The following is a 288,358-nucleotide window of genomic DNA, read 5'->3' on the forward strand; positions in this document are numbered from 1 at the left end:
GCTAAAATACTCATGAAGGGAGGAGAGGAAAAAAAAATTACTTTCCAAACCAAAAACCGAGAAGACAGAAATGGTATAGAAGAAAAAGAGACACCAGAAACTTGAAATCTAAACCCATGCCATCAGTCTCTAGTAGAACACAACTTCTAATACAGATAGATGCACATGATTGTGTCAAAGATAAAATCACGGGTAGATATCCTTCAGACAAAAAGTAAGAAATATCAAAAACATCAAGAAAAACGAGAAAGGAAACTCAAGCAAAACCTAAATACCAGGACAAGGATTCAACCATGACACGTGTTGAACGAAAAAAGAAGTATCAAGAGTTGAAGAAAGCTCTAAAGGAGATGTATACCACTGTAATGGAAACAACAGAGGAAGAGGGTACATATGTAATTTTCCATCCCATTACAAGAAATATACTCTCCAAGATTATAGTCAAACAACCTGTCAAGGAACTAAGAAAATAGGGTGAGTCCTATGAAGGACCAGAAAATGCTAAAAAAAATAGATCTGGTCTACGAACCAGGAGAAGAGCCTAGACCTGCCTACATTGCAAACGACATGACTGAAGAAGAAGAAGAAGAGCTTTTGTTAAGCTTACTGGAAGAATACCGGGATATTTTTCCTTCGTCTTATAAGGATCTCAAGGGTGTTGATCCAAAAATCTGTCAACATACCATACCTATGAGAGATGATGTGAAACCCAGAAGACAAACCCATATACTTATAATGAAACATTTACCCGAAAGATCAAAGAAGAGATAGAAAAGCTAAAGGAAGCCAAATTCATTTATGAAATTGAACACACTGATTGGTTGTCTCCAATTATGGTAGTACCCAAGAAAAATGGAAAATTAAGAGTGTGTCAATCTCAAGAAAGTGATTGCAGCTACCATTAGAGACAACTTTCCTCTTCCAATCACTGAGCATGTTTTAGAACGAGTTGCAAGAAAAGAAGATTACAGCTTTTTAGATGGCTTTTTGGGATACAACCAACTTTTGCTTGACCCCAAATATCAGCATAAAACTATCTTTGCAATTGAATGGGGTATTTTTGCCTATCGGGTTATGCCTTTTGGGTTAACTAATGCTCCTATCACCTTTCAAAGATTGATGATCCATGCTTTTAAAGAATATCTTTGGAATTTCTTGTAAGTATATATGGATGATCTATGTGTACATTCATCAATCCAAGCTGATCGTTTTGAACACCTCAAAAAGGTATTCGAAAAATGTAGACTTTATAGGATATGCTTAAATCCTGAAAAGTGCACATTTATGGGCAGACAAGGAAAAGTCCTTGGACATATAGTGTCTAAAAATGGCATAGCTATTGATATGGATAAAATTCATGTTATTGCTATATTGCCTAGACCAACAACAGTTAAAGGGGTTCAAACTTTCATGGGACATTGTGGATATTTTCGACGATTCATTTACATGTACACTATAATTGCAAAGCCCATGTACAGCTTGATTACACTCTTTGAATGGACTGATGAGTGTGAAGAATCATTCATGAAGCTTAAGCAAGCTCTCACTTCAACCCGAACATTGAAAGCACCAGGGAATAAGATGTTCCACATACATGTAGATGCTTTCAATTTTGCCATTGGGTGTATACTAGCTCAACCAGGGGACGGGAAAATTGATTTTCCCATTTCTTATGCTAGTATACAATTGAATGTGGCAGAGAAAAACTATACATCTATAGAAAGGGAACGGTTAGGAATGATCTATGCCATAAAAAAGTATAGACATTACCTATTAGCTAACAAGTTTGTGTTCTTTGTGGACTACCAAGCCTTATTGTACTTGGTCAACAAGCCATGCAGCACGGGAAGAACAGTGAGATGGTTCATCATTCTTTTGGAATTTGATTTCAATGTGATTGTAAAAAAGGGCACCACTCACCAAAGAACAGATCATTTGTCAAGGATTATTTTAGGAGAACCACCGAAAGGGGTAGACGATGATCTACCAGATGCATATCTGTTCTCTGTGGAAATGATACCCCGATGGTCAAAAAATATGGTTTCATTGATGACCATAGCTCAAGTGGATTCGCAAATACCACTTTCTGTTACACCCAAATTAATTGAGCAATTGGCTATATATCAATTACTAGAGCTAAAAGGCTATACAAAAGAAATCAAGATGGAATATTGCTTTTGTGTATTAATCTTGAGGAGAAAACCCAATACCTAAGTCAAGCACATATTACCATAGTAAGACTTCACTTTGCGGAAGATCAAACTATGCAGTGGATCTTGAGACTTGGAGTATTTTGGCCGGATTGATGTTCACTCATTTGTTAAAAAAATGTCCTCAGTGTCAAAAACAAGCACCCATACCTCATGTGACATTGTTTCAAATATCACTCGTTTTTCTAAGTGGAGTAAGTATCTAGTTACTTACTTATCAAGCCGAACATTTCCTGAGGATATGAGTAAAAACCTCCAAAGAGCAATTGAAATCAAAGAAAGAGACTATGCTCTTATTGGAAACCAATTGTATCGAAGTGGAAAGGATCAACATTTGTGTCTTTGTGCAAATGAAGACGAATATATTCCCATTATAGAACAAGCACATGTTGGATTAGCTGGAGGTCACTTTTCTAGTGAAACCACCGCTAGAGCAATCTTAATGGTAGGCATATGGTGGTGGCCAACATTTTTTGCAGATGCCAAAGAATATGTTCAAAGGTATGATGCATGTCAACCAGCAAAAATGCTGACCCGTATCGATAGCATGCCTTTAAGACCAATGATGGGGGGCTAGAGCTTTTGCAAAATGGGACATAGATTTTGTCGGGCCAATACAACCACTGGCTTATAGAACTCAAGCTCAATAAAACATTGTAGCTACATACTATTTGACAAAGTGGGAAGAGGCTAAGGCAACCCGCATTCTTATATGAAAATGTGTTCGCAAGATATGAACTGCCAATAGAAATTTTTAGTGATAGGAGAACTCATTTCCTCAATAAGGTAATTGAGTATCTTTTGAATGAATTTATGGTCATCCATAACAAATCGGCTCCCTATCACCCACAAGGCAAATGGACAAACTGAGCATACGAATAAAATTATTAGCTCAATATTGACTGAAGTGGTTAGTTCAGGACGGATTGATTGGGAAATGAATCTCCATGCCGCTCTATGGGCTTATAGAGTTTCATTCAAGTCAACTTTAAATGCTACACCCTTTAACCTTGTTTATGGTCTTGATGCCATACTGCCGATAAAATTTCTATTGCCGACACTAAGGATCTTGAGTGAACTGGACATGAACTATCAGAGAGGCTCAAAGATTTAGAAAATCTTGATGAGCAAAGGCTAACAACTGTAGCTCACATCTATGCACGAAAGCGGAAACAAAAATAATTTTTTGATTCCCATCTAGTCACAAAAATCTTCAAAAAAGGGGACTTAATTTTAGTCTACTCCCTTAAGCAGCACATTCCCAAGTTTAAGAAAAAGGGAAACGGACCATTTAACATTGAAGATGTATCCCCAAGTGGAGCAGTTAAGTTGTCCACTCTAGATGGTGAACCAATGGCCAATTGGATTAGTGGATGCTATTTAAAGAAGTACAATCTGCCACTAACCAATGAATTTCTAGAGAAGATGCATGCAGCAAAGCAGAGAAAGATGAAATGACAGCAGGTCATTGATGAAGCCCAAGAGGAAGCTCGACTTCAAGTACTTAAAAGGAAAGCTGCTCTCAAAAATCAACAAATACCTATTCCCATCAACACTCTAGAACTAGATGAATGACTATGGGAATTACAGAAGGATGCAGTGTCAACTAATGAGATGAATGGTTAGATGGAATGGACCTTCGCATCAAAGTACAGCTGGACGATCATAGCACAAATGCATTGGTCGATATGGGAGCTCGAGTAAACGCAGTCACTTATTCCACGTACAAGAAAGCAAGGAATTAGTCTTTGACATTGGGAATTTTGGTTATCAAAGGATGCAACAAGAACCCAACACCAGCATTGGGAGTAGTCAACTTAAATGTGATAGTACATAGATGTTCATTCCCTCATCAGTTTGTATGCTTACCAGATGAACACATGAATGAAACAATGATTCTTGGAATCTCATGGATGCAGACATACAAGGTAGTACCAGATTGGGATACCAATCAACTCAAGCTATCACCTAAAGGCGGACAACTCATTGTTCCAATTGCGCCAAGCAAAGAAGAATGAAAAAGAGATTACCAGCAAAGCAAACCACGAAGCAATCAATCTTCTTCATCCTCTAGACAAGCAAATGCTACAAGTAGCATTTGAAGGAGTCGGGCATATCTAGGAACCAAAAGCACAACTCAAGGACAAGCCGTCTCAAATTTGGGTGCCCAAGACATCATCTACCGTACCGAAGAAGGTTCCAAATTTACAGACACAAAGAAGAGCATCTTCAAGCAGGGAACCTAAAACAAGATGGATTTGGAGGAAAAAAGATCACTTATCTTCTCCACAAACTGTAAAGCTAATGAAACAATGGAGAGTTGTTTAAAACACTCAACCACAACAGTTCATCAATGAAAAACCAAGATACCAGTGGCGAGTTAAAGCTCAACAACCGTCATCATTGATACCAACAGCTCAAGAATTCAACATGTCAAAGCATCTGATGGTACAATAAAGCAAAGAGCACACAAGCTACAAGATTTGCTCTTTGGGAAACAGCAACAGGAAATCTCGACCACAGAAACCCTTGAGTTAATTACTCAAGACCCAACTCTTGCATATCATAAGGGTTTGAATTGCATTGATCTTCGAAGCATGGTAACTATGCATAGACATGATTGTTCAACCCATGCACACAGTCGTCCCGGAGTACGCTATCTAGGAGAGGTGGAAGAGAACTAAGTAATCAAGGCAATGTTTGAAGAGGGAGGAAAAAGTTGGATGTTAACGTGTGATTTTTTGAAAAATTACCTAATAATGCCCTTTAAAAATTCATCATCGAGAGAATTTAACTAATAACATCTCCCCGATGAGTATAAATAATGTATATACTATTAGAAAATCATCAAAATAGCCTTTCTTAATTATTTTTCTCTTTTTTTTCTTGATATTGGGACTTAAAAGCGGAGAAATCCACCAAAAAATAGTAAAACAGTGTTTCTCAATGGATTTTCTTAATTATTGATTTTTCACTTTGCTTTTTTAGCGCATTTTAGTATTTTCTTTGATTTTTCAATAAACAAGTCAAAAATTAATAATAAATAGCAAATGAGCTCAGATAGAGAAACTGAAGATACGCTGATGATCAAAAGAACAAGGCGGACATGCACAAAAATTTTCAATCAAAACGATAGATGAAAGCGAGAAGCCTAAATTAGGCCGCCAAGACTTTCGCAAATTCTTGCAGAATGAGCTAACGGAATCCGATTGAGGAATTTTTGAGTCTAACATAGAATTCACGGCCTATCACCTCATTTCCACTAGTCACTTTTGGAGAAGAGAGCTTTCTGCCTTCTTCGTGCGCAATTTCAGGAGTCTACAATAGTTCATTTACAGTGTCGTCTCGCAGGAGACATGAGGGATAAGTTTTAAACTTATCAATGAACATTTCTATATGGCCGGGTAGCAAGTCTAGACTCAAGAAAAAACCCTAGAAACACAGCTGTGCACGAAGTCCTACGACACAAAATTGACCATAGCGGCTTGACATCTCAACCGAATTGGACGAGACTTGACATGTAGCATGCCCCTATATAAAAGAACACTTTCATGTCACCAGATGACCATTTGGCAGGGGTCGAGGGGATCCCAAGTAAATAATCTAGGTTTTTGCCATATGCCAGAATTGGATTTTGACTCTACGGACAGCTTATAGACGAGGTCTATACACAATGTACCTAAATGGTTTCATGGAAGCAGTCAAGGCAAGCTCTCAAATAGTAGAAAAAAAATCGAAGGCTACAAAGCGTCAAATTTGACATATGAAGTCAAACTGACTCCGAATGGGCCAAAACTGGATGAGTAGCATCAGGACTATGTAGAAGACAAGTCCATAGCTTCAAAACTGACTAACCAACTCTACATGCCACCTAGTCACAAAAATCGGTGATTTCAGAGTCGACAAGAGCACGAAGTGATGCCAACACGATCGAACTTTACCAAATTCATTCTAGGACTCGTTTTAGATGTATTAAAGATGTTTAGGTCATCAAATTGTCAATTCTTGCAAAAAAAGTGACTGTTGTAAATAATCATGATTATTTATTTTTATGCTTGTTTGGCTTGAAATTAATCTCTTCACTTCACCTCTCACTTGTACACATCTATTACATGCAACAAGTCATGTATGAAGCCAAAATGATCAAGAAAAACTGTGAATTTGTTTAAAAAAAACGCACCAAAGTCTTATTAATCCAATTTTTGAGTTAACTGTCATATTTTTTGATCCAAATCACCCCATGCCTCGCACACAGACTCTACATCATACCTAGAACCAAGTTGCAGCAAAAAAAAAGTACAAATTGATGAAAAATTAATAATCGCAATTTTTTTACTTTTCTGCCAAAATGGATGCAATTTGCAACTTGACCTTATGCGACCAAAGAACATGATTTCCCAAGCCCACTAATCAAAGTTTAAGCAAGTTTGGATCTCAAAAACTCAAAATCTCTTTCTATCTATTGTTTTAGAGTCTAAGAGCCTAAATCTGGCACCATTTCCACCCAGTGCACTCAAATGAGCCCACACTTCCCTCAGAGTACCTAAATGCCATATGTTTCAAGCCTATGATGTCAAAAATGTAAAAAGTTGAAAAAATCCCCAACTGTAAATAATCACGATTATTTACTTTTGTTGTAAATTTTGTCTCAACTGCATGATTTTGATCTCTACATGTTTTTATGCATCTATGCATGCTCCAAAATTGATTTGAAGCAAAATGGACATCATTTGCCAGCAATTCAGACTCAAGGCATTTTATAGCAAAATTCGCAGAATTTTCTAAATTGACATTGTATTCACTGAACAGGAGCAATGCAAGCGGCTGAGAAGGCAAAGAAAAGTGTGTCCCAAAAAGATAAGTTGCAGGAGTTACCACAGTACCAGTTAGATCCAAGCTCAATGAAGACAATAAAGGCAACATACTTGTCTAAAGAACAACTCGAAGAAAACAACACAACGGTTTTCACTGACAGATTCAAAAGTGAAGAAGTACACCAGGTAGAATTACAAATGCTACCTAAGGAGGTTTATGATGTAGCAGCAAAGCCAGACACCAAGGAAGCCAACAGAAGGCTAGGGCTTCGAGATTTCTACAACCAGGAACCATGCAGAGTGGACCTCCAAAAGGTATCATCCTCAATCAAGCAGATGGGTCGGCCCAAATCACGGATCAACAGGGGCAAAAGGTTGAAGTGGTGATCACTAAAGAAATAATGGCCAAGGCTCTGAAGCTGCCAATAGAAGGTATGACTATGCGAGCAAGAGATAGAAAGACAGCAGGTACTTTTACCAAAGATACTACTGCTGCCACATTTTCTAATCTCATCTAAAGGCAAGTGGAGGATCCAACTCGCCTCTACCATCAACATTTCCACTTTCTCTCAAAGAGACCACCACGGTACACAACTCCAAATCATGTAGTTGCGACTACTTTCACTCAAGTACTGAAGTCGACAACCAGGTAAGCAATAGATCACGTGTAGTACTTGCTTACAACACTAAAGGGCACGAAGAAAGAGGGAAAGATCACATATTTGAGTGCTCCAGAAGTGCTAACAAGAATAGCTTATCATGCTATTGGAATGGCCGACAATTTGCTGCCAGCCCCAGATCAGAACACGTGGATCATTTCAGCTCAACCTTCTCCACGGACCACTAGATCAACAAAGAGAGTATACAAATCAGATGAGGAATCTGCAGAAAGTTCCCATGAATCCCATAGCAGTGAAAGCTTTGACAACGAAGAAACCAAGGCAAGGATTGAAGCAATGAAAAAGAAAGCAGTGGTAGCTCATCAAGAGGAACCGCAGCAAAAGAGGGCTAGATTTGAAAGAGAAAAGAAAAGAAAGCAGTGGTAGCTCATCAAGAGGAACCGCAGCAAAAGAGGGCTAGATTTGAAAGAGAAAAGAAAACATACAAAAGGAGCCACCAAGCTGCAGGTGAAGACCCCAAAAGATGGAGTCCAAGAGAGGTAAAGAGACCAAGAACCAAGAACCCTGCAAAGAAGGTTCTAGAGGATCCCAAATATTTGCTCGAGCAGATGTATGCGGAAGTTGAAGCTTTAAAGCTGAAGGAAGCTCTAGAAGCTCAAAGAAAAGCAACAGAAGAAGCAATTTAGGGGTAATAGAGACATGCGAAATCTTCCAAACAAAATGAGTCACATCCTGACCAAGAGGAGATGTCTCCAAGACCCTCTTCACCAACTACGGAACAAGAAGATCAGCCCATGCCGAGTCCAAGGCCTTCACCAACAGATAAATCTAAGGAAGACGATGTAGCAAAGGAAAAAGAGCATGAACAACATGAAGAAGCAAATTTTGAACAACCCAAGAAGCCGAAACAATTGCATTAGGACCTTCCTCTAGAACATCTCAAGCAAAAGCAGTTGAGGCATCCACGAAGCCTCAAGAAGCCAAAGCAGTTGAGGCATCCACAAAGCCTCAAGGAGAAGAAGTAGAACCATCTCCATGGCCAGAAGCAGAAGTCACTGGAACAACAAAAGAGCCACAAACCAAAACATCCCAAACTTCCAAACAACCCCAGATAGAGCCTGAAGATTGTGAAACCAATGATGAAGTCATCATGCAGGTAAATGAGTATGTAAAGCAAATGCAGTTGATGACAGACAAGATGAGAACAGCCACAGTGCCAAGGCTAATGAGCTGGAGCAAGTGTTTGATGCTCTACAAGGAGAGCTAGAAGACAGAATGAACGTCATTGAAGATCTTCAAGGGCAGATTAAAGAGCTAAAACGTGAAGCAAAAATACACTACATTGCAAAGGAGAAAAAGCAGAAAGAGATGGAAGATCTGGGAGAGCTCCTAACAAAGTTATCTAATGCATGCAAAAGCAAAGATCAACAACTAACACAAGTAACCAGTGAACTTTTAACCACTACTCTATCAGTACAAAAAATCCAAGTGCAGCTAGATGTAGCTAATGCCTCTTTGCAGTACTCTGAGCAACAAATCAATGATCAAGCGACATTTCTAAGACAGATAAGAGAAAACCCCGCTGTAGTCTCAATCAATGGAACACATGAAATCTACAAGAATTTAGAATAGAGGAACAAAGACCTTGAACTTGAGCTGAAGCTGCAAACACAAAGACGAGACCTTGCATTGATGTGGGCTCAAAGAGAAGAGCAATTGCTCAAGGAAATAGAAGAATTGAAGAGAGTCAATCAGCTGCTAAGAGAGGGAAAAATAGAAACTCTGGAGGAGGCAGGAACCTCTGAACAGCCAACCATTGACATACCATCAATTTCTTTTGCTGATATGGAAACACAACTGTCAAAAGGGCTAGCAAGAGAGTCAAATTTTCAAGTACCAATCATTGAAGCCGAGCAAGTGCCAATGGTCCAACTTTCTAAAGCTGAGGAAGATGCATTGAAGGAGCAGATTATCCGAGAAGTAGATGGTGAATAGAAAGCAGCGATGGATTGGGATTTGAGAGTTATCCACTCAGTAAATGTAACTCAGCTCACTCCCAACCAAATCAATGCTCAATGGCATCAGCAATCACTATCCTACCCATTGATAAAGGTGGAGCTACTGCAGGTTAAGAAAAGACTTTATAAGGATATGTAGGCAGAAGGCTCAGATGATATCCACCGCAAATGGAGAAAGAACTGGTTGAACAAGGACTCTAGATACCTAATTTTGTTCACAAGAGCACCTGCAGCCATATAGAAGGACCCTACATTCTTTCATATACCAAGGGTAAGAACATGGCAGGCACACAATGCATTGAAGAAGAAGAGGCCAACATGGCTAAATTACCGAAGACTACCAGCTCCAGAGCAGGGACCAACAACGGAAGAATACATGGTGAAAACCCTAACGAGTGCCATGAACTTCTTCAAGAGCCTCCCTAACCTCTCATGTGCAAGGCTTTGTAAAATTTGCAGAATGCTCCTTACATGCATTCAAACATTTCATGAGCCTGAGCAAGAAGTAGCTCCCTGGACAAAGGTCTATGCTATGATTTGAGTGGACATCCCTCAGAAGAAGTCCTCTATGGCTTCTACGCCAGATGCATGTTTTTGCCATCAAGCAATATGTTGGCATTTGAAGAGGCATTCTATACAGGTTTTTGCACATGGAGGACGAAGATTTTTGGACCAATGATCAGGAACCTCGCATCAAGGTTTGTTGGCTATTCAGCCATGAACTTAAAAACAGAGTCACCATGCAGTTTTTGCAAGTCCCTGACAAAGAAAGACAAATCAAATATGAAAAATCCCTACATGCGCTTAAAGACCGCGTCACTAGCTGTCAACCCAAAAACTACTTAAGTCCATGAAGCTGTGTCAAGGGACGACACAGTCGAGGAGGGGGGGAATGTTAGCAGTAAGCTAACTCGGATAAAATTTTTTGAAGCTTTTATTGTAAAAACACTTATTGTTTTGATAAATTGAGAATGTTGTAACTCCTACTTTCCAGATAAACAATGTAATTGATGAGCCAGGGCGACAAGTTTCCAGATTGTATCAACGTATCTTTAGTTAGAGCTCCCAGATTATTAGTGTTGACCAAAAAAAACTTAGCTAAGGTATGAAAGCCAATTTTTGTAAGTATTTTGTAATTTTTTGGATAATAGAAAACGGCGTGAGCTAACGTTAGCGCTCACTTCTCGTGCTTCCTACTCCTTCCTCGGTTGTCACATTGCAGTGTTGTCTGTTGCATTGCAACCGTAGGTAAGAACTCTACACGTTGACGTAAATATTTCATGGTAATCCGTAGCCTTTGGCATTGCTGACCCGCGGCCTAATTTCATCATAAGTAGGAATTTAAACTAGAAAATCATAAAATCAGTATAGGCGGGGCGGGGTATTGGGGCATCATTGCTAAGCATTTAGACGCATTCTGGGTGGAAACGACTAGGTCAAAAACTCACTACTATTAATAATCGTGATTTTTACACTTGCCAAAAGTGAGATTTGAAACCATAAGCATGTGTGCTTAGGTCTTATAAACATGTCCTAGAAGCTTCATAACGTTTGGATGTCGTTTGATGATGTAATGGTTATGATTTGTTTGCCGATTAGCGATTAGCTTTTGGTGATTTCTGTCATTTGAGTGTAGCTTGAGTTAAATGCGAGTTGTCTGTTGTTTTTCAAGAGATTGAAAACCTCTTGTAGCCTCCATACACTAGTCAAGTCAGCTTCGTCCCATGGATTGACAATTATGTTTGTGGTTCTCGCTATGTCTGCAATAAGATAGGAGTGAGGTTAGAAACTCGTCCCACAGCAACGAAGTTGTCCAAAACCGAGCACACAAACAAGTACAATGAATTAAAACGAGCTTTGAAAGAAGTTTGGACAACAAAGTTGGAAACTGATGAGGAATCAAACGATGACAAATTTGATGCACCTTCCCACTACAAGAAGTACACTATTGAAAATAGAAAAATTATGGTGCAAAAACCCAAACGAGACCCAAAAGAGACTTGGAAGTTCATATGATGGGCCTAAAAAAGCCAAATGCATAAACTTAGCAGAACCAGTCGAGGAACCTAAACCGGCATACATTGCCACGGACCTCACCGAAGAAGAAGAGTGGCTTTTGAAAGATACACTCAGACGGTATAACGATGTGTTTGCTTGGTCATACAAAGACCTAAAGGGGATAGATCCAGAGATCCATTAGCACACGATACCCCTTAAAAGTAATACCAAGCCACACACACAACGTCCTTATACATACAATGAGACATTTGCCAAGAAAATTAAGGAAGAGAAAGACAAACTCAAGGATGTGGAGTTTATCTACGAGATTGAACACACCGATTGGGTGTTCCCAATTGCGGTAGTACCCAAAAAGAATAGAAAATTGCATGTCTGTGTAAACCTCAAACAGGTGAATGCTACCACCATCCGGGAAAACTATCCACTACCACTAACAGATCATGTTATTGAGAGAGTTGCGAGAAGGAGACCTATTGTTTTTTAGATGGTTTCTCTGGCTACAACCAGTTAACCATCAAAGTAAAAGATCAACATAAGATAGCTTTTGCAACAGAGTGGGGCATATTTGCATACAGGGTAATTCCTTTCAGCCTCACCAATGCACCGGCCACTTTTCAAAGTCTACTAAGTCATGCATTCAAGGAATATCTTAGACAATTTTTAGAGATAGGATGATCTTTGTGTTCATTCTCACTTGAGAAGTGATCACATTACACATCTAGGGAAAGTCTTTGAAAAGTGTAGAACTTATCGTATTTGCTTAAACCTTGAAAAATGTGACTTCATGGTTAGACAAGGTAAAATTTTGGGCCACATTGTGTCCAAAAACGGGATTTCCACTGATCAAGAAAAGATACAAATAATTGTCGCACTACTAAGACCAACAAAAATGAAAGAAGTGCAGGCATTTATGGGACATGAAGGGTACTACAGATGCTTCATATACATGTATGTTGTAATAGTTAAGGCGTTGTATGCCCTCATTGCTGATTTGAATGGACAAAAGAATGCGAGCAGGCTTTTCACAAATTGAAGCAACAATTAATTTTTGCTCCAATTTTGCAAGCCCCTGACTGGAGCAAGATCTTTCATGTTCATGTTGATGCATCAACCTATGCCATAGGATGCATATTAGCCCAGCAAAGAGAGAAGAAAATGGATTTCTCAATTTGCTACTCTAGTAGGTAGCTGAGCAGCGCGGAGAAAAATTATACCACTACGGAAAGAGAAGGTCTAGGAATGATATATGCTGTCAAAAAATTTAGACACTACCTTCTTGCAAACAAGTTTGTTTTCTTTGTAGACCACCAAGCACTATTATATCTGGTAAACAAACCTTGCAACACTGATGGATTGTCCGTTGGGTTATACTATTGCTTGAGTTTGATTTCACCGTAGTCGTAAAAAACGGGGACTACACACACACATGAGCAGATCATCTTTCTAGATTGTTCCATGGCAAAGCACAAGAAGGTATTAATGATAATCTTCCAGATTTGTACCTGTTTAACATTGAAATGGTTCCGAGGTGGAGTGAAGAGGTCATTCCTCTACTCACAATCGGATCATTACAGGTGGAAAGACAACCATCAATAATACATCAGACAAGAAATCTCTAGCTTTTAGCAGGACGATTGTACAAGCACGATAAGGATGGGATTTTGAGACTATATGTACAACCAGGAGAGTATGAATACTATCTCAAAGAGGCTCATATACAACATACGGGGTTCCATAGTGGAGAAACGCAAACCTACCAAAGACTAAAGAGACTAGGAGTCTACTTGCAAAAAATGGAAAACGGCATCCATACTTATGTAAAATCATGTGATATATGTACAAAGCAATCTCTAGTGGAACACACCACCCTGTTTCGATTATTACAAGCACCCAAATGGAGTACTCACATAACCGAGTACTTAAAAAACAAGACCTTGCGAGAGGGGTGGGGTAATGCACGAATGAGAACTATAGCAGAAGAAGCAAAACATTATCTGTTAATTGCAAACCACTGTATAGGCGGGGATAGGATGAACATCTACAATTGTGTGCTACGGAAAGCGAATATTTCTCTATCCTAGAACAAGCACACTTAGGTCAACCAGGGGGACATTTCTTTGTTGCTGATAAAATGACAAAGCTAGTACTTCACTCAGGCATATGGTGACCAACCTTGTTTAGGGATGCAGAGGTCTATGTCAAACAAGGTGATGACTGTCAACGCACACAACCACCCCTATTGAGAGATGAAATGCCATTACGGCCAATGATAAGAGTACGCGCTTTTGCCAAATGGGGCATCGACTTTATTCGCCCCATCATACCATCTGCATATAGGTCACACGCACAATACATCATAGTAGCAACAGATTACATGACCAAATGGGCAGAAGCAAAGGCAACACAGAAAAATGATGCAATGGACTATGGCTTAGTTCCTTTTCAAAGATATCTTTACCATATATGGTCTACCCATTAAAAGAGTGAGCGATAGGGGAACACACTTTCTGAACAACGTCATTGAAAGCTTGCTTGATGAATTCATGGTGATCCATCGCAAATCAGCACCCACAAGCTAACAAACAAGCCAAGAGCACCAACAAAATCTTATACACGGTGCTCACCAAAATAGTCAATGATTCAAGAAATGATTGGGATCAAAAGCTAAACACTGCATTATGGGCTTACAGTAGCTTTTAAAACTTCCATCAAGATGACTCCTTTTAACCTTGTGTTTGGGGTTAATGCAATTCTACCCATGGAATTCTTAATTAAAATACTACGAATCGCAACACAATTAGGATGGATGAGACACAAACTGTTGGAGAGACTAGACACACTGGAGCAATTGGATGAAACCAAAGTAAGAGCGGTAGCCGGGATATATGCTCAAAAGAGACAAATAAAAGCTTTCCATGATCAACATGTGATTAGCAAGGAGTTCTAGAAAGGGGATTAAGTTTTAGTGTATACCCTTAAACAACACTTTAAAAAACTCAAAAAGAGAGGGATGGGGCCTTTTGTAATACATGATATATCACAAAGTGGCGCCATCAAGCTTGCAACAATGGCAGGTGAGGAGGTGCCCAATTGGATGAGTGGCTGCAGATTAAAGAAAAATCTTATTTTGTTGACACCAAAGGAACTCCAAACAATACATGTCGCACATCAACGCAGAAGTCGAGCCCATGACATTCGGGAACAGGCACAGCAAGAAGCCAAAATCAGAATATTAAAGCAGAAGGAACAGGCAAACCTTCAGAGAAAGGCCCAACAGAACAATTGTATCAACTCCTCTCCAATAGCATACAAACGGAGGCTACGTGGTTAGGTGGCATGGATTTACGCATTATGCTGCAGCTTGCCGATGGCACCACCGAGCGTGCATTAGTGGACACCGGGGCAAGAGAAAAATGTTGTCAACTACTGCACTTTTAGGAAGGAACCTCTAATGCCAAATAGTGGCAAACAAAGGCACGATGGAAAGCCTGGGACATGTAAATTTACCAATAACTATTGATGGAGCAGTTTATCCTCATCAGTTTCATGTGGTCGAGGTTAAGGATCTTAATGAAGCAGTTATTGTGGGAGTACCGTGGATGCGCACTTATCAAGCCACACCAAACTGGCATGATAATACTTTGCAGCTCAAGCAAGATGACCAATCTTTCGCCACACCCTTTGTACAATCAGACCACGTATGGGAACCTCTCCAATTACCACCTGATCCAATCAAGCGATGTTTTCCAATGGTGGTCAAGAAAATATGGGTAAAAATTTCCATTATGCAAACCAATCCAAAGATATTATGGATACCCAAACGACATGGCAATGCAAGCCCACACATGATGCATCAACAGAAACCAAACCTCGACAAACCGCCCAAGGCTTTTGTCAAGCAACCTAGGCCAATCCAATCTCAACATCGACAACCAAAAGAAGTCAAGTGGGTATGGAAACCAAAACAGACTCGCTCACGGGATGCCTCAACAATGGAGACCATATCCAAGCAATTTCAGTGGTGACCAAAATAGAGCCCTCAATCACAAGACAAAGCAGGGTCACAACTTCTAGAGGCCATTGTCAAACAAAAGGCGCGTCTTCTACAATTACTTCTATTCGGACCATGCAGCTTCAACAGAACCTCACCATCGAAAACCACTGAACTTATTGTTTAGAACCCATATCTTGCACAACATTTTGTTACCACATGCATATCCTCAATTCACATCATAGAGCCACAATATATGGCTATGCATAGACACATACTTCGTTCCCATGCACTCTGACACATGTTCATCTGGGGCAACTCACTCTAGGAAGGGGGGAAAATGCAGCAAGACCATCATTTTGTATATATTAGCATCATTTCTTTTTCTTTTCTTTTCTTTTCCTTTAACAGTTTTTCAGAACCTTATAACTCTTAGCAGGCATAATCAAGAGCATATTGACACCATCTAAATGCCGGGTTAAGAATATGTATGTACGAGAGATTACACTAATTTTGGCAAAATTTTGGCCAACTAATAAAAATTGTAACTAATTTTCCTTTACTAAAAAAGCTAAAAACGACAAATAATCAACAAAAATTAATAATTTGAGCCAAGAAAGTTGGAATTGACTTTTGAAAGCAAACGCCAAAATTTCAAAGCAAGGGCTTTGAACATGGCAAATATGGAAGGATCCAGCACACGACGAATTTTGAGCCAACTTCTAAAGGATCAAAAGTGCAGATTGAAGGCCATTTGTCAACTGAATATCAGAATGAAGAACGGTTTGAACTGCAAGTGACATGAACAACAAGATATGATCAATGGAGATAACTATGAATGGGGCAGTTCGGATAGATTGGGAACGTATAGCCAAATGGGGCAAGATAAGCTCATTTGCATTCACAGAGAGAGAGAGAGAGAGAGAGAGAGAGAGAGAGAGAGAGAGAGAGAGAGAGAAAAGCATAAGGTTTTTCGCTTTTTCTATGCCCGCTGCGACCACCTCAGTAGCTCTTACTACACCAGATTTGACAGGTATGATCATTAACCCTTGTGTATGTCCCATACTACACAAACAATATCAAAACAACATATCAGAGCATATCAAAGTCGCAAAATCTGCAAATTGTCGAGGCCAATGGGGGACTTCAAAACTCACCCAAAACCAAAAACTTTTCATCATCAGACCCCTGGTAACTGGCAGAATCAATGGGTGCAAAAACAGTTGCAAAAGGTGGTGGAGCATGGATCACGATCCATGCTCCCTAAACCCTAAAATTAGAAAAAATTGTACAGTAGCATCCCCATGTGGCCAGGAACAACCTCCACTAGTTGGAATTTCAAAATGCTTCCCAACATGGATCGCAACCCATTTGTACCTTGATTATAAAATTAGGGCAGGAGTTGTTCACTAGCTGGGGGATAGTATGTTTGACCATGCAAAACTAGTCACAAAAAGGGCTTTTAATCATCATCAAACCCTCATGGTTTGTTACCTTCAGTCTCCAAATGGTCATTTGGCAATAATCAAAGGAGAAATGGTATGTTTCCAGCAAAAAACTTATGGAGTAGGGTCAGGAGAAGAATATGAAGCTACCCCACTGGCCAGAGCATCAATTGGAACTTCTTAGGGCTCTATTCCAAAGCCAATTGAAACAAAAGGGAGTCCGGAAGAAAGTGAAAGATAAGCATCAAGGAGATGTAACATTAAAGGTGTAATTGTGGTCAAAACAAAGCAAAAGAGTACCTGCAAAGTTGTGCAAATTGCCTGGACCAATTTCCCCTTTCAGATAGATTCAAAAACTGATGAAAATTGGTGGGGAGCTAGGCAAAGCTGTGATTTTCAGACACAAATCATCCAGAATCAAGGCAACAACAGATGTCAGTCAAAGGAAGCGCCCAAAAGTGGTTTCAAAAAACTAATATGATCAAGACGGGAAAAACATGGTCATAAACTGAAAAAGTGAGTAAACATAAGAGAAACATGTCCAAATTTGAAAATATATTTCACCAGTGTGCTAGGAAGACCTATAGGAACATGTGTGCAAGGGGCTGTATCAAAATCCCTCGCAACATGGATCGTGATCCATGTACCTTTTTGCCCAACCAAAGAAAAATTCATACCATCTGGCCCAGTATATTCAACAAAGCCTAGCCATGAAGTTTCAAGTCAATTGGATTCCAAAATCCACATCAAAATGCCAAATTTCTCTAAGTCTCAGGATGATTTTCAAAAATCGGCCTAAGTACCAAACCAATGATCCAAATCCCAAAAAAATTGGACAAAGGCACCATCTTGATGAGCCCAACCAACAGGTATCATTAGATCTTCAGTATGTTACCAAACATGGATCGCGATCCATGTTCCTCAAATCCTAAAACTAGAGAAATCTTCACAGTAGCATCCCCATGTGGCTAGGAACAACCTCCACTAGTTGAAATTGCAAGATGCTTTCCAGCATGGATCGCGATCCATGTACCTTTTTGCCAGAATTCATATGTTACCTTATGCCCTTGTGCCTATAGTAATCCTAGATGCACAGGTGAAATTTGGGTAGTTTTGACAAAGTTATGCTCATTTGTCATTTTATGGTCAAAGTTTGCATTTTCTTTAACTTTTTGACAATTTTGATCAATTGCTAAATCCTGTTTCCAATTTGAAACTGACCTTAGGATGCCTCGAAGGAAAGCACAAAGGGAGTGGGGAGCACCACCATATGAGATCATAGATATCCTTGAATGAGAAGGGAGTGGGGAGCACCACCATATGAAATCACAGATATATCCTTGAATGAGAAGGCCCATATCACCGAATAGGTGCTCGAAGCGATACTGGCCAATATATTCATTGGAAGATTTCAAGCAACGGACGGAGAGATAGTAAAGACCACCATCTTTCCAAGGGAATTGTGGATACTACATCAGAAGTCCGAAGTGAAAGTAGGGGCCAGGTGCCTATAGTTGGACAACTTTCTATGACTACCACCATGGGGAACGGATTTCAGAAGGGCTCATGAACTCATAAGCTCAATTTAGTACAATGGGGAAGCCACCCTGACTGACAAAGATGGAGCGACACTCAAAGTTAAAATCACTGCAGAAATAATCAATGAAGCTCTCCATTTGCAGCAGGGAACACACAACCTATTGCAAAAAACGAAAGCAATAGATAATGACAAAGCCTTTCTGAAGCAAAGAGGACACAAACTGACATATCAAGATTTGATCTACTCGGAAACAAAATTGTAGTTGCGTTTCATATCACAACACTTCAAAGTACAGAAGCCACCAAGATACACTGAACCGCTATTGCACATAGCAGTGGTAATGGCAATGGGGTTAGCAGAACAAAGAGTGGTCAGTTGGTGAATTTGGCAACTACCTCCTCGATAACATAGTAGAAGTAAACCTTAAGGGTAGCCACAAGAGCAAGACCTATGAACGTTGGACCAGTGCTGACTCGAATTGCCTACCAAGCATTGGGAATGATTGTTGATCTACCACCTGCAGAAGCACATATAGATCTGATCCACAAATCCAAAAGAGCAGTAAAACCGATAGGAGGACCATCCACAAGGACAAAACCAGAGATCAAACAAACAAGGCAGAGCGCAACAAGAACTGACACTGACAGTGAGAAGACGGAGTCGAATGCACCGAAAAGCGAGGAAGCTGGGTCCAAAGAAAGAGATACCCCTTCTGAATACCAGTCTTCAGATGAGGAGCATGGGAATGAGTATTCCATGAGATATACAAGATTGAAGAAGAGAACAGCCCGGGTGGCAGAGGCCATCCTAGTCACCCAAGCCAGCAGAACAATGGAAGAAGCGCAGGTGCAAAGAGAAAGAATCTGCCAACAAAAGCACGAGGAGAAAAGAAGTAAGGGAACAGAAGCAGATGATGAAAAGGAAGAAGAAGAAGACGTTCCTTTACTATGCAGGCAAACAGCAGCTCTTGAATGGATCAAACAACACAAAAGACAGGAGGCGCATGAGAATCTAAATATTGCCCCAGCGACATGCAGCAACAGATTCAGAATGAACTCAAATGAAAGATGGAGCAAAGAGAAAGAGTGGATGCAAAGCGACCACGCATCGATGATCTCAAATCATTCAATGAATCTACTAAGGCCAAGGAAAAAGATGAAAACCAAGAAGAGAAGAGTAAGCAGAACACGCTTGATCAGCGAGAATGTGATTGTAAATTACCAAAAGACAAAGAGGTACCTTCAGAGGCTGGAACAAAAAAAAAAAAAAGAAGTTGTAGACCTTCGTGCTACCACAAGAGAAGGCAGATCAAGAAAAAGAGATAGCACTACCAGCTCCAGCTGCTATTGAAGTACTTAAAACAAAGGAAAGAACGATTGATGAGACTGGACCCTCGAATCAGGGCCACACAAGTCAAAGGAAACCACGATCGCCTCGTTCGCAAGTTGTAGTAGAGGAGGGAGCAGAGACTATCAAGTCATTTGACATTGATGCCTATTTAAACCAGATCAAGCTCCAATTCCAATGCCAAAGAGCTCTCTACAACTTGCACGCGATAGAGCTGGAAGACACCAAGAAAGAGGCTTTGAAAACACATTGCAACTACAAAACAAAATAGAGGAGCTGCAAAAGGTCCAACTGCAACTCCAATCAAAGTTGCAAAGGGAACAAGAGAACGCGGCCTATTACTACAAGGAGGTTCAGCAGTTTAAACCAATCTGTGTCAGAAACTTACAAGTCCTTTCAAAGTGAGAGTTAAAAAAAATTTGATCACTATCAAAGTGGGAGTAAATATTGAGCACTAAAGCATCAGAGTACTAGTACACTGCAGATATTGTTGGAATTAGTTGCACACAAACGCACACAGCTTGGAGAAGACGAAGGAAGCTCAAGGCACACAATAGAGAGTGTGTTACTTAGTGTGCAATGGAAAGATAGATAGCCCTAGGTTGATGGGCGTATATACAATGCTCGAGGGAAAAAACCTCCTAAAGAGGGAAAAAATGCCCCGGCGGTCCTAGTGTGTTCACACACATCACTACCACATGTATATGATAACAAATCCCCCTGGAGTGATGCGGTGATTGAGAGCTGGCACATGAGTAAAGGGAAGTGTCATGCCCTGAGGACATGATCAATCCACAAAGGAAGTAATCCCAAAGCTTTGCGGGAAGCTTCAAGTTTCTCACGAGACAATGCCTTTGTGAAAAGATCTGCAAGGTTGTCATGTGTTGGCACATAAGCCAAGCAGATCTCTCCTGTTGAGAGCCTCTCCCTGACATAGTGGTAATGCACCTCAATGTGCTTTGTGCGAGCATGAAAAACTGGGTTCCTCGCAATTGCTAATGCGCTCTGACTGTCAGTGTAGATAGTGTTGGCAGTGTCCTGTCCAACACCCAAATCAGCCATAAGGCATCTGAGCCATACACACTCAACCGTAGCTGTGAAGACTGCCCTGTACTCAGCCTCACAACTCAAAGTGGTCACAGTAGGTTGCTTCTTGCTCAACCATGATATACATGAACTGACAAGCATGAAACAAAAACCACTTGTGGACACTCGCATGTCAAAACAACCAGCCCAATCTTAGTCCAAAAAAGCATGTAAGTCTGGCGGCAATGATCCCCCCTTGGGATAAAACAAGCTAAGACGTAAAGAGCCACTAAGGTAGCGAAAAATCCTCTTGACAGCCTACCAATGCTTAGACCCTGGGCTATGCATAAATCTGCTGACCTGTGAGACTGCAAACTGAATATCCGGCCTCGTGTTGCATACATACATGAGGCAGCCAACAGCAGTTTGGTAAAGAGTGACATCAGCAGGATCGCCAACATCATGTAGACTCAACTTCAAACCTATTTCCATGGGAGTGGTAATAGGTTTGCAATCGTCAAGTCCAAACTTAGATAGCAATGTCTCTATGTAATTTTTCTGAGACAAGCCAATACCACCATCAAACTGCTTAAATTGTATGCCCAAATAATGATGCAACAACCCCAAATCTTTCATCTTGAAAGTAGCATTTAAATCAGTCTCAAATTCAGCAATATGTCTCTCATTTGGTCCAGTGATTAGCAAATCATCGACATAAAGAACCACAATGAGAAGTACATCACCCTCACGCTTTACATACAATGTGCTTTCTGTTGGACTGTTATGAAAGCCTCATTTGACCAAATGAGTGTCAGCTTTCTCATACCAAGCACGAGGAGATTGCTTCAACCCATACAAAGCCTTCTTACATCTGCACACTTTGTCCTCTTGTCCTTTTATGACAAAATCGCAAGGCTGCGTTACATAAACTTCCTCAAATATGTCACCATTCAAAAAAGCAGTAACAATGTCTGATTGATGTACATCCCAACCAAAATGAGCTGCCAATGCACATAGAAAAGGCACAGTAGTCATACAACAAGTGGGAGCAAAAGTCTCTTCATAATCTATGCCTTTTTGTTGTGCATAACCCTTTGCAACAAGTCGAGCCATATGGCGATCGATCTCACCATCCGTCTTGCGTTTCAACCTGTAAACCCACTTCATACCAACGGATTTTTTGCCAGGAGGCAGGTCACATAAAGTCCATGTGTCATTTTCTCTAAGTTCATCATATTCTAATTGCATGGCAGCCATCCAATTTTCTGAATTCTGTGCTTCATCAAAAGGCAGAGGCTCCTCAACATCATGTAAGCTAGACACAGCCAAAGCATAACAATTTGATGCATAAGATGCATGGCGAGGGCCTAAACGAGTACGACTAGACAAATGTTCATCCAATTTACTGTCACGCAAAGTGTGCACCAGCCATTTTGGCATACCTCAAGCCTACTCATTTTCGGCCCTTTCCTCATCAAGTACATCATGTACATCTGCATCAGTAATAGGCTGATCTATAACATTTTCAAAAAACCCCATAGGGTGTACATTTGCCTCATTGGAACTTACATTCGTATTTCCACCACTGAAAAGAGGCAACAAAGTGTCATAAATGTCATGTGAGCTTACATTACTGTCTCTAGTACATGACAGCAAGGGCTGAACAGAATCTTCCACAAACGCTACATCCCGTGAAACCAGAATACGTTTTGTTTCCGGATGATACAACCTGTAACCTTTGCTTTAGCACTATAACCAACAAAAATACATTTGACAGCCTTATCATCCAATTTTTTGCGTTGTGTTTGTGGCACCAAAGCATATGCCAAACAGCCAAAAACACGCATGTGCTCAATAGAAGGCTTTCTATCATGCCATGCTTCATATGGAGTAATAGACTACAAAGCTTTCGTAGGACACCTGTTTAGTACATAAGTGGCACACATGATGGCCTCAAGCCAAAAAGAATGCGATAAAGCTTGACTTTTGACCATACATTGTGTCGTTTCCATAAGTGACCTATTTTTCCTCTCAGCAACACCATTTTTCTGAGGTGTATAAGGCACTGTACATTGGTGTTCTATCCCACGACTAGCCAAAAATGCATTGAATTCATGAGACATATACTCCCCCCTCGATCAGAACGGAGGGTGCCCATAGTACATTTCAAGACATTTTCAGCCATAGCCAGAAATTGTTTGAAGCACATAAAAACTTCGGACTTCGCTTTAAGGAGAAATACCCATGCATGCCTGGAGTAATCATCAATGAAAGTCACGAAGTAAAGGTAACTGCCCAAGGACGGAGTTTGCATGGGCCCACAAACATCACTATGCACAAGCTGCAACCTGCATGTAGCCCGAACTGAACCATCCGTTGGAAACTTAGAATGCTGCATCTTACCCAAAATAAAGCCTTCACAAACATGTTTGACATGTGCTTCAAGAGGAGGCAAAGAAGCAACCATATCAGATTTTTGCAAGCACAGCAAACTGGGAAAATTCAGATGATCAAAACGTGCATGCCAAAGTTTTGCATCTGAAATAGTTCTTGAATCTGCAACTGCATTTGCAAAATTTTGTCCACACTTGTCATACAAAGTGAGCTTATACAGCCCACGGCACAAAAGCCCAGATGCAACGATTTCATCACCAAAACTGAGATCATGAATTGTACATCTGTCATCCACAAATGTGACTACAAGTCCAAGTCTAGCAAGTGCAGATACAGACAAAAGATTCTTCTTGATCTCAGGTACATAAAGTGCATCGACAAATGTGAAAGAACTGCCATTAGCAGCAGTAAGCACAATCTTTCCAACTCCCTGAACCGGATAAGAGGAATTGTTGGCACAAGTGACTGAATTCCCATGAGGAACATACTCGAGAGAGGTGAACAATTCACGATGTGAGGTAATGTTCTTTGTAGCACCACTGTCGAAATACCACACATGTGAATCTGCAGCAACTGACAAGCATGCATCATGGACAACTGGATTGTAAGTGCACTCTGCACTAAAAGCCCATTTTGCATCAACATCAGCAACACAGTCTCCTTTCAAAGAAGACTCAACAATGGTTGCATTTGTAGTGGAACCAGCATTTGCAGTGGAACCACCCTCTTTCTTCTCAGCCTCTTTGACCTTCAACTTAGGACACTGGTTGATCAAGTGATCATTAGCTTTACAATAATGGCAACGCATCTTCTTTTTGCCCTTATCACCAGAATTTCCAGACGAATTGTTGCCAGCAGAAGCATTAGGAACATAAGTTTTGTACTCACAGCAGGACCATAAGAAGTGGTATCATTATTGCTACCACCCTTTCTTCGAGAAGCAATAAAAGCCTATTCAATTGCACGTTGTCTAGTCCTGTTTTTTTTGGAAAGTGACTCTTTCAACAGCAATGTGCATAATGCATCAAACTCAACAACTTCTGGATTTCCTTGGGTCATAAGTCTCCAAGTACTAGCAAAAGTCCGGTAAGAATCTGGTAAGGCATCAAGAACAGTCTACACAAAGGAACTATCTGAAATGACTTCACTGCAGAAATAAGTTGCTCATTGATATCCTTGACACCAACAAGAAAAGTGTCCATATCATCTTCCTCTGAATAATCTTCGACTCCAGCTCTTTACGCAGCAAAGCAATTGTAGCCTCATTACGGCTTGCATAAAGACCTGCTAGAGCAGATTTTGCTAAATCGATGTGAGGAACAATGGTGCGCTTCACAGACAACGCAATCAATGCATCAGCCTGCGCATCCTTTACATCCCAATGAGCTTGTTCTGCCATAGGCAAAACAACTCTAATAGCAGCAAGACCTACAACATCATCAACATCACCTACATCCTCAGAACCAGGACGTACATCAATGCCCTACACAATATTCCATACGCCCTTTCAAACAAGAACGTGTTGCATCATATAAGCCCACATAGGGTAATTGTCCCCATCCAACCTGTCCTCAGCAGCAAACATCTTGAAGACATCTGTGTTGTTGTCAGCCATGGTAAATGATGCACCTGATGTGAAAATTGCCCAAAAATAGGAGAAATGGAGCAGGAACAACACGTGCTATATAGCACAAACCATATGAGACTGTAAGGCACGTGTTATGCAGAAAACGGCACTGACAAAAATTCTACACAAAATGATGAAATTGCTTTTGCAGACCTCCCGTAGTGGAAACAGAGGCCGAAATGAGCCCAAATCAGAAATTTGAGCAGTCTAAACTCTACAAGCTCTCTCGAAATATTTGGCGACCTGCGAATGCTCGCCAAACCTCAATGTAATCGAAGAAAGTGAGTAGGCGTGTGCTGGAGCAGCTGGCGACTAAGCCAGGGAGGACGTAACCTGCTCTGATACCAATTGTTGGAATTAGGGTTGCAGAGAAACGCACACAACTTGGAGAAGACGAAGGAAGCTCAAGGCACACAATAGAGAGTGTGTTACTTAGTGTGCAATGGAAAGATAGATAGCCCTAGAGTGATGGGCGTATATACAATGCTCGGGGGGAAAAACCTCCTAAAGAGGGGAAAAATGCCCCGGCGGTCCTAGTGTGTTCACACACATCACTATCACATGTATATGGTAACATATACATAGAAATCATAGCAAGTATCTAGGAAAAGCAGACAAAGTTCCCCCTAAAATTTATGCAAAATCTCAAAAAATCTCACCCAAACACTCGGTGTCTTTGTAGAAAATCCACATATGGTATACGTAAACTGCCAAAATCTTGGAAATTTAGGATTGGATCATTGGCTCGGGTGCTAATTTCCATGTTACTCCCCATAGGGAATGGTTCTCAAGATATGCTTCTATGCATGGCTTGGTCAAGCTAGGTGCCTCGTATCAACTTGACATTTGTAGCATTGGAGATGTGAAGTTACATTGTGACACTTGTCACCCGTTACTAACTCAACATTACTAACTCACTTATTCTTTTACTTGAATATATAATAAAAAACGAGAGAGGACAACTGCTTCACCCAATCCGTGATCTCCATCCTCAGATAGCACTGCACTCACGCATCCGTGCATGCGCACTCTACATTCCCTCTTTCCCTCTCTCATCGAGAATATGAACTTGGCACTATGATACGTACTAACATCCATGATAGTGGACTCCTTGAAAAGAACACATACTTAGGAGTGTAATGTGTGATAAACTTGCTAGAGAACAAGAAGCCAATTTCAAAGTCTCCTATCCAATACCTTTTGACTTTCATTATATAAGTTATATGTGTAAGGCAAAGAAGCTCTAAATGTTTTGAGCAGACGTGCAAATGAATTTTGATAAAGTCATTGAGATGAGCATGTATTGTCTACATGTCTTAATGCTTGAGACATCACATTCTTAATCATCTTTTACGTTAGTTTTTTTTTGTTGCAATTTTTATGTAAATAATCCAAGACTTTTCTATCCTCATTGAATATTTTATCAACACCCCATAGCGCTTATATCATGTTTGTCTAGTTTGGGCAACCTTAATCATTTGTATATTTTATTATCACCCCATAGTGCTTAAATCATGCATGTCGAGTTTGGGAGACCTTAATCATTCTTCAACAAAATGGGGGTACCTACTTGTACTAGTCTTTTAAAAATACATTAGTTTTCCTAAAGCTTCACATTGGCTAAGGTTAGGGAAAGACGATAATGATAGGTTTTCAATGATTCAATCTGACCTTCTTTCCTCTCTTCCACCTTCAACCCATCGCTCCACCTTCAATATCCTCTACTTCTCTTCCCAACCACTCACATCCTCCTTATGGATAAATGGTCACTAGTTCTATAAGGGGATAGAGAGGAGGTGGGTGAGGTTGCACTCTTGGAAGTAGATGCACCATTGGTGGAAGGGAACGAAGAGCCAAGTATGTGGGCGTGGAAGGCTTCTGAGGAGTTCTTCTGGTGTTCGAGATGGTTCTACATTAGGCAGAGTGGATGTTGGCTTGCTGGTAGAAGGAGTAGGGGTCATGAGGGGATTTTTCATGAGGTTGTTGACTTGGGCGAGCCTAGCAATGTGAGTAGGGTGGCAAACATAAAGGGGGCTACTACTGTTTTGCTGGACCAAAAGAGGCACAGCTTGTAGATGGCAGCTCGTGTGTACCAGTCAAAGGATGTTTAGCAGTAGGCAGGTGCAACAGAAGGCGGAAGCTACTCATGTCGGATGCCATCACATGAGTACTACTACTATCTATAGCAGCACATCCCTTTGGCTCATCATGCAAGCCTGTCATGATAAGCAGCTTACTTAAGTGCCACGTTCATTGTACCATCCACACTAGACAATGCCAAAACTAGGCACTAAAAATTTTGAACTTAGTTATAGACGATAAGGTAAGCAACCCACACTTGCCCTCCTCTTTCATGAGAATGATTACGAAGGCCAAACGCTTATTCACTAGTCAAATTGTTCACTTTTTTACTCTCATATTTATCGAATTTAAAATGGGATAGGGGTACCTATTAGCTCTTTGTGTGTGTGTGTGTGTGTGTGTGTGTGTGTGTGTGTGTGTGTGTGTGTGTCTGTGTGTGTGTGTGTGTGTGTGTGTGTGTGAGAGAGAGAGAGAGAGAGAGAGAGAGAGAGATTGTATTTTTGCACTCTTCAATCAATCTTCACCCCTCCCTTTTGAAGAATCCTCCTTTGTTAATTTCTCTATGATATATATAAAATGCATGTATCAAAGTAGTGGTCATTTGTTTTACATTCTCTATTTGTACTACTTAAAACAAAATACATTAGTTGGGCAAATTCCTTGGCTAAGTTTTAGAGACCACCCCGTGATAGTTGCTCTGCAACCGTGACAACCATACATGCATGTTAGCAACAAGCTAGCAAATATAGCCTAACAAAAGATCCGGATGCATTTTAAAATGATCCATGTATGAAAACAACCACCTAACAGCAACCACTTGATATGTAATTTTAATTATTCCAAGTGTAATTACGCAACAGTGATGATTAAGCTAGGGCTACAAGATTTCAGAATGTATTTCTCATTTTCTCATGTCAATCTTGTACCAAGTGTGAGTCACTTACGGCCATGGACCAAATTCTTAAACTTTGACCCAAGTATAACGATCACTTTTGTAACCTTTTTGGATAAGCTTTTAATGAGAAAATTGTGATGAGTGTGCGACATTGTGTTTGTGTATCTACAAACTCTATCTACTCTTTACTCCCTCAATTGCTTCGACATGTTACCAAGTGAAGTCTCTTCAAGTTGGCTTAAGTCTCTTGAACTATTTCTTAAGTCTGTTGAGAAGAGCACCTACAAGCCATTTGATGTCATATCTTGAGATTTAGGTACCAGATTGGCTAATCATCGGTTGCATAGTATAGATCTCTTAATTTCTAAGATGTCGGCTATTTAAATCATGATTTTGACCTTTCAAAATTAGGGTTATATTCCAATATTGTAGTTGGATGGATGAGACTATACCTCAACTTCGTGGCAACTTCAGAGGCTCTATTATGCATGTTCCTACTATAGACTTATGGTATGGCTACTCTTCTCTTGAATGGTTGAGAATATTGTTTCTTAATTAATATGCACCATGTATGCAATGTATACAAGTAGATGGTCAAAAAAATTCCTAGTTTTGGCCGTGTAGTCCAGAATCATGATACTAGTCTACAACATGATGTTGATGATTTCAGACGGTTTTCTGTTGTCTATGTAATAGTTTTATAGCTATGGTCTATCCCAAAAATTTTAGCGATTATACACAACACCCTTCAAAGAAAAATTTTACCTATTTCTCTGAAGTGCACTCTGGCTTCCCTTGATGATTTTGGAAGGATTTAGGGGTGGTTCATGCCGCTAAAGATGCCTTCTTACCCTACTCCTAACATGAAAAATTGAAAGTAGGGGGAGGTGTCAAAACCATAAGCTAGAATCCTTTAATGCACTCTTTGACTAAGTGACTATCCCTTCCTCAACCAAGAGACTATCTCACTAGTCCAAATCCTACTATATAGGTCTTTGGTCGATACCCCAATGTGAAAGAAGGATTACTCTAGAGCTATGTAGAGGATTTTTTTAAAAGAGAAATGTCTTTGTCTCACTATTTTATATAATTCAAGCGTATGTGTCCCCAACAATAGTGCCAACTGTTAAAAAATTTCCGAATCCACCCTAATCTTATTGTAGGATTAGCAAGAACTTCACGTTTATTGTCAATATGAGGGATGTAGTTGACCTCGGCTAGGGCATGGAGGCAACAAGGATGCGTCAAATCCTTGGAAACCAATATTAATGCTAGCTATAATCCATACTCTCACTCAAGTGATGCCAAATCACGAAAGGCTAGTCTCTACCATTTCAACGGCCAAATGACATCCAAATGCAACCAGACTTGTAAGAATGACGAAGAGGACTATGATGGCCAATCAATGGCACAAATTCAAAAACCTATAATGGGCATGGAAAGACCTCAACTTGTGTTAGGTCAACAACCCCCATTACTAGGAATCAATGGTATTCTTGTCAAGACTATTCAGTCGAAAGAGCCCATGATGAGAAAGCCCTAGTGCCAATCTAGTCTATGAAGAGAATAGTTCATTAATGTCTATGAAAGAGGGATGGTACGTGCAATAACCATGCCCAATGATAGAACCAATCTATTATGCACAACCAAAAACTACCTCAGTGTACTTCATTGCAAATCATGAGGCAATATTGCCAATTATAGGCAATATTCATAGCTAAAACAAAGACCTAGGATTGGCAAATGTCACAATTGTGGGGCTGATGAACATTGGAAGAATGAATGTCCTCATCCACATAAAAACTTTGTGCCCCCAACAACCTATTTCGATGATTGTTGAAAAAGGTGGACACTTTCTAAATGAATGTCCTAAAAGGCCTAATAATAAGGATAAACCTACTATTAACATGATAGCAGTAATTCCACCATGGTGGTAAACCTACTATTAACATGGGGGGACTAATTTCATCAGGATCATCACACAATAAACAACAATACCCTTGAAAGCCATGACAAGATCTCTAACCAAACTCCAGGGGAAATAAGATGATAAAACTCTGATAAAGGGAAACAATCATCCAACATAGAAGGAACAAAACAAAAAACATCATGAAGGAAAAAGAAACAACATGCAATAGCCAACAAAGTAGAGAAACTACCTGAGACGAGGGCCAAATCCACTATTTGAAACAAGAACAAGGGATCCATTGACCATGCTAGGGGTTCAATCTTGGTTGAAAAACTATTTGAGCCAATAAATACTGCACGAGAAGCATCTCAAGCAGGGTTGCAAGTTGGATAGAACATGGAAAAAGAATGAAAACTACCCAAACCCTATGATGCTGGAAAAAGCTAAATTAAAAGGTTATCAAAGGCTGGTCCAAATTGTGAGGGTGATGAGGAAATCTTACCTATGGAAGTCAATGGTGTAGAAAACCATGGCTATTATAGTAGGGCTGAAAATACCATTGTTACAAAACAATTATGGGAATCTTGGGAAAAATGTGCAATTAGAAAACCACAAATGAAGCTACAACTTGCAGACGGACATGTGAAAAGACCAAGTTTGGGATTTCTATACGGCGTTATGGTCAATTCATGTGGTATTGATTACCAACACACCTTTGCAATTGTGGATTTTGGGAAAAACTCCAATTATGATGTTATATTAAGAAAACACTTTATGAGGTTGTTGCAAAGAACTCAGACAAGTGGATTGGATCACACGGATTAACTTGAAGAATAACTCCTACAAAGACATGTCAAAAACTCATGTTCAAGAATTTGACTCTACGACAACAACTAACATGAAGCTATTTTCTTGGTTGAAGTTAAGATCGTAAATTTGGATGTGTGGAGATTCAAACCATAGATGTTTAATGAGGGAAGATTGTATTTTGGAACGGGAAGTAGACGATGACTACTACATCCCAAAGTCATTTCTTGAACATATAATAAAGTCATTTGAGTGGACTCATGTTTTGGCAACAGTAGACACGTGTGAACAAAATCACTCCTACCAAATTTATGACGAGGACGATTATGATATAATCCCAATTTAAATGGTATTCATAATAGTCAAGGGTGAGGAATTCCCAAGTGGAGAACCCCAAACATATAAGAGTGGACAAGAAAAGGAGATACATATATATAAGATACAAGAACAAATATACATCAATGGCTTATCTAAACATGAACAAGAGGATGCAACTACCTTTTATGATGTTGCAGATGAAGTAGAAGAAGATCGAATCATTTCTAGTGGCTCAGATTCTAAAAGAGAGAGAACCCAAAAATATACTAGTGGACAAGAAAAGGAGATACATATATATAAGATACAAGAACAAATGTCTATCAATGACTTATTTAAACATGAACAAGAGGATGAAACTACTTTTTATGATGTTGCAAATGAAGTAGAAGAAGATCGAGTCATTTCTAGTGGCTCAGATTCTAAAAAAGAGAGAACAAAGGTATGATTGTTGATAAGGAATGGGAAAGGAAAGGTTTTTTTAGTTTCCAAACCAACAATGCAATCAACAAAGCACTAAAAAAACAAAATGTGAGGATAAACAAATGCAAGCACACTCCATGCTCACAATGAAGGATAAAACCCACTATTGGATGTCGGTTAAGGTAGAAGATTATGTTAAGATGAAAGAAAATAAACCTTGCAAGAAGTGAAAAAAGAAAACATAGCCTTGAAAGAAACCAAAAAGGATGATTGAAGTTGAAAGCGACACTAAATTGTCAAAAACAGAAGAAGGGTCAAATGTAGAGAATTAAAAAGTCTTTGAAATAGGTTTGGACAATTAAAACAGAATGAGAGGGGGATACACCAAGTGATGAAATGAGTGTATGATCCCATTTAAGAAGTATACACTTCAAGATAGAAGAATTATGTCCAAAGGAGCTAGCTTGGTTGTTTGAGCATTCATCCTTGGTGACTAGGGTCATCGGCTTGAATGCAGCCAAGTGACCCGTTGGCGCTCACGGATGTTGTTTGTCAACTTGCATGGAGTTGTGCGATTTGCCAAAAAAAATAAATAGAAGAATTGTGATACAAAAACACATAAGGGAATTAAAGGAACTTAGAAAATCTTATGTTGGCTCAGAAGATGCTAAGCAGACAAATATTGCCCTTCCAAGTGAAGATCCTAGGCAAGCATACATTATTATGGACTTATCTCCTAAAGAGGAAGAGATCCTTATCAAAACCCTAAATAATATAGAGATGTATTTGCTTGGTCTCACAAAGATTTGAGAGGGGTGGATCAGAGATATGCCATACCTATGAGAGATGATACTAAACCCTCGAGATAGAGACCATACACTTATAATGAGACTTTTTCCAAGAAAATCAAAGAGAAAATTGAAAAGTTAGAGAAGCAAAATTCATTTATGAAATTGAATATACAAATTGGATTTTACCAATTGTGATAGTACCCAAGGAAAATGGCAAACTTAGAGTTTTTGTGAATCTCGAGAAAATGAATGCCGCTACTATAAGGGATAATTATCCTCTACCAATCATGGACATAATCTAGAAAGGGTAGCAAGCAAATAAGCATATAGGTTTCTAGTTTTTTGGATGGTTTCTAAAGATATAACCACTAGCTATACACCCAAGGGATCAACACAAAATAGCTTTTTCCACTAAATGGGACATTTTTGCTTATAGAATCATGCCATTTGGATTGATTAATGCTCCCATCCACTTTCTAAAGACCAGTGAGTCATGCCTTTGATAAATACCTAGGAATATTTTTAGAGGTACCTAGAAATACCTTTTGAGAAATACCTAGGAATATTTTTATAGGTTTATATGGATGACCTTTGTGTTCATTTTTGTCTAAGAGAATATTATTTCAACCCTTTTGAAAAAGGTCTTTGAAAAATCCCTCTTATATTGGATGTTTTTGAATCCTGAGAAATGTGTTATAGTACGATATGGTAAAATTTTATGGCATTTAGTGTCCACAAATGGAATATCAATGGATCTTGAAAAGATCAATGCCATCATTGAATTGGTGATACCTACCACATTTAGAAAAGTATAGGCATTCATGGGACATTTTGGATATTACAGAAGATTTATCTACATGCATGCCATAATGGCAAAGCCTCTATATGCCTTGATCACTAACTTCAATTGGACGAATGAATGTGAAGAGTCTTTTTAGAAATTGAAAGATGCTTTGGTGACCACACCAATCCTAAAGGTACATGTTTGAAATAAGATGTTTCATGTGCACGTTGATGCATCAAATTTTGCTATAGGTTGTGTTTTAGCTTAGCTTGATGAGGGCACAATGAATTTTCAAATCTACCATGTTAATAGGTAGTTGAGCACCACAAAGAATAAGTACACCACCAAAAGGGAAGGATTGGGTATGATAATGTAGTAACAAAATTTAGGCATTATTAATTGACCAACAAGTTTACATTCTTTGTAGCCAACCATGTAACACAAAAAGACTTGTGAGATAGTTCATAGTATTGTTGAAATTTGACTTTTCGAGTGTGGCAAAGAAAGATAACACACATGTTAGGGTTGATCACCTCACTAGGGTTACATCATGAGAGCCACAAAATAAGTGGATGATGATCTACCATATGCTTATCTATTATCTATAAAAATGGTAACCAAATGGTCCGAAGATTGATTAGTCTAATGGCCATAGCACAGTTTGACCTGTACATTCGTATTTCATTGAACCTTAAGATAATTGATCAATTGGCAATGTATCATTTACTAACAAGAAGATTGTATCAAAGAAAACATGATAGAATAATTAATTTCTCTATTGAAACACAAGAATGACAATTCTATTTGAGGCAAGCTCATGAAACCATAGCAAGTTGGCACTTTACAAGGGACCAAACTATTAAAAGGCTCAAATTCTTGGAGGTTTTTTGGCCATCAATGAAAATGGATATCCATAAGTATATTGAAAGATGTGAACCATGCCATGAGGTGATATCAATAGCATATGTAGCATTATTCAAGAACTTTATTATACCTAAATGGGGCAATACTTAGTGGAATACCTCAAAGCATAGATCTTTCTTGAAACTTGGAGTAAACAATGACAAAGAGAAATTTCAATGAAGGCTTGAGATAATAATCTAATGAAGACCGACTATATAAACAAGGTAGCATGTTAGATTTGTGGGCTTTATCTATTGGCTCCTTGAAATCTTCCCAACACTTTCAACACAGCTTTAATTCATTAAATTAAAAAAATTTATCAAAACAATTGATTGAATAATCACAATACACAAAGAGAGCAACATAAATAAGAAGCAAAACACAACAAACCATATTGAGTACCAACCATCCCCCTCAATCAATATAGTTGAGTATTTGCCTTCCACCTCTTTATTCATCTCTTGGAGCATGAAGTACAATAAGATAAATATTTGAAAGATAAGAGAGCAGGAGCTACGCAATCAAGAGAGTGTATGCCATGATTAAGAGAGAAAATTAGCATATAAGAGTGCAAAAATGTACCTTTTGCATCTTTGCTCTGAGGAAATGTTGATGGCTTCGTTGGCTTCGAAAGGGAGATAAAACACCATGTCACCTTGTCAGGATGCTCTCGGAGCACTCATCTTTCTCATGAAGAGTCAAGAAGCTGATTCTTGCTTTTTAAAAAAGTGTGGTACGTGCGAAGATGCAATTTTGGGATTCAATTCGTGTGGAGACAACGCTGATCTACATACATTATATGTTGAATCAAGTAAAGTACTTAGAGAAAACTTCCCACTGCTCATCATAATATCCTAAAAGAGGAAACCAAAAAGGTAAGTGCAATTCATTTTTTTTAATATCTATGAAACTAAAAGAGATCTTTGTTAGCAAGCCCTCTAACAAAGATAATAAAAGCATGGCAATAGTAAAAGTAAATCACCTTTTACATTGTTCAAAGGGCAAAACTTCAGTCAAGCATTGCTCTTAATGATGCATTAAATAACTATCAAAGGGCAAACCTCAGTATCAAATTACCACTGAATGGATTGTCAAAGGGCAAACCTTAGGTATGAAATACCACAATCATCAGGCAAATGGCAAACCTCGGGTAAAGAATAAAAACTTCCAACTTCTAGAAGTTTGATATGCTTCCACGATACTAGCTCGATACTAGGATGAGATCGAAAAAACCTCTTTGGCATCCAATTAGCTCTTTCAATGCCATTATTCTTATACTTAAGCAAATACTTTCCATGCAACATACCATTGTGTTTCAAAGTGTCTTGATGGTCTATGATGGTCTTAGGTACAAAGATTTTAGAATATACCTTTAAAAAAGGTGGATCATCAATGATACATTGTGACGGTAGAGAACCTTTGAAAGAACAAAAAAGACTTATATGAAATGTGTTGTGAATTTTCCAAGAGTCGAGGAGAGCTAATTAAAAGGAATTAACATTAATACAATTTGCGATTTTAAAGGAACCATAACACTGTGGTGCTAGCTTGACAAAAGACTGTTCTCTACACTCTTAAGACGTCTCTTTTCAATGTGAAGCGTCACAAAATCTCCCTCTTTGAATTCCATGGGTTGTCTCTTTTTATTTGTTTACTTGATGTATGCATGTTGTGCTTTGTAATTTTTTGTTTTTCTTGCTCCAAGATTTGTGTGTATTATCAAGAAATTTCATCAGCGTGTGGTACTTTATGAGAAATCCAAGACAAAGGAGCAGACAATGATTATCCATATACAATCATCTCCTAACCATCATTAAGCTCCTCCCCATTGCATACCTTATGCTTAATTGGTGTTAAATTGGTTAGCATGAGCATGTTCTCGAGTTTAAGACCCTTATGCCACTACTCACTAGCTAATTAGAAGCTTAATTAGAATTAGGTCTTGTTAATTAGTACTTTAGAGCTCCATGCATTGCATAAATCAATCCTTATGCTAGAGAAAATAATCCCTCTTGTTTTTCTTAGCTGGTTCTTAATCGTAACTCTTTGCACTTGCATCATTAGAAGCATTTGCTCCCTTAATCTTCACCCTTGCATCGAGAAGATTGAAGCACATTGAAGAAGGAAGAATGAAGCCCGTTTCCCCTAAGCTTGCTCAAAGTCTACATTGGTGGGGATTTGAAGCATAACACTTCATTAGAAGCCCTCTACAAGAGCTCTCAGATGGACTCTCAAGCTTGCATTGTAATCTAATTAATCCTCATTAAAGAATTGTGTGTGTGTGTGTGTGTGTGTGTGTGTGTGTGTGTGTGTGTGTGTGTGTGTGTGTGTGTGTGTGGAATACCTTGCAAAATCGAGAATAACCATTGTATTTTTGGATAATCAATCACGTGAAGGCCTTGAGACTTAATGATCTAGAACATCCTATTGAGAGTGTTGACCACCAAGAGGTTATGGGCTCAAGGGCTCCATTTTGGGAGCATGGTGGTTCTCACCAAAAGTGCCACCGCAAGTTTGATCCATTGTCCAAGTTTGTTGGGCATGTTTCACATGGGTGCCCAGCTTTTGAGCAACAGCCAACGTGAAAGGATTCTTCAAAAATGTTTTTTGCCCCATTTAGATCCACAGTTCATAGTTCCCATGCCAAGCCCAAGAGCGCGTGCCCTCCAAGGGCCTAGTTTTCCAAGCCCCAAACCCTTTGGCTTAAAGGCCATTTCCCACGAGCAAGCCAAAAAGGCCCAAGCCCTTGGATTTTCACAAGTAGCATTTAATACTTCTTAGAAATGCAAAGCTTCAAGGCAAAGCAAAGAGCAAAGAAGGTATCTCATTGCCTTATAGTGTGAAGAGTGACCACTAAAGAGGTACTTCCATAGAAGCAACAAAAGGAGATTCGAGGCAAAATTTATCTCTCTCTAGAGACATTTGATTATTTTGTTAAAATCTTTTGCATCCAAGAACAATATCAACGCAATGTATGTCATACTATTCATTTATAGGGATGATTTTGTATTGTGCTTTTGTAAGAGGATAGCTACTAGCTTTGCGAGAATCTCTTGAGCTAAGACCCCTCTTCTTTTGCACAAATGGAAGCGAAGGGGATTGGGAAATTTAACAGAGCCAGTTTTCACACATGGTAGATGAAGTTAAAGAGCTATCTAATGAAGAAGAGGTAATGGGGAATTGTTAAGCCAACACTTAGCGATTCCTCTTTGAGGGATTGTCCACATGTGCAACACGGGCTATGAGTGCACATAAACAAGCAAAGGAAGAGCAAGCACTAGGAATCATGATCACATTATTGCACGACAGCTATGTACATTTCAGAAGTTATTGTGAAACCTCATTAACTGCATGGAGAACCCTAGAGAAGAATTTTAGGGCTACGGGAAAGAAGAGTAGAGTAAGCTTGAATAAGGATCTCTACCAGCTAAAAATGGAGCCCAATAAGGATATAGTGAGCCTTGTCAACCACCTTAAAAGCATGATCACACAGCTCACCTACTTAAATTGGCATGTACCAGAGAAGGACAAGATTTTTGTCCTACTAGGAGCCTTGCCATCTAGCTTTGACCACATAGTAACCATCATTGAAGAGAAGGACCCAACCCTCAACTTGCAAGATGTGATCATTTTTTTACAGTCCAAGGAGAAGAAGCTAAGGAGGAACTTAACTTCAAGGAAAGAGCATTTACGATTAGTTCTAGCAACAAAACTTGTTTCAAGTGTGGCAAAGAGGGACATACAGCCAAAGATTGCCTAGCATCAAAGGTTTGTAGCATTTGTGGAAGAAGGGCCATCCTCATGCCAAGTGCTTCAAGAATAGCAAAGGTACTACTAGTGGTGGTCAAAAACCCAGAAGACCAATCTGTTTGGCAAAAGAGGACAAGGAAGAAGATGAAGAAGAAGCTTGCAAGCCTTTGCAACTATGACTGTGACGACAATGTCTAGCATTATTTTTGCCTCTACCTCTTAGTATATTTTGTTACAAATAGCTTGGATTAGCTTGGTCTTGGTCTTTATACATTTGTGCAAGGTGAGGTGTGCAGTGTCTCTTGGATTAGAGATGTTAGGTTTCCTAGATTGGGGATGTGTAGCAGTTTGTCTCTTAGATTGGGATGGTCTCCTATATTGGAGATGTTCTTTTGATCCTAGATTGGAGTGTTTCAAAGTTGCCAGATATCATTGTCTAAACCCCAAGGGGAGGATTGTTAGGTTTATAGGCTTTATCTTATGCTTGTGTGTAACACCTCTTGTCTATTGGATGCCTAGGTGGCAAGAATCATGAGGTAGCATGTGGAAAAGACACCTAAAGGGTGTAGGTACCCATGGGGGCATCTCTAGAGGGTGTGGAATCACCTAAACTTAGTAAAAGGATTTATAAAATGGCAAAGTGAAGATGACCAAGAGTAGAGTGAGGCAAAGAGAAAGGACAACAAAGTAGAGAGAGAGGAAGTAAAACAAGCAAAGGTAGTTGATGAACTTTAAAAGCAAGAAAAAGTTGAAGCTGAGAGGAGAAGGATGGGATAAATTGGAAGAGACAAAGAGGAGCTACTAAAGACCACAACTAAAGAATGAGCAATAAGAGAAGCTACCAAAAAACTTGAGGAATAAGAACGGCTCGAGGAGGAAGAAGAGGAAACAAAAAGAGCCCAAGAAAATGCATATAGAAACCTTGCTCCTCCACGACACCTCCACCCTCTAAGGAGAATCCATTTTCTACTCCTCCTCTTACAAACACTGACCTAGAAAAATAGAGAAATCAACAAGGAAGGTGCCAAAATCTATTGTTGAAGACCCTCTTCAAAGAGAGGCAAATCTAGAAAGAGAACGGGCCTCATATAAAAGGGATTGTGCATTGCACATAGACCTAGAAGAACAATGGGTGCCAAGGAACCCTTGCATCAAAAACCCTTCCCTTGTGCAAGCAATAAAACTCCAAGAAGAGGTCTCTAGAGGTTATACAAAGAAGAGGAGGCCCAAAGGCTCATATTAGAAGCATAAGCGAGAGATAATTAAAAGGCTAAGGAAAGAGAAAAGCAAGAGGTTGAGGAAAGAGCTAAAGCAAAAGCTTTAAGGATTTCTGTGCCCACTACTCTAGAAGAACCAAAGGCAACAAACCAATGATAGAACCAATCAACAATTTGAAGGACACACCACTGTAAGGACCACAAGTACTAAAAGTGCACAATGCAAAATCAAGTCGATAAAGTGGTACCATCTATCAACACCACCATTCCTACATTTGTAGAGGCCACTACAAGCACAACATGTACTTTGCAAGATAGAAGAGTCTTCTCAGTAAATGTTAGTGATTGTAGACAAATTCAAGGGAGTTGCATACAACAAGAAGGAGTTAGTCAACAAGCAATTGATAGCACAAATGCAGCTATTAGAAAAGAAGGTGCAATAATGTGATATATATGCAAAAACATACAAGACTACTATTAAGAGAAAAAATTTGAAGATATTCTACCTTTAGGAAGAGCTAAACCTACAAAATTCTAACAATCACAGCCTACAGTAGTATCTCTTAGATGAGCAAGAAGCAAAAATAGTAGTTGTATTGAACTAGCTCAAAGTGGTCCAAGATACATGCTACGAGCAATAAGATGAGCTTTCCAAGGTAAAGACAAAGTTGGAAAAGCAAATCATTGACAACTCTAGTCTAAAGATGCAGTTGAATCTAGCAAACACACAACTATAGGTGGCAAACAAAATATTGGAGGCCCAAGGTTCCCTTTTAAAGCAAATACAAGAAAACCCCATAAAGTTATATTTTCTACAAAGGATGAAGTATATGCAGCACTAGAGAAGAGAAACAAGGAGCTAGAGACTTAGTTGAAGCTTGAACAAAGAACCCGAAGGGACCTAAGTCTTTAACAGATTGAGGATTGCAAAAAGAGATTGAGGATTGCAAGGTCCATTCACAACATGCAAAGGAAGATATTAAGGGCAAAGGGCAGCCACAAAAGATGAGCCAACCAAAACTATCACGACACATAGAATTGGCTTGGACTTCCTAGAACTTAATATTCTAACACTAGACGATGCAACAAAGACATTAGAAGTGCCACTAACATAAGTTGAGGCTAGTGCCACGACTATGGTCACTACCCTAAGCATGGATTAGAGAGTGTTGGGCTCTATCATTGTCAATATGATCACTCCCAAACAGATAGAGCAATCCTAGGATTGAGTTACTTCCTTTTCCACTTATGAAATGTGAGTGATTGGGAATAAAAGAGAAGCTGCTCAAGGAATTGCAAGAGGATCGGATGAAGTTAGAGGATCCCACAAAAGAGATATAGCCTACATGAAGGATCAGGTGGATCTAGAAGCATCCTAGGTATTACATTTTGCTCACCAATGCACCAAAAGAGATCCCATTATTTTGCCCTACACCTAGAGTTTGGAATTGGAATTCCCATCACGAGCACCAATGACTTACAAGAAGATCCCTGATCTGGTCTGCACAATGCTAGTGAAGATAACCAAAATGCTCCTCACATGCCTAGAGACATTCCACTAGCCGAAACAGACAAAAATGTGTCATGGATGTCTTTCCTTGAAGGCCACAAGGGTTTATTTATGACCTCTTAGGGTAACCAACAGATGGAATCTTTTATGGATTTTATGTCAGAGTCATGTTCCTACCATCCTCTTTCTTCCAAACCTTTAAAGAGGCCTTCTACATGGGATTTTTAAAATTGAGGATATGATTACTAGGGCAAATATAGAAGAAGCTTAATGCCATATTTGTAGCTTACTCAGCCATTAAGTTAGAAAATCCTATCACTAGAGAAAGATAAGAATTTCCACATCAAGTATTAGGAGGCTTTGGAGCAAATTTAGAGAAGAAACAAAGTTCGCAGCTCAGACCACTAGCTCACCATTTGAGTCCATGCCACGAGACGTATGGCCTAGGAGGGGAGTAATGTTAGTAGAAATCTAACAAATACAACGTTACAAAAGATCATGAGGCATTTTTGTAATACTCCAAATAATTTTCCCATTCTTTCATAATGATAGCAATTGATTGTCTAACCACCCTACTTATGTAATTTTGAGTTAGTGTATGGAGTGAGCTTGGTGAAGTGAGCTTTGGAGCGAGCTTTTTTTTTTTTTTTTTTTGGGGGGGGGGGGGCATGCACCACTAATGCCACTAATCTTGGCCACAAGAGTCACCACCAATGCCACCCACAATTCTTCTCCACCGTCTCCTCCTCCATTGTCCTCTCCTCCACCACCACCACCACCTCCACCTATCCCTTACCCTCCTACCTATTCAGTGACTACTATTTGCCTCTTCTGCACTCTCCCTCCCCATGTCTATGCACCTCTTCTTCACTCACTTCTTTCCTCTCTCTCACCCCCCTTTGCCTTGCTCTCTCTCTCTCTCTCTCTCTCTCTCTCTCTCTCTCTCTCTCTCTCTCTCTCTCTCTCTCTCTCTCTACCCCCCTTCATTTTATTCACTCCTTTGTTGCAGACCTTGATCTCACTTCCCTATCCTTTGCCCACTACATCCACCAATATCGTTTGAGCGATCATGAGCTCAACATTTTGTTGCAAAGCAAAAGGCTGAAGTAATATTTTTTCAAAGTTATTATAGTATCTCTACCAAGATTGAGAAAAGAACTCAATATTTTGGTTACTATGATTAATGTGTTTGTAAAATTTGTGTTTTATTAAAATATTTTATGCATTTGAGTCAAACTTTTTCATGTAACATTTTCTCACATAGAGACACATATTGAAAGAACTATTGAGAACAATTGTGTAAAGGCACTAAACCAACACAAAGTCCTTCCTATTGGTGACCATTGTGATGCTTTTGAATAAGATAATGCACAAAGATGAGAGAGATACAACACATAATGTGTGTGTGTGTGTGTGTGTGTGTGTGTGTGTGTGTGTGTGTGTGTGTGTGTGTAGGTAGCTTTCAATGAAGGGAGCCAAAGACATCAACTTAATAGAAGTATAGTACAAGGATTCTTCAAAACATAGATACTTCCATTAAGGTTGGTAGTTACAACGAAGTGCTTTTAGAGGGATTTGTGTATAGAATATAGAAAGCTCCACAAATGATATCTGCATCCATTATGAGAAAAAGAACAAGTTAGTACTTAACTCATAGACTGCAGGTGTCTTGTTAGTGGGGCACTTGTTATCGATGTCCACTATGTGCTAAACACATAGTGTCTTGTTAGTGGGGCACTTGTTATCGATGTCCACTATGTGCTAAACAAAAATTAAAGATAAATTACTCATGTTTTGCCTTAAACTTGAGTAGGGAGATCCGTGTAAAATTGGTTGGCACTGTAAGTTCTAATGAGGAAGTCCTGCAAGCTGAGGACCTCAGGATCAAAGACCACCACCTTCATATACAATTGAAGGTGCTCCATGCAAGAGAATATAGGCGGGATTTGATGGCATTTAGAATGTAGAATGTGGCGATGAGGGAGTGGGAGTAGTGGGAGGGCTGGTGGACCTGTAGGTGGTTTTTCTCCTTGCACCCGCCATGAAGGGTTAAGTTTAGATAGTGGGATAATGGACTCGTGTAGGATGGTACTTTGATTCTATCCCTCTTGCATGGGCATATCACTTATACCCTTATAGATTTGTCAAAAATCCTTAATGCTGGGAATTTCACAACTATGGGAAGGTTCCAATAGAAATCTCAAGTGGATCAAATTTTTGGTGTGTGTAACCCTCCATCCAAACCCACACTGTCAGGAATATTATATATAGGGAGTCCATTAATGGGGGCACTAGGCCCCCATTAGGGACCTATTGTCCACCCTTTGAAGCATGCATTGACTTTGTTAAACTCTTTACAAACTTGCAGTTCCTCTAAAGAATATATGTACTTGTATATGATTCACTAGAGTCTGATTCGCTCAAAATCGTTGTTGTGCAGAAAGCCTTTACAAGGTCTTTGATATCTTTGCGTGCTTGCTCTGTAGACTGAATGATTGCTAAATATGACGGGTTTGATTTGGGAGAGGATGACTTTGTGTGCCCATCATGTCGGTTTGTTGTTGATCTATGGATAAAATTAAGCACTATGTTGGAACCATCAGCTCCTTACTAATTTTAGTTCTTTGAAGCTGGTTATTATGAACTATCAACTTCATGCTTCAGAAGGATGTGCTTACTTTAAGTGTACCTTCAGAAATGGTGGCACTGTCGTGTATGGATAGGCAAGAGGGATAGATTATATGGGTAGCAGTGAAATGTTTTGGGGCTCCATTGGTGATCCATCAAAGGATGTCATCGAAGTACCAAAATGGGAACATGAGTTGATGGAGCTGAAGTCGGAGTTGGGGGTCTTCTAGGCAAGAGCTGATGTAGTTATATTGTAGTGCATGAAGATAAAGATTACACCAAATTGGGGAACATGCAAGTCCCAAAGGGATGCCGTTGACTTGCCAACAAGATCTTCCATTGCATTGAATGTATTATGATCCATCAACCAGGAATTAGGCTCCATTGCTTGAGATTTGGTAAAAGATAAGTGGTTCTATGAAAGGTCCTTGTTGATCAAAGACATAGCTAAGTAAATTGTTGATAATTATGACCAAACCAATGTCTCCATGATGTGGGACATTTTCATACCACTTCTTAATATCAACTAAGCTGACTTGTTCACGTAGGTTAAGGACAACATCATATAGGGAATCGACCACCCACCAGGATTGTAGCTGAATATTGAAACATACGAGAGATTTTTTATTTAGTAGGTAATCTTGATGCTTTAGGCATGAATTACAAGTTTTTAGTATGTAGGCTAAAAGTATTGAAGCTTAAGTAAAGCAGTAATTAGACCCACAGGTGATCCATCTAAAGGCTTTCATATGAGCTTCGTATGTAGCCATGAGATATAGAGTGGTGGAGGAGTGAATCTTCTGTAGAGTGGCGGAGGGGGAATTGTTACTAGGTAGGAAATCATGACCTTCCAATCTCTTTCAGGCTTCTAGTATTATAAAGGATGGGCAGATGAATACGGGGTTGTTAGATGCTTTGTTTAAGCAAGTAATAAAGAATTTGCTCTTTAGAATATCAACGTAGGGATCCAATGGAATTATCATTCTAGAGGACATTTTTGTTGGGAGGGAAGTTTCAAAGTACTTCCATAAAATACTTTTAACATAATCCTCATGTAAGTGAGGAGGTAGGATCACAATGCCCTCTCTTATGATTTTCAAAAGACAAAGCCATAGTTCATTGGTGGCAATATGTCTACATAAGGGTTGAGTGGGGAAGTGATTCACTCTTTTCATGAGTGTGTTTCTTAAAATATTATTCTCAAGAAGCATGAGATCAAAAAACAACATGTGTTTAAAGTCTTGGTGATAACCAAGCATTGTCTTAGTACAATGACATAGAGGTACCATAGGGCAAGTAAACCCATCCTTAGCATTGCATACCATAAGCTTGATGGAATCAGGAAAAGACCATGCAAAACATATGTCATCCCATATTTCATTAGTTTGTGATATTGAGTCCATACAAAAATAGCCCAAAAAAAGCATGAATGGACCTTAAGTCCATGAAAGCATTCCGATAGGTTAAGTGAAAGATAATGCGTATTGAATGTGTTTTCTAGGTTGAGTTTGGGAGAGTAGTCTTCAGCCAACTTCACCCTTGATAGTGACCTGTAGTCATTCAAAAATACAATAGATTTCTAGCACTAGGGGTACAACCAGGTGTAATTGCAGAGCGGGTTCTAGATGTGGGTGTAGGGTTTTGATTGAAGCCAGGGCGGATGGTGATTGCCTTGCAGCTTGGCCAGGAGACCGGTTGATAGTCAAGTGACTATTTGAGTGACTAGCAGATGACTCAGAAGGGGGGAAACAGGGTTCCATGCTGGTGGAATAGGCGGTTGAGTCAAATATCGTGGGTTTTGACTTTTTTAGTGTTTTCCTTGACCCTGGTCCACGCGACCTCTCTTTCCATGCTTAGAATCAAAGCTAGATTCTCTGGTGGGTAAAATAAATTTTTGGAGAAATGAATCCATTTCATTGTTTCCAACATCCAAGGGTAATTGTTGGAATAGAGCAGCTTGCTTGAGGAAGATTTTTTGCCTCTCTTGATACATAAAGTGAATGAGGAGTGCTTTGATGGCCTCTTGACCTTCAATTGAGACCCACTTTAGAAACTTGAGGATGCTTTTCCTTAATGAGTCGGCTGGAAAAAAGGAGGTGACTTTAAATATCATTAGCCATAAAGCATGGTCAAACCAAAGTACATTTCCATCATGACAATGGTCCCCTTTGCCATTAAACTTATAGCCACATTTGATAAAGGGTCCATGAATATTCCACAAATGTGTAGTGTAGCTAGGGTCTTGGCCCGGGAGGGAAATGACTCCTTTTACCCCAAGGACACATCACAAGTTGATAGAGCATCTCTGTGTCTAAAAAGGCGATGTTGGAGGAATTGGTTACCAAAATGTGTTGTAGACCAATTGGTGTTGCTTCCTTGTCCTTGTCATTTAGCAAGGTAAGAAGAAATTTCTCATTAATGGAAGCTAGTAGGGCATCGTTCCCAAAGCTCCAAACCTTTTGATGGGCGTCTTGCAACATGGGCTCCAACCGTCGGTGCAGGATGAAAGGGTCAGTGTAGGCTTCCATAGGTTTAGAGACCTTCTCCATGAGAGCTCCAACAACTGAAAATTTCTCCTTGACAACTTCTTGCTCATCATCCTTGAGTTCTTATGGTATGAGGTTACTCTTAGTGTTTGAAGGTGGGGAAAATGAAAACATAGGGCCCCCTTGCAACATCTTTTCTTCCTCTGCCTAATTAGAGGGTCATTTTGGAGTTTCTTGCCATGCATCTCCATAAATATCCTCATGATGGAAGGAGAATTATCCCACCATTCTTTGTTTTCTCGAGAGCTTCATTGAGAATATTAGGGATGCTGGTGATGATTTCTTGAACTTTCTCAGTGGCTAGTGATGAGTTTTCTTGGCTAGGGGTAAATGCACAACCATGCTGGGATATCCAGGATAGCGAAAAGTAGAGTGTCAAACCCTACTCCAATGTTGACACATGCCAAATCATGTTTAATGATGGTGTTGTGGAAGAGGGGTCCCTTATACAAAGTTGCGGGCCTTGTATGAAGGAGGCTACAACATGTAATAGATTAGAGTACCCTAGCCACATGAGTTCTTCATGCCAAGTAGCCATGGTGTCCTGCATGAAGGAGAATATAAGCTCATCTATTAAGACAAGGATCTTGGTCAGTTTGTGAGCTACCAAGAACATTAGTGTATGTAGGTAGCTTTCAATGAAGGGAGCCAAAGACATTAACTTAATACAAGTACAATACAAGGATTCTTTAAAAAATGGATACTTCCATTAAGGTTGGCAGTTACAACAATGTGCTTTTAGAGGGATTTGTGTGTAGAATATAGAAAACTCCACAAATGATACTTGCATCCATTATGAGGAAAAGATAAAGTTAGTACTTAACTCATAGACTGTAGGTGCCTTGTAAGTGGGGCACTTGTTATTGATGTCCACTATATGCTAAACACAAATTAGAGAGAAATTACTCATGTTTTTTCTTAAACTTGAGTATGGATATCCATGTCAAATTGGTTGCATTGTAAGTTCCAATGAGGAAGTCCTACAAGCTGAGGGCATCAGAATCAAAGGCCACCCACCAACTTCATTTTGAAGGTGCTCCATGCAAGAGAATATGGGCGGGATTTGATGGCAGTTAGAATGTAGAATGTGGCGGTGAGGGAATGGGAGTAGTGGGAAGGGTGGTGGACCTGTAGGAGGTTTTTCTACTCACATCTGCCATGCAAGGTTAAGTCTAGATAATGGGATAGTGGACTTGTGTAGGTCGATAATTTGGTTTTTACCCCTCTTGCATAATAGGTGCCCATGTCACTTGGTACCCTTATAGATTTTCCAAAATTTCTTAATGATAGGAATTTTAAAAACTATGGAAAGGTTCCTACAGAAATCTCAAGTGGAGCAAATTTTTGGGGGGTGTGGTACAAAATTATAGTGATAGGGTACACAAGAGCACAAGAGAGAGATGAAAATGGATAGGTAGAGACAATGCTACTATGTTAGGTACACACACACACACACACACATAGGGGGGGGGGAGAGAGAGAGAGAGAGAGTCACGGGTGGAGAGGGAGAGGGGGAGAAAGAGAGGGTGGTTGGAGGATGAGAGAGGAGGGACCGTTGGAAGTTGGCCGTGCAACATGGAGGAGCAAGAGGGGTTGTAGTGGCTCAAAGGAAGGGCCACTTGCCCTCGATGGTAGAGGGGGCAATGGGTGGTATCTGGTGGTAGTGAGCGGTAGGGGTGGAGGGGGGGAAAAAGCTTGCTCTAAAGCTCGCTTCACCAAACTTGCTGCAAAGCTCGCTTCAAATCCATCCCCTATAATTTTAAATTATTTTGAATGGATCAAATTCTTAAACTTTGACCCAAGTATGAAGGTCACGTTTGTAACCTTTCTGGTTAAGCTTGTATTAATGTGAAAACTGTGTTGAGCGTACGATGCCATTCCTGTGTATATGCAAACTATATATGCTCTTTACTCCCTTGTCGCCTGTTGCATATAAATTTCAATTGCTTTTACACGTTGCTAGGTGAAGGCTCTTCAAGCTGATGTAAGTCACTTACACTATTTCATAAGTTTGTTTGATGAGCACCTACAAGCTGTTTGTTGCCATATTTTGAGATTTAGGTATCAAACTGACTAATCCTCCTTAGTTGTTTAGGATAGCTCCCTTCATTGCTAAGATGTAGGGTGTTTTAAATGATGATTTTTACTTGTCAAAATTAGGGTTAGAGTTCAAAATCGTTTTGATTGTATGCTGTTTGGATTACATGAGACTAGCTATTGAAATAGTACAGATTGACTAGCAGTCCAAGACTAGCCTTTTGTGATTTGGGATCACTTGAGAAGTATGGATTATAGCTCGCATTGATATTGTTTTCAAGTGATTTGACACATCCTTGTTGCCTCCATGCCTTGAAAGGTCTACTACGTCCCTTGTATTGACAATTAATATGAGGTTCTTGTTACAGCAAATTGGGAAACCATTCAACAATGTGCCATTACCCACGACAACGACCCATACCTTCAACTGCAATCATCATCATCATGCTGCCAAGGTTGATTGCCCTCTTCTCCCTTATGTAACTCAATTGCTCGAGGCTCCTCTCTTATAACCCCTCCTCTCTGATGGCCTAGTGAGGCTAAAGCTACATGCATCATTAGAAACATGAAGATTAAGTTGTACCTCTCATAGCTGAACTAAGCAATGACTTAGTGGAAGAGAAAAAGGTTGTAGCAAGGCCGAGAAAACCCTCATAGAGGCACGTGCACGCGTGCACACAAAGAGAGAGAGAGAGAGAGACAGAGGTATGATCCTACGAGAGGATCCTCTCTTCAAGTCTCTTGTAACTTGTGTCTTCCTATGATGTTGCTACTAGGGCACGCAGTTGCCCCCTATTCGAAAAGCTTGTGAACATATCATCAACCCTTCCCTTTATTTGTACCAAAAAGAGAAATCTCCTCATCTAATGGTTGCATTTACAAATTTCAAATTTGTAGAGACCTATGGGCCTTTTACCCTCTAATGAGCGAGAGATGTAAGAGCTCATCTTGAAAGGGTTCGCACATGCAGTGGAAAGTGAGCCGCAGTGCCTAGAAAAGCTGCCATGGCTCCAAGGTTCTAGGCACCATGGATTTTACGTGATAGTAGGACTAAGGGGCAACTCACAAAGAACTAGAAAATCTGACGTGGCTCCAAGGTTCCAAAAGCCATGAATTTTGCGTGATAGTAGGACTAAGGAGACAGTTCACCGAGAAGGAAAACATTGCAAAAACTAGCTCGCGTGACCCCCCTACCGGCGGGTCTCGCTTGCTCTTACCACCTCACTCTGTATGTGTGTGTGTGTGTGTGTGTGTGTGTGTGTCTTTATACATCTCTCCATGACACACACACGATTGACACTATCACCAATAACCTACGGATACTTATTTACCCATTGTTCAAATGCAAGTTTTTGTCTCACTCTGTCTTCGGCCCCTTTAGACTACTCCTGCTACATTTAACCTTTTTGCATCTTTCTCTTCTCCTTCCCCCTTTTGCACACACAGAGTGTTGGGGTATAAAGCCCAATGTGGTCGCCCAGGTAAGTGGGCAGGCCGCCAGGTATGTACACATATTGTTTTGTAAAAACCTAATAAGAACTCACTATGCTCTACACATTACAGTAGAGCGAGTTCACCATATCGTCGTGCTCTTCTTCTCGCACTCTCTCTCGCGTCGCACTTTCGCTCGTACTCCTTCAACTGGTATCAGAGCTCAGATCGAGGCTCGGGGCAGCACTGGAGGAGGCTAGAGTCACCAGCTCAGATTGGAGTGAAATTTGACAGGCGAAGACACGGCCTATGACTGCAGGTGCTGAGGATATCGACACTCCCAGAGTGTTGATTTGTGGCTGTCTACACATCGAAGGACGGCTCACAGTTCTTGGAGGCGTGTCACATACGACACGGGCGCATCTACACACAGACTGTAGGCGACATCCACTAGTTCATCAGGTAGCTTGTGTTTGCTGCTTGATATTCCAGATTTCATCCTGACATTGCAGGTACTTCCACATGGGATGTATTGTCAGAGATGATGTATGTCTGTTGAGGGTTTGCTGGCTATGAGTCACGCAGCAAACAACCGCCGCAGCGGTTACAGCATACAGTGGGAAATTTGTGGATGTATGACTTTGTGGGAAGTCTATGTACTGTCAGATTTACTGCAGCCTTTGTTGAGGGTCGAGTGAGATTTTATTGAGCTGGGGGATTCTCGAATGTTGAGATCCTTTCGGTGATACAGGTCTTGGAGCGATCCCTCGAGCACCCTTAGATAGGCAGCTAGGATGTATTGACTGTGAGTTAGACAGTTGGGATTGCATCTTTGCTTTACTGCCGTTGAGGCATTGTCGCAGTCTATGCTTACAGGACAGTGACAGGACAGTCAGAGACAGTACAGGTGCAGGACAGGTTTACCCACAGCTTACAGTGTTAAAGAGACAGTGGTTTTTTGAGCTGTTTTTTGGTCTGTTTTTAGTACACCAGAGCCATTTTACAAAGGAGACTCTGCCGAAATTTATGCAGAATCTGAAGCTTTCTTGGTTCATTTGACAGGTTGATATTGGTTCAGAGGTCAGTTTACAGGGGAAACTCTGCCGAATTTTTCCCAGGAAAGTAAACCACTGTGAAGCGTAGCTATGGCTGGATCACAAGACACTGCTCTTTACAATATCAAGAAGCTGGATGGAACCAATTTCCCCTTGTGGAAGAAGCAGATTTGGCACGTGTTGGTACAAAAGAACCAGATAAAACCTATAAAGCTCAAGGGGATAAAACCAGAAGATATGGACGAAGATGAATGGAGCGAAATGGATGAATTGGCACTTTCTACCATTATGCTGACTTTGGCAGAAAGCGTTTACTTCAATGTAGCAGACGAGATGTCGGCTTATCAAGCATGGTTAAAGCTGAGTGATCTTTATGAGAAGCAGAGTGCAGCTTCACAGGTATACTGGCTTAAGAAGCTTGTTGACTTGAAGATGAAAGAAGGGACACCTATGTCCAATCATCTGAATGAATTCAACACAATCTATAGTCAGTTGTCAGCTCAAGGTGTCAAGTTTGATGAACCTGTTAGAGCTATGTTCTTGTTGATCACATTGCCGGAAAGTTGGGACACTTTTCGCACAGCTTTGAGTAATTCTGCACCTCCAGATGGTTTGAACATAGCAGGTGTAGAAGGAAGTCTGCTTGCGGAAGAAACCAATAGAAAGACAATGGACAAAGGCAAAGGAACAGCCTTAGTTGTCAGGGGAAGGACCAAAGAAAAGTACAAAGGTGGAAAGAGGAATCAGTCTCGTAGCAAGTCCCGCAGTGCTAAAGGCAAGAGTGACATAGAATGCTACCATTGTGGCAAGAAGGGTCACATGAAAAGAGTCTGCAGAGAATGGAAAGCAAAAGAAGGCAAAGAGAAAGCTGAAGACCATGGTGAGAAGAACAAGTCCTCAGTGAAGATTCAAGAAATAAATGTGACAAACACTGTTGCAGAGGATGACAGTCTAGTGTCAGGAGACATCTACTTCTTGAAGAATACAATGGACTCAGCTCTTCTTACAGCATCTGATGGAAATGCACTGAGTGACTGGATTATAGACTCAGGGGCATCACTTCATGTGTCTCCAAACAAGGAGTGGTTTACCTCTTATGTGACCACTAAAGATCATGTTCGGCTAGGCAATGGGCAGACATGTGAGATCTTAGGTGTTGGAGATGTTCAATTGAAGTTTCAGAATGGCTCTTCTTTCACGCTGAAGAATGTGAGACATGTTCCCGCAATTACAAAGAGCTTGATCAGCACAGGTTTACTTGATGATGCTGGCTACGTCACCACTTTTGGACAGAACATGTGGAAGATATCCAAGGGTTCTATGACAGTAGCACATGGAGTAAAGTCTGGAGGACTTTACATGATTTATGTATCAAATGTCTCTAAAAATGTAATCAATGTAACCGAGCAGCCGAACGTTTCTTTGTGGCATAGCCGGTTAGGACATATGTCCAAGAAGGGAATGGAAATCTTGTCTCGTTCTGGTTATTTGCCTGGCTTTTCATTTAATGATTTTGAATTCTGTGAACATTGTCTGTATGGTAAGCAAACACAACAGCCACATAAGCATAGAAGCAGTAGAAGAGATACACAGTTGGCACTTGTTCATAGTGATTTGTGTGGACCTATGCCTAACCTATCTCTAGGGGGAGCTTCTTACTTTATGACATTTATAGATGATTACTCGAGGAAAGTATGGGTTTACTTTCTCAAGCACAAGGATGAAGCGTTTAGTGTTTTCAAAACGTTTGTGACACTTGTGGAGAATCAGAGTGGCAAGAAGCTTAAATGCTTACGCACTGACAATGGTGGAGAGTATGTTTCAAAGGCCTTTCAGGACTTTTGTGAGTCAAAAGGTATAAAACGTGAACTTACTGCTCCTTACAATCCTCCTCAAAATGGTGTTGCTGAGAGGATGAATAGGACCATACAAGAGAAGTTCAGAAGTATGTTGTCTAATGCACAGCTGCCAAATGGGTTTTGGGCTGAAGCTGTATCAACAGCTGTTCATCTTGTAAATAGATCTCCTAGCAAGGTTTTACAGAAGGATTCAGTGCCAGAGATGGTATGGTCAGGCAAAATGCCCTCATACAAGCATCTCAGAGTCTTTGGCTGTGAGGCATATACTCACGTTCCAAAGGAATTTAGGAACAAACTTGAGCCAAAGAGTAGAAAGTGCATCTTTCTAGGCTATGGTAATTCTGGTGAGATGGGGTACAGACTTTGGGATCCCGAATCCAGAAAGGTTGTCCGCAGCAATGATGTTCACTTTAATGAATCCAAATATCATTCTAAACACCAGAGAGGGTTGAGGAGATTAGAAGAGTTGTCTTCCAAGAAGATGGACCTGCACATGCAAGACAGAATGTCAGGGCTCAAGAGGAGCAAGGACACGATAGAGTGGAACCACAGGTTGTGGCTGAGCCTGAGCCACCTATTGTGCGTAGATCTGGACGTGTCACGCGACCTCCTGATAGGTTTGTTCCATCTATGAACTATGTCATGTTGACTAATTGCAATGAGCCTTCATGTTACAAGGAAGCAGTGCAAATGAAGGACTCCGGGAATTGGCAATTGGCCATGCAGTCAGAGATGACAGCTCTGCATAAAAACAAGACATGGAAGCTAGTTAAATTACCACAGGGCAAAAAGGCTCTACCTTGTAAATGGGTTTACAGGTATAAGATCACCGCTCATGATAGTCAGCCAAAGTACAAAGCAAGGCTTGTTGCCAAGGGCTTTAAGCAAGAACAAGGCATTGACTTTGATGAAGTCTTCTCTCCGGTGGTCAAGATGACTACATTGAGATGCTTTCTTGCATTGGTTGCCATATTAGATTTGGTGTTGCACCAAATGGATGTCAAGACAGCGTTCTTGCATGGTGATTTAGATGTGGAAATTTACATGCAACAGCCAGAAGGGTTTGTTGAGAAAGGCAAGGAAGATTGGGTATGCCAGTTGTTAAAGAGTCTTTATGGCTTAAAACAATCACCGAGGGCATGGTACCATAAATTCCACAAGTTTATGCTTTCTCAAGGCTACAAACGTAGTGAGTTCGATCATTGTCTATATACAAAAAAGGCTAAGGATGGTAGTTGGCTGATCCTTATTTTGTATGTGGATGACATGTTGATTGCTGGCAAGCACTTGGAAGAAATTTCAGCTTTGAAGTCAAAGATGGCAAAATCGTTTGACATGAAAGACATGGGTGAGGCAAGTCATATACTTGGTATGCGCATTGAGAGAGACAGATCAAAGAAGTTGATTTGGTTATCTCAAACAGAGTATATTGACAAGGTTTTGCAACATTTCAATATGGAGAAGGGAAAGGCACTAAGTGTTCCATTGCCACCATATGTGAAACTTAGCAAACAAGATTGTCATGTGTCTGAAGAAGAACAGGCTGAAATGGATAAGATTCCATATGCGTCTGCAGTGGGTAGTTTGATGTATGCAATGATTGCTACTCGCCCAGACATTGCATTTGCAGTGGGAGTAGTAAGTCGATACATGTCAAACCCAGGCAAGAAACATTGGGAGGCAGTGAAAGGAATATTGAGATACCTGAAAGCTACAAAGAGTATGCGTATATGCTATGGGAGTCAGGAGCTAAGTGTAAAGGGTTTTACAGACTCAAATTATGCAGGTGACTTAGACAACCAAAGGTCTACGTCAGGGTATGTCTTTACATTGGCTGGTGGAGCAGTATCATGGCGTTCTAGATTACAAGATTGTGTTACTCAGTCTACTATAGAGGCTGAATATGTTGCAGCATCAGAGGCATGCAAAGAATCAATTTGGCTTAATCGACTAGTAACAGATTTGGGAATCAAAGAAGAGATGCATGTGTTATATTGTGATAGTCAAAGTGCTATACAATTGGCTCGCAATCCAGTTTATCACTCAAAGACAAAGCATGTGGATGTGAAGTATCATTTCATCAAGGAAATGCTCGAGGATAAGCAACTTCAGCTTGTCAAAGTTCACACCACAGAAAATCCTGCTGATCTACTTACAAAAGGACTTCCCTCAGAGAGCTTTGCGCATTTTCGCAAGCAGTTAAGTGTAGCGTAGTACATCACTTCTCTACATCTCTTGTATATTAGCTTATATAGTAGCTTCTCTCACACTTAAAGTACCACATTGGACTTTAAGTGGGAGGTTGTTGGGGTATAAAGCCCAATGTGGTCGCCCAGGTAAGTGGGCGGGCCGCCAGGTATGTACACATATTCTTTTGTAAAAACCTAATAAGAACTCACTATGCTCTACACATTACAGTAGAGCGAGTTCGCCATATCGTCGTGCTCTTCTTCTCGCACTCTCTCTCGCGTCGCACTTCCACTCGTACTCCTTCACAGAGAGAGAGAGAGAGAGAGAGAGAGAGAGAGAGAGAGAGAGAGAGAGAGAGAGAGAGAGAGAGAGAGAGAGATTACATAAAAGCACATCATTAAAGAGACATATTTCAAGAAAAAAAGTTTACATTATTGCCAAAAAGGCTCATGAATATATCTACATAGCACTCTTAGTCGTGCTATTTCAACAGGATCAAGATATTGAGTTGGAGCTCTAGACACTTCTCTTAAATCTATTTTTTGAAACCAACTCAAGTAAATCTTGTAATGCTGAATCAACCCAAGCTCTTGCTTTAAGAGCATGAGCCTAAGATTGGGAAAGAAATAGGGATCAAGCAGCCTGATATAAACGTGTCCAACTCTTCATTTAAATATGACCCCCTAATAGTGTAGTTATTCTCGATCACATCCCATGCCATTGCCATCCCCATTCAATAGGTAACAATATTTCTTGAAAGGCATCAACATTAAGATATTTTACACTTGGAAAAATATTCACAATTTCGTGGGCCATATATTTGGCTGCAAGAAAAGAGGGCAACATTAGTACTCAAAGTTAAAAATTATGGAGAGAGAGAGAGAGAGAGAGAGAGAGAGAGAGAGAGAGAGAGAGAGAGAGAGAGCGAGATGATCATCATGGCCACTTTTTAAACGTGCACTGAAACACTTTAAAAAAGTATAAGTGCAATACAAACTCTTCAATTACTCAAAGTCATGCCGAAATAGAGTTGCATTGCCAAAAAGTGTCAAGAGATCCATTAGGTCAAAGTCTTGACAACAACCTCAATGTTTTTGTTTACAAAAACTCATATTCTACTCTATAGTTGGACGACTGAGGACCACTTCAATATATCCCATTGATAAACTTCACAATTAATTTCAAAACTTCAAACTCTTCATTTGAAATATAAGATTTATGATTATGATATATCTTTCGCAAACTGAATATCACAACCACAAACATTGACATATCAACCATATGTAGTTCTTGTAGGACTCTCATCAATTTTATCTCGCTCAATATTTGTGACACTTTGCATAGTGAAATGCTTAAGCGTCCACAATTTCCATACCACCCATCTGCATATGAATACACCCAATGATGCTATAGCACCATGTACCATTTCTTTGACAAATGTACTCATCCTTAACTTTCAAATAAATAAGCATCTTTATATGTATTGGAAGAATAACCAATACATCATGACCCATGTTAATCTACATTAGCAATTAGCAAAGTTCTCTCTCTCTCTCTCTCTCTCATTAACCTATGTAGTAGATAAAAACCCATTTCAATAAGCCAAGAGTAAGTAAAAAAATATGGTTCTTAGAATGCATAGACAATGGATTAGAGTGTTCGATCATCTAGAGAAGTTGAGCCTATGACACACTCTACTTGGAACTCTCAAGATCCAATAGTCGAACACTACGATCGAGGCGTCGAGGTGAGTCACCCAAATAATAGATTCTAAACATCCATTCATTCACTCCATAGAGACCATATGAAAAGTTACAATTGAGAGGCCGTTGCATACCTAACTCTCGTACAGTGACTCGCATATCATCTATATCAAACTCTATGTGATAATAACCTACAACACTTCTTAAATATCGGGTTTCATATAATGCCAAGATAGAATGTTTGCAATAATATTGAAGCCTGCAATGAAGATAACAACAAGGCATAAAAAGTAATAACTTATTTAACATCATATGGATTCAAGTCTAACCTATACGCACTAAAGGATCTCAAAATTCTTGATAATACAAACAATATCCTCAGCATGTGCAGGACCCCTCCACAATGGAGGATCTAGAAAAATATGTCACACGTGTAAATACACAAAATAAAGACCATAAATTTCTTAGTTATGGTAAAAGTAAGTATCAAAGATAAGATTTTACATACCTCTAATATAAGAAGGTACATCATTGAGGGTGTACGAAACCATGATGTATCGTGCCATTCTTTATCTGCTTTAACAATAGAAATTTAGAAGTCTAAGAGGAAGAGAGATGAAATAGAATAAAGAAGACTTACACGATCATACCGTAGAGAATCGTGTCCATCTTTCTTTTGTTTAAAAGAAGGATTTAAAATATTGAGAGAGAGAGAGAGAGAGAGAGAGAGAGAGAGGAAGCAATTCAAAAGATTTTGAAATTTCACAACTTCACAAAGATACTTTGATTTTGAATGTAGTAGAGACAATACAAAAGAGTTATTCAAAGTGTAGCCTCTGAAGACCACATTAGGGATTCGATAAGTCCAAGGACCTATGTTGTATACATTTTGCAAGATACGGGGGGGTGTTTCAACTTCAGTAAATATCCTCAATCGATAGGTGTAGTGAGGTCTTTAGCAACCCCCACCTGTTGTGCATTGACTGGCCTTTCATCACTCACAAACCAAATATTAACTTGAATTTGACAATGCTCGTGGTCCAAAGAAAAGGCAACATGGTAGTATCCAAGAACTTCCATAGACATATCTATATCTAAGTATAGCATTTCATAAACACCTACTATGTTTAATCCTCAATGGCAGTGATCTCTGCAAAGGCATCCATGAAGTATGTAGAGCAAGAAAAGCTTAAAACTACCAATATACCACATAAAAACTCTTACAATATAATAAGAGTTGTATCAAATAAGATCACCAAAAACATAACACAAACTCTTCCCCTCCATTGAGGTGGATCTTCAACAAAGTAAGTCAATGTATAAGCCAATCTTCTCAAGAAAATAATAGGTCAAGTTAATACACTAATTAAAAAAAGAAGATAAATACCTCAAATGAATTCAGTGATGTGACCCACTGCATAGGATGCATTGCGTCAAGAATCCATTTGTGGCCAATACTTTGATCTACGAGATATTAATAAAATTTAATATCAAGTGTGTCTAACTTTAAGTGAGAGCCACAATGTCAATTTGAACTTATTGTTATAAGTTCTCTAGTTGTAATACTTCCTTGAATTCAATGTTTGGAGTGTAGTAACACTCCTCTTGAGTGTTTCAGTATTGACAACAATCCTCATAGCAGATGCACTTCGCACGACATTGAACAGACAATTATCTGTGAGAGAAGATTAATGATATAAGATATAGACCAAGAATTCCCAGTGTTTGCCCTTGTGCTTTGTTGATAGTCATCACAAAAGCAAGCCTGATTGGAAAGTGACGACGCTTCATCTGAAATGGAAGCCCCTGATGGTTTCAACAATAAGTTAATCCTTGGAATAAAAACTCTCTCTCCAATATTTGATCATGTAACTATCTCTGCCTCAATTGCCTTATGATGAAATTGCTTGCATAGCAATCTGGTTCCGTTACATAATCCACGTCTTGGATCCAAATTTTGTATCAATATGATAGGAGCATTTTCTTTCAAGACTAAAGCATGAGGTGGAAAACCACCATCAAGAGTAAGGCTATTAAGGTATTCAATTGTGTACAAATGTGTGTTTTCCTCTGACATACAAATTGAATCTGCACTCCGATACTCTTTGCAAACTCCATGCATTTGGAATGCATAGTCATTGATTAAATCCACATGTTTGTTCCGCGGAGTAAGTATTGCTCGAAAAAACTTGCATGATCTTACACATGACACAAATCTCCCTATAAAAAGCTTAGAAGATCTGCCAAACTATTTCTTGGAAGTATCATGTGTGAAGGTATTTTGACTCTATCTAAGTCTCCTCCATCATCCATATCCCCATTGCCAATATCAAGCACCAACGTGAAAAAATTTGTTGAAGAGAATTTGAACCACAATCAAGTATACACATATTTTTGGTAAGCCTTAATATCTTCGTACATTTCGATACGTGAGAATGATACAATGAAGCATTTACAATGTTTGTACGACTACCTTTTGGTACAACAGGTAGTATTTGTCGAAAGTCGCCTCCACACAAAATGACTTTTCCACCAAACAAAGTATCTCGCTGCATAATCTCTCTTAAAGTTCTGTCCACTGCTTCAAATGCATAGCGATGTGTCATGGGAGCTTCATCCCATATAAGTAAAGCTGCATTCCTTAAAAGTTCGGCAAGTTGATTATTTACCTTTATATTGCAAGTTGCTTCAGAGGGAAGCTCCAAAGGTACCTTAAACCTAGAATGAGCAGTTCTTTCATTACTCAAAAGCAAAGTTGTACTACCTGATGATGCACATGCAAGAGCAACTCTACAACTACCTCGCACTCGTGAAAGGAGTGCATTATATAGGTAATTTTTTCATGAGCCACCGAGGCCATCTAAGAAAAATACCTTCCTTGAATGCACGTCAATAGCTTGCAGCACTTGGTGGTAAGCATCTCGTTGATCCTCATTAAGGAAGTCTCCATGTGATCTGCTATATTACGCTGCTAATCAACATTAAATATTGTTTCTTCAGCAATAGCACCGGTTTCACTTAAGGATACGATTGTTGAGTCTATTGCAGGCAACATATAATCACAAAGCCTCTTGCCATGTTGTTGCAAAAAGCAATCTATATGAAGCAAAGCTGGATTTTTTGCCACATCAAATCATACAATTGCATCTGAAATACGCATTCTTAGGGCATAAACATAGTCCTCACAAAATTCGATACAAAATCTGTCCCAAAGAGCAGTCGGATGAAGTGGCTCACAAAAGACGTTTATGATTGCAAAGAGTTGTCTCAATTGCATTCCATTTTGAAAAAAAGATGCCTGTTGGAGGCAAAGTGACCATTCTTCATCATCTTGCAATAATTCTCTACCTATACATGCCTCCCTGTATGTAAAAAAAAATGTGACCATCACACATCCACAAGTCTTCAAAAGATTTACATCCCTTGCAAATATTTGAGTAGCATTTGTAGGTAATAAATCTCAACAGCAGTAGGGACAATATTATGCATTCTTTCAATAGAAACACCATGTTGTCGTGGAGACCATGCCTTTCGACTTTTATTCCATACACAACCACTTGGAAAGTCAGTATATGTGAGGCTATTTGCTTTTGGATAGTTTTGATTTGCAACAAATCATTCTGTCAAGGTTGTTTTTTTATTTTGCTCATTATCTAGCAAACCTGATACATCATCATCATCTTGAAATGTAACTATATTCTGCAATGGAAGGTGTACTTGCAATCATTGAATAGTTGGACTTTCACTATGCATATCAAAGCCAAATATTATCCACATAGCTTAGATGCAGAAACATAACGTGCATTGAGATAACTCTTTATCTCATTAGTAGCTCCTTCAAAATCTTGAAGAACAACAATGGCTCGATCATGTCCCTTGTAGACATACTTATAAAGATATTTAACGGCAGTGACAGTTGAGTGGATCTCCACATTAATATGGGCTTTGTATCTTAGTGATAAGAGAGGGCTATAAGTAACAACCCAACAACTATCTAAATTGTAATTTTTAGATGGAACAAACCTTCCATCATTTCGTCTCATATACACTGGATATCCACTTTCATTTACATTTATAGATGTAGAAAGTAGAAATGTTTCTGGAAACTTGAATCTACACTTTCCATCACCCATACATGGAGAACTTGGGTTCAAAGACCACATGGCCCATGAACATTACAATGGCTCACTACATCAAATAATTTTGGAAACGCATTCTTGTCAGGGAGTTTTGCACAAACCAACTTGTCATAGTGGAATGTATCTATGGGCTTATATTCGGATGCAAGTATCAACAATATATGAGCATGAGAAAGACCTCTCTTTTGAAACTCAATCACTGATACATGTACAATCACCTCCCCAAATACGGCTTGCTTGATAAGTAAATGCATCATATCTTGGAACTTTTGATAAAACACACGTGTAGTCACATCAGGACGATCGATAACACTTTGTCCACGTAGTAATGCATCATCTATCTCCTTCCATCGTGGATTACACGTGAATGTGATGAAGAGATCCAGTTTACCCCTACTACGAACAATTGCCATTGCATCTTGGAATAGTTGGCACATATATCTTGGACCTCCAACAAAAGACGAAGGCAAAACAATTCTACGGCCAACATTTTGACCTTCAACCCTCTCTAAGCCATCTCTAGCCTCAACCATGTCAACCAATCCTTGGTACACTTCAGCACAAAGTGTTCTTTGGTTATTGCGCATCCACAATAGCCGTGACTCCTCTATAGTACTATAAGCATCCACGGAATATTGTTGTAGTAGCCTACCCCCTCGAAGAAGTCACTCCACAGTATCATCTTATTTGTAAGCGAAAGACATAATATTGCTTTTGACTCGACTTTTTTCAAAGATGCCATCCATCCTCTCTACTTGGAAATAATAAAACATACAATAAGGACATGTAAGCTTGATGCATGCTGGAGATTCTTTTCAAGCCCCCATCTCGAAAATTCAGTACAATGTTGCGATAGCCAATATTTCTATAATTCCCTTGTCCTTACATAATTGCAGTAACTTCATAACCCCTTGGAGCAACCATCACAACGATGCTCTGCAAAATAACCATCCTCATATTCGGTACAATAGCGTCTCCAGATGAAGAAGCAACAGATCATAGAGCATTTGCATAGGGATTTACTTTATGCATCATCAATTGTAGACACTCTAGAATACTACGATCTAAATTAGAAACATGATGCAATCTATTGCTCAACTCATGTTTGGTATCGAAAAGTATAATTGTGCAAAGCGTGGAACTTCATTCTGTCCTTCACCTGGCACTAAAGAACCAATGCTATGATAAACAGAGCCATGTACCTTAAAAGTGTATACACCTCTCCCACCATAAATAATAGTCTCATCGATATGGCACCAAGAGACACAAATGGCAATGCATTATCATATCCTCAAATGTTTTGTAAGAACTGTCTACTTCTTGTTGTGGTTGAGCTCATCAAATCTTTCAATTCATTTGGTGGCTCATTCAAAAGAAGTAATCAAACTCTTCCATCAAAGAAACAATATTTACCATGAATGGTTGGATAGTCTTTCCTTCATCCTTCCATGCCTTTGCTCCACATTTGGAGCAAACAAAATCTAAGCTTCCTAAGTTGTGCAACATACACTTTTTGGATAGAACAGGTGCCGTAGACTTGTGATGTAAAAGAAGAGAAGTTGGGTATTCAAAGCGGATGGACAAACAATGCTTTTCTACTTTAGAATAGTTTCTCTCTTCAAGGATAACAATAGGCTCTACAATCTCTTGATTACATCGCAATGCTATGTTCATTGTCAACCCAACATCCATGGCTTCAGAGTTTCCTTCATGTACATCATGCAGGCACTATCTTTCACTGCACTCCAATAAAGTTCCAATAGTATTTTGTAGTGAATGCCTTGTTCTCTCTCATGCTATTTGGCATCTCGCCTTTTGGGATTCATCACATAGTTGGCTATGTCGTGCATGACCAGGTGATAATATATGTGGTCCATATACCATCCATGAAATCACGTGCAAATAGATCTCATATAAGGTACTTGCTATAGTTTTGATCAGTTAGTAAAAGGATGTTTTTATGCATAATAAAAAATCAATATAAACTAGAACATCAAATTATCTCCTCTAAACTGAATACAATTGACACATTGATAATGACTCAAAAAAAAAAATTTACAGTTTGATGAAGATACAACATAGAATTACATATTTCTTCCATTAGTAGGATTAGGTCGTTGAGAAACTTGACGTTGCTTTGGTCGAACTAATCCAGCCAAAGCACTTAATTTATTTGAGGTAGCTCGGATATCTAAAAGTCTTGAACCTTGAACCTTTGTCAAAGCACCCAACTTGTTGACAGTACTTCTCAATCCTGGCACAATGTGTCGTAGAGTATTGTCTTGAAGTCGTCCTTTTGATTCGCGTTGACTCCTTGAAACCTCTTTTCGAAGATTCTCAATAGATGCCAATATCATCTTTTGAGAATCCTCAACTTGAGAAAGTTTCTCTCTCAAGCATGCCTCACTCTCTAGTCTCTACAAGTTTGTTGCTTTTGCCTCTTCCCGCAATTTCCACAGTATCCCACTTTCAATCTCCAATGTAGAGCTTAAAGTTTCAACCACATCAGAGACATTGGTTTGCATTGTTTCCATCCTATTATAGGAGCTTTGATCTCTAGCAAGGTTTCAATAATTTGCTTTTTAGAATTCCTCCCGGTATTTCGACCTGCTCTCTTTTCCGCACGCACATTGCGAATAGGAAGAGATGACAATATCTCCTTTCATTAGCTGATGCACTATTCTTCCCGACATTTCAAGCTTCTCTCTTTACCGCACACACATTGCGAATAGGAAGAGATGACAATATCTCGCTGATGCACTTGAAGCTATTCGAGAAGATATCAATCCATTGGTTGCAATAGCGAAAGGAATGGCATGACTAATCTCCATTTTACTGTACACAAAAAACTACAGTGGTTGCAAAGAGAAATGTGACAACCAAAGAGAAAGGTTTGAATGGGTTGTAAATTAAAAAATAACCCTCCTAAAATATTCACTTCTTAAGTGCTTGCTTTTTTAGAAACAAAAAAATACATTATCTCTATCTAGATGTGAGAAATAACAAAGGATTGCATGAGAAGTGGAAAAAAAACCAAAATGCTCATCAATCATTTTTGTTAGTAGATAAAGTTCTGCTCAATACATGATCAACCTCTTCTACATTTGAAAATGGGAAAAGAGGGTTTAGCACTGACGCTTGAAAGCAGGCTCCTTATGATTCTCTATCTTATCAGGTCCTACAATGCTCTTTAAAGCATTAATTTTGCTATAAGCTTTAGAGATAGAACAACAACCTTACTCAGAATCAAGGTAGAGGGCATATAAATATCCCAACTTTACTCGAATTTGTAAAAGGTGTCAGTTGCAAAACCATTGATTGGGATCTTTCTAGATTTTGACAAACACCTGTGAGAAAGGGTACCCCATCTCAAGTTATGGAAGTGTGATCGTAGGTTCTCCAAGCTTGTTCTATAGTAACACCCGGAAAGAAACCTCAGCTTTCTTTTGCAGAGAGTAGTGAATCATTATATGATCCAATACTATCTCCATTGCTTCTAATCCATGATGAAAACATTTAGCAGATACCCTAGGTGCCATAAAGTTCCTAATGGAAAAAAAATAAGAGACAATGTAAGTGTAGTTGCTATAGGACTTTGTCCACAAAACTTGACTTTACAATATGTCTCTTTAAATAAGTGCTCAAAGCATTATAGATTCCTAGCTCTCTCTCTCTCTCTCTCTCTCTCTCTCTCTCTCTCTCTCTCTCTCTCTCTCTCACTCAGTATCTAAAATTTGTACGGTTCGAAAGCAACATTGGATCTTTCAATCACACATGTTATTCTCTCTATCTAACCCTTTTTGAAATCTGTCTTGGTTGTATGTGATTCTCTATCTGGTGATCAAATTGTGCTTTATTTTGAAATGTAGTGCATATGTAATTGCATTTGGAGAGATGCTCTCACTTCGCATCATATGAAAAATAGCCCAGGCCTTGTCCCTTTCGGACGTGTTCCGCAATCAAAACACTTTAGAACAACAGGTCGAGTTCAACACTCATAAATAGATATGCTCTTATATCTATGATGCTAACATCATCTCCTCGTGAGCTTGAAACTCTCTTCATGAGGTAAAAATTATCAAACCCAATACAACTTTTACATTTGTTGGATTGTTTTAGGCTTTTAAGTTCAACCCCAAGTGGCATGATGTATAGAACACCCAGGGGTGGTATCTTATTGTTAAGAATAAGGTGTTGATAATTCAAATGCCCTCTTGAGTATCATGCCTTCATTTCAAAACTTGTTTGAGTTCTTCGTGACTAATAGAATTAATGATAGCGTCATGGCGCTTACATCCTTGGGATCTTTTGAAACTATTAGTATGAGAGTGACAACCATATCTGCTCATGTCCAAGTGAGTGTGTATGTGTGGTAGATTGGTTATGTTAATTGTCACTCGAATAGCATAGCTGGATTTGGAGCCCTATCATTAGATAGATCTTTCAATACTTCCATAGATAGGACGCTCTTCGTTATTAGGGAGAAGACAAAAATCCCATCTTGGGTTTCTTGAATTACTCTTGTCACTTAAGTTCAAGGCACCGAATTGTAGTAGACTGTACTGTTACCTTGGATATTCGAGTATCCTCTTGATAAAAATATTGAGTTCAAGGCCCATACAATAGATGTGCAGGGCCTCTTGGTTCAGTATCATGCTCTCTTGGGATTGATTTTGAGTATCATGCCTTGATTTTCAAGACTACTCGATAATTTTTAAGGTCTAATGGGATTGCTCTAGTCATTTACATCAAGACCGACATCTTTGGAAACCCTCTCTATGACATTAAAATCTACGCCTATGTATATGTAGGGGTTTTATATGAAATTGTGCACTTATAAAGTCTGCTCTCATAGGTAGTTTAGCCATAATTTTTGGAAAGTTCATATAACATTTTATTTTAATTTATTTCTCTCTCTCTCTCTCTCTCTCTCTCTGTGCGTGGTTTTTTCAGTGGCCATACATGGTTATAACCTTGTGGACTCCTAGGACTCTCTCTTGCCCCTATTTTTATTTTATCTCACTCACATTTAACTCTCTCTCTCTCTCTCGCTCTCTCTCTCTCATCTTTTATCATGTCTATGGTCACATGGATGTACTCTTTTGAGCACATCACCATAACATTTCATTTCATTGTCATCTCTCTCTCTCTCTCTCTCTCTCTCTCTCCCCCAATTTTGTTTATTCTCTTTGGTATTTTTCTTCTCTCTCTCTCTCTATGTTTGTGTGTGTAGTATGCGTGCATGTATGTGTGTAAGTACCCTTCAAATTCAATTTATTTTCATCTCTTTGTCTCTCTATGTGTGTGTGTGTGTTTTATTTTTATGTGTGTGAAGCCTTATAGTCAATTCTCTCTCTCTCTCTCTCTCTCTCTCTCTCTCTCTCTCTCTCTCTCTCTCTCTCTCCCCCCCTATGTGTGTGTGAACATGGTCACATGGATGTACTCTTTTGAGCACATTACCATAACATTACATTTCACTGTCATCTCTCTCTTTCTCTCTCCCCCCAAAATTTTTAATTCTCTTTGGTCTTTTTCTTCTTCTTCTCTCTCTCTCTCTCTCTCTTTGTTTGTGTGTGTGTGTGTGTAGTATGCGTGCGTGTATGTGTGTAAGTACCCTTCAAATTCATTTCATTTTCATCTCTTTGTCTCTCTATGTGTGTTTGTGTGTGTATCTTTCTGTGTGTGTGTGTGTGTGTGTGTGTGTGGATCCCTGTGTGTGTGTGAACATGTATGGATGCAATCTTCTGGTCTCATAAGCCATTTCACTGTTTTGAGAAAGTTAATACCATTTCAATTCACTTTCATCTCTCTCTCTCTCTCTCTCTCTCTCTCTCTCTCTCTCTCTCTCTCTCTCTCTCTCTCTTCTAGACCCTTTTGAGGGAGTTAACATATTATTTGAATATACCCCCTCTCTCTCACCTCTATTTTTTAATCTTATCTCACTCACATTTAACTCTCTCTCTCTCTCTCTCTCTCTCATCTTTTATCATGTCTATGGTCACATGGATGTACTCTTTTGAGCACATTACCATAACATTTCATTTCATTGTCATTCTCTCTTTCTCTCCCCCCCCAAAATTTTTAATTCTCTTTGGTCTTTTTCTCTCTCTCTCTCTCTCTCTCTCTCTCTCTCTCTCTCTCTCTCTCTCTCTCTCTCTCTCTCTTTGTTTGTGTGTATGTGTGTGTGTGGTATGCATGCATGTATGTGTGTAAGTACCCTTCAAATTCAGTTCATTTTCATCTCTCTATCTCTGTGTGTGTGTGTGTATATGTCTCTCTCTCTCTCTCTCTGTGGACGCCTCTGTGTGTGTGTGAACATGTATGGACGCAACCTTCTGGTCTCATAAGCCATTTCACTATTTTGAGAAAGTTAATACCATTCAATTCACTTTCATCTCTCTCTCTCTCTCTCTCTCTCTCTCTCTAAACCCTTTCGAGGGAATTAACATACCATTTGAATATAACCTGTCTCTCTCACCTCTATTTTTTATCTTATCTCACTCAGGTTGAACTCTCTCTCTCATCTTTTATCCTGTCTATGGTCACATGGATGTACTCTTTTGAGCACATTACCATAACATTTCATGTCATTGTCATCTCTCTCTTTCTCTCTCCCCCCAATTTTTTAAATTCTCTTGGGTCCTTTTCTTCTTCTTCTTCTTCTCTCTCTCTCTCTCTCTCTCTCTCTCTCTCTCTCTCTCTCTCTCTCTCTTCTAGACCCTTTTGAGGGAGTTAACATACCATTTGAATATACCCCTCTCTCTCACCTCTATTGTTTATCTTACCTCACTCACATTTAACTCTCTCTCTCTCTCTCATCTTTTATCCTGTCTATGGTCACATGGATGTACTCTTTTGAGCACATTACCATAACAGTTCATTTCATGGTCATCTCTCTCTTTCTCTCTCCCCCCAAATTTTTTATATTCTCTTTGGTCCGTTTCTTCTTCTTCTCTCTCTCTCTCTCTCTCTCTCTCTCTCTCTCTCTTTGTGTGAATAAACAAATCAAATAATTAAACTCAATTAAAAAGTTAACCATAACATGAGCTCCCCGTTGCATGCATGAGCAGCAAGAGCAGCAAAACTCTCTCTCACACCCTCTCTCTCTCTCTCTCTCTAATGAAGGGTACTTACAAGCTCATATAGATGAGAGACATGAGCATGCCACACATCTAGGTCATTATCTTGGAAACCATACCTTTGTAAGCTGAGGTTTTCAGTAATCTTTCAATAACTCGTTTGTCAATGCGGCTGTCATCCACAACAAGTACATGCACTTCTGCAGGCTTTGCATCTAAAGTTGGGGTGGCACTCTTGAGCACTTCAGAAGTCGACGCCTCCTTGATCACCATCGTAGAGGGAAGCACTTGAAGCCTCACCTAGATGTACTTCTGCTTAATGCTTGTAACACGTTTTACAAAGGAAGGCAGAAATGGGCTATGGAGAGAGGCTCCCCACGTAACTCCAAGTTCTTGGGAGGAAGGTAATGGGTTCTCCTAATGCTGCCCAACAACAAAACCCTAACCTGTCCCTTTACAAAGGCAAAAATTGATAGTGCCTGACAGCAGACAAAAGGGTGGCGAGGGGAGGGGAGGGATATTTCTTGTGCACCCACAACGGTAGAATCTTGCCTCTCAATGGAGGCTCGAAATGATCATATACATAAAACTTGCAGTTGGTGCTCGAGAGCAAAAAAGTAACAAAAACAATGAAAGGGCAGCAAAACGCTCTCGGGCACCCTCTCACCCTCTCTCTCTCTCTCTCTCTCTCCGTTGCATGCATGAGATCCAGAATGCATGAGCACATGAAAGATGAAATGTAACTTCACATTACATTCTATATTCTTATTGTAGGCAGCAAATGTGCAAGCCAAGGCGAGTGGACTGGAGGTGTGTGTGAAGCAGCTCAACTAAGTAGCTCAACCATGTAACTTTTTGACTCATTTTAATTATTGAGAGGGAGAGAGAGAAAGAAATGACAATGACATGAAATGATATGGTAAATTAATGTGCAATGGAGCAGAGAAGACGGTGACTGATTCAACTACTGAGGTGAGCAAAAGCTGCTGGAGCTCAAACTCAACAAAAATAGCGTGAGCTAGCCCGCCATACAGGTTGTAGGGGCATTCTTAAACCCGCAGAATCGCGCTTGCTCCACGCGCGCACACACACACACACACGTGTCAAGGGCCTCCGTTTTCCATCCCTTGAGCAGCCCGCCTGTAATCATTTACCCCTTCATCATTAGCTTAATCACGTGCTTAATGCTGCTGCCTTAATCATCACTTGTTTCATAGTCTCCATTGCTGTTGGTATCTTGCCCCCCCCCCCCCCCCCCCCCCCCCCCCCCCCCCCCCCCAAAACACACACACACACACACACACACACACACACACACACACACACACAGAGCATGCTTTTCAATACCTCTGTGTAGTGCAGCTTTGCCCTAACTATGGGCTAGAACTCTGCAAAGAAGGGCTGCTTGTCTACTCACCCCCCCCCTCTACCATGAAGAGAGATCTCCCCAAGGACAGACCCCCCCCCCCCCTCTCAAGATCTCAAGACCCTCTGATTCTCATCATCATCAACAACAACCCCTGCACCCGCACCATCCGCCGTTGCCACAACAGCAACACCTGCACCGCGCCTTCAGACCTGCCCACCCTGCCCACCATCGCTAGCCTGTAATCATCCACACAAACTCCCCTGAGATCATCCAAATCGACTCCGACAACTTCCGCCAACTCGTTCAGTGCCTCACAGGTCCTGGCAATCATATACCCCCCCCCCCCCCCCCCCCACCACCACCACCACACACACACACACAAAATACCAACCTGTTTCGCGCCTACTGTTTCTACACAATAGTCAATGTTTCTTGAAGGTGCTTGGAGCCTGCCAATTTGGAGCAACAACCCATAGCCAGTGCAATGGCAGGTTTCTTCTATTTAGGTGCTCTCTCTCTATGTGTGCGTGTGTGTGTGTGTGTGTGTGTGTGTGTGTGTGTGTGTGTGTGCAGTTGCAATGGCCCAAGTGTACCTATTTAAGAGAATGCAGTGACATTATGTATTGAACATTGCTTTTGAAGAGAGCTACATGAGGCAATCAGCCTTTGAAATACCTTGCTGTTGTCACACCCTGCCTGTATTTTCGACGTGCTCTCTGCGTCTCTCTCTCTCTCTCTCTGTTGTACTTCCCGGAGGATTGGGACTCGAGAGCAGGGAATATGAGCTTGCTCTCTCTCTCTCTCTCTCTCTCTCTTTGTTGTACTTCACGGAGCAGGTTTGAGGGCAGGCTGCTGCTGCTGCTGCTGCAAGGAATTTAAATTTCGGTCGTCACCAAGCAACTAAATGTACTTGAAATCCTGGCAGAGCCGCAACCAAGCGTCAACATACTCATTCGAAGGCGCCACTACAGAGAACGTGTGCTCTTTCTTTTTTTGTCTCAAGCCTTCAGCTCGTAGCTACCGACATGTGGCAAAGGTCTCACAAGCGCCATATTATGTTAGTAGATTTGTCTCAAACCTTCAGCTCGTAGCTACCCACAAGTGGCAAGGGTCTCACAGGCGCCATATTATGTTAGTAGATTATCGTTTTATGTACGTTCGACACGAAACTTAGAGGGGTGCGTGAAAAAGTTCGTGCAAGACCTTCACAAGCAACAAATGGAAGACGGCTGAACGATGCGAGTTGAAATTTCCATCTATTGCTGATCCGTCTCATGCAATCCACGTCAGCCGAGGCCAACTAGATCTACACACAAGCTAGCGGCTCTCTCTCTCTCTGTCGCTGTCGCTCTCGCTCTCGCTCTCTCGTCCATGGCTTTCTCCTGCCTCGCTCCGGTTGAGCTTAGCATGGCTTCAGGTAAGCATGTACTGTGTTTCCTCTTCCTCACAGACAGACAGACAGAGAGAGAGAGAGAGAGAGAGAGAGAGAGAGAGAGAGAGAGAGAGAGAGAGAGAGAGAGAGAGAGAGAGAGCTCTCCGTCCTCGTGGAATGCAGATTCATTGCCCTGAAATTTGTTTGTGGACCCGAATGTCTTTTGTTTGGATTCTTGCAAACGATAACAGAATTGATTTCCACTCACAAATTTTAGGGTTTCAGGAAACGGACTGTTCAGAGTGGCCACTTAAGTTTACAGCTTAGAGATGCACGAGGGTGGGTTCTTAATTTAGAGACGATGCTTCAAACGCCTCCTGCCAACATGTGCATAATCTAGTGTTCTAACAGCACGCGCTTCTTAGTTTGCAAAATAAAACTATTTTCTCTGTTTTGGGGCTTCGTAAACGTAAGTTGTTTTATCCAAAAGATCGAATGTTTTAAGGCACTATTTAAATTATATGCTCGTGATTTTTCCTTATCTGAGTAATGATGTCTGTTCATTGAAAGGAACTTGACTTGCTTTTGCAAAACTCCTCAATCAAGGCTGCTCTTTGTTGTTGCTTTGAGTTTCTGATTGATTTTCCTTTTATATCTTTATTTTTGCAAAATAATGCTATACAGCAATTTGGCGATTTCTCGGTATCTTTGAGGGAATCTAGGCCAGTGAGAATGCAATTTTACTCATCTTCCCTCTCTCTGCCATTATATGATATGTTTATTTATCTACATTAGTTGTCATTTTCATGTTTTGATATGTTTAAACATACCATTTTATACTATTTGTTGATAAAAGTCAAGTTTCATTCATAGTTATACATGTCTCTCTTGATTGTGAGGTTTGTGCAATCTTGTTAGCTCTTCTTATAGTTTGGAAACCTCTGACTTCATCAAGGTAACTTGTATACAACTTCTATCTGTTTATGCACTATTTATCTATTTATATATTATTTTGTTTTTGGTTCTCAATTTTTAATCAATAATGAAGTATTTAACATAGTTTTGTACAACTAGGATGTCTATTATAAGGCATGAGAACTTACTTGAAAATCTGACATCTATGTATATTTAATATTAAAATAGCAAAACATGCAAATTTTACATTCGTGAAGTTTTTGTCCATGATACGATTAGTTAATATTATGTCAATTCTTTCAATCACCATTGTTGCATATGCCATATTAAGTACATTTTCATTGTATAAATTCTTCCTATTTCTTGTGTCTCTTAGTGCTAAGCTTCATTATCACTAAGTCTACCTTGCTGGTAGAATCTTAGTATGTATTGAAGTGTGTATTGTTGTATGCCAGTCTGTGTGAGCATAAAGTCTGTGTGAGCTTATGCTGATACGTAGGCCATGTGAGAGTTTGGCCATCTCTTTGGAATCATCGAGTCTGTCCCCATATCTCCCAGGGATGGGTGATAGGTAGTGAGGGTTGTTTTGTGGTTGTGTCCGATTGAAGTAAGGTAGACTTTTTCTCATGATGGATTATGTTTAGCCGGGTTTAGCGCAGGTTTTGTCCCTTTGTAGCTGTTTAGCCTCTTGTAGGTGCTGGGTATTTTTTTCCAGCCTTGGCATATTTTTCCTCGGTGTTCAACGGCCCCAATTTACCCTATTTCCCATATTTCCGTATCTTGACCCTATTATTCCATGTCGTGGGGGCTGCTCTCGGTTGGGCAGCTTGGAAGAGGGACTACACAAGTGCAGGGGGGTCGCCATAGATATATCAATTTCAGATTAGTTGGCCCGGTCCCTTAGGGCGCCTATCTGGAAGCCCTATGGAGGGGGAAGGCAGCACCTCTGGGGCAGCCCTAGCGTTTTTGGACAACCCCTCTCTTAACGTTTTTGTTAGCCTCTATAGGTTCCGTGGGCAATACTCCTTCGTCATCAGCAATACCACTAGGCACGTGGTGAGTGCATTATATTCCCCTCGCCTTTTTCCTCATGGAATTCTATGGTCGCGTCTCCATGGATAGCCAGAGTACCTCATGGATGGTGCGAGCCTAGAGAGCAGAGGATCCCATATCCTCTAGAGGGGATTCACTGACACAAAGGGAGCCTTGAGACATGTATCCTCTCTCTTCAGATTCACCTTGTTGCAAGAAGAGCTTGTTCTTATAGGGTGCCAAGGGGTGGTTGCCTATGCTGAGGCCAACTCAGAGACCTCGTGTGCAGGAGCATACGGTGCTGGTGGTGGTAGTAGTAGTAGTAGTTTTTGTGCCAAGGGTCTATGCATCCAGGGCCGGAGGGTATGCCACATTCATTTTGAATCTCCCTTGGACACTTGTATATGCCGTGCTCTTCTGAATCTTTTGAAGGTGGACGATGTCCATTGGAGTCTTCATTATTTCCTCCCGAACTAGAATGGTCAAGTACCACAGTTTTCTCATGGTGGGATTCGTCGACTGAATCCATGTGTGTTGCTAGTAAAGGGATTGGATCCTTCAGGGAAGAAGAATCGACTGAGCTCTGATAGCACTATAATAGACTTGGACACTCCAAGCCGAGAATCAGAAATCTACCACAACACGTGAGAAAACCAAAAGAACTCGACAAAACTAAGCGAGAGAGAGACGACACGGCACGGGAAGTTCCGCGCCCAGAGAGATTGGCCCCAAAGACTGGTGCCCCTTTCGGTATTTCTTTATTATTAATGCTTCACAAAGTACAATGTCGGAGGGTCCTCTTGAGAGAGAGAGAGAGAGAGAGAGAGAGAGAGAGAGAGAGAGAGAGAGAGAGAGAGAGAGCGCTTCTTGCCGGACTATGCATTCTGGGGTATTCATCCTCTTCAACGTTTGGTGCGCAACAATTTGTGGGGAGGTTTGGATGGCATGCACGATACCCGTCCCAGAGTTAGTTGGCGTACTGTTATATTGCCTCGCGAAGAGGGAGGGTTGGGCATCATTGATCCAGAGCTGCCAATTGGTCCTCTGTTGTCCAAACTTATAGTTAGAGGCTTATTTCCTGGGCAGAGTCTTGGAAACAATTTTTGTATCATGCTTTGTCCTGTGCAGTGTCACGTTTTGGATCATTAGATGCAGAGGAGCCTTGTTGCACCGACTATCCGTTTCATCTTCATTGATGCTCCTTTGGATTATACTCAGTTATCTCCTTTCATGAGAGCACTTTTACGGATTTGGCTGACGGTACGTCAGAGTATGATTCGCCGAAAACCGCGATGCATTGAGGAGATTGAGAGACATCCCTTGATTTGAAATGCATATGTTCGTGATCACGAGGGACGTCAATTAGGGGAGTGGACTCATATTGACTGGGTAGATGGGATGATGGTTTAACAGCTTCTGTACGAATCTGGTTAGAGACAGGTTTGCTTGATGCGAATTTCATTAGAGTTCGGTATACGCAGGGGAGTTGCCACCCGAATGCTAGAGTTTTCTCTCTCCTCTCTCCCCCTTCCGCACACGCGCACTCTCACATATCTCTCCTCCTTCTGTTGAGACGATGTGTCCCAAGAAATGTATCTCCGGTAAGAAAAACTCGCTCTTTTTGGCATTGATAACCAATCTATGCTTGCACAACGACTGAAAGACCTATAGCAAATGGTGTCGGTGCTCTGCTTCATTCTTGGAGAAAACTATAATGTTGTCAAAGAAAGTGTCGACATAAGACCGATACTCTCGGAAAATCCTATCCATCATTCGATCAAATGTTGTTGGAGCATTTTTGAGTCCAAAAGACATCGCCAAAAAATCATATAAACCAAAACTTATTCGAAAGGATGTCTTGTAGACATCTCCTGGAGCGATTCTGATTTGATGATATCCGCTTTTCAAATCAATCGTGTTGAAACAAAAGGATCCTTGAAGTCTGTCGAGAATATCATCTATCCTTGGGATAGGAAATTTGTTCTTGATGGTGATTTTATTGAGAGCTCTATAATCAATGCACATTCTCCAGGATCCGTCTTTCTTTAGTATTGACAAAAACTGACCCGTCGGGTCTCCTTAACTGGCTGACACTGGTGTGTGCATGACGAGGTCCCACTGTCTCAAAGAACGCCCCAGCCACTTTGTCACCCACTTGGGTCCATTGAGACGCCTGCCGATGGAAAGCAAACTCATGGCGTTGCTCCTCTATGCTGGCCAGCTCTTGAGGAGCCTGCTGCAACTGCTCCTCCAATCAAAGACTGTCTGGGAGTTGCTCATGCATCCTTTGCAAGGAGGCAAACGCCCTGTCAGAGACGCTTCTACTCCTCCCTCGCTGCAACCAGGCGAGCCGTAGACTCTCGGAGGAAGAAGCGACTAAGCTCAGTAAGTCCAAAGGCCACTCTGTTAGCAGGGGAGTCCTGCGTATCCAAGCTCTCTGTCCAAAGAGCCACCACTCACTCTCTGAGCTTGGAGTCCAACAAGATCCTCTCAGGGATGCGTAGCATCGTGCTTCCCCTCCTCTGTGTGTCTGTCTCAATGAGGATCACTGGTGCATGGTCCAAAAAAGATGTCCCAGACAAAATGCAAATAGATCCACCCATATCACAGATGTGTTCACTGGTGTAGAAGCGATCTATCCCAGATAGATTCACTCCTCCTACTTTGCGGTTTTAGCGAGAGAAGGCCAAGCATTTTGGGGGCCTCACAAAGCCAGAATGTTGCTTAACATCCGAAACCCTCAAGGTCATACATAACCTCTCCCAAGCTGCTAACTCAGCCCCGTGCATAGTAGCATGGCTACCTCCAATCCTGTCAGAGGGGTCCTCTAGCATGTTGAAGTCACCCCCAATGCACCATTGCTCTGCGTGCGGCAGAGACTCTACAATGTGAGACCAAAACACTGCACGTGCACTTGCCACATTGGGCGCATAGATGTTCAGGAAGCCCATGAGGCAACCCTGAACTTGCAAAGTAATCCACTGAGCCCTGCCAGACACAATAATAGCTCTGCCCACAATGGCCTGTTTGCCATGAGGCCGCGATAGTCATACATACCCCTTCCTGGATACCACCAGGTCCAAATGCAGGTGACCAAAATGTCTCATATCGGCCACGCAAAAGCTGACCACATCGTCTAATGCGGCTCTCACAAAGATGATGCTCCTGCAACATAAGAACATTCTCTCCGCCCACAAGGCATCGCTGAAGCTCCTGATGCAATCGACCCCGTTGGCATTGAAACTGGGGCCCACCTAATCCCTGCACGTTCCATGAGACAATTCTCATGGAGTACGAGAAAGAACCGATGTTGCAACAGCAGCTAACCGCACTATCTTGGAGGCTGGCTTGGGTGGGGAGTAATCCACATCCGAGTGTCCTCGAGATAGGCGTGATTGCAAAGACTGTCTAGCCCAGGCCCAAGAGGAGCGTGCTGTATGCAGGGCAACCTCCTCTGTCTAGGAGTCCTCATGTATGTATACATAGCATGGTGGGCTTTGCTTGTTGGCAAAGAAGTGTACCACAATGTGTGTATCTCTTGCTGTGTGTAGAGGTGTCACTGAGAACTTGGCCAACGGCCACAAAGTCTGTACCAGACCTGTAACCCCGAAGTTTCCCGTGTGGTGAGAGAACTTGAGGTCCTGGCCTGCAGCCAATCCATCATTGAGACCATAGTCCACTCAGACTGGTCCCTCCCATATAAGGGAAAAGAGAAGCCAACCGCTGTGTCCAGGGCCTTTGTCTCTCTAGCTGCAAGGAACATTACATGAACTCTGAAACGAGCCGCCTCAAAGTCTGGTGAAGAGTCAGCGGGAAATCGTTCGAAGTCGTAGGCAAAGAAGTCCCACCTACGTCGGATGTCGAAGCTTGTCAGTCCACGAGGAACTGCAGGAAAGGGAGACGTCTGCACCAGAAGGGGGGTTTGCAAGAAAGGCTATCCCACTCTCGCCAAGCGACTTGAGGCAAATGTGTTGCCAAGAGATCTCCTAGCAGTTGAGGAGGGTCTTGCCCCATGGGCCGGCTGTGTGGTAGGTGTCACAAAGTGATGACGTGGCGGCCAGCAGAAACCCTAATTTCTTCCAGAAACCCTAAAATTCTTGCAAACCCTAATTTCTGCAGAAACCCTAATTTTCGGAAATCGCAGAGACTGTTTTTTTTTTTTTGGAAAAATGATGAGTGACGCGAATTTTACTTTTTTTTAATAAAAAAAAGATAAAAGACTCTCTAAGAGAGAGAGAGAGAACTGATGCTTTTTATTTTAAAAGCTTTTGGGGCTTTGCTTTTGGGCATCCCTTGTAATCTTTAAATTAGTGGTGAGGGCCTCACTTCTCAGAGCATCTGGACGCAGAGTCTGAGAGTGAAACTATAACCGCTCTCTTGTACTTTGATGATTGATTAATACAAAAAGAAATACCGAAAGGGGCGCCAGTCTTTGGGCCAATATCTCTAGGCACGGAACTCCGCCGGGCCAGTGCAAATCTATTGTGATATGTGGATTGTTTTGAAGTGGTTATTTGGTGCTGTCGCGATTGAATTTTGACTTGGAGTGTCCAAGTCTGTTACAGATTCTTACAGTGGTATCAGAGCACGGCCGATTTCTCTTCTATGGGAAATCCGATCCCCGAATTTTTTTTCCGCGGCGCCTATGGCTTCACGCAAGGATCAGTCGACTCCCTCTGCATCTGGAGATGCGGGCAGGGATCACAACGAAGATTTCGGCAGAGAGTATGGCCCGCCTTGGCCTACTCACGCGGAGCGGTGAGAGATGGAGCGTCGCCAGTTGATCGGCGATGCAACAAAGATGATGCTCAATTTTGCCAAGGAGCCGAAGATGGCAAAATATATGAACCAGACCACTTTGGTAGAGGTATAGACGGAGTGGCAGAGAACCACAACACCACTCCCGAAACCTGCTCTCAAGAAACCTTCTGCCTCCAAGAAATATACGGAGAAGGAACTAGAGAACGTGGTTGATGCACGGATTGCTCAGCTTTTTGACGCCCAAAAGAAAGCCAAAAAGCACGGCAAAAAGCAGAAGAAAAGCATTGACTTTCCATGTTATTTGGGTCGTCAGTCGACATTCGACAAGGCAAAGAAACAGAAGAAGCGTGTCAAGTTTGAAGGCTTACCTAGTTCTTCTTCTTCTTCTTCTGATAGTTCTTCTAGCTCCTCGGATTCGAGCGAAGAAGACAGAAAAGGTAAAAAGCGAAGCAAGAAACAAAGCTTCGGAAAGGGCAAGAAAAAGACAAAGAAGGCTAAATCTCGCCCAGAGACTAACAGTTCTACTGAGGACTCGTCTACAGACAGCTCAGATTCCGATGACGGAAACTTTTATGCGAACAAGAAGAATTTTTACAAAGCCAACCGGTATGACTTTCTCGAAGATAAAAGCAAGAAAGTCCGAGAGTTTAAGGAAGGTGGCCACTCGATCAAGTTTGATACTTTTTCAGGATACTCAGATGCTTCGAAGGCTTTGTCTTTTATACAGCAGTTTGACATCGCTTTTGCGGGAGGACGCTATTCAGAGCACTCCAAGATTCGGAGAGCTACCTCTTACCTTAAGGGGAATGCTCGTACTTCGTGGTCCACGCTTCTTTTAAACAAGACTGCGCCAGTTAAATGGCTGAAATTTAAGAATCTTTTTATTTCTTCTTGGTTGACGCAAGAATATGAACGAGATGTACGAGCTGCTTGGAACCATCTTCGGATGACCAAGAAAGATACAATCAATGCTTATTGTGAAAGATTCTGGAGCTCTTTTCTACCCGCCTCTTCATTCAAGAAGATCTCGTTCAGAGAACAGATTGAGCGGTTTACCTCGGGTCTACCTACAGAGATCCGAGATCACTGCTTGGAACAGAAGTCAGCTTCTATTCAGGAGTTGATGAGTCATGCGAAGCGGGGCTTTGCCATTCACTCTGGCAGTCTGACCTACCCCACAGATGAGGCCATGACACAACACAACGAGCCGAACAGACTTATGGGAAAGAAAGTAGAAAGAAAAAGAGCAACCGAGAGAAAAAGGATGCACGACCCAAGCTTACTCCTGAGGAGAGAGCTCGCTTCATCAGAGAGGGGAAGTGCTTTGGATGCGGGTAACATGGACATATCTCCGTGAAGTGCCTAAAAAGGCACAGAAAGAACAGAATGATAAAGACGACGACAGGTCTGAGAGTTCAAGAGCAGTTGAGGAATGTGGCAGAGAAGGCAGATAGAAAAAAGTAGAACTGGTACCACATGGCGTTGGACTTGCACCGAATCTAATGAATGAAAGTACAAACTTTGCCGCTTTTGGGGCAAAGTGAAGGATCAGGAAGCTCTTTTGAAGGAGCCAAGGCCAACTTCTTTTTACTTGGAAGTGGCGGCTTGATTTGGAATTACGCTCGACAGACTGACGCCACAGGCGGAGGTAGTTCGACTGGCACCCGGATGGGATGTTGTCATTACACCGAGCATTGGCAAACTTTGTTTGCAATGACAGGGGTGTTCAGGGCACGCGAGTGACGTTCTACTCAGGATCCCTTGGTACCACAAGAACTATGCCGTGGTTGACTACCGGGCCGAGAAAGCGACTTTGATAAATGAAGGGCTTAGAGTTGATGAACTTCAGTTTCTTACTCATTCTTTTGGAAGAGAACTGAACGATGGATAAAGGTTGAATATGTTTTGACCTGATCAAAAGAACACCAAGATTCTTCTCCACACTCATGCCGATTGCTTTTCAGAGGGCCTGAAGATCAAACCATTGATCTGATACCTGGAAGCACGCCACCGAATTGGCCACCTTATCGTGTGAGCCGAGTGCAGAATGAAAAGATTATGAACCCAGTGAAAGACCTCTTGGAAAAGGGTCTTGTCTAGCCTAGTACTTCATTGTATTGCTCTCCGGTGTTGTTGGTTTTGAAGAAAGACGGATCTTGGAGAATGTGCATCGATTATAGCACTCTCAACGAAATCACCATCAAGAACAGATTTCCGATTCCTAGGATCGATGATATACTCGACAAATTACAGGGATCCTCGTGCTTTAGCAGGATTGACTTGAAGAGTGGATATCATTAGATCAGGATAGCGCCAGGAGATGCCTACAAGACAACTATTCGGACGACTTTTGGGTTATTTGAGTTTTTGGTGATGCCTTTTGGCTTAACCAATGCTCCTGCGACATTTAACCGGATGATGGACAGGATTTTTCGAGAGTACAGAGTATTGGTTGGCACTTTCTTTGATGACATCATTGTTTTCTCCAAGAATGAGGCAGAACACAGAGATCATCTGCTTCAAGTCTTTCAGGCATTACGAGATCACACGTTAGTGATTAATGCAAAGAAAAGTGAATTTTTCCTACCAGAGATACACTTTTTGGGACACATTGTGTCAGCAGGACTGCAAATGGACCCGACCAAGATAGAGACTATCCGTGATTGGCCCGATTTGAGGAATGTCCATGAAGTTAGAAGCTTCTTGGGACTGTGTTCGTACTACAGGCGGTTCATACGAAAGTTTGCAGAGGTTGCTTCCCCTTTGCATACCTTGACTCAGAAAGGAGTACCTTTCTCGTGGGGACCCACAAAGGTGACAGTCACCTCTCGGACATTGAAAGAGAAATTGGCTACGGGACCTATTTTGACTTTGCCGGACTTGCAAAAGTCATTTGAAGTATATTGTGATGCTTGTGGTCGTAGTCTGGGTGCGGTCTTGATGCAAGAAGGCCATGTCATAGCTTACGAGAGCCGTTTGTTCTCTAGGCCGGAGATGACAACACAGATCTATGAGAAAGAGCTTTTGGCGGTTATCCACGCTCTTACTCAGTGGCGGCATTACCTACTCGGAGCGGATTTTACTGTCTTTACAGACCATCAGAGTTTGCGCTATTTCTTGTCACAGAAGCAGCTTTCGGAAAAGCAGATGCGGTGGGCGAACATCCTGTCACAGTTCCACTTCCAGATTGTCCATGTGAGGGACAAGAGAATTTGGTGGCAGATGCTTTGTCTCGGAAGTTGTTGGTTATGGCTATTTTCGCGATACATCATAAGAGCTTCGAGGATACGGTCAACCAGTATGCCACAGATACGGATTTTGTAGACGTTTTCACATGGATACGGGATGGGGAGACAGTAGTTGGATACTCCCTTCGGGAAGGCTACTTGATGAAAAAGACTATGTTGTGCGTTACACAGCCGTTGAGGGAAAAGGTTATGACTGAATGCCACTGTCCACTTTTTACGGGTCACCGCGGCATTGCTACCACCATGAAGGAGGTAGAGAGATACTTCTTTGGGCCGAGACTCAAAAAGGATGTGGAAAAGTTTGTGCGCAGTTGCTTGGTATGCCAGAAGGTCAAGTTTGACATGCATAAGGCACATGGATTGTTACAGCCTTTACCCATACCACCCACCCCTGGGAAAGTATTGCAATGGATTTCATGTTTGATCTCCCAAGAACACAGAATGATCACGATGATTTTCCGATTACATGGCACGTCTGAGACGATTGTCTCCGACAGAGACCCCAGATTTATGAGTTTGTTTTGGAAGGCAATTTGGGAGAACATTGGCACGCAGTTGCAGTTCTCGTCATCGTTTCACTTGCAGACTGACGGGCAATTTGAGATTGCCAATTCAGTGATTTTAGATTTATTGAAGTCTTGTATCTTGGATCAGAAGACTCAATGGGAAAAGAACTTACCTTTGGTGGAATTTGCCTACAATAACACGATACACTCTTCGACGGGGAAGACGCCATGTGAGATTGTTGAAAGTGCTGCGAAGGTTCCATCCTTCCTGAGCACGAAAGATTAGATATTTGAAGCGGATGAATATTCGCGAGATTTGGATATGGCTATTGCCAAGGTTCGCGAGACTTTGCAGGAGTCTCAAGAACGACAGAAAAAGGCAGCGGATCGCCATCGTTGCGACTTGAAATTGAAGGAGGATGATTGGGTGCTCTTACGTTTTGAGAAGGCACGCCTACGAAAGAAAAAGGGAAAGGAGAGGCTTTTTCCAAAGCTTAGTATGCAATACTACGGACCTTTCCAGATCACTGACAAGATAAATGATGTCTTCTTCCGATTGAAACTGCCAGATACTTGGAGGATTCACAATGCATTGCATGTGAGTCTCTTGAAACCTGTTAAGGGTGATGTGCCTGATGATGGGGAGCCTGATGAGCAACCCGAAGTGGAAGAAAACGAGGAGATCCTTGTTCCTGAACAGATTTTGGCACATAATGATACGAAGAAAGATAAAGTCTGAAGGCGGTTCTTGGTTTAGTTCAAGAACTTTCCTGCATTTGATGGGAAGTGGATGGAGGAGGAGGACCTAGCAGATACTCCTCGGATTGTGAAACTTTATCTCGATGTTTTGGTTTAGCATAGTCTACTCCAAACGGAACCCAGAAACTCAGCTTGGCCGAAGATTTGGTGCAGTGGGATGCACAAGAGGGGAGTTACTCCGCTCCTTTGTCAACAGATGCCTCGATTTTGATACTAAAGTCACTGATGTCTCTTTGAGCTTCAGTGACTTAAGAATGTGTTCCGTTAGAAGTTGTTGTGTGAAGTTTGATTTTTAGGATTAAGTTTTTAAGATGTCTCATCCTTTTTTGCTTAAAGTCGAGTACCTGTTTTAAGCCAAGTAAGTTGCGTCAACTTATTTTACACATACCTTTTCTAAAAACATTTTTAAGTTAATAATGTTTTGTTTTATCTAGTTTTGTTTCGTAGCAAAAAAAGTGATTTAGTTTGTACTGTTTGTTTGTTTTTGTTTTTCTTTTCTTTTCTTGGTTCCTTGCTTTTATAGTTTTATGAGTACTTTATTCCCTCTTATAATTTGTGAGTTCAGACTATTCTGAACTTATGAAGGTATATATCTCTTTGAGCTTCAGGGATACTGAGAGCTGACAGTATTCTGCTGGATGACTTTATAAACTGGAATTCCTGATAATGATACTGATTTGTTCTTGACTTCTTGTGAGTGCAGGAACTGATAGACGAAATGACTGCAGCATTTTGGTTTGATTGATCTCGAATAGACATGGTTGCAATAGGGGTTAGTCAATCGGACATCGATGAGGTCCCGATTGGACCTAGATGTGATTGCTAACTACATTGTCGATAAATCATGGTCTAAGATTCGAATGAATGTTGAATGTCATGTGATGTCTGGTGATGTCCTGTGATGTCGTGTGATGTGACTGTCGATTTTGTACATGTGCTAGATGTGTGTTCCTAGTACGTAGGTACTAATAGTCAGTGTCTGCTAAGACGGTTTATGGCTTTTGTCGGTTTTGCAGGCGTAATCGCGGTCCATTACAATGCTTTCAAGAGGGGGGTATGTCACAAAGTGATGACGTGGTGGCTTGCAGAAACCCTAATTTCTGCCAGAAACCCTAAAATTCCTGCAAACCCTAATTTTTGCAGAAACCCTAATTTCTGGAAATCGCAAAGGCTGAATTTTTTTTTCTTTTTTTTTTGGAAAATGATGAGCGACGCGAATTTTGCTTTTTTTTAATAAAAAAAAGATAAAAGACTCTCTAAGAGAGATCTCTAAGAGAGAGAGAGAGAACTGATGCTTTTTATTTTAAAAGCTTTTGGGACTCTGCTTTTGGGCATCCCTTGTAATCTTTAAATTAGTGGTGAGGGCCTCAGTTCTCAGAGCATCTGGACGCAGAGTCTGAGAGTGAAACCCTAACCGCTCTCTTGTACTTTGATGATTGATTAGAAATACCGAAAGGTGCGCCAGTCTTTGGGGCCAATATCTCTAGGCACGGAACTCCGCCGGGCCAGTGCAAATCTATTGTGATCTGTGAATTGTTTTGAAGTGGTTATTTGGTGCTGTCGCGATTGATTTTTGACTTGGAGTGTCCAAGTCTGTTATAGTAGGAGCGGGAGGAGAAGTAGAAGTAGTGGGGCTAGTGGGTGGGGATGGAGGACAGGGGGGCCGGGAGTGACGGGGGGGATGGGGCGAGGTGGGGAAGAGGATGAAGGCGGGGGGGGGGGAGGGGCGGAGGAGGACTCTGGGGGAGGAGGGTGAAACCGGCCTGTTTAATCCAAAAAGGGCGGTAGACCTTAGACTTCAACCTTATTTGCTTTCACCCATTTAATTTGTCACCCACTTTACTTGTACTTTCAAGACACAACAAAAGGGGAAAGGGATACGGGCTGTTAGATTGCACCTGTATGAGAAGACCGACATCAGATTGGCCCCTAAATAGGTGTCCCTTTCGGTATTTCTTTATTCTTTAAAAGAGGGAATAAACACTGTGCTTCCCTACAAGCTGCCCCGCACAACCTTGACTGAATTTCAACTGTTCTGGCCCGATTTTGGCAGCATAACTGTACTAGGACCCTTCACAGTCAGTATTCCCACGCATTGGATGACTTTCCCGACGCATACAGACACTTTGCAAAACTTGGCGAGAATCTGCAGCACGCTGAATTCTCTGTTTTTTGCCCCGAAAATGCACCAGATCACCTGTACAGCGGTCCCCTCGCGTCCCCGAACGTCCTGGGGGTATTAGGGTCCGTTTAGGGCCAAAACCCTAAACCTGCAAAAATACACAGCAGGCTGTAAGTCACAGTTTCGGGCTCCGTTTTGCGTGCCAGTCGCATCCATAGCAAGTCCTCGAGCTCCCGCACCTGTAGGGCTACTTGCCCTTTGAATGGACGAGATTTCGCACGTGAAACCTCTCCGAATCACCTGTACTTGCGGGGGATTAGCCGCTAGCTAATCCAGTACCTGTGTAAGAGGCTCTTGCCTCGGCAATCGCGCATGAACCCACACAACTGTACATTGGTCAATTGAAAAGCCCACTAGAGGGGCATAACATACTGCCATAGGGGAGAGAGAGAGCAGTGCGTAGCGTGCAGGGCATCACTCTTGGCACCGCACTGTACATAAGAGGGAAAGGAAGCACTCCATAGCTCTCAACCTGTGACAAAAGCTTGAAAACGAGCCTCCCTTCTCTAAAATCAGCGCCACTTCTTCCTGCATGAGGAAAGTGCACAGAAATGTGCCACTTGGCACATTTACCGGCCATTTTCCGTTTCGGGGTTGCCGCCTAAAAATCTCCCGACGGGTTGCCCAGTTGCCTTCACGGCAGAGTAATAAAATGTTCCCCTTGTCATTCTGGAGGTAGTGACGCGAACACATTTTCAGGTCCCAAAATAGCAGTTCCCTAAATTTGAGGAGATGCTGCCATTGTATCTTTTTATGTCATCCGACCCTCTTTGTACACTGCAGCCACACCAAGAACTGAAATGTAGCCTCTGTAGCAAAGGATTCCACTTTGGCTAGTCAATGACTCCACTTTGGCTAACCATAGTCCTTGTCCAACCTTAGTGCTCTCTTGTCCTTAGGCCTGGACTCCCTCTGAACAGTTCCACACTAGCTATGCAATGCAGGGCAGTTAGATTTCCCGAGGGGTGTTTTCAAAAAGTGAAAATAAATAAATAATAAGAAAGAAATCAACAAAGAGGATAGATAGTAGTCACACGCTGGTGACATACCCCCCTCTTGAAATCTCAAATGTCCTCGTTTGCATCTATGTCGTACATGCTCACAGTCAACACTGATGTATTCAACACCTATCGACACATGTACGACACATATATGCTCATTGTCAACCCTGGTATATTCAACACCTTGTCGACACATGTATTACCTGCGTGTGAACCCTGTCCCAATGACATAGTGGTAGCTTCGCACTGTGCCATTGCTTTGAGTCATTAACTTTCCAATGGCAAAATGGTAGCTACGCATTTTGCCACTGTCTTTTAGTACACGTTGGATCCAGTAACACTTTCGAGCATACCCAAACCGACAGTTTAAGAATGCAGTTACACATGTACCCTTTAATAGAAGCAATTACTGTATCCTTGACAAACTGACAAGAAATACTCACTTCTATAGCACTAACCAAATTTATGGACATTCCATAAGAGCAATTGCCAAACTGACAATCTGTACAGCTCTAGCATTCATGTAACATGTACTTCATTTGAGCTCACTTTAAATACCATGTACATCATTTCTTTCAGAAGCCATTGTCACAGTGACAATCCATGTAGCTCTGAAACTCAAGGGGTCAAGGTAGGTTGCAAATCGAAGGCTTCAAGGTAAAGTGATAACACAATTGGTGACTCTGCAAGTTCACCTTCTTCCATCCACTTAGCATCCATTGGTGGATAGTTTCTGAATTTCACCAAGCAACGCCTAGCAACCTTGCCTTTCACTTTTCTTTCTTTATGTGCCAAAATCTGTTCCGGGACCAAGATCTCGTCAAGTTCCTCGACTTCCGGCTGATCTTCAGTTGGCATATCCTCTAGCATATCACCCACATAGGGTCTGAGAAGACTCACATGAAACGCATTGTGAATCTTCCAACTCTCAGGCAATTTCAGCCTATATGCAACATCATTGATTATGTCGCATACTTGAAAAGGCCCATAGTAACGCATGCTGAGCTTTGGAAACAGTCTTTCCTTGCCCTTCATCTTCTTTAACCTTGCCTTTTCAAAGCGTAGAAGCACCCGCACCCAATCACCAAGTGAAAACACCACTTCACGATGGTGACGATCAACTGCTTTCTTTTGCTTTGCCTGAGTCTTTTCTAAGGCCACTTTGACCTTCTTGTACATTTCATCCATGTCCTGAACATACTTGTCTGCTTCAAATATCTTGTGTCCTTTGTATGCAGTATGGGAGGAACTTTCTTGTCACCTTCAACTATCTCAAAAGGTGCCTTGCCAGTTGATGAATGCACTGTATAATTGTATGCATACTCCACCAATGGCAAATACTGCTCCCACTTTCCTTTATGCTCTGACACGTAGCATTTCAGCAGATCTAGGACAATAGAATTTGCCTCTTCCGACTGCCCATCTGTTTGAAGATGAAATGACGAAGAGAATTTGAGCCTTGTGCCCATATTCTCAAACAAGCCTCTCCAGAACAAACTTGTCATGCGTGGATCACTGTCGCTAACAATCGACTGTGGCATGCCAGAAAATATTGCTCATAAACAAGTGTGCCATCTGATTTGGCTTTATCTTCTTCCTGACAGGAATAAAATGAGCCTGCTTGCTGAATCTGCAAATGATGGTCCAAATACCATCGTTTCCTGTCTGCGTTTTCGGAAGATCAAAGATAAAATCCATAGCAATACTTTCCCATGCTTTATCTGGAATAGGTAGTGGTTGCAATAACCCTGGTGCCTTTTGCCCGTCAAACTTGACCTTCTGGCATATTAGGCATTCTCGCACAAAGGCATCCACATCTCTTCTCAATGTAGGCCAGTAGAAGAATGTCTCAACCGCTTTAACTGTAGCATCGATACCACGATGCCCTGCATACGGTGGGACATGACTCTCTTCCATAACTTTGCGTCGCAATGGCTTTGTGACACACAATTTTCCATGCATCATCATGAACCCATCTTTGAGAAGATAGTGTTCATGACGTTGTCCATCCATTAGCTGCTCAAAGACCCTTGAAAAATCTTCATCATGTGCATACTGTTCCCTCATATCATCAAGTTTATGATGATAAGGAATTGACACAGCTGAAATTTGTGGCTTCCTTGACAAGGCATCAGCCACAACGTTCTTCTAGCCTTCCACATGCACAATCTGAAAATGGAACATGGACAAGATATTTGCCCATCGCATATGCTTCTCAGATAACTTGATCCGTTTGGACAACGAAATCTGCACCTAGCAGGTAGTGTTTCCAACTCAAGAGCGCATGAATCACGGCCTGCAGTTCTTTTTCATAGACTTGCATAGTCTTTTCTGGCCCTTGCAAGATTCTACTCTCATAGGCTACTACCCTGCCATCTTGCATTAGCACTGCACCAATGCTACTACCGCAGGCGTCGCACTGGACCACAAATGACTTCCTAAGATCTGGCAACACAATGACTGGATTTGAAGTCATCTTTTCCTTTAAGAGATTAAAAGCTGAAATCTCTTTTTGTGTCCATCTAAAGGTGATGCCTTCTTTTGAAGAGCATGTAAAGGTGAAGCAATCTCAGCGAAATTTTGGATAAACCTTCTGTAATAGGAGCATAGTCCCAAGAAGCTTCGGACATCGTGCACCGTCTTCAAATCTGGCCATGACTTGATCGCTTCAACTTTTGCAGGATCCATTCTGACACCATCCTTTGAGACAATGTGTCCCAGCTCTTTGAACACAATGGCCAAGTGATGCCTATGCTCCTCTTCATTCTTTGAGTAGACTATCATGTCATCAAAGAATGTACCAACAAACTGCTGGTGTGGACGGAAAATTCTGTCCATCATCCTATTGAACGTGGTAGGAGCATTTGTGAGACCAAAGGGCATCACTAAAAATTCGTAAAGGCCAAACGTTGTTCTAAAAGCAGTCTTGTGCACATCCTCTGATCTAATGCGGATCTGATGTTACCCACTCTTTAGATCTATCCTGCTAAACAAAGCTGCTGCTTCTAATTTGTCCAGAATATCATCAATTCTAGGTAGGGAACCTATTCTTGATGGTATTCTTGTTCAGTGCACGGTAGTCGATGCACATACGCCATGAGCCATCCCTTTTCTGCACCAACAACACTGGAGAACAGAATGGAGATGAACTAGGTTGAATCAGCCCCTTTTCTAACAGCTCCTGTACTTGGCTCATTATCTCTTTCTGTTGAGCCGCACTAACTCTGTTTGGAGGCTTATTTGGTGGGCTACTGCCTGGCACCAAATCTATCGCATGGTCCTCGGGTCTCTCTAGCGGTAATTGAGACGGTAATGAATCGGAAAAACAGTCACTATACTGTTATAAAAACATTGACCTTTCTTTATCTAACACAGATAAATTTGATTCATCACAATCTGACACTTCACGTGCAAAAACCAAGTACGCAGAAATATGCTTTTTCATTACAGAAGTAATAGCAGAAGCTGATACAGTGGGAATAGACTCCCCTTTAAGCTTTACATCCAGAATGTGAGTCTTTCCCCTGCTCTGTACAGTGATCTTTTTGTTGTAGGCATCCATGATTCCCTGTACACGAAGCAACCAAGGAATACCTAACAACACATCACATCCGTCCAGTGGCATGATGTAAAATTCTTCAGCATCTACATAGGACTGGATATGTAGGCACAACTTTCCGATGATGGGTGTCACAGCCTCTGTATGGCCAGGACATGCCAAACCTGCCTCTGGTGTATACCTTATCTCTTCAGGTTTGATTCCCAACTTTGAAGCCAATTCTGGAGAAATGAAGTTGGCTTTGGCAAAGAACATAAGCACTGTTTGATCCCTGACCTTTCCCCATGCTCTGCAAAGCTCACTTGCATCTGAATTTGGCTTGTCGTCCACCATATCTGGCACTAGACCAGCCATGGGCCTCTTTCCTTTCCTATCCTCCTTGTCTTCAGAATCAGCTGGCCTTTTCTTTTGAGGACAATTGTAAGCAATGTGGCCAGGCTGCTCACAGATAAAGCATTTGTTCTTTGACCTCAGGACCTTCTTTTGCTCTTCCGACTTGCGAGGAAAACGTCTTTTCCATTTCTTTGCTGGTCCCTTTTCTGATTCAGCCATAGCTTTGCCTTTCCTTGCGTTGAATGACTCCTGAGTCCCTTTAGGAACCACATTGGGAACGTACTTCGCTGAATTTTTCTTGGCCGGTCCTTCCTTGACGCCAGTATTAAATTCACAATCTTCTCCTTTGAGCAAACCATTGCCAGTGTTTGCTACCTCAATGAGCTGCATCAAAGTAGTGACTTTGGTCTTCGTGCAGTACTTTCTCAATCCTTTGGGTAGGCCACAACAGTATTTTTTAATCTGTTCTGTCAATGGCACAAACTTATAGGAAGTTACTGGAAGTAGAGCTTTCCAAAACTTCCGATTGTAGTCATCCAGATTCTTGCAAGTAGCAGCATTAAGCTGGTGCCATTCTGTCATGACATCTGCTTCAAATCATCAGATAACCATGCTGCTGCAAAAATCTGCTTGAAGTAAATCCATGTGGACGGAGCTTGCCCTTGAAGCAATAAAGTTGTCCACCATTGTCCCGCATTCCCTGTCAGAAAATTGCTGCCTTGCGGACCTTTGAAGCCTCTGTAAAGTTTCCCCCTTCATAGGCCTTGTCAAACTGCTGGAGGAATGAGAGAGCCTTCTTCCTGTCATCAAAACCTGTAAAGGTCGTGAATGCCACACCTTTGCCACCTTCTTTGTACGGAGTTGGCTTCTCCAACGGCGCTAAGTTGTCATATGGAAGTGACTGAAACATGGGAACACTGTTAGGGTTCATCTGTGTTCCTTGGCCGCTATTAAGTTGACCTGGAAATGCCATATTTGGCTGTTGATTTGTAATTCCAGCCATACCAAAATTTGCCTGTGGCATCCCAAATTGGCCCTGAGCGCTTTGAAACCCTGGTAGCATGCTCGTGACACCATACATGGGGTTAGGCATCATTGTTTGCGCACCCCCGAACACTGTTCCTGGTGTGTAAAACTGATTTCCAGGTGCATGACCAGCCATGCTCTGGAATACCGATCCACCTCCAAAATAGCCAGGGTGTACTGAAGGCGGTGGGAAGACTTGTTGCATAGCCTGTAGGTTGCTTCCCTGTCCATTAGAACCAGCTATAGGCTGTTGAAAGGTGGCTGGCTGAACTGGTACAGCTTGAAAGACTTGCATTTCAGCCACCTGTTCTTGCACCTTAGGCACAGGTTGTGGAGACTGCATGTTCTCCGTCAAGTGTACATGTATTTCCATTGACTCTGCAGTATGAATCACCTGTGCTTGAGCCTTAATAGGCTTTTCAATATGATCCAGTGACCCAACTTGCTAAGACAGAAGGGGAGGTCGCAGAAAGGCTAAAAACCTCGGGTTCTGCATTACTTGTGTGAACATAGCCACAGCAGTAGTCATCTGGGTCCTGAATATATCATCATCCGTCTGTGGTGGTCTTGAAGACTCAACCCACTTCATGTGTCTCTTGACCTTGTGAAGAGGAAACCTCTTCAATCACATCATCTGGTCTGTCAGCCATAATTGCAATTCCCTGTGTTTGGTCTATGATCCCCTATGTCTTCAAGCCCAAACTGACCAAGGCTCACTTCTATGGGAAAAAGTGATTTAATCCCGGCGATGGAATCATGAAACCAGCCTGTTTAATCCAAAAAGGGCGGTAGACCTTAGACTTAAACCTTATTTGCTTTCACCCATTTAATTTGTCGCCCACTTTACTTGTACTTTCAAGACACAACAAAAGGGGAAAGGGATACAGGCTGCTAGATTGCACCTGTATGAGAAGACCGACACCAGATTGGCCCCTAAATAGGCGCCCCTTTCGGTATTTCTTTATTCTTTAAAAGAGGGAATAAATGCTGTGGTTCCCTACAAGCTGCCCCGCACAACCTTGGCTGAATTTCAACTGTTCTGGCCCGATTTTGGCAGCATAACTGTACTAGGACCCTTCACAGTCAGTATTCCCACGCATTGGATGACTTTCCCGACGCATACGGACACTTTGCAAAACCTGGCGAGAATCTGCAGTATGCTGAATTCTCTGTTTTCTGCCCCGAAAATGCGCCAGATCACCTGTACAGCGGTCCCCTCGCGTCCTCGAACCTCCTGGGGGTATTAGGGCCCTTTTAGGGCCAAGACACTAAACCTGCAAAAATACACAGCAGGCTGTAATTCACAGTTTCGGGCTCCGTTTTGCGTGCCGGTCGCATCCGTAGCAAGTCCTCGAGCTCCCGCACCTTTAGGGCTACTTGCCCTTTGAATCGGATGAGATTTCGCACGTGAAACCTCTCCGAATCACCTGTACCTGCGGGGGATTAGCCGCTAGCTAATCCAGTACCTGTGCAAGAGGCTCTGGCCTTGGCAATCGCGCATGAACCCACACAATTGTACATTGGTCAATTGAAAAGCCCACTAGAGGGGCATAACATACTGCCATAGGGGAGAGAGAGAGCAGTGCGTAGCGTGCAGGGCATCACTCCTGGCACCGCACTGTACATAAGAGGGAAAGGAAGCACTCCATAGCTCTCAACCTGTGACAAAAGCTTGAAAATGAGCCTCCCTTCTCTAAAATCAGCGCCACTTCTTCCTACAGGAGGAAAGTGCACAGAAATGTGTCACGTGGCACATTTACAGGCCATTTCCCGTTTCGGGGTTGCCGCCTAAAAATCTCCCGACGGGTTGCCCAGTTGCCTTCACGGCAGAGTAATAAAATGTTCCCCTTGTCATTCCGGAGGTAATGACGCGAACACATTTTCAGGTCCCAAAATAGCAGTTCCCTAAATTTGAGGAGATGCTGCCATTGTATCTTTCTAGGTCATCCGACCCTCTTTGTACACTGCAGCCACACCAAGAACTGAAATGTAGCCTCTGTAGCAAAGGATTCCACTTTGGCTAGTTAATGACCCCACTTTGGCTAACCATAGTCCTTGTCCAACCTTAGTGCTCTCTTGTCCTCAGGCCTGGACTCCCTCTGAACAGTTCCACACTAGCTATGCAATGCAGGGCAGTTAGATTTCCTAAGGGGTGTTTCCAAAAAGTGAAAATAAATAAGTTATAAGAAAGAAATCAACAAAAAGGATAGATAGTAGTCAAACGCTGATGACAGAGGGGTTGTCGGTGGTGAGGCTGAGGTGGAGGGTGAAAGTGGGGCCTCGTCGCTGAAGAGGATCGAAACGGTTCCTTGTGGGAACCCACTGCTCTTGGCGTGGAGCCTGGCGACCACCTGGAGGGCTAGGCTGACGTGCGGCCTTTGTCGACGCCGACCACGGACCTGCTGCCAGCCCTCCTCTACCTGGCCCCAGGCTCGAAGGGTGCATCTGCCTGAGTACTCTGTGTCTCTGTTTGCTGATGCTGGCCAGCTTTAGGAGGCTAGGGCTGAGTCTGAGGTGAAGGTCGGGGCCTCCTCTGTGGACAAGTCTTCGTAAGATGGCTCATCTGTCGACAAATGAAGCATTGATTTGGGAGGCCCGAATACTCTACACTCTGGCGGAGGCCACCACCACTCACTCGAGGTAGTAGAATGATCTTTGAGAGGGTGTGGGTGTCGCGAACCAGAACGCGTACTGTGGGTATGCCAGTTGCCTTGGAGCTACAGAGGCTACCGTACGAGGTGTCTCCTGGACAGTCCCAATCTCTGGGCCAATCATGGATAGGACCGGAAGGTACTCTCTCCTCAGGCCGGGGAAGCAAATTGAGATGGGAAGGTCTGCCTCCTCGACAAGAACATCGGTAGCTGGGTTGAAACCATGGCGCCACTGTCGAAAATAAGCTCAAGCTCCTCGGATGGCCAGAGGACTCATCGCAATGACCTTGGACGCCATCTCGGGGGTCTCAAACTCTATCTGGCAGTAGCCACGTCCGAGAAGCTGAACGTCGAGGATATTGCCCACCTTTGCTAAAAGGCTGGACTGGAGGAGATCACGCACCTCTCCTCTGCTAGGTCGTGTGCCGATGATCTTGCAGATGAGGGAGTTGCCTGGTGACGTTCCACCTCTGCTGCAAGGCTCGCTTGCTTCGTCGACGAAAGAGCAAGTCGGATGGTGGGCTCTGCAGGGTCGAGCGAGGGGGCTTCTTAAGAGTCCCTCTGGGGTGGAGCATGAGCCTCCATTTGTGTGTGCTGTTGTGACGGAAGGGGGTCGAGTGAAGACAACCCTCTAAGAATCTCTGACGAGTAGAGTCCAAGAAACACCATTGTCGAGGCTAAACAGAGCGAGGCCTAAAAGGGGATTTGGGCGGGAGAGGGGGGCAATGGATGGTGCGCAAAGGTGGCGGGCGGATAGGGGGACTAAGGGATGCTTTGCTGAGGGCTAGCAGGTTAAGGGATGGCGGGCTGAAGGCCGCACGGGAGGGGTGGGGGGAACAATGCGGGGGTTGGAAGAGGGGGGGCAAGGCAGCGCGAGGCGGGTGAGGGGTGGGCGAGCACAGCAGGCAGCAAGCGCGTTCCTTCTTGGATGAAGAAGTTATTGTGTTTGAGAACTTGTTTGGTGATCCTATTTGTAATTTGATTGAAATGGATGGCATCTGTCTTGAACCTGTATTGGTGCTGATTTGAATTGTTTGACTCTGGTTTCAATACAGGTTTCAATGCTTGGTGATTTTCTCCCAGGTGGAGTAGTGAGAAATGTTGTTTTGGTATTGTCTGAACCTCGGAGCGACGCAGATGGGATGTTTGGATAGCCTTTTGTTGTATGCTTGAAAACCTCGGAACGATGCAGACGAGATGTCTGGGGAGCGTTTCATTGTATGCCGGAAAACCTCCGGACGACGCAGACCGAAGCATTTCGTTGTATGCTGGAAAACCTTCGAATGACGTAGACGGGATGTCTCGGGAGCGTTCGGTTGTATGCGTGAACCTCCAAGCAACGCAAGCTGCGGTGTGGGGAGCGTTTGGTTGTATCAGTCCTCTGAGCTCATGGCCCGTACCTTTTTAGGTTATTTGCGGGGGAAGTGACGAGGTAGTCGTTGAGTAGCTTCATACCGCAGACTGTCTGTCTCGGGGGAATGCTCAACGACGCTGCTCGTTGCGTCTTATAACATGCATATGTGAGCATTTGTTTTGCTTGTGATGTGCCAGCCACTGAACATTTGTTACAAACTGGTGACATGGCGGGCCAGTACACATCCACACCCCCCCTGCAAGAAACCCTAAAAGGTGACGTGGCTGGATGGCTGCAGAGATGACACGTGGCAGGCTGTACGGATGTTGGCGCAAATTGCGGAATTTCGTACTGCTGATGTGGCAGTGCTGTACGTCAGCTTTTTGGCAGTTTTGGGCCTTGCTTTTACGCAATGGGAGAGAGAGAAAGAGCTCTCTTGCTTTATTTTTAGAAAAGCATAAACAGAGAGAGAGAGAGCTAAAAGCTCTGCTTTAATTTAGAAAGAGGGCTTGTGAGAGAGAAAAAGAGACTTGCTTTATTATTGAAAGCTTTTGATTTCAGCTTTTGGGGCTCTGCTTTTGGCATCCCTTGTACTTTTAAATATGTGAGCAGGCCTCTCACAACTAAGAGCATCTGGCTGCAGAGTCTGAGTGTGAGTGCCTGCCCGCACTTTTGTACTTTGAACACAGATTAATACAAAAAGAAATACCGAAAGGGGCGCCAGTCTTTGGGGCGAATATCTCTAGGCACGGAACTCTGCCGGGCCAGTGTTGAATCAATTGTGAACTGTGAACTATTTGAAGTGATTATTTGTGGTGTCGTGGTAGATTCTCAATTTGGAGTGTCCAAGTTTGTTACAGTGGTATCAGAGCATGACCGATTTCTCTTGTGTGGGAAATCCGATCCCAAATTTTTTCCGCGGCACCTATGGCTTCAGGCAAAGATCAATCGACTCCCTCTACATATGGAGATGCAAGAAGGGATCGCAAGGAAGATTCCGGCAAGGAGTGTGGCCTGCCTCGGCCTACTCAGGCGGAGCGTCGAGAGATGGAGCGTCATCAATTGATCGGCGATGCAACAAAGATGATGCTCAATTTTGCGAAGGACCCAAAATTTGCAAAATATATGAGCGAGACTTCTTGGTGCAAGCGCAGTGGCAGAAAACCACACCACCACCTCCAAAACCCGCTCTCAAGAAACCATCTGCTCACAAGAAATATACAGAGAAGGAATTAGAAGAGGTGGTTGATGCACGAATTGCTCAGCTTTTTGACGCGCAAAACAAAGCTAAAAAGCACGGCAAAGAGCAAAAGAAAGGCACTGACTTCCTGGGTTATTTGGGTCGTCAGTCGACATTTGAAAAGAGAAGCGTGTTCGATTTGAAGGAGTACCCAGTTCTTCTTCTTCTTCTTTTTCTTCTTGTGACAGTTCTTCTAGCTCATCTAACTCGAGCGAAGAAGACCGAAAAGGCAAAAAGCGAAGCAAAAAGCAACGCTTCAGAAAGGGCAAGAAAAAGGCAAAGAAGTCTAAATTTCGCCCCGTGAGTGATAGTTCTACAGAGGACTCGTCTACAGACAGTTCAGACTCTGACGACAGCAACTTTTATGCAAAGAAGAAGAATTTTTATAAAGCCAACCAGTATGACTTTCTGGAAGTCAAAAGCAAGAAAGTCAGAGAGTTTAAGGAAGGTGGACAATCAATTAAATTTGACACTTTTTTTGGTTATAGAGATGCTTCGAAGGCTTTGTCTTTTGTACAGCAGTTTGACATCGCTTTCGCGGGAGGGCGTTACTCACAACACTCTAAGATTCGGAGAGTTGCCTTTAAGGGGAATGCTCGAACTTGGTGGTCCACGCTTCTATTAAGCAAGACTGCGCCAGTTAAATGGCTGAAATTCAAGAGGCTTTTTATTTCTTCTTGGCTGACTCGAGAGTATAAACGTGATATACGAACTGCTTGGAACGATCTTCGGATGACCAGGAAGGATACAATGGACGCTTATTGCGAGAGATTCTGGAGCTCTTTTCTACCCAGCTCTTCATTTAAGAAGATCTCGTTCAAGGAACAGATTGAGCGGTTCACCTTGGGTCTACCACCTACAGAGATCTGAGATCACTGCTTGGAACAGAAGTCAGCTTCTATTCAAGAGTTGATGAGTCATGCGAAACGGGGTTTTGCCATCCACTCTGGCAGTCTGACCTACCCCACCGATGAGATCATGACACAAAGAGCTGAACAAACTTCGACAAATGAAAGTAGAAAGAGAAAGAGCAACCCAGAAAAGAAAGATGCGCGACCCAAGCTTACTCCTCAGGAGAGAGCTCGCTTCGTCAGGGAAGGGAAGTGCTTTGGATGCGGGGAAACAGGACATATCTCCGCGAAGTGCCCTAAAAAGGCACAGAAAGAATAGAATGACAAGGACGACGAAAGGCCTAAGGGTTTGAGAGCAGCTGAGGAACGTGGAAGAAAAGACAAGATGAAAACAAGACTGGTTTCAGATTGCGTGGGTACCGATCCCAGCACGGTGGACGAGAGTAAAGAACTTTGTCGAGCTTGGGGCAAAGTGAAAGACCAAGAGGCCCTGATCTTCTTTGATGGAGGAACTGAGGTCAACTTCATTTCATCGAAATTGGCGGTGCGGCTCGAGATCACTCCCAATCGGATGGGACCACTTGCAGAGGCAGTTCTAGCAGCACCCGGCAGGGACGTAGCCATTACACCTGTCATTGGCAAACTTCGGTTGCATTGTCAGGGGTATTTGGGGCATGAGGACTTTTACATAATGCCTTTGGAAGGTTGTGATGTTCTCTTGGGAATTCCCTGGTACCACAAGAACAACGCCGTGGTCGACTATCAGGCGAGGAAAGCGACATTGACTACAGAGAAGGGCAGAACCATTGTACTCGATATAAAACTTAAGGGCGAGTCTGTGCCTATTGTATCGGCTTTGGCCATTTCTAAATTAATGAAATCCAGTCTGTTTGTTTACTCGATCTTTATGAAAGAGTTGAGTAATGAGGATAGGACAAATATGTATGAACTTGATAAAGAACGCCAAGATTTTCTCCACTCTCATGCCAATTGCTACTCAGAGGGCCTGCCAGACAAGTTACGACCTGCTCGTCCTGAAGATCATACCATTGATCTGATACCTGGAAGCACACCACCGAACCGGCCACCTTATCGTGTGAGCCGAGCACATAACGAAGAGATTATGAACGAAGTGAAAGACCTCTTGGCAAAGGGTCTTGTCCAGCCTAGTACTTCATCGTATTGCTCTCTAGTGTTGTTGGTTTTGAAGAAAGACGGATCTTGGAGAATGTGCATCGATTATAGAGCTCTCAACAAAACCACCATCAAGAATAGATTTCCGATTCCTAGGATCGATGATATACTCGACAAATTACAGGGATCCTCGTGCTTTAGCAGGATTGATTTGAAGAGTGGATATCATCAGTTTCGAATCGCGTCGGGAGACGTCTACAAGACGGCCTTTCAGATGATTTTTGGGTTATTTGAGTTTTTGGTGATGCCTTTTGGCTTAACCAATGCTCCTGCGACATTTACCCGGATGATGGACATAATTTTTCGAGAGTGTAGGCTATTTGTTGGCACTTTCTTTGACGATATCATTGTTTTCTCCATGAATGAGGCAGAACATAGAGATCATCTGCTTCAGGTCTTTCAGGCATTACGAGATCACAAGTTAGTGATTAATGCAAAGAAAAGTGAATTTTTCCTAACAGAGATACACTTTTTGGGACACACTGTGTCAGCAGCAGGAGTGCAAATGGATCTGGCCAAGATAGAGATTATCCGTTGGGATGGCTACTTGATGAGGAAAACCATGTTGTGCGTTACACAGCCGTTGAGGGAAAAGGTTATGACCGAATGCCACTGTCCACCTTTTATGGGTCACCGCGACATTGCTACCACCATGAAAGGGGTAGACAGATACTTCTTTTGGCCGAGACTCAAGAAGGATGTGGAAGAGTTTGTGCGCAGTTGCTTGGTATGCCAGAAGGTCAAGTTTGACAGGCATAAAGCGTAGGGATTGTTACAGCCTTTGCCCATACCCACCCGCCCATGGGAAAGTATTGCAATGGATTTTATTTTTGATCTCCCGAGAACACAGAGTGGTCACGATGGTATCTGGACTGTTATTGACAGATTTAGCAAGCACGCTCATTTCATTCCAGTGAAGAAAACAATCAAGCCGGATCACTTAGCGAGACTGTTTGTGGCTCAGATTCTTAGATTACATGGCATGCCTAAGACGATTGTCTCCGACAGGGCCCCCTGATTTACAAGTTTGTTTTGGAAGGCAATTTGGGAGAACATTGGCACGCGGTTGCAGTTCTCGTCATCTTTCCACCCGCAGACTGACGGGCAATCTGAGATTACCAATTCAGTGGTTTTAGATTTATTGAAGTCTGATATCTCAGATCATAAGACTCAATGGGAAAAATATCTAGCTTTGGTGGAATTTGCCTACAATAACATGATACACTCTTCGACGGGGAAGGCGCCATTTGAGATTGTTGAAGGTGCTGCGAAGGTTTTACCCTTCCTAAGCACAAAAGATAAGATTTTTGAAGCTGATGAGTATACGCGCGACATAGATACGGCTTTTGCCAAAGTCTTCGAGGCTTTGCAGAAATCTCAAGAACGACAGAAAAAGGTAGCGGATCGCTATCGTCGCGATTTGAAATTGAAGGAGGATGATTGGGTGCTCTTACGTTTTGAGAAGGTACGCCTGAGAAAGAAAAAGGGAAAGGAGAGGCTTTTTCCAGAGCTTAGTATGCGATACTACGGACCTTTTCAGATCTGTGAAAAGATTAATGATGTCTCCTTCCGACTGAAAATACCTGACACTTGGAGGATTCACAATGCATTTCATGTGAGTCTCTTGAAACCTTCTAAAGGTGATGTGCCTGATGATGGGGAGCAGATGAGCAACCCGAAGTGGAAGAAAACGAGGAGATCCTTGTCCTTGAACAGATTTTGGCACATAAGGACACAAAGAGTAAGGGTAAAGTAAGAAGGCGGTTCTTGGTTAAATTCAAGAACTATCTTGCATTGGATGCGAAGTGGATGGAGGAGGAGGACCTAGCAGATACTTCTCAGATTGTGAACCTTTACCTTGAAGCTTTTGGTTTAGCATAGTCTATTCCAAATGGAACCCAGAATTCAGCTTTGCCGCAGATCTGGTGCAGTGGGATGCACAAGAGGGGAGTTACTCCGCTCCTTTGTCAAACAGATGCCTCGAATTTTGAGAATACTAGAGTCACTGATGCCTCTTTGAGCTTCAGGGATACTGAGAGCTGACAGTATTTTACTGTATGACTTTATGAAATGGAATTCCTGAATATGAAACCGATTTGTTCTTGACTTGTTTTTAAGTGTAGGAACTGATAGACGAAATGACTGCAGCATTTTGGTCTAATTGATCTTGAATAGACATGGTTGCAATAGGGGTTAGTCAATCAGGCATCTATGAGATTCCTGAGTGGATCTAGATGCGATTGCTAGCTACATTGCGGATAAATCATGGTCGAAGATCCGAATGAATGTTAAATTTCATGTGATGTCCTGCGATGTTGAGTGATGTCCTGTGATGTGACTGTCGATTGGTACATGTGCTAGATGTGTGTTCCTAGTACGTAGGTACTAACAGTCAGTGTCTGCTAAGACGGTTTATGGCCTCTGTCTGTTTTGCAAGCGTTATCAAGGGCGATTACAATGCTTTCAAGAGGGGGGTATGTCACTGGTGACGTGGCGTGCGAGTACACATCCACACACCCCCTGAACCCTAAAAGGTGACGTGGCTGGCTGGTTGCAGAGATGAAACGTGGCAGGCTGTACGGATGTCAACGCAAAACGCGGTGCAAATTGCGGAATTCCATACTGCTGACGTGGCAGTGCTGTATGGCAGCTTTTTGGTAGTTTTGGGCCTTGCTTTTTCCTACGCAATTGGAGAGAGAGAAAGAGCTCTCTTGCTTTATTTTTAGAAAAGCATAAAGAGAGAGAGAGAGCTAAAAGCTCTGCTTTAATTTAGAAAGAGGGCTTGTGAGAGAGAAAAAGAGACTTGCTTTATTATTGAAAGCTGTTGATTTCAGCTTTTGGGGCTCTGCTTTTGGCATCCCTTGTACTTTTAAATATGTGAGTAGGCCTCTCACAACTCAGAGCATCTGGACGCAGAGTCTGAGTGTGAGCGCCTGCCGGCACTCTTGTACTTTGAACACAGATTAATACAAAAAGAAATACCGAAAGGGGCACCAGTCTTTGGGGCCAATATCTTTAGGCACGGAACTCCGCAGGGGGCCAGTGTCGAATCAATTGTGAACTGTGAACTGTTTGAAGTGATTATTTGTGGTGTCATGGTAGATTCTCGACTTGGAGTGTCTCAAGTCTGTTACAGCATTCCTTATTTGATGAGATTCTTTTGGGAAGCCAACGACCCAAGATATCAAGAGCTCCAAGCTGGAATTAGACTCTTTATTGGATGATATTTTTTTGGGAAGCGAACGACCTAGGATATCAAGAGCTCCAATTTGGAATAAGAAAACTGATTGTCCCTTGGAATGTCCATTAATGACCCTCGGAGATTTTTGAGCTAACTTGAGTTTTGCAAATTTACGGTAATCACGGATGATTACTTTCTTTCAAGAAGGGGAGATGTCACAAATTGTTGACGTGTCAAGCCAGTGAAGAATGGAGCCAACCTGCACATCTCGGCCGAGGGGCCTAAACCCTAAGAAGCAACAATAGCAGAAGAAGTTCCCACCAACTTATGGGACCCGTTTGATTAGGCCCAAGTGACCTATAAACATTTAAATAAAACAGGACCAACACACATCCAGAAGAATAGCGTGGAGAACTGATGACATGGCAACAGTTGTATGAACAACTTGCAAAACACACTAACATGCTGATGTGGCACTTGTACGGATTTTCGCTTTTTACGTTGATGACATGGCAATTGTACGGATTTCCGCAAAACGCATTGGCAGCTTTTGGACCATTTGCTTTTGAGTTTGATGCTTTTCATGTAATTGCTTTAAATTTGTGCCATGGGCTCATTCTCTGGCACGCTCCCACATAGAGGATGGAGTATCGACGTACCGAGCTCCGATAGAGGCGCCAAGGTTTGGGGCCAATGCTCTCTCGGGGTGGAACTTGGCCACCCCTCATCTCGTGTATCTCTCTTTTAGCTCAGTTGTTATTTGAAGTGCTTAAAGTTGTTTAGTCTATTCTTTTCAGTTGGCACGTGGTGCCCGTCTCGATGACAGTCTACATCACAAGTACGAGGCATTTGGCCTCTTCAAGAATTGGCGTTTTCTTGTGGAGAAAGAAATCTATCAAGTGTCGAAGACTATTCGATCAGACAAAGGTGGGGAGTTTACCTCCAATGCTTTTATTCAGTTTTGTGCAGACCATGGCATCAAGCGAGAGCTTGCGAATGATCACCTTCAGAGAATGGTGTTGTGGAGCAGAAGAATAGGACAATGGTAGAAATGGCACGGACCATGCTTGAGCATCGAGACTTGCCAAAGTCTTTATGAGTAGAGGCAGTTGCGACGGCAGTTCATACCATAAACCGGTCTTCAACCTCTTCAGTTCCTAAGAAGACCCCATTTGAAGCCTACTTTGGTAAGAAGCCCGATATCTCCCACTTTGGGATTTTTGGGAGCGATGCCTATGTCCATGTCCCGAAGGAGCAAAGGGGAAAGTTTAACCCCAACTTTCGGATAATTTTTTTTGTCTGCTACAGCTCTTTTTCGGAGGGATATTGACTTTATGATCGAGAGAAGAAGGATGTTGTACTCAGGCGTGATGTTATCTTTGACAAGACTTCACCTTCAGAGGGGGCTTTCGCTCCCAAGTCCACGCCGACCCCTAATTTGCCTATACTTGGAGACCCTGATGGAGACCCTCTTCTTCCACTCCTGTTTCTCAGGGTCCGGAGGAGAACGCACCTATTCCCGATGATGCAAATGAGTGTGGTTCTTATCATAGTGTAGAGTTAGAGCCGGATAACTAGTAGCTCCTCCCTCGGGGAGCAAGACAGACGAGTTTCCGAGTGGCTATTAGAGACTTTGCGAGATTCAACAACTTCAGATTTTCCACCCGATTGGCATGGAGCCGGTACTACATGACAATCTCAGCGACTCTGTGTTGCTAAGGTAGAGGGGACTTTATTACATGTGAATTATGCTTTGATGTCTACAGTGATCAAGGTTAGAGACCTCTCACAATTGAGGAGGCACTTTCACAACCAAAGTGAAAGTTGGCCATACAGAAAGAAGTTGATTCCATCAAGAAGTACAACACTTGGGAGTTGGTTCCTCGGCTCGCCAAGCGGAAAGTGAGTGGTGTCAAATGGGTTTACAGGACCAAGTACAAATCTGATGGTTCTTTGGAAAAGCACAAAGCAAGACTAGTTGCCAAAGGCTTTTTTCAGAAACCTGGTGTGGACTATGACGAGACCTTTGCACCGAGTGCAAGGATGGTGACCATTCGGATAGTTTGCCCTTGCTACCTTTCTCGGGTGGCCGGTTTTTCAGATGGATGTTGTTGTAGCTTTTCTCAATGGTGATTCAGAGGAGGAGGTGTATGTGGAGCAACCTCTAGGGTTCGAGGATCTAGACTTCGCAGACATGGTCTGTAGGTTGCTAAAGGCTCTCTACGGCCTAAAGCAATCCCCTCGAGCCTGGTACTAGAAGATAGACTCTTTCTTCCTACGGCACTCCTTTCGACGATCTTCTGCAGACCCAGATTTATACATTTAGTGTGAGGGAGGATTAGTGAAACTTGTTATCCTCTATTTGTATGATCTTGTGATTACATGTAGCCATGTTGAGCACATCCACAGTACCATGGAGACCTTGTTTGCTTTATCATTTTCTTGGATTGGAGATATGGTAGACAAAGGGGGGGAATCTCTCTCTCCCATGAGCGCTATATCCAAGAATTGTCGGCAGCATTTGGTATGACCGAGTGCAAACCTATCTCAACAGAAGTTGTCACAGTTTGATCTCCCCATTGTAGGAGATGCTATATAATATCATAAATTGGTCGATTCTCTCATTTGCGTACTAACACCCTGTTTGATGTCAGTTTCCCATCAGTTCTTTTATGCAGAAACCCGTCAAGTCACATTTGCAGCAAGCTCTTCCAACTCTGCGGTATTTAAAGGCGACCAAGTGATTAGGCATTCACTATGCGGCTCGAGGTACAGACTTCCATTTCATTCTACGAAGATGGAGTGATTTGGATTAGGGTGGAGATCTAGATGGACAATGATCGACTCCTTTTCTTTTGGCTCAGGAGCAGTTTCATGAAGGAGCAAGAAACAACCAACATTTGCCTTATCCTCCATAAAGGTAGAGTACTGAGCTGTTTGCACTGCTACATGTGAGTCACTGTGGATTCGGAGGTTACTATTGCAGATGGGCTTTCCCTAATAGACGACCATCATGTACTATGACAACTCGAACTGTGTGTGAGAAGACCTAGGATGGCCCTATTCGACTAGAGTACATCTTGACATCGGATAACCCTGCTGACATCTTCACCAAACCTCTTCCACAGGGGACATTATTCTCTCATGCCAGCTCCCAAGGACTTGTTTCCTGTCTAGGAGTTGAGAGGGGTGGTTAGAGTTCAGATTTCTGTGCGGTGGTGGCTCCAATATCTCCTAGGTTCAGATTAGGGAGTGAGGGTTGTTGTGGCTGTGCCCGGCCGTACTTGAGGTAGACCTACTTGTTCACGGGGGTGCACTTCATTGTGTTGCTCACTTGGTAGGCTGGCATGAGACGGGACCTCCGTTCCTAGGGTTTCCCGTGGTTAGAGTCTGGAGTCTTATGCACTTCTGCTACTAAATATGTGTCTGTTCACTTTTAGTGAGTTTACATATTTATTAGCATTTATGAGGCCATTTATGGGACCATGTTTTGCTGCAGTTAGGGCAAATAAGAGATTTGCCTATATGGCCCCCCCTTCCCTTGTACTTTTGGCATGTGTTATCAGTGCAGAGGTCCAACGTTTGGGCACACTCCCTCTCTCTAGCGTTTTCCAGCTTGCTATCGTTTTTCTGTGTGCGGTCACTTTCTCTCTCTAGCGTTCTCTCTCTCCACGTCGATCTCTCTCCCTTGCATTTTTCATCAGTGATCTCTCTCTCTCTCTCTCTCTCTCTCTCTCTCTCTCTAGCTAGCGCTCCCTCTCCTCTGTCGTGTGTACACCCTCTCTGTGTGACATCGCCTACGGAGAGTTCTCGTGCCCGTTCGGTGGGTGGTACGTGCTAGGAGCTTGACGACGACGAGATCTATCACGATAGATCCAAGATCTATTGGCTGCTCGGTACGGAGAGGAGTTTACTCGCAGTTGCAGGCAAGTTCATGAGATTCACCCTTTTCCGTTGCACCTTTGACAGAGAGAGCATCGCTGGTTCTCTATTACTTTGACCACCTATAGGCGCCCAAAAGGTGCCTACGTACAGGGAAGTAAATATGATACAACCTCCGAAAGGCAAAGTACAATGCTGCCCGACTGAAAATAAGTAGTGATGTGCTGAAGATGGTGATGGTGATATATCCAGGGGATATCTGAGGAGGGATGGAGCATGTCTATGTGCTCAGGGTAGTACAATCATGAGAGTGCATCAATGAAACTGGCCCGTGGTGGGGCGGTAGGCTTTGGCTTTCACCCGAAATTCTTTACTTTAGACACACACACAGAGCACTTTGCAAAGGGACCTGTAACAGGAATTAACACTTAATCACACACACGGCTCGGAAGCTAGAATGCTCCGAGCAGATGCCGACAACTTGTAGGCCCCAAAATTGGCGCCCCTTTCGGTATTTCTTTATTCTTTAGAAGGGTAAAGTACAAAGAAGAGTCCTGGGAATCCTTTGACTGTATCCCACTAGATACCGCCTGTTTTGGCCAAATTTCGGCAGCATAACAGCCCCTAAACTTGCGCGAAACCAATTCCCCTGTTGGAACTCGCTTCTACTGGTGTATACCCTCTGATTCCTGCCCAAAACCAGTAAATTCAGCACGCTGTATTTACTGGTTTTTTCCCTGTTTTCAGCCCCAAACAGTCCCCTAACTGTCCTTTGCCAGTGGGGCACGATTCCCAAAGGTTCTGGTGTCCGTGTGGCTGAAAAACAGTAAAATTACAGTGCATACACAGCGCTGATTTTGCACCTGTACGGTGAGGTTATGACCCTCACCAGTGCCTGCTTTGGAGTAGCAACTAGCTACCCCTGTTCCTGCTCAAGGAGGCTCTTGCCTTAGCACAAAAGCATGAACCCACACAACTGTACATCAATCAAATGAGGAGCCCTCTTGTGGGGCATCACATAACTGCACGTAGAGGGGAGAGAGAGCAGTGTGTAGTGTGCAGGGCATCACTCCTAGCACCACGCTGTACATGAGAGGGAAAGGAAGCACTCCATAGCTCTTAACCTGTGACAAATTGCAAATGAAGGCCTCTCCCAGCTTAAAAATCAACGCCCATTTTTCTGTAGGAGGAAAGTTCATGAAAATGTGACACTTGGCGCATTTACAAGCATTTTCCCGTTTCGGGTTCGTCGCTTAAAAATATCATGACCGGTTGCCTAGTTGACTTCGCGACAGAGTTGTAAAATGTTTCCCTAGTCATACCGGAGGTAATGACGCGAACACATTTCACGGCCCAAAATAGCAGTCCCCTAAATTTTAGGAGATGCTTCCGTTGGGCTCCCACTGGTCTTCTGACCATCTATCCTCATTGGGACCGCATCCAAAAGTGCAATGTGGCCCAACTGTCGGATACTTTTTGTTGGTAGTCTCACCTTGACTTTACGCCTTAATTGAGTTCACTTCCTAGTATCCATCAACTTACTAAGTGCGACGGGGGGACCTATATGATCTTGCTCTGAGCCTAGACATCCTCTTACCATACGAATTCCAGTGCCGACCACTACCCATCTGCGGATGAAACTACCGTTCATATTGGCCATGCAATGTCCGACCGTTTGCTACTTCAAGAAGAGGGTCTCAAAAATAAAACAAAACCCCTTGGAAAGAAACCAACAACTAAAGTTAGCAATTGCCACGTCCTCGTGACATAGTTAACAGTTGCCACGTCCCCGTGACATACCCCCCTCTTGAAATCGCAAACGTCCTCGATTGCATACCATAAATGCACGCCACTGATGATCTTGTGCTATCAACACTCTTTTATCATCGCATGTATCCGCAAGAAAGGTCATAACATATAGATACAAATGACTTAATGAGGCCTTCATACTTTTGTCATTTCCATCTATTACACTGAATTCATATGTACATTTGATGTACTAGCTCTATCATTAGCCCTCCTTTGCACACGTTGGGTTGGGGCATAAGTAGGCTGTAACCCAAAGGCTTCAAGGTAAAGCTGCAATACATTTGGTGACTCTGACAGCTCATGCTCTTCCATCCACTTTGCATCCATAGGCGGATAGTTCTTGAACTTCACCAAATAGCGTCTTGCAACTTGTCCTTTAACTTTTCTGTCCTTATGTGCCAAAACTTGCTCAGGTACCAGGATCTCATCAAGTTCCTCAACTTCTGGCTGATCCTCATCTGGCGTATCTTCTGGCACATCACCCACGAAGGGTCGAATCTTCCATGCATCAGGCAATTTCAGCCTGTAAGCCACATCGCTGATCTTGTCAAGCACTTGAAAAGGCCCATAGTAATGCATGCTGAGCTTAGGAAACAGCCGTTCCTTGCCCTTCATCTTCTTTAACCTTGCCTTTTCGAACCTTAACAGAACCCAATCACCAGGTGATAGTAGCAATTCACGACGGTGACGATCAGCAGCCTTTTTGTGCTTTGCCTGAGTCTTCTCCAAGGCAACTTTAATCTTCTTATACATCTCATCCATATTCTCAACATATCGATCTGCCTCAAAAATCTTGTCCTTTGTATGCAAAATGGGAGGAACCTTTTTACCGCCTTCAACAATCTCAAAAGGTGCTTTGCCCGTAGACGAATGCACCATATTATTGTACGCATACTCAAGCATAGGCAAATACTGTTCCCACTTGCCCTTATTATCTGACACATAGCATTTCAGCAGATCTAAGACAGTAGAATTAGCCTCTTCTGACTGTCCATCAGTTTGTGGATGAAACGAAGACGAGAATTTGAGCGTAGTGCCCATGTTCTCAAACAATGCTCTCCAGAACAAGCTGGTCATGCGAGGATCACGATCACTGATAATCGATTGTGGCATACCATGGTACTTAAACACATTGTACATCAACAAGCGTGCCATATGGTCAGATTTTATCTTCTTCCTGACAGGGATAAAATGGGCCTGCGTGCTGAACCTGCAGATAATGGTCCATATACCATCATTCCTTGTTGGCGTCCTTGGAAGATCAAAGATAAAGTCCATAGCAATGCTTTCCCATGGATAATCCGGAATCGACAGTGGTTGTAACAACCTTGGTGCCTTTTGCCTTTCAAACTTGACCTTTTGGCAAACTATGCATACTCGCACAAAGGCATCCACATCTCTCCTCAAGGTAGGCCAATAGAAGAATGTCTCTACCGCTTTAACTGTTGCATCAATACCACGATGCCCTGCATACGGTGGGACATGACTCTCTTCCATGACCTTATGTCGCAGTGGCCTAGTGACACAAAGTCTGCCATGCATCATCATAAAACCATCTCTGAGAAGGTAGTGCTCGTGATGTTGCCCCTCTTGTAACTGTTCAAAGATCCTTGCAAAATCTTCATCAGCAGTATACTGTTCCTTCATGTCATCTAACTCATGATGATAAGGAATTGACACAACTGAAATTTGTGGCTTTCTTGATAACGTATCAGCCACAACATTCTTCTTGCCTTCCGCATGCATAATCTGGAAGTGGAACATGGAAAGAATGTTTGCCCATCGCATATGCTTTTCGGATAACTTTGACTGTGTCAAGAAGTATTGCAAGGTCTGATGATCTGTTTGGACAACAAAATCAGCACCTAAGAGGTAGTGCTTCCAGCTAGAAAGCGCATGAATCACGGCCAAGAGCTCTTTCTCATAGACTTGCATAGTCCTCTCTTGCCCTTGCAAAATTCGGCTTTCATAAGCTACTACCCGTCCATCTTGCATTAGCACTGCTCCGATGCTACTGCCACACACGTCCAGTTGGACCACAAATGACTTCCTGAGATTTGGCAAAACAATAACTGGATCTGAAGTCAACTTTTCCTTTAAGAGACTAAAAGCTGAAATCTCTTTTTGGGTCCATCTGAAAGTGACCTCTTTCTTTTGCAATGCGTGAAGAGGCGATGCTATCTCTGCAAAATTTCTGATAAACCTTCTATAGTAGGAACACAATCCCAAGAAGCTTCTGACATCATGCACAGTCTTCAAGTCTGGCCATGTCTTGATAGCTTCGACCTTTGCGGGATCCATTCTAACACCATCCTTTGAGAGTATGTGGCCCAGAAAGTGGATCTCTTCGAGGAAGAATTCACTTTTCTTAGGATTGACAAGTAACCTGTGACTGTGCAACTCTTCAAACACAATGGTCAAGTGACGCCTATGCTCCTCTTCATTCTTCGAATACACTATCATGTCATCGAAGATCGTCCAACAAACTGTTGATGCGAGCGGAAAATCCGGTCCATCATTCTGTTGAACGTGGCAGGAGCATTTGTTAGCCCAAACGGCATCACTAGAAACTCATAAAGACCAAATGTCGTTCTAAACGCAGTCTTGTGCACATCCTTTGGCCTTATACGAATCTGATGGTACCCACTCTTAAGGTCTATCGTGCTGAAAATTGCTGCACCCTCTAGAATATCATCAATTCTAGGAAAAGGGAACCTATTCTTGATGGTATTCTTATTCAACGCACGGTAATCAATACACATGCGCCATGAGCCATCCTTCTTTTGCACTAGGAGCATTGGGGAGCAAAAGGGTGAAGAACTAGGCTGAATCAGCCCCTTCTCTAATAACTCCTCAACCTGGCCCATAATCTCTTTCTGCTGCGCCGCACTAACCCTATAGGGAGGTCTATTTGGTGGACTACACCCTGGCACCAAATCTATCCGATGGTCCTCAGGTCTCTCTGGCGGCAATTGCGACGGTAATGAATCAGAAAAACAGTCACTAAACTTTTTCAAAAATGCTGACCTTTCTTTATCTAACACATATAAATTTGACTGATCACTATCTGAGACATCATGTGCAAAAATCAAGTACACAGAAAGATGATTCTTTATTACAGAAGTGATAGTAGAAGCAGATACAATAGGGACTGACTCTCCTTTAAGCTTTACATCCAAGATGTGAGTTTTGCCCTTATGCTGTACAGTGATCTTTTTGTTGTAGGCATCCAAGACTCCATGCATTCGAAACATCCACGGGATCCCCAACAAGGCGTCACAACCTTCCAGCGGCATGATGTAAAACTCTTCAGTGTCCACATACGACTGAATATGCAAACGCAGTTTTCCAATGATGGGAGTAACACACTCTGAGTGGCCAGGACATGCCAACCCTGCCTCTCCTGTGTACCCCATCTCTTCAGCTCTGATGCCCAGCTTCATAGCTAACTCTGGTGAGATAAAGTTGGCTTTGGCACCTGGATCAAAGAAGATGAGTGCCGTCTGATCCCTAACTTTACCCCATACCCTGCATAACTCACTGGCATCTGTGTTGGGTCTGTCACCCACCATGTCTGGCACTAAACCTGCCGTGGGTTTTGGCTTCTTGCCTTTCTGGTCTTCTTTATCCTCTGAGTCAGCTGGCCTTTTTCCTTTGTGGACAATTGATAGAAAAGTGACCAGGCTGCTTGCATATAAAGCATTTGTTCTCAGCCATTAGGACCTTCTTTTCCTCGAGCGACTTGCGCACAAAAGGCTTCCTTTTCTGTTTCTTTGCCTGCGCTCCAGAAGTCCCGGCTGAATCCTTGTCTTTGGTGGCCTTTTCTGACCCCTGTGACGCATCAGGAGCCCTTTTCACAAAGGGCTTCTTCGCTGAATTTTTCTTTTGCTGCCCTCCTTTGTCACTGCTCGGAAATCCATTGTCCTCTCCTTTCAACAAGGCAAGACCAATGTTCGCAACTTCCATAAGCTGAGTAAGGGTAGCCACTCTGTTCTTTGTACAGTAATCGCGAAGCCCCTTAGGCAGCCCACAACAGTACTTCTCTATCTGCTCTGCCAATGGCACAAATCTGTAGGAGGTCTTTGAGAGTAACGCTTTACAAAACCTCCTATTGTACTCCAGCAAGCTCTTACACGAAGCTGAAGTAAGTTGGTGCCAATCTGTCATGACGTCGGCTTCAAATTCATTTGACCGCCAAGCAGATGCAAACATTTGCTTGAAGTAAACCCAAGTGGCGGGTGCCTGTCCTTGCATTAACAATGTCGTCCACCATGTAAGCGCATTGTCCTTTAAGAAAGTGGCAGCTTTTCTGACCTTCGAGGCCTCTGTAAAATTCCCTCCCGCATAAGCTGTATCAAACTGCTGGAGGAAAGTGAGGGCCTTTGTCTTATCCTCGAAACCACTGAAGGTACTGAACTTTACCGTTGCACCACATTCTTTGTAAGCCTTCGGCTTCTCTAGTGCCCCCAATTTGTCATACGGAATGGTCTGCAACATGGGCACTGTAGTAGGCATGATCGGCACGTGTTGGCTATTCACATTTTGCGTCAGAGGTGCGATATCTGGCTGCTGTCCACAAAAACCAGCCATGCCAAAATGACCCTGTGGCACCCCAAACTGGCCCTGGTTGCAGTGGAAACCTTGCTGCATGCCGATACTACCATACATGGGGTTTGGCATGATGCCTTGCATACCCCCGAACACTGTTCCTGGCATGTACGGCTGACTTCCAGGCGCATAACCAGCCATACTTTGAAACACTGATCCACCCCCGAAATACCCAGGATGTACCGTGGGTGGTGGAAAAACTGAGTGCATAGCCTGGTATCTAGCTCCCTGTCCATTCAAGACAGCATGCCCGCTCTGAAAGGTGGCGGGCTGAATTGGCATAACCTGTGGCATAGGCGTTCTAGCCACCTGTTCAAGCACGGGAGGAACTTGCTTTGGAGCCCTTGACTCCGCAACATGCGAGTGTTCCCTTTCCTCCTGCGCCACATGATGTACCTGGGCTTGAGCATCAACAAGCTCCGTACGCGGCGTAGGTTGTCTATTTTGTTGTTGCACTGGTGGCGCTTGCAAGAATTCCATAAACCTCGGATCCTACACCAGCTGCGAAAAGACATTCACCGCGGCAACTAACTGAGTCTTGAACGCATCATCCTCAAGTTGCCCAGTCATAAAGCCCTGTACTACTGGAGGGACATTCACGTTGACAGGAGGTACAAACTGACGTGGCCGTAAGCTCTTGCCAATCTCAAAAACCATAGGAATCTCCTGCCTGTCCTTTGAAGAGGAACCCTCTTCCATAATTCCCTTCCCCTTGTCGGCCATAGTGTAATCCCCGAGTTCCTGCACACTCTGTGTCTTTACCCTAAACAATCGAGGCTCACTCTCTAAGGAAAAAGTGATTGATGTCCCGGAGATGGAACCATGAAACTGGCCCGTGGTGGGGCGGTAGGCTTTGGCTTTCACCCGAAATTCTTTACTTTAGACACACACACAGAGCACTTTGCAAAGGAGACCTGTAACGGGAATTAACACTTAATCACACACAGGGCTCGGAAGCTAGAATGCTCCGAGCAGACGCCGACAACCTATAGGCCCCAAAATTGGCGCCCCTTTCGGTATTTCTTTATTCTTTAGGAGGGTAAAGTACAAAGAAGAGTCTTGGGAATCCTTTGACTGTATCCCACTGGATACCGCTTGTTTTGGCCAAATTTCGGCAACATAATAGCCCCTAAACTTGCGCGAAACCAATTCCCTTGTTGGAACTCGCTTCTATTGGCGTATACCCTCTGATTCCTGCCCAAAAACAGTAAATTCAGCACGCTGTATTTACTGGTTTTTGCCTTGTTTTCAGCCCCAAACAGTCCCCTAACTGTCCTCTGCCAGTGGGGCACGATTCCCAAAGGTTCTGGCATCCGTATGGCTGAAAAACAGTAAAATTACAGCGCATACACAGCGCTGATTTTGCACCTGTACGGTGAGGTTATGACCCTCACCAGTGCCTGCTTTGGAGTAGCAGCTATCTACCCCTGTTCCTGCTCAAGGAGGCTCTTGCCTCAGCACAAAAGCATGAACCCACACAACTGTACATGAGTCAAATGAGGAGCCCTCTTGTGGGGCATCACATAACTTCACGTAGGGGGGAGAGAGAGCAGTGTGTAGTGTGTAGGGCATCACGCCTAGCACCACACTGTACATGAGAGGGAAAGGAAGCACTCCATAGCTCTTAACCTGTGACAAATTGCAAATGAAGGCCTCTCCCAGCTTAAAAATGTGACACTTGGCGCATTTACAAGCATTTTCCCGTTTCGGGTTCGTCGCTTAAAAATATCCTGACCGGTTGCCCAGTTGACTTTGCGACAGAGTTGTAAAATGTTCCCCTAGTCATACCGGAGGTAATGACGCGAACACATTTCACGGCCCAAAATAGCAGTTCCCTAAATTTTAGGAGATGCTTCCGTTGGGCTCCCACTGGTCTTCTGACCATCTATCCTCATTGGGACCGCATCCAAAAGTGCAATGTGGCCCAACTGTCGGATACTTTTTGTTGGTAGTCCCACCTTGACTTTATGCCTTAACTGAGTTCACTTCCTAGTATCCATCAACTTACTAAGTGCGACGGGGGGACCTATATGATCTTGCTCTGAGCCTAGACATCCTCTTACCATACGAATTCCAGTGCCGACCACTACCCATCTGCGGATGAAACTACCGTTCATATTGGCCATGCAATGTCCGACCGTTTGCTACTTCAAGAAGAGGGTCTCAAAAATAAAACAAAACCCCTTGGAAAGAAACCAACAACTAAAGTTAGCAGTTGCCACGTCCTCGTGACATAGTTAACAGTTGCCACGTCCCCGTGACAATCAAGCTATCTAGCTCCATCCTGTACAAATGGGGGGGTGTAATATGTGGTACATGGGGGGTCTGGTGCCAGGGCTGCTTCTGTTAGAGAGAGAGAGAGAGAGAGAGAGAGAGAGAGAGAGAGAGAGAACATTTTTAGGGGCTCTGCTCTATTTCCACAAAACCTGGAATGCCAGAGTGAGCCCCCAAGTACATATTTATAGGCCCCTGGCCTTGAAGTACACATGGAAGACTTCGCGTCCCAAAAGCTTCCCTCGCCAAAAAAGCAGCTCCACGATGTGCGGCAGTCCGTACAGTGCCACGCAATCATCCTGGTGATTTTTGGTGGTGTCTGTAGAATTGTCCATGTGAGCACCCACGCTTTCAGGATTTGGTCTTTATTGGCCGGTTGTCTACACTTGGGCTTTATTGGCCCTAACCCCACTAGGGGTGGTGCCATGTCACCAGCTTGTGACAATGGGCCTGGTGTTGAGTCATTAAGCAAGTTTAGAGCTTTCCTTATTCATTATTTTCAGTATAAAACATTATATCTAGCAGACCTGACAGATTTTTCTTTTCATTTAAAGTTTCTCAAAAGCATATATTACTCATTGTTTCTAGTGGAACTAGCCTTATTTTTTTATTCAAAGTTTCCCTTCGGCAAGCCATTGAGAGACCTCACCTAGTTCGCTTGTACAGACATGTCAAGATTCTTCTTTGGTCTTTGTATGCTTTGCTTTTTATCAAGGCAGTGTTCAGACTGCTTGAGCTTAAGTGCCTTCCTGTGCAATCAACCAATGAAGGCAAGCACTGGTAGAGAATAGGTTCACTCTACCGAAATCTAGCTGAAGGGGATGCCTACCTAGCATGTTGACTCATGGAACAGCAGAACAGAAGATGTTCCAGCCTGGTCATGCACCCATGGGGCGGAAAAGTGAACCCCAGCAAGCAGGAAGCTCTGACACACTCAAGCTTAAGACTGAGAGCTCGTAGTTCAGGCCTCCGAGCGAGTGTAAATTGCTCCCTCGCCCAGCCTATAAATTGCTCCCTTGCCCAGCTCTTTTCCTGCAGAGCAACCATGGCGGTCTGAACATACCCTAAGTTTTTTGTTAATTTTGTTAAATGTTTTCTCTCAAATTTGTTCATGGGTCTCTCTGTTTTTGCTTTTGTTTTTTAAGTTGTTCTCTCTCCTGCATTTCAATGTGCAAGAGCAAAAATAGTGATCTTTAAGCCATTCCGAATGTTCAGCAGTTGAATTAATTGCATGTTGTGCCTTTGGTTTCAACATCAAGTAGACATTACATTCCTTGTGTCTTTTAGGTCAATAATTATCAATGTTTCAAGTCTATCCTTTGGGCATCCTGGATGTGTAATGTGCCTCTCTATTAGGTCGTAAGTTCAGACTTTTCTGACCTTATGAAGGTTCATTTTCTACCGTTTCAAGGTTGAACTGAGGGTGAGCAGCTTGCAAGTTTCATGATAGTGTGACTTCCATTTTATGCTGTCTTGCTGCAGGCTCTCTTTCCCCCAATATTTTGAATGTTGGACAACAGCATTTAAAGTCTTTGTCAGGCTTTCAACTGAGGCCAAGAAAGTTTGCTGGAGGCTGCTTTGATCGATCGCTTCCACTAAGGCTCCATAGGTTCCACGTATGCGCAGATTATGGGTATCTATCAAGTTCTTTTCCACCTTTGTAAAACTTGAACTAGACCATGTAACTTCCAATTAATTTAATAGGGGCCACTTAAGCTGATTTAATCTTAGACTGTTGAACCCCATTTATGGGACATTAAGGGAGCGGGAGCGAATTTTTTGATTCGAACTATGCTTGATCATTTTTGTTAAGTGGCTGATTTGATCTCAGACTGTTGAACCCGGACATTATCATTTTTGTTAATTTTGGTTATGCTTAATGAATATAGGATCCCTTGTTTGTGTTTTGTGAAACATAAAGGATTTGTTCTGGTCATTCTCTCCTTGCCGATTGTCATCCATTCAATGGATTTCTTTGTGTCTTTTAAAAAAAAATATTTTTTTAATGTGGAAAAATCAGGGCTGTATATTACTGAGTACAATATAATCCCCAGCGGATGCCAAAATAGCCTATCACGTGGGGTGTACAAGCTGAATGTAAGGTTGGGAGCCACTATAGTGACAACTCGACTAGAACAATGTCATGGTGGTCTGTATGATGAGTGGAGGAGAAACCACTGAGGAGGTGCATAATGCCATGTAATCTGTCCACCTGTAAGTGTGAAGAAGAGTGGAGATCGGGCCCAACGCCGAAGGAAGTCAAATCGACGAGCCTCGGTTGCTCTAGATGTACCTAAGGAAGAATCCCACTGCCAAATGAGGGTGTGAATGATGTCCAGCCAAATGGCAGTGAAGGTATCCGGTAGGAGCTGTGGAGCCGCACTGAGAATGTGAAGACAACGAGCTCTCCAAACATTCCAAAGTGCAATGCTAGTGATGACTGAGAAGATTTCATCACGTGTTTGAGGATCCCCCTGCCAAGCAATCTGTGGTAACATAGCCAAAGTCCCCCGCCGATAACCAGTCGAGGTAAGCATAAGAGCTGGATCTGTGTCTGAGCCCTCGTAGAAAAGATGCGGTCCGGGCATTGGCATCAACCAGGAGACAGATCCCCAAGTGAGAAATCCATACTGAACACCAGCTCTGCTAAGTAAAAAGCAAACTGCTAGCCACACTACATGAGAGGACGAGCATGACCAAAGACAGTGTGCAGGTGACTCAGGTAGGCGCAAAGAACAGCGAGTACATAACGGATCATGACCCATAGAAGCTAACCAAGTCCCAACTGGAAGTCCTGCATGTGCAATCATCCACAGGAAAAAAGAAATACGACGAGCCACGTGTAAATCCCAGATGGCTGACCAAAACTGTTGTAGATAGGCATGGGAGAGACCTGAATGTAACCAGAAACGCATACGAGTGGGCTGCTCTGGGTGCTGTCTCATCAATGCGTATCTTCCAATTCTGACTGTGTACTCAAAGAATGATACATGTGCACCGGTGGGGCTAGAGTGAGGCCAATGTCACTCTCCTGGGTCCCAATAAAGCTGAGATAGGGCACGACCCTCCCACACCCAAAGCCTCCAAAGTGCAGCATCAGCGGAAGCGAAACGGGGGTCAACACAACGACGCTTCCCGCGGGAGCCAACTACTCGTATGGCCTCCCATCGAGCGCCGGGGTAGACAAGGTGCAGAGAGGTGGTAGCATATGTCAATCTAGTATGCATCCCCGAAGAGTAGTCAGTATCAACTGTGAACAACATGGTGTCTAAACGAACTAATAAGAGAGTGCTCTGAGCAAAGAGGCCTTCCCAGCCACAATGTGGAGGTATCTGAACCGTGCCTCGCATGACTGCGTCCCAGTGTGAAGGAATGGCAGAGTCAATCTCAAGCAGTCTGTCTGTTACCCCGCGACCAATGTCATAATGTTCTGCCACAAAATCTGCATCCAGCATACGTGTCTCATGAAACAGCCGCATAGAGGCAGCAGGGCCAGTGTCCCAAGCAGCCCAATCAATGTGAGTACTCTCTCCAAGCTGACGGGGTGGATTAACCGAAGAATCAAGAACTGCATCATTCCAAATGAGAGGCTGGCGCTCAATCTCCTCACGGCATGAGGGAGGTGAGCATATGATAGCTCGTCGCATGGAAACCCAAATCTGAAGGAGCGATCGGATGAAGGGTGAGAGAGTACTGGTGTACAAGGGGGCCATCTCTAGTGCCGAGGCGTGGAGTCACTGTGGAAAGAGCGGCCTGCAGAAGTATCATCCAAGGTTCTTGGCCGGGAAAAAGACCCCGAACAATAAGCTTGGTAAGAAGGGCGCGGCTTTGTAATTCTGGATCAATAATGCCAAGGCCACCCGCTGACCTAGGATGAATAATCGTGGACCAACGAACTCGAGCACGAGTATCAGTAGTCCCATCTGTGCCACTCCATAAAAAGTTCCGCACGAGTCTGCGGAGCTGTGCTATCACACCAGAATGTAGCATCCAACAGGAGGCCGTATACCATACTGTAGCCAGAATGACCTGGTTGGCGACCAATACACGGCCAGCCAACGACAGATGACGTGAAGACCAATGACATAGCTTCCTGCGAATAGACTGTAGTACGGGTGCAAGCTGCTGTGAGGAAACGTCAAATCCAACCTGAAAGCCCATATATCTGCATGTCTGACCTGACTGCAGCCATGTGAAACCATCAGTTACCCCCCAAGTAGGTATGTCATCACTGCCAACCAGTAACCCATAGGATTTATGCTAGTTAATGCGTGCACCACTGGCAATGCAAAAAACCTCCAGGGCCTCCCGCATGGCATCAAGAGCTGCTAGCAAATAGCGCAACATCAGCATAGTGTCATCAGCAAACTCCTGATCGATAAGGTCCGGAGCTGAAGGTACTGGCATGGTCAAGCCACGAAATGCATGACTCTGAGCACGAAGAAAGTCGGACATAGTCTCTCCTACAAATAGATACAGATATGCTGCTAAAGGACATCCCTGACGGACAGATCGAGAGAGCTCAAAACTGCGACTGACACGACCACCAATAGTAATAGCACTGCTGGCAGTCCTGAAGAGAGCGGAAATGCCTGAGATCCATCTCGAAGGGAAACCCATCCTGGCTAATGATCCTTCGAGAAACTCCCACTCAACACGATCGTATGCTTTCTCGAAATCAAGGATGAAAAAAGCGAGAGGTTCAGAAGATGATCTGGCCCACTCTACTGCCTCATAAAAAGTGAAGATATTATCCAGTATGCATCGATCCATGACAAAGCGTGTCTGAGAAGTATGAATAATATCTGGTAAGAACGGTCGCAAGCGATGGCTGATCAGTAACGCTAATATCTTATAGACCGAAGGGAGTAGGGTAATAGGTCTCCACTGGCGGAGCTGAGTGGTGTCACATTCGTCCTATTATTGTGCATATATTGTCAAAGTCAACGATGCGGAAGCGTACACAAGCGGGGAGAATACACGAGAGAGAGAAAGAGAGAGAGAGATACAATGAACCACTTGGCAATGAACTGATGATAATACAATGGGGGCTGAGGGTTGCTTATATAGCAACCTCAGTGAATTGCCCTACCCAGACTTTGACAAATAAGTAAAATAAGTACCTAAAAGCCAAACTAAATAATGGGATCACATTGGGCAGTTCACTTGAGATGCCAAAACTCTTAACACCCTCTCTGCAGCTCATAGTGGACATCAATAGTGAGACCAAGTCAATTAAGAAGCTACCATGGACACCCCAGTACCGGCCGGGATACTGGATACACCTCGGTTATGCTACCCTCAACTTTGTACCTGAGAATAATGCCATCTTGAGCATTAGTTGCCTTTTAGAAACTTTGAATTGTAGACAACATTACGTCCAAAAATCCCCATTCATGAACTGTGAACACATTACGTCCGAATATACTTTCTAGATAATGAACTTTGAAACACATCTTGTCCATAATCCGACCAACAACAATGGATTGGTGCACTCATCCATAGTGTTTTAGATACGTTTGAACGGTTCCTTGCCAGATGCATGTGCCTTGAACTCCGACCTACGGGTTCAAACACCGATAACTTGAACTCCAACACAAGGGTCCAAATTAATTTTACGGAGCATTGTTTGCCCCTCTCTGCCACTCACAAGCCTCTCTCTGGCTGAAGCTAGTGGTGACAACTGCACTTTGACTAGAAATCTGACGTCGAGGCCACCGTGGCCACCGCCACGTGTGCTATGCCGATCTCCTCTGTCAAGACTCAAATTTTTATTACTGTAATCTCTATCGAGCTTGCTTTTGTCTTTGTCTATTCGTGAGTTCATGCTTTTGCCTTTGGCTTCAAACTCCCGAGCCAAACAAAGCGTTGTCACAACTAGAACAATTCTGGTCGGACCTCGTGGGTACCGAGGCAACTAATTGAGTATTGGTACCGTCGACCTCATCAAGCATGCCTTTGCCTTTGTCCTCTAGCGAACTCGTCATTTGCTTTGGCTTCACAACCTCAACCAAACAAGTTGACGGTTTCCTTGAGAGCTTCAATCGAGCCTGGTCGAGTCACCATCCATAGCCGATACTTGGTTCTGGTTCAACTTCGCCGAAGGGTCTTTGCGGAAGGTCAAGGCCTCACAGAAATTGCCGTTACAAGATTGACCTTCACAATTGTCCAAGCCCCTTTGCATATCAAAACGTTGCATGTATTGGGGCTTCACGTTGTCGGGATGGCATCTCAAAACACCCACAACAATGCACTCAAAAAGTGCTGCAATGAGGGGGTTTGCAACTGGCGTGTCAAAAAGCTGCTCCCTTGGGCTTACCATGGTGCTAGTATTTCAAAATGCTTACAAAAGTTGTCGTGAAGCCTACCCTCCCTTGCCGTGCGTTTCAGAATGCTGTGACCATGCAGCCTTCACCTAACGCTACGATGTTTTCGACAGCGTTTTGAACGCTCTCGGGTAGAGCACAAGGCCGCACTGCTTTGGGCAACAAAAACGCTAGCGTTTTGGAATGCTCTTGGCAGGGCTCCAATCCTCTTCTTCGCGCCGGTTCTCCTCCCTTGCTATCAACGAGCACATAACTCTGATACCATGTCAAAGTTGACGATGCGGAAGAGTACACAAGCAGGGAGAATACACGAGAGAGAGAGAAAGAAAGAGAGAGAGACTGTGAACCAACTAACCTTGGCAATGAACTGATGATAATACAAGGGGGGTTGAGGGTTGCTTATATAGCAACCTCAGTGAATTGCCCTACCCAGACTTTGACAAATAAGTAAAATAAATACCTAAAAGCCAAACTAAATAATGGGATCACATTGGACCGTTCACTTGAGATGCCAAAATCACACATACAAATGGTATCCGTAGCCCCAATCTTGGACGAGCATAAGTTGTCTCATTAAAGGTCGCGCTAATATAACGTGGTAGTTGGGGATCTCTGTTAAAGTTTACTATAGCAAAGATGTGCTTATGTTGCCCCTTGCAAGTAGTGACTTAGAAATTTCAAGAAGACCCATGGGTTTTCCCAGTCATTTATTTGCCATCTACAAAGCCATTCTTGTTTTTTTGACGGCCTCATTACCCCATTTTCCTAGGCCGTCTTTGTAGCTATTCTCAGTCCTGTCGCCTTGTCTGGAATTGTCACATGCACACTTCACTTGCGCCACGTGGACATGCTTTTGCCATGGTCTAGCATCAGTCATAGCCTAGCATAGGATTGCGCCTGGCACTTTGTGAGCCTCTAGCAGGACGTGGATGCCCAGGCGGGTCACAATTGCATACCCTCTCTTGCACAATCAGCTAGCATGAGCATTTTCCAGGGCATAGAATCTGCATGACCCCATCGTCGGCTTCACCGTCTTTGACATAGAACCCGCATGACCCCGTCGTCGGCCTCACTGTCTTCGACATAGACCACCAGTACCTGTAGTCGACATCATCGTCTCCGACACAGTACCTCACTACCCCTTCAGTACCTCAGTACCCAGTACCTAGCATCAGTAGCATCATTATCCATTAGCATCAACATTTCAGCATTTAGTCATTGTATCAGCATTGTGCAAGAATAAAGAAAGTACTTGCTCTGGCAACAGAGCAAGGGGCCCAACATCCTGTGTCGTCTCTTTTCTCTCTCTTTCTTTTAGTTCAGTTCGTTCAAGTGACGCAAAGTGTCCCTTGCATTTGTGTGCGAAGTACTAGATCCGAGCTTAATTGATAAACATTTCCGCTGCACTTGACATTGGTATCAGAGCATAGAACCCGCATGACCTTGTCGTCAGCCTCACCGTCTTCGACATAGACCAGCAGCACCCGTCGTCGACATCATTGTCTTCAACATAGACTAGTAGTACCCGTCGTGGACATCATCGTCTTCGACATAGACCCTCAATACCTCAGTACCCCTTCAATACCTTAGTACCTAGTACCCAGCATCAGTACCCATTAGCATCAGCATCTTAGCATTTAGTCATTGTATCAGCATTGTGCAAGAATAAAAAAGTACTTGCTCTGGCAACAGAGCAAGGGGGTCCCTTGAGGGTTGGGGTGTCACAAAACGGGAGCGTACACGAGCACTTGAAAATATGAAAATTAAATAACTTTGCAAATGTGAGAGAAGGGAGAAGATCGACACAGTATTGGGGACCAGAAGATGGGCTAGTCCCCCCCCCTCAAGAGTATTCTTTATTCAGGGAGAATTCATATACAAGCACGAGAACCCGAGGAAACCCCTCCGTTCTGTAATCTTAAACCCGAAGGTCATTCTTTCTCGTAAAAGGGCTTGGACACAAGGCTGTTCTTTCCCGTAAGGGACTTAGGCGCGAAGCCGTACTTTCCCGTAAGGGACTTAGACGCAAAGGTCGTACTTCCCGTGAGGGAGGATTCCTGCAAAACAACCACACAAAGCAATACTCGCAATGTGTAAACGACAAATTATACCCGTTGCTCCTTGCTCGGAAAGACGACCTCCGTACTCAGTCGTCACACGAACACTTGCAATTTCCGTCGCCAACACTTGCTCCAGAATCCCAGCGCTAGCTCCTTCTGCTGCTTCCGGCGTGTATAGAACTGGAACGCTTGCTGCCCTTTTATAGGCCCTTGCACCCGGCGGGAATAGGAGCCGAAAAAGCAGAACCTTGGCGCCCCTAGAGAGAGGAGAGAGAGGGATCGCTGAATCTGGCGCTCTCTAGAGAGAGGAGAGAGAGAGCTCACTGTTTTCAGCCCCTCCCTACAGTTTGCGTAGGTTTTTTACGTAAGCTTTTTGGGGATGCTTTATTTTATTAATAAAGGGGCTGGTCACTTAAAAGTGACCGGCCACTTTATAAAATAAAGTGTGAACCTGTTCAAACTTTAAAAACTCACTCAGTTAGTGAAAATAATGCTACACGAACACATTCCAGGAGTCCCCGGATGTAGAACACGGCACAGATGCAATGCAGACACAGACTCCTCGCGGGAAAGCATCTGTCCTCCCGCGAATGTTCCTGCTTTTCGTAAAAAGCTTCATTGAACCCATCTTTATTCTTGTGCTTGCGTTCTTATGCGTATTTTCTTACTCAGTTCGGATTTCCTCCTTAGCGTACGGAATGCCCCCTTACTGATGCACCCGTTACCCATCATGTGACGCATCAGGGGCACTCGTAACTGAGCCCTTTCCACCGAACTTACGGAAACTCCTTCGCGATGTTTACCGTCACCCATCAAATGACATATCAGAGTTGTCCGTTCTTGATGGCACTTCCTGTAGCTACAATCTTTTAATAGTTCTTAGTGTACACAATTAAATATCCTAGAAAAAGAGATTAATCATTAAAAATATTTAACAAAATAGTCCAATTACCAACATCCCTCTCGCTTCTAAACAATTGACCTCAACTGTAGTGCTTGGACATATGCCTCCAGTATCTCGGGATAAGCTGCTAATTCCGCCTGCGTCATTCACTGAGCATCTAGATTCGAATAGTTCTTAAATTTAACCAAATACTTTTGTGTTATTTTTCCGGACTTGAGGGGCCGCTCCTGATGACTTACTATCTGCTCCGGTTGGAGTATTTCTTCTGTTTCCTCAACCTCGGGAGGTTCCTCAGCACTTGGGCTGACTCGGAGGTGGTCCCACATACGGCCGGAGTAAACTGACATGGAGCGCATTATGGATCCTCCAATTACGTGGTAGCTCTAATCGGAAGGTGACATCATTCACTTGCTCAGTGATCTTAAACGGCCCATAATAATGGGTAGAAAGTTTTACCACCTTCCCCTAATGAGACGCTTGTGTCTTAAGTCTTGCCTTCTCAAACTTGAGTAAGACTAACTGTCCAACTGTTAAGTCTAGATTCCTCCTGTGCTTGTCTGCAACTTTCTTATGCTTTTCCTGAGAGCGTAGAATAGCTCTCCTAACTTGCCCGTAGGCTGTGTCCAAATCCCGGACAAATTCATCTGCTGCAAAGATCTTATCCTTAGTTAAAAGGATCGGTGGAAGCAAAGGCTTACCATAGAGAATCTCAAAAGGTGCTTTCCCCGTCGATGAGTGTATGGTATTGTTATACGCATACTTGACAAGAGGCAAATATTTCTCCCAGTCAGATTGCCGGTCTGACACATAAGCTTTTAACATATCCAATATTGTGGAATTGGCTATCTCACTTTGCCCGTCCGTTTGAGGATGGTAGGTAGATGAAAAATTCAACTTCGTACCAAGATTATCCATCAAGGCACGCCAAAAATTTCCTGTCATGCGAGGATCTCGATCACTCACAATAGACTTAGGCATTCCATGATGCTTAAAGATCTGTGCCAGAAAGACCCTAGCCATATGATCTGCTTTGATCGTTTTCTTGACTGGTATAAAGTGTGCTTGCTTGCTAAACCTGTCCACAATGGTCCAGATTGCGTCATTTCCAGTCTGAGTTCTAGGGAGGTCCATGATGAAGTCCATGGCAATACTTTCCCAAGCTTCATTAGGCACAGGCAAAGGTTGTAGCAACCCAGGCGTCTTATGCCGATCATACTTCACTTTTTGGCAAACCAAGCATTTCCTGACATACTTATCAATGTCTGCTTTAAGGCTAGGCCAAAAGAAATATCTTTCCATTGCTAAGGTCGTAGGGAGAATACCCCGATGACCCGCATAAGGCGAAGTGTGTGCTTCATCCATGATCTTCTTTCTTAATGGTTCCGCCACACATATGGCCTGATGGTGGGAAATATAACCGTCCCGAATGGAATAGGGAAACTCATTCTCTCCACGATGTAGCTTTCCCCAAATGGTGGAGAAATCTGGATCATTCGGATACAAATCTGGTAGTGCTTCTAATTCTTGGTGATACACCGAAGTGATAGCGTTCACCCTTGGCCGCCTAGACAATGCGTCCGCGACCACATTCTTACTCCCAGCCGTGTGAAGGATCTGGAAGTGAAACATAGACAAAAAGTTTGCCCATCTCATCTGCTTCTCAGATAGTTTCCTTTGCGTAAGGAAATACCGCAAACTCTGGTGATCAGTCTTGATCACAAAATCTGCTCCTAGAAGATAGTGCTTCCAGTTGGATAAGGCGTGAATCACAGCTGTGAGTTCCTTTTCGTAGATTGATGCATGCAACTCTGCATCCTTAAGCTGTCTACTTTCGTAGGCCACTGCATGGCCTTCTTGGTTTAACACTGCTCCGATGCAATCGCCTGAAGCATCGTAGTGAACCTCAAATGGTTTTCTTAAGTCAGGCACTATCAAAATAGGTCCATGGCTTAGCAAGTACTTGAGCCGATCAAAAGCTCCTTGTTGTCTCGATCCCCATCTGAAAGGAATCTTCTTCTTTGTCAAGTCATGAAGTGGTCCTGCAACATGAGCAAATCCTCGGACAAACCTTCGATAATACGAACATAATCCCAGGAAGCTACGTACATCATGTACCGTAGTGGGAATAGGCCAATCTTCTACCACTCGGATCTTGGCAGGATCCATACTCACTTGATTGTGAGAGACTATATGGCCGAGATAGTGTATCTCTGAGAGAAAGAACTCGCTCTTCTTTGCATTCACATGCAACTCATGCTTTCGCAATTCTTGAAACACTAAGTCCAAGTGCTTCCGATGTTCCTCTTCTGACTTAGAGAAGATGAGTATGTCGTCAAAGAATAATCCCGTAAAAGCTCGATACGGGCTGAAAATGCGGTCCATCATGCGATTGAACGTCGCAGGAGCATTGGTCAAGCCGAAAGGCATTACCAAAAATTCGTATAGTCCAAAGGTTGTGCGGAAAGCAGTCTTATGGACATCCTCAGGGGCGATCCGTATCTGATGATACCCACTCTTTAAGTCTATGCGACTAAAGACACTTGCACCCTGTAACTTATCAAGTATATCATCAATCCGAGGGATCGGAAAGCGATTCTTGACCGTGATCTTGTTTAAAGACCTATAGTCTATGCACATTCGAAACGTGCCATCTTTCTTCTGCACCAGTAGAACTGGAGAGCAGTAGGGTGAAGCACTTGGCCGTACTAACCCTTTCTCTAGAAGCTCGTTGACTTGCTTCAAAAGTTCCTCTTGCTGAGCAAGACTCATCCGATAAGGGGGTTGATTGGGAGGCGAGCTACCCGGTATGAGATCTATGCGGTGATCTTCCGGGCGTACCGGAGGGAGTTCATCAGGAAGTGTTTCCGTGAAACAATCTTTGTACTTTTCAATAAATTGAAGACGCTTAATTTCCAGACTAGAGAGAGAGTCCCCACTAGTTTTATCCTTCTCACGTGCAAAAATCAAGTAAGCAGAAACACACTTCTTCATTTCTTTCTTAATGGAGATATGACTTACAATTGGGAACTGCCAATCTCCTACATCAGCATGAATCTTTATTTTCTTACCCCCATGATCAAAAGTGAGGGTCTTTTCCACATAATCGGGGATAGGTGTCATGTGGAAGTGCCATGGCATACCCAAGATGATATCACATCCCTCGATGGGTGCCATCAAAAATGATTCGCGGTCCTTGTACTCGCCAATCCGAAGATTGAGTTGTCCTTGCACGGGAGTTGCATTGGTTGTCAACCCCTCGAATGCCGATCCGGATGTAACCGGTGTGCCAAGTTGAGCCGGTGTGAGGCACAAACGTTCCGCAGTATCTAGGGAGATGAAGTTATCCGTGGATCCTGGATCATAAAGAATCAGTACTCGCTGGTTGTTCAAAGACCCCCAGCCCTTCAGAAGTTGATGCTTCCCTTTCTCCGTTTCTGTGTTTCCTTGAACATCTGGAATTGAGTTCGAGCTTGGTGGTGCGGGTTCCTTCCTTGCTTTCTCTTGCCTCGTAGAGGCTTGTTCTTGCCGTTCCTGCTTTAGCGGGTAATCCGGTTTCATATGTCCTTTCTCGCCACAATAGAAGCATCTTCCTTCCTCTGTGAAAGTTTGAAGTTGAGTAGGAGAAAGATACTTAGTTCGCTTGCCATTGCCCTCTGGCTTCTTAGAATGATCATAGTCCCTAGATGGAGGATGTTTTCTTCCTTGGCCCCCTTGGTCATCGTAGACCCCTCTTTGTCTTGCACGGTAAGTGCTATGCTCCATTTTTCGGGGCGTCCCAGTTGAGTGCAAATCCTCAGCAATGATTGCTGACTCCATCATCCTTTGAAGGGTGTCATGCGGATACACTTTCATACTCTTTCGAAGCTGCGGTTGAAGACCCGCTTCGAACTTTCGTTTCTTTTCCTCGTTGGCAATCTTCATGAAGGGAGTGACCTTCAGAAGAACCGACCAATACTTGTCCACATAAGTCGTTACTCTTTCATGTTCCTTAGGGGCAAGCCAATCCCATTCCTTCCGTATGTCCTGCTCGAAGTCAGGTGGAAGAAATTGTTCATAAAATTCAGATTTGAAGCTCTCCCAAGTTCTGGCTTGAGAGCCTTCCAAAATCTTGGCTAACCACCAATTACTTGCCGTTTCCTTGAGGTGCATCCCCACATGGCGTAATTTGGATCTTTCTGTGAAGTGCCCATTGGTAAAGGCGACTTCAAATTGTCTGATGAAGGACAGTGCTTTGGAGATGTCTCTCCGTCTGTTGTAGGTTTCGAATTTGATGTCCTTGTCGCCCGATTTGAAGACTCTCATGCGATGTTGAGACTTGCGACCATGCTTCTTGAATCGAGGCTTATCTTTAGGTTGATGTAGGGTAGTAGTAGTAGCGGCTTCCTTCTTCTAACGAGATGATCGAGAAGTAGAAGTATAATCAGGAGAATAGGATGGAGATGAGATAGAGATGTCCTTGCTCTCGTCTAGCAAAGAGAGCGCTTTTTCCTGGCCTTTCCTTGGAGTAGGCCGTTCATTCCGATCCGAAGATCCTTTGTGCACCTCGGCACGTTCTTCTTCTCCTCCCTTCTCTGGTCTCACGCCAACAGTGTGGTCTAGATGCCTGGCTGCATCGGTTCCATTCATTTTCTTCATTCCGCCCAAGAGCTTTTGGACATCTGGCAACAGTAGGACTTGTTGCAAATCCGCAAGCTGAGCTTGCACTTGTTGAAGCTCCTCTTCAACGCTTCTCCCTTGGCCCGACATGGTTCTTCCTGGAATCGTTCTTCTTTGCAGAGAAAGAGAGGAGTCCGAGCTCTGATACCACTGTCACAAAACGGGAGCGTACGCGAGCACTTGAAAATATGAAAATTAAATAACTTTGCAAATGTGAGAGAAGGGAGAAGATCGACACAGTATTGGGGACCAGAAGATGGGCTAGTCCCCCCCCCTCAAGAGTATTCTTTATTCAGGGAGAATTCATATACAAGCACGAGAACCCGAGGAAACCCCTCCGTTCTGTAATCTTAGACCCGAAGGTCATTCTTTCCCGTAAAAGGGCTTGGGCACAAGGCCGTTCTTTCCCGTAAGGGACTTAGGCGCAAAGCCGTACTTTCCCGTAAGGGACTTAGACGCAAAGGTCGTACTTCCCGTGAGGGAGGATTCCTGCAAAACAACCACACAAAGCAATACTCGCGATGTGTAAACGACAAATTATACCTGTTGCTCCTTGCTCGGAAAGACGACCTCCATACTCAGTCGTCACACGAACACTTGCAATTTCCGTCGCCAACACTTGCTCTAGAATCCCAGCGCTAGCTCCTTCTGCTGCTTCCGGCGTGTATAGAACTGGAACGCTTGCTGCCCTTTTATAGGCCCTTGCACTCGGCGGGAATAGGAGCCGAAAAAGCAGAACCTTGGCGCCCCTAGAGAGAGGAGAGAGAGGGATCGCTGAATCTGGCGCTCTCTAGAGAGAGGAGAGAGAGAGCTCGCTGTTTTCAGCCCCTCCCTACAGTTTGCGTAGGTTTTTTACATAAGCTTTTTGGGGATGCTTTATTTTATTAATAAAGGGGCTGGTCACTTAAAAGTGACCGGCCACTTTATAAAATAAAGTGTGAACCTGTTCAAACTTTAAAAACTCACTCAGTTAGTGAAAATAATGCTACACGAACACATTCCAGGAGTCCCCGGGTGTAGAACACGGCACAGATGCAATGCAGACACAGACTCCTCGCGGGAAAGCATCTGCCCTTCCGCGAATGTTCCTGCTTTTCGTAAAAAGCTTCATTGAACCCATCTTTATTCTTGTGCTTGCGTTCTTACGCGTATTTTCTTACTCAGTTCGGATTTCCTCCTTAGCGTACGGAATGCCCCCTTACTGATGCACCTATCACCCATCATGTGACGCATCAGGGGCACTCGTAACCCGGCCCTTTCCACCGAACTTACGGAAACTCCTTCGCGATGTTTACCGTCACCCATCAAATGACACATCAGAGTTATCCGTTCTTGATGGCACTTCCTGTAGCTACAATCTTTTAATAGTTCTTAGTGTACACAATAAAATTTCCTAGAAAAAGAGATTAATCATTAAAAATATTTAAGAAAATAGTCCAATTACCAACATGGGGCCCGACATTCCCTGTGTCGTCTCTTTTCTCTCTTTGTCTTTCAATTCAGTTCTTTCAAGTGAAGCAAAGTGTCCCTTGCGTTTGTGTGCGGAGTACTAGATTCAAGCTAAATCCTTAAATACTTCCGTTGCACCTGACATTGGTATTAGAGCTCTGTGTGTGCTTCAGCTTCACGAACTCAAGGGAAGAACCACCAAGGACCATCAAGAACCAAGAACCCAAGAAGAACCAAGAACCCCAAGAACCTCTCCCAGTTTTTTTTCCTGAAAGAATCTTCGAGTCCCGACCATGAACTTCCCAGATCCCGTCTTGATGGCCATGCCTTTGAAGGAAGATTGACTTCGGATACACTAAAACCTAGATCTTGAGTAACAAGACCTTCTAGCCTTGTTGGAGACATGGTCACTAACCTCTTTTGCATTTGCATTTGCATGTAGCATGCATCCACTTCCGTCGACAAGAAACCCTTGGATTTTTCTTCGAGCAGTCACCCGCAATGTTTTCACGACAGGACTAATCGAGTGGTAGTGCTTTCTCGCAGGCAAAGTCAACACGAAGGTTGGTATTCTGCAATAGTAATAAGGCTACCTAATTACTCGTATGGTCGGTGTTTACATCGCAGCAGTACCTACATCCGCAGTCATCGGTTTTGGAGGCGTTTTCATCGGTTTATGCATCTACATGCATTAGAAGCAGTCAGCATGAGAAGTACAGATAGAAGTTCGGCATCTGTGCCTCACTTTTAACAGGGGGGATGTCACGGTCATAGCCTAGCTTAGGATTGAGCCTGGCACTTTGTGAGCCTCTAGCTGGACATGCATGCCCATGCCGGTCACAGTTGCATACCCTCTCTTGCACAGGCAGCTAGCATGAGCATTTTCCAAAGCATAGAACCCGCATGACCTTGTGGTCGTCTTCACCGTCTTCGACATAGAACCCGTATGACTGCGTCGTCGGCCTCACCGTCTTCGACATAGACTAGCAGTACTTGTTGTCGACATCATCGTCTTCGACGTAGACTAGCAGTACCCGTCTTCGACATCATCGTCTTCGACATAGACCCTCAGTACCCCAGTACCCCTTCAGTACCTCAGTACCCAGCATCAGTACCCATTAGCATCAGCATCTTAGCATTAAATCATTGTATCAGCATTGTGCAAGAATAAAGAAAGTACTTGCTCTGGCAATAGAGCAAGGGGGTCCTTGAGGGTTGGGACCCGACATCCTCGTGTCGTCTCTTTTCTCTGTCTTGTCTCTCTCTTTCTTTCAGTTCAGTTCTTTCAAGTGAAGCGAAGTGTCCCTTGCGTTTGTGTGCGGAGTACTAGAGCCGAGCTAAATCTTTAACACTTCCGCTACACGTGACAGGAATAGCCGAGAACTTTGGCCTTCACATTCCACATGCAAGGTGGCGTTTCCCTTGGTTGCTTCCTCATCCTTGTTGGAGATTAAAATGTTGAAGTTTTTATGCCCTAAGCAACCTTGACAATGCAACCAAAGCTTGCCTATGACAAGCATTACAGTGACTTTATGCTTCGGTGCTGCTAACACGGCATCCATTTGTGGCCCCGTGTCTTCAGGCTTGATTTCCAAGCGAGCTGCTATCTCTGTCAAAATAAAGTTGGCCTTGGCTACGTTGTTGTAGGAAATTACGGCTTCCTAATCCTATATTGTGCGCCACACCATGTGAGCTCTATACTAGCATGCTTGTTGATTCTCAGGGAACCCCAAATTCTTATACAAATCCGGCCTTTGTTTTCCCTTCTTAGCTCTTTTCTCTGTTGCTTTGGAAGTTTCTGGTTTGTCTTCCGGCTTCGCCTCTTTCTTAGGGCACTTTACTAAAATGTGCCCACCCAAAGCACTTCCCATGCCTATTATATTCCATTTGTTGCTCAATTGTCTCTCTTTTTGCACTAACTTCTTGGCTTTCTTCTTTCCTTTGAAGCTTCTTTCTCAGCAGCCTTGGACATTGGCTTGCCATGGCATAAGTCAAAGATCCCGACATTATAGACTAGCCGTCTTGAACATGATCCATCAGTTGTTGAATGCCAACAAATTTCTACTTCAGATAGTTTCGTTGGGTAGACCGCAACAATATCTTAGGTAGCAAAGAAAATGTAGCAAAGAAAATGAGAATGTTGTCCAAAAAGATAAACACGCACTTATCGACCGAGTCTACAATAATATGCATCATCATTCGATTAAACATACCAAGCATGCCAATAAGACCGAAGAGCATAACAATGAAGGCGTAGTGTCCACGCTATGTCCTAAAGACTGTCTTGGAGATGTCTCGCTTTGTGATCCTTACTTGGTGGTGGCCATTCTTCAGGTGGTCTTGAAAAATACATTTGCCCCATTGAGACACTCCGAAATGTACTTGATGTTGGGCATAGGGAACTTGTTATTGACCTTCATCTTATTGAGTGCCCTATAATCCACACATAACCTCCGTCTTCTCCTTCAAGACACTTTCCGAAAGAATAAGTTTTTGTATCAAATTTCGGCTTCGGTTTCACTTTCATTTGTGGCTTGAGAGGAGGGTTTGTGCCACCTCTCACGTTCTCCTCCAGAAATTTCGCATGATTGGGATCCTTTGAATACTTCATAAGACGCTTAGCACAAGTGCTAACTTATAGTTTCTGTCGGGTTTTACTAGCTGTGGATCTTCAATTAAAGACTCTTCAAGTTGGTAATCCAACTCATTGATCGAATCTCCATTGCCATTGGGTTCTTCATCCCTCAACATTGAAGGTGGGACGACTTCCGGTTCTTGATTGGATTGTTTGTCGGAATCCACGACGTGTGCTGCAAAAAGTCGGGTTGGATCCTCAGTAGAGGAAGAATCAACCGAAGCTTTGATACCACTGAAACCGGGTTGGCACCAACAAGGTGGTAATCTCACAACAACACACAAACAGAATAAAAAACTTTCAAACAAGCAGTAATTGTGATACAAATTGATGGAGCTCCACTCCCATATGCGCTGGCCGCAAAGTCTAGGATCCCTTTCGGTACTTCCTTTTATATTAATGAATGACAGAGTACAATTGTCGGGGAGTCTGTTGGACATTCCAAGCGAGAAATGAATAGCAATACATGAATAGCAATACATGAACAAAAACTGCAAAATCACTGAACTTTGTGAGAGAGAGAGAGAGAGAGAGAGAGAGAGAGAGAGAGAGAGAGAGAGAGAGAGAGAGAGAGAGAGAGCATAGCGAAGTTTCACGCCCAGATGCACTGCCCCCAAAGATTGGCGCCCCTGTCGGTATTTCTTTATTATTACGAGACACAACAGTAGAACTCCCGAGGGTCCTCTAGTCTCAGACTCATGTCCAGATGCTCTGCAGAGAATGAGGCCCAAGGGTTCTTTTAAACTTACAAGGGATGCCCAAAGCAGAGCTCCGAAAAGCTTCAGTTCTAAAGCATAGTAAGCTAGTGCTGGAAACTCCAAAAACAGCGAGCGTAATTTGCAGAAATGTGTACAGCCTTCCGCGTGGTATTAGCAATGCGAAATATAGAAAATCCGTACTGTCTGCCGTGTCATCATTCGTACGGATTGCCAAAAATAGCAATCACTCCCCTCTTGAAAGAATTATAATCGCCCTTGATTATGTCTCCAAAAATAGCCATAGGATAGAAACTTTCTTCAATAGACATTGACGCTTTGTACTCATGCACCAACTCCACCAATTCAATACTTCTACAAAGACAACAATCACTGATCTATCACATTTCTATGGAGGGTCTCAGATACAAATCCTGATCATTGTAACCATTTAGCAATCACATCCAGACCGCGTTGATTTTTTTATAGATGTCTCGATCTACTAAATCTTGTGAATATCAGATTCATACCCTTTCATTTACATTTCAACCAAAGGAAACCATGCCCATGACCATCTGTCACAAATTGCAGACGTGTCAAGCCATTCAAGTAAGGAGCCAACCTGCAGATCCCGACCGAGGGGCCTAAAGCCTAAGCAACAAAATATGTTTTACCAAGTTGTCGAGTGGCCTATTTTTTTAGAAGAGTTTCCACCAAGTTCCAAACAATGGAATAGATCCCAGTGGAGGGGCCTAAAACCTAGAAGAAGAAGAAGAAGAAACATAAGGAATCACCAACCAACCAACTCTTAGGTCAGCGGCGGCCGAGGGGCCTAAAAACCCTAAAAGTCAAAGAAAACTTGTTTATAGCGCCTGAAAGTGACCGAAACAAAGTCAGACAAGTTTATAACCTCAAAATAAGATATTCTAGAATTTGCGGTGAATTTTTAGAGAAATTTTGAAATTTTAGGAAAGTGTTTTTTTTTTGGGGGTCACCTTTTCATATTTGATGCTTTTAGGCTTTGGGCCTTTAAATATGAGCCTCGGGGGCCCTCTTCAGCACTCTTCAGCTCGCAGATTGCAGAGGAGGTGCTCCCGACTGTTGTACTTTGCGAATCAGCAATAATAAAGAAATACCGAAAGGGGCGTCAGCATTTGGGGCCAATGCTCGTTGGGATGGAACTCTGCCACTCCCCGTCTCGTGTCGTGCATCTCTTTGAGTTCAATTGTTATTTGAAGTGCTTAAAGTTGTTCAATTTGTTCTTTTCCGTTGGCACGTGGTGCCTGTCCCCGTTACCGTGATATCGGAGCCTGAGGTGTGTGCTTTCGTGAAAGTATACCGGTCCTATCAAAGAGCTGACATAGCAAATCGACACTTCCAAATTTTGCCCTAAAGAATCTTTGTGTCCCAACCCCAGATTTTTTAGCCTCTTTCACCGTTACTCCATTGTGCATTGGGTGCGCTCCCGTCTTCATCGCTCTTGTCTTACAAGGCATAAGCCGTAACGAATTCAAGATCACTTGCATGAGAAGGATCAACTTTTTTTTTAAGTCACTGTTTTTCTTAGAGGCAGTGCCATGCAGTGATAGAAGTCTATAACTACCAAGCCGCACACTCCCAAGGACTAGGCAAGGTTTCAAATTTTTTTTTGCCCGAAGTTACATGCCTTTTGGCATCTTCATTTAGAGTGCAAATTTTGGCAAAGTGGGTTATCCTGAAATGCTTGCCACGGAAACCCTAGTAGATTATAACAGGTGTCTCTTCTTGAGCTGATAACCTTGGAGGTCCAGTGTGATTGTTGTGTCTTGGGACTACTATCACCGCTACAGGGATATTGTCTATCCAAGAGCTTATGGACCATGTTGTGGTCGGCTACAACCTTATGGAAGAAACCTAATCCTAATATTTGGTGCAGGTTTGAGGATGGAAAGTCGGTCGTCTTTTTGAGATCGACTGATGTTGAGATTGCTTTTTAAGTTTGAATCTGTTTGGGAAATTGTTGGCGATCCTGTTTGGAATTTGTTTGAAATGGATGGAATTTGTTTTAAACCTGCCTTGGTGCCAGTTTGAATTGTTTAACTCTGGTTTTATACTGGTTTAAATATTGGTGATTTACTCCCAGGTGGAATACTGAAGAGAATTGATGTTTAAGAATGCTTGTTCATACTCATGGCGCGGACCCTTGTGGTTATTTGCGGGGGGAGTATTGAATGTTTGAAAAGTGTTGTTTTTACGCATGGCCCATACCCTTGTGGTTACTTACGTCGGGAGTATTGTTGTTGTTACTCATGGCCCGGTCTTGGATGGTTATTTACTAGGGGAGTATTAAGAAGTCTGTGTAACAAACTTGGACACCCCAAGTCTGGAATCTGGCACGACATACGAGATAGAATCACTTTTAAACACTTCACAATTAATTCAGAGTTCAATTGAGTCAACAGAGTCTGACAGAGTTCCGTGCTTAGAGAGATTGGCCCCAAAGATTGGCGTCCCTTTCGGTATTTCTTTTTGTATTAATAATTGAGCAAAGTACAGATGCCCTTGGGTCGCCTCTGCTCACCGGCTCGTCAGCACGAAGTGAGCCAAAGAGAGGGGCTTATTTAAAGGCCCTGCCTAAGTGAAAAGCAATACATGGAAAGCTTGCAACTCAAAAGCACCAAGTTCTCCAAAAGCAGCCAACGCACAAAGCGGAAATCCGCACATCCTGTCATGTCAGCATAGCAGTGCGTTTTGTCGAGGTTTTCGTACGGACAGCCACGTCAACATCCTCAGTGCGTTTTGCGGAAATTTCCGTATAGCCTGTAGTTCGCATGTCTTTAATTTTCCTAGTGTCCCTAGGGCCCTGTCGGTAGGGGCCCTATAAGTTGGGTACACATATGGACATGCCACGTCATCAGTTTGTGACATACCTCCCTCTTGAAAGAGGCGTAATCGAGTCAAAACAGACAGAGGTCATAAACTAGTTCAGTAGACATTGACTCTTAAGTACCGACGCACTAGACCAACAAAAATCTAGCACTTGCACAAAGATGACCTAGTCAATGCACATTCACATCAAATCAATCACATAAAAATTGATTCCAGATCTAAGACCATGATTCTTGGGAACGCATTTAGCAATCGCATCTAGATCCATCATGGACCTCACTGATGTCGGATTAGCTAATCCTTATTGCGATCATGTCTATAGATTCTCATAATCGAGATGTTGCAACCTTTCCTCTTTGAGTCCTGTACTAAAACAAATCACATTAGAGAGTACACATCAATGAGGTTCAAGCTCGGGAATTCCCATTTTCAATATTCATAAAGTCATACAGCAGAATACTGTCAACACAGCAGTATCCCAGAAATCCAAAGGGAAATCAATGACTCTATTCCACCCAGGTAATCTGTGACAAAGGAGCTGAGTGACTCCCCTCCTCTTGTGCAATCCCGTCTGCACCATATTCAACCCTGCTGATCCGCGGGATCTTTCGGAATAGACGTGGCTAAACCAAAAGCCTCAAGGTATAGTTCGAAAATCTGAGGAGTATTTGCTAGTTCTTTCTATCTTTTGTGGTGCGTATGCCCTATCAACTACCTCATTTTTGTGCTAATTTTTTCTATTTAATGCTTCTTTTAGTGCTAGGCTTCATTATGGCTAAGTCTGTCCTTGATCTCTGGAGTCATGACAGAAACTCAGTACGTTGAACTTTGTGTTGATGTATGCTCATGTGTGTGTGCATGTGGTGTGTGTTGTGTTTGGGAGCATATGTTAGTACCTAGTTCTACACCCACTATTGGGCACTGACGACGTTAGTGGGGATGTCGTGGTATTTAGTCAATACTATGCATGATGGAGCTGATGGTTATATTGTCTTGTGGGTGACTACCATGGGTCTATACCTTGCACTTTCCTTTAAGGGTGAATCAGGGCTTATCCTAGATTCATCTAGGTATATCCTCCTCCATCCACTTCGCATCCAATGCCGGATAGTTCTTAAATTTCACAAAGAACCGCCGAAACACTTTACCTTTCACTTTTCTTTCCTTATGTGCCAAAATCTGTTCTGGAACGAGTATCGCCTCACTCTCTTTCACTTTGAATTGCTCATCAGGGTCCCCATCAACTGACACCTCTCCCTTAAGGGTTTCAAAAGACTCACTTGAAACGTATTGTGAATCTTCCAACTATCTGGCAACATGAGTCTGAAGGATACATCATTTATCTTTTCTTGAATTTGGAAGGGCCATAATACCTCATTGTAAGCTTAGGACAAAGCCGTTCCTTTACTTTTCGTTTCCGTAGGCGTGCCTTCTCAAAACGTAAGAGCACCCAATCATCTTCCTTCAACCTCAAGTCGCGTCTATGTTGATCTGCTGCCTTCTTGTGCCGTGCTGAGACTACTCTAGAGCCTCGCGAACCTTGGCAAAAGCAGTGTCCAAGTCCCTCGTGTACTGATCAGCTTCAAAAATCTTGTCTTTGGTGCTTAGAAAGGGAGGGATCTTCTTAGCACCCTCGATTACCTCAAATGGCGCCTTCCCTGTCGAGAGTTAATCGTGCTATTGTAGGCAAATTCCACCAAAGGCAAATATTTTTCTCATTGAGTCTTTTGATCCGAGATGTAAGACTTTAATAAATCCAGAACCATTGAGTTGGCTATCCAGAACCATCTGTTTGCGGGTGTAATGATGATGAGAACTGCAATCGCGTGCCATTGTTCTCCCAAATAGCCCTCCAAAACAAACTCGTGAATCGGAGATCTCTGTGGGAGACTATGGTCTCAGGCATTCCATGTAATAGAAAAATTTGAGCAATGAACAGCCTGCCACTAAATTTTTATGTCCTTGAACATGGACAATCTGGAAGTGAAACTGTGACAAGAGGTTAGCCCATCGTCTTTGCTTTTCCGAAAGCTGCTTTGTGACAAGAAGTAGCGTAAACTTTGCTGCTCTGTGAAACTAGCTCCAAGTAAATAGTGTCGCCACTGTGTGAGAGCATGGATCAGTGCCAAAAGCTCTTTCTCATATATCTACGCCACCAATTCTGACCGTGAAAATATCCTGCTTTCATAAGCAATCATATGGCCTTCTTGCATCTAACTGCTCTCAGACTACGACTACAAGCATCACAATAAACTTCGAATGGCTTTTGCAAGTCTGGCAAAGCCAACACTGGTTCCGTAGTCAATTTTTCTTTTAAGTGTCTCAAAAGTAGTCACCTCTGTCGGTCCCCCAGTGAAAGGGACTCTTTTTTGAGTCAGTAAATGCAAAGGTGAGGCGATCTCTGCAAACTTCTGAATGAACCGCGGATAATAAGAGCACAAGCCCAAAAAGCTTCGAACTTTGTGAACATTCTTTAGGGCAGGCCAATCGCGGATAGGCTCGATTTTGGCTGGGTCCATTTGTACTCTTTCTGCTGAGACAATGTGCCCCAAGAAATGTATCTCCGATAAGAAAAACTCACTCTTATTGGCATTGATAACCGATTTATGCTTGCGCAGTGCCTGAAAGACCTGTAGCAGATGATGTCTGTGTTCTGCTTCATTCTTGGAGAAACGAATAATGTCGTCAAAGAAAGCGCCGACAAAAGGTCGATACTCTTGGAAAATCCTACCCATCATTCAATTAAATGTTGTTGGAGCATTCGTGAATCCAAAAGGTATCACCAAATATTCATATAAACCAAAAGTTTTCCAAAAGGCAGTCTTGTAGACATCTGTTGGAGCGATTCTGATATGATGATATCCACTTTTCAAATCAATTCTCTTGAAACAAGAGGATCTCTAAAGTGTGTCGAGAATATCATCGATTCTTGGGATAGGGAATTTGTTCTTGATGGTGATTTTATTGAGAGCTCTATGATCAATGCATTTCTCCTAGCAAAACTGGAGAACAGTAAGGTGATGGGCTAGGTTGGATGAGACCCTTTTCTAGAAGTTCTTTTACTTGATTCATTATTTCTTCACTATGGGCTCGGCTTATTCAATAAGGGGGACTGGTTCGGTGGTGTACTTCCAAGAATCAAATCAATCGTGTCGTCCTCACGACGAGGTGGAGGTAACTCGCTCGGTAGGCCTTTAGAGAAGCAATCAGCACGTGTACATAAATTCTTGTCGTTCTGTCACATGACGCGTACTACGTGCCAACGGAAAAGAACAAATTGAACAGACTTTTAGCACTTCAAATAACAATTGAACGGAAAGAGGTAGACGACACGAGGAGTGGCGAAGTTCCACCCCAGAGAGCATTGGCCCCCAACCTTGACGCCCCTTTCGGTATTTCTTGAACTCAGTACAATGCTGGTACTCCCCCTTTGCACCTTCGTAGTGAAGCATGCCAGAGAATGAGACCTTGGATCATATTTAAAGGCCCTTGGCCATAATAAGCAGTTACATGAAAATCTTTCAAACTCAAAAGCAACTGGCCCAAAAGCAAGTGCTCAGAAGCTGCTAGCGCAAAAGCAGAAATCCGTCCAATTTGCCACGTCAGTAGCCAACGTAAAATCCGCAAATCCATACAATCTTCCACGTCAGCAAGCCAACATAAACTCCGGAAATGCCGTATAGAATGCCACGTCAGTAGTTTGTGACACGTACTTTATCCAATGCAGACATATTGGTTCTTTGTTCATCATTCGAATCTTTCAAGTAGATCGAGTAAACAAAAAGAGTGTATTTCATTAATTTCGAAATGGCTGAAGCCGATACAATAGGAATGGACTCGCCCTTCAATTTCACATCAAGCACAATTTTCCTACCCTTCTCATTCGTCAAAGTCGCTTTCTTGGCCCGATAGTCAACCATCGTATTGTGCTTGTGGTACCAAGGGATTCCTAGGAGGACGTCACATCCTTCCAAAGGCATGATGTAAAAGTCCTCGTGCCCTAAATACCCCTGACAATGCAAGTGAAGTTTGCCAATGACAAGTGTAATGGCAATATCTTGTCTGGGTGCCACTAGAACTGCCTCTGCTTGTGGCCCCATCCTATCGAGCGTAATTCCAAGTAGAGCTGCCAATTCAGGTGAAATGAAGTTGGCCTTGGCTTCTCCATGAAAGAAGACGAGGGCTTCCTGATCTCTTACTATGCTTTCATCCATCTGATTCTGGTCAATCCCCATACAATCTTCCAAAGATGCATCTTCGTGCTCTGTAGTCAAAATACTTCTCCTCCTTGAGATAATCTATTGTCTGTTCCTTGGTCAATCAGGGTCGTGCATCCTTTTTTTTTTGGAACTTCCTCTTTCTTCTAGTGTCGTTTGTTGCGTTATGTCCAGTCCTTGGGGTCGAAACTTGATCGGTGGGGTAAGTCAAGTTATTTGAATGCATAGCAAATCCCTTCTTAGCATGTCCTATCAGTTGTTGTATGGACTCCGACTTCTGCTCAAGGCAGTAATCTCAGATTTCTTTGGAAAGTCCACAACAAAACCGCTCGATTTGTTGTTTAAAAGTGAGCTTCTTGAAGAAGAGACCGATAGAAAAGCATCCCAAAACCTCTCACAATAAGCATCCAAAGTGTCAGCCTTGGTCATCCGGATATGGTTCCAAGCGGTCATCACAACTTGCTCGTACTCTTAGTCAGCCAAGAAGAAATAAAGAGCCATTTGAACTTTAACCACTTGGTAGGGGCTTTTTTCCGTAAAACAAGAGTGCACCACCACGTTCGTGCATTTTCTTTCAAAAATGATACTGCCCTCCTGATCTTGGAGTGCTTTGAGTAGCGCCCTCCTGAGAATGCTATCAAATTGTTGAATAAAGGCTGAAGCCTTGGGAGCATCTTGAAATCCTGAATCCTTGAATCCTCAAAAGGATTCAAACTTTACTGACTGTCCACCTTCCTTAAATTCCTTGGTCTTTTTGCCCTTGTCCTCGAGAAAATCATATTGATTGGCTCTGTAAAGTTTTTTTTTTTTTGCATAGAAGATGTGATCACTCGAAGTATGAACTTTCAGAGGAGAATGAATCCTCAATAGAACTATTAGAAAGGGGTAGATCTGCTCTTCTTTGCCTTCTTCTTGTTCTTTCCAAAACTTTGATTCTTGCTTTGCTTCTTGCCCCTTTTTGTCCTCTTCGCTCGAATCAGAAGAGAGAGAGGTATCCAAACTCTCAGAAGAGGAAGAACGGGGTAGTCCTTCGAAGCGTACATGCTTCTCCTGTTTTCTGCACTTGCAAAAGAAGATTGCCGGCCCAGATAATCGGGATAGTCAGTCCCCTTTGAAACAAATACACAGAGTGGATCTCCCGTCTACACGGACCGACTACAGACATTGGACGAACCACCCGACCATAGCCACCATCCGGCAGCTCCCCCGTGCTGGGGCCACTTGTAAGACCGAGTGTCCCATACCACCCGGCCTCACCTCCTCAAGGTGACCTCGTGCACTCCTAGCCTCCCGGGCTAACCACTGGCACTCTGCGAGTGGGGTCGATAATTGCAAATGAGGTCTTGGCCTCCCTTTTATAATAATGGCCGGCCACACTGGCCGGGTTCACACTACGTCCGCCCGGACACTGGACGCCCATCCCGACGGCGTCTAGGCTAGATCCCCTCTCTTGTGAACTGGACATAACATACTTCCCCCCTTAAGAACCATTGATGTCCTCATCAATGAAGTGGGGATATTGAGCTTTCAAAGCTCTAACTGATTCCCAAGTAGCAAACCTTTGAGATTGACCCTTCCATTTAATAAGTACTCATCATAATGTTTTTGGTGTGAATGACGGGTACGATGATCTAAAACCACCTTTGGTTCATAAGGAATATATTCAGTTTGCATATCTTGCCATACATTTTCCTCGATAGGCACAACAACGTCGGCTTCGCCTAATTTTTCTTTACGGCGGCTGACATGAAACATTGGATATACACTAACATCTGGAGGAAGCGTCAGTTTATAGGCAACTTGGCCAATTTTCTTTGTGATCAAGAATGGACCACAATATCTAGATGAAAGCTTATAATGCTTTCTTGTTCGCATAGTCTGGGAGTCCTTGGGTATCTTCAGAGAGACCCATTGTTCCACCTCTAGAGTCCTGAGAGATCTCTTTTGATTAGTATAAGTAGTAACTCGATCACGGGTTGTCCTTAGCCAATTCAAGCATTTCTTGCATGTCATACAAGAAATCACGAGCTTGGCGATCCTTGACTTTCTCTAAGCCAATAGAATCGGGGATTTAGGCTTGAATCTATACATGAGCATGAATGGGCTAAATCCCATAGCAGAATGCTTGCTACTATTGTAGGCGAATTCTAATTGTGGAAGATACCTTTCCCAATCAAACTGCCTATGAGAGTCATAAACTCTCACATGTCCTAACGTCTGATTCATCCTCTCAGTTTGTTTGTTGGACTTAGAATGGTCAGAAGACGACATACTCAACTTCGTCTGAAGATGAACAAATACATCTTGCCAAAATCGCCCAGTGAACTTAGTATCTCAATCACTGACGATATCCTGTGGCAGACCATACAGCTTATAAAGCTGATTGACAAATCAAACCGCCAACTCATGGCTTTTTACTGTCGATTTCGTTGGCATAAACTTCGCCATTTTTGTGAGTCTATCGACCACAACCCAAATGGCGTCATTGCCCCGGCTAGTATTTGGCAAACCAACGATGAAGCCCATGGAAATACTTTGCCACTTGGCATTGAGGATTTCCGATGGATGTAGTAGGCCAGCTTTCTTAAGGAGCTCTGCATTGACCTGACACTGAGTGCATCTCTTCACATAGCTCTCTATGTAAAAACGCATCCTTGGCCAATAGAAATATCGCTTGACCAAAGCCAAAGTTCTTTGGATGCTTGGGTGCCTAGCGCTAGGAACATTGTGGCATTTGAACAAAATCCTTTGTCGAACCTTATCGATTTCTGGCACGCAAACCTTTCCATTTCTAAATAGTCCACCTCTAATGGAATATTGTCGTTGTCTCGTCTCTCCAATACGACTCAATTGGGTCTCCAGACCAGCCAAGCCTGCACACGAGTCATGCCTTGCTTTGACCTCGTTCCATATCTTGCCAAAATAGCTATCAAAACGACATAGCCCTCGGGGGGAGAGAGAGAGAGAGAGAGAGAGAGAGAGAGAGAGAGAGATTCGTTGAGATTTTAGCCATAGACAATTCATTAACTTCAGGACTCCTGTCACAAAGTGATGACGTGGTTGCCACAAACCCTAATTCTATCAGAAACCCTAATTCTACCAAAACCCTAATTGGTTGGCTACAGAAAATCAAACCTACTGACATGGCAGCGCGCAAAACGCGGCGGGATTTTCGAAAAGCAGAATCAGCGGCGGCAGCTTTCGATTTATTTCTACGCAAAAGAAGAAAGCCTTTTGCTTTTATGTTCATCTCAAGAGGCCTTGTGAGAGAGAATCATTGAGCATGCATTATTTTTAAAAGCTTTTTACACAAAGCTTTTGTGCTTTTAGTTTCCAGCTTTTGGGGCTCTGCTTTTGGCATCCCTTGTACCTTTAAATATGTGAGCAGGCCTCTCACAACTCAGAGCATCGGGACGTAGAGTCTGAGTGTGAGCGCTTGCCCGCACTCTTGTACTTTGAACTCAGATTAATACAAAAAGAAATACCGAAAGGGGCGCTAGTCTATGGGGCCAATATCTCTAGGCACGGAACTCCGTCGGGCCAGTATTGAATCAATTGTGAACTGTGAATTGTTCTGAAGTGGTTATTTGGTGCTGTCGTTGTAGATTCTTGACTAGGAGTTTCCAAGTCTGTTACAAATCCGATTGAGTGCATCGGCAACTCGATTGCTAGATCCTTTTCTGTAACGGGTCTCAAAGTCAAATTCTTGTTTAACCTCAACCCATTTGGCCTTTCGACCTCCGAGATCACCCTGAGCACAGACACAGTGTCACGTGACACATCCAACCCTATGTGTCCGTGGACAAGCTACAGCACGACAAGGGTTCACTCAGTCCAGTCGGTCTAGATTAGAAGTGATCTGGCACTTTTGTGAGTCTGTTCGCAGACCATGCATGTCCAGACACTTAGTGTAGATGCATATTCTCCGGTTGCACACAGCAGGATCATTAGCATTCCCATCAGAATTCATCAGAATCCATTAGGGGAATTTTCCAGTGCATTAAACCTATTTTCCCTATTTTTGACATTTTTCACTTATTATTTTAAAGTGACTTTTGTTGGAAAGTAGGTAGAGAAAATTGAGTAAGTTTGTATACAAGCAAACCTAGACTAGCACTAAATGGTAGAAGAGGTAGCAGGAGCACCTTGCTCAACAGGCAACTTCTCAGTAAGACCGACCCCCCCGACTACTCTGGCGTTTTTCTCTAGAGAAGACCTAGCTTTTTTGCATCAGATCAGCCTTGGTGATTTGTGCACAGCAGATCAGCCCTGACGTCGTCAAGACACAGCAGATCAGCCCATGGTTTTGCCTAGCAAGACAACCGGCGACAGCAGAGCAGATTTTCAGCCCTAGCATTTTTGCATCTGCATCACACCCTAGAGTTTTGCAGATTCTCCGCGACGGAACTTCAAGAAACCCCAGCGTTTTCAGTTTTCAGCCCTTAGACACCGCAGATCAAGTCCCGAACCTTGCAGATATCACCTTTCCGCAACAGTTCCTTGCCGCACGGTCAATTTCCGCAAGGTTTACAGTTTCAGCCCGGAAAACGTAGATTTCTGCATCTGCGTTTTCAACGCGTCGTCGTTGTATCGTCGTCATCGACATAGAGTCAGAATTCAGCAGATAAAGGTTTGCAGATTTCAGCCATCTCGTCGTCGTCCTCATTGTCGTCGACATCGTCGGCAAGTCCAAGCATTGTAGAGATTTGTGCAATCATAAGTAGACGACTCTCGCCATAGAGGGTGGGGCCTTCGAAGGAGGGTTTTACAACGTCTCTGGTGTCGTATTCTCTTCTCTCTCTATCTCTAGTCTCATACACTTGCACACAGTGTCCATTCACTTTGTTTGTGATCATTGCACTTTCTCATTAAGAACGGAAGGCTCTCCCTTCCATAAGAACAAAAGGAACCTTGAGCACAGTCCGAAGCACTCATCTTGAGCAAAGTTCAAACATTCATTCCGCTGCACCTAACATTGGTATCAGAGCTTTTGGCAGTGTTCTATATCACTCAAGGAAAGAACCACAAGAACCACATAATTTTTTTTTGCTTGTTGAGGTCGCACGGACCCAAGTTCGCTTGGGCGTGTTGATTACTAATCGTGTTTTTGAAGAGTGACAGGAATTCCAAGAAAGAAGGGCTTGTCCAACCTCCCCTTGTGCCTCTTTTCACTCATTGAGAGCGGACCGTGCACTTAGCGGCCGACCAATCGACGTGAGGTGGGAAAAAGCAACCTCGGTGTGAGCGCAAGGCCGCCAAGGGGTGCGTCACAGAAAAGAGCAGACTCGGGTGAAGAGAAAATCCTTCTCGAACACAGATTGCTAACGAAAGAAAACCTCAAGAACCTCAAGACCCTCAAGAACCCAAGAACTCAAGACCCTCAAGAACCCAAGTTCCTCGTGAACTTAAGAACCCAAGTTCCTAGTGAACTTAAGAACCCACGACTTCAGGATGGTCATCACTTGAAGCGGAATGGATACTTCGCTTGGAGGTGATGAGCATGAGAGAGGCCAAGAAGAATTTTCCCCACCAGGAGGTTTTTATGACCCTCCCACTTCCCCATCTACGTCAAGGATTGCACTAACTCCTATGGAGGTGTTGGAGCAGAGGTTTATGGACAGGAAGTTAGAACGCGAAGCCAGAAGAGCAGAAAGAAAAGAAGAAATGGAGCGCGAACACCAAGAAAGAATGGCAGCCATAGCGCGTGAGAGCGAGCAAGCACGCTTGGAAGCCAAAGAAAGACGAGCCGAATTTGATCGCGAGAAGAAAGCAAGAAAGGCAATGAACGACTGATTGAAGGAGCCACAAAAGACTTTGTGTCGCTTTCGGGGCGGCCCAAAGAAGCAAGCGTTGCAGACCTTTATGAAGTTCAAGTACCGCACAACCCACATATCAGAGTGGGCCGGCGAAGAGTCTCTTCCAGGATTCCGGATGTTGTTGGCGATCTCCCTCGACGCCCTACAGTTCGGTACTAGTAACTGACTTCGAAAAGGAGGGGATGTCATGTGACACATCCAACCCTATGTGTCCGTGGACAAGCTACAGCACGACAAGGGTTCAGTCAGTCCAGTTAGTCTAGATTCGAAGTGATCTGGCACTTTGGTGAGTCTGTTCGCAGACCGTGCATGTTCAGATACTTAGTGTAGATGCATATCCTCCGGTTGCACACAGCAGGATCATCAGCATTCCCATCAGAATTCATCAGAATCCATTAGGGGAATTTTCCAGTGCATTAAACCTATTTTTCCTATTTTTGACAATTTTCACTTATTATTTTTAAGTGACTTTTGTTGGAAAGTAGGTAGGGTAAATTGAGTAAGTTTGTATATAAGCAAACCTAGACTAGCACTAATTGGCAGAAGAGGCAGCAGGAGCACCTTGCTCAACAGGCAACTTCTCAGCAAGACCAACCCCCGCGACTACTCTGGCGTTTTTCTCCACAAAAGACCTAGCGTTTTTGCATCAGATCAGCCTTGGCAATTTGTGCACAGCAGATCTGCCCCGGCGTCGTCAAGACACAGCAGATCAGCCCAGCGTTTTGCCTAGCAAGACAACCGGCGACAGCAGAGCAGATTTTCAGCCCTAGCGTTTTTGCATCTGCATCACACCCTAGCGTTTTGCAGATTCTCCGCGACGGAACTTCAAGAAACCCCTGCGTTTTCAGTTTTCAGCCCTTAGACACCGCAGATCAAGTCCCGAACCTTGCAGATATCACCTTTCCGCAACAGTTCCTTGCCGCACGGTCAATTTCCGCAAGGTTTACAGTTTCAGCCCGGAAAACGTAGATTTCTGCATCTGCGTTTTCAACGCGTCGTCGTTGTATCGTCGTCATCGACATAGAGTCAGAATTCAGCAGATAAAGGTTTGCAGATTTCAGCCATCTCGTCGTCGTCCTCATTGTCGTCGACATCGTCGGCAAGTCCAAGCATTGTAGAGATTTGTGCAATCATAAGTAGACCACTCTCGCCATAGAGGGTGGGGCCTTTGGAGGAGGGTTTTACAACGTCTCTGGTGTCGTATTCTCTTCTCTCTCTATCTCTCAGTCTCATACACTTGCACGCACAGTGTCCATTCACTTTGTTTGTGATCATTGCACATTCTCATTAAGAACGGAAGGCTCTCCCTTCCATAAGAACAAAAGGAACCTTGAGCACAGTTCGTAGCACTCATCTTGAGCAAAGTTCAAACATTCAATCCGTTGCATCCAACACATAGCACAAAGAGTGATGGTCTATCCATGCAACAAACAAGTAGTGCCGCCATTCGCTCAAGGCGTGCACTACGGCGTAAAGCTCCTTCTCATACGTTGGATAACGCATCTCTGTGTCAGAAAGTTTCTTACTTTCAAACACAATAGGACGTCCATCCTGGTATTAACAACGCACCGATGACATAATCACTAGCATCGGTTTGCTAGGATCCACAATGTGCAATATTGGCGCAGTAGTCACAAAGTGCTTTAGTGTTTGAAAGCTCTCGTCAAGACGCTCATTCTAGACAATAGGGGTTTTACCTTTACGGTGAGGGCCCGCCCACTCCTTTTAGAAGTTGCATAAGCGGAGCAACAACTTTGGAGTAATCCTTGATAAATTTGTGAAAGAATCCTGTAAATCCTAGAAAGGACTTACTTGGCGCTCATTCTTCAGAATGGGCCATTTTCGTACTTTATCCAATTTTTCCGGGTCGACGCAAATTCCATCGCGAGTAATAATATGTCCCAAATGTAGAAGCTCTTTCTTGAAGAATTCACATTGAGAAGCCTTAGCATAAAGCTTCTCAATTCTCAGTACTTCGAGAACAACACGTATATTTGCTAAATGCTCAGACAAACTTCGGCTGTAGATCAAGATCTCATCAAGAAATACAACAACAAAGCTGCCTATAAACGGTCTCAGCAGATCATTCATCATCTGCTGAAACGTAGCTGGAGCGTTGGTCAAACCAAAACGCAAGACCAAAAATTCATAGTGACCATAACGCTTTTAGAAACCTGTTTTGAAAACATCTTCCAGTTTGATTCGTATTTGATGATAGCCTGATCGCAGGTCTATCTGTGTAAGATACAATCCCCCATGGAGCATATCTATCAAATCGTTCATACCCTTGTAATCCATGCAAAAGCGCATAGTGTTATCCTTCTTTCGAGAAAGCAACACAGGCGCTCCCACGGGGATTTACTTGGTTGAACAAAACCCTTGTCAAAATAATTTCAGCTGCCGTTGAATCTCGTCCTCCTCGGTTTTACTAAACCGGTAAGGTTGCTTTGAGAAAGGCTGACTACTAGCGATCAACTTAATGCCATGATCTACTCCTCTCGAAGGTGGCAAGCCCGGAGGTAGATCATCAAGAAAAAAATCCTTGAAATCAGTCATGATTTCTCGAATAAGGTCGAATTCATCGGTATCCCGAAGTTCAAAAGAAGAACATGAAACTTTTTTACGATATTCAGTGACAGAAGTATCAAGCAGTAAGGAATCAAACCAAGCAGTAATAATTGGTATTGCAAAACCATTATTTACAGAAATCTGATTACAAAGCGAAACAGATATATGAGGCATGTCTTGTTTAACAAAAAACAAGAGTGATGTACATAATCTATATACAATGGATTTTGTTTATCATAAAACCGTGGAATTTCTAAAATAACATCTGCTTTGTCCCGGCGCATGATGTGGAAATCCAGGTTCTCTTTGTAATGAGCTAGCTTGAGCGACAAATCTTGAACATCTGATTCCATACCCTAGTGTCCTCGCCACGAGCCATCTTCACGTGATACTCACAGTCACTACCCCGCATCTGTAGGCGCAACATTTATAACAATTTTGTGTCCACAAAACTGTATAAGTTTTTATTATCAAGGAAGATTGTCACATCGTGGCTATCGCTCACGCAAAAGAGCGTACTTAAGAATCACTTTGGTGTCATATTTGCAATAAGTTCATGGAATGTGCACTAAAATAACAAATTTCAAATTGAAATGAGCTCATAAAAAATCTGGATATTAGCTGCTAGAAAGACTACCAATCGATGAGTGGGTACAATTACTTTCTTCTCGTATCTTGTAGAGCATCGTGGCCTTAGCCACAACATCTTCGATATCTATCGGAGCTTTATCTCTGAGTAATGCCCAATGGTAGACCGAGGATATACATGTGGACAACATGTTCTGAGTCCAAATTGGTAAGGCAAAGGGCTTCCTTGAAGGCGGTAGTATATTGGTCAAATGACATTATTTTCATCGACATGCTCTGAAGCCTAGCGTATGCCTTCAATGGATCCTTTCTGGCGAAGTGATCAAAGAACTTAGCACAGAAATCAACCCACGTTGCGGGTCTTTTTGTCATGTTACAACACCAAATGAGTGCGGCACCTTTCTAGTACCGAGGAAGCATCTGCATCATCTTTCATGGAAACCAACATAAGTTGTCCATTGGCGAAACCAATTATTGACTGCAACCTCTGTACACTTTCTCTCCTTGCTAAAGGATTGAGTGATTCGTCCAACTTGTGGACATACATTATCGACAATTGTCGAATTTCAAATCCACTCGCGAAAAACGGCATAGTCGTCGGTTGAGTTATGTTTGCGGTAGCAAAAATACGAGTATCAAAAGGCCATGTAAAGCCTCTCGAGATGAGAAATATCAATGTTTATATTCCATGGCCTAGGTGAAAAGCAGTACATGAAAACTTGCAACTCAAAAGCACCAACCTCTCCAAAAGCAGCCAATGCACAAACGAAAATTCGTACAACTTGCCACGTTACCATAGCAGCGTGTTTTGCGGAGGTTTTCGTATGGACAGCCACGTCAGCATGCTCAACGCGTTTTGCAAAAAATTTTGTACAACTTGCAGTGTCTTTAATTTTCCTAGTGTACCTAGGGCCTTGTCGACAGGTGCCTTGTAAGTTGGGTACAGATATGGACATGCCACGCCATCAGTTTGTGACAGTCTAAGCTCCTCTAAACGATGTATGTTGCAGTTTGGGGGCAGTTGGTTGTAACGGCCTCTATATCTCATGGCCCATACCTTTTTAGGTTATTTACGGGAGGAGTGATGAGGGAGTCGTCGAACAACTCATGGGCCGGACCTGGATGGTTATTTGGGGGGTAGTGTTCATCGGCAATTTTATGTTTCTATGTCTTGTAACATGCATATGTGAGCATTTATGTTGCATTGTGATGTGCCAACCACTGAATATTTCTTATTGGATGAGATTTTTCTAGGAAGCCAACGACCCAAGACATCAAGAGCCCCGATCTAGAATGAGGATATACTCCTTATCGGATGAGATTCTTTTTGGAAAGCCAACGACCCAAGAAATCAAGAGCTCCAATTTGGAATGAGAATATTGATTGTCCCTCGGAAATTTTGAGCTAACTTGAGTTGTTTTGCAGATGTGCTGTAATCGCGGACGATTACTTTCACCTATACAGACATCCCGAAATTCGCGGCAGATTTTTAGAGAAATCTTGAAATTTTAGGAAAATGTTTTTTTGGGGTCAGCTTTTCATATTTGATGCTTTTAGGCTTTGGGCCTTTTAATATGAGCCTTGGGGGCTCTCTCTGGCACTCTTCAGCGCGCATATTGCAGAGGAGGTGCTCTCCGGCTGTTGAACTTTGTGAGTCAACAATAATAAAGAAATACCAAAAGGGGGTGCCAACGTTTGGGGCCAATGCTCTCTTGGAGTGGAACTCCGCCACTCCTCGTCTCGTGTCATGCATCTCTTTCAGTTCAGTTGTTATTTGAAGTGCTTGAAATTGTCCAATCTGTTCTTTTTTGTTGGCACGTGGTGCCTGCCCCCGTTACACCATCCCCACAAGACAGTACATCCACATAGCATGTAGTTCACAAAATCGGACACTTAGTTCACACCGAACATTGTGTTTCAATCATTTAGTCTAGTTATCTCATTTCGTTCAGAACTCTTGATGCACCTAGATCACTGTGCAACCATCTCATCCTTCCGTAGCTCTTGATGCACTCACAACAGTATCCAGTCTTCTCATCCAAATAGACATCTTGATGCACTAGAATCTCATTCAGTTCACATTCAAACTTCATTCACTTAGCCATCACATCCAAATCTCGTTGATTTCTAACAGATGTCTAGATGTACTAAGTTCGAATCATTCATCAGACAAAATGTGACTGTACGGAACACGCCAATTGCGTTGCTGACGTGGCAGACTGTATGGATGTCCGTGATTTGCGCTATTTGACATGGCACCTGTATGAATTTCCGCAAAACGTGCCAACAGTCTCTAGCGCTAGCTTTTGGGCTAAGATGCTTTTGGGGCTCTACTTTTGGACATCCCTTGTAATGTTTATAAGGACTCTTGGGACCTCACTCTGCAGAGCATCCGGACGTAGAGTTTGAGAGCGGAGGACCCTCGGGAATTGTAATTTGCTTTGAGCAATAATATAAAGAAATACCGAAAGGGGCACCCGTCTTTGGAGCTAGTGCTTCTAGGCGCGGAACTCCGTTGTGCTCTCTCTCTCTCTAGTAAAGTTAGTGATTTTGAAGTTTTTGTTCGTATGTTGCCATTGATTTCTCGCTTGGAGTGGTATCAGAGCTCAAAAAGATTCTTCTTCTACGGAGGATCCGATCCCTTTTGCAGCACACAGTCAAGGTTTCACTTCGTCGCATTTGGAAGTTCAGGAGGTCATCGTGTTCGAAAATTTTATGACTAGGCAATGAGTTAGTGGATGTTTAAAAGGTGCGTTTCTTGTGAGTTACTAATAAGGCTTGGTAGACCTAGCAATTTGATCACTTGGTTATAGGAGCAACAACAACTATACCAACATATGGAATATAAGTGTTGTAGTATCTTAAATTGGTTTAGATTTTTAGGATGTGTTTATTGGTATGCCTGAAGGGCAAGGTCATAGTGTTACTTTGTCTTTTCGCCTTAACTAAATCTTTATGTAAAAAAAAGGTTAAATAAAAAAATTTGTGATTGGTAGGTAAATTGGATTGTTAGTGAAAAGATTATGAATTCCATGGGCCACACACTTGGGGGTAAAGGTTTTAAAGTGAAGAGATAGAGGATAGGATATCAAGCTTTTAAACTAAATCGATGGATTGAAAAAAAGTAACTTTATTAGTTTTCCCAAGGGAACTGCCTTTTCCAGCCCTTTTGTAGCCAGGACTCCTCATATCTATGCTTCTAGTTCTAGTTTCTCTATAGTATACAATTGAGACATTGAAAAGCTTTTGAACTTGGTAGTCCTCTTGTGGGAGAGAGAGAGAGAGAGAGAGAGAGAGAGAGAGAGATTTTGTTTAAGTCTTTGTGTGAGCTTTTTCCAAATTGACATGGTCATCTTATACACCTCTTGAATAGTGGTTTGAAGAACATTTGATTCCTTGTGTTTCTTGTTAAACAAGCTTTTTTTTGTGCTTTAGCAAGAATGATTTGGATTATCTAAACACAAGAGCAAGTTGGATGTTTGACAGGGATAGGAGAGGCTCGGGAGCTGGTGAATTTGTCGCAGGTTTTGTCCTGGGAGGTTTAGTGTTCGGAGCACTAGGTTACTTATTTGCACCGCAGGTAATTTTTGATCTTTTTCTATCATTAATGGTCCCTCTAGGCTGGGTTGAAACACGTTTGCACATATAAGGATTCAGGTTGATTTTTGCGACTGAAAGATTGATATTCTATTCTAAATTAATAGGTTTCCTCAAAATTGTTTGGCACAAAAGATGGAGACTTAGAAAGCTCAACGTCCCTTTCTGATGATGATGAAGGCATTGCGGTAAGAAAAGGCTTTATTGCTTTTTTGTTGTGAAGTGTCTAAAAAGTACAAGCTTTGTGCTGGTAACTTATGTGAAGGATTTTTCTTTGTGTACTTCTTGTTGTACTCTCTAACTTCAAGGTATGATAGGAGAGTTCTAGGGTTGTAATCCTTTTTTGTCACGGAATCGTTATGCAAAGATACCAACATTACATGTTTGATTGATGATTCCTACCCACCCTACTATGACAGTGCTAGACTAGGGTTCCAGATCCTTTTCAATCTTTCAGTTGATATGATGTCTGAATGCGTTGATTCTTGAGGATGGTATGCACTTGTTGTCACCCGGAGGTGTATTTTTCCTGTTGCCTTCTCCAAATATTTATTGCATATTTTTATTTATTTTATTTTTGCATGTTCCCCCCGGAACCCTTGAAAAAGTGCAAGTGGACATTGCATGCCCAATGTGAAATGGCTGCAGCCAAACAGGTTTCTCACATCGAGAATCTAGGTCAGTCAGTCAGTGACTTGTAGGGCTGGTTAGCGCACTGAATTCTGATCAATATGGAAGCATGTGTGCACCTAAATGAAATTTGGGCCACTCGGCAAGTCACTGACAACTTCATAAGTTGGGAGGGGTTAGGAAATTAAACCATAAGGGGCATAGTGGACACATGTAAGTAGGAGTGCAACCTGCAGGCCAACAAAGCTCTCTCCTAGTTGGGGGCCGCCCAAATATGAGAGTGGGGGCTGATTGTCAGTTTTGAGTGGATTTTCAGGTTCTACAGCTTGCCTTCTCCCTTGTCTCATGTAATGCGATGATTCTGCTCCAGTGCATCTCTCCCCCTTACACATATGGTAATGCCCCACTAGCTCGTCTCCGTAGATGACTATGTACATTTTTGTGGGTTTTATGCGCGTTTTGCCAAGGCAAGAGCCTTCTGAACAGTTAATCAGTATGGAAGCATGTGTGCACCTAAATGAAATTTCGGCCACGTGGCAAGTCACTGACAACTTTATAAGTTGGGAGGGGTTAGGAAACTAAACCATAAGGGGCATAGTGGACACATGTAAGTAGGAGAGCAACCTGCAGGCCAACACACTCCAGAAGCTCTCTCATAGCTTAGGGGCGTCCAAATAAGAGTGGGGGCTGATTTTCAGTTTTGAGTGGATTTTCAGGTTGTACACCTTTATGGAAAGCTTGCCTTCTCCCTTGTCTCATGCAATGCGATGATTCTACTCTCGTGCATCTCTCCCCCTTACACATATGGTAATGCCCCACTAGCTCGTCTCCTTAGACGACTATGTACAACTTTGTGGGTTTTATGCACGTTTGCCAAGGCAAGAGCCTTTTGAACAGAACCGGACTAGCTAATTGCTAATCCCCCACATGTATGCACAGTTCCTTTGCTACAGATAGGGAAACCGGAGATTTTTCTTGCGTGAAAACTCGTTCAAATAAAAAAAGAAGTGTCCCATTGTGTGTGGAGCCCTTGAGACACACATTGACGTGGCTGCTTTGCTCAAAACGGCGAATTACAGCTTGCTGTGTTTATTTGCAAGTTTAGGGTTTCACACCTAAATTGGAAGATAACACCAGGGAAGCCTAGGGTGGAAAACCAAGAGTTTGGGCACGTGTCAATGACCAAAATTGAAAATTATAGCACACTGAAATTTACTTACAGCTCACCGGGAAGCTTCTAAAATGCTAGGGACAGGTTTGGACAGCTTGGTGAGACTTTGATATAAGTGTTCCGATCATCTATTACCAATTGAATAAAGAAATACCGATAGGGGCGCTAATCTTTGGGGCCCACAGGGTGTCGGTCTTTGTTATGTCCCGCTCACGGGAGAGGGAATCTAGCCCAGATGCCGTCGGGATGGGTGTCCAGTGTCCAGCGGACGTAGTGTGAACCCGGCTAGTGTGGCCGGCCATTATTATAAAAGGGAGAGGCCTCATTTACAGTTATCGACCCCACTGGCAGAGTGCCAATGGTTAGCCCGCAAGGCTAGGAGTGCGCGAGGTCACCTCGAGGAGGTGAGGCCGGGTGGTATGGGACGCTCGGTCTTACAGGTGCACGCCTATGTCCTCGGACGCTGGCCCCAGCACGGGGGAGTTGCCGGATGGTGGCTATGGTCGGGTGGTTCGTGCGACGCGCATATGTAGGTGGTCTGTGTGGCCGGGAGATCCTATCTCCTCGCTCGTTTCATGGTATCAGAGCCGGCTTGGCTGCATGAAGGACCGAGTGCACACTTACAGACTGGTTCGAGTCAGAAAATCACTGTTTTATGTCATTTTTTATGAATTATCTGTTTAACTGATTATTTTCTTCTCATAAGCTTGTGTGCAGGTGAAATTTAATGCGTTGCTGATTTTTTATAAAATTCAGCAGCTTAGCAAGTGGAAATGCGGAAAATCACAGTATTACTAATTGATTTTACTGGTTTTTCGATGAAAATCAGTATATTACTCATTAATTTGCTGTTCTGGATTTTATTTCAGAATATGGTATACTTTTACCTCTCTCTGTAACTCTCACTGTGCGAAGCACAAAAAGAGAGAGAGAGAGAGAGAGAGAGAGAGAGAGAGAGAGAGAGATACCTCTCTCTGTTTGCTTGCTTGGCATGGAGCTGTGTTGCAACTCTGTAGGGAAGCGTGAGGAGGAGGCTCGGAGAGGGAGTAGCGCTGCTGGTTTTTTTTTTCAGCGTGGATTTTCTTTTCCCAAGCGCTGGCTCCAAGGTGGCCTCTTGTCACGTGACACATCCCAACCCTATGTGTCCGTGGACAAGCTACACCACAGCAGTGTTCAGTCAGTCCGATCAAGTCTAGATTTAGGAGTGATTTGGCACTTTTGTGAGTCTATTCGTAGATCGTGAGTCTCTCTGTTTGCTTGCTTGGCATGGAGCTGTGTTGCAACTCTGTAGGGAAGCGTGAGGAGGAGGCTCGGAGAGGGAGCAGCGCTGCTGGTTTTTTTTTTCAGCGTGGATTTTCTTTTCCCAAGCGCTGGCTCCAAGGTGGCCTCTTGTCACGTGACACATCCCAACCCTATGTGTCCGTGGACAAGCTACACCACAGCAGTGTTCAGTCAGTCCGATCAAGTCTAGATTTAGGAGTGATTTGGCACTTTTGTGAGTCTATTCGTAGACCGTGCATGCCCAGTCACTTAGCATAGATGCATATCCGCCGGTTGCACACAGCATGACCATCAGAATTCCCATCAGAATCCATTAGCATCAGTTAGGGGATTTTTCAAGTGACTTTATCCCATTTTCCCTATTTTTGACATTTTTCACTTATTTATTAAGTGACTTTTGTTGGGTAGTCAGTAGGGCAAATTGGGTAAGTTAATATATAAGCAAACCCAAGTTAGCACTCGACAACAGAAGAGGCAGCAGGAGCTTCCCGCTCAACAGGCAACTTCTCAGCAGTACCCCCCTCAGCACCCCCAGCGGTTTTGGACCTCCATCATCGCGGGCAAGTTTCCATCCCTGGCGTTTTCCACATCAAGCCATCGCCATCACCTCTCAGCCTCCTAGCGACAGCAGGTTCTCAGGATCGCCATCACAGTCTGGCTTTGCTAGTGTTTTTCCCAGATCAGCATGGGCGTTTTTGCAAGCCTCATCAGGCAGTAGCGTTTTTGCTTTTGGTCCCAGAACAGCCCTAGCATTTTTGGCTAGCAGCAAAGGCACATCAGCGTTTTCAGTTTCAGCCTCTAACCGCCACAGATATACGCAGTTTTCAGCAGTTACACAGTAGCAAATCAGCCCTCAGATTGGTTGCAGATGATTCCCCATTTTCAGCCATAAGAACACAGCTCAAAACAGTCATTTTCAGCCACCGAAACAGTCCCAGAAATTCAGCATCAAGAAGATCCCAGATTTCAGCCATCGTCATCGTCGTCGTCGTCACCGTCGTCGTCATCGGCATAGACCAAGTTGCATAGTCCATTGCATACGCATTGTACACCTTTGTGCAATCAAAGAATAGACCACTCTCGCGGACGAGAGTGGGGCCTTCGGAGGAGGGTTTTACAACCTCTCGGGTGTCGTATCTCTTCTCTCTCCTTCTCTCAGTCTCATTCACTTGCACGCACAATCCACTCACTTTGTTCGTGACCACAACACTCTACAAGACGAAAAGCTCTCTCTTTCCCTAAAGAACTAAAAGGAACCTTGAGCAATAAAGATCACTAATCTTGAGAAAATACAACATTCATTCCGCTGCACCTAACACCTCTAGCGTGTGCTGGGCACGCATACCCACACGCTTGGCAGGGGGCGATATTTTTTTCTTCTCTCCACGCGTCGCTTGCAGCCATATGGGCGCTCGTTTTGTTTTTCCAGCCAGCATTGGGAGTTTTTTTACGTGAGGAGGAGGGAAGCGTGAGGAGGAGGCTCGGAGAGGGAGTAGCGCTGCTGGGTTTTTTTTTCAGCGTGGATTTTCTTTTCCCAAGCGCTGGCTCCAAGGTGGCCTCTGGCGTGTGCTGGGCACGCATACCCACACGCCTGGCAGGGGGCGATATTTTTTGTTTCTCTCCACGCGTCGCTTGCAGCCATATGGGCGCTCGTTTTTTTTTTTCCAGCCAGCGTTGGGAGTTTTTTTACGCTGCTAGTGAGTTATCCTTTTAATTATCAAGTGGCCTTTTTTTTTAAATGGCCAGGACCTTCTAAAAATATAGTTTGAAACCTTTGGTTTATTACAAACTCACTTACACAACCCTGCAGAGTTTACAGAAACCTCAAACTTGGTTCTTCTGCTCATCTCCATAGCCTACTCTCTCTCACCTGCTCGCGCTCCCGCCATCACTTGCTCACCTTTAGGCGCTCACGCCGACGCGTGGAGCTCTTCGTGACCTCAACTTTTCGCGATCGAAAAGTGCAAACAAGGCTTGGTTTTGCGTGAAAATCCGGTTTTTCACGCCCTTTGCCATGGATTCCTCCAGCTCGGATGTGCAGCGTGACGACGCGCCAGGTAACATTCAAATTCCATTCACGCATGCTCTCTACACATGGATTACGAGCACTTTCCAGAGCTTCGACCAATGTGTTACCGCTTTGGAAAACGCGAATCTTCAGACGAACCTTCGCTTGGCCTCTCTCAAAGGGGTCGTACGGGGCTCAGTTCCCGCCTTTCTACTCTCGAAAATATGGCTCAGTCGACGACTGCGCGTATTTTCGAGGGCGAAACCCATCTCCAGCATTTGCGGACGCAGATTGCTGCTTTTGGGCGTTCGCAGGGTGGTCCGACTGCCACAATTCCGTATAAAACTACAAATTTCTCAGGTGAAGAGAAGGAGTGTACGGAATTGGCTGTAAATAACTGGCTGCACCAGTGGACCACATACTTTGATCTCCATGGGGAGTATGATGAACGGAGGATTCAGACGATTCCTCTTTATCTGCGCAGTAAGGCGCTTACCTGGTGGCGTGATATGACAGAAAAGCCTACGACGTGGGCTAGATTTTTGCATGAAATTCAAGAAGGATTTCGCTAAAATGGACCCTTTGAAAGCTTACGCTAAACTGCAGAGTCTTTCGATGAAAACTCTGTCTTTTGATAAGTATACGGCAGCTTTCAATGAGGCGATCACCTTCTGCAAGGTGGATTCTACACACGCCGTGCACATGTACTTGCTGGGATTACATGAAGATTACCGTTGGGCCTTGATTAAGGATAAAGCCCCGACTGATGTTGAGGATGCAGTGGCAAAAGCCAGGACGTTCCATTTGATAAATGGAGCGAATTATGAGAAGAAAAGAATTGCAGACCATCAATCCGGCGGAGGTGCTTCGAGGAAGCGACCTCGATTCCAGCATAAATCCAAATCACCGCCGAGATAAGAAGAAAGCCAGAAATGCTTCAGTTGCTGATACAATGAAGAAGGGGCTTGCTTCGGATGTGGCCAGACGGGTCACCAAATTAAGGATTGCCCTAAAAAGAAGAAGACGCAGAAACCGCAAGGCCGTCCTTAGGTTCAAATTCACGAGATCTCAGGTAACTCTGATGTTGTTCAAGTTGAAATCCATCATTTAGCGCACAGTTCATGCACAATTCGCACTTTTAGCACCAAAGTGTTTGGTAAGCACGATCTTCTCCGTTTCCCCGGGAAGATCAATGGTCACGACGTGACTGTACTCCTTGATAATGGAAGCTCACACAATTTTGTGGATGCAAAATTGGTGCAGAAACTGAACCTGCGGACACAGGACAGTGACCATGAGTATCGCGTGAAGATGGCTCGTGGCGTCGATGCGGATGTATGGAATCGGATGGTTCCAGATTTGTCGCTCGAGCTGGCTGATTACAAAGAGAACCTGGATTTCCACATCATGCGCTTGGACAGAGCAGATGTTATTTTAGGAATTCCATGGTTTTATGATAAACAAGACTCATTGTATATAGACTATGTACATCACTCTCTTGTTTTTGTTAAGCAGAACATACCTCATGTATCTGTGTCTCTTTGTAATCAGAAGTCTGTAAATAATGGTTTTGCAATACCAGTTGTTACTGCTTTGGAAATGTATAAAGAAATAAAGTCTTCTGATGTTGACTTTCATCAATGTATACCATCTGCTTGGTTTGATTCATTAGTGCTTGGTAGTTCTGTCACTGAATTTCGTAAAAATGTTTCATGTTCTTTTGCTGAACTTCGGGATTCCGACGAATCCAACCTTATCCGAGAAATCATGACTGATTTCAAGGATGTTTTTCCTAATGATCTACCTCCTGGCTTGCCGTCTTCGAGAGGAGTAGATCATGGCATTGAGTTAGTGGCTGGTAGTCAGCTCTTCTCAAAGCAACCCTATCGGTTCAGTAAAACCGAGGAGGACGAGATTCAGCGACAGCTGAAGGATTATCTCGACAGGGTTTTTGTTCGGCCTAGTAAATCCCCCTGGGGAGCGCCAGTGCTACTTTCTCGAAAGAAGGATAACACTATGCGCTTCTGCGTGGATTACAAGGGGTTGAATAAACTCACTGTCAAGAACAAGTATCCGCTCCCGCGCATGGACGATCTGATAGATCGGCTCCATGGAGCGTTGTATTTTACGAAGATAGACCTGCGATCAGGCTATCATCAGATACAGATCAAATTGGAAGATGTTCCTAAGACAGGCTTCCATACGCGTTATGGTCACTACGAGTTTTTGGTCTTGCCTTTTGGTTTGACCAATGCACCAGCTACGTTCCAGCAGATGATAAATGATCTGCTGAGACCATTTTTGGGCAACTTCGTTGTTGTATTTCTCGATGATATCTTCATCTACAGTTGAAGTTTGTCTGAGCACCTAGTGCATATACCCACTGTTCTCGAAGTACTGAGAACTGAGAAGCTTTACGCTAAGACTTCGAAGTGTGAATTCTTTAAGAAAGAGCTTCTGTACTTGGGTCACATCATTACTCGCAATGGAATTCGTGTCGACCCTAAAAAGTTAGATAAAGTGCGAAATTGGCCCATTCTGAAGAATGTACGCCAAGTAAAGTCCTTTTTAGGCTTTATTGGATTCTTTCGCAAGTTTATCAAGGATTACTCTAAAGTTGCTGCTCCGCTTACGCAACTTTTAAAAGGAGGGGTGAAAGGGCCGAAGACCTCGAGTCCTCGTCGTAAAGGTAATCCCCCTGTTGTCTGGAATGAGCGTCTCGACGAGAGCTTTCGGACACTAAAGCAGTTGGTGACTACTGCGCCAATATTACACATTGTGGATCCTAGCAAACCGTTTGTGGTTGAAACGGATGCTAGTGATTATGCTATTGGTGCGGCGTTATACCAAGATGGACGTCCTGTCGCGTTTGAAAGTAAGAAGCTTTCTGACGCCGAGATGCGTTATCCAACGTACGAGAAGGAGCTTTATGTTGTAGTCCATGCCCTGAGGAAATGGCGGCACTACTTGTATGGCTCTACGTTTGTTGCATGGACAGATCATCATTCCTTGTGTTATATCTGTGATCAGGGTGATCTCAGAGGCCGGAAGGCTAGATGGGTTGAGCTTATGCAAGAGTTTGACTTCGAGATCCGTTATAGGAAAGGATCTAGCAATCGAGTTGCTGATGCGCTCAACAGAATTCCTGAGGTTAATGCCCTGTCTATGGCTAAAATCTCGACGGATTTCTATCTCTCTCTCCGAGGGCTATGTCGTTCCGATAGCCATTTCGGCAAGATATGGAACGAGGTCGAAGCGGGGCATGACTCGCATACAGGCTTGGGTGGTCCGGAGACCCAAGTGAGTCGTGCTGGAGAGACGAGACAACGACAATATTCCATTAGAGGTGGACTATTGTTTAGAAATGGTAAAGTCTGCGTGTCGGAAATCGATGAGATTCGACAAAGGATTTTGTGCGAATGCCACGATGTTCCTAGCGCTGGGCACCCAGGCATCCAAAGAACTTTGGCTTTGGTCAAGCGATATTTCTATTGGCCAAGAATGCGCTCTTACATAGAGAGCTATGTGAAGAGATGCGCTCAGTGTCAGGTCAATAAGGCAGAGCGCCTTAGAAAAGCTGGCCTGCTACACCCATTGGAAATCCCAGATGCCAAGTGGCAGAGTATTTCCATGGATTTCATCGTTGGTTTGCCTAATACTAGTCGGGGCAATGACGCTATTTGGGTTGTGGTCGATAGACTCACAAAAATGGCGAAGTTTATACCAACGAAGTCGACAGTAAAAAGCCATGAGTTGGCGGTTTTATTTGTCGATCAGCTTTATAAGTTGTATGGTCTCCCAGTGGACATCGTCAGTGATCGAGATACTAAGTTCACTGGTCGATTTTGGCGAGATGTGTTTGCTCATCTTCAGACGAAGTTGAGTATGTCGTCTTCTGACCATCTTGAGTCGGACGGACAAACTGAGAGGATGAATTAGAATTAGAAGACATGTTGAGAGCCTATGTCTCTCACAGGCAATCTGATTGGGAAAGGTATCTTGCACAATTAGAGTTTGCCTATAATAGTAGCAAGCATTCTGCTACTGGATTTAGCCCGTTCATGCTGATGTATGGATTTGAGCCTAAATCCCCAATTGACTTAGAGAAAGTCAAGGAACGCCAAGCTCGTGATTTCTTGTATGACATGCAGGAGATGCTCGAATTGGCTAAGGATAGTATGAGAACGGCTCGTGATCGAGTCACTACTTATGCTAATCAAAAGAGATCTCCAAGGACTCTAGAAGTGGGACACTGGGTCTATCTCAAGACACCCAAGGATTCCAAGACTATGCGAACAGGAAAGCATTATAAGCTTTCAGCTAGATATTGTGGTCCCTTCTTGATCACAAAGAAAATTGGCCAAGTTGCCTACAAACTTGGCTCTTCCTTCGGATGTTACTGTACATCCAGTGTTTCATGTCAATCGCCTTAAAGAGAAATTAGGCGAAGCCGACGTTGTGGTGCCTATCGAGGAAAATTTATGGCAAGATATGCAAACTGAGTATATTCCTCGAGAACCACAAGCAGTTTTAGATCATCGTACCCGTCATTCGCGTCGAAAGGCTTATGACGAGTACTTAATTAAATAGAAGGGCCAATCTAAAAGGTTTGCTACTTGGGAACCTGGTAGAGCTTTGAAGGCTCAGTAGCCCCACTTCATTGATGAGGACATCAATGGTTCTTAAGGGGGGAAGTATGTTATGTCCCGCTCACGGGAGAGGGGATCTAGCCCAGATGCCGTCGGGATGGGCGTCCAGTGTCCGGGCAGACGTAGTGTGAACGCTGGCCATTATTATAAAAGGGAGGCCAAGGCCTCATTTACAGCTATCAACCCCACTGGCAGAGTGCCAGTGGTTAGCCCGCGAGGCTAGGAGTGCGCGAGGTCACCTCGAGGAGGCGAGGCCGGGTGGTATGGGACGCTCGGTCTTACAGGTGCACGCCTATGTCCTCGGACGCTGGCCCCAGCACGGGGGAGCTGTCGGATGGTGGCTATGGTCGGGTGGTTTGTCCGACGCGCATCTGTAGGCGGTCTGTGTGGCCGGGAGATCCTATCTCCTCGTTCGTTTCAGTCTTCGTGTGCGCAGTTGAGACTTTGATATAAGTGTTCCAATTATCTATTACCAATTGAATAAAGAAATACCGAAAGGGGCGCCAGTCTTTGGGGCCCACAGGGTGTCGGTCTTCGTGCGCGCAGTGACAATCTAGTTGTTCGACGGATCTGTGTTCTCTCTTCTTCTCAATCCTCTCTGTGAAAATTAACAGTTAATTGGATTAGTACCGCCCTCTAGTGTGTAGAGGCAGATTATATGGTTCCATTGCCGGGATAATCACTTTTTCTTCAAAAAGTGTGACGTGGATTGCTGAACATAGAGCACATTATTATGGCAGAGAAGAGAGACAAGGTATTTGAAGAGGGACCTTCCTCACATGGCACAGAGAAAGTTCCTTCGACTCTTCAAGAAGAGGACAGGTTGTTAAGAGCTCAACTACTTAGCTACATGGAAAGTTATGCGTTACTAAATAGTTGCGGCCAAAGGTTTTAATAAAAAGTCACGCTCCACCAGATGTTGGCATTGTGAAATTGATGCGACCGTGAAAGCGGTTGAGGGCTCCGTGTCTCATGGGAAGTGTCTCTCTTTCAATTCGGTTGTTTTGAAGCGCCTAAAGTTTGTTGAGTCTGTTCTTTTCCATCGGCACGCGGTGCCTTCTCTTTACAGACACATTTGTAAGATCATGCTCATTGCTTGGTATGCCAAAAAGTCAAATTTGACAAGCAAAAGCAACCAAGATTGTTGCAACCACTCATAGGCCATGGGAAAGATTAGCCACAGACTTTATCTTTGATCTTCCAAGAACGCAAATGGGCAATGATGGGATTTGGACTATCATTTGTAGGTCCAGTAAGGAGGTTCATTGCAGTCCTGTCAGGAAGAAGCTAAAGCCCAAACATATGATTACATTGTTTATGAGCAATATCTTTAAGTATCATGGGATCCCTCAATCAATTGTCAGTGACAAGGATCCACGTATGAGGAGTCTTTTTTGGAAAGCATTGTTTAAGAACAAAGGCACGACGCTAAAGTTCTCATCTTTGTTACATCCACAAAATTGTTGGTCAATTAGAAGAGGCAAATTCTATTGTCCTAGATCTGCTCAAAATGTTATGTGTCAGAGCACAAGGCAACTTGGGAACACCATCTACCATTGGTTGAATATGCTTACAATAACACTGTGCATACATCAACAGGCAAGGCACCATTTGAGATAGTGGAAGGAGGAAAGAAATTCCCACCCATTTTGCAGACTAAGGACAAGATATTTGAGGCAAACAAGTATGTGCAAGCAGGAAGATAAAGATAGCTCTTGAGAAGACTCGGACTAAGCAAAAGAAAGTTGTTGATGTCACCGTTGTGAACTTGTATTTTCACTTGGTGATTGGGTACTTTTGCGCTTTGGAAAGGCAAGGTTAAGGAAAAGGAAAGGCAAGGAATGTTTGTTTCCAAGGCTCAGTATGTGATATTATGGTCCTTTTGAGATTTTGGATAAGATTAGCGATGTAGGCTGCAGCTTATAGGTTAAAGCTACCAGAAGGTTGGAAAATACATAATGCTTTCTATGTCAACCTTCTAATTCCCTTTGTTGATGATGTGCCAGTTATTGCAACTATATCTTGAAGCCTTTCAAATGGAACCCACACTGACTTGATGTGGCTCTATGGGGCAATGTAAGAGCATGGTTCATAATGCTCAAAGTAGTCAAGCAATTGTTATCTACTCGTTTCATGTAAAATTTGAGTGTTGAAGTTTGTACTTGAGAGTACACCAGAACACTTTTATGTTTGATATATGTGTGAGCGAGGTTGAGGGGATTGTTAATCGGCCAATGCTACATTTCTGGAAGTATATCATTGATTCCTATCATAGAGTGTATGTGATATCAGGAGATATCAACATGTATTATTGGCATGCAAGCAAGGTCGCTTGCAGTATTTCAAGGGTGGGGTGTGTCACCAGAAGGTGTATTTTTCTTGTTGCCTTCTCTAAATATTTATTACGTATTTTTTTAAAATTTTCTTTTGCTTGTTTCCCCCGGAACCGTTGAAAAGGTGCAAGTGAACATTGCATGGCTAATGTGAAACTGTTGTAGCCGAATAGGTTTCTGACATCGGGAATCTAGGTCAGTGACTCGGTGATTGGTTGGGCCAGTTAGCACTGAATTCTGATGAGTATGGAAGCATGTGGGCACCTAAATGGAATTTGGACAACTTGGCAAGTCACTAAGAACTTTATAAGTTGGGAGGGGTTAGGAAACCGAACCATAAGGCGCATAGTGGACACATGTGAAAAGAAGAGCAACCTACAGGCCAACACACACTCGAGAAGCTCTCTCCTAGATGGGGGGCGCCCAATATGAGAGTGGGGGCTGATTTTCAGTATTGTGAATGGATTTTCAGGTTCTGTAGCTTTAATGGAAAGCTTGCCTTCACCCTTGTCTCATGTAGCGCGATGATTCCGCTCTCATGCATCTCTCTCCCCCTTACACATATGGTAATGCCCCACTAGTTGGGCTCCTCAGATGGCTATGTACAAGTCTTGTGGGTTTTATGCATGTTTGCCAAGGCATAGCCTTCTGAATAGGAACCGGATTAGCTAATTGCGAGATTAGCCAATTGCTAATCCCCCACCGGATACGCACAATTCAAATGCGACAGATTGCGAAACAAGAGAGTTTTTTCGTGTGAAAACTTATCCAAATCAAAAGGGAAGTGTCCCATTGTGTGCGGGAGCCCCTGAGACACTCATAGGCATGTTTGCTCCGCTCAAAACGGTCCACAACAGAGAATTACAGCTTGCTGTGTCTATTTGTAGGTTTAGGGTTTCGCACCTAAACTGCAAGATAACACCAAGGAAGCCTCGCGGAAGCCTTGGGGTGGTTATACAAGAGTTTGGGCACCTGTCAGTGACCAAAACAGAAAATTACAGCAGGCTATCCAAACCTGTCAAGGGCAGAAATTGCAGGTTTTTGACCACATTTTGATAGCATAACGGCACCAAAGTCTCTATATGTCAAAAGTACAAGCTTAGGATGCATTCCCTTGCATTTTAGAAGCTTCCCGGTGAATTGAATAAAGAAATACCAAAAGGGGTGCCAATCTTTGGTGCCTATAGGGTGTCGGTCTTCATGTTCGCAATGACAGTCTAGTTGCTAGACGCATCTGTGTTCTCTCTTCTTCTCAATCCTTTGTGTTGAAATTAACAAGTAATTAAATTATTACCGCTCTCTACTGTGTATAGGCCTTTTATACCTGCACTTTGAATAATATAATGAAATCAGAATGCATTTAGCCTAAGAAGCCCCCCTTCAAGTGAAGAACTATTTTAAATGGTATCCCATAAATCAAATATTAAATATACTTGTTAGGTGCAATGGAAGTGATTGATGGTTATAGCTCAGGATGAGTGCTCAATACGTACACAAGGTACTTAATGAGAGAGAGATGTACGATATACAAAGAGAGAGAGAGAGGAGAGAATGAATACTGTGAGTGATAGATAGAGAAAGAAGACTAACACCAAATGGGGTCCTAAACCTCCCTCCAAGAGTCCCCCACTGATTTGCTTTAGATTGCACAAATGTTGATACCATGGATCTAGATGTTGAGATGCTGATGGGATCTTGGAGTGGATGCTTGGATCTGAGAGGCTTAAGGCTGAAAATGGAAAACACTAATGGAACCGTGTTTGGATCTGCAATTTGACCAGGGTATGGGCTGAAATCTAATGTCATCTGCTGATGTGAAAACGCTAGGGCTGGAATTTGATGCTAACGCTAGAAATGCGAACGCTAGGGCTGATCTGTGGTGGGATGTTGACCAGGCTGAGCTACTAGTAAATGCTGAAAACACTGGTGGATCTGGGAACTTAGGCCGAAAACTACAAGTGTTGGATGGAGGTGAAAACGCCAGGGTTTGGAAAATTTGAGGTTGCTGAGGGTTCTTGCTGCCCATGGGGTACTTGTAACAAACTTGGACAGCCCAAGTCAAGATTCTGTAGCGACACAACAACACCAACCATTTGTAGCAAGCTTGAGGACCTCTCTTCTTGAGCAAGAAAAGAGAAACCAATAGCTCTGATAACAATGTAACATTGAATGCACTAGTAACTTGTGTGTAGCGGAAAATGATAACATAGTGAGCATTTCATTAAGAACAAGTTCCTAATGAGCATAGAGAGAGTACTTAATTGGAGAAAGCAACATAGGAATTTACACCTAGCTAGTTTGGCATAGACAATGCTTGAAAAGAGAGAGAAATAGAACAATTGACAACAGTTGAGGGCCGGATTTACATGGAGCCTGTCCCCCCTCCAAAGAGGCTTTGTATTATAGATTCTCCCATCAAAGGAAACTTTTGTACAATACAATCTTTGTGTTCCTTGACAAAACTCGTTGGTGCAATGAAGATGGAAGCTTCATGCACCAAATTATGCTTGAAAAGCACACCTAGTGGGCCTAGCCTCAGTCCCAAGACCTCACACCCCTTCAAAGATGGTGAGAGCTAGCAGGGAATGAGGAAAGATTGAGAGGATGAAGATGTATCTTACGAGAAAGAAGTATTCTCCTCACATAATCACTCTAATAGCATAGCTCATTGGACCTTTTACTCTTCTGGCCAATAGGAATCAAGCAAGCCATTGGGCTGCTGGATGCTCATTGGATCCCTTGGTAGATTGTCGAATAGTCTTCTAGGGAGCTTAAATTCTATTGGTTCTTTTATCAAGCATTTTTAAATTGATTAGACTAATTTTACTCTAGCCTAATTCTCATTGGTCCATTTCTATGGCCATCCAATAAGATTTGAGGGGAGATTGGGGCATCTGGGCTAGGAGCTTGTCATGTGTCCAGTATTCCCTTTGCGTAAAGGGGGAGCTTGGGAGTGTGTGTGTATTTCTCTCTCTTCCCCTACCTTTAGGGCTCGCCCCGTCCTTCCTAGGGATGTGGGAAGACTTTTTAATCTTCCCATAACCATCCAATTTTCCTAGGACCAATAGACTTTTTAATCAATTTTTGGAACCTTATCCTATGGAAGTCTTAATGGAGTTGAACCTTAGGTCTTTTAAGCTCCATTGATGCAAATTGCTCTTTTGCAGACTGTCCCCCTTTGGTTTGGATCACTATTTTCCCTCCTTTGGATCCTTGCTAAGACCGGTCTCATAGCCTTACCAATATTTTAGCTTTTACACCCCTGGTACCTCCCCATATTGAATGATCAGTTTAACATGAGAAAATCATTTGGGAGAATTAGATATTAGTTTTTATGACATTAGCTGTCACGAGGACGTGGCAGTTATTAACCATGTCACAGAGATGTGGCAACTGCTAACCTTGGTTGTTGGTTTTTTTCCAATGGGGTTTATTTTATTTGTTTAAGACCCTCTTCTTGAAGTAGCAAACGGTCGGACATTGTATGGCCAATGTGAACGGTAGATTCACCCGCAGACGGGAAGTGGTCGGCACTGGAATTCGTATGGTAAGAGGATGTCTAGGCTCAGAGCAAGATCATATAGGTCCCCCCGTCGCACTTAGCAAGTTGGTGGATACTAGGAAGTGAACTCAATTAAGGCGTAAAGTCAAGGTGGGACTTCCAACAAAAAGTATCCGACAGTTGGGCCACATTGCATTTTTGGATGCGGTCCCAATGAGGATAGATGGTCAGAAGACCAGTGGGAGCCCAACGGAAGCATCTCCTAAAATTTAGGGAACTGCTATTTTGGGCCACGAAATGTGTTCGCGTCATTACCTTCGGTATGACTAGGGGAACACTTTACAACTCTGCCGCGAAGTCAACTGACGCACCAGTTGAGATATTTTTAGCAGGGAAAGCCCAAACTCGGAAACTGGGCGACGTGTCAGCTTGTGAGCGATTCTGCCACTCTGGGAGGCAAAAACGAGCTGCATATCATCAAAGGGGGCGCCATTTTCAGCCACAGGCGGATTGTAACAGGTACAGAAGCTATGGAATGCTTACCTTGCCCTCTATGCACAGTATGGTGACGGGAGTGATGCCCCGCACGCTACATACTGCTCTCTTTCTCCCCTACGTGCAGTTATGTGATGCCCCACAAGAGGGCTACTCATTTGACTGATGTACAGTTGTGTGGGTTCATGCTTTTGTGCTGAGACAAGAGCCTCCTTGAGCAGGAACAGGGGTAGCTAACTGCTGCTCCAAAGCAGGCACTGGTGAGGGTCATAACCTCACCGTACAGGTGCAAAATCAGCGCTGTGTATGCGCTGTAATTTGACTGTTTTTCAGCCATACGGACGCCAGGATCATTGGGAATCGTGCCCCACTGGCAAAGGACAGTTAGGGGACTGTTTGGGGCTGAAAACAGGGCAAAAACCAGTAAATACAGCGTGCTGAATTTACTGTTTTTGGACAGGAATCAGAGGGTATACGACAGTGCAAGCGAGTTCCAGCAGGGGAATTGGTTTCGCGCAAGTTTTGGGGCTGTTATGCTGCCGAAATTTGGCCAAATCAAATGGTATCTAGGTGGATACACGTGAAGGATTCCCAGGACCTTACCTTGTAATTTACCTTCTTAAAGAATAAAGAAATACCGAAAGGGGCGCCAATTTTGGGGCCTACAGGTTGTCGGCGTCTGCTCGGAGCATTCTAGCTGTCGAGCCGTGTGTGTATTCAAGTGTTAACTCCCGTCGCAGGTTCTCTTTGCAAAGTGCTCTGTGTGTGTGTATAAAGTAAAGAATTTCGGGTGAAAGCCAACGCCTACCGCCCTACGGGCCGGTTTCATGGTTCCATTGCCGGGATATCAATCACTTTTTCCTCAAAGAGTGAGCCTGGATTGTTCAGGGTAAAGACACACAGCCCAAGAACGCGGGGATTACACTATGGCCGACAAGGGGAAGGGAATTATGGAAGAGGGTTCCTCTCCAAAGGACAGGCAGGAGATTCCTATGGTTTTTGAGATTGGCGAGAGCTCACGGCCACGTCAGTCTGTACCTCCTGTCAACGTGAATGTCCCTCCAGTAGTACAGGGCTTTATGACAGCGCAACTCGAGGATGATGCGTTTAAGACTCAGTTAGTTGCCGCGGTGAATGTCTTTTCGCAGCTGGTGCAGAATCCGAGGTTTATGGAATTCTTGCAAGCGCCACCAGTGCAACATCAAAATAGGCAACCTACGCCGCATACGGAGCTTGTTGAAGCTCAAGCCCAGGTACTTCATGAGGCGCAGGAGGAAAGGGAACACTCGCATGTTGCGGAGTCGGGGGCTCCAAAGCAGGTTCCTCCCGTGCTTGAACAGGTGGCTAGAACGCCTATTCCACAGGTTATGCCAGTTCAGCCCGCCACCTTTCAGAGCCAGCATGCTGTCTTGAATGGACAGGGAGCTGGATACCAGGCTATGCACTCAGTTTTTCCACCACCCACGGTACATCCTGGGTATTTCGGGGGTGGATCAGTGTTCCAAAGTATGGCTGGTTATGCGTCTGGAAGTCAGCCGTACATGCCAGGAACAGTGTTCGGGGGTATGCAAGGCATCATGCCAAACCCCATGTATGGTACTATCGGCATGCAGCAAGGTTTCCACGGCAACCAGGGCAAGTTTGGGGTGCCACAGGGTCATTTTGGCATGGCTGGTTTTTCTGGACAGCAGCCAGATATCGCACCTCTGACGCAAAAAGTGAATGGCCAACACGTGCCGATCATGCCTAGTACAGTGCCCATGTTGCAGACCATCCCGTATGACAACTTGGGGGCACTAGAGAAGCCAAAGGCTTACAAAGAAGGTGGTGCAGCAGTAAAGTTCAGTACCTTCAGTGGTTTCGAGGACAAGACAAAGGCACTCACTTTCCTCCAGCAGTTTGATACAGCTTATGCGGGAGGGAATTTTACAGAGGCCTCGAAGGTCAGGAAAGCTGCCACTTTCTTAAAGGACAATGCGCTTACCTAGTGGACGACATTGTTAATGCAAGGACAGGCACCCGCCACTTGGGTTTACTTCAAGCAAATGTTTGCATTTGCTTGGCTATCAAATGAATTTGAAGCCGATGTCTTGACAGATTGGCACCAGCTTACGGCAGCTTCGTGCAAGAGCTTGCTGGAGTACAATAGGAGGTTTTGTAAAGCATTACTCTCAGTGACCTCCTACAGATTTGTGCCACTGACAGAGCAGATAGAGAAGTATTGTTGTGGGTTGCCTAAAGGGCTTCGCGATTACTGTACAAAGAATAGAGTGGCTACCCTTACTCAGCTTATGGAAGTTGCGAACACTGGTCTTGCCCTGTTGAAAGGAGAGGACAGTGGATTTCCGAGCAGTGATAAAGGAGGGCAGCAAAAGAAAAATTCAGCGAAGAAGCCCTTTGTGAAGACGGCTCCTGATGCGTCACAGGGGTCAGAAAAGGCCACCAAGGACAAGGATTCAGCTGGGACTTCTGGAGCGCAGGCAAAGAAACAGAAAAGGAAGCCTTTTGTGCGCAAGTCGCTCGAGGAAAAGAAGATCCTAATGGCTGAGAACAAATGCTTTATATGCGAGCAGCCTGGTCATATTTCTATCAATTGTCCACAAAGGAAAAGGCCAGCTGACTCAGAGGATAAAGAAGACCAGAAAGGCAAGAAGCTTAAACCCACAGCAGGTTTAGTGCCAGACATGGTGGGTGACAGACCCAGCACAGATGCCAGTGAGTTATGCAGGGCATGGGGTAAAGTTAGGGATCAGACGGCACTCATCTTCTTTGATCCAGGTGCCAAAGCCAACTTTATCTCACCAGAGTTAGCTATGAAGCTCGGCATCAAAGCTGAAGAGATGGGGTACACAGCAGAGGCAGGGTTGGCATGTCCTGGCCACTCAGAGTGTGTTACTCCCATCATTGGAAAACTGCGTCTGCATATTCAGTCGTATGTTCCGAGTGCATGGAGTCTTGGATGCCTACAACAAAAAGATCACTGTACAGCATAGGGGCAAAACTCACATCTTGGATGTAAAGCTTAAAGGAGAGTCAGTCCCTATTGTATCTGCTTCTGCTATCACTTTTGTAATAAAGAATCATCTTTCTGTGTACTTGATTTTTGCACGTGATGTCTCAGATAGGGATCAGTCAAATTTATCTGTGTTAGATAAAGAAAGGTCAGCATTTTTGCAAAAGTTTAGTGACTGTTTTTCTGATTCATTACCGTCGCAATTGCCGCTAGAGAGACCTGAGGACCATCGGATAGATTTGGTGCCAGGGTGTAGCCCACCAAATAGACCTCCCTACAGGGTTAGTGCGGCGCAGCAGAAAGAGATTATGGGCCAGGTTGAGGAGTTATTAGAGAAGGGGCTGATTCAGCCTAGTTCTTCACCCTTTTGCTCCCCAGTGCTCCTAGTGCAGAAGAAGGATGGCTCATGGCGCATGTGTATTGATTACCGTGCGTTGAATAAGAATACCATCAAGAATAGGTTTCCTATTCCTCGCATTGATGATATTCTCGATCGTTTAGAGGGTGCTGCAATTTTCAGCAGGATAGACCTGAAGAGTGGGTACCATCAGATTCGTATAAGCCCAGAGGATGTGCACAAGACTGCGTTTAGAACGACATTTGGTCTTTATGAGTTTCTAGTGATGCCGTTTGGGCTAACAAATGCTCCAGCCACGTTCAACAGAATGATGGACCGGATTTTCCGCTCGCATCAACAGTTTGTTGGAACATTCTTCGATGACATGATTGTGTATTCGAAGAATGAAGAGGAGCATAGGCGTCACTTGACCATTGTATTCGAAGAGCTGCGCAGTCACAGGTTGCTTGTCAATCCTAAGAAAAGTGAATTCTTCCTTGAAGAGATCCACTTTCTGGGCCACATAGTCTCAAAGGATGGTGTAAGAATGGATCCCGCAAAGGTCGAAGCTATCAAGACATGGCCAGACTTGAAGACTGTGCACGATGTCAGAAGCTTCTTGGGATTGTGTTCCTACTATAGAAGGTTTATCAGAAATTTTGCAGAGATAGCATCGCCTCTTCACGCATTGCAAAAGAAAGAGGTCACTTTCAGATGGACCCAAAAAGAGATTTCAGCTTTTAGTCTCTTAAAGGAAAAGTTGACTTCAGATCCAGTTATTGTTTTGCCAGATCTCAGGAAGTCATTTGTGGTCCAGTGTGACGCGTGTGGTAGTAGCATCGGAGCAGTGCTAATGCAAGATGGACGGGTAGTAGCCTATGAAAGCCGAATTTTGCAAGGGCCAGAGAGGACTATGCAAGTCTATGAGAAAGAACTCTTGGCCGTTATTCATGCGCTTTCTAGTTGGAAGCACTACCTCTTAGGTGCTGATTTTGTTGTCCAAACAGATCATCAGACCTTGCGATACTTCTTGACACAGTCTAAGTTATCCGAAAAGCATATGCGATGGGCAAACATTCTTTCCATGTTCCACTTCCAGATTATGCATGTGGAAGGCAAGAAGAATGTTGTGGCTGATGCGTTATCAAGAAAGCCACAAATTTGAGCTGTGTCAATTCCTTATCATCATGAGTTAGATGACATGAAGGAACAGTATACTGCTGATGAAGATTTTGCAAGGATCTTTGAACAGTTACAAGAGGGGCAACATCACGAGCACTACCTCCTCAGAGATGGTTTTATCATGATGCATGGCAGACTTTGTGTCACGAGGCCACTGCGACATAAGGTCATGGAAGAGAGTCATGTCCCACCGTATGCAGGGCATCGTGGCATTGATGCAACAGTTAAGGCGGTAGAGACGTTCTTCTATTGGCCTACCTTGAGGAGAGATGTGGATGCCTTTGTGCGAGCATGCATAGTTTGCCAAAAGGTCAAGTTTGACAGGCAAAAGGCACCAAGGTTGTTACAACCACTGCCGATTCCGGATAAGCCATGGGAAAGCATTGCTATGGACTTTATCTTTGATCTTCCAAGGACACCAACAGGGAATGATGGTATATGGACCATTATCTGCAGGTTCAGCAAGCAGGCCCATTTTATCCCTGTCAGGAAGAAGATAAAATCTGATCAGATGGCACGCTTGTTCATGTACAATGTGTTTAAGTACCATGGTATGCCACAATCGATTATCAGTGATCGTGATCCTCGCATGACCAGTTTGTTCTGGAGAGGATTGTTTGAGAACATGGGTACTACGCTCAAGTTCTCGTCTTCGTTTCATCCACAAACTGATGGACAGTCAGAAGAGGCCAATTCTACTGTCTTAGATCTGCTGAAATGCTATGTGTCAGATAATAAGGGCAAGTGGGAACAGTATTTGCCTATGCTTGAGTATGCGTACAATAATACAGTGCATTCGTCTACTGGCAAAGCACCTTTTGAAATTGTTGAAGGCGGCAAAAAGGTTCCTCCCATTTTGCACACAAAGGACAAGATCTTTGAGGCAGATCGATATGTTGAGAACATGGATGAGATGTATAAGAAGATTAAAGTTGCCTTGGAGAAGACTTAGGCAAAACAGAAAAAGGCTGCTGATCGTCACCGTCGTGAATTGCTACTATCACGTGGTGATTGGATTCTCTTAAGGTTCGAAAAGGCAAGATTAAAGAAGATGAAGGGCAAGGAACGGCTGTTTCCTAAGCTCAGCATGCGTTACTATGGGCCTTTTCAAGTGCTTGACAAGATCAGCGATGTGGCTTACAGGCTGAAATTGCCTGATACGTTGAAGATTCATAATGCGTTTCACGTGAGTCTTCTAAGACCCTTCGTGGGTGATGTGCCAGAAGATATGCCAGTTGAGGATCAGCCAGAAGTTGAGGAACTTGATGAGATCCTGGTACCTGAGCAAGTTTTGGCACATAAGGACAGAAAAGTTAAAGGACAAGTTGCAAGACGTTATTTGGTGAAGTTCAAGAACTATCCGCCTATGGATGCAAAGTGGATGGAAGAGCATGAACTGTCAGAGTCACCAAATGTATTGCAGCTTTACCTTGAAGCCTTTGGGTTACAACCTACTTATGCCCCAACCCAACGTGTGCAAAGGAGGGGTAATGATAGAGCTAGTACATCAAATGTACATATGAATTCAGTGCCATAGATGGAAATGGCAAAAGTATGAAGGCCTCATTAAGTCATTTGTATCTATGTATGTTACGACCTTTCTTGCGGATACATGCGATGATAAAAGAGTGTTAATAGCACAAGATCATCAGTGGCGTGTATTTATGGTATGCAATCGAGGACGTTTGCGATTTCAAGGGGGGGGTATGTCACGAGGACGTGGCAGTTATTAACCATGTCACAGAGATGTGGCAACTGCTAACCTTGGTTGTTGGTTTCTTTCCAATGGGGTTTATTTTATTTGTTTAAGACCCTCTTCTTGAAGTAGCAAACGGTCGGACATTGTATGGCCAATGTGAACGGTAGATTCACCCGCAGACGGGAAGTGGTCGGCACTGGAATTCGTATGGTAAGAGGATGTCTAGGCTCAGAGCAAGATCATATAGGTCCCCCCGTCGCACTTAGCAAGTTGGTGGATACTAGGAAGTGAACTCAATTAAGGCGTAAAGTCAAGGTGGGACTTCCAACAAAAAGTATCCGACAGTTGGGCCACATTGCATTTTTGGATGCGGTCCCAATGAGGATAGATGGTCAGAAGACCAGTGGGAGCCCAACGGAAGCATCTCCTAAAATTTAGGGAACTGCTATTTTGGGCCACGAAATGTGTTCGCGTCATTACCTTCGGTATGACTAGGGGAACACTTTACAACTCTGCCGCGAAGTCAACTGACGCACCAGTTGAGATATTTTTAGCAGGGAAAGCCCAAACTCGGAAACTGGGCGACGTGTCAGCTTGTGAGCGATTCTGCCACTCTGGGAGGCAAAAACGAGCTGCATATCATCAAAGGGGGCGCCATTTTCAGCCACAGGCGGATTGTAACAGGTACAGAAGCTATGGAATGCTTACCTTGCCCTCTATGCACAGTATGGTGACGGGAGTGATGCCCCGCACGCTACATACTGCTCTCTTTCTCCCCTACGTGCAGTTATGTGATGCCCCACAAGAGGGCTACTCATTTGACTGATGTACAGTTGTGTGGGTTCATGCTTTTGTGCTGAGACAAGAGCCTCCTTGAGCAGGAACAGGGGTAGCTAACTGCTGCTCCAAAGCAGGCACTGGTGAGGGTCATAACCTCACCGTACAGGTGCAAAATCAGCGCTGTGTATGCGCTGTAATTTGACTGTTTTTCAGCCATACGGACGCCAGGATCATTGGGAATCGTGCCCCACTGGCAAAGGACAGTTAGGGGACTGTTTGGGGCTGAAAACAGGGCAAAACCAGTAAATACAGCGTGCTGAATTTACTGTTTTTGGACAGGAATCAGAGGGTATACGGCAGTGCAAGCGAGTTCCAGCAGGGGAATTGGTTTCGCGCAAGTTTTGGGGCTGTTATGCTGCCGAAATTTGGCCAAATCAAATGGTATCTAGGTGGATACACGTGAAGGATTCCCAGGACCTTACCTTGTAATTTACCTTCCTAAAGAATAAAGAAATACCGAAAGGGGCGCCAATTTTGGGGCCTACAGGTTGTCGGCGTCTGCTCGGAGCATTCTAGCTGCCGAGCCGTGTGTGTATTCAAGTGTTAACTCCCGTCGCAGGTTCTCTTTGCAAAGTGCTCTGTGTGTGTGTATAAAGTAAAGAATTTCGGGTGAAAGCCAACGCCTACCGCCCTACGGGCCGGTTTCATTAGCATAGGGACAAAACTCATGTTTTGGATGTAAAGCTCAAAGAGGAGTCTGTCCTTATTGTATCTGCTTCGGCTATCACTTCTGTGATTAAAAATCATCTTTCTGAGTACTTGTTTTTTGCACGTGATGTTTCAGATAACTATCAATCAAATTTATTTGTGTTAGATAAAGAAAGGTCAGCATTCTTGCGAGAGTTTAATGATTGTTTTTTTTATTCATTACCGTCACGGTTGCCGCCGAAGAGGCCTGAGGACCATGCGATAGATTTGGTGCCAGGGTGTAGCCCACCGAAAAGACCTTCCTACAGGGTCAGTGCGGCGCAGCAGAAAGAGATTATGGGCCAGGTAGAGGAGCTTTTAGAGAAGGGGCTGACTCAGCCTAGTTCTTCACCTTTCCGCTCCCCAATGCTTATACTGCAGAAGAAGGATGGCTTGTGGCGCATGTGTATTGATTACCGTGCGCTGAACAAGAGTACCATCAAGAACAGGTTTCCTATCCCAAGGATTGATGATATTCTTGACTGGTTAGAGGGTGTTGCAATTTTCAGCAGGATAGACCTTAAGAGTCGGTACCATCAGATTTGTATAAGGCTAGAGGATGTGCACAAGACTTCATTTAGAACGACATTCGCTCTTTATGAGTTCTTAGTGATGCGATTTGGTCTTACAAATGCTCCTGCCACGTTCAATAGAATGATGGACCGGATTTTCTGCTCTTATCAGAAGTTTGTTGGCACATTCTTTGACGACATGATAATCTTCTCGAAGAATGAAGACGAGCATAGGTATCACTTGACCATTGTGTTCGAAGAGCTGCGTAGTCACCACAGGTTACTTGTCAATCCTAAGAAAAATGAATTCTTCTTGGAAGAGTTCCACTTTCTTGGCCACATAGTGTCAAAGGATGGTGTCCGAATGGATCCCGCAAAGGTTGATGCTATTAAGACATGGCCAGACTTAAAGACTGTGCACGATGTCGGAAGCTTCTTGGGATTGTGCTCATACTATAGAAGGTTTATTAGGAATTTTGCAGAGATAGCTTCACCTCTTCACGCTTTGTAAAAGAAAGAGGTCACTTTCAAATGGACCCAAAGAGAGATTTCAGCTATCAGTCTCTTATAGGAAAGTTGTCTTTAGATCCCGTGATTGTTTTATCAGATCTCAGGAAGTCATTTGTTGTCCAGTGTGACGCGTGCGGCAATAGCATCGGAATAGTGCTAATGCAAGATGGTTGGGTAGTAGCTTATGAGAGGAGAAGCTTGCAAGGGCCAGAAAAGACTATGCAAATCTATGAGAAAGTTATTGGCCGTGATTCATGCGCTCTCTAGCTGGAAGCACTACCTGTTAGGTGCTGATTTTGTTGTCCAAACAGATCATCAAACCTTGCGATACTTCTTGACACAGTCAAAGCTATCCGAAAAGCATATGCGATGGGCAAACATTCTCTCTATGTTTCACTTCGAGATTATGCATGCCGAAAGCAAGAAGATTGTGGTGGTTGATGCATTATGAAGGAAGCCACAAATTTCAGCTGTGTCAATTCTTTATCATCATGAGCTTGATGACATGAAGGAATAGTATGCTTATGATCAAGATTTTGCAAGGATCTTTGAACAGTTGCAAGATGGGCAGCGTCATGAGCACTACCTCCTGAGAGACAGTTTTATGATGATTCATGGCAGACTTTGTGTTACTAGGGCATTGCGACATAAAGTCATGGTAGAAAGTCATGTCTCACTTGCAGGGCATCGTGGAATTGATGCGACAGTGAAAGCGATAGACATTCTTTTATTGGCCTACTTTGAGGAATGATGTGGATGCCTTTGTGCGGGCATGCGTGATTTGCCTGTTTGACAGGCAAAAGGTACCAGGGTTGTTACAGCCACTGCCAATTCCGGATAAGCCATGGGAAAGCATTGCTATGGATTTTATCTTTGATCTTCCAAGAACACCAACAGGGAATGATGGTATGTGGACCATAATTTGCAGGTTTAGCAAGCAAGCAAGCCCATTTTATCCCTGTCAGGAAGAATATAAAATATGATCAGACGGCATGGTTGTTCATGTACTATGTGTTCAAGTACCATGGTATGCCACAATTGATTGTCAGTGATCGTGATCCTCGCATGACAAGTTTGTTTAGGAGAGGATTGTTTGAGAACATGGGCACTACGCTCAAGTTCTTGTCTTCGTTTCATCCACAATCTGATGGACAGTTGGAATAGGCTAAAGCTACTATCTTAGATCTGTTGAAATGTTGTGTGCCAGATAATAAGGGCAAGTGGGAACAGTATTTGCCTATGCTTGAGTATGCGTACAACAATACGGTGCATTCATCAATAGGCAAGGCACCTTTTGAGATTCTTGAAGGTGGCAAAAAGGTTCCTCCCATTTTGCATACAAAGGACAAGATCTTTGAGGCAAAATCGATATGTTGAGAACATGGATGAAATGTATAAGAAAATCAAAGTTGCCTTGAAGAAGACTCAGGCAAAACAAAAAAGGGATGTTGATCATCACCGTCGTGAATTGTTGTTTTCACCTGGTGATTGGGTACTCTTATGGTTTGAAAAGGCAAGGTTAAAGAAAATGAGGGGCAAGGAACGCCTGTTTCCTAAACTAAGCATGCGTTACACTTTGGAGCAGAGAGAATCCGACACAGATGCTCTTCAAAAACGCCTTTTTCAATATTGACCAGACATATTATGGGCCTTTTCAAGTGCTTGATAAGATCAGTGATGTTGCTTATAGGCTGAAATTGCCTTACAGTTGGAAGATTCATAATGCATTTCATGTGAGTCTTCTAAGACCTTTTGTGGGTGATGTGCCAGAAGATATGCCATAGGAGGATCAACTAGAAGTTGAGGAACTTGATGAGATCCTGGTACCTAAGCAAATTGCGTAACATAAAGAAAGAAAAGTTAAGGAACAGGTTGCAAGACGCTATTTGGTAAAGTTCAAAAACTATCCACCTATGGATTCAAAGTGGATGGAAGAGCATCAACTGTCAGAGTCACCAATCGTATTGCAGCTTTACCTTGACGCCTTTGGGTTAGAACCTACGTATGCCCCAACCCAACGTGTGCAAAGCAAGGGTAATGATGGAGCTAGCACATCAAATGTACATACGGATTCAGTGCAATAGAAGTGTGCATCGCTCTTCAAGGGTTAAAGTATTATGCTCACTTTTATCATAGATGGAAATGACAAAAGTATGAAGGTCTCATTAAGTCATTTGTATCTATCTGTTATGACCTTTCTTGCGGTTACATGCGATGATAAAATCATGCTAACAATGCAAGATCATCAATGGCATGTATATCTGGCATGTAATAGAGGATATTTGCGATTTCAAAAGGGGGATATGTCACGAGGACGTGGCAACTGCTAATTACTGTCACGAGGACATAGCAATTGCTAACCTTAGTTGTTGGTTTCTTTCCGATGATTTTTATTTAATTTTTAGGACCTCTTTTTGAAGTCACAAATGGCCGAACATTGCGTTGCCAGTGAGAAACGGCCGATGGCCGAGAGTTTCACCCGCGATTAGGAAGGGCAGGTCGCCACGAGATGGTCGGGTCAGTCGGCATTGAAATATGAGCAGTAAAAGTATGTCTAGGCTCTACTCAAAGTTTGAAGAGAAGATCACCCGATAACTGGGCTACATGCATTTTTGGATGTGGTCCCAATGGTGATATATGGTCAGATGACCAGTGGAAGTGCCATGGAAGCATCTCTTAAAATTTAAGGAATTGCTATTTTGGGCCATGAAATCTATTCGCGTCATTAGCTCCGGAATGACAAGAGGAACATTTTATTAGCTCTATCTAAGACTATTTTGTAGTCTTGGGGTCCTTAGCCGTTGAAGTGGCATAAATGAACATTGCTTGATGTCACAAGTTTGTGACGTTGCATTCATAGAGGGTTTAATAACCCTAATCCTCTGCGCAAGTGCTGACATGGCAAGATCGTACGGCCGACCCGCAAATCATGAAGACTACTAACGTGGCCAGCCGTACGGACTACAAGAGCAAAACACATAGACAGTTGACATGGCTAGCCATACGGATTTCCACAAAACATGGATAGTTATTTGAGCGCTAGCTTTTGTGCTTGGAAGCTTTTAGAGCAGAGCTTTTCACTTGTACGCTTTTAGGCCAAGGGCCTTTAAGTTGATTGCCAGTGCCTCTCTCTCATGCAGATTAGCCTGAGAGCACTGCACAGAGAGGACCTCGGACATTGTACCTTGTGAAGCATCAATATACCAAAAGGGACGCCAATGTTTGGGGCCAGTGCTTCTAGAAGCGGAACTCCACTGCTCTCTCTCTCTCTCTCTCTCTCTCTCTCTCTCTCTCTCCAAGTTCAATGCTTGCAGTTGCTGTAGATTTCTCGCTTGGTGTCACAAAGTGATGATGTGGCGTGCCCAACTGGAAGGAATTGGCCGAGAGGACAAGGGAAATAGACATAGAAGATGGGCGAGGGGCCTAAGGGGTTAGGGATTAAAAATCCCAACCCCTACCGACTTATAGAGCATCGTGCGAGGGGCCTAAACCCAAAAACTTAAAAAGGTTGAACTCTGTCCCTGATTTTTGTAAATCGCGTTGACAAGCTTACGTGGCAGACTGTACGAATTTCTATTGTTTGTGGTGGTAGATTTTCGTGTGGGTTTTGAGAGCGGATGCTTTGGATGTGAATGCTTTTGGATCAGATGCTTTTGGGGCTCTGCTTTTGTGCATCCCTTGTAAGTTTATAAGTGCCCAAAGGGCCTCACTTCAGAGAGCATCTTGAAGCAGAGTCTCGGAGAAGAGGACCCTCGGGAGTTGTACTTTGCGAAGCATATAAATAAAGAAATATTGAAAGGGGTGCCAGTCTTTGGGGCCAATGTGTCTTGGCTCGGAACTCCGTGTCACAAGACGGGCACCACGTGTCAATAGAAAAGAAAAGATTGAATAGACTTTTAGCACTTCAATAACAACTGGAGAGAGAGAGAGAGAGAGACGACATGCGACACAGAGTCGTGGAATTCAGCCCAGAGAGTATTGGCCCCAAACCTTGGCGGCCCTTTCAGTTTTTCTTTGTATTGCATCAACTCAGTACAAGTTGATACTCTAGACTCTGCACCTTCTCCAAGATGCCACGATTGTGACTATGTTGCAGAATTACATTTACTCCTAGTTGCCAATACGCAAAGTGCCATGCCAAGGAGAACCCCTACGCTTGGATGGTCACGACCTTTCGCTCAAGAGACATGCCTCTTCGCCAAAAGCCACAATGCTTTGACAACTGGTCACATCCCTTCGCTCTTCTTAGTCCAATGGTTGTAGCTCTTCGTCGAAAGGATGTCTTTACGTCTAAAGTCGCGTCTGTTGACCATGAGACTTGTCTTTTCATTTGTGTCTCTTCGTCTCCTATATAAGGAGCCTATAGTACTCAATTTTGAAGCATTCGTTCAATCAATCAAACACACATTCAGTCTCTTGAGTCTTAGTTTGACCTTAAGTATGAAGTTTCAGTCTTAATTATAGGATTAGCACCACTAATCCTCACAGTGGTATTAGAGCAAAAAAAAATTCTCGGGACCCGAAGGTTGTGAGACTCTCACCCTCGCAGTTACACTCTATCCCTTTCCTGGAGTTGTATGGAAGCAGAAGAAAGGTGGTACACATGTGCAACGAGCATGAGGTAACTTGAATTTTTCTGTTCCAATTCTAAAAGTAAAGACAGAACGCAAACGTACCCGGAGAACCTCGTGCAACTTTGCTCAGGTGACACCCTTTCGAATCCGCTCTCGCACCCCTTCTGGCGAACATGCACACAACAAGCAGCTTACATGTGCGTTTTGAGAATTATTGCACGAGCTCTCGAACTTCACCTCTTCATATGCACCTTTCCATCGGGTCGTGCCTCTTCATAGCCGGGTGGTACCTTTTGTTAGTGGCTCTTCACCGGCTGCCCTGCCCTCCTCCGTCGTGCCTCTTCATTGCTGCCCCACCTTTTCACCTACATGGCATCCCTTGGGGGGCATACCTCCCCCTGCATGAAGAGGTGCACATCCCGTCCCAAACCATCTAGCCCCTTTGCGCATCTTTTCACAGAACGCTGCAACGCTGGGCTGAAATCACATGGCTGCTGATAACGCTTCGTTAAAGTTTCTCTTCGCTAGAGTTGTTTTTACGTAAGCAAAATCAACAGCGCATAGTTTTAAACCATAAAGAGAACCTTTAATTAGTTCCCTTGGCCGGCCAACCCCAATTTTTTTAAAAAACTGTCACGAGGACGTGGCAACTGCTAACCTTAGTTGTTGGTTTCTTTTCAATGATTTTTCTTTAATTTTTGAGACCCTCTTTTTGAAGTTGCAAATGGTTGGACATTGTATGGCCAATGTGAACAGTAGTTTCACCCGTAGACAGAAAGTTGGTCGGCACTGGAACTTGTAAAGTAAAAGGATGTTTGGGCTCAGTTCAAGATCATGTAGGTCCCCCCGTCACACTTAGCAAGTTGGTGGATACTAGGAAGTGAACTCAATAAAGGTACAATGTCAAGGTGGGGTCACCAAAGGAAAGTACCTGACAGCTCGGCTACATTGCATTTTTGGATGCGGTCCCAATGGGCATTGATGGTCAGATGACCAATGAGAGTTCAATGAAAGCATTTCCTAAAATTTAGGGAACTTCTATTTTGGGCCGCGAAATCTGTTCGCGTCATTAGCTTCAGAATGACAAGGAGAACAGTTTATTACTCTGCTCTGCAAAGTCAATTGATGCACCAGTTAAGAGATTTTTAAGCGGGAAGTCCAATGCAGGGAAATTGCATGTATGAGTGCCAAGTGACACTTTCTGGCCAATCTACCAAGTCTGGGAGAACAGAACCCGTAACTGACTTTTTGGAGCAGTTTTGGAGGCTGATAACTCTGATTTTCAGCCATTTCTCTCCATTTTTTAGCTTCCCATGACTTTACCTAGGATCAAGGAGCTCATTTTCAGCATTGGAAGGAATCAGATGCGTGTTTACAGGGCTGTTTTGCTGCGTTTTCAGGGATATGCAGGTTTTGGCAACCATGGAACTTTTCTCCTTTTGTATCTATTTGTTCACAGATGCATTACAGGTCAAGCGCAGAAGAGGGAGCGCTCGATTTATACTGGGGGGATGCTTCATTGAGAACATGTCACAGGTTAAGAGCTATTGACTGCAAGCTCTCCCTCTCATGTACAGTGTGGTGCAAGAAGTCATGTCCTGCACACCTCACACTGCTCTCTCTCTACTACGTGCAGTAATGTGATGCCTCTCAAGAGGGCTCTTCATTTGACTCATGTACAACTATGTGGTCATATGCGTTTTTGCTGAGGCAAGAGCCTCTCTGAGCAGGAACAGGAGTAGCTAACTGCTGCTGCAAAATCAGGCACCGGTGAGGGTGATAACCTCACTGTACAGGTGCAATTTCAGTGCTGGTTATGCACTGTATTTTGACTGTTTTTCAGCCATACGGACGCTAGAACAATTGGGAACAGTGGTCCACTGACAGAGGACAGTTCGGGGACTGTCTAGGGCTGAAAACAGGGCAAAAACCAGTAAATACAGCAAGCTGAATTTACTGTTTTTGGGTAGAAATCAGAGGGTTTATGCCAGTGGAAGTGGGTTCTAGCAGGGTAATTGGTTTCGGGCAAGTTTTGGGGTTGTTATGCTACCGAAATTTTACTAGAACAGGCGGTATCTAGCTGGATACAGGTAAAGAATTCCCAGGACTCTACTTTGTTGTCACGTGACACATCCAACCCTATGTGTCCGTGGACAAGCTACAGCATGACAAGGGTTCAGTCAGTCTAGCTTAGGAAGTGTTCTGGCACTTTTGTGAGTCTGTTCGCAGACCGTGCATGCCCATGCACTTAGATGCATATCCTCTGGTTGCACAAAGCATGATCATCAGCATTACCATCAGATTAGGAGCATTTTCCAGTGCACAACACCTATTTTCCCTATTTTTGACAAGTACAGCAGGTTCATCCCTCTCTCTCTCTCTCAAGCAAGACCTTCCCACCTAAGCTGGCGATTTTTTCACCAAGCAGCATCAGCGATTTCAGCCCTGCCCTTGGCGATCTCAGGCCAGCGTTTTCAGCCAGAAAATTCAGCAAGTAAAAGCCCCTGCAATCAGCGTTTTTCAGCCCTACATTGGCGTTTCTGCAGCAGTACCACAGCCAGCAAGCCAGCATTTTTGCAGCAGTATCCCAGCACCATCAGGACAGCGTTTCCAGCAAAAAATCAGCGACAACAACAGCCAGCAGAATCAGCGTTTTTTTGCAACAGCCATCAGCGTTTTGGATCTAGCAAGCCGACAAGAGTTTTCAGCCTTCAAGTTTATAGCAGAGAAGAGGTCTTCGTCATCGGCAAGGCCATCTTCAAAGCATTCAGTCTATCGCACTTGCATCATTTAGCTTCCACCTACACTTGTACCAGATTCATGCAATCAATAGCGTAGACCTCTCTCGCCATCGAGAGAGGGGGCCTTGGAGGAGGGTTTTACACATCCTTGGTGTCGTATTCTCTTCTCTCTCTATCTCTCAAACTCAACACCTTCATTCACAGTGTTTATCCACTTTGTTTGTGATCACTTGAACTCTCTTATTAAAGAACGGAAGGCTCTCCCTTCCCTAAGTAAAAGGAACCTTGAGCACAATTCGGAGCATTCATCTTGAGCAAAGTTCAACATTCTCGTCCGTTGCACCTCACATGCCTATTTTAAGTGAAAAATGTCAAAAATAGGGAAAATTGGTGCTGTGCACTGGAAATGCTGATGATCATGCTTTGTGCAACCAGAGGATATACATCTACTCTAAGTGCCTGGGCATGCACGGTTTGCGAATAGACTCACAAAAGTGCCAGAACACTTCCTAAGCTAGACTGACTGAACCCTTGTAATGTTGTAGCTTGTCCACGGACACAGAGGGTTGGATGTGTCACGTGACGTTTGTAATCTACCCTCTTAAAGAATAAAGAAATACCGAAAGGGGCGCCAATTTTGGGGCCTACAGGTTGTCGGCGTCTGCTCGAGCATTCTAGCTTCCGAGCCATGTGTGTGCTTAAGTGTTGATTCCCATCGCAAGTTACCTTTTTAAAGTGCTCTGTGTGTGTGTCTAAAGTAAAGAATTTCGGGTGAAAGCCAAAGCCTACCGCCCTACGGGTCGGTTTCAAGGTTCCGTTGCTGTCGGGACATCAATCACTTTTCCCTCAAGAAGTGAGCCTCGGTTGTTTTGGGTAAAGACATAGAGTACAGGAACGCGGGATTATACTATGGCCGACAAAGGGAAGGGCATTATGGAAGATGGTTCCTCTTCAAAGGACAAACAGGAAATTCCGCATGTTTGCCTACCAAAAAGTGGTCAGATTACGGTTGATTTTCTGCTGCATTTTTAGGGTTTGCAAGTATGAACCAAGATGAGATAGAGAGAGGTCTCACGGTGGTAAATTGGCCACTAGATCTTCTGCAGGAATGATGTGGGTCTGCTAAGTGGCACGCTGCTCGCCGATTCTTTGATGCATTGGTAAATTATCTTGAAATTTGAGCTTACTTGGTCGTGGGTATTATGCTACAGTGTTGTGGAATTATGCTCGTGTGCAGAGGCAAGAGCCTCTTGCACAGATAAAAAGTTAAGGGACGGGTTGCAAGATACTATGTGGTGAAGTTCAAGAACTATCCACCTATGGATGGAAGAGCATGAGCTGTCAGAGTCACCAAATGTATTGCAGCTTTACCTTGAGGTCTTTGCATTACAGCCTACTTATGCCCCAACCCAACGTGTGCAAAGGAGAGATAATGATAGAGCTAGCACATCATATGTACATATGAATTCAATGTAATAGATGGAAATGACAAAAGTATGAAGGTCTCATTAAGTCATTTGTATCTATGTGTTACGACCTTTCTTGCAGATACATGCGATGATAAAAGGGTGCTAACAATACAAGATCATCAGTGGCATGTATTTATGGTATGCAATCGAGGACGTTTGCGATTCCAAGAGGGGGGTATGTCACGAGGACGTGGTAACTGCTAACCTTAGTTGTTGGTTTCTTTCCAATGATTTTTGTTTAAATTTTGAGACCTTCTTTTTGAAGTTGCAAATGGTCGAACATTGTATGGCTAATGTGAATAGTAGTTTCACCCGCAAACGGGAAGTTGGTCAGCACTGGAACTTGTAAAGTAAAAGGATGTCTAGGCTCAGTTCAAGATCATGTAGGTCCCCCCGTCGCACTTAGCAATTCGTGGATACTAGGAAGTGAACGCAATAAAGGTACAATGTCAAGGTGGGTCACCAAAGAAAAGTACCCGACAGCTCAGCTACATTGCATTTTTTGATGCGGTCCCAGTGGGCATTGATGGTCAGATGACCAATGAGAGTCCAATGAAAGCATTTCCTAAAATTTAGGGAACTGCTATTTTGGGCCATGAAATCTGTTCGCGTCATTATCTTCAAAATGACAAGGAGAACATTTTATTACTCTGCTGCAAAGTCAACTGATGCACCAGTTAAGAGATTTTTAAGCGGGAAGCCCAATGCGGAGAAATTGCATGTATAAGTGCCAAGTGGCACTTTTTGGCCAATTTACCAAGTACAAAACCGGGAACTGAATTTTCAGCCATTTCTCTCTATTTTTGAGCTTCCCATGACTTTACCTAAGACCAAGGAGGGTTGTTTTGCTGTGTTTTCAGCGATATGCAGGTTTTGGCAGCCATGGAACTCTTCTCCTTTTGCATCTATTTGTTCACATATGCATTACAGGTCAAGCGCAGAAGAGGGAGCGCTCGATTTATGCTTGGGGGATGCTTCATTGAGAACATGTCACAAGTTAAGAGCTACTGACTATAGGCTTTCCCTCTCATGTACAGTGTGGTGCAAGAAGTCATGTCCTGCACACCTCACACTGCTCTCTCTCCACTACCTGCAGTAATGTGATGCCCCTCAAGAGGGCTCTTCATTTGACTCATGTACAACTGTGTAGTCATATGCGTTTTTGCTGAGGCAAGAGCCTCTCTGAGCAGGAACAAGAGTAGCTAACTGCTGCTCCAAAAGCAGGCACCGGTGATGGTGATAACCTCACCGTACAGGTGCAATTTCAGCGCTGGTTATGCGCTGTATTTTGACTGTTTTTCAACCATTCGGACGCTAGAACAATTGGGAACAGTGCCCCACTGACAGAGGACAGTTCGGGGATTGTCTAGGGTTGAAAATAGGGCAAAAACCAGTAAATACAGCGAGGTGAATTTACTGGTTTTGGGCAGAAATCAGAGTGGAAGTGGGTTCTAGCAGGGGAATTAGTTTCGGGCAAGTTTTGGGGTTGTTATGCTACCGAAATTTTACTAGAACAGGCGATATCTAGCTGGATACAGGTAAAGAATTCCTAGGACTCTACTTTGTAATCTACCCTCTTAAAGAGTAAAGAAATACCAAAAGGGGTGCCAATTTTGGGGCCTACAGGTTGTCGGCGTCTGGTTGGAGCATTCTAGCTTCCGAGCCGTGTGTGTGCCTAAGTGTTAATTCTCGTCGCAGGTTACCTTTCTAAAGTGCTTTGTGTGTGTGTCTAAAGTAAAGAATTTTGGGTGAAAGCCAAAGCCTATCGCCCTACGGGCCGGTTTCAAAAACCATGTGAAACAACACCTTCAAGTAATAAGTAAAAAAAAAGGAATCCAAAGAGACTTACATTAGACAATAAAAAGCCCAGCCAGAGTTTCTTTCGCGCTGGCACTGGCACTGGCACACGCACTCCCCCGCATGCTGCATGGTCGACAGACGCCACAAATAGGTTCCTACCTCTCGTACATAGGCGAGAGTCCCGAAGAGGTTCTACCAGAACGTGAAGTCATCGTCATATTCGATACTCCAAAACCTGAGATTATTACCCGACCCCAGAGCCGAAACCCGTTCTAAACATAATTTCCACTCCCGGAGTACCCGTCCCAGCACCAGTACCTACACCTGCACCTATTCGAGAGTTCCCTTTGAGACGTGACCGTGCCGAATTCTCAGGACTGAGGTCGTCAATCTGACAACGCCCTTACTCTTATCAAGGAGCAGATGGCCACACTCTCCACAAGTCTCGCATCACTCATCATTCACTTGGATCAGATGCAGACGCAAAACACTTCTCGGAGGCGTCCTACGACTTCTCGGACATTTAATGCTGCTTCTCCACCACCTTCTTTGGAAGCTTCAGTGGACGAACCAAACGAACCAGATCCAACTAAAGAGGTAGACAATCGCGAACTTCAACTACTTTATAAAATTATTAATGCTGCATAGAAGAAGAAGCTTGATGTTAAACTGTCGGAATCATATAATGGTCGCCGCGACAAGCGCGTGCTGGACCAATGGCTATTCAAAATGGAGGTCTACTCGTCCAACACGGACTTAGTAGAAAGTAAACAAGTTGCACTTGCTAGTTCTCTGCTGAAGGACACGGCATTTCTTTGGTGCCAACGACTGGCTGTTGATGGTAAACACACACCTTCTTGGAATAAATTCCGGTGTGCTATTCACAAGGCGTTCGAACCTGCCAATGCGGATTTTCATGCCCGATCCTCTCTTCGCCGCCTGAGCCAGACAGGTTCCTTGGCCGCGTACATCTCAAAGTTCCAAAGGCTAACTATAGAGATAGAGACCCTTAGTCGTAGCGAAAGCGATAACCAAAATCAACAGCAACAATCTCAGTTCAAGCAACATGCAACGGAGCCTTATTCAGCTTCAAGGTTCTATTCTCAAGATCGACAATCTCAAAGCAAATCTTCTTCAAATGTTGCTCCATTTGATCGTGGTAAAGGATGTGATTTTTCTCAACATCGGCGTTCCAATTCTCAGCAAGGTTCTTCGTCAAATGTTTCTTCAACTTCAAAGAAGGAAGGATTATGTATAATTTGCGGTGGTGACCATAGATGGTATCAATGTCCAAAGAAACCAAATCCGTCTAATTTGAAAAGAAATTCCAATGCGGAAACATCATCGAATTCTGAACAATCAGATTCTGCTAAGGATAAGGGAAAATTTGTAGTCAATACAATTCGTGTCTCGGATACGACTATTCTTATGAAGCATGCTCAATGCAATCCTTCAGTTTTGGAGCCTCTCTCAAAGCAAGTTTTGAGCCTTCTTGGAACTCTCAATGGTCGCTCCATCAGTGTTTTGGTAGACAATGGAAGCTTGAATAATTTCGTCAGCACTTAGATAGTTCGACAGCTTGGTTTGCCAACTCAGAAGACATCTCACTTATATGATGTGGAATTAGCAGATGGATCGATTTTAACTTGTGATGAGACAGTTCGACAGTTGCAGTTCAAGATTCAAACTTATGCAAATCAACTGGATTTCAAAGTTATGCCTTTCTCTTACTACTACATGATTCTTGGTCAGTATTGGCTATTCCAATATGATCCAACCATTAGCTTTCGAGGACATACTATCAACTTGTTCAAAGATGGACGTGAACTGATTTTACACGGGCTTTATCATAAGGAACGAATAATTCAAGCCTCACGTGTACAAGTCAAACAGCATGATATAGTGAATTATGAAGCGAATATGATTTTCGAAGCGGATGCAGAAATTATAATTGATGAATTTTTAAGTTCATTAACTTCTCATGAATCAATTGATGAAGACAAAGATGATTTCGAGCACAGAAGTTTTTCCAAGTGATACTTCGTTACTAGACAAAGATAAGGACATAGTTGCAGATTCAGAGTCAAAAGACGATTATGCTTTCTTTGATTCTTTGTTGGATGATGATATGCCAATTGCAAGTCATGAAGTGGCAGTTTTTGAAGATGACTCTGAAGAATTTTGGGATTCGTTATTTGAAGATGATTACACTCTCAAGCCAAAATCCTCTCTAGTGATTACTAGTGTAAGGTGCTACGGAAGTGAATGTTGAACTTTGCTCAAGATGAGTGCTCCGAACTGTGCTCAAGGGTTCCTTTTACTTACGGAAGGAAGAGCCTTCCGTTCCTTTAGTGAGAGAGTGCAATGGACACAAACAAAGTGGTGAACATTGTGAATGAAGGTGTTGAAAATGAGAGATAGAGAGAGAAGAATACGACACCAGAATGTTGTCAAACCCTCCTCCGAAGGCCCCACTCTCTATGGCGAGAGCGGTCTACTTATGATTGCACAAATCTCTACAATGCTTGGACTTGCCGACGATGTCGACAACGATGAGGACGACGACGAGACTGGCTGAAATCTGAAAATGCTAAGGGCTGAAATCTGCAAATCTTTATTTGCTGAATTCTGACTCTATGTTGGTGACAATGTCGATGGCGATGGTGCGACAACGACGCGCTGAAAACGCAGATGATGAAATCTGCGTTGTCCGGGCTGAATCTGCAAACTGTGATGGATCTGACCATGCGGCTAGGATCTGCTGCGGCGGGAAGGTGAGATCTGCGAGGTTCGGGACTTGTTCTGCGATGTCGAAGTGCTGAAAACTGAAAACGTTGGTGCTTGTGTTGGTTCCGTCGCAGTAGATCTACAAAACACTAGGGCTGATTTGTCTTGATCTGCAAAAACACTGTTGATCTGCTAGTGCAAACTGCTAACGCTAGGGTTGATCTGTCTTTTGTTGTCGCCAGGCTGCTGCTGCAGATGCAAAAACACTGGCTGATCTGGGTCCTAAACGCTAGGCTTTCTGGGTCCTGCTGAGAAGGTGTCTGTTGAACTGAGTTCCTGCTGCCTCTTCTGCCAGAAAGTGCTAGCGCTAGGTTTCTATTTATTCAAACTTAGTAAATTTGCCCTACCTACTTTCCAACAAAAGTCACTTAAAAATAATAAGTGAAAAATGTCAAAAATAGGGAAAATAGGTCTATGCACTGTAAAAATGCTTCTGATGGGTCTGATGGAAATCTGATGATCATGCTGTGTGCAACCAGAGGATTGCATCTATTCTAAGTGTTTGGGCATGCACGGTCTGCGAACAGACTCACAAAAGTGCCAAATCACTTCCTATTCTAGATTGACTTGACTAACTGAACCTTGGTCGTGCTTTAGTTTGTCCACGGACACATAGGGTGGGATGTGTCACGTGACAACTAGAGTTGAAGTTACCCCATCTAAAGAGTGCCTTGAGAATATTTCGTCTTCACCAACTATTTCACAGTTATTGGAAGATTTTGAACCAGAAATCTTACATTGCATGAAGAATGTTGAAGATCAATCTCTTGTTGTAGTCAACCTGGGTATGCCAGATTCCTCTAAATAGTCTTTGAATAATGCAATGACATGGGATTTAGCAGTCAAAGCAAAAAGGTTTCGCAAGAAGCAAAGGTTCAAGACAGGTTTCAGATAACTCAAAGATTTAAGATTTTCGGAGATTCAATGCTTTTCTAGAGTTCTTTGACACGGGCTCTCATTTTAAATGGGAGAGAATGTCACGATTGTGACTATGTTGCAGTATTATATCTACTCCTAGTTGCAGATACGCAAAGTGCCATGCCAAGGAGAACCCCTACACTTGGATGGTCTCGACCTTTCGCTCAAGAGACATGCCTCTTCGCCAAAAGGTACACTCCTTCGATGACTGGTTACATCCCTTCGCTCTACGGTTGCGACTCTTCGTCCAATGGTTGCAGCTCTTCGCCGAAATGATATGTATTTTCATTTGTGTCTCTTCGTCTCCTATATAAGAAGCCTATTCTACTCAGTTTTGAAGCATTCGTTCAATCAATCAAACACACATTCAGTCTCTTGAGTCTCAGTTTGATCTTAAGTATGAAGTTTTAGTCTTAATTATAGGATTAGCACCACTAATCCTCACACAAGAAGCCCATGGTCTCATATCTAAAGGCCCTAGGCCCAAAGGCAGTTTACATGAAAAGCCTTAAACTCAAAAGCATCTTGTGCAAAAGCAATGCCCAAAAGCTGACAACGAAATCCATACAACTGCCACGTCAACAGTCAGCGCAAAATGCAAAAATCCGTAGAGTCTGCTACGTCATCATAAAAATCAAGGTTTTTCGTACAGCTGCCACGTCATCATATTCTATGTTGTGTGTGAGGGTCCAGTTTTATTTTAATTCCTTTATGTCGCTTGGGTCCCATCGGACGGGGTCCCATAAGTTGGTAGGACTTCTTCTTCTGCTGTTGCTTGTTGTTCTTAGGGTTTATCTGCAAGTTGGCTCCATTCTTCAGAGCTTGACACGTCATCAGTTTGTGAGATCCCCCCTTCTTAAAAAAAGTAATTGTCCGCGATTATAGCATATTTGCAAAACAATTCAAGTTAGCTCAAAATTTCCGAGGGTCATTCTGAGGAACAATCAGTTTGCTCTTTTTTTTTTGTTAAGGAGTTGCTTCTCCTATCGGCTCTTTGATCAAGGAGTTTGCTTCTCCTTTCGGCTCTTTTGATCAAGGAGTTGGCTTCTCCTTTGTCCAGATCGGAACTCTTGATATTTCGGCGTAGTAAAATTAGCCATCACAACCAACCGCATTAATCTTGCACATGTGTCTTGATGCACTAAAATTACATACCCAGGCAATCTCATCCAATAAGGAATATTTAGTGGTTGGCACATCAACAATGTAACACAAATGCTCACATATGCATGTTACAGACACAACAAATAGCGTCGTTGGGCACTCCCCCAAGACAAACGGTCTGTGGTATGAAGCTACTCAACGACTACCTCGTCAGTCCCCCGCAAATAACCTAAAAAGGTCCAGGCCATGAGCTCAGACGACTGTACAACCAAACGCTCCCCAGACCGTAGCTTGCGTCTCTTGGAGGTTCAAGCATACAACCAAATGCTCCCCAGACATCCCGTCTGCGTCGTTCCGAGGTTCAAACAATACCAAAACAACATTTCTCACACTCCACCCGGGAGTAAAATCAGCAATCATTGAAACCAATATTAAAACTAGAACCCGTATCCGAGAGTTCGGACGAACTAAGGGAACCTGATGCAAGGTCATCAAAGGAGAATCAACCCAAGAACCTCTAGAGAAGGGTCTCATTCCGCCCAGTACATCACCTTATTGTTCTCCATTGCTCTCGGTTCTAAAGAAAGATGGAGAGAATGTGCATTGACTTTAGAGCTCTCAATAAAATCACCACCAAGAACAGATTTTCTATTTTGAGAATCGATGATATACTAGACAAACTTCATGGTTCTACTTGCTTTAGCATAATTGATCTAAAGAGTGGTTATCATCAGATTTGAATTTGCTCCTAAGGAAGTCTATAAGACAACATCCAGGATGTCTCTCTACTTGTACGAGTATTTGGTGATGCCTTTCAATCTCACGAATACTCCAACAATGTTTAACAAGATGATGGACAAGATTTTCAGAGAGTATAGGTCATATGTGGGCACCTTTTTCAACGACATCATTGTCTTCTCCAAGAGTGAGGCAGAGCACAGACACCATCTATTACACGTTTGTCCAAGCACTGAGGCAACATTGGTTGGTGGTGTATGGAAAGAAGAGCGAGTTTATCTTACCCGAGATCCGCTTTTTGGGACACATCATCTCTGCGGAGGGTGTCAGAATGGGCCCGGCAAAGATGGAGACCATCAGAGATTGGCCCAATTTGAAGAATGTCCGAAGCTTTTTGGGTTTTTGCTCTTAATACCAACGGTTCATTCGAAGATTTGTTGAGATTGCTTCTCCTCTATATTCTTTGACACAGAAAGGGATTCCTTTCGCATAGGGCACCATCTAAGATTGCAACCTTCAAGACTCTCAAGGAGAAGTTGGCCAATATTGGCTTTGCCAGTCTTGCAAAAGCCATTTGAGATACATTGGGGTCGCAGTCTCGGCTTATGAGAGCCGAACGTTTTCCAGACCAAAACCAGTTGCGCAAATTTACGAGAAGGACCATTTGGCAGTCATACATGCTCTTACTCAATGGCGACGCTTTTTGCCTGGAGCCGATTTGGCAATGCTCACCAATCATCAGAGTTTGCGCTATTTCTTGTTTCTAAAAGAGCTATCGGACAAGCAAATGCGGTGGGCAAACACTTGGTCACAATTTTACTTTCAGATCCTGCATGATCAGGAACAGAAGAGTGTGGTGGCGGATGCACTGTCTCGTAAGCCTTAGGTTTTGGCTATTTTGGCAGTCCTTCACCACAGCTTTGAGAATATGGTAGATTATAGTGCACCTTAGATCCAGATTTTGCAGACCTATTTGACAGACGACAGTTAAGCTCGATCCTTTGGCTAAACTGTGTGTCTCATAGATTTTTTGATCACATGGTATGCTTGAGACCATTGTTTCGGACAGAGATTCCCAATTTACTAGTTTGTTTTGGAGGGCAATCTGGGAGAACACTGCACGCGGTTGCAGTTCTCGACAGATTCATTGGTTTGGGGCTTGTTGAAATCCTATATTTCAAATCAAAAGACTCAGTGGGATAAGTATCTGCCTGTGGTGGAGTTTGCCTACAACAACACAATGCATACGGGGAAGGCGCCATTTGATCATCGAGGGTGCTGAGAAGGTTCTCCCTATTCTACGCACCCAGAATAAGATTTTTGAAGCAAATCGGTATGATCTAGATCCGGATACTGCTTTTGCCAAGGTGCACAAGGCTCTTGAGAAGTCTCAAGCAAGGCATGGAAGATGATTGGGTGCTTTTATGGCTTGAGAAGGCACGCCTAAGGAAACGAATGGTCAAAAGCAGCTTTTTCCAAAGCTGAGTATGCAATACTATGGCCCTTTCCAGATTCAAGAGAAGATAAATGATGTATCCTTCGGATTGAAGCTTCCAAATACTTGGAAGATTCACAACGCTTTTCATGTGAGTCTCTGTTGAAACCTTTCAAAGGTGAGGTCCCAGTGGACAAGGAGCCCGAGGAGCAACTTGAAGTGGAAGAGAACGAGGAGATTCTCAATCCGGAACAAATACTGGCTCACAAGGAAAGGAAAGTGAAAGGTAAAGTGAACGGCAGTTCTTGACTAAGAACTATCCGGCATCAAAGTGGATGGAGGAGGTGGACCTAGCAGATACTCCTCAGATACTAGAACTTTACCTTGACACTTTGGATCTAGCGTCGACTATTCCAAGAGTTGTTGGTGATCAGCGGGTTGAATATGGTGCAGGCGGGACTGCATAAGAGGGGAGTTACTCCGCTCCTTTGTCACAGATTACCTAGATGAAATAAAGTCATTGAATTCCTTTGGATTTCAGGGATACTGATGGGGCTGATAGAATTATGCTAGATGACTTATAAAAGTACTTCGAACTCGGAATTCCCGAAATGAGTCTGTTACATGTGCTCTCTCATGTGAGTAGTGTTTGAGTGCATGTTTGAAAGATGAAATGACTGCAGCATTTCGGTCTTGTTTTTCGGAGAGATGAGATGGACGTTAGTGTAACAAGATTTATTAAGACATATGTGGAGATTAGTGACAAATCTAGATGTGATTGCTAAATATGTTACCGATTGATCATGATTTTCATCCACGGACGTAGTGATGTGAATGTGATTTTCAGTGTGAACTCAGTGTGTCATTTGTGAATTGCATGCTATGTGGATGTACTGTCCTGAGGGGATGGTCATGCGCATGGTTTGCTTGATTGAAATGTGAAATGAAAAGATATGAATCTGATAGTAACCAGATTTAGTAGATCAAGGACATCCATAAAAAGATCAGTGTTGTGCGGATGTGATTGCTAAATGATTACAATGATCAGGATTTATATCTGAGACCCTTGACAAAAATATGATTATCAATGGTTGATGTCTTTGTAGAAGTGCTAGATTGGTCGAGTATGATGCATGAGTACACAGAGTCAGTGTCTACTGAAGAAAGTTTTTGTCCTTTGGCTGTTTTTGCAGGTGTAATAGAGGGCTTTTACAATTCTTTCTTAAGAGGGCGAAATGTCACAAAGTGATGACGTGGCATGATCAACTAGAAGAGAATGGCCGAATAGTCGAGTGGACAAGAGAAAGTGAACCTAAACGAACTTCAGAGCACGAGCCGTGGGGCCTAAAACCCTAAATACCAAAAGCTTGGCCTTTGGAAGTGATTTCCAAAAATTGCGCTAGCATATTGGCGTGGCAAGGTGTACGGAATTGCTGACGTGGCACGCTACGGATTTTCATAAATGGCACTGTTGGTGTTGACGTGGCAGGTTGTACGGATTTCCACATTTTGCGTTGCTGGCCGCTTTTGAGAGCAAATGCTTTTGAGATTCAGTGTTTTTAACAAGTTTAGTGATTTTGAAGTTTCTATTCGTGTGTTGCTATTGATTTCTCGCTTGGAGTGTCCACGCCTCTTACGGCTGGGTTGGTTTTGGGGGGCATATATAGAGGATACTATCAAGGTTGGAAAGGGAAGCTATCATAAACAAGCTATAGAATAATAGTAAGGCAGAACATTTTTTTGCAAAGACAACCAACACTTGAGATTCAAGAACATTGACTCGTGCTAATCAGAAGTGTCGAATGGGTTGTTGCATCATCAGAGGATAAGCACATCATATTGAGTCTCTTCTCCCATCATCCACATCAATTGCCTCGTATTGCTCTTCATCTCTCTGATCTTCTTGGGCATCATTGTCTTTCAATGTGCGTGGCCTCTCATTAGGAAGAGGATGGAGTTTAGGTTCATGCCATGTATACAAGAATGGTGGGTGTGTAAAAGAGGTGTAAGAATGGTCAAAGGATACACTCCCCCTCCCCCCGAAACCAAAGGTTGTGGGTAACTCATGTTTTTCAGCCTTCCGTAATTCCTATATACATTCTCCAATGCGAGGGGAGATTATAGATCTCAGATCTACACTCTAAGCTCTTTTCATAGATATGTTACATGATATAGTTTTCACCCGTTAGATTTGAATTTCATTTTGAGGGGGAAATTTCAATTCAAATAAACTAGCCATTTTGCCTGTTTGCAAAAGTGGTCCTTTGATTACCTCCTTAATGCTCAAGGTTTGACTCCGTTAAATTGCCAAATAAAGAGGCCCTCCTAGACCCCATTCTCTTCCTAATGCCTCATCTCTATGACTATCAAAAATAGTTGTTTTTCCTTTCACCACAAAAGTAATCAGTGGGGAAATGCAGGGTGGGAAACACTACCTTAAGGAGGGGGGAATCTCCACAACTATGAGTAGAAAGTACCTTCTTAAAAAACTATACATGATTAACATGGAGGTGAATTGTATGTTTCTTTTTATTCTCGATCTCTTAGTTGGTATTCTTGTTATTAACAGGAAAATGCCTGATTATTTGTGCATTTTAGTTGTATGAACGTAAGAGAAGTTAGCTAGATTACTCGTGACAAAGCTGATGAAGTCATTTTTATTATATGCAATCATGGAAATGCTAGGCCCAAAACATATTCCGGGACATGACTAAAAAGTCTTTGGAAATATTGAGTCTCAAAGAGATGTTCATAGAATTGCACACGGAGTATCATGCCCAGTAAGAGCAAAATCTCACTTAAGGAGGCAGCTCCTGAAGCATTATCAAGCCTGTTAAACACTTACTGGTTGTACCCTCTTCCTGCCCCCCAAGAAAAACTGTCCATTTGCAGATTTTGTTTATTCTCTTGGTGGCAAAAATGTTTGAAATTCAGAGTCTTTTGAGTTTTTGAAAGTGTGACTTAACCTATGTTTTGGCAGAAGACGAGACGAAACCTGAATGAAAAGATTGCGAAGTTGAATGCTGCTATCGATAATGTTTCTGCTCAACTAAGAGCAGATAATGGTTTCACCTACTCTGAAGATAATGTCACTGAACTCGAGTCTGCAGCTTAAACAGAGAGTTTATAGAAATCTTCACAACTTCTCTATTGAGGTCTCCAAGGACAAAAATAACATGATTAGGAGCACAATGTTCAAGTGCCAGTGAATTTGAAGTTGCTATTGTTGAAGCTGATGTGACAACATTTATGAGATGTCAAAATGGCAGTTCTCAGTTTTGTCATTCCTTGGAATTATCTTTTGTTATGTCCCCAAGTTTTGTGGCAGCAGCCTCTCTCTCTCTCTCTCTCTCTCTCTCTCTCTCTCTCTCTCAACACACACACACACCACATGCGTGCACAAAGGGTTGGTCTTGGTATGATGGGGGATTGGAATGGAATGAGCTTTTCGAGTGAGCTTTTTTCAAATATTGCTTAACTAACCAAATCTAGAAAAAAAGCTCGCTCTAAAAGGTCGCTCCAAAAAGAGAATTCGGAGCGAGCTTTTTTTATGCTCTCTCTCTCTCTCTCTCTCTCTCTCTCTCTCTCTCTCTCTCTTTGTGTGTGTGTGTGTGTGTGCGCGTGCACACAACCCTAGCACTTGCGCTTCATCCTCCCTCACGCTTCCCCCAGTCTCCTCGTGGGTGAGGGGCTACCTTGTGGGGGGGCGCCATTACAAAGGCCCGCCTCCAGCCAGCATTGCGTTGCACCTGCTTGTGAGTCTCCCCCCTGCTGTCCGACCTTACCAAGAACCGCCTTTACCAACACTTACCCTGCTCGCGACCCTTGCCCCTAGAACTGTCTTTGCCATCACTACCCCTACCCGCTACCTCTACCCCGAACTCTTTGGCCCTTGGCCTTCCGACTAGGATCGTTGCCTTGACCGTTGGTAGCGTTGGCACCATTGTCTCGAGTTCCACCAAAGGAAGCTACCCTTGGGTGCATCTTCTAAGCAACAAATCATGGTGCATCCCGAGGCAAGTTCACTTTTGTCGGGGTCGTGGCAACACATCCAAAAATTGATAGCACGGCCCGCCTTCAAAATGAAGTCAAAAGACTTTGTAAGGAGAATGATAAGCTGAAATAGACTCATGGCCATCGAGGCTCGGCTCACCATAGTGAAGAACTACAAGAAGCAAGAGATGGAATAGATGGAAGCCAAGTGGAGCTAATTCTATATGAAGGGCACAATGCCCCAATAGGACACCGTGGTTATGCAAAGAACTTGATGCTATGAGTAGTAGTTATTTTTGGCGATAATGAAAGGAAATGTACTTTGCTACATCAAGCAATGCCTTTCCTGCCAAGGGAGTGAATTTGAGGGAGTGTTGATGCCAAGAAAACTTCATCCACGAGACATTCCTTAAATTAACTGCAAATTCATCAACATGGACTTAGTAACATGCCTTTCAACCATTCAAGGAGGCTACAACTCCATCATGGTAGTTGTAAACATGCTCACCAAAGTAGCTCAGTTGATGCTTTGGTGAGCATGGACTTTGTAACATGCCTTCCAACCCATTCGAGGCTACAACTCCATCATGGTAGTTGTAAACATGCTCATCACAAAACAAAGGCAAAAGTAGAGATAACCCTCACAAAAGCGGTCAAGAATCAAGTGCAAGAGGTCATCTCCCAAAAGGTTGAAGATTGTGTGGTGTCCACGCTACGCGAACAACGACAAGAGGATAATGCACTCAATATTCGTATTCGCGGACTTCCAAGTAATTAGAAAGGGGAGGGGAACCTCAAGTTCCAGAAGTTCTTTGCCCGCATCCAAATAACAACCCACATGATACAATGGGAGCGAACAACAATCACACCTCTTACACACGAACATCACGCCAACCATGCAATCCTCACTTTCAAGACCAAGGTGGACCGAATCAAACTCCTTGAACAAACAAGACTTCTCAAGGACACTAAAATCTGGTTTGTAGAAAACCTTACACCTGTCCAACTCAAACAAAAGAAGACGGAACTACAAAAGATGCGAAGCATGCACGGCAAGAAAATGGGCAATTATCGAGGAAAAGCCATTATCCAGGAGTTTTGAACTCCAAAACCAGTTCCCCCCTCACCTACCCATCCTTATGTTTTGTTCATCTTATCTTCTCTCTTTTTTTATTGGACCCTCAGTCCTTAGGTGAGATGTAATTGACGATTCCTTCACTTAGAACGAACCCTTTGTAATGTTTTGATTTCGGTCCTATACGTCATATTTGACCTTCATGGACGATAATTCATAGAGAGAGAGAGAGAGAGAGAGAGAGAGAGAGAGAGAGAGAGAGACCCTTTGTGTTCGCCTCGTCGTGTACTCTCCATTCACAAATTTTTCCTCCAGGTTGTAGAGTCAAGCCATGCCTCCACCATGGTACTGGTTTCAAAAGGGTATGACCAAATGCTGCCATCGTCGTATTTGTGGAGAATTGCAGGCAGAGGTGGTCGAGGATTCTACACTCATTGACATAAAGTGTATTTTTTGCTTAACTTATACTTTTTTTTTTGTTTTCCCTCTTATCAAGCATAATAATGAGCTGTAATGACCAAATTTTGACAATTATGATGCTTAGACTGAGAGTATGTATATGAGTGTATAGAATAATTTTGGCTTATTTTTAGGTAAATATTAATAAATTTTATTATTATTTTAATTATTAGCTTATAAAGATTAAAAAATCAATAAAATTACCGAAAAAAGCCAAAATTGAGTTCTAAAAGCAAATGTTGGATGAGCAAAGTAAGAGCTTCAAGCATGTCAAGTTTCAAAAGAGTTGGTACAAATCAAATTTTTGGCCAACTTACAAGTCAAATTCACAAAATCGAGGACAAACAGCGACTAGATGTCTGAATGACATGATGTTTGAGCTGAACCATGAGCAATCAAGGCAAAAAAGGTAAGTGTGTACTTGAGATTTCGGGTAAGTGAGATACACATAGGCAAAATAGGGTGAAATAGGCCTCATTTGCATTCGCAGTGGTGATGTTCAAGTTCGGAACCACCCAACTTAATGATGATCCACCGCGCTTCATATCGTCAGTTGCACCATAGAAGTCAGCATCTCACATAGAGGTAGGCTGAGAGGTGATTGATTGTTTGGCAATGGTTTACAGGGGGGCTATCAAGCCTCATCTCTTCTAGATACGGTATCTAGTACCTCTTCTTCAACCACCTCTTCCTATGAGAACATGGCACAATTACCGAGCCTTACCTTCAACTTCGGAGTACCTAATGTGCCCTTGCATTTCATGGGACGTCGTAGTCTTTTTGGCTATTTTGTCAATGCAGAGGCTAGAAATGAGTATTTTCAAGATTTGTGCACTCTTCGGTCTTCACCACCTCGAGGATGAAGCTGATACAGCGAATATATCTTTTGAGGATGTCAGCACTGAGTCAACAAGTTTGGGCCCTAAAGCAGTTGCTCGAGACTTGTATAGAAGCAAGTCCTTCATATATATGAATTAATCTTCTGTTACCTTGTCATGGACCCCAGCAAAGCTGCCTCGACATGGAAGGTCGTATCGAAGGAGAAGTACACATAGCTTTTTGGCGCCCTTAACCAAATTGTTGTCAGGCTTGGGGGGAGTGGTCTTGCACTTGTATTGTTTATAGCGTCGAGGATACTATATTTGAATGCAACTCTAGACAACATAAAACTGATGTCTTTGTTAAGTGGGGTAGGTTTGCTTTGGCTCTCCCCTTCTGAAGATATTTATTCTTATGTAGATGTCGACTTTGTAGTCATTTATGGGCTCTCCTTCCTTGTCCACACTGCATTGTGTTGTGGGTTGCTCTATGTGCAGATGTAACTTTCTTCATGATTCGTCCTAAGCCACTTTGAGCCGTTGGATTTGGAGAGAGAGAGAGAAAAGGGGAGTGAGATAGTTAGGGAGAGAGATTTGGTCAATTGAGCAATAACTCATTCTAAAGCTCGCTCAAAAAGCTCCCTCCAAACCTCAACTTGATATGGGTTTGCTCCTACCACATTATCCCCCTACACATGAAGGTGGGTAGCATTGTTAATGTCCTACCACATTATCCCCCTACACATTGAAGGTGGGTAGCATTGTTAATGTCCTATCTTCATTGTGTAACGAAATCATGGTCTTTCAGAACATGAACCTTAATTAGATATTTTTCAAGGGGTCTCTCACATGACGGGACAGGGTTTAGACATATGCTAGGCTTTTGCAACATTTATGGCTATCATTTCGATTACACCAAATGAATCTACTTCAAGAGGAACTCTCTCTCTCTCTCTCTCTCTCTCTCTCTCTCTCTCTCTCTCACACACACACACCTTGAGAGGAGCACAGGAGGGCCGGAATTGATGGGAGACTATGATTGCTCGGCCAATGGTGTCGACATTGAGCTCCAACAAGCAATAGAGATTGACCATATGCATAGCACAACGAAAGGAGATGTAACCCTTTCTCAGAGCAGCCATCTCACTTCCATGTATTTAATCCTTAGCTTATCATGAGGACCAGAGGCGCTTCTTTTATAGGGAGCATATTGAATGAAAGTTAGAAATCATTTTTATCATCCAGTTTTTTGAAATGTTGTCATATGCCAGTTTCTCTTTTTAGTCATGCACAATACTACAGGGACATGGGCATCGTTGTTTACTGTGTCATAGTCCAGCAAGACCTTTTGCAGACCTCAGTACAAAATCTCTCTTTTCTTTTTTCTCCATCATCAACAATCACACAATCATACCTCCAGGCCATCATCTACATGAAGCGAACATAACTCAGAAAATTTATACTTATTCGATGTGGAATAGTTGTGGTGTATATACAAGGTCCATCATGTCAAGGCTTATTTCATTGTAAATGGAGCTTGGGGCCACGTAGCTATTGTGGTTGATCTTTTCTTCCTTTGTATTACCAAAGAGCTATTTTGTTAAGTCAATAAACTCAAAAGTCATCCATGAAGCCAGAGAGAGATTGAGAACATAGATGAGCAGCTGTGCTTCAATCTTGAATGGTAAAAAGCAGAGAATATGTTCACATTGACACTGCAGCATCTGTAGGGAAGAATATGTGACTAAACTTCCCTAAATATGAGGAATGTAAACACTGCAACATCCACAGGACACTGTGTGACACTAAAGTTCTCTAGATTTGCAAGAGGCAACCTGAAGTCTTCAATCATACCACATTATCTGACTGAGGCTGCTTGTGATACTACATAGCTCATCTCAAACGGATGGCCGCACCCCGCATTTCGCTCTTTTTTGTAGCCAGTGCCAATATCGAAGACCTCAAAAGGAAAAAATTGGCTCTCGCAGTGTAAATTAAAAAAATGGCTTTTTCTTATCAGCTAGCTTCCTAGTAATCAGGTAAAAAAGGGGTAGCCTCTATACGATCAGTTACATGTTATTTAACCACCACCAAACAGTCTGGAATAGAACATAGCTATGCACCTCGTTGTCACACATGCTGAAAGCTGCAACTGGTAACTAAAAACTGCTTGACAAGCACAAAATTTGACTTGGCACGTAGGGGCACACCTGCTTTTGGACCTCTGCTCGATGCTCTGTACAAAAGACACATGGACTCCACAAGCCACAGGTTGAAATAACTTATGACTGCTACACCAACTCATGGTCATGCACACAATGTGTTTTACAAGACGATTGTGGTTACATCACTGCTGCCAACAATTCGCAGCATATGTGGTCAAGAGAGTGCGCGAGTTCGATCCCCACATCATCACCATGGCAAACTCATATACTCAATGCAAATTACCACAATGCCTGTCGTTTTGTGACCACTTCCTAACTACCAATGTAAGGAAAGCCATTATCAATCACAATCTGAGCTGTAAATGAGTCCACTTCAGCAGCTGAGCCCCACTCACATGTTTCTCAGCAACTTTGAGTTCTCTTCAACGAAGGCATAGGTTGGTTCTTGGCGATATACATCATTCACCCTGGAAACTTCAGACACTTTGGTAAAATATATGGAAACTTGCACAATGCCCTGTTGTCTCAATTATATGTGAAAATAACTTGGTAATTCGTAAGGTGCATTATCAACTCAACCATCCTGTACAAGCTTATGCTTGAAACTAAAATTTGAGAGGGAGAGAGAGAGAGAGAGAGAGAGAGAGAGAGAGAGAGAGAGAGAGGGGCTTCTTTTAAATGTTAAACCATATTTATATTGTTGAAAAACCCTTACAGCATAGAATTCCAAGCTCGCACACCGTGCACTTTATTACACGTTATTCCTGAAAAAGCTCAGCAAACACCACGCAATTATGTCATAGATGATGGATGAACCTTCTGAATCCCGGAGTGAACCACTTCCTCTAAACATGCCAGCAACCCATGGCAGCACCTATGTATGCCATACATTGATGTACTTTGGTTAGATTCCTTTCAGTTGGGTTTACAAGATAGACCCGCCAACTGCGTGTGATTAAAGCTGACAAATTACACTACAAACACACACATGCATTCATGGACAAAATGAGATAACCCCAATGCTTGATGTAGCTGTCTTTCCAACAGGTAAAGCTTTTAACTAGATTACCTTATCCAGTGTTTTGCAAGCCAGCTGCAATACCCTTCATGGTAAGAATCATTGTATCCTCAAGCCCTGGAGCATATTCGCTTGTCGTATTCAGTGTAACCAGTTCAGCAGCGCTGCTTCGCGCCTTCAAAAGAGCTGCAGACTTCCCAACATCGCCCTCCCTCATCTTCTTTAAAGTGTATGCCTGCTGCAGGTTCAAAGTAGTTATGAAAGGGTCACGTAATGCCAGGCGTTGCTTCAGGTAAGGGTTACCCTCCAGAAGTTCCTCATGCCCTGCCACCTGCAGAAAATAACACATGCAATTTCCTGCATTATCGCATCTCAGTGATTTGAAGTGCAAATCAGAGAATTCTTGGAAAATACCTTCAGGAGCAGTTCCTTTGTTTGTTCATATTTTGCTCGTAATATTGTGCCAAAAAATTTGAGTTCATCGTTCACAAGCAATTCATCATAAAGAGCAGCAATGCGCGGATCACCTTTCGCAAAAACCATCTCTACCAAATCAATAGTCACTCTAAAGAATGGCCACTCATTGTACATCTCTTGTAATATTTTCAAGTTGTTAGGGTCTTTCTTCAGCACAGCCTGGAAAGCTTCACCAAAACCAAGCCAAACTGGGAGGTGAAACCGTGTTTGTGTCCAAGCAAAAATCCAAGGAATTGCACGCAACGATTCAATGCCTCCACTTGGCTTTCTCTTGGAAGGTCTGCTTCCAATGTTCATGCGCCCATACTCTAGCACTGGTGTTGCCTATCACAACCAGAATCGATGTGTCAACGAGTGGCCTAGGGAATGGACCAAAGTGCATAAAAGGGCACATGAAACCTAACTTAAGTTTCAAAAAAGAGCTTAGAGGGTAAAATCACAATTGAACTTACTGAATGGAAGTATTCCATGAACCGAGGCTCTTTAAAGACGATAGACCGGTACTCTTCAGTTGAGATCAGCGCCATCTCATCCATCAATGCCCGCCACTCAGGCTTTGGTTTCACTGGAGGATGCATTCCATGCTCGAGTGTAGCTGCCGTAAACCGCTGCAGTGTGCGAAAACATAGATGTTCCTCACCAAAAGACTGCTCAATGACTTCACCCTGAACAGTGACTCGTAAAGAGCCGTGAATCGTATCCGGAGGTTGAGACAATATTGCAAGATGTGTAGGTCCTCCACCTCTTCCTACAGTGCCTCCACGTCCATGGAACATGTTAAGCTTAACACCAAACTGCTTTGCCACTTTGATAAGTTCTTCCTGGCTTTTGAATAACTGCCAAGCAGCTGACATGCGACCAGCATCTTTCCCTGAATCCGAATAGCCAATCATTACCTCCTGCTTCCCATTTATCCTGTTCCGATACCAGTCAACTGAAAACAAACGTGACAAAACAGCTGGGGCTGTCTCCAGATCTGCAAGCTTTTCAAATAAAGGTACAACACGTAGAGGATGAGCCACCCTGCACTCCCGCTGCAGCAGCTCAACAGACAAGACGTCAGAAGGTGTCATGGCCATCGAAATTATGTATGCACCAAAAGAGTCAGGCGGGAGCTCTGATATCACGTGGAACGTGTCAAGCACATCACGAATCTCATCAGTCTTGGGTAAGTCAGCACCAAAGAGAGGACGTTTGCCTCTCAATTCAGCCAACAACCACTCTTGGCGCTGCTCTTCCGACCAATCTTTGTAGGAACCTATGCCCAGGTGTGTTGTAATCGCATCCATGACATCAGTATGCCGATCAGACTCTTGACGTATGTCCAGCTTAACAAGGCTTAAACCAAAGCATGAAACCTGTCGCATAAAATCCAGGAGGCTTCCATCTGCGATCGGTTTGTCTCCAGTTGCACAGAGTGAACGATAACAGAGTTCCAGGGGCTCAAGAATCTAGTATAGCATATAGCCCAAAACAAGAAGATGATCAGCTCAAGGCCGCAAAACCTGAGAATTTTTGTAGTATGACATAGACTAGAAACACACCTGGTCAACCGAAGTGAAAATGTCCTCCTCTGCTATGTCAGACTTACCAAGGGCAAGCAAATCACGCATGTGCTCTCTAGTGTTATACAACCTGTCTCGTAAACTCTCCAAGATGACCCGGAAAGGCTCATTGGGTGGAATAGGCTTCCAGAACTCTGCAATAACAAATTGCATCAGTGTTAGCTTCTAATCAGCAGAGTATATTGGAACAAGTTCTGTCAATAGGAGATGCAGATACGATTTCTGGCCTGAATAAACTCCTACCCATGTAGTGTTTTGCATCTTTTCGGTAAGAAGCCTCTATCTGCTGCACTCTAGCCCTGAGCTCATCACTGCACCGCCACATGGACAACTGTGAAAACGAGTTAGCCCCTAGAAAAACTCTGGATCAGATTTAAGACTGTTCTCAGTACTACCGCAGGCTCAAACCTGAATCAAAGGCTACCAAGTTGGATTTTCAAAACTAGTTGGCCATCTTCAACTTTCCAAAAAAACTTTTCAAAAAGAGCCAAAGGTTTCATAGCAATTTGATTTCATTAGTCTGGACTAAATCCCTACCAGAATCTGAAAGTGACTCGTACTTAAACCACCTCAAAGCCTGTCAAATTTCACCCTTATTAACTTCAAAAAGCAATCTTCCCACTCATTACCCTTCAACCCTTGAAACATAATGAATTGACTGCGGCACAGCCTAAGATGAAACTATTGCGTTGCCTCTATCATAGCAAAAAGCCGCCCATTCCCATGCAAATTAAGCATAAGTAAATCTTCCCACTCATTACCCTTGATACTTCCCACATGCAAATGGGTTGACTGCGGCGCAACCTAAGTTGAAACTGTTGTGTCGCCTCCATCATAGCAAAAAGCCGCCCATTCCCATGCAGATTAAGCATAAGCAAACCTTCTTTACTTGGGAAGCCTGCATCAGCTGTTCTCACAAAGTGTCAGCAAAGTTCATGATGGACGCAGTCACTCTCTTTTGCCCTGCTTGGCCATGAGCAAGGGCTGCTGCCTGGCTCCCTACTCCAGCAATCTCTAGCAGTACCTCCACCATGCTCAGTTTCTCCTTCCGACCAGCTTTGAATTTGGGTTGAAGCTACTTCAGAGGCCACAACCACTGCCCAGCTCTACGCTTGTCCTGAAAACTCTTTCGTAGGCTCAAGAGCCTCCGAGACGAAATTAAAGCAGCTCCCCAGAATTTCATGGTCTCTTTCCAACCGCTCCCCGGACTTTCCAATCAAGGCCTCCTTCCCCCTACAAGAAAGGCTAAAGACAAACAATAACATGGGCTTTCTGGCCCTGATGATAGACATGATAGCAAATGTGAGTGCTTAAACATGCAGGACTCTTGGTGTCATGTGCACATGGCTATGTGTGCTACATAGACATGCTTCATCGACTTCCAGAGCCAATTTTGCACCTATCCCTACATAGGAGTGTCTAGAATCCTAGGAGGATTAGTACCCGCAATAGAACCTACATGTCCGGATGAGTCCATAAGATTAGGTTATCCAATTTTGGAACCCTCTTTCGTAAATAGTTTGTACAACAAGATCAACCGCAACTTATTGGGCACAATAAAAATGCTCGAAGAACGCGTGTTGGCCCAAGAAAGCAAGATAGCCACACTAGGAGATCACGTGACGGCCCAAGACGAAGAGATTGCGTCACTCAAGAGGGCAGAGGCACGATCACGAAATACACTTGAGGAGGGAGAATTGCAACCTTCAGTAATAGAAGAGCTAAACACGATCAAAGAGCAAGTGCGAGCCATCAAAGAGGGGGAAGAGCAACACAAAGAAATGACGACCTCTTGGGTGGACGTTATTACAAAGACTCAGCAGAAGGCAGATGAGGCCGAGAAGTGGATTGAGGTTGCCAAGAAAGGGAAAGCAAGGAAACAATTACGTCCACACCCACCATCATTAACCTGACACTTAAGAGAAGCAAAGAAGGCGTGTGCGCTCTCTACATGTGAGGAATTGCGGTCTCAAAGACAAAGATAATGTGGACGAAGAGGTAAAAGAACTTATGGCTTTGATGGGGATTCATGAGCCGATGCACTCAAGAGCTGGCAACAAGAAAAATGGGAGCAAGGGGGAAACCTCGAAAGAAAGAGCACTCATCCTTCGTTTTCCCTCCATGGAAGCGGACTTTTTGAAGAAGATACCAACTCTTAAGAAAACGGGCATCTTCCTCGGGGATGACCTTACCCTATCACAGATAGCTCATATGCAGGAGGTAATGCCAGAGATTAGAGCGGCAAGGGAAAAAGGTAAGATTGCTTTTTACCGAGATGGAAGAGTGGTGATATTGGAACCACGCTCCACATGACAGTGTGAGACCTATGGGACCACACTCAAAGTTGCTACCTGGAATTGTAATGGATCTATGCGTCTAGACGTGGGTGCTTTTAAGGAAAGTTTTAGTGGGAGAGATATCATCCTCTACTCTGAGACGCATCAAGCCCCTGGGCAGTCTATGCCTCACATTAGAGGATACAGATGGGAGACCGCATGTAGATAGGAGACACAATCAGAGCACAGAGGGCGGGGCTCAGGTGGAGTGGCAGTGTTATTCAGGGAGGAGTTGCAGCCATTGATACACATAGCTCGTAGGGATGTGCAAGCTAGGTACATGTGGGTGAGATTGAGAGCAGAGACGGGCAGATATCTTTACATTGCTATTTGCTACTTTCCCCCGAGTACGGGAGTTCTCTAGAGATGGTGACATCATCATTCTAGGGGATTTCAATGCTAGGACTGCTCATCATCAGACAGTTTTTTATGATATTTCAGAGGAGATGCTGAGAGAGCTGGATGTTGCAGAGACAGGCCTATACAAACTATCACAAGATGGGGAGCATATTGACTATGGACGACACTTGATAGACATGGGGACTGCACATGGATTGGTCGTCTTGAATGGCCTACAGAGATTTCCCGCTGCGGGGGGTTTTACATGCTTTCCACACAAACATGGAGCTAGCACAGTGGATTATGTCATGGCACAGCCGAGTCTCATCTCTAGTATCCAGGACCTCACAGTTGGACCCAGACCTATTGGTGTGGCAGTGGACCGTGCTCTTGTGTCGCTGACCATCTCTTTCGAGTTTAGTGTAGCACACAGGCCACGGGCAGCAGCTCCTACTCGCTACACCTTCACGCGGGAGACGGACTCTGTATACATAGATGGGATCTACAGACGCTTGTGTACAAAAGAGCCAGGGTTACTCTGACTTTGTATCAGACCCACCACATTGTAACTTTCTGGTCTCATAGGTCATTCTGGCCTTTTGAAGACGTTAATATAGCATTTCATTCTCTCTCTCTCTCTCTCTCTCTCTCTCTCTCTCTCTCTCTCTCTCTCTCTCTCTCTCTCTCTCTCTCTCTCTCTCTCTCTCTCTCCACACATATATGTGTGTGTGTGCACAAAGGTTGCTAATCTGAGGGTGTCCCTCTGTCCTAAATTTTTTGGCAATGACAGTCACAAACACATAATCTGACTATAAATGTATGACACACATAATCATGTACATAAAAACTTACATGAGTGTATATCCATGTACCTAAATGAATTGATGAAGTTTTCCAGGTGTCTCAGTTTAAGCTCAGACAGATAATTGAAATAGACCAGTTGATTTACCTCAAACATCAAATCCTCAATTTGAGAATAATACAAATTTGCTGCCATCAATCTTGCCAACAAACATACGTCACGGGTAACTTCAGGAGTTACGCGAGGGTTACCTGCAGAACATAAATGCAAAAAAATACGGGTTGTAGCACAACCATAATGCACCAAGTAGCCTCTTTCCCAAAATTATAAATGATGAAAACCTTGCAGAAGTCTATGGCCAGGACATGGAACATACCGTCCCTATCACCTCCCATCCATGAAGAGAATTGAATTAGTGGGACATTATAAGGTAGCCTCTCATCCACTCCAATGTTGCTCAGTGCGGTATCAACACGTCTTAAAAACTTGGGTAGACCATTCCATATTGTCTCATGAAAATAGCTCATCCCAGCACGCATTTCATCTTGAGGTGCAGGAGGTGTTCGCCTAATCTCATCGGTTCGAAATGCCGCATGAATCTACAAATGCCCAAGTCATCCATTTTACCAAACTGTGACAGCAAATCTTTCAAAAACTGTTCTAGTCACCAAATTGGCAACCTCCCACTTACTTCTCTTTGCAATGCTTCATCAAGCTCTCGTTTCTCATCAGGTGTGATGCCTGGCTCATAAAGCTGGGACAAACATGTTCGAATGCTGATAGCAACCAAAGACAAGTTGTAAGCTGATAGGAAAAGATGGCATCTTGTCGCATAAGGTAGAAAAATCCTAAAGGAGGAGAGCATGTATTTGTAGTGGCTTGTGTGTGGATGTGTGTGAGAGAGGTTGAATAAATAGAAACACGCAGAAAGTGTTTTAAGGCACAAAAAATCCTCTTTGGTGCAAATTTACTTAAGAATTTGAGAAAGCAGAAGAAATACAGGGTGATAGGGTGTGTGTGTGTGTGCATGTTTACGAGAATTTGTGCACGCTTGTGTTTTTGTGTGTGTGTGGGAGGGGGGGGAGGGCGGGGGGGGGGGGGGGGGGGGGGGGGGGTAACTTTTAAGAGAGTGAGACCCTCTCGGCATGAATCAACTGCTGAAGTTAAACATGCAAATTCAGACATCAACAACAGGACCCGTACCGGCCATGTTTCTGTAAAAGTGAGCGCCGCACAGATTGTGTAGGATGAGCTGTCAAAACCAAGTCCACTGTCTGGCATTTCAAAGCATCAAAAATTTCCTTTGGTGACTTATGCAACTCATAGACAAGCCTTCTGAAAGTCTCATCGATATCAGACTCTGTGAGGGCACAATTCTCATCCCCAATGTCTCCGGATTTGGGCTTAAGGCGGCGTCGATGGGCTATTTGCACTTCTTCAGCTAAGTTGCCCAAATTCAACATGTGGGAAAACGAACTAGACACCACAATTGAGTTCCCTGGATCAAGACTATTCAAAACATTGGCAAGCTCCTCCAGTTTTTCAAAGTCAACATGGCCCTCTGAGCTACCATATTCGCCTGCGAGTTCATAGCACCTTTGAACCTGGAAAGATGAAAGACGATTTTCAGTTGCAGCTCCTTTCCTATATGTGAAACCTATGCACCCTCAAATTGAAGCGGAGTAACATGTTGCTTGCACAGAGCATCTTGATTAATTGCAAATAACAATGAGGGTTTAAGAAAAATCTGCTTTTCCAAACAACATCATGCTTAGGCCACATACGGTGGTCAGTTACAGTTCAGAAATTCCCACAAATAGGATCTAAAGCATCCTGTGTCTTGGAATGTCAATAAAACAGAGTGTAGGGAACATGTTAAAACGCTTGACAGTGGAACCTTACCGTCTCTTTCATGTCCTCCCCATGCAGATCTTGAAGAACATCCAGAAAACGATCCAGCAAGAGGAAGTCATACTCTACAAGCTTATCATCTTCAGATACTCGTTCAGGAACCAACTGTCGCATATGCGCATCAAGGGACTTGGAAGAAACAAGGGTTCTGCCATTGCTGGATTCCATGGCTAAAACAGGCAAAGAACTCTCTCTCTCTCTCTCTCTCTCTCTCTCTCTCTCTCTCTCTCTCTCTCTCTCTCTCAACAGGTAAAGATGTGCAGAAAGCAAGAAGTCTTTGCGAGATAAGGGTTGGGTGAAGTCTAGATCAGTGTGTCAGTGTCTGCGTTAGTGAGTGTGCTCGTGTGTGTGTGTGTGTGTGTGTGTGTGTGTGTGGTGGCCCGGGGGGGGGGGGGGGGGGGGGGGGGGGGGGGGCGTAAGCTTAAACCATCTGAAAGCTGTTATGTCAGGTCAACAGGCCAAGGTTACTTTAAAGCCCACGAGGCAGGCAGTACACGTAGGAGTCGGGACAGGTGATGCTGCACGTCCGAGGAAACAAAAAGCAAGCTATGCGCATTAAAAAAGCAGCAAGAGGCAGATGTCAAACGTGCATCTTTCGAGATCGACACGAAGAAGCGGGATCTTTAATTGATCAAGAAAGCATTTCTGCCATAGCCGCGAAGCTTCAACAGTCCTATACCCCCGTAATTAAACCGAATCGTGATCAAACAGCTTAACAAATTGAGCACTATGCTAGGGTTTAACGAACAAGAGAACCCGGGTTGGCTAGCGAATTTGAGAAACTGAGGGTTTTACTCACTGTGGAAGCAGGGTTTACACCATAGCCGGCCCGAAAGAGCAGGAAAATTTGCAGAAAGAGCCCCCGAGAAACAAGTTCGGGCACACCTGATGAAATGTCGCTGATCTCCTTTTCTTTACTCGGATATGTTTAGATTTGCCTTATTTTATCAAAAGGGGCGTACATACACACAATTATAGTGCATGTGGGCCACAAATGTCAAACCCCCAAATCAAAGCATCCACTTGTAAATTTGAAAAGGGTTAGCATCTTTTTCTATTCCATTGCTGGATATTCTCTCTTGTGGCACAATAATTGGTGCCACTCTCTTATGTCTCGTGATGTCTAAGGCAGCTTACACACCGCCCATTGCCTGCCCACCAACCATGGGCAGCATGGACTTGACATGGCCGGCACATGCCAAAAGGTAATTTGCTTCGTATTTATCATGCCAAACAGTAGGCCAGATAGCCAAGCTTCCCCGCCCATTTCTCACGTAGAGGTTGCGCTTTCGACCCCACCAAAAGAGACAAAAGGCAATCTATTCGTTAGCATTGAGATAGCATTCTTTGGTTAACCTATTACGTATGTTTCACACGTTGGGAGGGTGTGGGAAAGCTCGTGTAAGATATATTGCCCAATTGCAACTGCAAAAGCTTATCAATGAGAGACTCTTGTGTTGCCTTCCTGCTAACGAAACCTCCTCAAGCTAACTCTATCGTTTTTTCGAAAGTTAACTTGCAATGGTGTCTTGTTGAAGAAGGAGCCCAAAACTGATTATATCATCAAAATGATGCCTTGCCTTTTCTGCGAAAGCGCTCTTAGCATGTAAAGGACGCCATTTGCCTAAGAGCAAATGCTCAGGGACATTTTTAGTGTGTATCTGGTATGGGTGCATTGACCATTATGATAGAGTCTGCCATCCCATTCCAAAGATGGGCATGGAGGACTTGCACATAGGCCACCCACTTTCTTCCATCAATAAAACCTATTGTCTCTTCGCATGAAAACTTTGCAATTTGTTAGTGGGAAGTTTGTTTTGATACTAGGCCTAGTGAAGGAGCCCAAGTTTGAGGCTCTTGGGCATCGTTCAAGCTTTTGGATGGAAAGAGGGGGACTACCAAACTTTTGGTGGCCCTCATTATGCAAACTCAATATTTGGCGCCACATGTCTTCCACATGGGCAAATGCACTTTATTGGCGCTTAGTGTGTAAAATCCCTAATCTTTCTTTGACAAGTTTAAAGGTTGATGAGCCTTTGGGGGTGTGTCTCATATGTGACACCAAGCAGAACAAATGGATTCATGATGTGCTTGTTGTCTAAATCTAGGGCCTCCCTCAATTGTATGATACGTAGTAAAAAACTAAACCTGACCAAAAACTAAACTTGAATGGGAGGTTTTTCAAGATACAACAGCAAAACATGTGTCGGATTCGTATAGAGGTAGGTGGAGTCATTAGCCCACATGAGTGCAAAGAAGGAGATCGTGAGTTCAAGAGGCTTGTTGTCTATGTTTTATTTTTGTGGGTGCTTGGGGAGTATATATAACTCCACAACCTCATCGTTCTAAGCTGGATCATGCACACATATAATATACAATACAATGGCAAAGTGCATCCATTGCCACGTGTTAGTATATTCGGGCTTGGGCTTGGGGGGGCTTGGGGGGGAGGGGCTCTTTACACGTGTTGACAAATGCGACATTTGGTGTTTTCATTTTTGTTTCCTCGTTTAACAAACCTCGACAAGGCGATGGGCTTGGGGTCTTCTCTCTCTTTCTCTCTCTCTCTCTCTCTCTCTCTCTCTCTCTCACACACACACACACACACATAATTGTTTTAGGGTAAGTGGGACTGGGATCTATTATCGATTTTTTCAAGCCCACTATGTGGGATATGGTGCACACCTGGGAGCTTTGGTCTTTATAAAGGGGTCTTTTTAGACTTGCCTATGGCTTTACCATTATTGAGGCATAAGAAGTCCGAAAGGAGTCATCCCTTGGTAATTCTGTTATGCTAGACCCATCCCACTACTCTCTATAATTAACCAATTCGATCCGGGGGCATAGATACTTAAGTGCTTATTTTCAAAGGTTAAGAGGAGTAGCAACTAAGGTTTTGAATTTCCAAAGAATGCACTAAGTAAACACACAAGTATAATTAGCATGACTTGTTGGGGTATAAAGCCCAATGTGGTCGCCCAGGTAAGTGGGCGGGCCGCCAGGTATGAACACATAACCTTTTGTAAAAACCTAATAAGAACTCACTATGCTCTACACATTACAAGAGAGCGAGTTGTCAGAATTTCATTCTGAGGTCATCTCGGCCACCGTTCGGCTTCGACAAAGGTCTGCGCAGGCCATTTTCGACTACGTGGTCTCGACGGGTGCATATCCGACTCTGCAAATTTGGGGTTTTTGGCCTACGACTGCAGGTGCTGAGGATATCGACACTCCCAGAGTGTTGATTTGTGGCTGTCTACACATCGAAGGACGGCTCATAATTCTTGGAGGCGTGTCACATACGACACGGACGCATCTACACACAGACTGTAGGCGACATCTACTAGTTCATCAGGTAGCTTGTGTTTGCTGCTTGATATTCCAGATTTCATCCTGACATTGCAAGTACTTCCACATGGGATGTATTGTCAGAGATGATGTATGTATGTTGAGGGTTTGTTGGCTGTGAGTCACGCAGCAAACAACCGCCGCAGCGGTTACAGCATACAGTGGGAAATTTGTGGATGTATGACTTTGTGGGAAGTCTATGTACTGTAAGATTTACTGCAGCCTTTGTTGAGGGTCGAGTGAGGTTTTATTGAGCTGGGGGATTCTCGAATGTTGAGATCCTTTCGGTGATACAGGCCTTGGAGCGATCCCTCGAGCACCCTTAGATAGGCAGCTAGGATGTATTGACTATGAGTTAGACAGTTGGGATTGCATCTTTGCTTTACTGCCGTTGAGGCATTGTCGCAGTCTATGCTTAAAGGACAGTGACAGGACAGTCAGAGACAGTACAAGTGCAGGACAGGTTTACCCACAGCTTACAGTGTTAGAGAGACAGTGGTTTTTTGAGCTATTTTTTGGTCTGTTTTTAGTACACCAGAGCCATTTTACAAAGGAGACTCTGCCAAAATTTCTGCAGAATCTGAAGCTTTCTTGGTTCATTTGACAGGTTGATATTGGTTCAGAGGTCAGTTTACAGGGGAAACTCTGCCAAATTTTTCCCAGGAAAGTAAACTACTGTGAAGCGTAGCTATGGCTGGATCACAGGACACTGCTCTTTACAATATCAAGAAGCTGGATGGAACCAATTTCCCATTGTGGAAGAAGCAGATTTGGCACGTGTTGGTACAAAAGAAGTAGATAAAACCTATAAAGCTCAAGGGGATAAAACCAGAAGATATGGACGAAGATGAATGGAGCGAAATGGATGAATTGGCACTTTCTACCATTATGCTGACTTTGGCAGAAAGCGTTTACTTCAATGTAGCAGACGAGATGTCGGCTTATCAAGCATGGTTAAAGCTGAGTGATCTTTATGAGAAGCAGAGTGCAGCTTCACATGTATACTGGCTTAAGAAGCTTGTTGACTTGAAGATGAAAGAAGGGACACCTATGTCCAATCATCTGAATGAATTCAACACAATCTATAGTCAGTTGTCAGCTCAAGGTGTCAAGTTTGATGAACCTGTTAGAGCTATGTTCCTGTTGATCACATTGCCGGAAAGTTGGGACACTTTTCGCACAGCTTTGAGTAATTCTGCACCTCCAGATGGTTTGAACATAGCAGGTGTAGAAGGAAGTCTGCTTACTGAAGAAACCAATAGAAAGACAATGGACAAAGGCAAAGGAACAGCCTTAGTTGTCAGGGGAAGGACCAAAGAAAAGTACAAAGGTGGAAAGAGGAATCAGTCTCGTAGCAAGTCCCGCAGTGCTAAAGGCAAGAGTGACATAGAATGCTACCATTGTGGCAAGAAGGGTCACATGAAAAGAGACTGCAGAGAATGGAATGCAGAAAAAGGCAAAGAGAAAGCTGAAGACCATGGTGAGAAGAACAAGTCCTCAGTGAAGATTCAAGAAATAAATGTGACAAACACTGTTGCAGAGGATGACAGTCTAGTGTCAGGAGACATCTACTTCTTGAAGAATACAATGGACTCAGCTCTTCTTACAGCATCTGATGGAAATGCACTGAGTGACTGGATTATAGACTCAGGGGCATCACTTCATGTGTCTCTAAACAAGGAGTGGTTTACTTCTTATGTGACCACTAAAGATCATGTTCGGCTAGGCAATGGGCAGACATGTGAGATCTTAGGTGTTGGAGATGTTCAATTGAAGTTTCAGAATGGCTCTTCTTTCACGCTGAAGAATGTGAGACATGTTCCCGCAATTACAAAGAGCTTGATCAGCACAGGTTTACTTGATGATGCTGGCTACGTCACCACTTTTGGACAGAACATGTGGAAGATATCCAAGGGTTCTATGACAGTAGCACATGGAGTAAAGTCTGGAGGACTTTACATGATTTATGTATCAAATGTCTCTAAAAATGTAATCAATGTAACCAAGCAGCCGAACGTTTCTTTGTGGCATAGCCGGTTAGGACATATGTCCAAGAAGGGAATGGAAATCTTGTCTCGTTCTGGTTATTTTCCTGGCTTTTCATTTAATGATTTTGAATTCTGTGAACATTGTCTGTATGGTAAGCAAACACAGCAGCCACATAAGCATAGAAGCAGTAGAAGAGATACACAGTTGGCACTTGTTCATAGTGATTTGTGTGGCCCTATGCCTAACCTATCTCTAGGGGGAGCTTCTTACTTTATGACATTTATAGATGATTACTCGAGGAAAGTATGGGTTTACTTTCTCAAGCACAAGGATGAAGCGTTTAGTGTTTTCAAAACGTTTGTGACACTTGTGGAGAATCAGAGTGGCAAGAAGCTTAAATGCTTACGCACTGACAATGGTGGAGAGTATGTTTCAAAGGCCTTTCAGGACTTTTGTGAGTCAAAAGGTATAAAACGTGAACTTACTGCTCCTTACAATCCTCCTCAAAATGGTGTTGCTGAGAGGATGAATAGGACCATACAAGAGAAGGTCAGAAGTATGTTGTCTAATGCACAGCTGCCAAATGGGTTTTGGACTGAAGCTGTATCAACAGCTGTTCATCTTGTAAATAGATCTCCTAGCAAGGTTTTGCAGAAGGATTCAGTGCCAGAGATGGTATGGTTAGGCAAAATGCCCTCATACAAGCATCTCAAAGTCTTTGGTTGTGAGGCATATACTCACGTTCCAAAGGAATTTAGGAACAAACTTGAGCCAAAGAGTAGAAAGTGCATCTTTCTAGGCTATGGTAATTCTGGTGAGATGGGGTACAGACTTTGGGATCCCGAATCCAGAAAGGTTGTCCGCAGCAATGATGTTCACTTTAATGAATCCAAATATCATTCTAAACCAGAGAGGGTTGAGGAGATTAGAAGAGTTGTCTTCCAAGAAGATGGACCTACACGTGCAAGACAAAATGTCAGGGCTCAAGAGGAGCAAGGACAGGATAGAGTGGAACCACAGGTTGTGGCTGAGCCTGAGCCACCTATTGTGCGTAGATCTGGACGTGTCACGCGACCTCCTGATAGGTTTGTTCCATCTATGAATTATGTCATGTTGACTGATTGCAATGAGCCTTCATGTTACAAGGAAGCAGTGCAAATGAAGGACTCCGGGAATTGGCAATTGACCATGCAGTCAGAGATGACAGCTCTGCATAAAAACTAGACATGGAAGCTAGTTAAATTACCACGGGGCAAAAAGGCTCTACCCTGTAAATGGGTTTACAGGTATAAGATCACCACTCATGATAGTCAGCCAAAGTACAAAGCAAGGCTTGTTGCCAAGGGCTTTAAGCAAGAACAAGGCATTGACTTTGATGAAGTCTTCTCTCCGGTGGTCAAGATGACTACATTGAGATGCTTTCTTGCATTGGTTGCCATATTAGATTTGGTGTTGCACCAAATGGATGTCAAGACAGCGTTCTTGCATGGTGATTTAGATGTGGAAATTTACATGCAGCAGCCAGAAGGGTTTGTTGAGAAAGGCAAGGAAGATTGGGTATGCTAGTTGTTAAAGAGTCTTTATGGCTTAAAACAATCACCGAGGGCATGGTACCATAAATTCCACAAGTTTATGCTTTCTCAAGGCTACAAACGTAGTGAGTTCGATCACTGTCTATATACAAAGAAGGCTAAGGATGGCAGTTGGCTGATCCTTATTTTGTATATGGATGACATGTTGATTGTTGGCAAGCACTTGGAAGAAATTTCAGCTTTGAAGTCAAAGATGGCAAAATCGTTTGACATGAAAGACATGGGTGAGGCAAGTCATATACTTGGTATGCGCATTGAGAGAGACAGATCAAAGAAGTTGATTTGGTTATCTCAAACAGAGTATATTGACAAGGTTTTGCAACATTTCAATATGGAGAAGGGAAAGGCATTGAGTGTTCCATTGCCACCATATGTGAAACTTAGCAAACAAGATTGTCCTGTGTCTGAGGAAGAACAGGCTGAAATGGATAAGATTCCATATGCGTCTGCAGTGGGTAGTTTGATGTATGCAATGATTGCTACTCGCCCAGACATTGCATTTGCAGTGGGAGTAGTAAGTCGATACATGTCAAACCCAGGCAAGAAACATTGGGAGGCAGTGAAAGGAATATTGAGATACCTGAAAGCTACAAAGAGTATGCGTATATGCTATGGGAGTCAGGAGCTAAGTGTAAAGGGTTTTACAGACTCAGATTATGCAGGTGACTTAGACAACCGAAGGTCTACGTCAGGGTATGTCTTTACATTGGCTGGTGGAGCAGTATCATGGCGTTCTAGATTACAAGATTGTGTTACTCAGTCTACTACAGAGGCTGAATATGTTGCAGCATCAGAGGCATGCAAAGAATCAATTTGGCTTAATCGACTAGTAACACATTTGGGAATCAAAGAAGAGATGCCTGTGTTATATTGTGATAGTCAAAGTGCTATACAATTGGCTCGCAATCCAGTTTATCCCTCAAAGACAAAGCATGTGGATGTGAAGTATCATTTCATCAGGGAAATGCTCGAGGATAAGCAACTTCAGCTTGTCAAAGTTCACACCACAGAAAATCCTGCTGATCTACTTACAAAAGGACTTCCCTCAGAGAGTTTTGCGCATTTTCGCAAGCAGTTAGGTGTAGGGTAGTACATCACTTCTCTACATTTCTTGTATATTAGCTTGTATAGTAGCTTCTCTCACACTTAAAGTACCACATTGGACTTTAAGTGGGAGGTTGTTGGGGTATAAAGCCCAATGTGGTCGCCCAGGTAAGTGGGCGGGCCGCCAGGTATGTACACATATTCTTTTGTAAATACATAATAAGAACTCACTATGCTCTACACATTACAAGAGAGCGAGTTCACCATATCGTCGTGCTCTTCTTCTCGCACTCTCTCTCGCGTCGCACTTCCGCTCGTACTCCTTCATGACTGACAATAACCAAGAGGGTAGAATGAACATTGATGCCCTCATGTTTATCAATTATCTTATTCATAGGTTGCATCAAGCTATGGGCAACCCTACTTTGCAAGCCAAAGTTAACAACTTTATGCTTATGGGATTTCCCTTCCTCTCCAAGAGGAGAGAGAGCTTAGGAGGACTGTTGAAGAGACCCCCAAAAGAAAACTCTCTCCTATACGAGAGGAGGAATCCAAATAACTAGAAAGTAATGAATCCCTCAGTTCCTCTAAAGATGTGGCTCCACGAACACGGCGATCTAGACGATCGCCAACTCCTCCCATGAGGAAACGGTCAACACACAGAGTCCTTCTCCTCGTCACTCCAAAAGGGAGGAGAGGAAACAAAGGAGAAAAGGTCAAGAAAGAAGTCATCCTCTTCTCCTTCTTCTTCACCTTCCTCCTCTCCCTACGAAATCTATGGCTATTCTCCTAGAGAATACAAGAGGAGAGAACATCGCAAATCATACCCTGCATGGCGAAGATCACAAAAGCTCAAGAAGTTCAAAGAGGGAGGAAAGAGTATCTCTTTCCTCACCTATGATGGCACCTTTGGTGCCACCGACAAAGTATTGACCTTCATCCAGCAATTTGATGCGGCCTTTGGAGACGAGGGCTTCACGGAGTCCTCCAAGCTACGCCATGTAGTTATGCACTTCCAAAATTCAGCTCGTCAATGATGGGCTAGCCTTCGTGGCAAACGGTGAAGCCCCAAAGACGTGGAAAACTCTACGAGTTTCCATCATGAAGAAATTCCTTGCAAGCGATGCAAAGGACAAAGTACTTATCAAATGGCGCAGTTTGAAGTTTCTCTCACATGAGTCTATTTATAAATATGTGGACAAGTTTTGGGATTTACACCTCAAGGCTATTGTCTTCCAAAAGATAGACTTTGTTGAGCAAAAGCAACAATTTTGTGCGGGATTACTTGAAGAAATGGCCGAGTATGTCAACTCCTAACTGCCTATTTCTATCACCGAAGTAATCCACCACAACATGATTTCTTCCTGCATCAATTTCCAGCAAGGGGCTAGATGGAATGTCAAACTAATAGAAAACAAAGACAAAAATGATGCAAAGGGGAAAACCAAATCCCAAAGTTCTTCCCAAGGCACTTCCAACAACAACAACAACAATAGGTCGAAGGAGAAGGGAGTTTAGTAAAAACAAACTCTCTCATGAAGAGCTTGAAGCTTTTCACAAGGACCATAATTATTTTAAGTGTGGGGAGCAAGGACATGGCTATCGTTCTTGCCCCAAGAAAAATGCTTGCAATGAGACTCCTAGGGCTTCCACCATCAAAGCTCCAAAAGAAGATGCTCATTGAAAAGGATCATCTCTCCTATGCTTGGGGAAAGGTAAGGGAGCGTGATGCCTTCATCTTGTTTGTCCCTGGCTCTACTCACAACTTCATATCAACGGAGTTAGCCACCAAGTTGGACATTCAAGCTTTCGAGATGGGAGATATTGTAACGGGGGCTGACACAATTTTCAAGGGACAACAAGCCTCTGTTACTCCCTTTATTGGGAAGTTGAGGCTTCATGTTCAAATCTATGTCGACAAAGAAGACTTTTTCATCTCTCCTCTCCAACATGAGGATGCTATCCTAGGGGTGCCATGGTTTGATTGCATGGCTGCCAACATGAAGTTCCCTGAAAGGAGAATCTACTTCACCTATAGGGGAAAGAACATGTATATAGATGCTAATGAGTGTGGTTGTACTATACCACTTATAAATTCACCAGCTTTTGATAAGTCAATGAAAGGCTTTATTTCTACGTACATGATTTTTGTCAAAGAATCTACTAATGATGCTAATGATTTATCAAATGAAAATGGTAGGAATCAAGAAGAGTTAGACTTGTCTACTTTTCTAAATGGGTTCCAAGATGTTTTCATTGATGATATCCCTATGTACTTACCTCCAAAACAAGGGGATGATGACCATCGAATTGAGCTCCTATCAGAATCTCACCACCTAACAAGCCTCCTTATCGAGTTTCCCAAGCTCAACAAGAGGAGGCCATGAGGCACAAGAATTGGTAGACAAAGGGATGGTGAGACCTTGCTCCTCTCCCTTTTGTTCTCCAATCTTTTTAGTGCAAAAGAAAGATGGTACATACCGTATGTGTGCGTATTATCAAGCACTAAAACATATCACTATCAAAAATAGATTTCTCGTGCCTCGGATCTATTTGATAAGCTACAAAGCTCTACCTACTTCAGTAGGACTGACCTTAAAAGTGTCTATCATCAAATAAGGATAGTGGATGAAGATCCTAAAGACCGCGTTTCGTACAACATTTGGTCTTTATGAATATCTAGTCATGTCTTTTGGCTTGAGCAATGCACCAACCACATTCAATCGTTTGATGGAAAATATATTTTAGACCCTACTGCAAGTTCACTGGAGTGCTCTTTGATGATTCATCATCTACTTCAAGTCCTTGGAGGAACACAAGCAACATCTCCAAGTGATTTTTCAAGCATTGAGGGAGAACAAGCTTTTTCTCGACCAAAACAAAAGCGAATTTTTCCTTCAAGAGATTCAATACTTAGGTCATATTATTTCTCAAGATGGTATCCATATGGATCCAACGAAGTTAGAGGTAATAAAAACATGGCCTAATCCAAGGAATCTACATGAAATAAGAAACTTTATTGGTATGTGTGCATACTATAGATGCTTCATAGCAAACTTTTCTCAAATAGCAGGACCATTACATGACTTAACAAAGAAGAACCTCAAGTACGCATGGACTGCTAAGGAGAAAAATGCTTTTGACAAGCTCAAAGAGTAGCTTACCTCGCAACAAGTCCTCATGCTTGCAGATCTCTCAAAGCCATTTGAGGTCCAATGTGATGCTTGTGGTGATTGCCTTGGGGCAGTCTTGCTTCAAGAAGGGCATGCCATATCATATGAGAGCCGAAGGCTCAATACGGATGAACGGGTCTTGGGCATTTATGAAAAAGAGCTTTTAGCGGTTCTACATGTCCTAGACACATGGAAGCACTATTTATTGGGGACTGCATTCATTTTACGAATAGACCACCAAAGTCTCAAGTACTTCATGACGCAATCCAAGCTTTCCAACAAATAAATGAGGTTGGCAAATTTTCTTTTGCAATTTAATTTTCATATTGCTCACATTGTTGTTAAGCACAATCAAGTGGCCGATGCACTTTCATGACGACCAAAAGTCAATGCGGTGTCTATAGCAACTCACAATGATCTATCTTCTATGATAGATGAGTATGCTATTGACCTCGACTTTAAAGATGTAATGTCAGTCCTTGCTTTGGGGAAGAAAGAGGAACCATTCACCTTGCAGGATGGTTATCATCTCCATGGCAATCGGCTATGTGTTATCCACTCCCTTCATGAGAAAGTCATGTATGAATCACATGCTCCTCCCTATGCGGGGAATAGAGGCATTCAACCTACTCTTCGAGGAGTAAGACATACTTCTATTGGCCTACCATGAAAGTGGACATACAAGAGTATGTTTCAAAATGTGTGGTATGCCAAAAGACTAAGTATGATAGAGGAAAGAAATTGGATTACTCCAGCCATTGCCAATCCCTAATTCACCATGGGAGACTATATCCATGGATTTTATCTTTGGATTATCCAAGTCTATCCATGGGAATACGGGAATATGGACAATAGTTGACAGGTTTAGCAAGCAAGCACACTTTATTCATGTCAAAAACACTATTAAGGCACACCAAATGGCAACCATCTTCATATCTCAGATTTTCAAACACCATGGATTATCAACATCCATTGTGTCAGATAGAGTCGTAGAATGACTAGTAATTTCTGGAAAGGTCTCTTTGAAAATCTTAGTACAAGATTGAATTTCTCTTCAGCCTACCACCCACGAACGGATGGCCAAAGTGAGATAGCAAATCTTACGATACTCGATCTATTAAAGACTTATGTTACAAAAGTAGATCGACAATCACAATGGGAGAAGTACTACCCCTTGTAGAGTATGCGTACAATAATATTGTCCATACTACTACAGGAAAAACACCTTTTGAGATCATAGAGGGAAGACTTAAAAGTCCCTTGCTACTTAAAGTACATGGGAAGATCTTCGTTGCTGATGAGTATAGCCATGACCTACAAGAATCTTTTCAAAAGGTTAAGGAAGCTATATCCATCTCTCAACAAAGGCAAAAAGCTATTGCTGCTTGCTGACAAGCACAGAAGGGCCTTAACGTTCAAAGAAAACGATTGGGTCTTACTTAAGTTTCCCAAGGCTCGACTGAGGCAAACGACGTGCAAAAATCCTACGGGCCATCAAAAGTATTATGCTAAATTAGCAAAAAGATACTATGGTCCTTTTCAAATCTTGAAGCCAATCAATGACATGGCTTATCAACTCAAGTTGTCAAACCATTGGCTAATACAAAATGCTTTTCATGTGAGCCTACTTAAGTCCTACAAAGGAGAGCCACCAAGAGAACCAATTATTGATGGCCCTCCAGAAATCGAAGACCAAGAAGAGGTGCTACAACCTGAAGCTATCCTTCGGCATGAAGACAAGGCACTACCGCATGGTAAGATTATCCGACAGTATCTTATTAAGTTCAAAAATTATCCTTTTGAAGATGCTAGATGGATGCAAGGAATACGGCTTAAGGATAGTATGAACCTTGTCAATGCTTACAATGTTGCACTAGAGTAAGCAAATGTAAATGCTTTCTAAATGAATAATGTTTTTGTCTTATAAGACTAATCCTCTTTTGTGCACAAATTTAAATAGTATGCATGCTTAAAATCATGTTTGTGATGACGACGTCACTCAAACACTAAGTAGAATTTGTCACTCTACTTTGGGAGTATGATATGGCCTAAAGAGCAGACATGCTTGCAGCAACTACGTCTCCCAAGCACCAAATGGATTAGTCATCTATTTTGGAATGATATAGTAGGGTGAAAAGGGGTCCTCTACCCGCTAAGAAACATAGACTAATGACTAAGACTTTATCTCTTCTACCTCATAGTCAAGGACGACTATGATTTCAACAAAGAGGTAATGTCATAAAATCTAATATCTAACCAACCCAAATGATTTTCTCATATTAAACTGGTCATTTTAATGTGGGAGAATAAACGGGAACAAGGGTTAGAATGTGCTTATGGATCTGTCTCAACACGGGGCCAAGGTTAAAGGAGTCCAAACGAGAGATGGACTATTAAAGAGCAATGCTACCTAATGTCATAAAATCTAACATCTAACCAACCCAAATGATTTTTTCATTTTAAACTGATCATCATTTAATGTGGGAGAATAAACGGGAACAAGGGTTAGAATATAGACATCTGCTTATGGATCTGTCTCAACAGGGGCCAAGGTTAAAGGGTCCAAATGAGAGATGGTCTGTTAAAGAGCAATGCTATCTAATGGAGCCGAAAGACCTTTATTAAAGACCTCCAAAAGTTAGTGTTAAAAAGTACTATGGCCTTAGGCAAGCTAGGGCTAACCTTGAGGTGGGAATCCTACCCAAGCATGAGGTGCTTCTCGGCTTGCTAACTAAAGTGCTTAAAGTGTTTGCGGGAACCTTGCCCAAAGCTTGAGGTGATTTTTATGCTTAAATGACTAAGGTTCTTGAAGTGTTTAATTCAAAGAGAAAGTCTCAAGAGGCATAAAAGGTTTCTATGCTTGATTGACTAAGTGCTTGAAGTGTTCAATTCAAACCAAATGACTTAAGAAACGTAAAAGACACATGTCCAAAATCCTCCACATGTGGCCCTCATGATGTGCTTGAATCCTATTGGATAGGCTTTAAAGGGGTCCAATGAGAATTTAGATGCATAAAAATAAATAATTAAGCTCTTTCTCTCAAAGAGGAAAAAGAAGACACGTGTCCAAATGATATAATTAAATAATACGCGAGAGAGAGAGAGAGAGAGAGAGAGAGAGAGGTGGACCAAGCATGAGAGGGGGTATACTCTCCTACACACACACACACACACTCACTCATTATGTGAAGTGCAAAGTGCAAGAGATCCATCTCTTTTCTCCAAGCTTGTTGAGAAGTTGAGAGCCTACACCAACACTCTTGGCTATGGAATGCAAATCCAACCAAGAGCCACATTTCAATGCTTAAGCTTGCCATCTTTTTCATCTGCATTACTATGCTATTATGCTATGCTAAGTAAGAAGAGTGATGATAAGTGAGAAACTATTTCTTTCTCCTATGGATGATTCTTCTTCCTCTTTCCTACCCTCATTCCCCACTAGTTCTCTCCACCTTCGAAGGTGTTTGAGGCCTTGGGACTGAGGCTTGGGATAGTTAATGCTTTTTGCAAAGTTTATGTTATGCTTGTGATGCATGAAGCTTTCTATCTTCATTGCATCACCTAGGTCATGAGGAACACAAAGATTGTATTGTATCCAGTCGATTTTGATGGGAGAATCTATACTACAAATGCCTTTTGGAGATGGGACAGACTCCAAATAAATCCGGTCCTCAACTATTGTCATGTTCCCTAATACTCTCTCTCTTGCAAAAGTATTGTTCATGCCAAATTAATTAAGTACTATATTTATGTTACTACCATCGATTAAGTTCACCCTCTATGTTCTCAAAGTACTCTCACAAAAATGCTCACTCTAATTCTCTTAATTCCGCTTTCTCAAAGTTCATAGGCCATTTCAATTACGAGAGGTGGGGGGGGCTCTTTACACGTGTTGACAAATGTGGCATTTGGTGTTTTTGTTTTTGTTTCCTTGTTTAACAAGCCTCGACAATGCGATGGGCATGGGGTCCTCTCTCTCTCTCTCTCTCTCTCTCTCTCTCTCTCTCTCTCTCTCTCTCATGCATGCATGCATGCACACACACACACACACACACACACACAAACACATGGGGACATAGACATTTGAGACCCCCCCAAAACCCAAAAAGCTTCGGGTCAAGGTAAGTATTGAACTGCGTCTGCTTATATTTTGTTTTTATTTTATTAATCTTAATATATGTTCGTCTTCCACCGTCTAACATGATCTCCTCTACTTGGTGCATCTATAGCAAACATAAAAAATCAATGCCAACTATATTGCACTCAAAAGAGAATGCCACAATTTGTGATTCCTCAATGGTATGACCAGTTTCTCCTCCCAAGAGCACTACCATGGCAAAGAGCATGGTGGGAAGTAAGAACATGGATGTCCTACACTTTGTGAGCATCATAGAGAAGGAGAGTACACAACTATGGAGCTTACAAGGATGCCTAGCGAGAGGCTCTAAAGCTCTACAATGGTGCATGGCCAAATAAATCGCTACAATTCAAGCACACCAGGGCTTCGAATGATTTCATGGGTAGCAGCACTCTAACGCAAAAGCCACATGCAACCAATGTCCAAAATGTGGGAAGGGAAACATACAAAGTGGAAACATATTGTAGCACATGAGCATAAGAATGTTGGACGTGTCTAATTGAAAGGGCGATGTGCTATGTAGGAAGAAGAAGAAGAAGAGAGACCAAGGTTTGGGGAAACAACACACATGAAGGAGATATGTGTATTGTCTTTATTGTGTATATATTTGAAGGTACAATAATTAGTGAGTTAGTGTGTAGGGTTGGTTAGTCACGAGAGGGGGCAGCAGGCCTTTACCCCCAACAATCTCCCACTTAAATTCCAATGTGTCCATAAGTGGCTATGACTAAAGCTAGTATACAACCGTGAAGCATCATAGCTTCACCTTGTACAAATGTATTCACCCTACACCCCATTTAACTCAATGCAATGTCTAGGCCATTAGGTAGCTTATCCAAGCTACGTATCATTTTAGTGTGTGAGACCTTGATAAGCTCCAAGAAGTATACATCAACACATCCCAAACAAGAGGACACCTCACCTCAATGTGTTTTGACCATAAGTGAAACACAAGCTTCCTTTCCAAAGCAATGGTGCTCTAACTATCACAATGTAAAACTATCTAAATATCCCACTAAACGTGCCAGCCATATAGTTTCCTTTCTGTCGCTTAACACTACAACATAGTCAACGTTGTAGTAAAAGAAGACATACAACATATTCATCGTTGTAGTGGAAGAAGACGTACAATTTTAGAGAGATGATCTCCAATAAATGGCTCCTCCTACAAATATGAATATGTAGCCAAACATAGATCTCCTCTTGTGTTTCCTTCCTGCCCTAACGAAGCCTCCTCAAGCTAACTCTATCATTTTTGGCGAAGTTAACTTGCAAGGGTGTCTTGTTGAAGAAGGAGCCCAAAACTGATGATATCATCAAAATGATGCCTTGCCTTTTGTGCAAAAGCGCTCTTAGCATGTAAAGGAAACCACCTTCCCTAAGAGTAAATTCTCAGGGACATTTTTAGTGTGTATCTGGCATGGGTACATTGACCACTATGGTAGAGTCTCCCATCCCATTCCAAAGATGGGCATATAGGACTTGCACATAGGCCGCCCACTTTCTTCGATCAATAAAACCTATTGTGTCTTCACATGAAAACTTTGCAATTTGTTAGTGGGAAACTTGTTTTGATACTAGCGACGGAGCCCAAGTTTGAGGCTCTTGGGCATCGTTCAAGCTTTTGGATGGAAAAAGGGGGACTACCAAACTTTTGGTGGCACTCGTTATATGCAAACTCAATAATTGGCACCACATGTCTTCCACATGGGCATGAAAGGGCAATGTGCTCATGCATGCGGGAAGAAGAAGAAGAGAGACCAAGGTTTGGGGAAACAACACACAAGAAGGAGATATGTGTGTTGTCTTTGTTGTGTATATATTTGAAGGTACAATAGTTAGTGAGTTAGTGTGTAGGGTTGGTTAGTCACGAGCGGGGGCCATAGGCCTTTACCCCAACAATCTCCCACCTAAATGCATGTCCATAAGTGGCTATGACTAAAGCTAGTATACAACTGTGAAGCATGATAGCTTCACCCTTGTACAATTGTGTTCACCCTACACCCCATTTAGCTCAATGCAATGTCTAGGCCATTAGGTAGCTTATCCAAGCTACGTATCATTTTAGTGTGTGGGACCTTGATAAGTTCCAAGCACTTATCCATCAACACATCCCAAACGAGAGGACACCTCACCTCAATGTGTTTTGACCAAGAGTGAAACACAAGATTCCTTTCCAAAGCAATGGCGCTCTGACTGTCACAATGCAAAAACATCTAAATCTCTCACTAAACGTGCTAGCCATATAGTTTCCTTACTGTCGTCTCAGACTGCAACATAGTCAGCCTTGTAGTGGAAGAAGATGTACAATTTTAGAGAGATGATCTCCAATAAATGGCTCCTCCTACAAATATGAATATGCATCTAGACATAGATCTCCTATTGTTTTTGCAACCCTCATAATATGCATTCTTATAATAACCAACAATAGATGCATCTTTGTTTCCAAAACATAATGTTGGAAGAGGGGGAGACCGACTGCTTGGACAATTCAACAATCCCTCATTGACATCACCATCAACATGTCAACTTCTCTCCCACATCCAAGTACACACACACACACAAAAAGAGAATAGACTTGACAAGGACAGAGTGTAAGAGATTGTAAGAGATGTAGACGTAATTAAAGAGTACACAACATGATTTAGCTTAGTCTAAGAGAGAAGAACAGAGAATCTTGCAAGTGAATGGCCAAAAATCATAGCCCCAAACTCCACGCACCCCTTCTTGTGGAGTTTGGTAATTAATCTATTACTTGAGTTTTGGATGGCAAAATTGGAGGCCCCTCTTTTACATCTAGTCCACTTTAGTTTTGAGTGGAGCACATCACTTACTTCATGTCTCATAAGGGTGAGTTCTCACTAGAGCTATTTACAAGCAGTCATAGTGGTTTATTGAATAAAAGTCTAAAATACTGTGCAAAGGTAAAATGGTTGAGAGGGTTATTGTTTGCCAATACCTCCTTTTCAACTCCTAGAATTCCAATCTATAAATCATCATCAATTCATTATTAGTAAAATCAAATAGACATCGCATAATTAACCATTAAGGTAGCTATCCCAATTGTAGTTAACCACATACAACAATAGGAGGGTGCCCAGTCTCGTAACATCCTTTCCACCAGGGATAGCAATTGTCCTCAGTTGCTCAATAGAGAATCAATTGGACCGTGAGTGATGGGAAGTGTGGAGAAGGTCTGGGAAGTTGCAAAAAACCTTTTTAGGCATCCATTTGGCATCCTGTCTAGGGTGGCCTTTGAAAGTCAAAAGATAGCGGTTATAAACCATGCCAGTGCATGTGGCGGTGGTCTTGTGATCGACTGTTTGTGCAGGGATGATTTGTTCTTCTTGGTCCACAAGTGAAGGTGGATCCTTATAAATGTGATGTGTAGGTAGGGGCCCTCTGAAAGGTCTTAAAAATACTAACGTGGAATGCATTGTGAATGTGTCAATGTACAGGTAAGTCTAAACAAAATGAAACATCATTGATCACAACAAAAATTCTGAATGGACCATAAAAACGAAGAGCAAGTTTAACAAAAACATTAGTAAAGCATGCTTAGTGTAAAGTTCATGTGAGTGTTTAATGGCAGAATGCACACTGGCATAAACATCATGAAAATTAATAATAAAATCATCAGTGGCAAGCACAACATTAGAAAGATGTGAAGCAGGAGTAGGAAGAGAATGACCATACACAATTTCAAATGGAGATTTACCTGTGGCAATGTGAGAGGTGTTGTTATATGCAAACTGAAGAATATACAAGTAATCATCCCATTTCTTGGGTTGAGAAGAAACATAAGTGTTTAGCAAGTCAATGATAATGCAATTAGTGACTTTGGTTTGACCACTGAATTGAGGATGGAATGCATAAGTAAATTCAAGTGTAGTTCTAAAATTTTCAAAAACATTAGTCCAAAAAGCACTACAAAATTTTGAATCTCGATCAGATATTATGACTTTAGGCAGACCATGATGTGGAAAGACAACTTTAAGAAATAGAAGTGTAGTTTTATGTGTTGTGAGTGTCTTCTTACAAGGAATGAAGTATGATTGTTCAAAAAAAAGTTCAATAACAATCCAAATCATATCATGCTTGTGAACAATGAGTGGAAAACCAATAACAAAATCCATTGAAATTTGTTCCCAACGTTTTTCAAGAATGGGGAGAGGGTGTAAAAGTCCCAATTTCGTACCTGTTTGCTGCTTTGATCTTTTGGAAAATCAAACAAGTAGAAACACACTATTTAACATCACTTTTCATAGCAGGCCAATAAAAATCATGACCTAAGTTTTGAAAAGTAGCAGCAAATCCTCTATGTCCTATAACGGAATATGGCTAATAATATGGATTGTAGCGGAATTCAAGTAACAATAGGGAGCATTTCCTTAAGAGGATTCTTAATGAACATAAGGAGAGTACTTGATTGAAGGTAGCAAAATAATAGTGAACATTTCCTTAAGAGGACTCTTAATGAACATAAGGAGAGTACTTGATTGAAGGTAACAAAATAAACATTATACCTAGTTAGCTTAGCATAAACAATGCTTGCAAGAGAGAGAGAAAATTAGAGAAATTGACAACAGTTGAGGACCAGATTTACTTGGATTCAAACCTCCCTCCAAAAGGCTTTTGTATTATAGATTCTTCCTTGAAGAGAGGCTTCAAATAATACATGCTTTGTGTTCCTTGAGATCTTGTTGATGCCGTGAAGATGGTAAGCTTCATGCATCCATATTATGCCCATAACTAACTTGCAAAAACATTAACTTGTCCCTGGCTTCAATCCCAAGACCTCAAACACATTCAAAGGTGGAGAGAGCTAGCAGGGAGTGAGGAAGATGAAGAGAAGAATATGTATCTCTACGAGAAAGAAGTAGTCAATCACTCTTATAGCATAGCTTAGTATAGTGATAATGAAGATGGAGAGATTGATAAGCATTGCTTTGAGCATAACTCTTGGTTGGAATCGCATTCCATGTTGGTGTAGGCTCTCCACTTCTCAAGCTTGGAGAAGGAGATGACTTGTGTGCACAACACACAATGGGGGAGTGTGTGTGTGGCTTATGGAGTATATGAGAGAGAGAGAATTTGATTTTGTTACTTTACTCTTGTTGCAAGCCTATTGGCTCAAGCTTTTGGGGTAGCTATTGAATGGCTCTAGTCATAACAAGAAAGGGGTGTAGCATTTGGATAAGTGTCCTCCTTTCCCCTTTTGAGAGAAGGATCTTAATTTTTTAATTGTAGCATTTGGACAAGCACTCTCCTTCCCCCCTTTTAGAGAAAGACCTTAATTACTTAATTGTAGCACTTGGGCAAGCTCCCTCCTTTTCCCCTTTAAGAGAAAGACCTTAATTACTTAATTGTAGCATTTGGACAAATGTCCTCCTTTTCCCCTTTTAAGAGAAAGACCTTAATTACCTAATTGTAGCATTTGGACAAATGTCTTCCTTTTCCCCTTTTAAGAGAAAGACCTTTATTTCTTGAATTATAGCATTTGGACAAATGTCCTCCTTTTCCCCTTTTAAGAGAAAGACCTTGATTTTTTATTGAATCTAAATTCTCATCGGACCTTCCTATAGGTCATCCAATAGGGTCCATGCACATTATGAGGGCAATATTGCTAGGGCCTGACATGTGGCCTTAATGCCTCTTGAGTCTTGGGCTTGCCTTGAGAGAGAGAGAGAGAGAGAGAGAGAGAGAGAGAGAGAGAGAGAGAGTGTGTGTGTGTGTGTGTGTGTGAGTGTTGTCTCTCATGCCCCTACCTTTAGGGCTCATCTTTGACTTGAACACCTCAAGCACATGCCTAACTTGCCTAAGGTCTAAAGTACCTAAAGGACCTAAGTTTAAGGACTTCTATCACTAACCTTTGGAGGTCTTTAATGAAGCTAACTCTAAGGTCTTTTAATCTCCTTTATCTGCTCACTGCTCTTTGGTATACCATCTCCTTTTCGGACCCTCAATGAGATGTAACTTTCTCTTCCTTTGATCTCGTGATGAGATAAGTCTAAAAGCACATATCTATACTCTAACTCTTGTTCCCATTCATTTTTCACAATAAATGATCAGTCCAATATGAGAATATCATTTGAGATAGGTAGATATTAGATTTTATGACATTACCTCTCTCTTGAAACCATAGGCATCCTCCATTATGAGGTAGATAAGATAGAGTCTTAGTCATTAGTCTATGTTTCTTAACGAGTAGAGGATCCCTTTTTACCCTACAACATCATTTCACAATGGATGACCAGTCTATTTAGTGCTTGAGAGATTCAGTTGCCGCAAGCATGTCCGTTCTTTAGTCCATATCATACTCCCAAAGTAGAGTAACAAATTCTACTTGGTGTTTGGGAGATATCGTCATCACAAACATGACTCTAAGCATGCATACTACTTAAATTTGCACACAATAAAAGAGAACTAGTCTTATAAGATAAAAGCGTTGTTCAATTAAAAAGCACATTTGCTTACTCTAGTGTAGCATCGTAAGCATTGATGACAAGGTTCATACTATCCTTAAGCTGTGTTCCTTGCATCCATCTAACATCTTCAAAGGATAAATCTTGAATTTAATAGACACTGCATTTACTCTTGGTTGTCGTGATAGTGCATCGGTCGCTTGATTGTGCTTACAAACAATATGAGCAATATAAAAATTAAATTGAGAAAGAAAATTTGCCCACCTCATTTGTTTGTTGTTTGGTTTGCCTCATGAAGTACTTAAGACTTTGGTGATCGTAGGATGAATGGAGTCCCCAGAAGATAGTGCTTCCATATGTCAAGGGCATGTAGAACAACTTAGTAGCTCCTTTTTGTATATGCCCAACATTCGCTCGTCAGAATTGAGCCTTTGACTTTCGTATGCGATGGCATGCCCTTCTTGTAGCAATATTGCTCCAAGGCAATTTCCTCAAGCATCATCTTGGACCTCAAATGGTTTTGAGAGATCCGGTAAAGCAGCACATGCTGAGAGGTAAGCTTTTCTTTGAGCTTCTCAAAAGCATTTTGCTCTTTTGCAATCCATGTAAACTTAACGTTCTTTTTTGTTAAGTCATGTAATGGTCTTGCTATTTGCGAGAATTTTTTTATGAAGCATCTATAGTATGCACAATACCAATAAAGCTTCATAGCTCATGTAGATTCCTTGGATGAGGCCATCCTTTTATTACCTCTAGCTTTGTTGCATCCACAGAGATACCATTTTGAGAGATAATGTGACCTAAGTATTGAATCTCTTGAAGGAAAAATTCACTCTTCTTTTGATTAATGAAAAAATTATTCTCCCTCAAAGCTTGAAAGATTAATTGGAGGTGTTGCTTATGATCCTCAAGAGAATTAGAGTAGATGATGATATCATGAAAGAATACTCTAGTGAACTTGCAGTAGGGCCTAAAAAAATTCTCCATTAAGCGGTTGAATGTGGTTGGAGCATTTGTCAAGCCAAAAGGAATGACAGGATTTTTATAAAGACCAATTGTTGTATGAAAAGCAGTCTTTATAATATCTTTACTGACTATCTTGATTTGATGGTAGCCACTTTTAAGGTCATGCCTACTGAAGTAGGTAGAGTCTTGTAGCTTATCAACAATTAGATCTTCTACCCGCAGCATAGGAAATCTATTTTTGATAGTGATCCTATTTAGTGCTCTACAGTCAACACACATACGATATTCTTTCATTTGCACTAAAAGGATTGGTGAACAAAAGGGAGAGGAACTAGGCCTCACCATCCCCTTATCCACCAGTTCATGTACTTGCCTCATAATCTCCTCTTGTTGAGCTTGGGAAACTTGATAAGGAGGTTTATTAGGCGGTGAGCCCCCAGGTAGAAGCTTTATTTTATGGTAAAAAATTCCTCGTTTTGGAGGTCACTCTCTAGGGATGTCATCGATAAAAACATCTTGGAATACTCATAATCTCTCTTGATTCCTACCATTTCCATTGGATAAAACATTAGGATCATTTATGGACTCTTTGACAAAAATCATGTGTGCAAAAACCTAGCTTTTCATTGACTTATCAAAAGCAAGTGAATTCATAAGAGGTATAATAAGACCCAACTCATTAGAATCTATGTACATGTTCCTTTCCCTATAGTTGAAATAAATTCTCCTTTCAGGGAATTTCATAATGATTGAACCATGGTGCCCCTAGGATAACATCCTCATGTTGCAGAGGGAGATGAAAAAGTACTCTTTGTGGACGTAGCCTTGGACACGAAGCCTCAATTTCCCAATCAAGGGAGTAACTATGGCTTCTTGTCCCTTGAAAGTTCCATCAGTCTTAACGGTGTCTCCCATCTTATGAGCTTGCATGCCTAACTTAATGGCCAACTCCATTGATATGAAGTTGTGAGTAGAGCGAGGGTCAAAAAGGATAAAGGCATCATGCTCCCTCACCTTTCCCAAAGCATAGGAAAGGGATGATCCTTTGCAATGAGTATGCTCTTTTGGAGCTTCAAACATGGAAGCTCTAGGAGTCTCATCGCGTGAATTTCTTTTGGGGCAAGAACGATAGCCATGTCCTTGCTCTGCACACTTGAAACATTACGATCTTTGTGAAAAGCATCTAACTCTTCAGGAGAGAGTTTATTTTTAGCTTTGTAAACTCCTTTCTCCTTGGTCTTTTGTTGTTGTTGTTGTTGTTGCAGAAGAAATTTGAGCATTGATCTTCCCGCTAAGTTCATTTCACTCTCTAGTTTCCATGGGCTTAAAATTCCTTTTAGATCATGAAACAACCATAGTATGGTGAATCACTTCAGTGATAGTCCTAGGCCTTTGAGAGTTGACATACTCGGCCATATCTTCAAGTAGTCCCATATAAAGTGTACCTTTTGGTAGACTGTAGCTTTGAGATGTAAATCCCAAAACTTGTCCACATACTTGTGGATAGACTCATTCGGAATTAACTTCAAACTTTGCCATTTGGTAAGGACTTTATCTTTGGCGTCGCTTGCAAGAAATTGCTTCATTATAAAAACTCGCAGAGTTTTCTATGTCTTGGGAGCGTTGCCATTATATTACCTCGTTGACTAGCCACCATTGTAGAGCAGACTTTTGAAAATGCATAGCTACATGACCTAGCTTTGAGGACTCCGTGAAGACCTCAGCTCCAAAGGCCACACCAAATTGTTGGATGATGGCCAAAAATTTGTCCGAAGCACCAAAGGTGCCATCATAGGTGAGATAAGAGATGCTCTTTTCTCCCTCCTTGAACTTCTTAAGCAGCATAGGATTTGCAATGTCTTCTCCTCTTGTACTCCCTAGGAGAAAAACCACTACATTCATCGGAAGAGGAGGAAGATGATGAAGATGGAGAAGAGCGTGACCTCTTTCTTACCTTTTTCTTCTTTTGATTCCTCTCTTCCTTCTCAAAATGACAAGGCGTAGGACTATATGACAATCTTTTCCTCTTGGGAGGAGTTGGGGATCATCTTGATTGCCGCCTCACAGAGCCACATCTTCTGAAAAACTTGCAGATTCACTTCTTTCTCTTTCATAGGATTCTTTCTCTTCTCTCACTGGAGAGAGTCTTCTTTTGGAAGTCTCTACAAGAGGCTTCCTAAGCTCTCTCTCTTCTTGGGGAAATTGAAGAATCCCATGGGTGCAAAGTTGTTGGGCAACTTTGGCTTGTAAAGAGGATTGTCCATGGCTTGTTGCAACCTAGTAGCAAGATAGTTCACAAACACGAGGCATCATTAGTAGCATCTTCATGTGCAAAATCAAATTCATCAATATTCATTGTACTCTCTTTATAATTGTAAGCCATGTTAACTAAATTCATACATATGCTACTTTGTGCTTTGGCAACCTCAAAACTTTAGTTGCTGCTCTTCTTTACTTTTGAAAATTAGCTCTCAAGAAGCCATATCCATGATTTATAGACTATTGATTGCAAAGAGTAGTGGAGAGGGTCTAACATTGCTCAATTGATTATGGTTCCTGTTGAGCTTTCTAGTAGCTCAATAATGGTTAAGCCAAAGGCAAGCCCCGGAAGACTCCATTATTAAGTCTATAGTTCCCAACGGTGTACCTCGAACTAAGTTCTTTCTAACCGGCATAATAAATCCCTGTCCCACTTACCCTCTTGCAATGAACATGTCCAACCTTTCATGGACATCTTAAGGACCTCTCTTCTTAAGCAAGAAAAGGAAAATCAACAGCTCTGATACCAACGTAACAGAATATGGCTAATAAAATGGATTGTAGCTGAATTGAAGTAACAATAGTGAGCATTTCCTTAAGAGTATTCTTCATGAACATAAGGAGAGTGCTTGATTGAAGGTAGCAAAATAAACATTGTACCTAGTTAGCTTGGCATGAACAATACTTGCAAGAGAGAGAGAAAATTAGAGAAATTGACAACAATTGACACTTTGTATAATACATGCTTTGTGTTCCTTGAGACCTTGTTGATGCCATGAAGATTGTAAGCTTCATGCATGCATATTATGCCCATAACTAACTTGCAAAAGCATTAACTTGTCTCTGGCCTCTATCCCAAGACCTCAAACACCTTCAAAGGTGGAGAGAGCTAGTAGGGAGTGAAGTAGATGAAGAGAAGAATATGTATCTCTACGAGAAAGAAGTAGTCTTCTCACATATAATCACTCTTAGAGCATAGCTTAGTATAGCGATAATGAAGATGAAGAGATTGATAAGCATTGCTTTGAACATAATTCTTGGTTGGATTTGCATTCCATGTTGGTGTACGTTCTCCACTTCTCAAGCTTGGAGAAGGAGATGGCTCGTGTACACAACACACAATGGGGGAGTGTGTGTGTGGCTTATGGAGTATATGAGAGAGAGAGAGAATTTGATTTTGCTACTTTACTCTTGCTACAAGCCTATTGGCTCAAGCTTTTGGGCTAGCCAATGAATGGCTCTAGTCATAACAATCAAGGGGTGTAGCATTTGGATAAGTGTCCTCCTTTCCCCTTTTGAGAGAAAGATCTTAATTTTTTAACTGTAGCATCTGGAGAAGCACCCTCCTTTCCCCCCTTTAAGAGAAAGACCTTAATTCCTTAATTGTAGCATTTGGGCAAGCTCCCTCCTTTCCCCCTTTAAGAGAAAGACCTTACTTACTTAATTGTAGCATTTGGACAAATGTCCTCTTTTTCCCCTTTTAAGAGAAAGACCTTATTATTTAATTGTAACATTTGGACAAATGTCTTTCTTTTCCCCTTTTAAGAGAAAGACCTTAATTTCTTAAATTGCAGCATTTGAAAAAATGTCCTTCTTTTCCCCTTTTAAGAGAAAGACCTTGATTTTTAATTGAATCTAAATTCTCATTGGACCTTCCTATAGGTCATCCAATAGGGTTCATGCACATTATGAGGGCAATATTGCTAGGGTCCTGACATGTGGCCTTAATGCCTCTTGAGTCTTGGGCTTGCCTTGAGTGTGTGTGTGTGTGTGTGTGTGTGTGTGTGTGTGTGTGTGTGTGTGAGTGTTGTCTCTCATGCCCCTACCGTTAGGGCTCATCTTTGACTTGAACACCTCAAGCACATGCCTAGCTTGCCTAAGTCTAAAGTACCTAAAGGACCTAGGTCTAAGGACTTTTAACACTAGCCTTTGGAGTTCTTTAATGAAGCTAACCCTAAGGTCTTTTAAGCTCCATTATATGCTCATTGCTCTTTGGTAGACCATCTCCTTTTTGGACCCTCAATGAGATGTAGCTTTCTCTCCCTTTGGTCCCGTACTGAGATAACTCTAAAAGCACATATCTATATTCTAACTCTTCTTCCCATTCATTTTTCCACATTAAATGATCAATTCAATATGAGAAAATCATTTGGGATAGGTAGATATTAGATTTTATGACAATGTATGAAAAGATTTAGTTACACACAATTTCTATTTGAAATAAAGAAAGTTTTCTTGAATAGTGTATTTCAAAATGTGTGTACAGAATTGTCAAACATATGCAACCATGTGGTCAGGCATAGAATCAAATGAAGGACCCATAATGGCTGATAGATTATTCACAGAGGGTCTTTGACTCAAAGCATCAACTACAACACTTTCCTTAACAGGATGGTATTGAACGATTGGTCGAAAACTTTGAATGAAAATGGCCCACTTCATATATCTATCATCTATGAAGGGTTGAGACAGTAAGTACTTGATACTTTGCTGATTAGTTTTGATGATTAGATCAACACTTATTTAATAATGTTCCCAAATTTTCAAGGCATGTATAACAACAGTCATCTCCTTGTCACATGTACTAAATTTTGCTTTAGAGTGTTTAATTTACGACTTTCAAATGCAAATGGATGGTTATCTTGCGTAAGAACTGCACCGATACCTTTTCCACTAGCATCAGCGAGACTACAACAAAGAATGGTTTATCAAAACCAGGTAGTTGTAGTACATGTGCATTGGTCAAAGCATTCTTGAGTGTAATAAAGAAACTTTCTTGCAAATCATACCATATATAAGGAGGATTTTAAGCAAACTTCCGTACAAACTTCTTGTAATAACTGCATAGACCAATAAAAGAACAAATGGAATTGGAGTTGATCTCTTTAGATAGTTGATTCTACTGTTAGAATTTATAGCTACTAGTAAGTCGTCAGTTTAATCAGTGAAATTGGAATAGAATATGAAAACTGAACTGGAATAGTTAACTGAACTGAAATACTCTACTGGGACGAGAAACGGACTGAATGACTGGAAAAGTGTTTCAGGTTCAGATTCAGAGTTTATGAAGGAGTACAAGGTATAACAGACTGAAGCACAATTGATTACTATAGTAATGATTACAGAGTAGAATTACAAGTGAAGAGATTGTAGCTCAAGAATAGTTTCAGAGACTAAAACCAAGAGACTAAGAGTAAGAAGTCAAAAGACAAGACGCCCAATTACAATGTAATGGGTCCTATTTATAGCCTCTCGAAGTTACTGTGGTAACTATCGTGGTAATTACTGATTGATCCACTGTTCGGATTCTAGGAGACAGTTTCCGCCTGTTGATGTTACCATATACATGTGGTAGTGATGTGTGTGAACACACTAGGACCGCCGGGGCATTTTTTTCCTCTTTAGGAGGTTTTTTCCCCTGTGCATTGTATATACACCCATCACTCTAGGGCTATCAATGTTTCCATTGCACACTAAGAAATACACTCTCTATTGTGTGCCTTGAGCTTCCTTCGTCTTCTCCAAGCTGTGTGCGTTTCTCTGCAACCCTAATTCCAACAATTGGTATCAGAGCACGTTGCGTCCTCCCGGGCTTAGTCGCCAGCTGCTCCAGTACACGCCTGCTCACTTTCTCCGATTTCAGTGAGATTTGGCGAGCGTCAGATTTTTGATTCGGGCTCATTTTGGCCTCCGTTTCCACTACAGGCAGTACTGCATAGGCTATTTCGTCATTTTGTGCAGAATTTCTGTCAGTGCCGTTTTCTGCAGAACACGTGCCTTATAGTCTTCTACGGTTTGTGCTATATATCACGTGTTGTTCCCGCTCCGTTTCTCCTATTTTTGGGCATTTTTCACATCATGTGCAGCATTTACCACGGCTAACAACAACAACAACACAAATGTGTTCAAGATGTTTGCTGCTGAGGACAGGTTGGATGGGGACAATTACCCTATGTGGGCTTATATGATGCAACACGTTCTTGTGTCAAAGGGCGTCTGGAATATTGTGCACGGCATTGATGTACGTCCTGATTTTAAGGATATAGGCGATGTTGAGGATGTTGCAGGTCTTGCTGCAAGGATTGCTGCTGTTAGAGTTGTTTTGCCTACGGCAGAACAAGCTCGTTGGGATGTTAAGGATGCGCAGGCTCATGCATTGATTGCGTTTTCTGTGAAGCGCACCATTGTTCCTCACATCCGTTCAACGAAATCTGCAAAACAGGCTTGGGATATTCTAGCAGGTCTTTATGCAAGCCGCAATGAGGCTAAAATTGCTTTGCTGCGTAAAGAGCTGGAATCGAAGATTATGCATGAGGAAGATGATATGGACACTTTCCTTGCTAGTGTCAAGGATATCAATGAGCAACTTATTTCTGTAGGTGAAGTCATTTCAGAGAGTTCCCTTGTGTAGACTGTTCTTGATGCCTTACTAGATTCTTACCAGACTTTTGCTAGTACTTGGAGACTTATGACCCAAGGAAATCCAGAAGTTGTCAAGTTTGATGCATTATGCACATTGCTATTGCAAGAGTCACTTTCCAGAAAAAACAGGACTAGACAGCGTGCAGTTGAATAGGCTTTTATTGCTTCTCAAAGAAAGGGTGGTAACAGCAATGCCAGCACTTCTTATGGTTCTGCTGCGAGTGGCAAAAATTCTGTTCCTAATGCTTCTGCTGGCAGCAATTCGTCTGGAAATTCTGGTGATAAGGGCAAAAAGTCACTTTCTGTTGCAAGACAGGACTAGACAACGTGCAGTTGAATAGGCTTTTATTGCTTCTCAAAGAAAGGGTGGTAACAGCAATGCAGCCACTTCTTATGGTTCTGCTGCGAGTGGCAAAAATTCTGTTCCTAATGCTTCTGCTGGCAGCAATTCGTCTGGAAATTCTGGTGATAAGGGCAAAAAGAAGATGCGTTGCCATTATTGTAAAGCTAATGATCACTTGATCAAGTCGTGTCCTAAGTTGAAGGCCAAAGAGGCTAAGAACAAAGAGGGTGGTTCCACTGCAAATACTGGTTCCACTACAAATGCAGCCATTGTTGAGTCTTTTGTGAAAGGAGACTGTAATACTGATGTTGATGCAGAATGGGCTTTTAGCGCAGAGTGCACTTACAATCTTGCTGTCCATGATGCATGCTTGTCAGTTGCTGCAGATTCACATGTGTGGTATTTCGACAGTGGTGCTACAAAGCACATTACCTCACATCGTGAATTGTTTACCTCTCTCGAGTCTGTCTCTCATGGGAATTCAGTCACTTGTACCAACAATGCCTCTTATCCGGTTCAGGGAGTTGGAAAGATTGTGCTTACTGCTACAAATGGCAGTTCTTTCACACTTGTTGATGCACTTTATGTACCTGGGATCAAGAAGAATCTCTTGTCTGTATCCGCACTTGCTAGGCTTGGACTTGTAGTCAAATTTATGCATGACAGATGTACAGTTCATGATCTCAGTTTTGGTGATGAAATTGTTGCATCTGGCCTTTTGTGCCATGGGCTGTATAAGCTCACTTTGTATGACAAGTGTGGACAAAATTTTGCAAATGCCATTGTAGATTCAAGGGCTATTTCAGATGCAAAACTTTGGCATGCACATTTTGGTCATATGAATTTTGCCAGTTTGCTGCGTTTGCAAAAATCTGATATGGTTGCTTCTTTGCCGCCTCTTGAAGCATCTGTCAAACATGTTTGTGAAGGCTGTATTTTGGGTAAGATGCAGCGTTCTAAGTTTCCAAAGGATGGTTCAGTTCGGGCCACATGCAAGTTGCAGCTTGTGCATAGTGATGTTTGTGGGTCCATGCAAACTCCGTCCTTGGGCAATTACCTGTACTTCGTGACTTTCATTGATGATTACTCCAGGCATGCATGGGTATTTCCGCTTAAAGTGAAGTCCGAAGTTTTTATGTGCTTCAAACAATTTCTGGCTATGGCTGAAAATGTCTTGAAATGTACTATGGGCACCTTCCGTTCCGATCGAGGGGGAAGTATATGTCTCATGAATTTAATGCATTTCTGGCTAGTCATGGGATAAAACACCAATGTACAGTGCCTTATACACCTCAGCAAAATGGTGTTGCTGAGAGGAAAAACATGTCACTTACGGAAATGGCACGATGTATGGTCAAAAGTCAAGCTTTGCCGCATTCTTTTTGGCTTGAGGCCATCATGTGTGCCACTTATGTACTTAACAGGTGTCCTACGAAAGCTTTGCAGTCTATTACTCCATATGAAGCATGGCATGATAGAAAGCCTTCTATTGAGCACATGTGTGTTTTTGGCTGTTTGGCATTTGCTTTGGTGCCACAAGTGCAGCGCAGAAAATTGGATGATAAGGCTAGTCAAATGTATTTTTGTTGGTTATAGCGCTGAAAGCAAAGGTTACAGGTTGTATCATCCGCAAACAAAACGTATTCTGGTTTCACGGGATGTAGTGTTTGTGGAAGATTATGTTCAACCCTTGCTGTCATGTACTAGAGATAGTAATGTAAGCTCACAGGACATTTATGACACTTTGTTGCCTCTTTTCAGTGGTGGAAATACGAATGTAATTTCCAATGAGGCAAATGTACAGCCTATGGGGGTTTCTGAAAATGTTACAGATCAGCCTATTACTGATGCAGATGTACATGATGTACTTGATGAGGAAAGGGTTGAAAATGAGCAAGCTAGAGGTATGCCAAAATGGCTTGTGCACACTTTGCGTGATAGTAAATTGGATGCACCTTTGTCTAGCCGTACTCGTTCAGGCTCTCGCCGTGCATCTTATGCCTCAGATTGTTATGCTTTGGCTGTGTCTAGTTTACATGATGTTGAGGAGCCTCTGTCTTTTGATGAAGCACAGAATTCAAAAAATTGGATGGCTGCATGCAATCAGAATATGATGCACTTATAGAAAATGACACATGGACTTTAGGTGATTTGCCTCCTGGCAAAAAGGCCATTGGTACAAAGTGGGTTTACAAGTTGAAACGCAAGCCGGATGGTGAAATCGATCGCCATAAGGCTCGACTTGTTGCAAAGGGTTGCACAGCAAAAAGCCATAGATTATGAAGAGACTTTTGCTCCCACTTGTCGTATGACTACAATGCGTTTTCTATGTGCATTGGCAGCTCATTTTAGTTGGGATGTACATCAATCAGACATTGTTAGTGCTTTCTTGAATGGTGACATATTTGAGGAAGTTTACGTAACGCAGCCTCGCGGTTTTGTCATAAAAGGACAAGAAGACAATGTGCAGATGTAAGAAGGCTTTGTATGGGTTGAAGCAATCTCCTCGTGCTTGGTATGACAAGGCTGACACTCATTTGGTTAAACGAGGCTTTCGTAACATTCCAACAGAAAGCACATTGTATGTAAAGCGTGAGGGTGATGTACTTCTCATTGTGGTTCTTTATGTTGATGATTTGCTGATCACTGGACCAAATGAGAGACATATTGCTGAATTTAAGGCTGATTTGAATGCTACTTTCAAAATGAAAGATTTGGGGCTGTTGCATCATTATTTGGGTATACAGTTTAAGCAGTGCGATGGTGGTATTGTCTTGTGTCAGAAAAGTTACATAGAGACATTGCTATGTAAGTTTGGACTTGAGGATTACAAACCGATTGTCACTCCCATGGAAACAGGTTTGAAGTTGAGTCTACATGATGCTGGTGATCCTGCTGATGTCACTCTTTATCAAACTGTTGTTGGCTGCCTCATTTATGTATGCAACACGAGGCCGGATATTCAGTTTGCAGTCTCACAGGTCAGCAGATTCATGCATAGCCTAGGGTCTAAGCATTGGCAGGCTGTCAAGAGGATTTTCCACTACCTTAGTGGCACTTTACACCTTGGCTTGTTTTATCCCAAGGGTGGATCATTGCCGCCAGACTTACATGCTTTTTGGGACTCATGTTGGGCTGGTTGTTTTGACACGCGAGTGTCCACAAGTGGTTTTTGTTTCATGCTTGGCAGTTCATGTATATCATGGTTGAGCAAGAAGCAACCTACTATGGCCACTTCGAGTTGTGAGGCTGAGTACAGGGCAGTCTTCACAGCTACGGTTGAGTGTGTATGGCTCAGACGCCTTATGGTTGATTTGGGTGTTGGACAGGACACTGCCAACACTATCTACACTGACAGTCAGAGTGCATTGGCAGTTGCGAGGAACCCAGTTTTTCATGCTCGCACAAAGCACATTGAGGTGCATTACCACTATGTCAGGGAGAGGCTCTCAGTAGGAGAGATCAGCTTGGCTTATGTGCCAACACAGGACAACCTTGCAGATCTTTTCACAAAGGCATTGTCTCGTGAGAAGCTTGAAGCTTTCTGCAAAGCTTTGGGCTTACTCCCCTTTGTGGAATGATCATGTCCTTAGGACATGGCACATCCCTTTACTCATGTGCCAGCTCTCGTTCACCGCATCATTCCAGGGGGATTTGTTACCATATACATGTGGTAGTGATGTGTGTGAACACACTAGGACCGCCGGGGCATTTTTTCCCTCTTTAGGAGGTTTTTTCCCTTGTGCATTGTATATACACCCATCACTCTAGGGCTATCAATGTTTCCATTGTACACTAAGTAATACACTCTCTATTGTGTGCCTTGAGCTTCCTTCGTCTTCTCCAAGCTGTGTGCGTTTCTTTGCAACCCTAATTCCAACAGTTGAGATTGTCCTCGCCGTCTACATCCTTCCCTCCTTTCTTGAATTTTGGTATGACTCCAAAATTTCTGGAAAAAAATCCACCATTTGATTCTTCCGAGGTGTTGAGGAACCTCTTTGCCTGCTTGCTGGGTTGGCTGATGTTCCTCATGATAGTACTCCTCTGAAGTTGCTAACTCTCATGGTATTCCTATCTTTATACCATACTTCATGCTTGTTGAGTGCTTGACATCCATATAGTTGTAATTCCAAGGGTGCCCAGCCAAAGAAATTCCAGCACCTTACTAGGATAATCCATCGTCTGATTCTGCAATTGGTTGGAAAAATCCACCGTCTGATTCTGAGAACGTCTGGAAAAATCCACCATCGGATTTTGAGATGGAACTACCCAGTATCCTTCCATTGAACCCGCTTCCTCTTGCCCTTTGATCGTGTTGGTGTTTCAGAAGTCCTAGTAAGGCATGAGAGGATGGTAGGTTTTGGTGTCGGGATCATAGAGCGTGCGTTTGCCTTTTGTCAGACGAGTTCTGGCCAATTTATGACAATGCGAAGCTGTATGGATCCATCCTTCTAGAAGAGGATGATTTTTTAAAATCCTAGCTTCAAAGAGAATCTCAGCCATTAGCTGTAACATCCTTTTCAGGGATCTTAGAGGACTCCATAGTAAGTTTCAATAGTTGGTTTGTGATCTTGGTGAGACCTCTAAGCTGGATTTTCCATTGTGCCATACACAACTTGATCCTCTGCATCTCATCCTTTAGTTCCCCAAGATCATTTAATTGGAGAGCATCATTGAGTAGTGTTTGCCAGGTTTTCCATTGTACAGTGTATCGCTCATACCAATCCTGAAGAACATCAGTGATATTATAGTATGTGAGGCAATCTACTAGTTCTGGATGTTGAGGATACAGTGCTGGGAAAAACCTAGGTAGCTTAGCTTCTCTACCTTGTAAAGCATACAGGAGGACCGCGAAATCATGTACAAACTCCAAAAAATTGAGGACAGCCTGGTTCTCCTGCTGCATCATCTTTCTAGTAACTCTGACCAGCTAAAACAGTCTTCGGAGAGCAGTTGCTTGTTCTCCTACTATCATTTGAGTTTGAGGCCCCTTACTGGCTGTAGCCTGATCTTCAATAATAGCTTGTACCCTCTGATCCAGAACTCCCCCGGCAATTTGCATTTGCAGTAAAAATTCTTTCAATTGACTTCTGACCTCTTTCATACATATGTTGGCCTGTTCCCAAGCAGGAGCTCTAATTCGATGGCTAGGGAATGATAATCTACAGTAAACTACCGCTGCCAGTGTGGATTAGCTAGTTTGTCATCAAAGGTTAGTACCCATTCAGGTACTCTCTCTAGCAATTGAATTCTTCTAGGATGCTAAGGAAGTTGGCACACTTCCTGGTCATGGAAAGCAGCTGATTTTCAATGTTGGACCATTTCTCTGGCGCCGACATATAGTCACTGAAATCGTTCAAGATAAAAAAGAAGAACATCATCCTCCATATACATCCTAATTATATGAGCTTGCTGATGTCTTAGTCTCTTGTTCAGTGTGATGAGCTGTAACGAATGTTGCTCATCACCTTTTAGAACCTCAGTCACAGCTTTACGTTTCCCCTTCTCATCCGAATTGTGCTGTGACTGGTGTACTGGTGAATTCCCAGTGTTGCTGGGTTGTTGATCTCCAGCCTGCTGATCACCGGACTGCTGACCCCTATACTGATTTGGCTGGTCTGAATTGGGTTGATTTCCCCCTGTGGCCCCTACTCCACCAACACCAGATCCTGAAGGTGGAGATGGAGGAGAGTCATCATCATCATGCCTTTCTGCTGGTTCATCCTCCTTCTCTTCCTCCTCTTCTACTTTATCATCATCCTCATCACGCTATTCTACTGTTCAATATAGTCCAAGATAGCCTGATTTGCCAAAGCACCGTTGTATTTAGAAAGTTTATCCTGGAAATCACTCTGCATTGTTTCCATGAGCGCCCTCATATTATCTATATTGGAAACAGCATTTTCCTCTGGATTCAGTATATCAACCAAATTATTATAGATATATCTTTTAGTTAAAGTGGATTTCAATGCAGTATGGCTGGTCATCAATGAGTTGAAATCAACTCTCTTCATTCACAACATGGTTTTGAATCTGTCAGCAGCTCTCTCAGCCTCTGTCTTTTCTTCTTTAAGCATCCTCATCTCAAACTCCATCTTTGACAACTTATTTTCTAAATTCTGAATGGTCCTAGCTGATTGATTTTCAAGGACACTGTGCCGCAGGGACTGTGCTCCTCCATCCTGCTCCAACTTCTCAACTTGCTACTCAGTCTCCCTCAGCTCGGCCTTTAACTTGATCAATTCATCATTAGGCACTGAGGCATCCAACATTTGTCCTATAGCATTAACAATTGTGTTCTAGGACGACTGAATAAGTATTGAACAACCATCATTCACCGTTGCTGGGGCATAGGCAAGTGGCTCATAAACCGTGACAAGAGCCATATAAGGTAGTGTAGCATAATCAGCTTCGTGCAGGAGTAGGCGTCCTTTGAGAGGATGAGTCTGCAGTTGTTGTAATCGGTCCTTCTTGGTTAAAGTCAAAGCCACTTCATTGTAAGGGATGGAAACTTTACCAAGTGGACTCGAAGGTGCTGGTCCTTTTATCAGTTTGACCCACCAGCTGCTCAACATTGGTCCTGTCTGACTAGTCTTTTTCTGCACTCGTGGTCGCTGATCTTTGCCCTGCTTGCTAGCTGGTTCCACCAATGGTCTGGACTGGAGGTTGGTCTAGGATGTCAGCTGAAGTCTGGTCTGCTGGAGTCTTTTCAATAGACACTATTTTGACCTAACTTTCTAGCTGCTTAAGGAGAGCACTGCTTTTGGCTAGTGTACTTTTTGGTCTTTTAGAACTGCCAGCTTCCTCTTGCGTGGTCTTCCTCTTTTTTCCAGTGAGAGCTAACTGGTTATTTGGGGCTTCTTCATCTGAGCTACTGGAAAGGGCTTCTTGCTCCAAGCCATCCTTACCTGGACATGAGCGTCCGGAGAAGTTGCCCAGTAAAGGAACTGCCAAACATACCAAGCTTTGAAAACAGTTTGGGACTTCAACTTAGCAGTCTGCTGAAGCACATTATGTGATAGAATCTGACATAGATTTATTGAAACTGTGGCTTCCAATCTTTTTGCCGGTAGCATAGCAAACAATTTTTCTGACACATAAGTCGGGTTGTTTTCGAGACTCACAGCTTTAGCCACAAAGCGGTAAGCAGCGGGGATGTCGAGACCCGCTACTGGAACCCCTTGCGCATTGGCTTTACATTTCTTTTTGGCAGCATCATCTTCTTTCAGAGCTACACTAATCTGTTATGTTGTTGCCACATACGGCTTTGGCTCATTTGGCATCTTGAATGCAAAAGCAATATTTTCCGGTGTTACTGACACTTTCCTACCATATACCATAGCACTTCCTTCATCAACATTGAAGGAATCAAGAACCTGTCTAATGATAGCTGTGTCAAACTCAATTCTTGTGGCTTGCACAACCACATGCAAATCCCACAGTCGGAGTAATGCCTCGGCTTGCTCAATAAACACACACCACTGTATTTTACTGTGAGGGATAAGTGGAAGAGAGGCTTTTGCAACAGTAATAAGTGCTTGGGTTTTCTCTATAGTTTCTTGCATCTTCTCCAATATTTTATTCCTACCCATACACCGTGAAGATGATGAATCAGTATAAGAAGAAGAAGAGGACTTACTTGAATCTTCCAACCAGTATCCTGGTGTGGCCGGTAAAGATAGACAGCAATCAACAATTTCCTCATACGAAAAAGTTTGTGGTTGCAGTGACAAAACTTCAAAGCTCGGCGATGGCGAATGGATAACAGTAGGTAGACGTCGCGAAAGAGATTTACGAGGAAAAATGCCTACTCGCCTTTCTGTTAACGCGTTCGCGCCATAAAAGCTCCACTACTTACCGTTCCTAGAGTCCTGTGCACCGCAAATGATGTGGCATACATGCATTGGCTAATACTCTTCATCTTCTTTGAAATGATTACCACTGATAGTCCGACTGACCCTTTTCCCCATAAAAATTGACATTGATTTTGACACTTTACTGATTCTGGTACTGACATGGTTTTGTCGTACTGAGACTTTTCTGACCTTTTGATTGGCTCTGGAACTGGTTGTACATGAAAAAGGCTTAAAATAACTGATTTTGGAATTTCTTGGTCTTCAGTTCCCAGACTACCAGTACCCTTATCCCTGAACGTCTCTCTATCTTTTGAATAATAGAGCTTGATTTTGGCCCCATTGTATACCCCTAGCAACAGTAATCCAGATAAATCTTTCAATCTTACTGTGCCATTGGAGAACACCCAATCAACTTCATATGGACCTGCCCAAGCTATCTTTAAGTTCTGTTTCTTAGGCCTAGTTTTGATTGATATAGTAGAACCAAATCTCCTTCCTGAAACTCCCTAACTTTGATTCGTCTATCATGCCAGTGTTTCCTTCTTTGTTGAACAATTTCCTGTTCCAGCATAGCCCTCTGCCTTAACTCATCCAGCTGTGTTAACTCCTCCAGTCTCTGTTTCAGATTGTGATTAAAATCTAACCCATACTCGACTGCCATCCTGAGACTACGTATGACAAATTCCATAGGCACAACAACTTCATTGCCATACACCATTCTAAATGGTGTCAATCCTGTAGTGACCTTATAAGCTGTTCAATATTCCCAGAGAGCAGTTTGAAGTTTCAAATCCCACTGATGTGGCTCTTTCTACACAATCTTAGTGAGAATAGTCTTGACAGTCTTGTTGCTGCTTTCGGCTTGCCCATTGCATCTAGGATAGTATGGTGTTGATTTCCAATGCTTGACTGAAAGCATATCCATGAGAATGTCCATAGTGTCGTTTATAAATTGCGTACCCTGGTCGGACACAATCTCTACAGGACATCCATATCGACAAACAATATTTTCAAATAGAAACATAGCAGTGGATTTTGCCGTGTTGTCGGGAAGAGCCTTAGCTTCTACCCATTTGGTCACATAACAAGTGGCCATCAATATATACCTATTCTTCCTTGGAGTAATTTTCTTGAAGGGACCCATAAAATCTAGACCCCATTTCATAAAAACACCTAGTGGTTGAACCGGTGTTAGAGGAGTCATATCTGCTACCGTGGGTCTGCCCATTCTTTGGCATATATCACAAGTTTTACAAAAGCTTTTGACATAAGATATTAAAGTTTGCCACCACAATCCAGCCTACAAAATATTTTTGGAAGTAATATCAGTAGAAAAATGTCCCCCAGAATCCCCATTATGTGCCTCTGAAACAACTTGCATTCTTCCCTCCATAGACACACATCTACGAAGAACCCCATCAACTCCCAATGTGTAAGGGGATCCGCCAATGATGGTGAATTTCAGACTCTTAATAATCAGAGCCTTCTTCTGATTGTGAGTCCAATTGTCTAGAAATCCTCCCTTAAAAAGAAACTGATATACCTCATACAATTTTGGACCAGTTGATTCTGCAGCTGTTAACTGAAATAGTTCTGCATCCACTGGCTCGTCTCTTAAAGACACCTCAGAGTAGCCATCCATACTCCTGAACAAAAAATCAGCACCACGATGGTTTTTGCCGGGCTTATGGAAAATACGAAATTCAAATTCCATCAGGAACATCATCCATCGTATCAGTCTGCCTTGAATAATGACTTTATTAATTAGAAATAATAAAGCCTGATGATCCACATAAAAATGAAATAGCTTGCCCAACAAATAATGTCTGAATTTAGTAGCACTGAAAACCATCCCTAAGGCTTCTCTTTCAGCAGTTGTATACCCTTGTTCAACCTGACTGAACATGTGACTAGCAAAGTATACTGGACAATCAGTTCTTCTTTCTGGCTGAGCCAGTATTGCTCCCATTGCCAGTCTTGAATCATCGACATGCACATGAAAAATGACATCCCAATTTGGTTGTCGCAAGACTGTCTTACTGATAATAGCATTCTTTAAATTCTAAAAACTCTCCTCACATTCAGCAGTCCAATTGAACTTGTTGGTCTTCTTTGTAAGTTCATATAAAGGTAATGCCCGGGAAGAAAACTTGTGCACAAATCATCTATAAAAATTGATATATCCCAAGAAAGAGCTTAACTCTGACAATTTCGAGGCGCCTTGGCCTGTTGGACACACTAGATCTTGTCATTGGCCATTTCTATACCATTCCTCGACACTACATGTCCCAGTAGCTGTCCTTTCCAGACTAAGAAAATAGATTTGAATGTGTTCAAACAGATCCGCTTTTCCTGACAGTGCTAGAAAACCATTTCAAGAAAAAGTAAATGCTTCTCCTTTGTTGAATATACAGTGAATTCATCCATAAATATGGCAAGGAATCGGTGAAGAAATTCAATGAATATTTTCATCATACATCGTTGAAAAGTGGCTGGTGCATTGCAAAGACCGAATGGCATCACTAGATACATAAATGCTTCCCACTTAGTAAAAAAAGTGGTTTTACTCTGGTCCTCAGGAGCAATCTATAATTGGTTATAGCCACTATAACCATCCATAAAGCTATACATCTCATATCCTACAATTTCATCAAGCAACATATCCGTGAAGGGTAATGGAAAGGGATCCTTAATTGTTTGAGCGTTTAGCTTCCTATAATCCACACACACTCTAAGCTTTCCATCCTTCTTGGGTACCACCAACTAGCTACTTCAGTAATGAACGTAGCCTTTAGAAGGTTATCAATCTCTTCCTTGACCTTCATAGCGTAATTTGGATTCATTCGGTATCGCTGCAGCCGTACTGGTCTGGCATCTAGTTTCAATGGTATTCGATGTTGACATACCTTTAGATCTACTCCTTTAAGATCAGTATGTTCCCATGTGAACACATCCTTGTACTGCTGGAACATATGTCGGGCCTTCTCTTTCATCTTAGGATTCAGATGTTTGTTGACCTTGATCAATCTAGGATTTTGTTCAGAACCTAAATTCCATTCCTCTATTTCTTGATCGTCTGGAAGTAACCAGTCAGGCCCTCCGCCCTTTCTCTTGGTTAACTCCTCAACGTAATCCCAAGACAGTCCCCTAAGCTCTGAATTGCTATTCTGATTTTCAATAACTTCTTCAGAGTGTGCTTGTTCAGAACCCACTGGTGCACTGGAATCAACTGGATCTTCCGGCCTTCCAGTCAGATGAACTGGCCGTTCTCTAGAGTTCTACTCAGTGAACTGGTCTGGAAATTGCTTCTTTTGCTTTTCAGCCTGATCTTTGTCCAGTAACACTGCGTTGAGATGTATCTCAGTTAATGGAAAAAATACTCATTTCTGTCAGCATTCTCTCAATTTTCTTCACCTTATACTTCTAGAAAAGCTCTTTGGGTCGCAGCTCCTAGTGTTGTTCGTCTGAATCTGAATTCTGCTACTGGCACCTGGATTGTCAGAGTCTGATTAGCATAGTCGTGAAGAGCCTGTGCCGTTCGCAGCCATGGACGCCCCAGTAACATCCCATACGCACCTTGCACATCTAATACTAGGAAGCTAGTTTTGAACGTTTCTTTGCCTACTCTTATCTGCATACTCTCTATCATACCAATTGCCTGCACCACTCGATGGTCCGCCATTTGAGGTTTGAAAGGTGTGGGTTTTAGATTTGTAATTCCCATCTTTTTCTAAAGATGTGCCCCCAGGATGTTTAGTCCTGCTCCTCCATCCAGTATGACACCAGATAGTGGCTCCCACTATTTCCTAACTTTATAATCTACCTGGATCACTGGCACTTCATCATCTCTAATAGCAGCCAAATCAACAGTTCTGGCTTCCGCCTTAGCCTTCCTTCATTGTTTGATGAGTTTTGCTGCTTCAGGCAAAGTTTTTCTAATGTCCTCTAGCTCCACCTCGAGTTTCTAAATTCTGTCACAAATCTTGACATGAATTTCCTCCCTCTCATGATCAGAGTTGTTATCAGAACTTGAAGAATTGGTAGTATCTGCACAATACCATTTCTTTGTTCTAGTGCTTTCAGCTTCCTTATCAGTCCCTAACTCTTCCATCAGTCCCTGAACTGCAGCCAACATGGTCTCAGGCGTTCCAGACCTTGACTGATCTGGTTATGCGTTCTTAGAAGACTGGGCAAGACTGGGCTAGTATCTTCTAAATGACCCGAGCATCAGAATTCTCTGACTGTTGTAGCAGCTTCGTGGCTAAATCCTCTGGGATTCTTGCCACCAATTCTCTCTGCTCTTGCTATTCATCAACCACCTTTTCTTTACCCTTGGCCTTTCACACCTCTCTCTGCTGAGCCCATTTGGTACTTTCAGGAGTGTGGTTTCGCTGGGTTATCTGGGATTTTCTCAATAACCACCCCTTTGTTGCATGTAACCTCTCGTACAGGAACTGATTCTGGGGCCTTCGTCTCAGTAGCCGCAGTAACAAGTGTTTCTGGGCACTAAGCCGCAAAATGCCCATACTTACCACAAGTATAGCAATTCAGACTTCGACTCTAGAAATTACCAATACCCCCTTGGTACCTGCCGCGCCACGTACCAGTACCACTAATACTTGATTTCTCTTCTTGGGGTACACTAGTAGTCTCCACTCTTACTGGTTCAGCATTGGTAAATGCCACCACAGATAGATCTTTTCCCTTCTTGAAATGATGAATGCAAATGCCACAATTATTCCATAGATGGCCGTAGGCTTTGCAGTAAGTACATTGTGGACGTTCATTGGAAACATGATCTTTGGATTTGCACTTTGAACACCAAGTTTCCACTCTTCTTACTGGTTGTCTGGTCTGGTTGATTTCAGCAAAGTCGGGCCATCTCATCAATCTTTCTAGACCAAGACCCCTTCTTAGCCTTGTCTTTGCTCTTTTCATTTGAGCTACTTTTAGAACTACTAGAGGTCTTACAGGAATCAGAATTCTCAGTAGAAGTACTGCTACTACTGGACCTCCTCTTCTTATGACTCCTTTCCTTCTTAGCCTGTTGTTCCAGCTTCAGGGCTCGCTGCACCAAATCATTAAATTTCTTTGTTGGTGCAGGCACCTCCTGTTCCCTAAGCTTCGTACTGCGGAAACCATTTAAAAACCATGCTCGCAACCGCTTTTCTGATGGTGGTTCCTGCAACTGCCTAGTCAGCTACTATTTTCTCAACATAACTTTTGACTGATAATTTTCTTTGCTTTATCTTTATCGAGTTCATAGAGGATATCCTCATCTCCTCTGTTGTTTGAATATTCCAGTCGGAAAGCTTTGAGTAGTTTGTTATATGATCTGAATTGGCAAGCTGGGTAATGGTAGTACCATTTCCCTGCTGCCTCCTTTAATATTTGAGGAAAGTATTCCTCCAATTCATCTTCATCAATATTTTTCAACTCAGCATATTGTTCAAAGGCTTGTATATGAACATCCGGGTCATCTTTCTCTCCACCTTTGAACACTGGGAAATAAATTTTCAATGAAGAGGTGTAATTATGTTGATAAGCATCGTTTTTGCCTCTTCTCTCCTTAGGAACCTGACTCCTTCTAGAAGATTTGTTGTAATGGTCTATCTCTGCATCCCAATCATTTTTTTCCTCAGTCTTAGTTTCTGTCTCCTCCTTGGCTTTTCTATTGGAACTATGACGACTACCTTTACTGCCTTTGGCTCCTTCATCCCCATGTGTGGTCCGAGAACTCATGGCCTTGCGTTCCTCCCTCACAACCCTTTTTCTTCTGGACTGACTGGAGTGCTCAGAGTCCTTAGCCTCATCAGCATGACTGTACTCCTTCTGAGCCTCAGTTTCAGTCCTCGGTTCATTCTTAGGATTAGAATCTCTTTCTGACTCCTCAGGATAGGGTCAACGCGGTAGGATGGTTTATGACCACGGTTGGTTTTGGGTGCCATAACTTCAGCCGAAATTTCAAACTGGGAGAAGAGTTCTGGTCAACGAGCAAACAACTCTAGCCACCGTGGTCTCCAAAATGGAATTGGAGCTGATCTCTTTAGATAGCTGATTCCAGTGTTAGAATTTACAGCTACTGATAAGTTGTTAGTTCAGTCAGTGAAATTGGAATAGAATATGGAAACTAAACTAGAATAGTTAACTGAACTGAAATACTCTACTGGGACGAGAAACAAGATGAATGACTGGAAAAGTGTTTCATGTTTAGATTTAGAGTTTATGAAGAACGAGTACAAGGTATAACAAACTGAAGCACAATCGACTCACAATCGACTACTGTAGTAATGATTACAGAGTAGAATTACAAGTGAAGAGATTGTAGCTCAGGAACAGCTTCGGAGACTAAAACCAAGAGACTAAGAGATAAGAAGTCAAAAGACAAGCCGCCCAATTACAATGTAATGGGTCCTATTTATAGCCTCTCGAAGTTACTGTGGGAAGTGCCGTGGTAATTACTGATTGATCCACTGTTCGACTTCTAGGAGATAGTTCCCGCCTGTTGAGACTGTCTTCGCCGTCTACAACAAAGCTCATGGAAATTTTTGGGTCTAGGCCATGACTGAATGGCTTCAATTTTTATTGGGGTCTACATGTATTCTCTTGCTCGATACAATGTGTCCCAAATATTCAATCTCAAATTGAAAAAATGAATTCTTTTCAGGATTTAGATATAAGTGGTTAAGTAAGTGGTTAAGTGTAAGCAGATCAAATACATGTGTTAAGTGCCTCTTTATGCTCTTGTTTTGATTTACCAAATACAAGAATATCGTCAAAGATTATAATCACAAAATCCTGGTGGTCAATGAAAATTCTATTCATCATGCGTGTGAATATGGACAGTGCATTTGTTAGACCAAATGGCATGACTAGAAATTCATAATGTCCTGTTTGTGTTTTGAAAGCAGTTTTTTAGACATCTTGGTCAAACATTTTGACTTGATGATATCCCGATTTGAGGTCAATTTTGATGAAAATGTTCACCCCTTTTAGTTTTTCTAACAGACCATCCACTCTAGGAATAGGGAACCTATTCTTGATGATCTTGTTTAAAGCCTTGTAGTCGATACACATACAAAAGGTTCATTTTTTCTTATTGAGAAGAAGTACTATACTTTGTATGGTGAACTACAACTCCTCGATCAATCAAGTCAGTGATTTGAGTTTGTATCTCCCGGTTTTACATGGTAAGGTGCAAGGAGGTTCATTACCCAATATAATATCTATTTTATGGTCTTCTGGGCATGAAGGTGGAATTCCAGGTGGCAAGTAATGCATGAAATAACTTTTTTAAATTGTAAGAGAATATAATCATGTGAGGAGTTATGTGAAGTTTCAGTTTCAACAAAAAATTGATTTACCAGCACCAAATATGCTTTTCCTTGTTTCCAAATTGCTCTTTTGGCTTGAGTGTGAGAGAGAAGTGGAATTTTTTAATGTGCTAGTGTTGCTTGAATGGATAAATTTTGATTAGTGAGGGACATGGTATGTGTCAAAAATCTAATATCTAACAAACCCAAATGATTTTCTCATATTAGACTGATCATTTAATGTGGGAGAATAAACAAGAACAAGGGTTAGAATATAGACATGTGCTTATGGATCCGTCTCAACACGGGGCCAAGGTTAAAGGGTCCAAATGAGAGATGGTATGTTAAAGAGAAATCCTACCTAATGGAGCTTAAAGACCTTAGGGTTAGCTCCATTAAAGACCTCCAAAAGTTAGTGTTAAAAAGTCCTTTGACCTTTTGACCTTAGTCCTTTTGACCCTAGGGTTGACCTTGAGGTGGGAATCCTACCCAAGCATGAGGTGCTTGTCGTGCTTGCTAACTAAGGTTCTTAAGGTGTTTGTGGGAACCTTGGCCAAGCTTGAGGTGCTTCTCATATGCTTGAATGACTAAGGTTCTTAAAGTGTTCAATTCAAACATGATCTCTCAAGAGGCATAAACTATTTTATCGCTTAAATGACTAAGGTGCTTGAAGTGTTCAATTCAAACATGATATCTTAAGAAATATCAAGATCCTTCCCATTTTGCCCTCATGATGTGCTTGAATCCTATTGGATAGGATTTAAAGGGGTCCAATGAGAATTTAGATGCATAAAAATAAATAATTAATTTCTTTTTCTCAAAGAGAAAAAAGAGGACACATGTCCAAATGATATAATTAAGTAATACAGACAGAGAGAGAGAGAGAGAGAGAGAGAGAGAGAGAGAGAGAGAGAGAGAGCATGAGGGGGGGGTATACTCTCTCTCTCTCTCTCTCTCTCTCACTCACACACACACACACACACACACACACACACACTCATGGTGTGAAGTGCAAAGTGCAAGAGCTCCGTCTCCTTCTCCAAGCTTGTTGAGAAGTTGAGAGCCTACACCAACACTCTTGGCTATGGAATGCAAATCCAACCAAGAGCCATGCTTCAATGCTTAAGCTTTCCATCTTCTTCATCTTCATTACTATGCTATTATGCTATGCTAAGCAAGAAGAGTGATGATAAGTGATGAACTATTTCTTTCTCCTATTGAATGATTCTTCTTCCTCTTCCTACCCTCATTCCCCACTAGCTCTCTCCACCTTCGAAGGTGTTTGAGGCCTTGGGACTGAGGCCAGGGATGGTTAGTGCTTTTACAAAGTTTATGTTATGCTCGTGATGCATGAATCTTTCCATCTTTATAGCATAACCAATGTCACAAGGAACACAAAGAGTGTATTGTACCAAGTGTCTCTTGATGGGAGAATCTATAATACAAAAGCCTTGTGGAGGGGGGACCGGTTCCAAGTAAATTTGGTCCTCAATTGTTGTCATGTTCTTTGATACTCTCTTGCAAAAGTATTGTTCATGCCAAGTTAATTAAGTATAATGGTTATTTTTCTACCGCTAAATAAGTTCACCCTCTATGTTCTCCAAGTAGTCTCACAAAAATGCTCACTCTAATTCGTTTAATTCTGCTATCCTCAAAGTTCATAGGCCATTTCCATTAAAATGGTATCAGAGCATTTGTTTTCTCTTTTCTTGCTTAAGAAGAGAGGTACTTAAGTATCCTATTAATGATTGATTTTCTTAATTATATTAGGGTAAGTGGGATTGGAATCTATTATCGGTTTTGTTGAGCCCACTATATGGGATATGGTGCACACCTTGAGAGCTTTGGTCTTAATAATGGGGTCTTTTTAGAGTTGCCTACGGCTTATCCATTGTTGAGCCATAAGAAGTCCAAAAGGAGCTAGCACTCGACAATTCTATAATATTAGACCCACTCCACTACTCTCTATAATTAACCAATTTGAGTCGTGGATGTAGATACTTGAGTGTTGATTTTCAAAGGTAAAGAACAGTAGCGACTTAAGGTTTTTGAGGGTACCAAAGCACAAAGAAATTCTATACATAACTTTAATTAGCATGGTTGACAATAACGAAGAGAGTAGAATGAACATTGATAACTTTGATTTTGCACATGAAGGTGCTAATGCTAATGCCCCCATGTTTGTTAATTATCTTGTTACTAGGTTGCATCAAGCTATGGGCAACCCTGCTTTGCAAGCCAAAGTTAACAACTTCGTGCTTATGGGATTTCCCTTGCTCTCCAAGAGAAGAGAGAACTTAGGAGGCCTCTTTAGGAGACTCCCAAAAGAAGACTCTCTCCCATAAGAGAGGAGGAATCCAAAGAACGAGAAAGAAGCAAATCCCTGAGCTCCTCTGACAATGTGGCTCCACGAAGACGGCGGTCTAAACAGTCGCCAACTCCTCCCAAGAGGAAACGGTCAACGCATAGTCGTTCTCCTCATTATTCCAAAAGGGAAGAGAGGAAACAAAGGAATAAAAAGGCAAGAAAGAGGTCACTCTCTTCTCCTTCTTCTTCACCTTCCTCCTCTTCCGACGAAAGCAACAACTATTCTTCTAGAGAATACAAGAGGAGAGGACGTTGCAAAACTTACCATGCATGGCGAAGGTCCCAAAAGCTCAAGAAATTCAAAGAGGGAGAAAAGATTCTCTCTTTTCTTGCCTATGACGGCACCTTCGGTGCCATCGACAAAGTATTGGCCTTCATCCAACAATTTGATGTGGCATTTGGGGATGAGGGCTTCATGGAGTCCTCCAAGCTATGCCATGTAGCTATGCACTTCCAAAAATTTGCTCGTTAATGGTGGGCTAGCCTTTGTGGCAACGGTGAAGCCCCAGACATGGAAAACTCTACGAGTTTTCATAATGAACCAATTCCTTGCAAGCAATGCCAAGGACAAAGTGCTCATCAAATGGCAAAGTTTAAAGCCACTCTTCAAGGAGTCTATCCACAAATATGTAGACAAGTTTTGGGATTTACATCTCAAAGTGTTGGGCGGTTGCGCCGTTAGCGGTGGCTATGATAGCGAGAACTCAACCGACAAACAAGAATGTCAGACGAGGACGGAGCTTGACCCGTAGGCGCATGGAAACAAATAGATCGGTGTCAATCACCTACTCGACCTTCTAGAGACAATCACTACCAAGGAAATCAAATCGAAGTTCTAAAAACGCAAATGACTGAAATCCGTCCTACAAGCAAATGCTATCCGAAACATGATCAAAAGTCATCGAATGAGCCTCAAACTCAAAGGGGAGTCTATACACCACGTAAGGACAATACCCTATGAATCTATAATCTAATCTCAACCTGTAACCACTCCATGCGGTAAACGCGTATGAAGACAGGCCAAAAAATTCAGGTGACCGAAATTCGACTCCGATGATACTAATGTGTAGCTCTACTCGCTGCGGTTCTATCGATATATGGCACGCTCAATTCCGACACACAGATAAGGAGAAAACTCACATAGAAGCTCGTGGGAGCTCACCTTGCGTAGAAGCCGAATGCGCGCACGCTTGGTATCGGTGCATAGCTCTCATCGTTGCTAACACAATGGCGGTGTCGCTTCTCCAATGGCGGCTCCGTAGCTCGCGTGGCAAGAGGATAAGACTCTCTCTCTCTCTCTCTCACTCTCTCTCAAACACAGTTACGGCGCTTCAAAACTTATCTTGATTCATCATTCAAAAAAACTTGTCCTTAGGTTTACAATAATTGGCTCTTATACTTCAGCCTTGGAAGTGTGAACACATCTCTAATCTAATTACATAAGCGGGTGAAACTACTTGGGGAATACAAGCTGGAAACTCAATTGAGTCCCGCTAATTACAATGAATCGGCTCCATCAAAAATGAAATGTCAGAAAGACATTCATTACAATAAGTGTTTACAAAAATATGAGTGTGAGTAAACATGTCTAGGTGTAGTCCTCCGCTCAACACTCCCCCCCTCCGCGTCCATGTCGTCCCTGACATGACATCTTTGCTTTGTCTTTAGTGGAGTCCCGTCGATTTCAACATCTGAATATGTGACTCGTATCTCAGGTTTCCAATAGTCAGTGTAGGGCCGAATGTCTTACTTTCATGAGTAAAGAAACTAGTATAAAATGCCTCCTCAAAGGCCTGCATGTGGAAACTCGGCATAAACATGATTCTCTGATAAAAGAGGTGTAATACTTTTGGAGATGGCTGTAAGGCTAAATCATACATCATATCTGTGACTGTGTCTACCGTTGACAACAATGTTGAGCTGGTAGCTTTATCCGGCGCGAACACCTCAATGCAAGCCAGTAATGTTTTGCAAATCTTTTGAGCATTTGAGACGAAAGGTCAGGAGAGCCAGTAAAGAGATTAATGGTGCCCGTTAGGGTTTTCACCATGTAGGCCTTACTTATTCTCTCTCCCGCCTTTGGTCCTGGCATCCTGGGGTAATTAAGCCAATTCGGCTTCTTTGCTGTGATTCTGGCATGTTCTTGCCAACTCCTTACTCGTGGCACTGGACAGAATGTCGCATCTTCTCTAACTTCCTTGGGTGCCTCCACCAAATAGATTAGGTAGGTTGGATACTTTGTCAACCACCCTTTCCTCCATCTTGGCTGGGAGTCTACTATCTTCTTTGATTCCTCCTCTTTTGTGATGTTGCCTTCGTATAGCACAACATACTGCTCTTCTTCTATCCTTTTCTTTGTCTTCAGCACTTCAAACTTAAGTAGAGGAAGGGGCGATGTAGGTTGCATCCATTGTTCTTGTAGCACCTTAGTATCCACCCCTTGGAGTCCAATGGAGAACAAGAGTCTTCTTTCCCACTCCATGGCCGCCTTTGCACTCTCCTCTGTTGACTTCTCTATCTGCTCGTGCAATCTTTTTTCTTCATCTTCGGTAAGCCTGGATGTTGCGGTCTCGTCTTGTGCTGGGGTTGGATCTTCACTTGTTGTGGCTTCCCCAGTCTCTGGAAGCTCCACGGCTGCCCCGCCTGTTTCTTCTTGTTGATCCTCTGTATCTTTTATCACTTTGTCTTGCAGAATTTGGAACTGCTTTCGGAGGGCCTCATTCTCCGCTTTCAGTGCTTGGGTCTCTGATGTCAGTCGTTCTTCGGCAGCCAATGAGCCCTCCGCAATGTGCAATCTCTGAACTTGCTCTAGCCGCAATTCTCTTTGCAAACTCCGGATTTGATCTTCGAGACCGGGGATTATTGCTCCCTCTGGCTCTACTCCTGCTCTGCTAGCTCTTGGTGTGGATCTAAGCCTTAGGATTTTTCTATCCTGTAGCTCCATCCTTTCTCGAAGCTCAATGAGCTCGTCCTTTGCAGCTTCCAATTCTTCATTAATTCTTTCCTTGGCTTCTTGTGCACTGGCCACCTCTCTTGAAGCATCAGCAAGTTGGAGGATTAGTCCATCTCTTTCATTTTCTGCTTCCAAGAGAGATGCCTTGAGGTACTCTGATTCTTCTAGTGCACTCTCACATTTTGTTTCCATCTCCACTTCTCTCTTTTCCGCTTCTTCTTTGCTGTCCCTCATTGTCTTTGATCGGGCTTTGATCTGCTGCAACAATTGATGCACTTTCTGGATATCTCTTTCATCCTCATCCTCGAGCTCATCCTCCTCTTCAAGCTCATCCTCTGCCTTCTCAGGTACCAACCTTCCCTCTCTGTTGAATCGATTCTTGGTTCTCCTCTCCTTTCCTCTCTGTTCTTCTTGTGTTATGGTACACAACTTTGAGAGCCTCCTCTTGAGTATATCCTGTGTCGATTAGAACATCATATTGCTCTTTCTTCATTTGAATTGGATCCGTTACCTTCTCCTCTAGCTGTATTTTGGGCTTTTCTGGCACATCCACCTGCACTTCAGTGGTCGTTTCCTCCACTATCTTTTCCTCTTCTTCAGGACTAGACTCTTCTACCTTGCTCTTGCCCTTGTCACCTCCTTTTAATTCAGCTTTAATGTGTTGAAATTCTGCTTCGGTGTATGGGGTTATACGAGTTGGTGAGCGAGTATTTCCGAGCAACAAAATAAGCGAGCGAGTCTCTTTTGGGTTTGTCTTTCCCAAATGTATAGCCTACAGTAGTCACTACCGCCAAAGTGTTTGTTTAAAGGACATCCTCTTCCCTGTCCATATGAAAGTGACTACCATCGACGTCATCTAAAATAGCCCCCCACCTCAGATGCAATATGAAATGGAACTAACTCCATGGTGGCTTCCTACCTAGCTAAGTTAGGAGCTACATCATTCATTGACCCTAACCCAAGACCTGTACTCTTGCTCTCATCACCATGAAAATCAGTGGCATAGCAGTCCTCCCTGGCTGACACACTGAACTCACTTGGTCACTACAAAGTGGATTGTGAGCAACGAGGCTTGATCTCCTTCTTCTTCAACAGCTTTTCCCAATTGCAAGATTACGTTTAGTTTTCAAACAAAGTGAGAAAAATTCATTAAACATTGGACAATGATTGGTTCATTTTGTATCTATCTAAAATTAATTATAAGAAAATTAAGTAAACTTTAGTATGGATGACCTGAATTCAAACAAAGACAAGATCTCTTTACAATCAATTTCATAATACAATACTCTTTAGTCATGTAATTTTGCATCTGCATAATGAATTAGTGAAAGAGGTGAAAAAGACCCCCCTCCCGACATGCCATCAGTACCCAAAAGACAATTGAAATCTCTCCAAGGTATTGTAGAACAACTTTGACCACCGTTTGAGCATCGATGGCACACTGGGAGGGTTTAGGGTTTCACCTTTTTCACTTGATATCGTGGCGACAAAAGAGTATCACTAACAAGGCTGCCACTAACTTGCCAATGGTGACACTCCCTGTGAGAGAGAGAGAGAGAGAGAGAGAGAGAGAGAGAGAGAGAGAGAGAGAGAGAGAGAGAGAGAGAGAGAGAGAGAGAGAGAGAGAGAGCACTGTAATAGCATACCTTGCACTCCTCTTGCTCGAGCCTCTTTGTGTTGCTACCGTCAACCGCGGATTTGTTTTTCTTATGCAAGTGCTATTTTTATTACAAGCATGGATCCAAAGGAACGCTGAAGAGAAGCATCTCAAAATAGCTCTGAAGAGCCTAAAAATTATGTAAACATTTCATTTTATGGACTTAGCTTTGGAAAGCCTAAAAATTGTGTACAACATTTCATTTTATAGGCTGTATCAGTCCCTACAAGCAAGCAGGCAGTGCCATTAATGCAAGAACAAAAATTATTTAAAAAATCACTGATACAACCAGTCTGCGTCGGCACTTTCAATAGGCCTTTGAGGTTGCCTTTTCCATTCAATGGCACACTATCAAATTAGGCACTTTTGGAAATTTCTGCAGTGCGAAGAACATTGTCTCTTCAACAACATAATTCTTGTCCTCATTTGGCACCACCGCAGGATGAGATATGTCAAGATGATGGCCGTGGTGGTGAACAAGACTGCTATCGGCACAGTCTTCAGGTTAATTTGTGGCTGTCCCACATGGATGGCCTCCTTTTTTAGCATGCCAATGAGAAAATTTTCCAATCTTCCTATGAACGCTTCATTGCACATCTCATTTTTCAGAATTTTGGCTTGCAGTCACAGGTTGTGAGTCCAAAAGGCTCCTGCTTTATACAGCACTACCCAAGGTTTTGTCTTTGATGTGGCGAGAGGGTGTAGAACAAAATGGTGGGAGGAGTGGAGGGCTAGGAGGAGGAAGGGTAGAAAATGACAAAAAATAGTGAAGTTCCAAAGATGCATCCAGCAACAGCACAAGGTGTTGATGTTAAGAAGAAGTCTTAGGAGAAGTCTGACGGTGATGGTGTGGTGTTCTCATAGAGGTGAGAGATTTAGAAGTCTCTGCCATGGTGTGCTCATATAAGAAGCAAGAGAATTTCATCTAGCCTGGGACCCAGCTTATTCACCAGATTTAATCTGAATGCCCGAGTCATCTCAGGACCATTGAGACCGCCGTCCCAGATCATTGCAACTCAAATAATTAGCTGTGCTCATCCCCTCTCTACTCTGTGAAGCTCCCTCACAACCAGAGGTGCTAGCACAGAAGGCCTCGCAAGCTAGACTTCAAAATTGTAGGCGCTCTCCAGCTATGCTTAGCACAGAATTCCGCTCTCCATTTAGACTTCTCCGTGTGCCGTTCCCTTTTAAAACCTGCTGAAACTAGTCTGCGCTGGCGCGGACTGGTTCGAGCAGGTTTTGTTTTTGCAATGAGACAATAGGCTTTTGTGGCTTGCGACGCACCTAAAGGGAATTCACTGGTGGAGTGCCATGCCTGCGTGAGTGACAGCAGGGACAGCTTGCAGCAGCGAGCGACAACTACCGACAACAGCCTCGCAAGCTAGACTTCATTGTAGGCCGCTCTCCAGCTATGCTTAGCACAGAATTCCGCTCTCCATTTAGGCTTCTCCGCAGGCCGCTCCCTTTTGAAACCTGCCGAAACCAGTCCGCGCCGGCGCGGACTGGTTCGAGCAGGTTTTGCTATTGCAATGATACAGTAGGCTTTTGTGGCTTGCGACGCACCTAAAGGGAATTAACTGGCGGAGTGCCATGCCTGTGTGTGTCACAGCAGGGACAACTTGGAGCAGCGACGACTACCGAGAACGGCTCTGGCGACAGCTAGTTTGCAGGTGGCGATAGAATGATAGAAAAAAGAATTATTATTTTTTCAAAACCACTGGCAAAAGTTTAATGATAATATAAAAAAAGGCCCTTCCACCATAGGTGCCGAGCCCGCTGGTTTGCTCCTACAAACAGTCCGCGCCGGCGTGGACTGGTTGTGGCAGCAAATGGGCCTAGGGTGTTGTGGCTAGTGGCACATTTGAAGGGCGTTCGATGGCAAGCCATTATAGATGCGTGTAGGCGACGGCTTGGGATAGCAAAGCTGTGGACGCCCCTCCAAAATAAGCTATGAAGCTATTTTTTTAAAATCACTAGTTTGAGGATGGTGACAGTTTAAGGATAATAACAAAAAAAACCCTTCCGTCATAGGCACCGATTCCACGGTAGCCTACTGCTTTGCTCCTACAAACAATTCGTGCCGGTGCAGATTGGTTGTGGCCGCAAACTAGTAGGGTGTTGTGGCTAGTGGCACACTTGGAGGGCATTGAATGGCAGACCACCATACATGCATGTAGGCAATGGCCGAGGATAATAGAGTTGTGGACGCCCCTCCAAAACGAGCTATGAAGCTATGCTAAAGCAACGGTGTAGACTGTCTGCAGAAATCACAAAAGCATCCAAAAATTGTACAATAGTAGGCATGGAGCCCGTGTATGGTCCAACAACCTCTAATGAGTTCATATTGAACAATTGCGGCAACTCAAAAGTTTAGGAGAGTTTGTTGTGGACACTGGAAAGTGTCTAGCTCATGACAAAGACATACAACATAAGCATGAAAGTTGTTGTAGTGATGGCAGAGGCTAGACAACTGGCGGATGTGGATTGGGCCGAGCTCCTTATTAATATTGGTCAGCTCTGCTCCAGCTGGAGGTAGACCCGGTGGTGACCACACTGAATGGCAATCTATCTCTGAATACCAAAGTCGGCTAGATTCTGCGGTAAAATTTTCCCAACAATCCGATGGTGCCTGTCTAGTCAACTTTTTCATGCCTTCCCATGTTGAAATCCTAGCTCTACTATTGGGGGGAATTGTAAAAGGAGGCCTCCCAACACTTTAACCTAGCAGCAAATGCTTCGGCGGTAGTGACTACTGTCGGCTATACATTTGGGAATTTCCATAAATTATAGGAATCTTTGTGTTTGGTAAAGTTCCCTATGAAATAAGACTCTCTCTCTCTCTCTCTCTCTCTCATGCAGTGCTGCCCATTGGCAAGTTAGTGATGGCCTTGTTGTTGTTATGATATAATATGGTGGCACTACATATAAGCATTTAATGCGTCTGGTGTTATGCATTGACTAAGAAATGTTTTTTTAATTTCTTATAGTTCGGTGGAGACCTTATAGACTTGTTTTTGTTTCAGTGAGCTTCATAATGCCACAATAAATACATTTGAACATCATTCTTCAACCCTCCTGCTTGCTTGCTCTTTTTTTCTTGTGGATGAGTGGATACATTATTATCTACGGTCCTCACCGTTATAAAAAAAACTAGTTCTTGTTTATTGTAGTAATTAGTTGCAAGACATCAAAGTTGCTACACTTAAACAAAATTTTAATATTTAAGATGAAGAATTCTCTTTGTTTCCTATCATGTTGTTTGGAGAACATGTGACGCTTGAACATGGAGAAAACACCCTTGGCACACAGTGGACCACGAAGTTTCACAGTCCTACACGATAGCTATCTCCTCTTCATTGTTGCAAAATCAAAGTGATTTAAAGGTTTCACCATTAGTAATCAAAGAGGATATCGTTGCCCATGAGTTTGTGCATAAAAATCACTTACAAAAGTGGAGTTGTTTTAGGCCTAAGGAGGTGCTCAGGTAGCATTGTAGGCCTGCAAGGTTGTGTGGTTGGACTGTTGTGCCTTTTTTGGATACTCTTGGGGACAAATTTTTGGTGTACCATTCATTTTTTCCTTTGGATCTCCATACTTTAATGAGAGTAAGGAGCATAGCATAAAAGTTTATTTTAGGGGGATGAGGAGATCACCCATTTCTCAAGTATTTGGTTTAGGCCATGGTTCTAAAATGTGAATTTCTAACAACAAAGCACTGATTTGTGGTGGTGGTGGTGATTAAAACATGCCTAGCATAACTATTTTATTCAAACATTATTACACTCTTTCTAATTTGTTCTTAAATTCACTCGGAATTTTTCTATGCTCAGTTTCTTTAGCTCGGTGATTAGAATCCCCCCGGTGTATGGCTCTACTGGTTGTTCCTCCAATATAGCTTATGATTCTTCATAAGCCTTGATATATTGATCGTACTGATCAATATGGGGTCTGGTTGAGCTGGCTCCGACTTTAGTTGGGTCTGGTACCCACTTTTCCTCAAAATCTCCCTTTAAAGCTCGCTCGGCTCTAAACTGTTCAATCAGTCTCTCCATTCTTGTGGCTTTCTGGCTCTTAGTTTGCTTGGGAGCGGGTTTCTTCTTGGTCTTCTTCTTAAGGGGCTCGTCTGCTTCTTCTTCTGGCTCGAAAACAATCTCTAGCTTCCTCCTTGCCCTTGTTGACACTCTCTTGGTGACCTCTGGCTGGTCTTCGTCTTCATCTATCTCTCTTAGCCATTGGTTTTGCGAGGGAACCCTTGGCCATTGGTCCTTGCTCCGATAGCTTCATAAGCTATCTTAGTCAACACTTCAGCTCCCCCAATGTACTTTGGCTTCTCGTTCTGCATAGCAATTACTTGCTCATGAATGTGCTGAGCATAATTTACTTCCTTCGGGATGTTGCTCTTTATTGCCCAAGTGATGGTTGTGGCAATGGCATGTGGTGGTGTGGTATACTTTTGTGGCCTTTTGCTGCATATGTGTAAGAATTGGTTGTAGAGCCGGCAAAGCTTTGCCGCTCTCGGATATGCCATGTCTTCATAGGTGAAATTTTCCTTCTTTGGCCCATACACTTCTATAGCTTCTCGTCTTTCTCTGACTGAGCTTCCTTTGTTGTGCAGCTTCAGAGCATTTGCAATGAGCTGAGGAGTGATAATCACTTCAACTTTTTCCCCGTCCTAGGCTGTGAGTGTAGCCATTCCATCTTTCTGTATGGTGGTTACCAACTCATACACTCTTTGAGCATCTACCCCTGATGGTCTGGAAGTAAAAAAACTGCGGAGATCTGCCCTTTCCAGGTATCTGCTTATCTCCTCCGTTCTGTTGTAGTCCACCAGTTCTTGGGGAATCATTGGGATATCCACTGTTTGTCCCCGTGGGTCTCTGAAAGTACCTTGGTATATCTTTATCCCCTGTTCTTCTAACACTGCTTCTTCCATCCAAGTCTTTGTAGGCTTGAGAGTCTCTGGGGGGATAGAAAATGGCTTTGCTTCTGCTATTTCTTCCTTGAGTGTCATTCTCTTCCTCTTTGATGAAGACTTCCCCGAATCCATGGATCCCGTAACTCCAATTTCAGAAGTTAGCGTCTTTTTTCAGTACTGAAAGCCAAAATTAAGCTTTTAATTGTCCAAATGACTTAAAAATTGAAACATAAGCTACTCAGGGCCTAAGGATGCAATGCATATGGAAAAATATGACATTTGGGTGCAAAATCATGCTGGAGACATCATACGCGTATGATGTCTTTTGTGTCAAAATGGCTTGATATTGGTTGTGCTTGTAGCTGATAGTGCATACATCCATTCTATATGCCTGGATTTGAATTTGGGTCCCATTTGGTCAAGTTATGGCCATTTTAGTCCTGGTGAGGCTCTTTGCAAGATTTTGAGTGGGAATTGGATTTTGTGATCCAAATTGGATGAAACTTGGTGGTTGGCTCTCAAATGGCATGTAGATCACTTTTGTGTGGTGGTTGCAACCCTGAAATGCAAAAATCAAGTAGGGAGACATCATACGCGTATGATGTCTTTTTGGGTAAAAATGAACCATTTTGCATTGTAAGCTTGGATTTGGCTTTATATAGGCTTAGACAATGATTTTATGAAAGTTGGGTATAGTTTGGACTAAAATTGGCTCTGGAGACATCATACGCGTATGATGTCTTTTTTGTCATTTTTGCATGAGATTGGTTCTGTGGGCTCCTCATATGATAGCAAAGGACTGTGTGTACTCAAATCTGGACTTGAAGTTGAGTATGGTGATTTTTGGCTGGATCAGGCTTTAAACAGAGAATTTTATGTTGATTGGGCTAATGGAGTGATCCCCTTGACCAAATGGTACCAAACTCCATATGTGGCATGTATTGATATATATAGTGGATATATGATGAAAAATGATCAATTTTGGCTCTGTATGTGCAAAGTGACATCATACGCGTATGATGTCTTTTTGGCCAAAATGGTACTTTTTGGTTCCAGATAGCTTGTGCATGCGTTGAACAACATTCCTACAAAGTTCATTGAGTTTGGAGCTATTTTGGCAAATTTAGGGCCATAAGTCGGTTTTTTGCCCTACTTTGCGTCTTTTTGGTTTCCAATTGGTTTTTCAACTCTAAACCTCATGATACTTTGTACATCTGATGTTGTTCACATGTAGAAAGAGGCTATAAATTCATGTGTTCAAGATGATGTGATAATCATGCTGAGAGACATCATACGCGTATGATGTCTATTCTTGATAAAAAGTGTTTTTTGTGCAAAGCATGGTTTGTGCTAGTGCCCTAAGCTTTGTTAACTAGTTTTCAACCTTAAAAATCATCAGTTTAGTTAAAAGCCCCTTTTGTAGGCATTTCAGTCTCCGGAGTCGTCTTTTGGTGTTGGAGTTGATTTTCCTCGATCTTTCTCCTCGAGAGTTGCATCCCGAGCTCATTTGAGGTGTTGGGAAGTCGTCTATATGGCTGGACTCGACTTTGGTTCCTTCTTTTCTTCCTTTAGCCATTTGATTGCCCGAAAGCGTCTTTTTCACCATTGGTAGGTGAAACTGCTTTCTTTTGGATTTTGCTTGTACACATGTGTCATTGATGACTATTTGAAGTTGCTTGTGAAGTTTCATGGCAGTCGATCGTCAATTTTGGCCGTTATGCCAAAATGACGCTTTGTGTGTCTGCAGCCGAATCGGTTGTTTTGACTCACTTTGGTGGTCCAAACCTGGAGATACTCCATGGCTGCATTGTCCTCGATGTTGTCAAGGTTCTTGTGAAGTTTGGTGTCGTTTCGAAAACTTTTTCTTGTTTGCCGCTTGCAGGCTCTCTTGACCTAGGGTTTTTCCAGTTGGTCTTTCTCGCACTTTGAGAGTTAGGAACTCATCTTCTACACTAGGTTAAGCCACCTGTTGGTTCTTGCATGGTTTGGTTAGGCGGTTGTGCCTCTACCTAGCATTCTACCCCTTTCCCGTCTGCTCTTGTTTCTTTGTTTTGGTTAGTTTTCGCGACAAAAGTTAGTGATAAGCATCAAAAGCTTATGGCAACGAGTCTACCTCTCATATCTGGAGTCCTCTGAGCTCCCGTAGCGGTCGTAGAAGGCTGTAGAAGGTCGGATGCTCCTGTGTGCTCTTTGCTCTCTCCAAGTGGGCAATAGTGCAAATGAGCTTGTAAGTGAAGTAAAAAATACTTAACTTTGGACTTCCCGGCTCACTTGTTACCAAATTTGACATGTGCTCCTATCTCGTCATGAAATGCACTTTAGCATTTGAAATTTCTCAATTTGGACTCCGTTTGACCTGTTTCTGAGAAATTTGTCCACTTTGCCAAAATTCTGCCATTTCAGGCTTTCCGCAACTGTTCCCGAATTGTGCCCAATTTTTACCATGGGTTGCTCTTGTCATTAGGATCATCACCATCTATTCTTTTCTTTTTTCTGATCTCGTTTCACCTGTTTTTTTATTTTTCGTTTACTTTTATTAAGAAAATCCTAAAAAATAAAGGAAAATAGCAAATTGAAACCAAAAAATTCCAAAAATACACCACAATTAGCTGGTTACCCCGTGTATATGTATATACACTTATTTGTGGTTTCTCGGCTTGGATTACCACTTTTTTTTTTCACTTTTTGGCTCCAAAAACGCGCATATTTAGTTGTATTTACAAACTTGGAGACTCAAATTCATCATTTGATCTCTAATTATTGAAAAACAAAGTATTTAAGGGCATAAATATTATCAATATCCGCAATCAAACATAAAAAATTCAAAATCATGTAAGACACTGCCCTCGTAATATCATTTTCTTTGTCCTTATTGCTTGTAGTTCTTGTATACCTGTATACCTCCCCCCTTCCTAGTCTGAGTCCTCCCGGACGACTATGAAGTGCCTGAGGGTGAAGCCGTGTAGTTGTCATGGTCATGCCTGGTGAATTCAATTGTAGAGCGATGAAATAGCAATATTTGCAATAATGCCGCTCTTTGTTTGATGGTCAGGCTTTTGGGCAATATTTGGGTTGTTTGTAGCACTGGTGTTGTAGAATCAGTACCTGGGTTCTTGTTTACATTTGTGTCCTTTTTGATAATCCAAATCTACCTTTGATTTGCCTGTGCTTGCCACAAACTCTTTGCTACCCAAATCTGCTTGACTTTAGGTTTTGATGGCTCTGTCCTTGAATACTGAGGATTCTCTGTTGATTGTACTGAAGGGAGTTCCTGTTTACAAATCTTTGGAATCCAAATTTGTTTGCTATGGCTTTGTGCTGTCATCAACTTCTTTGGAATCCAGATCCGTTTCACTGAATTTGGCTGTCTGAAATCACTCTGTTGTCTGGTGTTGAAGACTTTGTTTTCCATTTTTGTTCTCTCTGGCACAACTTTCTTTGGTTTCCATACCAACTTTGAGTCTGTCTTTATCCAAGGTTGAGCTGCGTGTATTTTCTGTCTTCCCTACCCATATCTGAGATTTCTTCTTTGAGGAGCGTTCCGGTTGTGTAGACGTGGCTTTTGGTTGCCATCGCTCCTTCTTCACCTCTTTAGGTCGTTTACCTTTGTCATTGGATTCTTCGGCTTGCATTTGTACGGTTGCTTTGGAGAACGGAATGGATTGACTTTCCTCCTCATATTTGATGTTAACTGAATTTGAGCACCAATTAATCATCGCATTGTACTGCTTTTGCCATGGTTGCCCTAGTAACAACGGATGTTGTGTAGCTTTGTCTTCAACCACATAAAACATATGTGGATACACATATTGATTGATCTGTACGTGCAGTAATGTGCATCTGATTGCCTTAATTGAGTGTGCTGAATAACTCTTCAACTCCTGTTTGGCAGTTTGCAGCTTAGTGTCATGTTTCAATTGTTTGTACAAACTGACTGAAAGCAGGATAGCTTGTGCTCCTAAATCCAATAGTGCTCTGGCATTAACCTGGTTTGGCCCTACTTTGACCTCGATGATGGACTCTACTTTGTCTTCACCCATCTCTGATACGCTGACTGCGTTTATTCGTAAGGCCCCTTCATTGCGTTGTCGCTGACGCAGTAGTCTTCTTTTCTCCATTCTTTCTTTTGCTTCCGCTTGCGCTTCCTCAACAATCTTTTTCTTTTTCTGAAGTCGCAGTCTATCTTGATGTATTTTGAGAAGCATGTCATGGGTTAGTGGCAAATGATACTTCTTCAATCTGCATCCACTAATCTAGTTTGGCATTTCTTCTCCGTCTAATGTAGCAAGCTTGATGGCCCTGCTTGGTGATAGATCCTTAATCACAAGTGGTCCCATCCCTCGCTTTTTAAGTTTTTTCGCATGCTGTTTTAGAGTGTATACTAGGACAAAGTCCCCAATCTTAAACTCTTTAGTTCATACATGCTTATCAAAGAACTCTTTTTGTCGCCTTTTCTGAGCGTAGATTGAAGCCACAACTTTTAAGCGAAGCTCATCTAGATTTTCAAGGTCGTTTATTCTATCTGAAAGCTCATGTCCTGTCCACTCTAATTCCTTAGCTACTCTCAGTGTTGGAACTAAAAATTCTATTGGTAAAATAGCATTCAAACCAAAAACCATGTTGTATGGGGTCGTTCCTATCCATGTTTTATATGCTACCCTATACGCCCATAATGTCGAATGCAATCTCTGGTCCCAATCAGTTCTCGACTCATATACAATCTTTGTAAGAACCGTGCATATGGTTTTGTTCGTCGCCTCAGCTTGTCCATTGATTTGTGGGTGATATGGAGCTGATTTACGATGTATTACCATGAATTCATTTAGAAGGATCTCTATCACTTCATTTATGAAGTGTGTGCCTCGATCACTCACAATTTCTATTGGTAATCCATATCGTACAAAGACGCATTCATACAGAAATTGTGATGTGGTCCTGGCATCAGCTTTTTGAGTTGCTTTTGTCTCAACCCACTTTGTTAGATAGTTCGTCGCCACAATGATGTATTGTGCATGAGTCCTATATCCTGGAGGTGAAATAGGTCCAACATAATCAATCCCCCATTTTGCAAAGGCTCTTGCTCCCATCATTGGTCTAAGCGGCATATCATCTCTTTTCAATGGTACTTTTGTCCGCTGACAATCATCACATCGTTTTACGTATTCCTCAGCGTCCATGTGTAATGTCGGCCACCATATTCCTGCAGCTAAGACAATTTTTACTGTCTTATCTCCTGAGAAATGGCCTCCACCTACTCCTCCATGAGCCTGCTCTAGGATTATCACATACTCTGACTCTGATGCACACATCCTAAGCTGGTTGTCCTTTCCTCTCTTATAGAGTTGATTTCCTATTAAAGCATAATCTCGCGCTTATGTCTGTACAGCTCTCTGACGGGCTTTTGAGATTCCCTCTGGAAAAGTTCTGTTTGTGAGATATTTAACAATATAATGACTCCATTCAGGAGCAATAATTATTTGATACAATGTTGAATACTCACTGGGCAGTTTTGACGAACATGTAATACATACCGTGACATATTCATGTACACTCTCTTTCATTCCTGGCCAGTAGACTCCCAATTGTAACAGATTCCTGTACGTGTTTCTTCTTGAACAATGAAATGCACATTCGTGAACATGTGCTTCTCGCAGACATATGTTATATTCTTCAAGATTGATGCATAACCTTAGAATGTTATCGGTTCCTAAGTGATACAACCTTCCTGCAATCAGTTGAAGATTTTTGGATTGCTGAACAATAACTTGTTTCTGGTTGTATTCTTCTCGATCAAACTCTCCTCCATAGGTTGATAGATTAACAACATCCTAAGACCACTTTGGTATCATCTCTATGTTGAATAAGTCCGCATCCGGCATGTCGTCATCTACACCTATAGGGTCTTCTCCATTCGTCAACCTTGAAAGGTGATCAGCTCTGAGATGTGTCTTTCCTTTCTTTACTACTACCGTGAAGTCGAATTCTAATAAGATGATGAACCATCTTACTATTCGTCCCATATTGCATGGTTTGTTCACTAGGTAGAGCAAGGCTTGATGATATGTGAAAAACACAAAATTATTGGCTAGAAGGTAATGCCGAAATTTCTTCACAGCATAAATCATTCCTAATCCCTCTCACTCTGTTGTTGTGTAATTCCTCTCAGCATTGTTGAGTTGTCGACTAGCATAACAGATTGGAAAATCCATGTTTCCTTCTTCTGGATAAGCCAGGATGCATCCTATTGCATATGCCGAAGCATCTATATGCACATGGAATATCTTCTCCCAATCTGGTGATTTCAAAACTGGAGCAGTGATGAGTGCCTCTTTCAGTTTCTTGAAAGATTCCTCACACTCCTCTGTCCATTCGTAATTCACTATTAGCCTATAAAGTGGTTGGCCTATTATAGCGTACATGTAAATGAATCGTCTATAATATCCACAATGTCCCATAAAGCTCTGCACTTGCTTCGCGTTGGCTGGTCTAGGCATATCTACTATTACTTTTATCTTTTCCATATCCGTGGATATTTCGTTATGTGAGACAATATGTCCCAGAATTCTGCCTTGTCGGACCATAAACACACACTTCTCAAGATTAAGACAAATGCGATATGTCCTACATTTCTCGAATACCTTTTTTAGGTGTTCTAGATGCTCATCTCTCAGAAGAAAGTGTACACACAAATCATCCATGTATATTTCTAGAAACATCCTCAAGTACTCTTTGAAAGCATGAGTCATCAGACTTTGGAATGTTGCGGGAGCATTAGTTAAACCAAATGGCATAACTCGATACGCATAAATTCCCCACTCCGTTGCAAAAGCTGTTTTGTGTTCATCCTCTGGCGCAATGGCAAACTGATTATATCCTGAAAATCCATCTAGAAAGGAATATGCTCTTTTTCTCGATACACGTTCTAGAACATGATCAGTTATTGGCAAGGGATAATTGTCCCTGATTGTCGCAGCATGTACTTTCTTTAGATTGACACACACTCGGAGTTTCCCATTTTTCTTAGGTACTACCACAATCAGAGATACCCAGTCCGTGTGTTCAATCTCATATATGAATTCAGCTTCCATTAGCTTGTCTATTTCCTCTTTGATTCGCTTAGCAAACGTGTCATTATACGTGTACGGTCTCTGTCTGCTAGACTTAGTGTCTTGTTTCAAAGGAATTGTATGTTGGCATATTGATGGATCGACTCCTTTCAAATCCTTGTACGACCATGCAAACACATCCCTGTATTCTCTGAGAAGACTCAAAAGTCTCTCTTCTTCTTCCGGAGACAAATCTGTAGCTATGTACACTGGTCTAAGTTCCTCTCCTGGAGCTACTAAATCAACCTTTTTAGCATACTCCGGTCCATCGTAGGATTTGTTCTCCTTTTTTTCTCTGATGGGCTGGGTTAATATCACCTTCCTATCCTCTATCGTAAATTTCCTGTAGTGAGAGGGAACATCCATGTTTCCTTTGACATTGGCATTTGTGTCCTCACCACTTTCGATTTCAGTCGTCCAAACTTCTGTCAAAGTTTACTTTAACTCTCTGTACTTGTTTCGGCGTTCTAATTTGGACTCTTTGTTTTCTTTGTTTCTAATGTTCTTTTCCGCTTTATCTGTTTTGGTTATCGTTCCACTGGGTTGAACTCGATTTCTTGAGCTTCGTTTGTCTTTCCGTGAGCTCATCTCCACATTTCCTCTCATTCTTTCGGAAATCTTATCCTTGGCACAATCTTCGGCCTTTACTAGCATTAGGAATTGGTTTTTCCCTCTTATCCTAGGCATCGGAGTGTTTCTAACTCCTTTCGTTTTTCTCTTTTCTCTGTAGCGTTTCTGCCGTTTTTCAGTCTGATTTGGGAAGTCGTAGAATCTGACATCCTTTATGGTTTCCTCGTTCTCGCTTGAGGTATCTGTTGACTCGTTGTCAGCTTCATTTCCCCATTTTGGATGATCGAGAATGTCGTGAAACATCTCCTCTTCATCTCTGTTGTCTAGTGTATCAATCTTTTCAGTCTCCTTTTCGAGTACAGCTCTCATCATGAAGTACGGAACCACATCATATCCATCTTTATCACAGAACTTCATTTTTGGGACCATCTTGAATTGCACAAACATCTAGGGTTGCTAGAATGTGTGTCCATTCTAATGGTTCAAGTGCATCCTCTGGAAAGGGTTCACCTATGTAATTTTCGTCTTCAATCGCCCTTTCTAAAACACATTCTTCGTGCTTCAGACTTCCATAGTTCGAAGCTCCACACATCCATAGCTCTTTGGGTTTGCCTAGCCAATCTGGAAACTCTGATCCTGCCAAAGTAGCTGAATCAAACTCTTCAACTGGCGTTCGGTTCACATCCTTGTAGCTATGGTCTTTTAGGTTCACATGAGTAGTGGTTTCCATATGTCTCAAGTATATGTGGTCGTAACCCCAATCCTGGACCATTTTCAACTGTCTCATGAAAGGTCTTCCAAGTATAATATCATACTTATTCTCCTTGCCAAAGTCGACAATAGCAAAAGTATGCTCGTATTCAATTCCGCAAGAAGTCACTACAACTTTCTCTAATAGTCCCAAAGGTCTCTCCATATGTCCGTCCGCTAGTTGGAGTTTTTCAACCTCGTTTTTTCCCCATTTTTTCGAGATTTCTTTCGTAGCAATGGCTACTCCAGCCCAGCGGTCAAGTATTGCCATCGTGTTAACTTCCTGGAATTCAACTGGTAAGGTTGTATTCCCCTCTTCGCCTTCTCAATACTCTCCGACCTTGTTCAAAGGTACAGGCTTAGCGTTTTTTTGTGGCGTACTCAGCTCTCGTATGTCCTCTTGCAATTTTGCATTTGTGTCTTTTATCCCGAATTTCTCCAAGCATTTTCGTACAGTTGCCCACATGTTTGGTCGTAGTCTCAAAAGCTCAGCTAGGGTGATAGTGCATGTCAATGGTGTTGACAAAATCTATATCAATCCTTGCGAGTCTATAACTTTTTCTGAAGAGATTCCTCGTGAGGGAAGTGCTCTAATCTCAGATTTTGCTTCATATTCTCCTAAGTATGAAGGTAAGGTTTTCAGCGAATGAGGTTTACTCTCTACTGTTCTAACATAACCTCCATCTCCCCAGTAAGAATGCAGATCTAAGTCCACTTGAGATCTTGCCTCAAATTCCTCTATGGGAGGATTCCTGACGTCCTTTTCCCCATTAGTCTGATTAGCTTGACAACTCAGCTCGTTTGCAAAGTTTGCCTCTCTCACTTGTTTCCAAAACTCATTGTAATCCTCATCTCTTCCGTAAGACCTCTGTATCACATGATGAAAACTCTCTATTTCTTGATCTGTGGTGTTCATCACCATACGTTCATCCCCGTGCTTTTTTTCAGGCTTTTGTGCACTGCTAGGCTTTTCAACTACTCGGTCGTGAGAGGACTTGATGAATTGGGTTTTCCGCTCCACAATTCATTGGTTCTCTAGGTGGTTCTAACAAGGCTTGTGCAGTCTCGATCATTTTCTGACACATTTTGAGTCTCTGCTTTTCCAATTCCGCGTTTGGATAAGTCAACCACCGTTGTTCTTGTGTTTGGTTGTTCTTTAATCTTGCTTCGCAAGCTCTCATCAGTGCATCCAATGGTTCGTGTACTTTGTTGACTAACACTGATCCCCCTGAGCTTTCACTCGTTGTCTCTTTGACGCTCTTCAGTTTTGACTTTTCTGAGTCCATTTCCCGTATTCCGTTTTGACTCTCAAGTTTCTCTAATCTGTCTTTTGTTTGTTTTAATTCCTCAGCTAGAATCGCGTCTTGCTGTTCTTTTTTCGGCTTCATGCGGGCTTTCCTAGCTTTCCATGTGTTTCTATGGCTTCGTCGTCCTTGACTTGCCAATTCCATCTCTGACTTTCCCTTCTCTGGTTCTCTAGGGGTTTTCTTCGCTTGAGCTCTAGTCACAACTTGTGTTGGTATCTTGGTTTCATTTTTAGACCCACTGCTAGTAGGAATCGACTCTAGCATGTTCAATGTCGTCTTTTGCACTTTGTTGGGATTCTTAGAAAAATCCTCAATGAAGTGAGTGACACCACACTCTGTGCAATATGCATTTATTCTAATGATCTCTGTGTGTGGACAAACATTCATCAAATGGTCACCTCCACACTTATAACAAGGTCCCAATGCAGGTCTTGGTGTCCCTTGATTTGCTCTTTGTGGGTAGGCTGGTCTTTGGCCTGACAACCCCCCATGAGCTATGAACATAAGTGTTCTTGTGTCCAAGTTATACCTCTCTTGATTTGAGGCATGTGCGGTTGTTGGTGGTCCAACATTTCCTATCATGCTCCAAGGTTCTGGTTGTTTTGGTTCTTTAGGTGGATAATACACAGTAGGAGCCATGGGTTCACCGGAATCTTCGTAATAAGTATGAACAGGCACTAAAGCTCGTTCTTCCTGATTCTCTAGGGTGGGTGCATATCTAATACCCACTGGTCTCACTCCTGGTAAGGGTGGTTGTTGCCCCAATACCGGCTGTGGCCTTTCTACCCCCATAGGTCCTGGTACGTTTCCCGTTGGGTATTGAGGTACTGGATGTACCTAAGGTGGTGCTATTTGAGCTGGAGGTGCACACTGACGCTCCTTTACATAACCCTTGTTGTAATAGCACTATTTCGTTGAATGATTCGTCCATTTTTGTTCAATTGCACACCATTTCGTTAGTTTTGGCATTGGTTTACGGTATGGTGCTAATCTCCTTATAGCATCTTCTATCATTTGTTCCATGTTCGGCACTGTTGTTGTTTGGAAATTCTTCTTAGTGGTGGTCTCGCTAGCTACGGATGATGAGCTACTGGATGCGACATCCGTATCCGTTGCCACCTCTCCATAAATATCACATTTATCCACTAAGTACAATGCTTCTCTGGTCACTTGCTCAAAACTTGTACAAGCTTTCAGGTGCAAGTCTTTCTTGAGAGTGTCATTTCTCAGCCCTTCTATAAAGAGGACAGATAGTCTGTCATCTTGTGGTCGTTCCCATACTGGACATCTCTCTATGTATTGTTTGAAGCTTCCTTCACCTTTTCTTGCTCCTTCTGTTTGAAAGCATATATTTGGGATACCGTGTTGTGTTTGATCCCTCTTTTCGAAAATTCCTCGAAAAACTCTCGCAGCAAGTGGTCAATATCATGGAAACCTCCACCATTCAGTGGTTGAAACCATGTCAATGCCGTCCCTTCTAGAGTAAGACCAAATCCTTCGTATTGTGTGTGGAAATATGTTATCTGCTCAGCTCTTAAGACTTGCTTAAAGAGTGAGACATGTGCATATGGATCTCCCGAGCCACTATACTTCTTCGGCATACACTTGGCCACTTGAGATGGTCTTATGCGTCTATTGTCTGCCACCAATCTCATTGCTTCTGTATCTTGACTAAAACTTTCTCTTGTGTCATGGGCTTCATGGGCTGCTCTAGTTGGATCCCTTGCCACGAATCTACTACTAGGAGGCAAATGTGATGGTGGTGCTGCAAACATTGGACCTATCGTAGTATGTGTAGAGAATGGAACTGCACTACCTCGATTCATAGCAGAATGTAATGTTCCCATTGGGCTTGGCATAGAATAATGAGGTCGACTGAAAGATTCAGTTACATGAGTCCTCTCTCTATCTGTTGCCATCGGTTTTGGTATGACAGTTGTAGGCGCCGGTCTCAGTGGGCTTGGAGTGACATAATAATGGTGGAGTGGTCCCCCAAAGTATGTGTATCCTTCCAATTCCTTTTTATCGATTGCTGCATATCGTCTTCCATACTTGTCGTAGGCAACAATCTTCGTTTCTGATCCCTCTGTGTAGGTAAAGACATAAAGTCTTTTCCGCTCTGTCAACTTATCAACGTAGGGTTCCTTGCATCTATAATAGAGATATTCCTCTCCATTATTATACTTGTATAACCCCACATAGACGTTGTCTGTGTTGATTCTCAAAGTTTCGTTTTCTCGTCTTAATCTAGCATTAGGGAAGCTCATTGTTGGTGCTTTTTCTTCGGGTTCTTCATCTACTTTGGCTTTCGTGCCCATCAATCCCCACTTGTCCACAATGTTAGGATTCAAGACTACCAAGTACATGATACCTTCATCATCTAGGTACCTATCTCCGCTATAGCTCACAGGCACTAAGTCCTTGAACTCACTTGGTCTATCTTCTATCTTCACACAGTAGTGGTCCATACCATCTTTGTAGATCTTGGCACCTTGCTTGTTGTCATATTGATACTTGATGAACAATAGCTTCATTGTGGCCGAAGGGTTTGATGGTCCTGCTGCCATGTTTTCTCTTTCGTTTAAGTTCAAGTATCCTAAGTGTTCAGTGAAAATCTCGTAAGATCTCTCTGAAGAAGTATCGAAAATACTTCCTTCAAGGATTGGCTCTAACGGTCGCACTACACTTTGGTTTACACTCTCCTCGGTTGATATAACACTCGCTTGTTCTCTTTGCCTCGGTTGGTTATTCTAGAGATATCTACCAGATCTCAAATTCATCAATCTCCCTAGAGGAATCTAACTTTTCAGTCTCGGCAGTTTGTTTTATCCCCGTTTCGGTGAAAAAAAGTGATCCAAACTGAATGATACTTGGTCAAATGGTTTATTTTGTCAATTGGAAGACTTTTGTGATTTCAAGTGAAAATTTTGTATCAGATTTGCTCAAAAAGACATTATACGTGTATGATGTCTTTTTTTCACAGATTTTGAATATTTTTGCTTTGCTCACTCCCAGTAGCACCCTTATGCTCTGTCCACTCACAAAATTCACTTTGAACTCTGGTTGTGCAAGTTATGGCCAGATTAAGCTTTTCTGGACAATTTCCCAATTTTTGACTTATCTGGGGTCAAATGTGATCCAAATGATATGAAACTTGAAATACAAGCTCTAGACAACTAGTACAAAGGATCTGTGATAGAAAAATGTCAAAATCTGCCAAGAATTAGGTTGGAGACATCATACGCGTATGAGGTCTTTTTGTCCAATTTTGGTCCAAACTTGATATTTGAGCTATTCACTAAGTTTGCAACAATGTTGTCAAGTCAAAATTCAAAAATCACATCAGCAACAACAAGTGCAAAAAGTCACGCGTATAATGTCTTTTTTCACAGATTTGCCCAATTTTCAATTTTAAGCTTCTCCAAGTGTTTGTATTTGAGTTTCAAGTGTTTTTATCAAGTTTGAAAGCAAAATTGAGCTCTGAATCAATTTTCCCCATTCTTTGCGTTTTTTGCACTCTGACTTGGTATTTTGAGTTTCTAGAAGTGTTAAAGCCCTTGTTTTATGTTGATCTTAGGGTAAAACCCCCCTTCTGAACACTCTGGTAATGTCAGATTTTCAGTTTGGTCGTTGTTTAGCCCTTAAGACATCATACGCGTATGATGTCTAATGTGATAGAATTCCAATTTTTTGGCACAGAACTCTTCCAAGAGCTCTCTTAAGTGCTCAGCAACATCGAGTTTCACATAAAATCTCTCTGCACGTTGTTTATGCAAGTTTCACTACCAAATCGACGGTTTAGTGATCTAACATGCAAACATACACATCAAGCAAATAAATCACTGATTAATAGCTCTAGATCAGGATCAAATCAAGTTCTACCTAAGCTACTTCTAATCATAAAATGGGTTTTTGCAATGGTGAGTATAAAGATTCACTGCCACACACGGACTAGCCAATACCTCAATCTCACTACCACTCAACACCAACAAAAATCAATCTAATCTAAACCAAAAAACTGTCACACAAAAGACCCAGGAATCTACAAGTTTCCTAGTACCTCTCAAAGATCCTCGGAGTCCACCACTCCTAGACCTCTCTAACTAAAATATACAAAGTAAATGAAACAATTCACCTCGTAGGATTAGTCTAAGGTCACCTACTTAGGGCTCTCGTCCCCGGCAACGGCGCCAAATGTTGGGCGGTTATGCCGCTAGCGGTGGCTATGATAGCGAGAACTCAACCGACAAATAAGAATGTCAGACGAGGACGGAGCTTGACCTGCAGGCGCATGGAAACAAATAGATGGGTGTCAATCACCTACTCGACCTTCTAGAGACAATCACTACCAAGGAAATCAAATCGAAGTTCTAAAAACACAAATGACTGAAATCCGTCCTACGAGCAAATGCTATCCGAAACATGATCAAAAGTCATCGAATCAGCCTCAAACTCAAAGGGGAGTCTATACACCACGTAAGGACAGTACCCTATGAATCTACAATATAATCTCAACCTGTAACCACTTCGTGCGGTAAACGCGTATGAAGACAGGTCAAAAAATTCAGGTGACCAAAATTCGACTCCGATGATACTAATGTGTAGCTCTACTCGCTGCGGTTCTATCGATATATGGCACGCTCAATTCCGACACATAGATAGGGAGAAAACTCACATAGAAGCTCGTGGGAGCTCACCTCATGTAGAAGCCGAATACGCGCACGCTTGGTATCGGTGCATAGCTCTCGCCGTTGCTAACACAATGGCGGTGTCGCTTCTCCAATGGCGGCTCCGTAGCTTGCGTGGCAAGAGGATAAGACTCTCTCTCTCTCTCTCTCTCTCTCTCTCTCTCTCTCTCTCTCTCTCTCTCTCTCTCTCTTACTCTCTCTCAGACACAGTTACGGCGCTTCAAAACTTATCTTGATTCATCATTCAAAAAAAATTGTCCTTAGGTTTACAATAATTGGCTCTTATACTTCAGTCTTGGAAGTGTGAACACATCTCTAATCTAATTACATAAGCGGGTGAAACTACTTGGGGAATACAAGCTGGAAACTCAATTGAGTCCCGCTAATTACAATGAATGGGCTCCATCAAAAATGAAATGTCAGAAAGACATTCATTACAATAAGTGTTTACAAAAATATGAGTGTGAGTAAAAATGTCTAGGTGTAGTCCTCCGCTCAACACAAAGCTACAGTCTTTCAAAGGATAGACTTTTCGAAACAAAAGCAACAATTTTGTGCGGGATACCTAAAGAAATGGCCGAGTATATCAACTCACAATGGCCTAGCACTATCATCGAACTCATCCACTACACTATGGCTGCTTCAAGGATCAATTTCCAACAAGGGGCAATAAGAAATTTCAAGCCCATGGAAAACAAGGATTGAAATTTGAAGATAAAGGGAAGAGCAATCCTCAAAACTCTTCCCAAGGCAACACCAACACCAACAACAACAAGGCCAAGGAGAAAGGAGCTTACAAAGGTAAAAATAAGCTCTCTCTCTCGAAGCCTTTCGTAGTGACCATAAATGTTTTAAGTGTGGGGAGCAAGGATATGGTTATCGTTCTTGCCCCAAAAGAAATGTACGCAATGACACTCCTAGAGCTTCCATGGTTGAAGCTCCAAAAGAGGATACTCATTGCAAAGGCTCATCCCTCTCCTATGCTTGGGGAAAATTAAGGGAGCATGATGCCTTCATCTTGTTTGACACTGGCTCTACTCACAACTTTATATCAACAGAGTTGGCCACTAAGCTGGGCATTCAAGCTTTCAAGATGGAAGATACTATAATTGCCGATGGAGCTTTCAAGGGACAACAAGCCTCCGTTATTCCGTTGATTAAGAAGTCGAGGCTTCATGTCCAATGCTACGTCGACAAAGAAGACTTTTTTATCGCTCCTCTCCAACGTGAGGATGTTATCCTAGGGGCACCATGGTTCAACCGCATGGCTGCCAACATGAAGTTCCCTGAAAGGAGAATCTACTTCACCTACAAGGAAAAGAGCATGTACATAGATGCTAATGAGTCGGGGACCACCATATCCCTGGTAAATACGCTTGCTTTTGATAAGTCAATGAAAAGCTCTATTTTTGCGTATATGATTTTTGTTAGAATCTGTAAATGATTCTAATGTTTTCACAAGTAGCAATAAAGGGAATCAAGAGGAATTAGTGTTGTCTAATTTCCTAAATGGATTCCAAGATGTTTTCATTGTTGACATCCCTAGTGAGCTACCTCCAAAACAAGGGGATGATGACAATGCAATAGAGCTTCTACTAGTAGGAAGCTCACCGCCTAATAAACCTCCTTATTGAGTTTCACAAGATCAACAATTGGATATCATGAGGCAAGTGCATGAATTGGTGGAAAAAGGAACGGTGAGGCCTAGCTCCTCTCCATTCTGTTCACCCAATATTTTTAGTGCAAAAGAAAGATATCACACATCACATGTGTGTTGACTATAAAGTTCTAAATAGGATCACTGTAAAGAAAAGATTTCTCGTGCAACAGGTAGAAGATCTATTTGATAAGTTACAAGTTTTGGTTTGACAAATACTCGAGCCACATTCAAACTCATGATGGAAAAAAATCTTCAGGCCACTCAAATTCTCTTGAGGAGTACAAGTGACACCTCCAGGTAATCTTTCAAGTTGTGAGAGAGAATAAACTTTTCATTAATCAAAAGAAAACTGAATTTTTCCTACAAGAGATTCAATATTTAGGTCACATTATCTCTCAAGATGGTATCCATATGGATCCATCAAAGTTGGAGGTAATAAAAGCATGTCCTAATCCAAGGAGTCTACATGAGCTAAGAAGCTTTATTGGTATGTGTGCATACTATAGATGCTTCATAGAAAATTCTCTCAAATAGTAGGACCATTGCATGACTTAATAAAGAAGAACGTTAAGTACTTATGGACTGCTAAAGAACAAAACGCTTTTGATAAGCTCAAAGAGAAGCTTACCTCTCAACCAGTCCTTATACTTCTGGATCTCCAAAGCCATTTGAGGTCCAATGTGATGCTTGTGGTGATTGCCCTGGAGCAGTTTTGCTTCAAGAAGGGCATGCCATAGCATATGAGAGCTGAAGGCTCAATACCAATGAACAGGTCTTGCACATATATGAAAAAGAGCTTTTAGCTACACTACATGCCCTAGACACATGGAAGCACTATCTCTTAGGGGCTCCATTCATCCTACGAATGGATCACAAAGCCTCAAGAACTTATTGACACAAACCAAGCTCTTCGACTAACAAATGAGGTGGGCAAATTTTCTTTCCCAATTTAAATTTCATATTGCTCACATTACTCGCAAGCACAATCAAGTGGTCGATGCACTTTCACAAAGGCCAAGGGTAAATGTGGTGTGTATAACAACTCACAATGATCCATCTTTTATGATAGATGAGTATGCTATTGTCCCAGACTTTAAGTACATAACTACAGCCTTTGCATTAGGGAAGAAAAAAAGAACCATTCACCTTGGGAGATGGTTATCTTTCAAACGACAATAGGCTATGTGTTACTCACCCATACAGTAAGAAAGTCATGTGTGAATCCCATGCTTCTCATTATGCGAGGCAAAGAAGGATGCCATAATCTTCTCTTCAAGTAGTAAAAATGTATTTCTGTTGGCTACCATGAAAAGTAAACATACCATGAAGAGTATGTTTCAAAATGCATGGTATGCCAATAGTCAAAATTTGACCGAGGAAAGCAACTTGGATGGTTTCAATAGACAGGCTTAGCAAGAAAAACAATCTATGCCCATAAAAAGGACTATTAAGGCACATCAAGCGGCAACCCTCTTTAGATCTCAAATTTTCAAGGATCATGGCTTGCCAACATCCATAGTGTCCGGACAAAGATCCTAGAATGACCAGTAATTTTTGGAAGGATCTCTTTGAGAATCTAGGAATTACATAAAATTTCTCTTTTGGCCTATCCACAAACTGATGACCAAAGTGAAATAACTAATCTAATGATTCTTGATAAAAGCCTATGTCATAAAAATAGATCAACGTTCTCAATGAGAGAAGTACCTACCTCTTATAGAATATACATACAATGACATTGTACATAATGCTATGGGGGGAGGAAATATCCAAAAGTCCCTTACTACTTAAAGTACATGGGAAGATCTTCACTGCTGCTGATGAATATAGCCGAGACTTACAAGAATCTTTTCCAAAGATTAAAAAGATTATATCCATCTCACAGCAAAGGCAAAAAGGGATGCTCCTTTTAAGCACGAAAGAGCCTTAGCCTTCAAGAAAAATGATTTGGTCTTGCTAAAGTTTCTCAAGGCTCATCTAAGGCATAGTACATGAAAGAATCCTACGGGCCACCAAGAGTATTATGCTAAACTAGCAAAAAGATACTATGGTCCTTTAAAAAAATAAAAATCTTAAGCCAATCAATGAGATGGCTTGCTGGTTAAATTTGCCCAGCCATTGGCTCATTCACAATGCTATCCATGTGAGCCAATTCAAGCCTTACAAAGGTGAGCCACCAAAAGAGCCAATAATTGAGGACCACCAGAGATCAAAGATGAAAGAGAGGTGCTGCAGCTCGAATTAATTCTTCGACCACAAAGACAAGGTACTAAGACATGGTAAGATTATCCAACGGTATTTTATTAAATTTTAAAACTATCATTTTGAAGATGCTAGATGGATGCAAGGAATACAACTTAAGGATAATATGAACCTTGTCAATGCTTACAATGCTACACTAGAGTAAGCAAATGTAAATGCTTTCTAAATGAACAATGTTTTTGTCTTATAAGACCAATCCTCTTTTGTGCACAGATTTAAATAGTATGCAGGTTTAGAATCATGTTTGTGATGACGACGTCACTCGAACACCAAGTAGAATTTGTCACTCTACTTTGGGAGTATGATATGGACTAAAGAGTAGACATGCTTGCGGTAGCTAAGTCTCTTAAGCACCAAATGGACTAGTCATCCATTCCAAAATGATGTCGTCGGGCAAAAAGGGATCCTCTACCCGCTAAGAAACGTAGACTAATGACTAAGACTTTATCTCTTTTACCTCATAGTCGAGGAGGACTATGATTTCAAGAGAGAGGTAATGTTATAAAATCTAATATCTAACCAACCCAAATGATTTTCTCATTAAATTGATCATTTAATGTGGGAGAATAAACGAGAACAAGGGTTAGAATATAGACACGTGCTTATGGATCTGTCTTAACACGGGGCCAAGTTTAAAGGGGTCCAAATGAGAGATGGTATGTTAAAGAGCAATGCTACTAGGGAGCTTAAAGACCTTAGGGTTAGCTTCAGCAAAGACCTCTAAAAGTTATAGTTAAAAAGTACTTTGACTTTAGGCAAGCTAGGGCTTACCTTGAGGTGGGAATCCCACCCAAGCATGAGGTGCTTGTCGTGCTTGCTAACTAGGGTGCTTAAGGTGTTTGTGGGAACCTTGGATAAGCTTGAGGTGCTTCTCATATGCTTGAATGACTAAGGTTCTTAAAGTGTTCAATTCAAACATGATCTCTCAAGAGATTTTCATGCTTAAATGACTAAGGTGCTTGACGTGTTCAATTCAAACATGATATCTTAAGAAGCACAAAAGACACATGTCAAGATCCTTCCAATTTGGCCCTAATGATGTGCTTGAATATTATTGGATAGGATTTAAAGGGGTCCAATGAGAACTTAGATGCATAAAAATAAATAATTAAGTTCTTTCTCTCAAAGAGGAAAAAGAGGACACATGTCCAAATGATATAATTAAGTAGTAAGAGAGAGAGAGAGAGAGAGAGAGAGAGAGAGAGAGAGAGAGAGAGAGAGAGAGAGATGGGTGGCCAAGCATGAGAGGGGGTATACTCTCCCACACACACACACACACATACACACCCACACACACACACACACACACACACACACACACACACACACACACTCATGGTGTGAAGTGCAAAGTGCTCCATCTCCTTCTCCAAGCTTGTTGAGAAGTTGAGAGCCTACACCAACACTCTTGGCTATGGAATGCAAATCTAACCAAGAGCCATGCTTCAGTGCTTAAGCTTGCCATCTTCTTCATCTTAATTACTATGCTATTATGCTATGCTAAGCAAGAAGAGTGATGACAAGTGAGGAACTATTTTTTTCTCCTATTGAATGATTCTTCTTCCTCTTCCCTACCCTCATTCCCCGTTAGCTCTCTCCACCTTCGAAGGTGTTTAAGGCCTTGGGATTGAGACCGGGGATGGTTAATGCTTTTACAAAGTTTATGTTATGCTCGTGATGCATGAAGCTTTCCATCTTCATAGAATCACCAAGTCACAAGGAACACAAAGATTGTATTGTACCAAGTCTCTCTTGATGGGAGAATCTATAATACGAAAGCCTTGTGGAGGGGGGACCGGTTCCAAGTAAATTTGGTCCTCAATTGTTGTCATGTTCTTTGATACTCTCTTGCAAAAGTATTGTTCATGCCAAGTTAATTAAGTATAATGGCTATGTTGCTACTACTTATTAAGTTCACCCTCTATGTTCTCCAAGTAGTCTCACAAAAATGCTCACTCTAATTCTTTTAATTCTGCTATTCTCAAAGTTCATAAGCCATTTCCATTCCAATACATGTTTTAAAATTAATCAACGAATCAAATTAATGACGGAATGGAATTTCCAAAATCATGTCAAGACCATGCAATGGTGCTAAGAGAAATGTACGTGCTTGTGTAAATTCACCAATGCAAACTTCAACAGTGACTTGGGTTTTGCAATTAAAATGCTAATTATTAAAAACAGTTTTGACTTTGTGAGGTGAAGGAATTTCAGAGAGACAGAGAGATTTGTTGTGCCAATCGTGCAAAAACAAAATCATGGCTATTGCCATCATCTAAAATAATGGTGATACTCTCATCCATGACTGTGCCTTGCACTTTCAACAAGGCATGATGAGATATAGGAGCACCTGAAGATGGGTTTGTTATCGGTGATCATATTCAGAATCATATCCCTCGCCGTAATTAGCTTCCACTTCATTGTCATTGGGATTAAAATCTTTGATGAGGTTAATTGTACACTGTTGGGGTGGTTGTTGTTGAAAGGTCTTTGGTTTCGATTTTGGGTGACTCCATTGGATTGGCCATTGGGTTGGCCATTTCTCTTAGTAGGACCATTCGGGCACTTATCTGCATAGTGGCCATACTGGAATATTTAAAACACTTCACCTTTTTATTACCATTATAGTTTTGAGTAGAGTGTTGGTTGGAAGAATTTTGGTTGCCTTGCGTGCTGTCTGTTGTTGTTGTTGTTGCCATAGGGTCGAGAAGTTGTAGCAAAGTTTTCAAATTTGCGTCTCTTGAAAAAGGTACGGCTTTGATGTTTGTTTTTGTCAAAGTTAGGAGAGAAAGAAGCTCCTTGTTATGGTTAGTGGTGTTAGCAGTTTGTTCAGTGTGAGAAGGTTGTCCACCTTTCTTCTTCTCCCCATTAAGAGCCAAATTAATAGCCTAACAATGAATTTGGTTCAAACATATCTACCTCAGCACCAATTTGTAGTGCTAAGCTAGATATATACTTATGCCTTAATTTTGTGCGACTGACATGTTCAATAGCTTGCAATTGAATTAAACGGTTCCAAAAATGATCAGTGTAGCCCTATACATCTTCATTTTGATCCTGTAAAATTAAATCCCACTGGAAGCATGGTTTAGCTTTATAATGTGTGGGTAAAAATTGAGTTAAAAATAAATTTTTGAATGCATGCCGCCAGGTACGTGGTTTTCTTTCATGTTGTTTGGTGGCGTTCCACCACAATGCAACGCCACTGGTGAGGTGATTTGATGCACATTTTAACATTTCACGTTCTGAAAAATCTTCATCTTGAAGATAATTATCTAACTGACTAACCCAT

General features: G+C 42.7%; 2 protein-coding genes and 1 pseudogene across 5 annotated transcripts; 2 read left to right on the top strand and 1 right to left on the bottom strand.

The window, feature by feature from the left end:
- Positions 1–69,690: 69,690 nt before the first annotated feature.
- LOC147418699 (uncharacterized) lies at positions 69,691–196,289 on the top strand. Of its 2 annotated transcripts, none has more exons than XM_086506420.1 (5): positions 69,691–69,890; positions 113,694–113,844; positions 150,480–150,573; positions 150,698–150,778; positions 195,989–196,289. In XM_086506420.1, the coding sequence occupies exons 1-5, from the start codon at positions 69,845–69,847 to the stop codon at positions 196,118–196,120; spliced, it is 504 nt and encodes a 167-aa protein (XP_086362546.1). In that variant the 5' UTR covers positions 69,691–69,844; the 3' UTR covers positions 196,121–196,289. The 2 variants fall into 2 exon arrangements, with proteins under 2 accessions (XP_086362546.1, XP_086362545.1); XM_086506419.1 differs by having other exon boundaries at positions 69,701–69,890; positions 195,986–196,289.
- Positions 196,290–199,027: 2,738 nt separating this feature from the next.
- LOC147418700 (uncharacterized) lies at positions 199,028–199,854 on the top strand (annotated as a pseudogene).
- A 2,330-nt stretch (positions 199,855–202,184) lies between these two features.
- On the bottom strand, positions 202,185–210,920 carry LOC147418701 (phosphoenolpyruvate carboxylase 2-like). Of its 3 annotated transcripts, none has more exons than XM_086505973.1 (12): positions 210,763–210,920; positions 209,955–210,133; positions 209,256–209,656; positions 208,744–208,828; positions 208,429–208,651; positions 208,200–208,303; positions 204,819–204,906; positions 204,555–204,709; positions 203,463–204,461; positions 202,948–203,334; positions 202,585–202,864; positions 202,185–202,489 (listed from the first exon to the last, which is right to left on the bottom strand). In XM_086505973.1, exons 2-11 carry the CDS (start codon positions 210,129–210,131, stop codon positions 202,586–202,588), a joined length of 2,898 nt encoding a protein of 965 aa, XP_086362099.1. In that variant the 5' UTR covers positions 210,132–210,133; positions 210,763–210,920; the 3' UTR covers positions 202,185–202,489; position 202,585. The 3 variants fall into 3 exon arrangements, with proteins under 3 accessions (XP_086362099.1, XP_086362098.1, XP_086362097.1); XM_086505972.1 differs by having other exon boundaries at positions 202,185–202,389; positions 210,763–210,919; XM_086505971.1 differs by having other exon boundaries at positions 202,185–202,864; positions 210,763–210,919.
- Positions 210,921–288,358: the final 77,438 nt, after the last annotated feature.

The sequence above is a fragment of the Adiantum capillus-veneris genome, chromosome 29, assembly GCF_014529385.1.
Source record: "Adiantum capillus-veneris isolate H3 chromosome 29, ASM1452938v2, whole genome shotgun sequence".
NCBI lineage: Eukaryota > Viridiplantae > Streptophyta > Polypodiopsida > Polypodiales > Pteridaceae > Adiantum > Adiantum capillus-veneris.

Bases quoted from the DNA above. Each gene is read 5' to 3' on its own strand.
- LOC147418699 (XM_086506419.1), top strand. From the start codon at position 69,845: ATGGCTTTCTCCTGCCTCGCTCCGGTTGAGCTTAGCATGGCTTCAG. The intron at 150,574-150,697 runs GTAATTTTTGAT...CTAAATTAATAG, and splicing joins GTTACTTATTTGCACCGCAG to GTTTCCTCAAAATTGTTTGG. The intron at 150,779-195,985 runs GTAAGAAAAGGC...ATGTTTTGGCAG, and splicing joins ATGATGATGAAGGCATTGCG to AAGACGAGACGAAACCTGAA.
- LOC147418701 (XM_086505973.1), bottom strand. From the start codon at position 210,131: ATGGAATCCAGCAATGGCAGAACCCTTGTTTCTTCCAAGTCCCTTGAT. The intron at 208,829-209,255 runs GTACGGGTCCTG...GGTTGCTATCAG, and splicing joins CTTTTACAGAAACATGGCCG to CATTCGAACATGTTTGTCCC. The intron at 202,865-202,947 runs GTATTTTCCAAG...TATTTTCTGCAG, and splicing joins CAAAGGAACTGCTCCTGAAG to GTGGCAGGGCATGAGGAACT.